The sequence below is a fragment of the Mustelus asterias genome (assembly GCF_964213995.1).
Source record: "Mustelus asterias chromosome 26 unlocalized genomic scaffold, sMusAst1.hap1.1 SUPER_26_unloc_12, whole genome shotgun sequence".
NCBI classification, from domain to species: domain Eukaryota; kingdom Metazoa; phylum Chordata; class Chondrichthyes; order Carcharhiniformes; family Triakidae; genus Mustelus; species Mustelus asterias.
Genome location: NW_027590079.1, coordinates 150924 through 439281, shown reverse-complemented (window position 1 = coordinate 439281; position 288358 = coordinate 150924).

The window sequence follows — 288358 nt, the reverse complement described above, 5'->3', positions numbered from 1 at the left end:
AGCTAATTCCTTGCTAACTTGTAACCCTCAATCGAGCCATCTGAACCTTGTTTCCTCATCCCTCCATAGGCTTCCCTCTTCTTTTTGACAAGACATTCCACCTCTTTCGTGAACCATGGTTTCCTCACTCGGCCATTTCCTCACTGCCTGACACGGACATACCTATCAAGGACACACAGTATTTGTTCCTTGAAAAAGTTCCACTTTTCATTGTTTGTTTCCTAATTTGTTGGATCAAAGCTCCTAGTGGGTCAGTTCAATCAGACGTGAAGTGAAACAACTGACATCTCATGCTTACCATAGCCAAATTCAAACTGTAATATTTATGATCCAGGCAGACCTCATAAAACTGTTTGGAGTTTCTGACCTGGATATTGTATCAGTGTGTGCGTGCGTGTGTGTTTGTGGCTGTGTGTACGTGTGTGTGGGTGTGTGTGGTTGTGTGTGGCTTTGGCTGTCTGTATGTCTTTGTGTGACGGGTTGCTTTCAGTGTATGTGTGTGAGTGTCGGTGAGTGCAAATTTGTTTGTCTGCCTGTGGGTGGGTGGGTTTCATCCTGCATATGTCTGTCTGTGTGTTTGTGAGTCTGTGCATTAGTGTGTGTGTGTTTGTGTGAGTCTGTGTGCAACTGTGTATATTTGTGTATTTGCTTCAGAAAATATTGTTTATGCCTGTGTCTTGACATGGTTGTGTTTTTGTTTATGTTTTTCTGTGTGTGCATGCCTGCATGAATATCTGCGTGTATAAATGAGTGGGGGCGATTCTCCCCAAAAATACTGAGTGTAGAATTTGGATTAAAATTAAAATTGGATTAAATCGCGTTGTTTCTTTCAGCAGGTGTTTCAAAAAGGAGCCCTCACACTCTGTACTCCGAAAAGGTGACCAGCGTGTATGTCAGCACAAATCAGTCAGTGGGGCTTATTCCCGTCCGAGATGCCTGCAAGGAAGCGCTGAGCAGGCCACTGAACGTGCGAACTCGACGCATGCGCCGTGACCCATATTGCCAGCCGAGGATTGCTGGCAAAATGGATCGCAGTCCAAATGGGTCCCCCGCAAATTGGGAGCAATTGTAAACCCTGGTGAAGTGCAATACTCCAGCCTGTGGGGACGGGAGGCGGGTTGGCGGAGAGGTTCCCAGGCCCAGATACTTCAGTCCCGGGCCCTCTAATTACATTTTTTGATTTTGATTTGATTTATGATTGAAAAAATGTATTAGTATACAGTGAAAAGTAATGTTTCTTGCGCGCTATACAGACAGAGCATACCGTTCATAGAGAAGGAAACGAGAAAGTGAAGAATGTAGTGTCACAGTCATAGCTGGGGTGTAGAGAAAGGTCAACTTAATGCAAGGTAGGTTCATTCAAAAGTCTGACGGCGGCAGAGAAGAAGCTGTTCTTGAGTCGGTTGGTATATGATCTCAGGCTTTTGTATTAAAATATATGGTCATCGCTATTTAAATAATTCATGCAGCTCCACGCCGATTTCTGGCGTGGAGCCGATGGCGCTGGATATCCGGCTGCCGGAGAGTCATGGAAGTTACATCGCCCAGCGGGGAGCCCGCTGGACATCCTGCGCTTGAGTCTCTCAGCCAGGTGTGCTGCCAAAGTAGTTGGGAGGCTCGGAGAATCGCTGGCAGTATAGTTGTCTGGGAGAGTGTTTTATTTTGTGCCTTTGTCGGTTTGTGTTTGTGTGACTTTGTAATGCTGTGTACCTCGGAGATTGTGTGTGTGTTCCTTTGACTCGCGGAGAATTTGTGTGTGTGTGTTTGTGTTCCTGTTTCTCCAGGAAAAAATGGACATGCGAGTGTGTGTTCCTGTGACTCTTGGAAAGTTTGTGTCTGTCAGTTTGTTGTCTTCTGTCTCTAGGAGAGTTTGTGTGCATGTGTTTATGTCCATGTGTTTCTGGGAGATTTTGTGCTACTTTTTATTCATTCGCGTGACATGAGCATGGCTGGCTGGCCACCAATTATAGCCCATCACTAGTTGCCCTTGAGAAGGTAATTGTGAGCTGCCGTTTTGAATTGCTGCAGTCGATATTCTGCGGGTTGTCCCACAATGCTGTTAAGGAGAGAATTTCAGGATTTTGACCCAGCGACTGCGAAGGAACGGCGATATATTTCCAAGTCAGGATGGTGAGTGGCTTGGAGGCGAACTTGCAGTTCCTGGCATTCCCATGTATCTGCTGCCCTTGTCCTTCGAGATGGAACTGGTCGTGGGTTTCGAACGGGCTGTCTATTGATCTTTGGTGAATTGCTGCAGTGCATCTTGTAGATGCTACTGAAGCGTCGGTGGTGGAGTGATTGAATGTTTGTAGATGTGGTATCATTCAAGCAGGCTGCTTTGCCGTGGATGGTAGCAAGCTTCTCGAGTGTTGTTTGAGCTGCACGTATCCAGGCAAGTGCAGTCTTCCATCACACTCCTGGCTTGTGCCTTGTAGATGGTGGATATACTTTGGGGAGTCAGGAGGTGAATTACTCGCTGCAGTATCCCTAGCATCTGACCTGCTCTTGTAGCCACCGTATTTCTGTCGTAAGTCCAGTTGAGTATCTGGTCAATGGTAACCCCAAGGATATTGACAGTGGGGGATTCAGCGATGGTTCCACCATTGAATTTCAAAGGGCGATAGTTCGAGTGTCTCTTATTGGTGATGGCCATTGCCTGGCATTTTTGTGGCGCAAATGCTATTTGCCACTTGTCAGCCCAAGCCTGGATATTGTCCAGATCATGTTGCATTTGATCATGCACTCTTTCAGTATTTGAGGCATCACGAATGGTGCTAAACATTGTGCAATCAGCGGGGAACATCCGCATTTTTGACCTTATGACGGAGGGGAGGTCATTCATGAATTAGCTGAAGATTGTTGGACCTAGGGCACTACCATGAGGGACTCCTGCAGAGATATCTTGAAACTGAGATGACTGACCATCCGCAACCACAACCATCTTCATATGTATCAGATATGACTCAAACCTGGGAGTTTGCCCTCTGAAACCCATTCGTTCCAAGTTTTGCTGGGGCTCCTCGATGCCACAATCTGTCGATCTTGATGTCAAGGGCTGTCACTCTAACCTCACCACCGGAATTCAGCTCTTTTGTCCATGTTTTAACGAAAGATGTAATGAGGTCAGGAGTTGAGTGAAACTGGCGAAACCCAAACTGGGCGTAACTGAGCAAGTTACTGCTGAGCAGATGCTGTTTGATAGCACTGTCGATGACCTCTTCCATTACTTTTACTGATGATCAAGTGTAGGCTGATTGGGCGGTAACTGGCCGGGTTGGATTTGTCCTGCTTTTTGTGTACAGGACATACCTGGGCAATTTTCTACATTGTTGTGTAGATGCCAGTGTTGTAACTGTACTGGAAGAGCTTGGCCAGGGAGCGGCATATTCTGACGCACAAGTCTTCAGTACTATTGCCAGAATGCTGTCAGGGCCCGTTGCCTTTTCAGTATCCAGTGTCTTCAACTGTTTCTTGATATCACGTGCTGTGAATCGAATTGGCTGGAAACTGGCATCGGAGATGCTGGGGAGCACTGGAGGAGTCAGAGATGGTTCATCCACTCGACATGTCTGGCTGAAGATTGCTGCAAATACTTCAGCCTTATCTTTTGCACTGATGTGCTGGGTTCCTCCATAATTGAGGATGAGGGTATCTGTGGAGTCTCCTCCTCCAGTGAGCTGCTGAATTGTCCACTACCATTCTCGACTGGATGTGGAAGGACTGCAGACCTTAGATCTGATCCGTTGATTGTGGGATCGCCGAGCTCTGTCTATCACTTGCTGTTTTGCCATTTGGCACACAAGTAGTCCTGTTTGGTAGCTTCACTAGGTTGACAACTCATTTTTAGGTAGGCTTAGTGCTGTTCCTGAAATGCCGTTCCACACTCTCCATTGAGACAGGGTTGATCCCCTGGCTTGATGCAATGGTTAGTGGGGGATATGCCGGGCCATGAGGTTGCAGATTGTGCCAGAGTACAATTCCACTGTTGTTGATGGCCACAGCACCTCCTTGATGCCCAGTCTTGATTTGGTATATCTGTTCAAGGTCTATCCCATTCAGCACGGAGAGCGCCACACAAAGCAGTGGAGGTTATTCTCAATGTGAAAGTGGGACTTCGTCTCCACAAGAACTGTGTGGTTGTCACTCTTACCGATTCCATCATGAACAGATGCATCTGCAGCCGGCAGATTGGGAAGCATGACGTCAAGTATGTTATTTCCTCTTGTTGGTCCCTTGACCATCTGATACAGACCCAGTCTAGCAGTTATATACTTTCGGACCTGAACAGCTCGATCACGAGTGCTGCTGCCACTCTTGGTGATGGACATTGAAATCCCCCACCCAGAGTACATTCTGCGCCCTTGCTCCCCTCAGTGCGACCTCCAACTGTTGTTGAACATGATGGAATACTGATCCGTCTTCCAAATGAGGACAGTACATGGTAACCAGAAAGACGTTTCCTTGCCTTTGTTTAACTGAAGACATGAGAATTGTTGGGGTCCAGAGTTAATGTTAAGGACTCACAGGGCAACTCCCTCCCAACTGTGTACCACTATGCTGCCACTTCTGCTCGGTCTGTCCTGCTGATGGGACAGAACAAATCGAGGGATGGTAGTGTTGTGTCTGGAGTGTTACCTGTAAGCTATGATTCCGTGAGAATGATTATGTCAGGCTGTTGCTTGATTAGTCTGTGAGACAGCTGTTCCAAATTTGGCACGAGCCCCAGATGTTAGTCCGGAGGATGTTCCAGGGTCGACAGGGCTGTTTGATTTGCCGTTGTCTTTTCCAGTGCCTCAGCCGATGCCAGGTTGTCCGTCCAGTTTCATTTCTTTGAGGAGACTTTGTCGCGATTGTTACAAATGAGTGACTTGCTCGGCAGTTTCACAGGCAGTTGGGAGTCAAACACATTCATGTGGCTCTAGTGTCACATGTAGTCGAGACCAGGTAAGGACGGCACAACAGGACGTTAGTGAACCAGATGGAGTTTTCTGACAATCGACAATGTTTTCATGATCATCAGTAGACTCATAATTCCAGATTATTTTACTGAATTCAAATTCCACAATCTGCCATGGCGGGATTCGAACCCACGTCCCCAGAACAATATCTGGGTTTGGGAATTAATAATCCAGCGGTAATACCACTGGCCCTTTGCCTCACATGTGCGTTTGTGTTCTACTGTCTCGAGGAGGGTTTGTGTATGTGGGTTGGTGTTCCTCTGCCTCAAGGAGGTTTTGGATCTGTGTTTGTCTCCCTGTGTCTCTATGAATGTTTGTGTGCATGTGTTTCTGTTCCTCTGTCTCTAGGTGAGTTTGTTTGTGTATGTTTGTGCCCTGTGTCTCTGGGAGAGATTGCGTGTGGGTGTTCTTGTGTCTCTTGGAGAGTTTGTGTGTAGGTTTCCGTTCATGTGGGTCTCTGAGATCTTGTGTGTGCGTTTGCATTATGGTGTCTCTCGGAATGTTTGCGTGTTGTCTTTGTGTTTCTGTGTCTACAGGAGACTGTGAGCTCTTGTGCATCCTGGAGCGTTTTTGTGTTTGGAATTATGTTCCTCTGCCTCGAGGAGAATTTGTGCATGTGTGTTTATGTTCCTGTGTCTACAGGAGTGTGTGTCTGTTTGTGTATGTGCATGTATCATAGAAATCATAGAAACCCTACAGTACAGAAAGAGGCCATTCGGCCCATCGAGTCTGCACCGACCACAATCCCACCCAGGCCCTACCCCCATATCCCTACATATTTTACCCACTAATCCCTCTAATCTACGCATCCCAGGACACTAAGGGGCAATTTTATCATGGCCAATCAACCTAACCCGCACAACTTTGGACTGTGGGAGGAAACCGGAGCACCCGGAGGAAACCCACGCAGACACGAGGAGAATGTGCAAACTCCACACAGACAGTGACCCAAGCCGGGAATCGAACCCAGGTCCCTGGAGCTGTGAAGCAGCAGTGCTAACCACTGTGCTACCGTGCCGCCCCAGGAGAGTTTGCTTGTGTGTGTTTGTGTCTCCAGGAGAGTTTGTGTTGTGTTTGTGTTCCTGTGACTCCAAGAGTATTTGTGTGTGTGTGTGTGTGTGTGTGTGTGTGTGTGTGTGTGTGTGTGAGTGTGTGTGTGTGTGTGTGTGTGTGTGAGTGTGTGTGTGTGTGAGGCGGGGAAGTGGGGGGGGGGGGAGGGGGCTATTCTTGCGCTGCTGGGAGAGTTTGCATCAAGATGTGTGTTCCTGAGTCTCAAGGAGAGTTTGTGTGTGGGTTAGTGTTCCTGTGTCTCGAGAAGAGATTGTGTGTGAGCGTGCGTGTGTGTGTGTGTGTGTGTGTGTACTTGTGCGTCTTTGTCAACATCACCTCAGTAAAATTGATGATTTATTCTCCAGCTTGTTGTATGATTTTGCTTTTTGTTTCTTTGCCTTCCAGTGAACATGCTCACAATTGTGACGCTGAAGAGCCGGAACTGTGGTCTGTCCAAATGCGTCACTCGATACCTGTTGGCCATGTCAGTGGGGGATCTGCTGGTCGTTTTTCTTGACCTGATATTCAGACATATTCCCATTGTTCATGCGGAACATTTTCAATTCCTGTTCTCCATACCCACGTGTAATATCCACGCCGTCCTTCTTTATGCTGCCACTGACTGTTCTGTCTGGTTCACTGTCACTTTCACCTTTGACCGATTTGTGGCCATTTGCTGCCCCAAGCTGAAAAGTAAATATTGCAGTGAGAAAACGGCAGCTGTGGTTCTGGGAACAGTGAGTGTGCTCAGCTGTTTAAAGAACATTTTCTGGTATTTTATGTTAACCAGTAAATATTGGTTGATGAACATACCCTGGTTTTGTAGTTCTACATCATATGTTGACTATTCTCTGGCCTGGGTAGCAATTGTGTTGCTCCACAACATTCTGAACCCATGTGTTCCATTTGTCCTGATTTTGCTGCTCAATGTCTTCACCATCAGACATATTTTAGTGAGCAGCAGAGCCCGCAGGAGACTCCGAGCTCATAGCAGTGGGGAGAATCCCAGAGACCCCGAGATGGAGAGTCGAAGGAAATCCATCATTTTGCTGCTTTTAATATCAGCCAATTTCATTCTGTTATGGTCAATGACCATGGTTTATACGACTTCTGAACGGCTTTCATGGTTGGGGTATCATACTGTATATTTTCCTAATTGCTTTATGGAATTCGGCCTCATGCTGCAGCTCCTGAGTTGCTGCACAAACACTGCAACTTACGCTGTGACTCAGACTCAGTTCAGACAGCAGATGAAAAATGTGTTGAAATTTCCCTTCACTACAATTCTTCAATTCATTTAACGCTGAGAGGAAAACCCACCCACACGGCCTCTCTATTTTCCTATTGGAAATTCAAACTGTATGACACCAACCGTCCTCATACTGATTGGACAGGTGAAACATCGCCGTCAGCTCTGCTCTGCAACTGATCACTCCGCCTATACATCATTGTGGTTCTTGACACTGCCTGGACAGAAAGGGGCCATTCGCCATTGCTCCTCTTCGATTGGTCAGACAAATTGCCCATTGGCACCACCCCTCACCAGCCTCCCAGTGTTTCTGCCACTTCTTTGGCAAGTCAACATGTTAATCATCTTTATCCTTTACACAGAGTGGATACCAATCCTCCGATCAGGAATAGTGTTCATGGTGGGGGGAATGGGGGGGGGGGTTGCCTAGGATGTGAGATAACTGGGGTTGCAAAGGTAGGTGCAGTACAGCAGCAACAGCCACAAGCTGAGCAAGGCCAACTGACTGACCGAGCGAGTGAGGCCAACTACACCAAAAATCAGGAAAAAAGTTACAAGGAAGGAGAACTCAGGAAGTGTTCGAATCCAAAACGAAAGTACAAAAACGAGCATAAAGGCATTTCATCGAAACAAGGTAAATGAGTTGACGGCACAAATCATTGCGAACGAGTATGATTTGGTGGCCATTACAGAGACATGGTTGCAGGATGGTCAAGACTGGGAGTTAAATGTCCAGGGGTATCAAACTGTTTGGAGGGACCAACAGGAAGGTAAGGGGGTGGTGTAGCTCTAATATTTAAGGATGACATCAGGGCGGTAGTGAGAGATGATATAGGTTCTGTGGAAAAAAAAGGTTGAATCAATTTGGGTGGAAATTAGAAATAGTAAGAAGAAAAAGTCACTGATAAGCAAAGTCTATAGGCCACCAAATAATGACATCATAGTGGGGCGAGAAATAAACAAAGAAATAACTGACGCATATAAAAATGGTACAGCAATTACCATGTGGGAAATTAATCTACATATCAATTGGTCAAACCAAATCGGCCAAGGCAGCCTTGAGGAGGAGTTCATAGAATGTATCCACGATCACTTCCTTAAACAGTATGAAACCGAACTTACGAGGGAGTAAGCTGTCCTCGTTCTGGTCCTGTGCAATGAGAAAGGAATCATTTATGATCTTGCAGTGAGGGATCCTCTCAGAAACAGCGATCACAGTATGGTTGAATTCAAAATGCAGCTGGAGCGTGAGAAGGTAAAATCCAGTACCAGTGTCTTGTGATTATAAAGGTGACTACAAATGGATGAGGAGGGCGTTGGCTAAGCTAGACTGGGAGCAAAAACATTATGGTTGGACAATTGAGGAATAGTGGAGGACTTTCAAAGCAATCTTTCATAGTGCTCAGTAAACCTATATACCAGTGATAAGGAAGGACTGTAGAAAAAGAGATGATCGGCCATGGGTGTGGAAATGAAGGAGGGTAACAAATTGAAAGAAAATGCATGCAAAGTGGCAAAGATTGTTGGGAAATTAGAGGATTGGGAAATCTTTAAAGGTTAACAGAAAGCCATGAAAAAAGCTTTAAAGAAAAGTAGGATGGATTATGAGAGTAAAGTCGCTCAATATATAAAAAACGGATCGCAAATGTTTCCACAAATGTATAAAACGAAAAAGAACAGCCAAAGTAAACATTGGTTCTTTACAGGATGAGAAGGGGGATGTAATAGCTGGAAATGAGAAAATGAGTGTGGCATTGGACAGGTATTTTGTGTCGGTCTTCACTGTGGAAGACACAAATAAAATGACAAAATTTGATGACAGGAAGCCTACGGCAGGTGAGGACCTAGAAACTATCATTATCACGAAAAAGGTAGTGTTGGGCAAGTTAATGGGGCTAAAGGTAGCCAAGTCTCCTGGTCCTGATGGAATGCATGCCAGGGTAATACATAGAACATAGAACAGTACAGCACAGAACAGGCCCTTTGGCCCACGATGTTGTGCCGAGCTTTGTCTGAAACCAAGATCAAGCTATTTCCTCCCGATCATCCCGAAGTACTCCGTGTGCCTATCCAATAGCTTCTTAAATGTTCCTAAAGTTTCTGACTCCACTATCCCTGCAGGCAGTCCATTCCACACCCCAATCACTCTCTGCGTAAAGAACCAACCTCGGACATCCTTCCTATTTCTCCCACCATGAACCCTATAGTTATGCCCCCTAGTTACCGCTCCATTCTCCCGAGGAAATAGTCTTTGAACGTTCACTCTACCTATCCCCCTCATCATCATATAAACCTCTACCAAGTCTCCTCTCAACGTCCTCCGCTCCAAAGAGAAAATACCAAGTTCCCTCAACCTTTCCTCATAAGACCTACCCTCCAAACCAGGCAGCATCCTGGTAAATCTCCTCTGCACTCTCTCCAGTGACTCCACATCCTTCTTGTAGTGAGGTGACCAGAACTGCACACAATATTCCAAATGTGGTCTCACCAAAGTCCTGTACATTTACAGCATAACCCTACAGCTCTTAAACTCAAACCCCCTGTTAATGAACGCCAACACACTATAGGCCTTCTTCACGGCTCTATCCACTTTAGTGGCAACCTTCAGAGGTCTATGGATATGAACGCCAAGATCTCTCTGTTCCTGCACATTCTTCAGATCCCTACATTTGACCCTGTAATCCACATTATAATTTGTCCGACCAAAATGAATCACCTCGCATTTGTCAAGGTTAAACTCCATTTGCCATTTTTCAGCCCAGCTCTGCATCCTATCTATATCTCTTTGCAGCCTACAACAGCCCTCCACCTCATCCACTACTCCACCAATCTTGGTGTCATCAGCAAATTTACTGATACACCCTTCAGCCCCCTCCTCCAAGTCATTTATAAAAAAATACAAATAGCAGAGGGCCAAGCACTGATCCCTGTGGCACTCCGCTGATAATCGGTTTCCAGTCCGAAAATTTTCCATCCACCACCACCCTCTGTCTTCTGTTAGATAGCCAGTTACCTATCCAATCGGCCAAACTTCCCTCTATCCCACAAATCCTTACTTTCTTCATAAGCCGACTGTGGGGGACTTTATCAAACGCCTTACTAAAATCCATGTATATGACATCAACTGCACTACCTTCATCTACACACTTAGTTAACTCCTCAAAAAATTCTATCATATCATATCATATGAGCGGCACGGTAGCACAGTGGTTAGCACTGCTGCTTCACAGCTCCAGGGTCCCGGGTTCGATTCCCGGCTCGGGTCACTGTCTGTGTGGAGTTTGCACATTCTCCTCGTGTCTGCGTGGGTTTCCTCCGGGTGCTCCGGTTTCCTCCCACAGTCCAAAGATGTGCGGGTTAGGTTGATTGGCCAGGTCAAAAATTGTCCCTGAGATGTGTAGTTAGAGGGATTAGCGGGTAAATATGTGGGGGTAGGGCCTGGGTGGGATTGTGGTCGGTGCAGACTCGATGGGCCGAATGGCCTCCTTCTGCACTGTAGGGTTTCTATGATTTCTATGATTTCTATGATTTCTATGATATTTGTGAGGCAAGACTTGCTCTTCACAGATCCGTGCTGACTATCCCGGATTAAGCTGCATCTTTCTAAATGGTCGTAAATCCTATCCCTAAGGACCTTTTCCACCAACTTACCGACCACCGAAGTAAGACTAACCAGCCTATAATTACCAGGGTCATTTCTATTCCCTTTCTTAAACAGAGGAACCACATTCGCCACTCTCCAGTCCTCTGGCACAAACCCCGTGGACAGTGAGGACGCAAATATCAATGCCAAAGGCTCTGCTATCTCATCCCTTGCCTCCCAAAGAATTCTAGGATATATTTCATCAGGCCCAGGGGACTTATCAACTTTCATTTTGTTCAAAATTGCTAGTACATCTTCCCTCCGAACATCTACTTCCTCCAGCCTATCAGCCTATGACACCTTCTCTTCCTCAAAAACATGGCCCCTCTCCTTGGTGAACACCGAAGAAAAGTATTCATTCATCACCTCTCCTATCTCTTCTGACTCCATGCACAAATTCCCGCTGCCGTCCTTGACCGGCCCCAGCCTCACCGTGGTCATTCTTTTATTCCTCACATCAGAGTAAAAAGCCTTGGGGTTTTCCTTGATCCGACCACAAAGGACTTCTCATGCCCCCTCCTAGCTCTCCTAAGCCCCTTTTTCAGCTCCTATCTTGCTAGCTTGTAACCCTTCATCGAGCCAACTGAGCCTTGTTTTCTCAACCTAACATACGCTTCCGTCTTCCTCTTGACAAGACATTCCACCTCTTTTGTGAACCTGGTTCTCACTCGGCCATTTCCTCTCTGCCTGGCAGGGACATACCTATCAAGGACCCGCAGTATTTGTTCCTTGAAAAAGTTCCACTTATCATTAATGCCTTTGCCTGACAATGTTTGTTCCCATCCTATGCTTCCTAATTCCCGCCTGATTGCATCATAATTACCTCTCCTCCAATTGTAAACTATGCCCTGCCGTATGGCCCTCTCCCTCTCCATTGCAATAACAAAAGACACCGAATTGTGGTCACTATCTCCAAAGTGCTCTGCCACAACCAAATCCAACACTTGGCCCGGCTCATTTCCCATTACCAAGTCCAATGTGGCCCCACCTCTTGTCGGCTTATCCACATATTGTGTCAGGAACCACTCCTGCACACACTGCACAAAAACTGCCCCATCCGAACTATTCGACCTATAAAGATTCCAATCAATATTTGGAAGGTTAAAGTCCCCCATGACAATAAAGTAATACAGGAAATGGCGGGAGAAATGGCATATGCACTGATGGTAATTTACCACAATTCGCTGGACTCTGGGGTTGGTCCCGCAGATCAGAAAACAGCAAATGTGACGCCACTGTTTAAAGAAGAAGGTAGACAAAAGGCATGTAACTATAGGCCGGTGAGCTTAACGTCTGTAGGAGGGGAAATGCTTGATTCTATCTTCAGGGAAGAGACATCTGGATATAAGTTGTCCCATTGGTAAGATGTAACATGGGTTCATGAAGGGAAGGTCATGCTTGACTAATTTGGTGGAACTATTTGAGAATATTACATATGCATTGGACAAAGGGGAACGTGTAGATGTGGTGTATCTGGATTTCCAGAAGGCATTTGACAAGGTGCCGCACCAAAGACTGCTACATAAAATGAAGATGCACGGTGTTACAGATAATGTAGTAGCATGAGTCGATGGTTGGTTAACTGACAGAAAGCAAAGGGAAGCGGTAAATTGGTGTTTTTCTGTTTGACGATCAGTGACTAGTGTTGTGCCTCAGGGATCTGTGTTAGGACTGCAATTGTTTACGATTTACACAGACGATTTGGAGTTGGGGACCAAGTGTAGTGTGTCAGCATTCGCAGATGACACTAAGATGAGTGGCAGAGAAAAGTATGTAGAGGATGCTGAACGTCGGCAAAGGGATACAGATAGTCTAAGTGAGTGGGCGAGGATCTGGAAGATGGAGTACAATTTTGGGTAAATGTGAGGTCATCCATTTCGGTAGGAATAAAAGCAAAATGGACTCTTATTTAAATGGTAAAAAATTCCAGCATTCTGCTGTGCAGAGTGACCTCAGTGTCCTTGTGCAAGAATCACAAGGAGTTGGTTTGCAGTTGCAGCAGGTAATTAAGAAGGCAAATGGAATGTCGTCCTTCATTGCTCGAAGGATGGAGCTTAAAAACAGTGACGTTATGCTGCAGCTGTATAATTTGCTGGTGAGGCCAGACCTGGAGTACCGTGTATAGTTTTGGCCTCCTTACTTGAGAAAGGAAATACTGGCATTTGATGGGGTGCAGAGGAGATTCACTAGGTTGATTCTGGAGTTGAGAGGGTTGGCTTATGAGGAGAGACTGAGTAGACTGGGGCTAGATTCATTGGAACGAGAATGATAATGAAAGTGAGGGGAGATGTTATAGAAACATAGGATTATGAAGGGAATAGATAAGAAGCAGGGAAGTTGTTTCTACTTGCAGGTGAAACTAGAACTAGGGGGCATGGCCTCAAAAAAAGGGGAAGCAGATTTAAGACTGAGTTGAGGAGGAACTTTTTCACACAAAGGGTTGTGAATCTGTGGAATTCCCTGTCCAGTGAAGCAGTTGAGGTTACCTCATTGAATTTTTTAAAGGCAAGGATAGATACATTTCTGAACAGTAAAGGAATTAAGCGTTCTGGTGAGCAGGCCGGTAAGTGGAGCTGAGTCCACGTTAAGATCAGCCGTGAACGTATTGAATGGCGGAGCAGGCTCGAGGAGCAAAATGGCCTATGCCTGCCCCTAGTTCGTATGTTCTTATGTAACCAAGCAAGTGAGTGAGCCCGAGTCATCAACTGACCGAGCGAGCGTGGCTGACTGACCAAGATGGTCTGAGTGAATGAGAGACTGAGCGATTGAGGAAAACCGACATATTGAGCGAACGAGGCCGACTGACCAACTGATTGAGCGACGCTGACTGACTGATGGAGAGAGCGAGGCGAACTTATCAATCGAACGAGTGAGGCTGACTGACTGATCGAGTGACCGAGGCTGACTGACTGATTGAGTGAGTGAGGCTCACTGATCAACTGAGCGAGCGAGGCTGACTAACTAACAGAGCCAGCAATGCTGAGAAACCAACCAACTGAGCGAGTCTGAATGATCAACCAACTGCGCGAAGCTAACTGACTGACGGATCAAGCAAGCAAGGCCAACTTACTGAATGAATGAGCAATGCCAACTAGCCGAGCAAGCAATGGCGACTAACTGCGTGAGAAAGGACGACTGACTTCGCAAGCGATCCTGACTGACTGATGGAACGACGTTGATTGACTGAGCGAGCAAGACCAACTGACCATCTGAGCGATCGAGGCTGACTGACAGGACGAGGAAGCCAGAATGACAGATCGAGGCTCATTGACCAACTGGACAGGGCAACTGACCAACAAGATAGACCGACCGACGAAGTGATTGAGGTACTGAATTAAGAGCGACTCCGACTCGCTGAGCGAGCATGTGAGTCTGACTGAATGACTGAGCGAGTAATGCAGACTTAATGAGTAGTGAGGCCGACAGACCAACCGGCCGAGTGAAGCTTACTGGGTGACACGGTGGCAAAGTGCTGCATCACCCGAGCTCGAATCCTGGCTTGGGTCACGGTCTGTGTGGAGTTTGCACGTTCTCCTCGTGTCTGTGTGGGTCTTCTCTGAGTGCTCCTGTTTGCTCTCACATTCTGAGCGACGTGCTGGTTCGGTGCATTGACCTGAACAGGCACCGGACTGCGGCGACGAGGGGAATTTCACAGTAACTTCATTGCAGTGTTAATGTGACTTGTGACGAATAAACAAGTAAACAAATGACCAAGCAAGCGAGTGTGGCTGAATGACCGTCCAAATGGGTGAGGCTGAATTTTGAGACCGAAACATATATCAAGTGAGCGAGGGCGACTGAATGACCGAGCAAATGAGGCCGACTTTCCGACCGATTGAATAAGGCAGACAGGCCAAACGATAAATAAAGACTGACCAAGCGAGTGAGGCTAACTGAGCAAGCAAGGCCGACTGACCGACTGAGTGAATAAATCAGAATGAGCAAGCAAGTCAGGCCGATCTCCCTCGGCAGTTATATGAGAACAACTGAAGTAAGAATGCAATGTGCATCATAACGCAATTAATTGCTAAAACATACCCATGTGCCTGATTAATCATGCACGCTGTAGCAATAACCTGAAAGTTTACTCAACTCTGTGTGCTTAGAAAGTTTCATATATCTTGGTAACTATTATTTCATTTTGCGACTTAGAATTTCTTTTCTCGATGGGAACACAGATTTCTTCACCTGTATATTGGCTATTAAGCTACTTTTAAATTCATTGCAACAAAAGGAAATTAACGCAGTGTTACCAGGTCGAATGTAAAATGATAGATAATCTCATACAGCCTGCATCTGTTACACTGTCCCATGTGACAATTAATTGTGAATTGATCATCGAATTTGCTGTCACAGGGATACATCAAATAACAGAATCTATGTCTGAAAGAGAACATCACCCTCCATCAACTTCAGCCTTCTGAGTTATGAAGGCATACATCAGTGGATTTTTGATTATGGATTCTGGACTCACAAGAACGCTAGAACCATTATGTTTTTTTTTTATTGTGGCCTTGCTCTGTACCACTTCATTTCCGTTATCCTTCGCTGTTTGTTTCAATACAAAAAAACAGCTCGAGTTGTCAAAATTCTTGTTGTGTTTGCTGAATATAGAAAATCATCAAAGCCTCTTATGTTTCCTGGTCCCGATTTTACTGCGGGAATTTCCATATAGAATTAGATCACTGCAGATTGATGGGTTGTGGAAAACACACCACCACATACAAAAGATGAATTCAGAAATGAAAAACCGCTTTCTTCAATGGGCACGTTCTGCGGGTTGCGGGGAGAGGGGGTGGTGGATGGAATCACTGTTGTTCAAATTAAACCCGCTCTTTGCCCCTCGTACTTGTCACACAGTTCACCGTGATCAAATGGAATGTGCCATCTGATTAACACTTTAATTGGTTGTCACACCCGAATCAAACAACTGCATCCTTCAGGGAATTCAGCTGGTAAATGGCAGGGTATCATAATCCCAAAGGGAAACTTGAATCAGCTGCCACAAAAGGTGTGCACTCTGTATGAAACGTTGAATCATCTAAAATCGCAATAAATGTATTTTAAAACAATTATGATGATGGTTTGTATTGATTTGATTTGATTTATTACTCACATGTACTATCATACACTGAAAAAGTATTGTTTCTTGAGCTATAAACACAAAACCTGCAGCTCATAGAGAAGGAAATGAGAGAGTGCAGAGTGTAGAGTTCCAGTCATAGCTGTGTTGTGGAGAAAGATCAACTGAATGCAAGGTAAGTTCTTTGAAAATTCTGACGGCAGCAGGGAAGAAGCTGTCCTTGAGTCGATTAGTATGCGACCTCAGATGTTTGTATCTTTTTCCAGATGGAAGAAAGTGGAAGAGAGAATGGCCGGGGTGCTTGGGGTCCTTAATTATGTTGGCTACTTTGCCGAGGCAACGGGAAGTGTGGACAGAGTCAATGGATGTGAGACTGTTTGCGTGGTGGATTGGATTGCATTGACCACCTTTTGTACTTCCTTGCGGTCTTGGACAGAGCAGGAGCCAGACCAAGCTGTGATACAAGCAGAAATAATGCTTTTTATGCTGCATCTGTAAACGTTTGTGAGAGTCGTGGCTGATATGCCAATTTTCCTTAATCTTCAGACAAAAGAGAGGCATTGGTGGCCATTCTTAACTATAGTGTCGGCATGGGGAGAGCAGGATAGGTTGTTGGTGTTCTGGACACTAAAAACGTGAAGCTCTCGACCCTTTTTACTTCGTCCCCGTTGACGTAGACAGGGGCATGTGCTCCTTTACACTTCCTAACGTCGATGACAATCTGTTGTATATTAAAGGTCACAGGTTAACAAAAATGTAAAACGTATAACACTTAAAACACTAAACACCTTTAAACAGTTCACATAATGTTCTAAACCTTTCCTGAAGGCTTTTGATTATGTGAGCTCAGACCTTAAATCCTCTTGAAGGCCTATTGGTGGGTAGCCGAGTTGACCAGTACTGTCAGGAAATCTCAGAACATAGAACACTCACGAAGCCATTGTTTCTGTAACAATGACCGAACTTTATTGAACCAGCAGCTGCCAGGTGATCATCAAAGGTTCGAGTCAGCTCTCAAAGAGACCAGCCGGACCATCCTGAATAGATCTGATGTTTACAATCAAAATAGATCAAAAATAGTTTTCTCATCGATCATTCCTGCCTTATTTGAGCTTAACAACAATCATTTTACGAGATACGTATCAACAATAATCCCTGACATGCACTTCAGCCAATTCTAGTTTCCCATCCAGCATAATGAGGTCTTATTCGTCCATGAAATCCGGTTAGAAAAATAGGGTGGTAATCGTCAGAGATTTTAACTTTCCCAGCATTGACTGGGACAGCCATAGTATTCGAGGCTCGGATGGAGTGAAATTTGTTGAGTACATTCAGGAGGAATTTCTCATTCAGCTTGTGGTGACAAAAGTGTTAGTGAGGGATCAACTTGGGACCAGTGACCATAATTCTATTACTTTTAAGAGAGCTATGGAGAATGATGGGTCTGGCCCAAAAGTTAAAATTCTAAATTAAGGCAAGGCCAATTTTGATGGTATCAGGCAGGAACTTTCAAACGTTAATTGAGGGAGTCTGTGGGAAGGCAAAGGGACGACTGGTAAGTGGCAGCTTTCAAAAGTGTGTTAATCAGGGTTCAGGATAAACACATTCCTCTTAGAGTGAAGGGCAAGGCTGGCAGAAGTAGGGAGCCCTGGATGACTCGGGATATTGAGGCCCTGGTCAAGAAGACGAAAGAGGCACATGACATGCATAGGCAGTTGGAATCAAGTGAATCCCTTGAAGAGTTTAGGGGGTGTAAGAGTACAGTTAAGAGAGAAATCAGGAGGGCAAAAAGGGGACACGAAATTGTTTTGGCAGATAAGGCAAAGGTGAATCCAAAGAGCTTCTACAAATATATAAAGGGCAAAAGAGTAACAAGTGCGAGAGTAGGGCCTCTTAAGGATCAACAATGTCATCTATGTGCGAATCCACAAGAGATGGGTGAGATCCTAAATGAATAATTCTCATCAGTATTTGCTGTTGAGAAAAGCATGGATGCCAGGGAACTTGGAGAAATAAATAGTGATGTCTTGAGGAGTGTGCATGTTACAGCGAAGGAGGTGCTGGATGTCTTAAAGCGATCAAGGTAGATAAATCCCCGGGACCTGATGAAGTGTATCCCAGGACATTTTGCGAGGCGAGGGAGGAAATTGCGGGTCCCCTAGCCGAGATATTTGAATCATCGATAGTCACGGGTGAAGTGCCTGAAGATTGAAGAGTGGCAAATGTTGTACCTTTGTTCAAAAAGGGCTACAGGGAAAAGCCTTGGGAACTACAGGCCTGTAGTTCAGATCAGAACTGTGGTCGGTAAATTGTTGGAAGGTATTTTGAGAGACAGGATCTACAGGCATTTAAAGATGCAAGTCCTGATTCGGGACAGTCGGCATGGCTTTGTGAGTGGAAAATCACGTCTCACAAATTTCACTGAGTTTTTTGAAGGGGTAACCACGAAGGTAGATGAGGGCAATGCAGCTGATGTTGTCAACATGGACTTTAGCAAAGCCTTTGACAGGGTACCGCATGTTAGAATGTTGCATGAGGTTGAATCTCACGGGATCCAGGGTGAGGTATCTGAATGGATACAAAATTGACTTTTTGACAGAAGCCAGAGGGTGGTTGTAGAGAGTTGTTTTTCAAACTGGAGGCCTGTGTCCAGCGGTGTGCCTCAGGGATCAGTGCTGGGTCCACTGTTATTTGTCATTTATCTTAATGATTTGGATGAGAATATAGGGGGCACGGTGAGTAAGTTTGCAGATTACACTAAATTGGTGGCATAGTGGAAGTGAAGAAAGGTATCTGCAATTGCAACGGGATCTTGATCAATTGGGCCAGTGGGCTGAGGAATGGTAGATGGAGTTTAATTTAGACAAATGCGAGGTGCTGCATTTTTGTAGATTGAACGATGGCAGGACTTACTCAGTTAATGGTAGGGCGTCGGGGAGAGTTACAGAACAAAGAGACCTAGGGGTACATGTTAATAGCTCCTTGAAAGTGGAATCACAGGTGGACAGAATGGTGAAGACGGCATTCTGCATGCTTGGTTTCATCGGTCAGAACATTGAATGCAGGAGTTGGAATGTCTTGTTGAAGTTGGACAAGATATTGGTCAGGCCACACTTGGACTACTGTGTGCAATTCTGGTCACCCTGTTATAGAAAGGATATTATAAACCTAAGAAGAGTGCAAAAAAGATTTACCAGTATACTACCGTGGCTTGATTGATTGAGTTATAAGGAGTGGCTGGATAGACTGGGACTTTTTTCTCCGGAGCGTTGGAGGCTGAGGGGTGATCGTATACAGGTCGATGAAATAATGAGAGGCACAGATCAGCTTGATAATCAACATATTTCACCAAAGGCAGGGGAGCCTTAAACTAGAGGGCATAGGTTTAAAATGAGATGGGCGAGACACAAAATTGTTCAGAAGGGCATTCCTTTCACACAGATGATGGTAGGCGTCTGGAGCAAGCTGCCAGAGGTAGTAGTAGAGGCGGGTACAATGTTGTCTTTTAAAAAGCATTGAGATAGTTACATGGGTACGATGGGTATAGAGGGATATGGGACAAATGCGGGCAATTGGAATTAGCTTCGGGGTTTAAAAAATGAGCGGCATGGACAAATAGGGCCGAAGGGCCTGTTTGAATGCTGTCAACCTCTATGACTCTGTAACTAATACTGGGAAGGGGGTGCGGGGATAATCTCGCCAGAGTGTGGATGTTTACTCATGAAGACTGCTCAGATGGATGGAATATAAACGGTGGTGGGGGGTGCTGTTTAGATGGACAGCGTTTGGACAATCTGGGTTTCCAAAGGGAGAATGGTTATATGTCAGTGGGACTTTTCTGAAGGATAAAGTTCTCGGAGTACATGGTGGGGATGCCGAAAACGTGCATGACTTTAATGGGATTTTAAGATGTCGAGCGGTTTCCTCATGGTCAGTGTTCATTTACACGGAGGATCACGAAGATATAGAAGTCATGAGTATTCAGCAAAAAGTTATAGATGAAGCGTGTTATTGCAGCAGACTGGAGCGATGTAGATAATGAATTTGTCTGCAGAAAGAAAAAGCTGCTGGTATTGTGTGGGGATCTATTAAAAAGGCGCTGTTCAAGGCACATTGAATAAGAACGAAGACCAACATTTCGGGAACCATACGCAGGCAGTTGTGTTATATTTGGTTGTCAGCAAGTAACTTGGAAGTGGAATAATTCTTTCGATGGGGTTTTTAGCATCTTCCCCTAATTGCGGGCACCCACACGTTTTCCAGTATTCGGGACATATGATCATTATGGGGAGATTATTTTGTTGGCTGCGGTTGGCGTTATTTTTTTCTGGAGGCATTATCTGGTGATAGAGAAATACACAATTGTTTGGAGATGCATATTTATTTCGAGGGCTGAAGTGGGCTCCATCATTTACTGTGCGCTATGTAACTTCCAATATTTACTCCCAGGCACATCACAGGCAAACTTTAGACATTTGGGCCTTTATCTATGACAACATAAATGAGTGACTGGTGATCATTTTCAAACATATAAGATCCCGAGGCAGCTTCACAGGGTGAATAGTGGAATCCGTTTTCTACTTGTGCAAGAAAATCGGGTCAGTGTGGCACTGTTCAACTTGGAGATGGGAAAATTTGTTTTCTCTGTTCTCAGAAAATGGTGGTGGCTGGACCAGTGAATATCATTGAGTTAATATCGTTAAATAGTTTATTGCCTAACACGGGACTCAAAAGGTTATCGGGGATGGCCAGAATGTAGATTTGGACACAAACAGATCAGTCATGATCTTATGGAATAATGGATCCGGTGTGAGAGATCTCCTCCTCATCACAATTGCTATGTTTTGACGGAGAAATGTTGTTGCTTTATTTTGTCAATTTGCCTGTCGTCATCGAATCAAAATAAAAATGTGGGTTATATTTTGAAATCACGACCTGCAATTATATGAATGTCCGTTTGCGTCCATTTATTTCCCATCCCTATATGCCCTTGACATATGTCTCGTGCTTGGCTTTTTCAGAGAGTATTTAAGAGTCAACAAGATTGCTGAGCTTGTGAAGTCAAGTGCGCCGGACAAGGTAAAATGGCAGATTTCTGCCTGAAACTGTTGTCAAGGTTTACTGTCAATTGACAATGATTCATGGACATCATTGGTGTTTATTGCCTGATATTTATTCCATTCACTTTTCAACTTCTGCCGTGTTGGGATTTGAATCCTGTTTCCTCCTTGAGATATGGCCTGGTTTTCTGCCAGGACGAGACAAGCGATAATATCACAGTGCCACCCACTTCCCCACATTCGTGAGCTGAAATATGTCTGATCCCAGAACAAATATGAAATTTGACATGATTATATTTGCCCAATATATATGGTACCAATAATGTTGCAAGCAGTTAATGTGAAATTTGGACGATCGAGTGGGATGGAGAGTGAAATTACTGCAGAGAGAATGCTTTTGTTTTTGGTCAGTTTAGAAGTTAAAGTGTACATGTGAAGTGTACCCCAGTGTCTCCAGCAACTCAACTGAAGCTTTTGAAGTAGGGTGCTGGCTGTTGCTATTTTCCTATCTGTCTGCGAAGGACGCTCTAACTCTGCTGAGTTTCACCTCTCCATCTGTTTCTCCTTCATCTTTGGCTGCCGCCGTGTTGGTTAGCACCACCGTGCCAAGATATTTGAATGCAAAAGGCGAAAGTAAGAAGCGAATCTTTTAGAATCAATAAGAAACTGAACTGCGGAGCTACGAGAATGTGGATAATCAAGAAAAATAAAGAAGATGCAGCGTCAGTTCAAAAGATTGCGAAGTTATGCTTGTGGGGATTGACCCCCCTCTTCTTTTTCAACATGGCGCATGACTGATAGAGGCTGTTCCCAACCACAAGTGATTGTGGAAAACTGGACCAGTTTTGCACCATTACTCACTGGGCCAATTTACTCAATATGTTTCTCCTATTTAATACCCTCTTATTTTCTGTTGAGAAATAAGGAAATTGATATCACCACAGGACTAAAATATCCCATTCATAGTATTGCCTTTCCTGTGGTGTCCCACTGCATAGTTCAATTGCAAGGGGTTTGCAAGTTCAATTACTCGAATGTGAATGATTGTCTTGACTTAATTGGCTGCTTGGTTGTTTTCAAGGACAGGTAAAACAACGACTTGGGATGTCCCTTGCAGCTCCACAAGTTTCAGAGTTGCGTGTGACATCTCACTCTTGTGAGCCCTGGGCAGAGAGCAGCATGCGGTGTTTAGCTTTCGGAGCGCTGCTCCCTCGTCAGATGGAGTGGAAATGTGCTCTCAAACAGGGCACAGAGACACACAATCAAGTTGCTACCAAATAAACCTGTTGGACTTTAACCTGGTGTTGTTAAAACTCTTACAGAGAGCAGCAGCCAGCTTTTCAAGAAATATGGCTTCACAAACCCTGCGCTCACACTGGTAATCATGCACACATTGAGCCATAAAACAGGGACTCACTGGAAAGCTGGAACTCTTACCCTGGCCTGCAAAACGTTCTGTTATCTGTTACTGCCCTCAGGGAGAGTGTGCTCACTCCAAGGATTTTCGGTGAGAGGAAAGACATTTCGAACCAAAGATTTTTAAAAACATTTTAAGGCTGGAATCTAATGAATGGATTCGCTGGGAGGTTTGCCTTCAAAACACAAGTTACCTGCGGTTGAATTACAGATGTGAATGTATTGAAGTCCGCACGGTTTTCTGTGATATCTGGGAGTAAATTAAAGACTGGAGTCCAGTCGAGGGCTTTTGTTGTGGGAGACGTATTGCAAAATAGGTTACTGGGTCTATTTGAATGCTGGAACATGATTGTAGGACTTCAGTCCTTCACGTGATCCATTTCATACATATCTAACATCACAAATATCTGAACGTCTTTCTGATTTCATCATACCGATAAAGTTCTGTTATTTCAGAATTGCACTGACATTGATTTGACAAACACCAAGTCAAAACTTTTAACATCGCCATCAGAATCGAGATAATATCGTCATGAATCATGTTTTGGGTTTCTTTGTACTTTTGTTTCCGGATTCAACTTAAAAAACAGTGCTCGATTTAGCTCCACAGTCATAGAGTCATCGTCATAGAGGTTTACAGCATGGAAACAAGCCCTTCGGCCAAACTTGTCCATGCTGTCCATTTTTCTAAACCCCTAACTAATCCCAATTGCCCGGATTTTGGCCCATATCCATCGATACCCATCGTACCCATGTAACTATCTAAATGCTGTTTAAAAGACAGAATTGTACCCGCATCTACTACCAGCTCTGGCAGCTTGTTCCAGACACCTACCACCCTCTGTGTGCAAACAATTGCCCCTCTGAACACTATTGTATATCTCCCTTCTCACTTTAAACCTATGCCCTCTAGTTTCCCCTACCTTTGGGAAAATAAGATCACCCATCAGCCTCCTACGCTCCAGAGAAAAAAAGTCCCAGTCTATCCAACCTCTCCTTATAACTCAATCCATCAAGTCCCGGTGGCATCCTAGTAAATCTTTTCTGCACTCTCTCTAGTTTAATAATATCCTTTCGAGTTACATTTTTGTTACTTTGAGGGATAGTTCAATATTCAAGCTCACTTTCCAAGCTTACAGGAGTTCAATTTTCATTTTGATTTATCGGAATCAAATGTCTTTCTTGTGAATTAACAGCCCGTATCTTTTGTTGTAAACGATTTTGCAACTGTTTGAAGGATGTTAAAATGCTTGTTTGTTTCACACAAAGTGGTTCGTATTCTTCCTTTGTTATTCAGTTTTTGTGTTTTTCTCGCTTCTTGCAGTCCCTTTTCAAATGAGTTATTTTAACTTCGTTTTTTAGCCATATTCATCACTTCGTCTGGAATTCCATAGCTCTTTTTAGCACTGTACATTTTTTGCACAATAAATGAATGAATTCAATACAGTTCGTAATGCGTTATGAATGGTCTTTAGTTAACTGTTCACTTGTCGTTATGTCCTTTACATCTGTTTGAGTATCACTAAAGATCACTTCTAAAACAATATCTCTGGTCATTGCCTCGGAAAGATCAATCTGCAAATTCAGTGATTTTACATGACAAGTCTTAATTTTGAATTGTGCAGGCACTTCAGTTATTTTTCATTATGAATTGTTATCTTAGATACCTAGATGCACCAGTAATAAAACTTGGATCTGTATTTCTTCAAGTGGATGACTAATCGACAAAGACGTTTCATTCATTGGAATGAATTAAAAAATGTGAAATTCCATAGCATCCATCATCTCATTCAAGTTCCTTTCCTGACAACGATGCATGCAGCTCACCAGTCTATTTTTTAACCAGAATCTCCAATTTTAAGTTGACTATTTAAATCATAGAAACCCTACAGTGCAGAAGGAGGCCACTCGGCCCATCGCATCCGCACGACAACAATCCCACCCAGGCCCCACCCCCGCCCCCCCACACATTTACCCCACTGTTCCCTCTAACCAACACACCGTGGGACACGAAAGGACAATTGAGCATGGCCAATCAACCTAACCGCACATCTTTAGAGTGGGGGAGGAAACCCGAGCACCAGGAGGAAACCCACGCAGATACGGGGGAGAATGTGCTAACTCCACACAGACAGTGACCCGAGCCTGGAATCGAACCCAGGTCACTGGAGCTGTGCGGCAGTCGTGCTAACCACTGTGCCACCGTGCCGCCTCAGTTTAGTTGTTCAGCAACGTCTTGAAACGAAGTAAAGAATGCTGTCACATCCTTTGCATACTTAATTCGTATAACTTGTACAAACATAACCATTTCCACACTAAATTCCCATCCAGAACTACTTCCCTCCTCAGCATTTTCTCGTGCCTCTGCTATAATCATCGGTTGTTCAGCTGAAATTCTCTATCTGTCTCCCGCTCCATTTCTCAATCTCTTTCTTCCTTTTCAAACTTTGCCCTTTCTAATTCATGGTTTCAACGCAATTTCCCTTTGAAAAGCTGCACTTGGTGTTCTTTCATTTTCCTGAATTTCAAGTTTCTAAATTATTATAGGGCATCGCTCTCGGCCTGAAATGCCGGTGCTTGCTTGTGGAGCGCCGGACATGAGCGTGGGACGTCCCTGAATTCCAGGCGCATGCGCATTTGCGCTCAAAGCGCACTTATCAAGAACCTGTGCTGTGGGTGCTGATGTGCCATCGCTGCGTTGACGCAGCACAGGATGCCTTAACCAGACAGCGCGAACGTGCTCTGCGTGCCCGGATATTACGTCAGGTATTACGATAAAAGAAATACACCTATTTTCCTGATCTATAATCAGAGCGCAGCGAAGCAGGAGATCTCTCTCCGAAGAGTTTTGAGCTTGGGATGTTTGAAAGCATGTTAACTTAAGTGCTGTATTTTACGTCAATTCTTTCAAACCTCGGTAGTAATGAAGAACAGTAATTCATTTTAAGTTCCCCTCACAGCAGCTCCTCCACAAACCACCTTCTGGTCACAGTGACTGCACTTATGCAAATATGACCGGCAACCGCCAATCACCTTCGCTGGTAAGTTAGTTTTCTACTCATTGTTACGCTCTGCTCCGCCTGCTCCCTGCAGACTAGGCCACGAATCCCCGAGGTAAGTTAGTTTGATACTCACTGTTACGCGCTGCTCTGCCCTGCCCTCCGGCCGCTCCCTGCAGACTAGGCCGCAAGTCCCCGAGGTAAGTTAGTTTGACCTGACAAGCCTCAGTAACGAAATACATAAGCAATTTAATAATGCAGTTTCCGGTGACTCTTACAAACCTAAATTAAGAAATGCCTAAATAATTTAATCAGGTAGTTTATGTTGATGCATACACATTTAAGTAATGATTTTAAAAGCCTTAGGGAAGTTTAATGCCTCAGTTGATGTATGCAAGCCTCCTGTAAGCTGATGTGAACTATCTCCCTGATAGTTATTTAGAATCCTGTCCAGATTGTAAATCTGGAGTCATGTCCCACAAGTATTGAAACCTCCAGCTATTAACAATGAGTTTCGCAATCACTAGTACTCTTTTGCGGCTTCAGTGAAGGTGCAAACATCATGAACGACGAGTCTGGTTACATCTTGGCCCGAAGAGAAGGCAAATCATTTACCCACCCGTTAGAATGTACAGGCAAAGGACATCATATGAAATGATATCAGAGGAGATGTGTGCCAGGAGACTGCGCTTCAGCAAGGAAGCAATGGGATGTCGTTTTGAAATGTTGACTGAAGACCTGAAACCCAACTCTAACTGCCGCACTGCCTTAACAGTGGAGATTAAATTCACAACAGCAGTGAGGATTTTCCCATCTGTGTCCTTGCAATATGGCATCAGTGACATTTCTAACATTTCACAAAATGACAAAGATTCTAGTAGTGTGTTTTGTTATGCACAACTTTGTCCTCGAGCATGGACTGAGCATTCATCCAGAACTTCAATTGCCTTCGGAGATGGAGGAGCTGGATGAAGGTAATATGGAGCCTGATGGGGAAGCCGGAGCTACAGGTGACGCAAGGGCAATTCGAGATCGCCTGGCACTATTGCTTTTGGACAATGAACTTTTAAAATGTTTATTTCGTATGTCCAAACAATCCCCTTCACTCCTTTGCATCCATTCCTCCCTTCAAACACTCCATTCCCCTGACCACCTTGTCAATAAAAAGGAAGGTATGTTAAAGAAGAAAAACAATGTTATCCATGGTGTTAAAGTTATAAAATATAGTTTAGTGCATTTTTTTAAGTTGAGGTAGTTACGTTAAGTTAAATATCAGCATGAATGAAGTTGTTTAATTACAAAATTATTTTTGTCATTTGTTTAATATTTTTTCCATTAAACCTGACAAAATTGTAGATTATTTATTCAAGTATCAAAATGCAAAATTCAAATATGAGGATACTAATTGAGTAATTGAAATAAACGAGGCAGAAATATTAACCATAAACGAATTGGAATAAACGACTCAAAATGGAACATTCATAAGAGGAGAGGAATGTTGAGGTACAGGTAGCAGTGTTTGAGGGAGAGGAGTGGGGCCCTAATTCTTCCTGCGTCTTCCCCAGGCCCTTCCCCGTCCACATGGCGTACCTCTCTGCATCCCTGATGGAGCCCGGTCTTGCCCAGCGGCACTGTCTCTGAATGGGGTGGCTCCTGGCCCGAGGCTGCAGCAGCAGGTGTCACCACTTCATTTATTAACTGCAGACGGAACTTATTTTCCTGTCTGAGTCGCTCATTCTGCTGCACTCAACTCTTGCACCAAACTCTGTCTCAGCAGCTCATTTTGCTGCACTGAATTCTGTCTCATCAATTCATTCTGCTCCACCGACCTTTTTCTCAGCAGCTCATTCTGCTGAAGCGAACTCTTTCTCAGCAGCTCATTCTGCTGCAGTAAACTCTTTTTCAGCAGCTCATTCTGCTCCACTGAACTCTGTCTCAGCAGCTCATTCTGCTGCAGCGAACTCTGTCTCAGCAGCTCATTCTGCTGCAACGAACTCTTTCTCAGCAGCCCATTCTGCTGCAGCGAACTCTGTCTCAGTAGCTCATTCTGCTGCAACGAAGTCTCATGATCCTGTGTCAGTAGCTCTTTTGCACTTTGGAGCTCCTGGGAGACATCACTCAGGGCTCAAACTTGTCTCATCAGCATAACCTTCAGCATAACCTTCAGCCAACACGATTGGGAGCTCATACAGTTTATTAATAATCATTTGCTCACTGCCATTGACTGTAAGAAGTTGAGGTTCACGAGGTGTTGAGGCTTCTCCAGCAACGAAGTCTCCTCACCTCCTGAAGGGTCTGGGTCTTCCTCCTCCATTACAACAGCCGTGTCATCACTGGCCTCCCCCTTCTAAGCACTTGACCATCCAGAACGTCAATATCAATGTCAAATAACTCATCAGGCTGCAAGGCATCCCCCTCGCCTGCTGCAGATTCAGTGCTGCACTGCTGTGATGTACCAGCTTCTCCTACATCATCAGCAGGTGGTGTGGCCTGACTCTCGGCCATGTTCCGCTGTGCTGTCACACTGGCATTTGTGAAAGTTGAAAAAATGCAATTATTTTTCCATCACAATAACAGTCTTGTGCGTATATATTACCTTGACCAAACCCAACATCTCATTATCCGAGGAGGGAGAAACGCAGCAGGTTCCGAGCAAGTTCGGCCTTTTGAGCGAGACGCTTAATGTCCGCCTCCAGGGCAATATGTGACCTTTTTGCCTTCAGAAAGAAATTGAAATGTCTTTAAAAATCTTGCTATCAACTTGCAGGTCAGCAACAGATGAAGCTAATTAGCCGTGGGGGCCAAGTTCACAACCTGCAAGGTTTGTAAGGAGACTGTACTGCTTACACAGCTTCAGAGATCCGCTGTGTTTTTCAATTTTACGACTCCGATGCAAATCTGTAAGAAGACAGAGCTATATACCATACCGAAGGCAGACTAGAATCCTGACGTTGAGAACGATTTTGTTTCAGTTCTAATTTTTCATCAAAAAATCCTGCACAACCCGGCTGAACGCATCAAATCATTATGTTTCTCATGACACTGATCCGCGGTCCTCGGCACTTCACTATCTGCTTACACCACTATCTGCTTTCATCAAGGTTCCAATTTCCTTCCAAGCCATAGCTTAAATTTTCCTTGTTGGCTTTGATTTTCCTTTGCCCAAATTTTGAACTTTCATCTATTCCACTTCATGTATTACGTTTTCCAAATCATGGTCACAGAAATTCTGAGTTCTCTTTTTCGCAGGAAACATTTCAGTGGCCATATTCTAAATTAAAACACACAAACACTTACAAGCATGGCACGCATATTAAAAAGTTACATAATAATAATAATACAATGCAGACTTAAGGCGACACGGTGCCACAGTGGTTAGCAGTACTGCCTCACAGCTCCAGGGACCCGGGTTCAATTCTGGCCTTGGGTCACTGTCTGTGTGGAGTTTGCATGTTCTCCCCGTGTCTGTGTGGGTTTCCTCCGAATACTTCGGTTTCCTCCCACACTCCAAAAATGTGCGATTTAGGTTAATTGGCCATGCAACATTGCCACTTACCGTCAGGGGATTAGCAATATAAATTCATGACGTTCCAGGGATACGGCCTGGGTGGGATTGTTGTCGATGCAGTGCCATTGGCCTGCACTGTCGAGATTCCACGGACGGGATGCTCTCGCCGTGTTTGCCCCAAAACTGGAAAATCCCGCCTGAGGTCAACAGACCTCTTCATGGTCCAACGTTTCCCATGGCGGTGGGTGGGAAAATTCACCCATTCTATGACTTTAACTCGTAGTTTCACAAATTTGTAAGAATGAAACAATTAGTTATTGATACAAGTTTAATAATTCTCCCGTTCAGTAATTAAAACGAATTTTAAAATTACAATTTGAGTGAACCATTTAGTATTAACTACTTAAAAACAGTAAAACCAATGAAATACAAAAACAAATACATAACTTGAGGTCCCGTTTTCAATGCAAAACTGCCTTTTGGAACCTGGAGCTCAATGGGCGTCCCCAGGATTGCCGTGTCGTTTGCAATCTCTTGTGATGCGCTAAGGGCTGGTGAGATGGCTTCGCTGTGGGTCCGAGGCTGCTGCAGTCATAAGAAGTTTCAGCGAAAGAGCTAAGGAAATGTAAACATGCAATTGTTTTCTTCTCATTCTGGCGCTCCATGCCTTTGACAAGGTACCACATGGTAGGTTGTACATCAGGTTAAATCCCACGGGATACAGGGTGAGGTTGCAAAATGAATACAAAATTCGCCGATGACAGAAGACAGGGTGGTTGGTGGGCTGTTTTTCAAACTGGAGGCCTGTGACAAGCGATGTCCCTCAGGGATTTGTGCTGGGTCCACTGTTATTTATCATTTATGTGAAAGATTTGGATGAGAATATAGGAGGCATGGTTAGGAAATTTGCAGATGACACCAAGATTGGTGGCATAGTGGACAGTGTAAAAGGTTATCTCGGATTGCAATGGGATCTTGATCAATTGGGCCAGTGGGCTGATAAATGGCAAATGGAGTTTAATTTAGATAAATGCGAGGTGATGCATTGTGATTGTTTGAGCTAGGGCAGGACTTATTCAGATAATGGTAGGGCGTTGGGGAGAGTTATAGAAGAAAGAGTTCTAGAGCTTCATAGCTCCTTGAAAGTGGCGTGACAGGTGGACAGACTGGCGAATAAGTCATTTGGCATGCTTGGTTTCATTCGTCAGAACATTGAATACAGAAGTTGGGACGTCTTGTTGAAGTTGTACAAGAAATTGATAAGGCCATACGTGGAATACTGTGTACAGTTCTGGTCACCCTATTATAGATAGAATATTATTAAACTTGAAAGGGTGCAGAAAAAATGCTAGGATGCTATAGGACATGATGGTTTGAGTTATATGGAGAGGCTTTAAAGACTGGCACATTTTTCCCTGGAGCGTTGAAGGCTGAGGGGTGAGCTTATAGAGGTCTATAAAATAATGAGGGGCATTGATCAGCGAGATAGTCAATATCTTTTCTCAAAGTTTGGGGAGTCTAAAACTAGAGGGCATAGGTTTAATGTGAGAGGGGAAAGATACTGGAGCAAGCTGAGACGGAGTGATTGGAGGCAGCAGTGCTGGTGAGAGATTAATTGAATTGTTTATTTATTTAATTAGTCAGCTAGTGTGTGTTTTTTTTTTGGCCTTTACTTTTGCAGTAGAATTTTAAGTTTAAAGTGAAAACTGGAAGTGGGCTGCTAAGGAGTCTGGGAAGGGTTTTTATTTTAACTTTAAAAGTCAGTTACCTGGGAGGTTCCCCCTCATTGTTCCACTGGAGCAAGCTGAGAGGGAGTGATTGGAGGCAGCAGTGCTGGTGAGAGATTAATTGAATTGTTTATTTATTTAATTAGTCAGCTCGTGTGTGTTTTGTTTTGGCCTTTACATTTGCAGTAGAATTTTAAGTTTAAAGTGAAAACTGGAAGTGGGCTGCTAAGGGGTCTGGGAGGGGAGCGGGCAGTGAAGTGTGTGGGAAGCAGAGTGTGAGCTATAAGGGCTTTGGCTCACAGGGCTTCGGCGGAGGCGAGGAAGGTTGTTTGTTTTTCTTCTGTTACACCGCCTTCTTTGCTTTATCTCCCAAAAACTAAAAAGGACATGGGTGGTATGAGTGGGAGGCCAGCATACTGCATTCGGTGTTGGATGTGGGAGTTCCTGGAGACAACTTGCCTCCCGGAAGTCCATATCTGTGCCAGATGCGTGGAACTGCAACTCCAGAAGGATCGTGTAAGGGAGCTGGAGCTGAGGCTCGATGAACTCAGTTTAGTTAGGGAAAATGAGAGATTAATAGATGAAAGTTATAGTCAGGTAGTGACACCAGGGTCTCGGAAGGAAGACACGTGGGTCACAGTTAGGAGGGGTAATAGTCAGAAGGGTGATGTGCCAGAAAGTACCCCAGTGGCAGTCTCCCACAAAAGAAAGGGATGGGCAACAGATGGGAGAAGGGAAGGGAGTGAGCAGTCTGTGGAGGGATCCCCTGTGGTGGTCCCCCTCCAAAATAGGTATATTGTTTTGGATTCTGTGGAGGGGGATGACCCTCCAGGGGTAAGCCACGAGGACCAGATCGCCTCCACGGAGACAGGCTCAGGGGTCCGGAAGAGAAAGAAGGGGTTTAGGAGAGCGATAGTTGTGGGGGCCGCATTGGTTAGAGGCACGGACAGGCGGTTCTGTGGGAGTGAACGAGAATCCAGGATGGTAGTCTGCCTCCCTGGTGCCGGGGTACTGGATGTCTCCGATAGGGTAGGAAGCATATTTAAAAAGGAAGGTAGTCAAACGGATGTGATTATACACATTGGTGAAAATGATGTCGGCAGGAAGAGCAGGGGGGTCATACGAGAGAAATTCAGGGAGTTGGGTGCGAGGCAAAAAAGTAAGGCCTCCAGGGTATCAATCTCTGGACTGCTCCCGGTGTCTCGATCAAGTGAGGCTCGGAACCGGGAGATTCTACCGTTGAACGCGTGGCTAAAGGACTGGTGTAAGAGGGAGGGTTTTAAATTCATAGATAACTGGGAAATCTTCAAGTCAGGATGGCAACTGTACAGAAAGGATGAGTTACACCTTAACTGGAAGGGAGCAAATATCCTGGCTGGGAGTTTTGCTCGAGTGTTTCGGCAGTATTTAAACTAGTGTGGCAGGGGGGTGGGGAACAAAACAGTAGGTCAGTAAATACTGAGGCTGGGGTTGAGCTGGGGGCCAGGGCAAGGCTAGCTAAGAAGAGGAGCACTCTGGAGGAGGATGACCTGAGTGGGCCTGGAGGTCTGGAGTGCATCTGCGTCAATGCGAGGAACGTGACGGGTAAAACAGACGAACTTAGGGCCTTAATGCTTATGCGGAATTTGGATGTGGTTGCGGTGATGGAAACTTGGTTAAAAGAAGGACAGGACTGGCAGCTGAATATTCCGGGGTATAAGTGTTTTAGGCGAGACAGAGGAGGGGCTAAAAAAGGTGGGGGAGTAGCGATATTAGTTAAGGAGCTCATTACCGTGGTGCAGACGGTAGACAACTTAGAGGGGTCATGTACTGAGTCGCTGTGGGTGGAACTCAGAAACAGGAAGGGTGCAGTCACTATGCTGGGGGTGTACTACAGACCACCCAACAGCCCACGGGAAGTGGAGGAAAGGATATGTCAGGAGATTCTGGATAGATGTAGAAAAAATAGGGTTTTTGTAGTGGGGGACTTTAATTTCCCTGGTATAGCCTGGAAAGTGCTGAGAGCTGGGGGTCCGGACGGGGTGGAATTTGTAAAATGCGTACTGGAAGGTTCTTTGGAACAGTATGTTGATAGCCCGACTAGAGAGGGGGCTATACTGGACCTAGTTCTGGGAAATGAGCCCGGTCAGGTCGTCAAAGTTTCGGTAGGGGAACATGTGGCAAATAGTGACCACAACTCTGTTAACTTTAGGATAGTAATGGACAAGGATGAGTGCTGTCGTACGGGCAAGGTGCTAAATTGGGGGAAGGCTAACTATAGCCGGATGAGGCAGGAATTGGTGGATGTTGATTGGGAGAGGATGTTCGAGGGTAAGTCCGCGTCTGGCATGTGGGAGACCTTTAAGGAACGATTGATAAGGCTGCAGGATAGGCATGTGCGTGTAAAAAGGAAAGATAGGAAAGGTAGGATTCGAGAGCCGCGGTTAACCAGGGAAATTGAGGATCTGATTAAAATGAAAAGGGAGGCGTACGTTAAGTCCAGGTAACTGAAAACAGATGGAGCTCTGGAGAAATACAGAGAGAGTAGGAAAGATCTCAAACGGGGAGTTAGAAGGGCAAAAAGAGGTCACGAGATGTTCTTGGCAGGCAGGATTAAGGAGAATCCTAAGGCATTCTATTCATACGTTAGGAACAAAAGAGTTGTCAGGGAGAAAATCGGACCTCTCAGGGATAAAGGAGAGGAATTATGCTTAGAACCCAAGGGAATAGGGGAGATCCTAAATGAATACTTTGCATCGGTATTCATGAAGGAGAGGGGCGTGTAACCGGGAGTGCCTCGGAGGGCGGTGTTGACCCGTTAGAGAAAATCTCCATTACACGAGAGGAAGTGTTAGGTTTTTTAGGGAACATTAAAACTGACAAAGCCCCAGGGCCTGATGGCATCTATCCTCAACTGCTCAGGGAGACGAGAGATGAAATTGCTGGGCCTCTGACGGAAATCTTTGTCGCTTGTTTGGAAACTGGTGAGGTCCCTGAGGATTGGATGATAGCGAATGTGGTCCCATTGTTTAAGAAGGGTAGCAGGGATAACTCAGGATATTATAGGCCGGTGAGCTTGACATCCGTGGTCGGGAAGTTGTTGGAGAGGATTCTTAGAGACAGGATGTATGTGCATTTAGAACGGAACAATCTCATTAGTGACAGACAGCATGGTTTTGTAAGAGGGAGGTCGTGCCTTACAAATTTGGTGGAGTTTTTTGAGCAAGTGACAAAAACGGTTGATGAAGGAAGCGCCGTGGATGTTGTTTATATGGATTTCAATAAGGCATTTGACAAAGTCCCACATGGCAGGTTGGTTAAGAAGGTTAAGGCTCATGGGATACAAGGAGAAGTGGCTAGATGGGTGGAGAACTGGCTTGGCCATAGGAGACAGAGTGTAGTGGTCGAAGGGTCTTTTTCCGGCTGGTGGTCTGTGACCAGTGGTGTTCCACAGGGCTCTGTACTGGGGCCTCTGCTGTTTGTGATATATATAAATGATTTGGAAGAAGGTGTAACTGGTGTAATCAGCAAGTTTGCGGATGACACGAAGATGGCTGGAAATGCGGATAGCGAAGAACAACAAAGAACAAAGAACAAAGAACAATACAGCACAGGAACAGGCCCTTCGGCCCTCCAAGCCCGCGCCGCTCCCCGGTCCAGGATTGAATCCTGAATCCAGGATCCCCGCCCAATTGTCCAGCCTATCTACATACTAATATCCTATCCACCGAGCTGTCCCTCACAGCTACGATGCTTTGTTCATCACAACCTATTGACTCACCCCACCCCCCCCATTCCAGACCATGTGATCTCCAGGGAGAGGCGAAAACCCAGAGTGAAAACCCCAGAGCCAATATGGGGAAAAAAAATCTGGGAAATTCCTCTCCGACCCCCTGAGGCGATCGAAACGAGTCCAGGAGATCACACTGGCCCTGATCGGAAAATGCTTCCCAACCCTATTCATTTCCACTTCCACGAACACCATATGAATTCCCTGCCCCCGAGACAGGTTCCCAACTATCCGCAGTCTTGCTCTGTACTGGCACCAGCAAGATCATCATAGAATGAAGCCTTGAAACGAGAAACAAAGAACAATTAGCCCGCGCCGCTCCCTGGTCCAAACTAGACCACTCTTTTGTATCCCTCCATTCCCACTCCGTTCATATAGCTTTCTAGATAAGTCTTAAACGTTCCCAGTGTGTCCGCCTCCACCACCTTGCCCGGCAACCCATTCCAGGCCCCCACGACCCTCTGTGTAAAATATGTCCTTCTGATATCTGTGTTAAACCTCCCCCACTTCACCTTGAACCTATGACCCCTCGTGAACGTCACCACCGACCCGTGGAAAAGCTTCCCACCGTTCACCCTATCTATGCCTTTCATAATTTTATACACCTCTATTAAGTCTCCCCTCATCCTCCGTCTTTCCAAGGAGAACAACCCCAGTTTCCCCAATCTCTCCTCATAACCAAGCCCCTCCATACCAGGCAACATCCTGGTAAACCTCCTCTGTACTCTCTCCAAAGCCTCCACGTCCTTCTGGTCGTGTGGGCGACCAGAACTGGACGCAGTATTCCAAATGCGGCCGAACCAACGTTCTATACATCTGCAACATCAGACCCCAACTTTTATACTCTATGCCCCGTCCTATAAAGGCAAGCATGCCATATGCCTTCTTCACCACCTTCTCCACCTGTGACGTCACCTTCAAAGATCTGTGGACTTGCACACCCAGGTCCCTCTGCGTCTCTACACCCTTTATGGTTCTTCCATTTATCGTGTAGCTCCTCCCGACATTATTCCCACCAAAATGCATCACTTCGCATTCATCAGGATTGAACTCCATCTGCCATTTCCTTGCCCAAATTTCCAGCCTATCTATATCCTTCTGTAGCCTCTGACAATGTTCCTCACTATCTGCAGGTCCTGCCAGTTTTGTGTCGTCCGGAAACTTGCTGATCATCCCAGTTACTCCTTCTTCCAGATCATTTATATAAATCACAAACAGCAGAGGTCCCAATACAGAGCCCTGCGGCACACCACTAGTCACATGCCTCCAGCCGGAGAAAGACCCTTCCACTACCACCCTCTGTCTTCTATGACCAAGCCAGTTCTCCACCCATCGAGCCACCTCCCCCTTTATCCCATGAAATCCAAACTTTTTCACTAGCCTACCATGAGGGACTTTGTCAAACGCTTTACTAAAGTCCATATAGACAACATCCACGGCCCTTCCTTCGTCAACCATTCTGGTCACTTCTTCAAAAAACACCACCAGGTTAGTGAGGCATGACCTCCCTCTCACAACTTCGTGCTGACTATCGTTAATGAGTTTATTCCTTTCTAAATGCGCATACATCCTATCTCTAAGAATCTTCTCCAACAACTTCCCCACCACGGACGTCAAGCTCACCGGCCTATAATTACCCGGGTTATCCTTCCTACCCTTCTTAAATAACGGAACCACATTGGCTATCCTCCAATCCTCTGGGACCTCACCTGCGTCCAGTGACGCGACAAAGATTTGCGTCAGAGGCCCAACGATTTCACCTCTCGTCTCCCTGAGCAGCCTTGGATAGATTCCATCAGGCCCTGGGGATTTGTCAGTCTTAATATTCTCCAACAAACCTAACACTTCCTCCTTTGTAATGGAGATTTTCTCCAACGTTCAACACTCCCCTCCGAGACACTCCCAGTCAACACATCCCTCTCCTTTGTGAATACCGACGCAAAGTATTCATTTAGGATCTCCCCTACTTCTTTGGGCTCCAAGCATAAGTCCCCACTTTTGTCCCTGAGAGGTCCGATTTTCTCCCTAACAACCCTTTTGTTCCTACTGTATGAATAAAATGCCTTGGGATTCTCCTTAATCCTGTCTGCCAAGAACATTTCGTGACCCTTTTTTGCTCTTCTAATTCCCCGTTTGAGTACCTTCCTACTATCTTTGTACTCCTCCAGAGCTCCCTCCGTTTTTAGCTGCTTGGACCTAACATACGCCTCTCTTTTCTTTTTGACCAGTCCCTCAATTTCCCTGGTTATCCACGGTTCTCTAATCCTACCATTCCTATCCTTCTTTTTTACAGGCACATGCTTGTCCTGTAGCCCTAACAACCGTTCCTTAAAAGACTGCCACATACCAGATGTGGATTTACCCTCAAACAGCCTCTCCCAATCAAGAGCTGCCAATTTCTGCCTGATCCCAGTAAAGTTAGCCTTCCCCCAATCCAACACCTTACCCTTAGGACACCACTCATCCTTTTCCATCACTATCCTAAAGCTAACAGAATTGTGGTCACTATTTGCCACATGTTCCCCTACCAAAACTTTGAAGACCTGACCGGGCTCATTCCCCAGTACCAGGTCCAGTATAGTCCCCTCTCTAGTCGGGCTGTCTACATATTGTTCCAACGAACCCTCCTGTACACATTTTACAAATTCCTCCCCATCCAGAGTCCCTGCCCTCAGCGATTTCCAGTCTATACCAGGGAAATTGAAGTCTCCCACTACAACAACCCTATTTTTCCTGCACCTATCCAGTATCTCCTGACATATCCATTCTTCCACTTCCCTTGGGCTGTTGGGGGGCCTGTAGTACACCCCCAACATAGTGACTGCGCCTTTCCTGTTTCTAAGCTCCACCCAGAGTGACTCGTTACACGACCCCTCTGAATTGTCCTCCCTCTGCACCGCTGTAATATGCTCAGAGCATTGTCGGGCAATACAGCAGGATATAGATAGGCTGGAAAATTGGGTGGAGAGGTGGCAGATGGAGTTTAATCCGGATAAATGTGAAGTGATGCATTTTGGAAGAAATAATGTAGGGAGGAGTTATACAATAAATGGCAGAGTCATCAGGTGTATAGATACACAGAGGGACCTCTGTGTGCAAGTCCACAAATCCTTGAAGGTGGCAACACAGGTGGAGAAGGTCGTGAAGAAGGCATATGGTATGTTTGCCTTTATAGGACGGGGTATAGAGTATAAAAGCTGGAGCCTGATGATGCAGCTGTATAGAACGCTGGTTAGGCCACATTTGGAGTACTGCATCCAGTTCTGGTCGCCGCACTACCAGAAGGACGTGGAGGCGTTAGAGAGAGTGCAGAGAATGTTTACCAGGATGTTGCCTGGTATGGAGGGTCTTAGCTATGAGGAGAGATTGGGTAAACTGGGGTTGTTCTCGCTGGAAAGAAGGAGAAGGAGGGGAGATCTAATGGAGGTGTACAAGATTATGAAGGGTATGGATAGGGTGAACAGTGGGAAGCTTTTTCCCAGGTTGAAGGTGAGGATCACGAGGGGTCACGGGCTCAAGGTGAGAGGGGCGAAATATAACTCAGATATCAGAGGGACGTTTTTTACACAGAGGGTGGTGGGGGCCTGGAATGCGCTGCCAAGTAGGGTGGTGGAGGCAGGCAAGCTGACATCGTTTAACACTTACCTGGATAGTCACATGAGCAGCCTGGGAATGGAGGGATACAAACAATTGGTCTAGTTGGACCAAGGAGCGGCACAGGCTTGGAGGGCCGAAGGGCCTGTTTCCTGTGCTGTACTGTTCTTTGTTCTTTGCTCTAGAGGGGCAATTTTGTCGCACAGAGGGTGGTGAGTGTCTGTGACAATCTGCCAGAGGTAGTGATCGAGACGGGTACAATTTTGTTTTTGTCAAAAAAACATTTAGACAGTTGCTTGTGTAAGTTGGGTATCGAGAGAATTGGGCCAAAGGCGGGCCATTGGGACTAACGTAATGGGAGAAACTGAGCGGCATGACAGGTTGGGCTGAAGAGCCTGTTTCCATGCTGTGAACCGTGTGACTCTGTGACTCTATTGCAATTTTACACGGCCTTGTTGAGATCACAACTGCAGTGCTACGTCCAGCTTTGGTCTCCCTACCTCGGAAATGAAATACTTGCCACTGAGAGACTGCATCAAAGGTTCACTAGTCTGCTGCTCGGTTTGACGGAATTGTCCTATGAGGGGAGGCTGTTTCGACTGTGTCTTTGTTCGCACTCGTTCAGACAGTTGAGAAGAGATTCAATTGATTGTATTGGACAGACGAGATGCAGGGTGGATGTTTTCCCTCGTGATAGAAACTAGTTCCAGGCCAGTAAATATCAGGATATGGGATTGAACATTTCGGACTGGGATGAGAAAAGAAAATCACTCGTAGGGTAGTGATCCATTGGAATTGTGTACCACAGAGGGCTGTGGAGGCCACATCAATAATGCATACAAGAAAAATATAGTTCTTTATTTAGATTTTAATTTCACCTAGGTACCTGAGGGCTGAGGCATATATGGCACTGAGATCGACGGTCAACCATGAATCATATTGAATGGCAGCGCAGGCTCGAAGTGCCGAAGACCTACTCCAAGGTTATATATTTCTCTCTCATTCTTGACAATGTTCCATAGTGACTCCAGCCACTTCTCCATACGCAAATCGTGAAATTTGAGTCACTGCAGCTGGAGACACTCCCTAAACAGATGGTCCCACTTGCCTCTAGAAGTGGCACTGATTTGATAAATGACATGGAATGTGCTTTTGAAATGGCAGAGCTACCTGCTATGGGTTTCCCTTGAATTACTGCCTATAGTGTGTTTGTGTGACTATGAGCATAAGGTTACATTTAACTTTGCGCCTAAATTAATGTTTCAGGTAAGTGTGAGTTGTCGCATTTTGGTAGCTCGAACCACGGCAGGTCTTACCCTGTTCATGGTAGGTCGTCGGGGAGAGTTATAGAACACAGAAATCTCGAGGTACAGGTTCATTCCTCCTTGAAAGTGGAATCACCGGTGGATAGATTGGTGAAGAAGATATTCAGCATGCCTGGTTTCATTGGTCAGAACATTGAATACAGGAGTTAGGATGTCTTGTTGAAGTTTGTGCAAGACATTACTAAGGCTACACATGGAACACTGTGTATAGTTCTGGTCACCCTATTATAGAAGGAATATTATTAACCTCGAAAGAGAGCAGAAAAAAATAATGGGATGCTACCGGGACTTGTTAGTTTGATTGATAAGGAGAGGCTCGATAGACTGAGATTTGTTCCCCCCTGGAGCGTAGAAGGCTCAGGGGTGATCTCATAGAGGTCCATAAAATAGTGATGGGAATAAATCAGCTAGATAGTCAACATCTTTTCTGAAAGGTAGGTTTGTTTAAAGCGAGAGGGCATAGGATTAAAGTGAGAGGGGAGAGATACAAACGGGTCCAGATGGGCAATTTTGTCATATAGAGGGTCGTGGGTGCCTGGAACAAGCTGGCAGAGGTAGTGATAGGGGCAGGTAAAATTTTGCATTAAAAAAAAAGATTTAGACGCTCGCATGGGCAAACTGGGCATAGAGAGATATGAGCCAAATGCGGGCAAGTGGGACGAGTCGAATGGTGAACAGTGGGCAGCATGGACAAGTTGGATCGAAGGGTCTGTTTCCATGCTGTAAACGGCTATGACTCTAATGCAGTTTTACAGGGCCTTTTGGAGATTACAACTGCAATACTACGTGCGGCTCTTGTCTCCCGACCCAAGAAATAATACACTTGCCATTGAGGGACTGCAGCAGAGGTTCACTCGGCTGTCACTAAGTTTGGCGGGATTATCCTGTGAGGAGAGATTGGTTCGCCTGTGTCTGTGTTTACGCTCGTTCAGAAAGATGAGAAGAAATTGTATTGAATGTACTGGTCTGACTAGATCTGGGCCACATAGTATCAGGATGTAGAAACATAGAAACATAGAAAACTACAGCACAAAACTGGCCCTTCGGCCCCACAATTGTGCCGAACATATCCCTACCTTCCAGGCCTACTTCTCAACCTCCATCCTATTAAGTCCCATGTACTCATCCAGGAGTCTCTTAAAATACCCTATTGAGTTCGCCTCCACCACCACTGACGGCAACCGATTCCACTCGCCCACCACCATCTGTGTGAAAAACTTCCCCCAAACGTTTCCCCTGTTCCTACCCCCCAGCACCTTAAACCTGTGTCCTCTCGTAGCAGCCATTTCCACCCTGGGAAAAAGCCTCTGAGAGTCCACCCGATCTATGCCTCTCAACATCGTATATACCTCTATTAGGTCTCCTCTCATCCTATGTCCCTCCAAGGAGAAAAAACCGAGCTTCCTCAGCCTATCCTCATAAGGCATGCCACTCAATCCAGGCAACATCCTTGTAAACCTGCTCTGCACCCTTTCAGTCTTTTCCACATCCTTCCTGTAATGAGGCGACCAGAACTGAGCACAGTACTCCAAGTGGGGTCTGGCGTTGGTCTTATATAGCTGCATCATTATCCCCGGACTCCTAAACTCAATCCCTCGATTGAGGCCACATAGTATCAGGATATGGGATACAACATTTCAGACTGAGATGGTAAAATAAAATCACTCATAGGGTAATGATCCATTGGAGTTCTGTACCACAGAGAGTTGTGGAGGGCACATCAGTTAATGCATACAAGGAAAATATAGTTATTCATATAGATTTTAATTTCACCTAGTTACGTGAGGGCAGAGGAATATATGGCATTGAGATCGAGGATCCACAATGAATCATATTCAATGGCAGAGCAGGCTCAAAGTGCCGAATGACCTACTCCAAGGTTCTATAATTCTCTCTCATTCTTATCTATATTCCATCGTGACTCCAGCTCCTTCTCCATATGCAAAACTTGGAATTTTAGTTTCTGCAGCTGGAGACACTTGCTCAACAGAAGTGCCCCTGACTTGATAAAAACATGGTAGGTGTATCTGAAGTGAAAAGCCATCCTGCTGTGCCTTTCCCTTCAATTACTGATTGTAATGTGTTTGTGTGACTATGAGTGTCAGGTTACATTTATGCTTCGCGCCAATATTAGTGCTTCAATTAGCAGGTAAGTTTAGTTTTCGGATTACTGTTAGGCATCGGATCATTGTTACATTTGCCATGACTGTTAGGGGTGCAGTTTGTGATAGAGTTAGCGTGAGGTTTATGGTTGAGTCTGGAGTATGGTTTCATTCCTTTTTTGGGATTATTTTTATGTTTACACTGAGATAGAGGGTCCAATTTCAGTGTTAGCATTTGCGTTCCATTAGGTTTCTGGTGAAGATTAGTATTTGTGTTAATGAGCTATGTTTAGGATTGGATTCATGGTTAGAGTGGAACTTCGTCATCAGTGATGCTTCAGATCATAAAGTGTGAATATCAGCTCTGGTAATTGCGTTGCTATTTACTTGTGGTTCTTCTGCCTTTTTCAATTAGGAATAGAGTTACACGAAGGATTACAGTGGATTTAGTGTTAAGATTAGGTTCAGTTTTGCGTTTGGGTTTTGTTTCCGTTTCAGTTACGCTTTAGGTGAGAATATATTTATGGCAGATAATAAGAAAGCGAAAGAAAATTAGGGACGGAAAGGAGAGAGAGGGACAGAGAAAGAGAAGGCGGGAGAGAGAGAGAGACAGAGACAGACAGAAAGAGAGAGAGAGGGACAGATACAGAAAGAGTGAGAGACAGAGAGAGAGACAGAAAGAGAGAGAGATAGTTAAAGAAAGAGGGAGAGACAGAGAGGGAGAGAGAGGGGGAGATTTATAGAAGCCAAATTCCACATGGAGTTCAGAAAAATGAAGGCACATCCTTCATACTTGGGCAATGTTGAAGTCGGGCCTGGTAAATAGGGTATAATAGCAGTTCACAAATCATAGAATCATAGAAACTCTACAGTGCAGAAAGAGGCCATTTGGTCCTTCGAGTCTGCGCCGACCACAATCCCACCCAGGCCCTACCCCCATATCCCTACATATTTACCCGCAAATCCCTCGAACCTACACACCTCAGGACACTAAGGGACAATTTTAGCATGGCCAATAAACCTAACCCGCAAATCTTTGTGGGTTTTTGAGACAGATGGAATGAGTTCAATAGAAGTTTGTGGATTTTTTAAAAAAGGATGCATTATGTAACTGAGAGCCAAATTTGGTCAGGCAAAGGTTAACCCGCGCTTGATCAGAGTAATCTTGATTTCACAGAGGTAGAGTTGGCTGACGTGATGGACGTGGAAATTGTCCACTTACTGATTTCAAGGTTTTGCGATGAAATGAGCTGGGAGTGCAACGGGAGATCTCTTTGCAGGTGATACTTTAGTTTGAATTATTAAATAGAAAAACAGGAGGAAACTCTCTCAACTAGTGGAGAAGTGGAGAATGAAGAAGATGTAGTTAAATATTCCAAGGAGTAGGGACTGGAGGGGAACGAATAATGAGTAACACTTACCCTTAACCTTCGGCATGAAGTATGTAACTTCCAACTGTCATAAGAACCGGTCTGGCATTGTAGTAAGGCAGCAATCTGATTGGCGAGACTCAAAGACAAAGTTCAGGGAAGCACAAGAACCAATTTCGAAGGAGGAAACATGCTCAGAGACTCTGGAGATGAAAGTGGCGATGAGGTGGGACGATAGTTTGCAAGGTCAAAGGTGACATATTTGTGTATGCTACTGCAAACGTGTGTGAGATATAAAAAATAAACCCGAGGAGAGAAGACATTAGCTGATATTGCACAATGGAAGGTAATCGGCCCCACCCATTCTAGTTGCCATCCATTTGAGGCGTTGGTCAGCCCTAGTCCATTTCTCCTCACTTAAGTATTCTGGTTGGGTTTGTTGACACTGAAAACCAAGCTGCCAATAATTGCATGCCTCGTAGGGAGCAGAGGGAAGAATGTGAGAGGGAAGAAGGGAGTGAGAGCGAGAGAGAGAGATAAAGAGCGACTGCACTGACCATGTGGAAGGAGTGGACGAGGAACAGATGTAAATAAAGTGCGTCAAAGAAAATGTAATACTCAGGCAGATATGCTATTTTAGATAATTGCCGATGATCTTTCTGAGCAGGTGTAAGAGAATGAGATTTGGACGAATTGAAGTGGAGGAGACACTGTGGATGATTTTATTTCATATCCTGTATACTGAAGAAGAGCGATCACAATCCTAATATTCCCTTCTATCGCCCCAATCGCAGCCAGCCTCCTCTCCCCTTTTCTGAACACTGTTTGTATTTGGTGAGCCATTACATAGAACATAGAACATAGAAAGCCACAGCAAAAACAGGCCCTTCGGCCCACAAGTTGCGCCGATCACATCCCCACCTCTAGGCCTATCTATAGCCCTCAATCCCATTAAATCCCATGTACTCATCCAGAAGTCTCTTAAAAGACCCCAACGAGTTTGCCTCCACCACCACCGACGTCAGCCGATTCCACTCACCCACCACCCTCTGAGTGAAAAACTTACCCCTGACATCCCCCCTGTACCTACCCCCCAGCACCGTAAACCTGTGTCCTCTCGTAGCAACCATTTCAGCCCTTGGAAATAGCCTCTGAGAGTCCACCCTATCCAGACCCCTCAACATCTTGTAAACCTCTATCAGGTCACCTCTCATCCTTCGTCTCTCCAGGGAGAAGAGACCAAGCTCCCTCAACCTATCCTCATAAGGCATGCCCCCCAATCCAGGCAACATCCTTGTAAATCTCCTCTGCACCCTTTCAATGGCTTCAACATCTTTCCTGTAATGAGGTGACCAGAACTGCGCGCAGTACTCCAAGTGGGGTCTAACCAGGGTCCTATAAAGCTGCAGCATTATCTCCCGACTCTTAAACTCAATCCCTCGATTAATGAAGGCTAGTACGCCATACGCCTTCTTGACCGCATCCTCCACCTGCGAGGCCGATTTAAGAGTCCTATGGACCGGGACCCCAAGGTCCTTCTGATCCTCTACACTGCTAAGAATGGTACCCTTCATTTTATACTGCTGCTCCATCCCATTGGATCTGCCAAAATGGATCACTACACACTTATCCGGGTTGAAGTCCATCTGCCACTTCTCCGCCCAGTCTTGCATTCTATCGATGTCTCGCTGCAACTTCTGACATCCCTCCAAACTATCCACAACACCACCTACCTTGGTGTCGTCAGCAAACTTACCAACCCATCCCTCCACTTCCTCATCCAGGTCATTTATGAAAATGACAAACAGCAAGGGTCCCAGAACAGATCCCTGGGGCACTCCACTGGTCACTGACCTCCATGCAGAGAAAGACCCCTCCACAGCCACTCTCTGCCTTCTGCAGGCAAGCCAGTTCTGGATCCACAAGGCAACAGCCCCTTGGATCCCATGCCCTCTCACTTTCTCAAGAAGTCTTGCATGGGGGACCTTATCGAACGCTTTGCTGAAGTCCATATAGACCACATCCACCGCTCTTCCTTCGTCAATGTGCTTGGTCACATTTTCAAAGAACTCAACCAGGCTCGTAAGGCACGACCTGCCCCTGACAAAGCCGTGCTGACTACTTTTGATCATACTAAACTTCTCTAGATGATCATAAATCCTGTCTCTCAGGATCCTCTCCATCAACTTACCAACCACTGAGGTTAGACTCACCGGTCGGTAATTTCCCGGGCTGTCCCTGTTCCCTTTCTTGAATATAGGGACCACATCCGCAATCCTCCAATCCTCCGGAACCTCTCCCGTCTCCATCGACGATGCAAAGATCATCGCCACAGGCTCCGCAATCTCCTCCCTCGCCTCCCACAGTAACCTGGGGTACATCCCATCCGGTCCCGGCGACTTACCAACCTTGATGCCATTCAATAGTTCCAACACATCCTCTTTCTTTATGTCCACATGCTCGATCCTTTCTGTCCTCCGCAATCCAGCAGTACAACCACCCAGATCCCTTTCCACCGTGAATACCGAGGTAAAGTATTCATTAAGCAGCTCCGCCATTTCTAACGGTTCCGCACAAACTTTTCCCCCTTCACCTTTTAAGGGTCCTATGCCTTCACATCTCATCCTTTTACTCTTGACATATTTGTAGAAAGCCTTGGGATTCTCCTTAATCTTACCCGCCAAGGTCTTCTCATGACCCCTTCTCGCTCTCCTAATTTCCTTCTTAAGCTCCTTCCTACATCGCGTATACTCCTCTAAATCCTTAACACCTCCTAGCTCTCTGAACCTTCTGTACGCCTCTCTTTTCTTATTTACCAGGTTCATCACAACCTTCGTGCACCACGGTTCCCGTACCCTACCAACACCCCCCTGTCTCATCGGAACGTTGTCATGCAGAGCTCCAGACAAACATTCCTTGAAAATCCTCCACTTTCCTTCGGTACTTTTCCCCAAGAATGCCTCCTTCCAATTTACCCGTCTAATTTCCTCCCTGATGACACTGTATTTTCCTTTACTCCAGAGAAACACTTTCCTAGCCTGCCTGACCCTATCTCTTTCCAATGCTATCGTGAAGGAGATAGAATTATGATCGCTATCCCCAAGATGCTCACCCACCGAGAGATCCTCCACCTGTCCAGGTTCATTAGCCAGCACCAGATCAAGAACAGCCTCTCCTCTAGTAGGCTTATCCACATACTGTGTCAGGAAACTCTCCTGGACACACCTAACAAACTCCTCTCCATCCAAACCCCTAGCCCTAGGGATATTCCAATCTATGTTTGGGAAATTAAAATCTCCCATCACGACAACTCTGTTATTCCTACATCTCTCCAGGATCTGTTTCCCCATCTGCTCCTCAACATCTCTGTTACTATTGGGCGGCCTATAGAAAACACCCAGCAAAGTTACCGACCCCTTCCTGTTCCTAACCTCCACCCACAGAGATTCCGTAGTCAGTCCCTCCACGGCGTCCACCTTCTCTACAGCCGTGACACTATCCCTGATCAACAGTGCCACTCCCCCCCCTCTCTTGCCTCCCTCCCTGTCCTTCCTGAAACATCTAAAACCCGGCACCTGAAGCACCCAGTCCTGTCCCTGAGACATCCAAGTCTCCGTAATGGCCACCACATCACAATTCGAAGCAGCAATCCACGCTCCAAGCTCATCCACTTTATTCACTACACTCCTGGCATTAAAATAGACACATCTCAGACCTTCAGCCTGAGCACTTCCCTTCTCCCTCACTCGTCTAACCTCCCTCTTACCCTGTCTACATTCCTTATCTATTTGCGAGCTAACCTCCTCGCTCTCAGTCCCCTCATTTCGATTCCCTCCCCCCAACCTTTCTTGTTTAAAGTCTCACCAGTAGCCTTAGCCAACCTTCCCGCCAGGATATTGGTCCCCCTGGGATTCAAGTGCCACCCGTCTTTTTTAAACAGGTCACACCTGCCCCTAAAGAGGTCCCAATGATCCAAGTACCCAAATCCTTGTCCCTTGCTCCAGTCCCTCAGCCACGCATTAATTCTCCACCGATTCCTGTTCTCACTCTCCCGCGGCACAGGCAGCAATCGCGAGATTACTACCTTTGCATTCCTCTTTCTCAGCTGTCTACCCAACTCCCTATATTCTCTTTTCATGACCCCTTCCCTCTTCCTACCTATGTCAGCAGTACCTATATGCATCACGACCTTGGGCTCCTCTCCCTCCCCCTTCAGGATTTCTGGGACTCGACCAGAGACATCCCGGACCCCTGCACCAGGGAGGCAAACCACCATCCGAGAGTCCCGTCTGTGTCCGCAAAAACGCCTATCTGACCCTCTCACCGTAGAGTCCCCAATTAGCACTACCCTCCTTTCCTTACCCCTTTGCACTACTGGGCCAGGCTCAGCTCCAGAGACACTGCCACCGCTGCTTCCCCCAGGTGGGCTGTCCACCCCAGTAGTACTCAGACAGGAGTACTTATTATTAAGGGGCACATCCACCCCAATTACGATTGATTGTGTCAGTAAATTGATGGAGAATGGTGCGTCAATATTCAAAAGGTGAACTGATAACACTGGGAATCACAACTGAAATCTTTGCAGATATTTTGTTTATTAATCCGATGTTTATTTAATCTATACAGAATTATCGTCACGCTGTTTAAATACCCTCTGAAATTGGCCCGAATCATCCGGAAATAATTGTGTTCACAAAACAATTTATATTTTCCAGCAAACTGAAAACGTTTCCAAATCTAAGTTTGAACACCTGAAATGTATCAAATAAGAATGATATCCCAGCCTGCCTCTTTTTCGCTCTCCATTGTAATAATCATTCTGAACCTCATTTGGCAGTTTTCACATTTCACCCTCTGCGGTTCAATTTAGTGAAAGGCCCCACTGCTCCTTAAGAAAACTGAGAGCATGCAATTTTCAATTTCTGCCCCCATCTATCGGCTCAGATGCGCTGTAATGCTTGAACCTGACAGTCACGTTTCTTGATTGATGTAAGTTTCGTTCACTGGCTTCAGCTTTTTTGGAAACATCAACAAGAGCAGTAGCAAAATACAATGCTTTTCTGTTTCACGCTTGATATTTTACTCTGGTCATCTTTCTACAACTTCAGCACATGCTATCGACAACTATTTCAACTCATGTCTATGTCTCTTCCATTGGCCAAACATTAAAGCATCAAATAAACTAGAAATACTAACCTGCTAAGTTCTTCAGAGAGAGTATAGAATCCGATCTAATGCCACCACTCACACAGTGAAAATCCATTTGATGATTGTCAAAGCATTGGATTCCTCTGTAGGAGGGGCATCATCGTGTGTTATGTTTCTGATAATTTAGAAATAAGTGTGAAGGGATATTTCACCATATTTTTTATCTGTGTTCTGAATTTAGTCTGTGTCACGGCATAAATACAGGTGTTTGTGCAGCAACTTAGGAGCTGCAGCATAAATCCAATGTACAGTACATAATCTGGGATGTAAACACGCGTAAATCCTAAATAATAAATGCGATACCATAAAAAATAAATCATATACACTGCCCATAACAGGATAAAATTACCAGAAATAGAAAAGAGTAAAATTATCGATTTCGTTCTGCTCTCGATCTCTGGGTCTCGGGGGCTGTCCGTATGGTTCTGATGGCAAAGTCTCCTTCTTGCTCTGCTGGCAGCTAAAATGCATCTGACGGTTAACACATTGAGAACTAGAATGAGAAAAAATGTCAACCCCGGAGTGAGAAGATAATGGATTCCCTCGATTGTCGACCATATTATTGAATAGCTGACATATCGATAGGCATGACAAAACCAGGGATTGTGATTTAATGAATATCCATCCAATAACATGAAGTACCAGAATATATTTTTCAAACAGCTCAGCACAGTGACTGTTCCCAGAATAACTGCAGCATTTCTCTCAGTGCAATAGTTGATTTTCAGCTTGGGGCAGCAAATGGCAACATATCGATCAAAGGTGAATGTGACAGTGAACCAGACGGAACAATCAGTTGCTGCATAAAGTAACACGGCGTGGATGTTACACACGGGAATGGATGTCAAGAAAATGAACTCTGTCCAATACAAAATCGGTACCTGCCTCCATATCAGATCCAGGATGACAACCAATAGATCAGCTGTTGCCATTGCGACAAGATAGCGAGTAACATTTTTGGAAAGGCCACATTTACCACGAGATAGAATCACAATTGTGACTAAGTTAACTGAGAGATTGGACAAAAACAGCAATAATACATATTAGTATATTTAAAAAACGAATACATTGATGAAGGTTCAGTTGAATGTATTACTATCACACTCATGCAATTAATGAATTGAATCAGTGTCTTATGTTGGTAAATGCCCTATCGCTGAAAATCATAGAAATCATAGAAACTCTACAGTACAGAAAGAGGCCATTCGGCCCATCGAGTCTGCACCGACCACAAACCCACCCAGGCCTTACCCCTATATCCCTACATATCTACCCACTAATCCCTCTAACCTATGCATCTCAGAACACTAAGGGCAATTTTTTTTTTTTAGCATGGCCAATCAACCTAACCCGCACATCTTTGGACTGTGGGAGGAAACCGGAGCACCCGGAGGAAACCCACGCAGACACGAGGAGAATGTGCAAACTCCACACAGACAGTGACCCAAGCCGGGAATCGAACCAAGGACCCTGGAGCTGTGAAGCAGCAGTGCTAACCACTGTGCTACCGTGCCGCCCACGTGGCGGCACGGTAGCACAGTGTGGAGAAAACGTGTGGATTTATCCAACAGGACATTTACCAACACAAGACACTGATTCAATTCAAATCCGAATTATGCCAAAGCGTTTCGGCTGCAGCAGCAACTTAACAAATATCTGTGCTTCTGCCAAGAATGAGGGTATGAAATTCCATTGTGGATTTGCATTAGATACACATTTCCCCATGCCTCGTGAAATGCATAGTTCGAAATTACAGCAGAGGATAAAGGCCATTTGGAATAAACTTGATTTGAGGGGTCGAAAACCTACCACAGTGATCGTGTGGAAATGCTTGCGTTGGACTCGAGTATGCACAGTAAGAAATCTCACAACACCAGGTTAAAGTCCAACAGGTTTATTTGGAATCTTGAGCATTCTAAGCGCTGCTCAATCAAGTGAGTGGAGGTAGATTCACAACCACTGCAAATAGAGGCAAATACACAATTGCAAGATAATTCCAACTAAGAATGCGAAGAATGGTTGGAATGCGAGTTTTTACAAGTAATAATCATCACAGTGAGAACACCACCTCCCAGGTACACAGTACACATTCATGCATCGCAGCCAAACATTGTCTACCTCATACGCTGCAGTAAAGGATCTCCAGAGGTGTGATACATCAGCGAAAACATGCAGATGAATGGAAGCCACGCGACAATCGCCAGACAGGAGTGTTCCCTTCCAGTCGGGGAATGCTTCAGTATTCAAGGCCATTCGGCCTCTGGTCTTTGGGTAAACATCATCCAAGGGGCTTTCAAGACACACAACAAAGCTTAATTGCCGAGCAGAAACGGATAGACATGTTCTGCATGGATAAGGATGTCCTCAGCCTGGATCTGTGGTTCATGCAACACTGAATGTAACCCCACCATTCCGAGTTTGCAATATCCTACGAACTATCCTGGCTTGAAACAATTGACACCTTTTTAACCTATGATTATCCCTCTGTCCATTCACACTGCCTGAACCTGTAAAGAGCTGAATACATGTAAAGACTCACATTCCAGCAATTCTTCACATTCCAATCTGTAATTATCTTGCAATTGTGCCTTTCCTGCGTATGCCGTGTTTGTGAACCTATTTACACTCACCTGATGAATGAAACGCGCTCCGAAAGCTCGTGATTCCAAATAAACTTCCGGGACTTGAACATTGTGAGACTTCTTACTGTTACCTCAGTGAAGCAGCTTAGGGGAAGCACATTCCAACTTACTAAAAACGCTATGGATTAATATGAGGATGTTAGTATAGTTCCTAATGTTCATGGTTATCAGCCATTTCCATTTTGTGTACAGTCAAATATTGTCCCAATTATTTAGGAAGCATCCCTTGCACAGTGCTTTATACACCTTGTTGTTGCACGAGTTATATCTTAAATTTCATATTTTCTTCCTGTAATTTTTTTCATAGCATCCTTGCATGCAATTTCTTATAAGTCTGAATAATTAATTTCACATGAGCTTCCATTCTCTGCGCTGCAATATATAAACAGTTGACTGGGAACTACAGGCCAGTGAGCCTCACATCTGTGGTGAGTAAATTGTTGGAAGGTATTTTGAGAGACAGGATCTACAGGCATTTAGAGATGCAAGGACTGATTAGGGACAGTCAGCATGGCTTTGTGAGTGGAAAATCATGTCTCACAAATTTAATTGAGTTTTTAGAAGGGTTAACCAAGAAGGTTGATGAGGGCAGTGCAGTGATGTTGTCCACATGGAATTTAGCAAGGCCTTTGACAAGGTACCGCATGGTAGGTTGTTGCATCAAGTTAAATCTTACGGGATCCAGGGTGAGGTATCTCAATGGATACAAAATTGGCTTCAGAAGCCAGAGAGTGATTGGAGAGAGTTATTTTTCAAACTGGAGGCCTGTGACCAGCGGTGTGCCTCAGGGATCAATGCTGGGCCCACTGTTATTAGACATTTATATGAATGAGTTAGATGAGAATATAGGAGGCATGGTTAGTAAGTTTGCAGATGACACTAAGATTGGTGGCAGACTGGAGAGTGAAGAAAGTTACCTCCAATTGCAACGGGATCTTGATCAATTGGGCCAGTGGAGGGCATAGGTTTAAGGTGAGAGGGGAGAGATAAAAAAGTGTCCAGTGGGGCAATTTGTTTCACACAGAGGGTGGTGAGTGTCTGGAACAAGCTGCCAAAGGTATTAGTATCGTCAGGTACAATTTTATCTTTTAAAAAACATTTAGATATTTACATGGGTACGATGGGTATCGAGGGATATGGGCCAAATGCGGGCAATTGGGATTAGCTTGGGGGTGTTAAAAAAAGGGCGGCATGGACAAGTCTACGACTCTATGACTCGATGCTTCTCGAATTTTCTCTTTTTATTTCAGACCCACAATATCGTGGAATTCGGTTGATCATTGATACTTTCATTGTGTAAATTATCCTCGGTTCCAACTGTTGGTAATTATCCAATGACTCTTCGCCAATGGGTGAGTTCACACCGATCAGTCTACCAATCGATTCTCCAGGACAGAGCTTTGCAAAGGGGAGATTGACCCTGAATTCCTGGGCCAATTATTATGAATTTCAACTCGTGTTCATTTGATGAAGTGACTCCGGTCAAAATTCTGATCAATACCCGATTACTAAGTGTGTCAATGGAGCAATCGCCATGAATTCCTACTCCTAAACATTTCACGAAGACGAGGAAGTAGGGCGCAAATCTGCTCTTGATCATACCGAGTGACACTTGATTAGCATGGAACGCTTGTTCTTCAACCTCACATTGCACTATTTCTCCCTGGGGAGTGAGACCAGTTTCCAGTTATTGCTAATCACGTCGCCATCCACGGTTTGAATTGAGAAAAAACCTTTTTAGGCTTTGAGGACACACTGTCATGTTCAGAGACTCGGACTGCGATTCAGGTTCTTATCTTTAGTCATCGAAATGAAATTCTTCACATTGCCCTCTGAGAGTGCCTTATCTTAAGATATCAGCCCAGATTTCTGCGCCTGATCTTTATGCATTGTGGAAGACATGCATTCTTGTCCGTGATCATCAGCTGGAGATGTGGTGGTAGTTTGAGGGGAATCATTTCACACTCCTGAATCTTAATCTTTCCCTGTGCCACTTCTGTGGCATTATTCCGATTTAGTTTCAATATGTACAGAAATTGGGCGGTGGACTAAATGGAAACAGTATCCAATTTCGAATAAATGCTCAATTGGAAAGAAAATAGGAAGTGAATTATGTCCAGAGTTTAGCTGTTAGTCCTTGGTCGGATTCTGCACTGACAAATACATTTTTTCAGTGTTTAGTTCAAGTTGGGTGATGGAATCAGAACAGTATAACTCAAATTCCAGCATTGAAAAAAAGAGTTTCATAAACCATCAGCAATTGACAACTTTACCGGTCAATATCAAAAAGAATTTCAAGTCCATCACATCTGTGGAATCTGTTGGCGAATGGAAAAGTAAAACTGAAGTGTGTCTGGGGCAAGGTCATGTCTGATGGATATTGTGAATAGCAGAATACCCCACTGGACCAGAACAGAGAAGAAGATCACCCTTGAAAATGAGAGAAGTAACTTTGAAAGCAGATTAAAATGACGAACTGATGACATTTAGCTTCTTAATATTTTCTTCATTTTGCGATCAATTGACTGCAAATAGTATTGTGAAATATTTATTTGGTCGAATATTCTGTCAATAAGGCGAAAAGGATATTCAACATTCTGTTGATATTCTTGTAGTAATGGTGATTAATAATTGTGTGGTCCTCTATTGCGATGTCGTTGTACCAATGGCGACAACAGAATAGACTGTCTATGGATGCAGATGGCAGACATCCACAATGCATGAGTGAAGTCGAACATCACAGGCACTCGAGCAAAAGCATAGAATCAAAAGGATAATGATGAAAGCACAGAAGTGACTCGTTGGCCCATCGAACATGTTGATTGTTTACTGAACGGAAATTTATGGAGTTGCACTCTGCAGTCCCTTCGTAAATTCCCTATTTTCCTACTTAAGCCTTTTCTCTCAATTCCATGTGCATGTGGCACGCAAAGTTGTTGTCTTATTTTTTGGCACCTTTGGTTCTTTCGTCAATAACATTAAACCCATTTCTTCCTGGTCTCCATCTTTCAATCACGGCTCAATTTACACTGTTGCTTTTTTTCATGAGAAGTGTACATTCATGGCAAGACCAGAATCGCTTGGACATTCATTTTTGCAATTGACGAGACGGTGGTGAGCAAGTTTCGTGAAGTCTTGATATCCATGTGGCACAGTCATACTCAGAGTGATTTTCAGAACTGTGTGCCCATGCACAGCAACGGAAAGACAAAATGATTCCAGGACATGGGTTGTTGTCAATTAGAGGAAATGTTACAGGAAAGGGCGTTTCCATGAATCTTTTCCATTTGTGCTTCACAGCCAGAGGCTGAGAATGTGCAACGGGAGAAGTCTTCCTATGGTGATCTGGTGCATCTTACATTTTACATCAGGTGCTACAGTGGGGTGTGACATTTTAATCTCTTGACTGGGATATTGCTGATGCAGATTGCTTATTTCTGTAATGTGGCAGTCGTATTATGGGCTGTTGGAGCTTTAAAGTCCTGAAATTCATTTTAGTTCGAATATCCAATTAGAATTTCCGACCTCTATGAAGAAGAACACGTGTTTTGTTTCCAGTCCATGCTCGTAACGGTTTCCCATGATCCATTGCTATAGAGCAGAGGTTCATTTCCGCCCCCCCCCCCGGCCTTTGAGAACTAAACACTCAAAGAGGAGTTCCTCGCTCTATGATCTGTAAAAATGTGAATGTGAATTGGTACGATCTGCTCTTCAGCAACATTTCGTTGTCAAATCAAAATAACTCCCTGACATTGCCTCTAAACTCAACAATAAAAAGTCTCACAACTCCTGGTTGAAGTCCAAAAGGTTTATTTGCAATCACAAGCTTTTGGAATTCTGGACGAATACTTCCCCGGAACAGATTACTTCATCCAATAATTCCCTGGAGCGCAGGAACTACGACATCTTTTTCAAAACCTTCAACATGTCATTGATAACGATGTACATCTCGCCAAGGCCAACCCCACAACCCCACTACTTGCTTTCAAATAACCGCCCAAACTCAAATAGGCCATTGTTCTCAGCAAACTACCCAGTCATCGGAGAACAGCGACCATGACACCACACAACGCTTCCACGGACACATCTGCAAGTTGTCCGGTTCATCGACATGTATACCACCATCCCACGTGAGAACAACACCCACCAAGTATAAGGTACATGTTCATGTGACTCGGCCAACTTTGGCGACGTCATATGCTGCAGGAAAGGATGTCCTGAGGCGTGGTACATCGGTGATACCATGCTGACGCCACGACAACGGATGAACGGACACCATGCAACAATCGCTAGGCAGGAGTGTTCCCTTCCAAGCGGAGAGGGCTACAGCAGTCAAGGGCATTCAGTCTCCGATCTCAGTATAAGCGTTCTCCAGTGCGGTTGTCAATGCACAGGGCAACACAAAATCACCGAGCAGAAATTAATAGCTACGTTCTGCACACATGAGGACAGCCCCAACCGGAATCTTTTGTTCCTGTCAAACTACTTGTAACCTCCACCACACTGTCTGGATTTGCAAAATCCTACTAACTGCCCTGGCTTGAGACAATTCGCACGTCTTTAACCTGTGATTATCCGTCTGTCCAGGCGAACTGTTTGTAAAGAATTGATTACCTGTCAAGACTCGCATTCCAACCATTCTTCACATTCTAATCTGTAATTATCTTTCAATTCTCTTTTTGCGTATATATGCTGTGTTAGTGAACTAATCTCCGCTCACCTGATGAAGGAGCTGCACTCCGAAAGCTCGTGATTCCAACTAAACCTGTTGGACTTTAGCCTGGTGTTGTGTAACTTCTTACTGTGCCCATCCCGGTCAAACGCTGGCATCTCCACATCATAAAATCAACAGGTGACAATTTATTTATCTAACCAAGAGTGAACACTAAATTATTAAGAAATCGAAAAATAACAGGACTCTAATTGTATGCTGTTCCAACAAATATAATTCCCACTCAGTAAAGAATAAATACAATTTTAGTCGCACCCTAAATTACAACCGGGTATTGTATTCTTGTAATATAAACAACAAAGAACAAAGAACAGTACAGCACAGGAAACAGGCCCTTCGGCCCTCCACGCCTGTGCTGCTCCTTGGCCCAACTCGGCAAATCGTTTGTATCCCTCCATTCCCAGGCTGCTCATGTGACTATCCAGGTAAGTCTTAAACGATGTCAGCGTGCCTGCCTCCACCACCCTACTTGGCAGCGCATTCCAGGCCCCCAACACCCTCTGTGTAAAAAACATCCCTCTGATATCTGAGTTATACTTCGCCCCTCTCATGGTGAGCCCATGACCCCTCGTGATCGTCACCTCCGACCTGCGAAAAAGCTTCCCACCGTTCACTCTATCTATCCCCTTCATAATCTTGTACACCACTGTTAGATCTCCCCTCATTCTCCATCTTTCCAGGGAGATCAACCCTAGTTTACCAAATCTCTCCCCATAGCTAAGACCCTACGTACCAGGCAACATCCTGGTAAAGCTTATCTGCACTCTCTCTAATGCCTCCACGTCCTTCTGGTAGTGCGGCGACCAGAACTGGACGCAGTAGTCCAAATGTGGCCTCACCAGCGTTCTATACAGCTGCATCATCAGACTCCAGCTTTTATACTCTGTACCCCATCCTATAAAGGCAAGCATACCATATGCTTTCTTCACCACCTTCGCCACCTGTGTTGCCACCTTCAAGGATCTGCGGACTTGCACCCCTAGTGTGTGTTTCTATACTCTTGATGACTCTGCCATTTATTGCATAACTCCCTCCCTACATTATTTCTTCCAAAATGCATCACTTCGCATTTATCCGGATTAAATTCCATCTGCCACCTCTCCACTCAATTTTCCAGCCTATCTATATCCTGCTGTCTTCCCCGACAATGCTCATCGCTATCCGCAAGTCCAGCCATCTTCGTCTCATCCGCAAAGTTGCTGATAACACCAGTGACACCTTCTTCCAAATCATTTATATATATCACAAATAGCAGAGGTCCCAGTACAGAGCCCTGCGGAACACCACTGGTCACAGACCTCCAGCCATAAAAAGACCCTTCGACCACTACTCTCTGTCTCCTATGGCCAAGCCAGTTCTCCACCCATCTAGCCACTTCTCCTTGTATCCCATGAGCCTTAACCTTCTTATCCAAAGTGCCATGTGGAACTTTGTCAAATGCCTTACTGAAATCCATATAGACGACATCCACAGCCCTTCCTTCGTCAACCATGTTTGTCACTTCCTCAAAAAACTCCACCAACGTTTTAAGGCACAACCTCCCTCTTACAAAACCATGCTGCCTGTCACTAATTAGATTGTTCCGTTCTAAATGCACGTACATCCTGTCTCTCAGAATCCTCTCCAACAACTTCCTTACCACGGACATCAAGCTCACCGGCCTATAATTTTCCGGTTATCCCTGCTACCCTTCTTAAACAACGGGACCAGATTCGCTATCCTCCAATTCTCAGGGTCCTCACCTGTGTCCAAAGAAGCGACAAAGATTTCCGTAAGAGGTCCAGCAATTTCATCTCTCATCTCCCTGAGCAGTCTTGGATAGATGTCATCAGGCCCTGGGGCTTTGTTAGTTTTAATGTTCCCTAAAAAACCTAACACTTCCTCCCTTGTAATGGAGATTGTCTCTAATAGGTCAACACCTCCCTCCGAGACAATCCCGGTTAACACGCCCCTCTCCTTCGTGAATACCGATGCAAAGTATTCATTTGGGATCTCCCCTACTCCCTTGGATTCTAAGCATAATTCCCCTCCTTTGTCCCTGAGGGGTACGATTTTCTCCCTGACAACTCTTCTGCTCCTAATGTATGAATAGAATGCTTTAGGATTCTCCTTAATCCTGCTTGCCAAGAAAATCTCGTGACCTCTTTTTGCCCTTCTAACTCCCCGTTTGAGTTCCTTCCTACTCTCTCTGTATTCCTCCAGAGCGCCATCTGTTTTCTGTTACCTGGACTTAACGTACGCCTCCCTTTTCATTTTAATCAGATCCTCAATTTCCGTGGTTATCCACGGCTCTCGAATCCTACCTTTCCTATCTTTCCTTTTTACAGGCACATGCCTAACCTGCAGCCTTATCAATTTTTCCTCAAAAGACTCCCACATGCGAGACGCCGACTTACCCTCGAACAGCCTCTCCCAGTCAACGTCCACCAATTCCTGCCTAATCCGGCTATAGTTAGCCTTCCCCCAATTTAGCACCGTGCCCGTAGGACAGCACTCATCTTTGTCCATTGCTATCCTAAAGTTAACAGAGGTTGTGGTCACTATTTGCCACATGTTCCCCGACTGAAAATGTGACGACCTGACCGGGCTCATTTCCTAGAACTAGGTCCAGTATAGCCCCCTCTCTAGTCGGGCTATCTACATACTGTTCCAAAGAACCTTGCAGTATGCATTTTTCAAATGCCTCTCCGTCCGGAACCCCAGTTCGTAGCACTTTCCAATCTATACCAGGGAAATTAAAGTCCCCCACTACAAAAACCCTATTTTTTCTGCACGTATCCAGAATCTCCTGACATATCCTTTCCTCCAATTCCCGTGGGCTGTTGGGTGGTCTGTCGTACACCCCCAGCATACTGACTGCACCCTTCCTGTTTCTGAGTTCCACCCACAGTGACTCAGTACATGACCCCTCTAAATTGTCTAACGTCTGAACCGCGGTAATATGCTCCCTAACTAATATCGCTACTCCCCCACCTTTTTTAGCCCCTCTTCTGTCTCGCCTAAAACACTTATACCCCGGAATATTCAGCTGCCAGTCCGGTCCTTCTTTTAACCAAGTCTCCGTCACCGCAAACACATCCAAATTCCGCGTAAGCATTAAGGTCCTACGTTCATCTGTCGTACCCGTTACGCTTCTCGCATTGAAGCAGATGCACTCCAGACCTCCAGGCCCACTCAGGTGATCCTGCTCCACAGTGCTCTTCTTCTTAGCTAGCCTTGCTCTGGCCCCAAGCTCTAACCCAGCCTCAGTACTTACTGACGTACTGTTTTGTTTCCCACCCGCCTGTCACACTAGTTTAAATCCTCCTGAAACACTCTAGCAAAACTCCCAGCCAGGATATTTGCTCCCTTCCAGTTAAGGTGTAAGCCATCTTTTCTGTACAGTTGCCATCCTGACTTGAAGACTTCCCAGTTATCTTTGAATTTAAAACCCTCCCTCTTGCACCAGGCCTTTAGCCATGCGATCTACTGTAGAATCTTCCTGTTCCTAGCCTCACTTGCACTAGACACCGGGAGTAGTCCAGAGATTGCGACCCTCGAGGCCTTACGTTTTAGCAGAGCACCCATCTCCCGGAATTTCTCTCGTATGACCCCCCTGCACTTCCTACCTACATCATTTTCGCCAATGTGTATGATTACGTCCGTTTGATTCCCTTCCTTTTTTAATATGCTTCTTACCCTCTCGGAGACATCCAATGTCCTGGGCGTTCTCTGCTGATTATTCTTTCTTCTCTTCCCTTCCTTACTGGGTACCTTTGCTGTCAAGGCGGGGCTTTGTGCTAAGAACTGTGAGCTGTGGCAGGTGGCAGTTGCTCTCTCTCCTTGTTCCACTGCCCCCTTTCTTTTATACCCCTGATGTCATATCATTATCCCCCACTATCATACTGTTGCTCGGTTGCCAAAACCATCAGAGCTAAATTTAGTACGTTGTTGGTATTTAAGTGACTGATTGAAACTTATTGGCTGAATTCAAAAGCCTGTTCTGATGCTAATTGATTGGCTAAATTCAAAAGCCTATTCTCTTGGTCTTTCGAAATAATGTTTCAGTTTGGGCACTCTATATGCTTACAATTTTAAACTGTAAGCACAAAAGAAAACACTACCTTTTAACAGAACCATGCAATGTTTTTTCACCTTTCGCATTTTACAATTTTACAAATTCCAAGTTGAACGTCTTACTTTTCAATATACAATTAGACTAATCAACTTTGCAACTCCCTCAAGAAAAAAATGAACCATCATCATAAAAAGATGGCTTCACTTTTTTTAAAACCTTAAGTTCATTATGTTGCTAGATCCATAGTTCATTAATCCAGAGTTTCATATTTCATAATAATTCTATTTATATATTACATTGAACACTAGCATTTCTATCGTATTTAATCATTTTTCATTGCAGCTCGTGATAAAGCATCCACGTTTATATTCTCACGACCTACAGCATGTACAATCTGTAAAATAAATGGGTGGTACGGTGGCACAGTGGTTACCACTGCTGCCTCACAGCACCAGTGACTCGGGTTCAATTCCAGCCTTGGGTCACTGTCTGTGTAGAGTCTGTGCGTTCTCCCCGTATCTGCGTGGGTTTCCTCCCACACTTCAATGATTTGCGGGTTAGGCTGATTGGCCATGATAAATTGCCACCTGAGTGTCCAGCAGACTAACAGGGCAAATTTGTGAGGTTACTGGGATGTGGCCTGGGTGGGATCGCTGTCGCTGCAGGCTCTATGGACTGAATGGCCTCCTTCTATGATTCTAAATGCTTGTAACGTTAGACTTCAACAAAATTATCGTGTATTATTTTTCTCAAATCTTTCCAGAAATATCAAACGGTGGTTTACATCGTCTCCGATGCATTGTTTGCAAGGTAAACATTAAAATGTTTTAAGACTCTGACCAAACTCAATAACACTTTTTCAATGGTTGAATATTTTTTTCTGGTGGACATTGAAGTTTTCTGTTTGAAAAATAACCGATTGGTCTTTTAATTCCACAATCATTCTCCTGTCACAGCACAGCTCCAACACCTACATCGCTGGCATCGACGGCGACTTTGAAGGGTTCCTAAATGTTTGGCGTGACTACAACGGGTGTTGGAGTTAATATTGCTTTAAGTTCTCAAATGCCTCCTGGCATTGGTCTGTCCAACTCAATTTCATATATTTATTAACATATCCGTCAAAGATCTCACTGCACTCCGAAAGCTTGGTTCAACTTTCCTGTAGAATCCTTTCAAAGCGAAAATTCGTAACACTTCCTTCTTCGAAGTTGGTCTTGGAAATACCTCGATGGCATTCATCTTCACGTTTCTCCATGACATCCGTCCGTATTCAATGTTTTCTCCTAAGAATGTCACTTCCACATTCGTAAATTAGGTTTTTGCCAAGTTTATGACTGACTTTGCCTCCCGCAGTTTCCTGAACAGCTCCGCCAGATGCTTCATCTTTTCTTGTATGAATGGCTAAAGATCACTGAGTCATCTATATAGGCAGCACAATTCGTCAACCCTGTAACAACTTTATTCATGAGCCTTTGAAAAGTGACTGGTGCGTTTTTCATGACAAAGGACATTACTTTAAATTGATGTAGCCCATTTGGGATTTCAAAAGCAGAAACATCTTTTGCTCTCTCTGACAACGGTAGTTGACAATAACCACTAAGTACGTTGAACTTTGTGATATGAGAGTCTTGCCCTCCTTTTCTCACCCGATCCTCCAGCCTTGGAATTGGTATGAATCAGATTTGGTCAAAACGTTTGCATTCCGGTAAGTTACGCACAATTGTTGAGTGCAATCAAATTTGGGAACCAACACAATGGGCTTTGATTCGGCTGTACAATTTATTCTTCTCGCATCGCGTCCACTTCCTTCTAAACTTTGTGCTGCTTTGAGCAGATTAAACCGATAGGGGTATTGTTTTAACGGAACAGCATGACCTATGTCAACGTCATGCATTAGTCTTCCCCGTTCTATTTCGACATAGTTCTTCAGAGCACTGCAACTAGTGGTTCAATTAAATTACCTGTTCCTGGGGCAGATAACTCACTACCCTATTCCATTCCATTTTCATTATTCAATTTATGCTGACGCACATCAAAATTCAAATCGTCTGGATGTGATTTCTTACTCTTATTGGCAGTAACAAATAACTGTTTCTGCAGTTCCCTTTCACTGTCATAGTTCAGTTTCAGTATGTTCACATGACACACCCTGTCTTTTTTGTCCTATGTGGCATCTTTACCAGACAATTAGCCTGACTTAACTTCTTGTCAACCTGATAAAGACAACTGAACCTCCTTTTGAAGGGATCTCCTACCACTGTTAATTGCGCCAAAACCTTCTCCCCACGGGCAAACGTACGAATTTTAGTTTTCGTATCTGCTTCTTGCTTCATTCGGTGTTCTGTCACCTTCAAATTCTGTCTACCTGATTCACCTACTTTGTTCAATCCTTCTCTCACCTCAGATACATAATCCGACTTTGTGATCCCTGACTTATGACCTACCAACTTTTCCCTAATTAATTTTAAAGACCCTCTTAGTTCGTGTCCAAATATCAATTGAAATGTGGTAAACTGAGTCGATTCATTTGGCGCATCTCTAACAGCAAATAATATAAATGTGATACCTTTATCCCAGCTATTTGCGAAATTCTGGCATTCAGCCTTTCAGCTGGTATTTAGGGTCTTCTGCCGCCTTTCCAATGTTCCTTTCCAATGTTCTCTTTGTTGCTTTGGAGAAAGGCAGAGGTGTGACTGGTGACAGGATTTTTGGGGTAAGATTTAATTTAAAGTACTTTTTCGCGGGTGTTATTTATTTATTTAATTATTTTTAAATTTTGGCGCGAAACCGGCAGTGGCCACGGGGTTTACTGGGAAGAGTCTTTTGAGGTTTTTTTTGTGCACGGGAGGTTTAAAAGGCAGGCCTCACTATCTACCGGGCAGCGTTGGGAGCGGGCAGCGGAGTGAGAGGGTGCTGAGTGAGAACTGAGGGGCTTTGGCTCATCGGGCTTAGGCAGAAAGGGCGAGCAGGGGTGAATTTCTTATTTTTTTTATTTATAATTTACTTTTCTCTGTGTACCTTGGAGGAAAGGGTGAAATATGAGTCTTAAGCCAGTGTGTTGCTCGCAGTGCAGTATCTGGGAGGTCCTGGAGGCACCTGGCCTCCCGGACATCCACATCTGTGAGGGGTGTGTCGAGCTGCGGTTCCTGAGGGACCGTGTTAGGGAGCTGGAACAGCAGCTCGAAGATCTTAGGCTGTTAAGGGAGAATGAAGTGGTGATAGACAAGAGCTATCGTTAGGTGGTCACACCAGGGCCACTGGAGGAGGCCAAGTGGGTGACAGCCAGGAAGGGTAAAGCACGGGTGATTGAGAGCACCCCGGTGGAAGTGCCCCTACATAACAAGTACTCCTGGCTGAGTACTGTTGGGGGGGACAGCCCATCTGGGGGAAGCAGCAGTGGCCGTGTCTCCGGGGTGGAGTCCGGCTCTGTAACTCAGAGGGCTAAGGAAAGGAGGAGGAAGGCGGTGTTAATCGGGGACTCGACAGTCAGGGGGACGGACAGGCGATTTTGCGGAGGCAGGCGGGAGTCTCGCATGGTGGTCTGCCTCCCTGGGGCTGGGATCCAGGATGTCGCTGGTCGAGTCCCAGAAATCCTGAGGTGGGAGGGAGAGGAGCCGGAGGTAGCGGTACATATTGGTATCGCTGATGTGGGTAAGAAGGGGGAAGGGAACATGAAAAAAGAGTATAGGGAATTCGGGAGTCAGCTGAGAAGGAGAAAAGCAAAGGTAGTAATCTCGGGATTGCTGCCTGTGCCACGGGAAGGTGAGGAAAGGAATGGAGTGAGGTGGAGGATGAATGTGTGGCTGAGGGAATGGTGCAGGGGGCAGGGATTCAGGTTCCTGGACCATTGGGACCTCTTTAGGGACAGGTGTGACATGTATACTAAAAACGGGTGGCACTTGAATCCCAGGGGGACCAATATCCTGGCAGGAAGGTTGGCAAAGGCTACTGGGGCGAGTTTAAACCAGATAGGTTGGGGGCAGGGGATCAAAGTGACGTGACTGAGAGTGAGGAATGTAGCTAGCAAACAGAGAAGGGTTATAGGCAGTGCAAGAGGGCAGGTGGACTGGGAACAGAGAAGGGGAGAGGTCAGACCATAGGATTGAGATGTGTCTACTCTAATGCCAGGAGTATCGTGAATAAACAACTAGCTAAAGGACGAGAGGGCTTGGGAGATGTTAGTAGCGCTTCACTAAACCGGGTCCAGATAAAGGCTGGCATAAAGACACTTTGCCTGAATGCACAAAGCATTCGAAACAAAGTAAATGAGTTGCTGGCACAAATCCATACAAATGAATATGATCTAGTGTCCATCACAGAAACGTGGTTGCAGGGTGACCGGGACTGGGAACTGAATATACAGCGTTATCAGGCATTTAGGAAGGATAGACAGGTAGAAAAAGGAGGTGGGGTAGCTTTGTTAATAAAGGATAATATCAGGACGGTAGTGAGAGACGACATAGGCTCTAAGGAGCAAAACGTGGAATCGTTGTGGGTGGAGATAAGGAATAGTAGGGGGAGAAAGACACTGGTAGGCGTGGTCTATAGGCCCCCAAATAATAACTTAGAGGTGGGGAGGGCTATAAACAAGCAAATAATGGATGCGTGCAAAAGTGGAACGGCAATATTCATGGGGGATTTTAACCTACATATTGATTGGTCGACTCAAATTGGACGTGGGGGGCTTGAGGAAGAGTTCTTGGAATGCTGTCGGGATTGTTTCATTGAACAGTATGTTACAGAACCTACGAGTGAGCGAGCTATCTTGGATCTGGTTCTGTGCAATGAGACAGGTAGAATTAAGGATCTTCTTGTGAAGGATCCTCTTGGGATGAGTGATCAAAATATGGTGGAATTTCTGATACAGATGGAGGGTGAGAAAGTGGGGTCCCAAACCAGTGTCCTCTGCTTGAACAGAGGGGAGTACGATAGGATGAGGGTGGAATTGGCTAATGTAGACTGGGCGAGCAGACTGGTAGGTAGGACAGCTGAGGAACAGTGGAGGATTTTTAAGGAGATTTTTTTAAGTACTCAGCAAAAATATATTCCGGTGATAAAGAAGGACTGTAAGAAAAAGGATAACCGGACGTGGATAACGAAGGAAATAAAGGAGAGTATTAAAATAAAATCAGATGCATACAGAGTGGCCAAAAATAGTGGAGAATTAGTGGATTGGGAAAGCTTTAAAGAAAAACAAAGAACGACGAAGAAAGCGATTAAGAAAGGAAAGATAGATTATGAAACTAAACTAGCTCAAAATATAAAAAATGATAGTAAAAGTTTTTACAAGTATATAAAAAGGAATAGAGTGGCTAGAGTGAATGTTGGACCCTTGGAAGATGAGAGGAGGGATTAAATCGTGGAAAACGAGGGAATGGCTGAGACTTTAAATAAGTTCTTTGTGCCGGTCGTCACGGTGGAAGACACAAATAGTTTGCCGAATATTAGAGATCGTGAGTTGGTGGGAGGGGAGGTCCTTAATACAATTACTGTTACGAAGGAGGTGGTGCTTGGTAGACTAATAGGTCTGAAGGTAGACAAGTCCCCGGGCCCGGATGGAATGCATCCCAGGGTACTGAAAGAAATGGCCGAGGTAACAGCAGATGCGTTAGTAGTAATTTATCAAAATTCGCTGGACTCTGGGGTAGTGCCGGCTGACTGGAAAACAGCTACTGTTACGCCACTGTTTAAAATCGGAAGTAGACAAAAGGCGGGTAACTACAGGCTGGTTTGCTTAACGTCCGTAGTTGGGAAGATGCTAGAGTCCATTATTAAAGAGGAAATAACAGAGCACCTGAATAAGAATGGTTCGATCAAGCAGACACAGCATGGATTCATGAAGGGAAAGTCGTGTTTGACGAATCTACTGGACTTTTATGAAGATGTCATTCGTGCGGTTGACAGAGGGGAACCGGTGGATGTGGTGTTGTTAGATTTCCAGAAGGCGTTCGATCAGGTGCCTCACAAAAGTTTGCTGCAGAAGATAGGGGTACACGGAGTTAGGGGTAAGGTGTGGCGTGGATTGGGGATTGGCTATCTAACAGGAAGCAGAGAGTTGGGATAAATGGGTGCTTTTCTGGTTGGCAGTTGGTGACTAGTGGCGTGCCACAGGGATCGGTGCTGGGGCCTCAATTGTTTACCATTTACATAGATGATCTGGAGGAGGGGACTGAATGTAGGGTATTCAATTTTGCTGATGACACGAAGGTGAGTGGGAAAGCGAATTGCGTGGAGGACGCGGAAAGTCTGCAGAGAGATTTGGATAGGCTGAACGAGTGGGCGAAGATCTGGCAGATGGAATATAACGTTAGCAAATGTGAGGTTATCCACTTTGGAAGAAATAATAGTAAATTGGAATATTATTTAAATGGAGAAAAATTACATCGTGCCACTGTGCAGAGGGACCTAGGGGTCCTTGTGCACGAATCGCAAAAACTCAGTCTGCAGGTGCAGCAGGTGATCAAGAAGGCGAATGGAATGTTGGCCTTTATCGCGAGGGGGATAGAATATAAACGCAGGGAGGTCTTGCTGCAACTGTACCAGGCACTAGTGAGGCCGCAACTGGAGTACTGTGTGCAGTTTTGGTCCCCTTATTTGCGAAAGGATATATTGGGCTTGGAGGGAGTGCAGAGAAGGTTCACCAGGTTGATACCGGAGAAGAGGGGTGTAGCTTATGAGGAGAGATTAAACAGATTGGGTCTGAGTTTAGAAGGATGAGGGGTGATCTTATAGAGACATATAAGATAATGAAGGGGCTGGATAGGGTAGAGGTGGAGAGATTCTTTTCACTTAGTAGGGAAACCAGAACTAGAGGGCAAGCCTCAAAATAAGGGGGGGGGGGGCGCTTCAGAACAGAGTTGAGGGGGAACTTCTTCTCTCAGAGGGTAGTGAATCTCTGGAATTCTCTGCCCATTGAAGTGGTGGAGGCTTCCTCGTTGAATATGTTTAAATCACGGGTAGATAGTTTTCTGATCGATAAAGGAATTAAGGGTTATGGGGAGCAGGCGGGTAAGTGGAACTGATTCGCTTCAGATCAGCCATGATCTTGTTGAATAGCGGGGCTGGCTCGAAGGGCCAGATGGCCTACTCCTGCTCCTACTTCTTATGTTCTCATGTTCTTATGTTCTTGCAGTTCAGGATGTTACGCATTCGATGTAAAGTGTCTGATACCTAAACTATCCATGGCTTACTTAAGTAATTTGGCAGTACGTTTGGACCCTTGGTTTGACTGAATCGCACTGAGTAAACAATAATGTGTACAGAAAGCAAGCTTTCCTTGACACTTCGTAATGGAATTGCGTCTGGAAACCAATACGGTTAGGAAATACTGGTCCGCATTTTTCGTTTTAGGGAAAGGACCTTCAAAATCCATTGTAACTCGTTTAAATGTTTCTTCAAATGTGGGAATTTGCATAAAAGGCCCTAGTTTTATCACTGCTTGTGGCTTTCCTACCTTTTGACACATATAACAGATACGGCAAAATTCAACTACATCTTTATTTAATCCACGCCAGAAAAAAATGCCTCTCTATCTTAGTCTGAGTGTTCCTCACTCCTGGATGACCTCCCTCAGGTAACTCCTATGCTACCCGCAATACTTCGTTTTTGCATTGTAAAGGCAACACAATCTAGAGAATTTCCGCCCATTTCTCAAATGTGCTAACCTGCCAAAATGCCCATTTCCAATTTAAGATTTTTTACTTAAGGTAATAGCGTTCTGGAATGCACTCCGATTGCTTTTCCATGTCGGCTTCATGATATAAATCATTTATCATCTTATCTTTTTGTTGCAACACCATTAATCTTTCAGAACTGAAGACCTCTGTCTGATCCTCTCCCTGCTTCGGTTTTTGCTGTTACCATTTTATCAAACGGAGTGTCAGCGAACTGGACCTGAACTTTTTCATCGTTTTCTTTTGTTCTGTCTTCCTGTTTTAATTTATGGCAGTGGAATTTTGTCGCCACACTGTCCGAAAGAAAATCCAAGATTTTTTTCTTTTCACTCCTCTGTTCCTTGGTTTACATTTCCACGACAACCACTCCCACTATATCGTTGCCAAGAGCAAACTGTATTCCTGGAATAGCAGAGTTTTACATCATTTCCACGATCACTTTCCCAGCCTTGTTTGGACTTTCTAGTATTAAATTACACAGGGGTGCCTTCGTCCTCTCTCCATTTAATCCCCAGATCATATTCCCTCAGGCAATATTTCAGAAGGAGTGCAAATATTTTCATCTCTTACTATGAGGGACAGACTCGCTCCCGTATCTCTCAAGAAAGTTTTAAACTACTTTTTAACTGTTTTTTTAAGTTTTTAACTACTTTTCCTTCTCTCCCTGTTCTGAGTAAGTAAATCCTACGGACAAAGCTGAAATCTGATCAAGAAAATACAATCACATGGGAACCAGGGAGGGCTGGCTCGATGAATACAGAAGTGGGTTGGCCCGAGAAGACAGAGAGTAGTGATTGAAGCGTCTTTTTCAGAATGGAGATCTGTAACGACTGGCATTGCCCAGAGATCAGGGCCTCTGTTCCTTTAATATAAATAGATGATCTGCAGGAAAACGTGGGTGGTCTGATTAGTACGTTTCTGGATGAAACGAAGATTGGTGGAATTGCTGATATTTCTGGGGATTGTCAAAGGATACAACAGGAAATAGATAGACGAGAGACTTGGGCACAGAAATTGCAGATGGAGTTTAATCCGGAGAAATGCGAAGTGTGCATTTTGGAGGTTCAAATTCAGGTGTGAATTATGCGATAAATGCCAGAACCCTCAGATCATAAACATACAGAAGGATCTGGACGTGCAGGTCCACAGTTCCCGAAAAGTTCAAACACAAATAGTCGAGTTGATTGAAAGGGTATGTGGCATGCTTGCCTTCATCATCCAGGACATTGAGTGCAAGAGTTGGAATATCATGTTACAGCTGTATTAAAACTTGGCGAGTCCGCATTTGCATGACTGCCTGCAGTTCTAGTCACCACACTACCAGAAGAACGTTAAAACTTTGGAGAGAGTGCCACGGACGTTGCCTGGTTTCGGAGAGAGGTTGAATAAACAACAAATGTTTTCACTGGAGAGATGGAGGCTGAGGGGAGACCCGATGAAAGTCATAGACCGTAGTGCGAATCAGTAACGTATCCGCAGGGTGGAGGTGTCAATTACAACGGGGGACAGGTTCAAGGTGAGGGGGAAATTGTGCGGGGAAGTTTTTCATGCAGAGTGTGGTGGTTGCCTGGAATACGTTGCCAGGGGAGGCGGTGGAAGCCGGCATGTTATCAACATTTAAGAGACATCTGGAGGGTACATCGATTGGAACGGAATAAAGGGATAAGCAGTGAAGGATGAAAAAAAAATCTTCCTTCAGTTTGCGTTTATCTTCACTGGAATATTGCAGTGGGCCAAGGACAGACACGTGGGCATGGGAGAAGCATCATGTCTTAAACTGGCAAACAACTGAAAGTTCAGGGTCCTGATTGTCTTACAGATGCTGCCAGACCTGTTGAAATTTTCCACCATTTTTTCGTCGGATAAAGGGATACGGATCAAGTAAGGGCAAAACGTTACTTTTAGTTATTTCGGGTATCATGTTCGGCACAGGGCCGAAGGGCCACTTCCTATGCTGTACTTTTTTTGTTCTATGTTCGCATCTTGGACAGTATTGCATCGGCTTTGTACTTGCTGGAAACCCTGCCTGTCTCTGCCGCCTACATTAAGTTGTGGACAGATGGAGATGTATGCCTATCGAAGGTCAAGAAAATAATGCTGACAGGGTGGCACTAAGAAAAGGCAGCGCATACGCAATCATATTTCCAAGCAGCGAGGAGAGAACCTGCGAAGCTGGGGTGCTATGAAGTGCGGGCCGTCTCATAGTACAATGGTGGTGGTGACTGTAAATGTTTCAATAGGTACATGATGTCCACCCAGCTGAGAGCGGAATAACGATGATGGTGTGAGGCATGAATCGACCATGATAACCTGAAAATATTACTGAAAGTAAAGACAGCGGACAGGCAATGGCAGGCATTTCCAAACGAATAGATCCAAAAGTTGTGTATTCCTGTTTGGTGCAAGAGTGCGAAGGGAATTGTGGACAACTATGGCTTACAAGGGGAATTATGATTGTATCAGATTCAAGGAAGAAACATACATATTGGAAAGAAAATGAAATAGGCCTGGAGCAGTGCAAAATTCAGCAAAGGAGGACCAAGGGATTGATTAAAAATGGAAAATAGAATGTGAAAATTAACTAGCGAGGAACATCAAAACTGACTGTAAAAGTTTCTATGTATGTAAAAAAAAGAAGATTAACCAAAAACAATGTAGACCCCTTACATTCCGAAATGGGAAAATTCATAATCAGGAATAAAGAAATGGCTGTGGAATTAAATTTGTACTTTCATTTCGTCTTCACAAAGGAAAATCTGAATAGTATAGCAGAAGTACTGAGAGAAACGTGTTTTCGTCAGGATGTGAAGGAAATCAACATGAGTAGAGAAATGGTTTTGGGGAAATTGATGGGATTTAAGGTGGATAAATCTCCAGATGCTGATAATATTTACCCCAGAGTACTTAAGGATGTGGTCCTGGAAATAATGGTTCCATTGAAGTTTATTTTCCGAGATTCTTTGTGCTGTTGAATGGTTCCTACAGATTGGAGGTCAGCTAATATAAGCCGACTATTCAGAAAGAGATGTAGAGAGAAAACATGAAACTATAGACCAGTGAGCCGAACGTCGGAACTGGGAAACATACTGGAGTTTGTTATCAACGATTTCATAACTCCATTTGGTGAAATCAGAGAAAGTCAGCATGGATTTACCAAAGGAAAATCATGCTTGACGCATCTATTGTTTATTTTTAAGGATGTTATCAGTCGAGATGACCGAGAAGAGCCAGGGGATGTGTTTTTTTAGACTTTCAGAAGGCTAATGATAAGATCTCACATAGCAGACTACTATGTAAAGCTAAAGCACATGGTAATGGAGCCAAGTCCCTTAGATACAGTATGATGTGGACAACATTGGCTTGGCAAGGGAATTGTGTGGCGGACCAGACCGGGTAGCAGGGAGATTTGTGGAGATGACACAGCTGTCCTCACTGTGCCGTCGACTCAAGAGGCATGTTGATTTCTTACACAAGTGAGTGGAACCAAGCCCCTGGAGACAAACAAATAGGTCCCAGGTTCAGTTTGTATGTATTAGCAACTGGAACACATATTCTGCAGCCTGTGATGGGGCTCCAGCCACACCTGGCTTTGGTTGCTGAGGTAGAGGATGGCGCGGGCAAGAGTCTGGCTCCTGTGGTGTTAGCACATCTATTCCATCAGTGCATCCTGTGTCGTTGGCTCTTGTTCGAAGAAACCCCGACACTGTTCTGACATGCAACAAATGTCCAGAAGTCTCTGAACTGGCTGATGTTATGAAGTTTCTTTACCTGCTGGCCCTCCTGCAATGTTGTTGTTCAACTGCCTATGTATTAGGTGTTTTACTTTGCGTTTTACCATAGATAGTCGAAGGGATTATTCAGAATGGAGTGTGGCAGTGTTAACCGTTTAAGGGGCGATGCATCGTGGGCCTCTTGAATGGTCTGGAATCAATGGTGCGAGCGCATGAACTTTGCAGTATCAGGAGCGACGACGCACATCCTCAGTGCTGCAAGGCCTGTTAGGAGCAGACCTATAAAGATGTGCTGTTGACCACGTGGTTGCATACTTTTTTTTCTCAGTCAATAAATCATTTAGTTTGTTACTTGCGACATTGTGTTGTTTCCAATCATTATCGTAATTAATAACCGTGAAGATTCTTGCCAGTGAAATCAAGAAACAGATATTCTCTTCAATAATTGGTTTTATTACTGTTGCCAAAACATGTTTTCAATGTCCTGCGGCATTAGTAGTCAATTTTTGTCCAATGTAACATATGGCTGTTTAACTTAAACCGTTTGGAAATAAAGGCCGGCAGAATTTCATCTGTTTTACCTTCTATTCCCTTTGTCCCAGCTCATTGTATAATACGGGAGCATTGCTTTTTCAAATACAGTTTGGGTCAATAAAACAATGTTGGCCCTATCTTTGTATCCGTTATTATTCTAGCTGCCACCATCTATTCATCTGCAGTTTTTTTTTCATACAGTAAATTCCTGTCTCCTGCACCATTATTGTACAATATCTGACATTTTTTAATCCAGCAGCCATTCGGAACATGCTGCATCCAGTCAAAACTAAAAGTTTGTGGACAGAATACTAGTCACCCCTTTCGCAACAGAGAATCCCCCCCCCCCCCGCCCCCTCCCCCCCCCCACCCCTCCACCGCCACCAACCACCAACCCTTCCAACTTGTTGTCGTTTGAAAAGTCTGGCGTTTTAACGTATTTATGCTTTCATCTCTTGCACTTTTCTGACAAAGTCGTTTATTCCGTCCCATTGTAAATAAGTACTTCGTGAACACCCATGCAAACTACCCTGTTTACTCGTTGGTCATACATTTTACCTCAACCAATGGCTCTTTCAATCTTTCAATCCTTTTCCACCTCTCCACACCTGTCACGTAACTTCCATGTTAACAAGCTTAAAGGTGGCATTTAGCTTCCATTTTACAATTACATTTTACCTACCCTGCAATTATTTTCTTCACTGCTCTTTGTTTAACATTCAGCATCGCGTTGCGTTGTGTGAACGAACTGACACATGACACGTGATCTCTTTCTTTGATATTTACTGTTCTCTAACTCTTTTGTCAACAAGGGAACGCCTGCTGCTGCGAGCGCCACCTATTCCTTCCTCCTCGTCCGTGGCCAAATAAGATAGAGATGCCTCAATGGAGATGCTTATTAGAAAGGACAGTTGGAAATGGAAGAATTCTGTTTCTTCGACAAACTTAGATATTCAATCAGTCGTGCCAGACGACGCTGTAATTTGATCATTTTTCGTAGAAAACGCGATCATGGTACGCTGAATATTGAGGCATAAACGAAGCTTACACTTCAGACCATTAAGATTGCAGTTTCATCAAACAACGTGAAAAGGAACATTCGTGTCATTTGAGAAATACGGAGAGTGAACGTTAAATCTGCATTTGGGTTCTGAGCCACATCAAATCAGATTCGATACAAGGCAAAATTGTCAGTTATATACCATTAATATTAGTTTGAGAAAGATATACGTAGTGTAGATAGACAGACCGGCGGACGGACAGACAGACAGTCTGAAGGAAGGACACACGGGCAGACGGACAGACTGAGGGACAGACAGATAGATAGATAGATAGATAGATAGATAGATAGATAGATAGATAGATAGATAGATAGATAGATAGATAGATAGATAGATAGATAGATAGATAGATAGATAGATAGATAGATAGATAGATAGATAGGCAGGTATATAGGCAGTTAGGCAGACAGACAGACAGAGAGATAGGCAGACAGACATGCAGTAAGGTAGACGGACACATAAACAATTCAAGAAATATGCATATGGCCTTTATAACTACATTTAAACGTCCCAAACAAAGAACATCATCAATACAGATAAATTTATTTTATTTGACACAACGGCTGGGGAAAAATGGGAAGTGTTCTCAATGAGCTCGGCATAGAGCCAAATGTTAAAAGTAGCAGTGGATGTAGGAAGGGGGAGCGCTTTGGAGGGCACCACACCAAGGCAGCTGAACGTGCGTCTGCAAATGGTGGATCAATTAAAATCCCGGATGCACATGAGGTCACAGTTGTAGCACAATAAATGTCTTCACTGCACTCTTATTGTTGGTTGTTCCACAGATGGACAGGAGCCATGCCTGTGGGATTTGGGAGCAATAATGGGGATGTTAAAATTCCTGTCATGCAGGGTATGTGTGTCACCATGAAAAACAGTGATAGGTGAACGGAATGTGGAGCAACTGACAATACTGTTTTTAGAAGAACACGAACTGTTCTTCAGGAGGATTCAGTTCAGTCAGCAGAGCATAGGGATGTCCTCACTGGTAACAGAAATATGGATGGACCTTTTGGCAGATGTTGGTTGCTGCTGGGTTGCGAAAGTGTGTTCCTGCCAAGAATGTTGTTTGAGGTTTTTGCATAATGGAATTGGTATTAGTGGCTCAGCAAAGGGTAAAGTACAATTCTGATGTTGTGGGGCATCAGTTTCATCCTTAATCTATGACTATGGACATCGATGTCACCTCTGGCTAAGGATTCAAGCGGATCCAAATATTAACTTTCAGTTTTGTGATCCTTCCGCATACTTAATCAATAGCAGGAGTCGCCCGATTATGCACCCCAGTCAGAAACATCACAGAACTTGGAACATGTTGTGATGATTCGTGTACTTTCAGCAACCTTGGGCAATTGGAGCTAACGGAAGGCAGAAACTATCAGTTGTGCACAAGAGATAATTTGGCAATCTGAATGTACATTAATTAAATATGATTTAAACATTTCACCCAGAGTAAAACCATTTAGCTGAATGCCTGTAATAGCTTGATGTTCATGATGTATATACCAACTTTTGTAATGGAGCAAAACACATTCAAAATGTTATTAATTTAACGAGGAAACTCACCAGGTACAGCAACAGCAGCGAGAACTGGATAGTAGATTTTTTGTATACCCAGAATATAATAATATATTCTTGCCTCTGATTGATCATTTGTTGCCATTATTGTAGTCTCTTTCGCTGTCTCTGTTCATCAGGTTAGTCCGGTTCATGCATGAACGTTCTCGTTGACTCGATGGAACATCACAGTGAGCTGATTCCTTTAATATACGTTGTGAGATGTCTCTGTAAACACATCTTGACTCCATGGATACACTGATTAATTACAGCCACTGAGCAAACAGGCGGTGTTAACCCATTCTTCAAACAAGACTGCTGACATTAGAGATCCAAATTGCACGCAAATTAAATAGGCTTGAACGAAGACAACAGATCTCTGAATATTATTGACAAAGATCTAAGCAAGCATAAATAAAATGTTAAGAGTGGTGTGACGTACAGACCAGATACTTTCGTACAATTTCCCGAAGACACGGTTCTTCACACCAGAGTCAAAAAATACATTTTTATGTCCTAAAAATCAAAATTAATGAAAGGTTTGGGAAAGTTCGTACTTTGAGCGACACCTGAGTAAGATTCATAGTTCGGTTCTGCACACGCAGAAACGTCACACTGCACTAATAGATTGAACGTCAATATATTATTCGCATGACAAGTGAAAGAGTGGTACAGATGTCACTGACATTGCAGCCCTGGATTCACATGTTCGCTCTTCACATGTATGTCCTCGCATTGACTGCATGGAAGAATCATAGAGTGTTTATATAATAATGGGTCGTGTCACCGACTGGAAATGTTGTGACAGAGACTCAACGTTGGTGGTTGGTAACTGACAAAGCATTCATAGATGGAGACACATAGAGAATCTTTGCTTCCAGAAACAATACACAAGCCATAAATGTCATCCTTTCCATTAACCAGGGCACGGGTTAGGGGCAAGCTACTACGTGGTGATTGGATGTTGCCATTTAGATGCATAGAAGTGAAATTATTTTCCGGGATTACATATTTAAAGGAGCTACCTTCAGTATCAATGAAAAATAAATTACCTTTGCAGAACACCGCAAACATGCAGTCATTGAACAGGGAGTAAATAATCCCCATAAAGGGAATGTATGTTTGGTGGCAACGTTACTAAAACCAGAAACTGTTGCTTGTTGCTTGCTGGTTTTGTGGTTCTTTGCAGATAGTTATTCAAGGATCCAGTCAGATGACTGCGTCTTTGATCACTTTCCTGCAGTACAATGCTGATAAAGTGATTCTCGTGAACACAAAGGACGGCAAATTTCGTCAAGCATTTGAAAATAAATGTAACAAAAACGTTCCAAGCGAGATCCAGCCAGGAGAAGACACAATTCATCCCTGGCCTTCACAGTGGCAGCTGCAATATCTTAGTGACAGGATTGCCAGTGAATATGCATCAGAGAAGATGCATCAGAGAAGAATGCACATTTAACATTATTCACTGGTTCAAACAATTGACGAGTCAAATGTTGGAGTGGGGATCAGTTTCTTATTCAAATCCACATTCTGACTGGCGAGCCTAATTAATTTTCCCACAAGGGAAAATTGCAAATTTACTTTATTTCTGGCAGGCAAAACACAATATTTTTCCATGCAGTGATAGAGAAGGAGAATCGCTGAATTAAAAAGAAAGACATTTTTCAACACGACGTTCTCAGAACTCAAAGTTCCATCCTTTGTTCGAGTAAAAAGACGCAAACAAATATTTCAACGGTGGAGGCAGTGGCATAGTAGTGTTGCCACTAGAAAAGTCATCCAGAGACCCAGGCTATCTTCGAAGAATTCTTAGAAACCCTACAGTACAAAAAGAGGCCATTCGGTTCATCGAGTCTGCACCGACCACAATCCCACCCCGACCGTACCCCCGCATCCCTACATAGTTTACCCACTAATCCCTCTAACCTACGCATCCCAAGACACTGAGGGCAAATTTAGCATGGCCAATCAACCTAACCCGCACATCTTTGGACTGTGGGAGGAAACCGGAGAAACCGGAGGAAACCCACGCAGACACCAGCAGAATGTGCAAACTCCACACAGACAGTGACCCAAGCCGGTAATCGAACCCAGGTCCCTGGAGCTGTGAAGCAGCAGAGCCATCCACTGTGCTACCGTGCCGCCCTGGGAGGCTTTGGGACAGTAATGCTCTGGGAACTGGTGTTCCAATCCCACCATGGTAAATGATGACATTTGAATTAAATAATAATCTGCAATTAAAAATCACATTAGGACCATGAAAGCAATGTGTTTCAACAGTACCCTTGTGGTACGTAAGGAAACATGCTGTTCTTACCTTTTCTACAGCAATGTTGTTGACCTTTAAATGTTGTCATGGACGCCAACATTCCATGAAGGAATAACGAAAAAAGCAGCACCTGGCGAACTTACTAAATCTAGTTTCCATCTTGCTATATGAATAGTTTCAGTAATCAAGAAAAATACTCGCCCACAACTCTGAACTCGTGCAGCATTTGTGTCTTGGGGAAGTCTTCAGATCGCCGTTTGTCCAAATTTTCCTTACAAACTACTTATCTATTTACAAAGTATGTTTTCTGAAAAGTTGCATGTAACACACACCGTTCAGTGTTTCCAATTGTTTGCTACATCACCAGTGAACAAAGGCAAAAGAAAGAAATCCGGCACGGAGGTGATTCAAAGTTGCTTCAATTTACCTCCGAACTCGTTTTTCCACATGTTGGGATTTGTACCGGAAGAATGACCTTTAGTAAATAGTTCTCACCCTTTTTGGTGACTGGAATGGACTGATTCTGATCAAATTGTGGAATAAATGCAATCTCTGAGTGCTTTGCTGTGCAGTTGTTTTGTGTGTCTCAATATGTGTCCAAATTAATCGTGCCCCAGTAAAGTTAAAAATGGCAAAGGTTAAAGCCAACACGAACAATGGGCAAAAGAGACCCATCACCTGCAGCAAGTGTTATGCATGTTGATCTTACTAATTGTTGAAATTATACATTGGTTTATCACGTTGAAAACGTGTTAAAATAATACCACTGAAAAAATTAAAAATATTTGACTGGCTTTGTAATTGAAATTAAAGTAAAAATTCAGAACAAAGGAACATTGAAGCTGAAGCAAGGAATTCGGCAGTCGAGATTTAGCTCCCACTCAAGGAGATCGTGGCAGAACACGCAGTACATCTTCGACATTTCCCCACTCATTCCATATTCAGAGATGTCCATTTGATTTAGGTATCTAACCTTTTTATGATTTGAATAGGACTTTTGAATGACGCACCATTATCTCAGCGAAAAATAAACATTGTCTCTACCACATTCTTAAATGGCGTGACCCTTATTCTGAGACTCTGATAGATTATTTTGGACTCATGGACAAGGGGACGCTCTGTATGCATCCAGCATACATAGCAAAAATGTAATAAGTTTCAATAAGATCAATTCACAGTGTTTAGAAATCAAAAGAGTGTTGTCCGATTTTCCTGGACCAGAGCACGAAACGGTTACAGAAGATTTCGAATTCGTGACAGCTCTACAGGTGCAAGACTCATTTTTCACAGAAGCTGTACCCTCCTCTCCCATCCCCACCGCCCCCCACCCCCACCACCACTTTTACTTGTAAGACCTATGATTGGTTAAATATACCTTGCTTTTCCAGTTAATACTATACATTATCATGTAATGAATTGCATTCTTCATCAGGAATAATAGCACCCAGCGAACATGAAATATGAATCACGAAACCACACACAAAACGCACATTTGCTACACGGGGATGCCGAAATAAATTGTAAAATAAATGTTCAGTGGGATTGTGGGTTTAAGATTAATTTTCGTTCCGTCGACGTGTTACAAATTATTATTTTGAATCTGGTGGATACAATTATCCTTTGATGGCGAGGAGTGTTTCAGAATTTTTTTTTTATTTCTTTGAAATTAAGAATGTTATCAAGCTGATTACTATCTATAATGAGAACGTGAAAGACTTGGGAAAGAACAGCATCTGCGGCAACATCTGTGAGAAGAGATACATGGTTAAAGTGTCGAAATAATTTTCCTCTTCTTCAAAGCTGAGGAGAGGGGGGACTGCGATCGGTTGCATGCAGTTGAGCAGTTTTGCGTTTTCTGGAAGTCCACGCTGATATTTTGCATACTCTTGAAATGTGATGTGCTGTATGCAACTGAAATGTGATGTGTTGAATGCAGGTGGATTGTAATGGGTTGGATGCGTTTGAACTTCGAGATTAGATCAAAATAGTTTGAGCACTTGAATCGACTGCACCCCACGTTCACCTGAGCTGAACTTTCAGATCTGAATCTCGCAATGAAAATATCTGCCTCGCGAGATCACTTGAAATGTTCGCTGGGTGAATATTCTCACTGTACTCCATTGATGCTGCCCGGATACAACATAAAGCAAAAGACAGAAACAACAATATGCTTGTTGTGACAACGACTGGACTCATCAATAGATCTACGCATGCGGTTTGTGGAGCAACAGATGCCGTATCGAGTGAGTGGAGACTCGCCAAATGAGGAACAGCCAGTCGGGGTTTTTTAGCCTGTTGCTGTGCCCGGATCGGATTTGTAGGTCCCGAGTTGAAGATTACATGGCTGTAAACTGTTGGAGTGGTCTTTTCCTTTGGGGCACAATACAAGGTGTTGGGGACGGCATTTGGCTGAAGTATTACATTGGTATCGAGCAGAAAACAATGCATTTTCCTCCAGCATTCCTTGCAGACAAACTCCAAACATCAAGAATTTATCTGGTAAGAAAAAATAATTATGCATCTTTTCGCGAAACTTGAACCCTATGACACATTGGGGGAAGACTGGGTCCAATACACTGCATGCATTATTTCGTCCGTGCTAACAACATTGAAGGAGAGAAAAAAAGATAAAGTGACATTGCTAACAGCATGCCGGGCCCTGACTTTCAGTTTATTAATACTCCGAACCTCTCCTGATGACCCAAATAAAAAAAAACTAATGAGCTGGTAGGTCTGATGAAAATCCACGACAACCTGAACTCCCCTGCAATATTCCAGAGATATCGCTTCAATATTGCTTGGGGATCCCCTGTGGAATCTGCCACTGAGTTCTTGGCCAGGTGGCAGAAACTTGCTGAGCACTGTGGAATTGGATCATCTCTGAATGAAATGTTGTGGGACAGATTTGTAGTTGACATAAAAGACCGAACCACTGAAAGGTATCTCTTGGCAGAATCCAACGTGGGCTTTATAAAGTCCATTGAGGTCGCCTTGTCAATTGAAAATGCCACACAAGGGAATCAGTAGTTACAAGCGGCATCAGCCAGCTATATCTTTCAGCTGGGGGATGGCATCACATCCAAACAGTACTCAATGCAGAGCGCTTGTGTCAATCAGGTATGAAAAATACCCATTCATCCTAGGAATGCTAAAGGCATCACTAGGTAGTCAATGCCAGCACGAAGAGTATTAAAGAACATGCTCCAAAGAGCTGCACTTGATAGTTGAATCACTGCTGCGAGCATTGTCGAAGTGCAAAACCACGGTGATGTTTCAGAAATGGGTAATAAAAATGTGCTGCCTAAGAAGAAAGCCAAAGCTATTCTCTGTATTTAACTTACAGGTATCCCCTTTTACAGTGACAGGGACAAGACAACTAAATCGTATTATAACAACTGGGAATGGTTGAATTACGTAAATGGCTATCTCTTGAAGATGAAGGTGGATACTGGCGTCGCAGTCTCCATTATCAGAGAACAGACCTGTAAGCACTTCCAATCGGGGATCCAATACCTGAGTTTGGAAGTTTTGAAGGACCAGCTAAACACCTACACGCGGGAAGATTTACAAATAAAAGGCACCACAGTGGCCGCAGTGACATCGAGACAGCAATCAGATCGTCTGTCATTGATTGTTGTCCGGGGGAATGGACAAAGCATGCCTGAGCAACAATTGGGTCCTGCAGATTACAGTTGTCTGGCCTGCTGAAGATCTGCAGGCGAGGCATGTGGGGACTGTACGATGATATCAGGAGATACCCTGGAGTTTTTCAGGAGGGCCTGGGGAAAATAGGAAGAGTCAGGGCCAAGGTCTACGTTGACAATAATACTCCAACTCAGGTATTTCAGAGCTAAACCAATCCCTGAATCCAGGCAAGAGAACGTGGAAAACAAACTAACCCGCTTTGAAATTTTGGGTATAATAAGACCTGTGCAAATTGCAGAATGGGCTTTGCCCTTCGTTCTGCTCTTCAGTTTGTCTTAATTAAATAACTGTCAGTCGGGTATCCAAGCTCGTTATTGTACTCCATGCCCAGTATTGATGATTTCTACGCTACGTTAACGGGTGGCATGCTGTCCTCCAATTTGGACATGAACCACGCCTATCATCAACTTGAATTGGACGAGTTACCTTGAAATATCTGTGACTTTCAAGACACAAAAGGGACTGAACGAGTATACCCGTTTACCTTTCGGGATCTCATCATTGTGTGCGTGGGTCCCCTCAGCGTGTGTCATCTTCCGAAAGTAATAGTGAACACCGTTCATGGGTGAGACGAAGCAGCAGTATACTTTGTTGATTTCTTTGGTCACGGGGAATATAGAATAGGAATACCTGCCGAACCTAGAAGAAGTATTGCAGAATTTACAGAGCGGGAATACGCGCGACGCGGAAGAAATGCGTTTTCCAAGCAGCTGAATTATTCTATTTAGGCAGCCAAGTAGATAGAAGGTGGTTACATCCAGTAGAGGATAAATTAAAAACCATCAAGGAAATATCAACCCAATTAACACCACGGAATTCAATACTTTTTGGAGTAAGTAACTTATTACAGAAAATGTATCCTGAATTTGGCTTCGATGCTGCCAACTTGCATACCTTATTACGAATATATCACAGATGGTCCGTGGAATCTCCGTCGCCAGTGGCTTCATGTATAGTTAAACGCCTGTTCCTGTCATCAACATACTGGCCCTTTTCGACCCGAAAATGTTGATTCTTATTTTATCTTGAGACCTCTCCCCATACAGAGTTGGTGCTTTGATGTCAAATGCTGAAAAGACAGATGGAGTAGCACATCGTGTGTGCCTCCTGGACCTGTTGGATGCAGAATGATGATATACTCAAATTGGGAAGGAAAAGCTGGTGGTCGTTTTTGGTATGAACAAGTGCCACCAATGCGTCTTAGGTGATTATTTTATAGTCATCGACCATAACGCCTTTCTGGACCTCTTCAAATTGTACCACACCGCACGGTAGACAACAACATGTGTGGCTCCAGCATCGCTATTAATGGAATCTCGGTTCGGGAAAGTATGGACTTCCAATTCACAAACGTGGTAGATAGAGTGGTGTCCCAGAAGGAAAACCGAAAAAGAATCTTTGATTCGACAAGGTCGAAAATAACTTATGCAACGGTTGACCTGATTCATTTAAGGAACTTTCAGCATGGTACCAAATGGATCCCTGCAATCGTTTGGGTGAAAAAACGATCAGTATCCTAAAATGTCAAAGTTCAGAATACCAACTGGAAGAAGCACAGAGGCCACCTCATGGTCAGGTTCTCCGTACGCGAGGTATCCCACCACTGGCCATGGAGATAGGCCCTGCGAATGACTGTCCACAGCTGAAACGTGACTCTGAGTTCTCCCCTCTGGATAGTGATGACATGGACTCTGAAATGAGCGCTGTAGAAGTGGACCTCCAGGCTGAAGTGGAATCTGAGCAGGATGTTATAGAGACCTTAAAGACCATAGCAGATCATCAATATATATTTCTGTGCGCTTCCTAGAGTAGGAGCTTCCTTATTGAGAGAAATGAGGCTCGCAAAGTGGGGTGCATCCAACGGGTTTATAAAACATGTAACTTTACCAGGAGCAGGCTTGTAGATACCGAGGTGAAAGCTGTCTGACTATAAGCTGCAGGAGGAACAATTAACTTTGATGCACAAAAAAGATGTTGGTGACGCTGAACTGGCGTTTGGCTGAATTACTGCAGTAGCATTCCAATATGTCTTTGTAAGTCTCTTAATGGCCTTGTTCCAACTGGCACTTCACTTCATTATGCTTGCCTTCCCTATTCCTGCATGCTAGCTTTTTATAATTTATGTACAAATATTCTGAATCTCTCCATGCTGCAGGCATCTGCAGTCTTTCCTCGTTTGATTAATATTCAGTTACTATAATCATTCTAACAAAGTGTATAACATTACATTTTCCTACATTATAGTACAACTTCCTGGGTTTTAACGATTCACTTATCCTGTCTTTATGCCTTTGTAAACTCTTTGCACAACCCTCACTACTTGCTATCCTCACCATTTGAATAGATATATAATTGGGAAGTGCTAATGATCAGATATGGGTTACAGTCTGTATGTAAGCCTATTTGTAACTAACAAATCAAAGTCAACATTTTTTTTTCTTTTTTGGAAGAGCTTAAGAAAGGATATCACATGGATTTGCACCTGGGATGGATGCTAGTTGATGGAGAAATGGCAGTGGAGGTGTGGGGGTGGCCATGGAGCTATTTGCAGAGGTGGGGAAAGGGGACAATTAAGCTATTGAATTGTCTATGACATAAATAAAAATGTATCAGAATCGCAGATTTGATACTGGGAGGGAAAGACAATGAAGATGTGATGGTTTGACGAGGTGTGAGAACTGATGTGGACAGGAGAGTGAGAATAGAAGCGGTGGAGTGAAACTTTCCAGTTAAGGGAATGGACATGGTTTGGCCAAGAGTTTTCTGGAGTGGATGGTTGATGATATTGAGGGCTCAATGGACTAATGGACCTCATAAGGCATTGGGAGTGGGTCGGCATGGAGCTGGACAGGGGTGTGACTGAAGTGCGATGTGCAGATAGGTAGGAGGGAAACGGTATGACTGAAGATGGCCAGAATTGAGAGGTTATGCTATGTAGGCATGCTGGGACAGATTGGAGAGATTGCACTCTAGAATTTTTGGGTAACAATGGATTTATGGAGGTGGGAGTAATAAAGATGGGAGGAATTGGATTGGAGTTGGAATTACATAGATGGTGGGGAAGTGAGTGAAGTGTTTTGGTGAAGCAGGGTGCAGGTATGTACATGGGTAACGGGGTGAAGTAAGAATACTGAAGTAGAGTTGGGGGAGGGCGGTGGTACCGGTCTGAAGGTAGGGAGCGAGTGCAGAGGCAGGAAAATTAAATACTGAGTTAAGGAGACAGGAGCAGAAGGGTTGAACATATTTGGAAGCGACAGGATGGACACATGGAGCTGGACAAAGATTGAATGAAGATTGGGCGAAGTGGGAGATACGGAAGTGAAACTTGAAGTGGTTGAAGAGGTGATGTGATGGATGTGTGGTTGGATGGACTTGGTTAAGGAGCTAATTGAGATGTTTTGGGTGAGGGGGGATGGTGGAAATGTGACGGGAATAGATGTGGTCCGCCAGATGGCTGAGGGCCTAGAATATCTGGTGGCGAGTGTCACTTAATGATGGTAAATTGAAGGAGTTCTGCAGCTACCGTTCATGGGATTTGAGCGACATACCTCAGTGTTTTAATTGGCTGACTGAGATTTTGATTGACAAGTGAGCTAACGGGTTTGGTAAAGAGGCTGGAAAGTGAAGCTAATATCACAATCTGATCAGTCATGACCGAATGTTTGAGCTGGTTGGACCGGCTGATTGTGAGACTCCTGCGCACAATCCTGATGATAGTATGATCAGCCACAACAGTTATATTGCTTGTCCAATTCTGCACCCTACACACTGCAGCCGGGAGTAAATATAATTTAGATACAAAAATGGTTCATTTTACAGATCCAGAGAAAGTGGAAGATGTTGGCCATGTTCACCATTGCAATGGACTCTTGTGTGGACAAGACATTCTCATAGCAATATCAGATTAGCTTGAACTTGGTGACCTTGTTTTGACCTGCAATCAAGAGAGAGGGTCTCTCCCACATGTCCTTATTTTGTGTAACCATGGCAAAATCCAGTTTTCAGCTTTAAGAACACACCGCAGCCCCTCCGTGCCATTACCCAGCAAGTTCAGGCAGTCTGATCTCACCGTGAAGAGGATAGAGATTCGCTCAGCCTATTTCCCAAGGATCGTGACCTGTTTCGTACCACAATTCACTTCGGCTCCTGAGGCCAGTTCAAAACCTTCACAGAGGCTCATCACTCTGCACAGTGACAGTAGATACCAGAAGTAAACTGTGCCATTGTCCCTGTGCAGGGATGTTTCGTCCTGGCATTATCTGCTCCCACGGACTGTCAACTCTCTCATATCTCATGCTTCTTGCTAGACCTGGCAGAATGTGCAATAGAACACAGGACAAAACAGGGGAAAGACCTGATTCCGGATTCAATCAGAAACATTTCCAATTCCCACCCATTGATTAAATTTGCGCTACTGATGTTCCTGTAGAGCAGATGGAACTACTTGTGGATTCACTTCCCATCGTCATTTCAGAGAATGCACTCATTATGCAGTTGTGTGAAATACAGTCACAGGCTTTCTCCTGACATAAACTGATCTGGCACGTGTCGTCCCCCTATCCAGCACAAGTTGGCTCATATCCCTGTGTAACACGAGACTATCAGAGATCTCCGTGCTGAGAACAGTGCAGGTCAGTACAGGGTGATCACTAACTTCAGAGCACAGTTGAACGAATTGACACTGACCGTGAACAGAATATTTTAGTTCACATTAACGAGTAAAATGGGTCAGCAACATCTGTTTCACTGCCTCTCACATAATGCAACGCAGAAACACGGTGACGAAATGCAGCAGCCGTTTAATTCTCCAGGTTAATTGGTTTGCTTATCGATTGATGAAACACCATCACTGGTTTCTTAAAATGATTTTACACTGGCCATCCAGTATGCCATGTGCTCGACTGATTCCGAGACCCATGGATCCTTAGACTGGTTACAATGCAGGACAAAGGCCATTCGAGCCATTGTGCCTGTGCTCACTGCCATTCTCTTTGGATAGTCACAATTGTATCTGCCTCCACCAGATATAAACCTCTTCCTGCTTCTTTGGAAAAATCTTCACCTCATGTCGTCATCGCCTTTTTGGTCAACTCACTCAAAGCAATATCTTATGGTTCTTGATCCTTCAATCAATGGGAAAGTGTTATCCTTATCGCCACTGCCCTCTCAACCTTCCCTTCTCCAAGAATAATAGCTTCATCTTCTCCAATCTATCGAAGTAATTGAAGTCCCACATCCCTGTAAAATTTGGAGGAATGTATTCTGCACAGGCTCGAAAGCCTTTGTAAGCTTCCTATTTTATAATGTCCAAAACTGGGAAACAATACTTCAGTTGAGGAAAAACTAAAGTTATACATACATATAAGATGAATGCTTTCTTTTTGTGTTCCATGGCCCTATTTTGCAAGACATGGTTCATGATATTGCAAGAATATATCTCGTTTTCTGCCATATACATATATCCACAGGTGTCATTAAATTCACCAGTGCAGGTACGACTTCTGATTAAATAGGGTTCAAAAGATCATTCTGCAGTGTCCTATCAAACTCCGCCAGGACAGGAACAGCCCAAAATTTAGATCCATAATGAAGAGTTCCAAAGGAACATCCAAAACCTTGTTAGATGCAGAGCAAATCTCCCTGTACTCTCCCTGATCAACCGCTCGTACTGCCACAGCTCTCACATGACACATAGGACACAGGTTAGATAGAGAACAAACTCGCTCCCACACACCACAGGTAAAACACTTCAAGGGCAGAAGTCGAACAGTTGTAGGTACAAAAAAAATATGCCTTAATCTGTCTCTTCATATCGCGATGTGGAGATGCCGGCGTTGGACTGGGGAAAAAAAAAAGAAGTTTAACAACACCAGGTTAAAGTCCAACAGGTTTATCTGGTAGCAAAAGCCACACAAGCTTTCGGAGCTCCAAGCCCCTTCTTCAGGTGAGTGGGAATTCTGTTCACAAACAGAGCATATAAAGACACAAACTCAATTTACATGAATAATGGTTGGAATGCGAATATTTTAAACTAATCAAGTCTTTAAGAAACAAAACAACGTGAGTGGAGAGAGCATCAAGACAGGCTAAAAAGATGTGTAATGTCTCCAAACAAGACAGTCAGTGAAACACTGTGGGGATTACAAATAATGTGACAAGAACCCAATATCCCGGTTGAGGCCGTCATCGTGTGTGCGGAACTTGGCTATCAGTTTCTGCTCAGTGACTCTGCGCCGTCGTGTGTCGCGAAGGCCACCTTGGAGACCGCTTACCCGAATATCAGAGGCCGAATGCCCGTGACCGCTGAAGTGCTCCCCAACAGGAAGAGAACAGTCTTGCCTGGTGACTGTCGAGCGGTGTTCATTCATCCGTTGTCGCAGCGTCTGCATAGTTTCCCCAATGTACCATGCCTCGGGACATCCTTTCTTGCAGCGCATCAGGTAGACAAGAGTATGTACCATGTACCTAGTGGATGGTGTTCTCACGTGAGATGATGGCATCTGTGTCGATGATCCGGCACGTCTTGCAGAGGTTGCTGTGGCAGGGTTGTGTGGTGTCATGGTCACTGTTCTCCTGAAGGCTGGGTAGTTTGCTGCGGACAATGGTCTGTTTGAGGTTGTGCGGTTGTTTGAAGGGAAGAAGTGGGGGTGTGGGGATGGCCTTGGCGAGAAGTTCGTCTTCATCAATGACATGTTGAAGGCTCCGGAGGAGATGCCGTAGCTTCTCCACTCCGGGGAAGTACTGGACAACGAAGGGTACTCTGTCCACTGTGTCCCGTGTTTGTCTTCTGAGGAGGTTGGTGCGGTATTTCACTGTGGCGCATTGGAACTGTTGATCAATCAGTCGAGCGCCATATCCTGTTGTTATGAGGGCATCTTTCAGCGTCTGGAGGTGTCTGTTGCGATCCTCCTCATCCGAGCTGATCCTGTGTATACGGAGGGCTTGTCCGTAGGGGATGGCTTCTTTAACGTGTTTAGGGTGGAAGCTGGAGAAGTGGAGCATCGTGAGGCTATCCGTGGGCTTGCGGTACAGTGAGGTGCTGAGGTGACCGTCCTTAATGGAGATGCGTGTGTCCAAGAATGCAACCGATCCCGGAGAGTAGTCCATGGTGAGTCTGATGGTGGGATGGAACATGTTCATGTCATCATAGAGTTGTTTCAGTGATTGTTCACCATGAGTCCAAAGGAATCAAATGTCATCGATGTACCTAGTGTATAGCATCGGTTGAAGGTCCCGTGCTGTGAAGAAGTCTTGTTCGAACCTGTGCATGAAGATGTTGGCATATTGAGGTGCGAATTTGGTCCCCGTGGCTGTTCCGTGTGTCTGGATGAAGAACTGGTTGTTGAAGGTGAAGATATTGTGGTCCAGGATGAAGCGGATGAGATGTAAAATTGCATCTGCAAACTGGCAGTTGTTGGCGCAGAGCACTGAGGCCTTTGCAGCAATGCCATCGTCATGGGGGATGCTGGTGTAGAGTGCCGAGACATCGATTGTGACGAGGAGCGCTCCTGGTTCAACTGCTCCATGTGTGCCGAGTTTCTGTAGGAAGTCCGTCGTGTCACGACAAAAGCTGGGGGTTCTTTGTACAATGGGTTTCAGGATGCCCTCGACATAGCCGGAGAGGTTCTCGCACAGGGTCCCAATGCCCGATACGATGGGACAGCCGGGTGTGTTTGCCTTGTGTATGTTCGGGAGGCAGTAGAGATCTCCAACGCGGGGAGTACGTGGGATAAGAGCACGGAGGGTGTTCTGACGGTCTGGATCAAAGGTCTTGATCAGAGTGTTGAGTTGACGGGTGTGTTCTTTGGTCGGATCTGCAGGTAACTGTCTGTAGTGTTCCTCGTTGTTGAGTTGTCGGTACACTTCTTTGCAGTAATCCGTTCTGTTCAGTATGATGATGGCCCCTCCTTTGTCTGCTGGTTTGATGACCATGTTGCGGTTGGTCTTGAGAGCGTGGATGGCGTTACGTTGTGCTTGGGTGATGTTCGGAGCTGTCTTGTGAGTGCGGCTGATGAATTTGGTGTTGACGCACTTCCTGACGGCTTGGGCATACATGTCAAGCACTGCGGATCTCTCTGTCGGCTGTTCCGGTTCATTGGCTGTCCCATTGTGTTCGTTGTTGGCCTCTTGGGGTTTGTGGAAGAACTCCCTCAGTGTGTAACGAGACAGGTAGAATTAAGGACCTTCTTGCGAAGGACCCTCTTGGGTCGAGTGATCACAATATGGTCGAATTTCTGGTGCAGTTGGAGGGGGAGAAAGTAGGGTCCCAAACCAATGTCCTCTTCTTGAACAGAGGGGAGTACGATAGGATGAGGGCTGAATTGGCTGCGGTGGACTGGGAGAGCAGACTGGTACGTAGAACAGCTGAGGAACAATGGAGGATTTTTAAGGAGATCTTTGTCAGTACTCAGCAAAAATATCTTCCGGTGAAAAAGTAGGACTGTAAGAAGAGGGATAACCAGCCGTGGATAACGAAGGAAATAAAGGAGAGTATTAAATTCAAAACCAATGCGTACAGAGTGGCCAAAAATAGTGGAGACTTAGAAGATGGGGAAAGCTTTAAAAAACAACAAAGAATGACGAAGACAGCGATAAAGAAAGGAAAGATAGATTATGAAACTAAACTAGCTCTAAATATAAAAAATAATAGTAAAAGTTTGTACAAATATATAAAAAGGAACAGAGTGGCTAGAGTGAATGTTGGACCCTTGGAAGACGAGAGGGGGGATTTAATAGTGGAAAACGAGGAAATGGCTGAGACTTTAAATAGGTTTTTTGTGTCGGTCTTCATGTGGAAGACACAAATAGTTTACCGAATATTAAAGATCGAGTGTTGTTGGGAGGAGAGGTACTCAATACAATTATTGTTACTCGAGAGGCCGTGCTTGGTAGACTAACGGGACTGAAGGTGGACAAGTCCCCGGGCCCGGATGGAATGCATCCCAGGGTACTGAAAGAAATGTCAGAGGTAATTGCGGATGCGTTAGTAGTAATTTATCAAAATTCACTGGACTCTGGGGTAGTGCCGGCTGATTGGAAAACGGCTACTGTTATGCCACTGTTTGAAAAATGAAGTAGACAAAAGGCGGGTAACTACAGGCCTGTTAGCTTAACGTCTGTAGTTGGGAAAATGCTGGAATCCATCATTAAAGAAGAAATAGCAGGCCATCTGGATAAGAACGGTTCAATCAAGCAGACGCAGCATGGATTCATGAGAGGAAAGTCGTGTTTGATGAGCTTTCTGGATTTTTCTGAAGATGTGACTACTGCGGTTGACGGAGGGGAACCGGTGGATGTGGTGTTTTTGGATTTCAAAAAGGCGTTCGATAAGGTGCCTCACAAAAGGTTGCTGCGGAAAATTGGGGCACACGGAGTTGGGGGTAGAGTGTTAGTGTGGATTGGGGATTGACTATCCAAAAGGAAGCAGAGAGTTGGAATAAATGGGTGCTTTTCTGGTTGGCAGGCGGTGACTAGTGGCGTGCCGCAGGGATCGGTACTGGGGCCTCAACTGTTTACTATTTACATCGATGATCTGGAGGAGGGGACTGAGTGTAGGGTAACAAAGTTTGCAGACGACACGAAGATAAGTGGGAAAGTGAATTGCGTGGAGGAAGCGGAAGGTCTGCAGAGGGATTTGGGTAGGCTGAGTGAGTGGGCGAGGATCTGGCAGATGGAGTACAACGTTGGCAAATGTGAGGTTATTCACTTTGGAAGAAATAATAGCAAATTGGGTTATTATTTAAATGGAAAAAAATTCCAACATGCTACTGTGCAAAGGGACCTGGGGTCCTTGTGCATGAGTCGCAAAAACTCAGTCTGCAGGTACAACAGGTGATCAAGAAGGCAAATGGGATGTTCGCATTTATCGCGAGGAGGATAGAATATAAAAGCAGAGAAGTCTTGCTGCATCTGTACAAGGCATTGGTGAGGCCGCAGCTGGAATACTGTGTGCAGTTTTGGTCCCCTTATTTGCAAAAGGATTTATTGGCCTTGGAGGGAGTGCAGAGAAGGTTCACCAGGTTGATACCAGAGAAGAGGGGTGTTGACTATGAGGAGAGACTGAGCAGATTGGGTTTGTATTCGTTGGAATTTAGAAGGCTGAGGGGGATCTGATAGAGACCTATAAGATAATGAAGGGGCTGGATAGGGTAGGAGTGGAGAGATTCTTTCCACTTAGAAAGGAAACCAGAACTAGAGGGCACAGCCTCAAAATAAAGGGGGGGTCAGTTTAGGACAGAGTTGAGGAGGAACCTTTTCTCTCAGAGGGTGGTGAATCTCTGGAATTCTCTGCCCACTGAAGTGGTGGAGGCTACCTCGTTGAATATGTTTCAGTCACGGGTCGATGGATTTCTGATCGGTAGGGGAATTAAGGGATATGGAGTGCAGGAGGGTAAGTAGAACTGATTCACTTCAGATTAGCAATGACCTTACTGAATGGCGGGGCAAGCTCGAGGGGCTAGATGGCCTACTCCTGCTCCTATTTCTTATGTTCTTATGGTATCCTCGGGAGAGGGAGGAGGGTGTCCTTGCTATTGTATTTGGGGAGGGTTTGAACAAATATGGCAGGGGGATGGAAACCTTTGCAAGGATTCACAGCAGTGTGACTTTATGATAACAGGAATAGCAGCAAGGAGAATGAGGAACGCGATATACAGAGAAACAAAGAGCCAGAGCGAGATAAGAACTGAATAAAAATACATGGGAAATAAAAAGAAACAGTCAAGATGCCCAGCTGAAGGCGTTGCATCTGAATGCTCGGAGCATTCGAAACAAAATAGATGAATCAGTTGCACAGATAGATGTAAATTGGTACAAAGTAGTTGGCATTAAGGAGAAGTGGCTCCTCGTTGACCAAGGATTGGAATTAAACATTGAGGGTTATTCATTGCTTAGGAAGGATGGATAGAAAGGAAAATGCGGTGGAGTTGCATTGCTGATCAAAGATTATATTCATACTATATTGAGGAGAACATTAGCAGAGATGATGTGGAACCCGTATCGGTCGAGTTAACAAACAACAACGGGCAAAAAAAACCATTTGTGAGTATGTTTAACAGACCACGCAACATTCATGGTAATATTGGTAAAATCATTACACAGGAAGTAAATGATGCATATGTTCAAGGAACATCTGTGATTAAGGGCGACTTGAATCTGCATATTGATTGGAAGAATCAAAGTAGTCACAGTGTAACACAGGAAGAATTTCTGGAGTGCATATGAGATGGTTACCTGAAGCAATGCATTGAGGAATGAACAAGGGAACAGGTCACATTTGACTGGCTGTTATGTAATGAGAAATGATTAGCTGGCAAGTTGTGAGAGAACCCTTTGTGATGAGTCACCGTAATATGGTAGAATTCTTTCTCAAGGAGGATTGTGATGTCCTTGATTCTGTGTCAGGGTCTTGAATCTCAAAAAAGGTAACTATGATGGTATGATGTATGAAATGGCCATGATCGACTGGGAAACATTACTGAAAGTAAAGATAGCAAGATTGGCAAGGGAATTGTGGCCAAGCTACAGCTTACAAGGGGAATTACAGATAGTATCAGATTCAACAAAGAAGCATACAAATTGGCAAGATAAAGCAATAGGCTTAAGGATTGGGAGCAGATCAAAATTCAGCAAAGCATGACCATTCGATTTGATCAAGATGCGGAAAATAGGGTATGAACGTAAGCTAGTGGACAACATTAAAACTGACTGGAAAAGTTTCTATATGTACGTTGACAGAAACATTTTTTTTCCAAAAGCGAATACAGGCTCCTTACAGTCAGAAACGGAAGAATTCAGAACGGAGAATTAAAAAAAAGTAATGCCGAGGAATTAAATTCGTACTTTGCTTCTGTCTTCACATAGGTAGCCATGCATAATATACCAGAAAATCTGAGAGAACCACGTTTTTTTGAGGGACTGAAGGAAAACAGCAGGAGGAGGGAAATGTTTTTGGAGAAATTAAAAGTTGTGAACCCAATTATTATGCGTGTTAAAATCACCCATAATTACTGTTATGCAATTTTCATAATCCCTTATTGCCCCCTTTATAATATGTCTAATTTCTAAAGTACTGCTCCATGGCATGGAAATTACTCCGAGTAATGTGTTTCTTCCTTGCTTCTTATTTCTACCCAGGCTGGCACATTTTGGTTTCCAGTGCCCAGGTCATTCCTGAATTCAGCCATGATGTCATCCTTAACCAATAGAACAACTCCACCTCCTACTCCTTTTCGTCTGTCCTTCTGGAATTCTGAATATGCGAAGACATTCAGCTCCCAGTCCTAATTACCTTGTAACCGCGTTTTAGTAATCCCCACCACATGATACCTATCTGTCACTATTTGCGTGGCCAGTTCATCAACTTTGATCAAATATATCATGCAGCTAGGTGCAACGTCCTTAGTTAAGTCTTAATTATTTGTCTTTCTCTCTCCACATGCAAATATGTTTGGTCCGTGATGACATTGATCCTTATCTAAAATACTTATTCCAGATTTCGGTGTACCTTTGTCTTTTTACGTTTCTTCCCTCCTGCGACATTGATTTTCAAAAGACTACAATGTGAAGTCAAATCATGGGATTGGAGGTAACGAATTGAGATGGCAAGAAAGCAGGTTTCCGGACTGGAAGCAAAGAGTTGGGAAAATTGGTATTTTTGTGATTGGCGGACCGGAAATAGTGGGGTTCTGCAGGGATCGGTGCTCGCACCCCAACGTTCACATTATATGTTATTGACTTGGAAGAGGGAACTGATTGCATTATCCCCCGTTTGGAACGTGATATAAAGCTGGGTGGAAGCGTGAGCTCTGAGCAGGATGCAGAGATACTTCAGCATGTTTTGGACAGGCTGAGTGCGTGGGTCTGTGCATGGCAGATGCAATATAATGCAGATAAAGAGAGGTTATGCAAAGTGCTAGCAATTATAGGAATACAGATTAATACTTGAATGTGTGTAAATTGTGAGAAGTGTATAATCAGGTAGAATTTGGTGTCCTCGTGCATCAGTCACTGAAAGTAAGCCGTGCAGACACAGCAGGCAGTAAAGAAGGCAAATGGTATGTTGGACTTCATAGCGAAAGGATTTTAGTGCGGGGTCAGGGACGTTTAATTGAAATTGTACAGGTTGTTGGTGACGCCACACCTGGAGTATTGTGTGCAGTTTTATGAGGAAAGACATCCTTGCTATAGCGGGAGTACAACGATGGTTTACCAGGCTGATCCCTGGGATGGTATGTCTGCCATATATATGAGAGACAAGGTCAGTTATAGAACATAGAACATAGAACATTACAGCGCAGTACAGGCCTATCGGCCCTCGATGTTGCGCCGACCTGTGCAACCAATCTAAAGCCCATCTAAAATACACTATTCCAATATCATCCATATGTTTATCCAATGACCATTTAAATGCCCTTAATGTTGACGAGTCCACTCCTGTTGCAGGCAGGGCATTCCACGTCCTTACTACTCTCTGAGTAAAGAACCTACCTCTGACATCTGTCCTATATCTATCACCCCTCAATTTAAAGCTATGTCCCCTCGTGCTAGCCATCACCATCCGAGGAAAAAGGCTCACACTGTCCACCCTATCCAATCCTCTGATCATCTTGTATGCCTCTATTAAGTCACCTCTTAACCTTCTTCTCTCTAACATAAACAGCCCCAAGTCCCGCAGCCTTTCCTCAGAAGACCTTCCCACCATACCAGGCAACATCCTGGTAAATCTCCTCTGCACCCTTTCCAATCCTTCCACATCCTTCCTATAATGCAGCGATCAGAACTGTACGCAATACTCCAAGTGCGGCCGCACCAGAGTTTTGTACAGCTGCAACATGACCTCATGGCTCCGAAACTCAATCCCTCTCCCAATAAAAGCTACCACACCGTCCGCCTTCTTAACAACTCTATCTACGTGGGTGCCAACTTTCAGGGATCTATGCACATGGACACCGAGATCTATCTGTTCATCAACACTACCAAGTATCTTACCATTAGCCCAGTACTCTGTATTCCTGTTACTCCTTCCAAAGCGAATCACCTCACACTTTTCCGCATTAAACTCCATTTGCCACCTCTCAGCCCGGCTCTGCAGCTTATCTATGTCCCTTTGAAACCTACAACATCCTTCCGCACTGTCCACAACTCCAGCGAATTGAGTGTCATCCGCAAATTTACTAACCCATCCTTCTACGCCCTCATCCAGGTCATTTATAAAAATGACAAACAGCAGTGGCCCCAAAACAGATCCTTGCGGTACACCACTAGTAACTGAACTCCAGGATGAACATTTCCCATCAACCACCACCCTCTGTCTTCTTACAGCTAGCCAATTTCTGATCCAAACCGCTAAATCACCCTCAATCCCATGCGTCCGTATTTTCTGCAATAGCTTAGCGTGGGGAACCATATCAAACGCTTTACTGAAATCCATATACACCACATCAACTGCTTTACCCTGATCCACCTCTTTGGTCACATTCTCAAAGAACTCAATAAGGTTTGCGAGGCACGACCTACCCTTCACAAAACCATATTGACTATCCCTAATCAAATTATTCCTTTCTAGATGCTTATAAATCCTATCTCTTATAATCCTTTCCAAAACTTTGCCCACAACAGAAGTAAGGCTCACTGGTCTATAATTACCAGGGTTGTCTCTACTCCCCTTCTTGAACAAGGGGACAACATTTGCTATCCTCCAGTCTTCTGGCACTATTGCTGTAGACAATGACGACATAAAGATCAAAGCCAAAGGCTGTGCAATCTCTTCCCCAGCTTCCCAGAGAATTCCAGGATAAATCCCATCCGGCCCAGGGGACTTAACTATTTTCACACTTTCCAGAATTGTTAACACCTCCTCCTTATGAACCTCAATCCCGTCAAGTCCAATAGCCTGTATCTCAGTCTTCTCCTCGACAACATTGTCTTTTTCCTGTGTGAATACTGACGACAAATATTCATTTAGCTCCTCTCCTATCTCTTCGGACTCCACACACAACTCCCGACTACTGTCCTTGACTGGCCCTAATCTTACCCTAGTCATTCTTTTATTCCTGACATAGCTATAGAAAGCTTTAGGGTTTTCCTGGATCCTACCTGCCAAAGACTTGTCATGTCCCCTCCTGTCTCTTCTTAGCTTTCTCTTTAGGTCCATCCTGGCTAACTTGTAATTCTCAATCGCCCTAACTGAGCCTTCACGTCTCATCTCCACATAAGTCTCCTTCTTCCTCTTCACAAGCGATTCAACTTCTTATGTAAACCACGGTTCCCTCGCTCGACCACTTCCTCCCTGCCTGACAGGTACATACATATCAGGGACACGCAGTAGCTGTTCATTGAACAAGCTCCACATTACAATTGTGCCCATCCCCTGCAGTTTCCTTCCCCATCCTATGCATCCTAAATCCCGCCCAATCGCATCATAATTTCCTTTCCCCCAGCTATAACTCTTCCCCTGCGGTATATACTTATCCTTTTCCATCGCTAAATGAAACGTAACCGAATTGTGGTCACTATCACCAAAGTGCTCACCTACCTCTAAATCTAACACCTAACCTGGTACATTACCCAGTACCAAATCCAATGTGGCCTCGTCTCTTGTTGGCCCATCTACATACTGTGTCAGGAAACCCTCCTGCTCACATTGGACAAAAACTGACCCCTCTAAAATACTCGAACTATAGCGTTTCCAGTCAATATTTGTAAAGTTGAAGTCCCCCATAAAAACTACCCTGTTACTTTCGCTTCTATCCAGAATCACCTTTGCAATCCTTTCCTCTACATCCCTGGAACCTTTTGGAGGCCTATAGAAACCTCCCAACAGGGTGACCTCCCCTTTCCTGTTTCTAACCTCAGCCCATACTACCTCAGTAGATGAGTCCTCATCAAACGTCCTTTCCGCCACGGTAATACTGTCCTTGACTAACAATGCCACACTTTTACCAACTTCCCTGATCTTACTGAAACATCTAAACCCCGGAACCTGCAACAACCATTCCTGTCCCTGCTCTATCCATGTCTCCGAAATGGCCACAACATCGAAGTCCCAGGTACCAACCCATGCTGCATGTTCGCCCACCTTATTCCGGATTCTGGCGTTGAAGTAGACACACTTCAAGACATTCCTGTCTGCTGGTACACTCCTGCGACCTTGAAACTTTATTCGTGACCTCACTACTCTCAACCTCGTGTACACTGGAGCTACAATTCAGGTTCCTATCCCCCTGCTGAATTAGTTTAAACCCTCCCGAAGAGCATTAGCAAATGTCCCCCCCCCCCCAGGATATTGGTACCCCTCTGGTTCAGGTGCAGACCATCCCGTTTGTACAAGTCCCACGTAGCCCAGAATGAGCCCCAATTATCCAGGTATCTGAATCCCTCCCTCCTGCACCATCCCTGTAGCCACGTGTTCAACTGCTCTCTCTCTCCCTATTGTTCTCCTCGCTAGCATGTGGCACGGGTAACAAACCAGAGACAATAACTCTGTTTGTTCTAGCTCTAAGCTTCCACCCTAACTCCCTGAATTTCCGCCTTACAACCCCATCCCTTTTCCCACCTATGTCTTGGGTGCCTATGTGGACCACGACTTGGGGCTGGTCCCCCTCCCTCTTAAGGATCCCGAAAACACGATCCGAGTTATGATTATAATCACTCCGGTGTAGAAGAGTAAGAGTGGATCTCATAGAAATTTATACGATTCTAACAGGGTTAAACAGGGTAGATCCATAAAGAATAATCACAATGTTGTGGGAGTCCACAGTTATGTGTCATAGTTTGAGGGTAAGAGGTAAAACTTTTAACACTGAGGTGAGGAGAAGTTTCTTCACTACAGTGTGCTCAACGTCTGGAGTTCACTATCACAGAATGCAGCTGTAGCGAAAATGTTGTCCAAGATATTAGAATTTAGACATATCTCGTGAGGATAAATGATTCAAGGCATCTTGGAGAAAGCGGGGGCCGCGGGGTGGTGGTGGGGGAGGGAGGATGCAGGATGTTTGATTCGAATATCAGCCATGATCAAAATTAATTGCGGAGCCAGCTCAAAGGGCCAATTTGCCTACTCTTGTTTCTTTTTCTATGTTTCTGAATATGCGCAGTGATGTGTGTGTGTGTGTGTGTGTGTGTGTGTCTGTGTGTGTGTGTGTTTGTGTGTATGTGTGTGTGACGCCAATGTGCAGTGAAAAAATGTGTTTTATTCATGTTCTCTGCAGTTATAAGTAGGTCCCACACTATCTGCTTAAAAGTCCTTCCATTGCTGCTTCAGTGATTTAAATGCTGTTTGTTCAGTTTTACTCTAGGTCTCATGTACTTGGGATTTTTATGATTCTGATTTGCTGGAGAAAAAATAATTGACAGGTCAGGTGAAAGGAGTTATTTCCAATTCAGTTTTGGGCTGCTGGCTTTTGGTTCAGAAGGTGTTTGGACATGAGCCTAAACAGCAGTGTGTCTGTGTTACTCTCCCTCGTATTGTAAATTAATCTGGTTAGCTGGAATCTGGTTTTCTTGCCTTCCTGGAGTGAACGTCCAGCTGTTGATGCTTTCCCAGCGAGTAACTAGCACGCCATTGACTCTTCAACTGGTTTGCTGGCAAAAAAGAGGCCAGCAATGACATGTCTCTGCCTCGAGGACTGATAGAAGATAGAAAGCTGGGACGTCAGAGTTTCATTTCTCCAACTAAAGGAATAAGTTCCAGCCTTACGAGAGTCATCTTGTTTTCTGTATTGAACGCCTGGCTGTGGTGTGTTTATGAGGAGATTTGTTTGGTTGGAAAATTTCACAGAGTTGGATATGTTCATGTAATATCATGTTTCTTTGTTTTTTCTTGTATGTAATTGGCAATATTGCGATATGGAAAATATATAATTTTAAACGTTGTTTGAGAAAAGCTCCCTGGTTTGTCATTTGAATCATACAGGAAGTGAATCATCACATGTTTACCAGAGCCAAATTCAGATTCCAAAATTAAGATCCAGGCGGACTTCATCAAACGCTTTGAAGTTTCTGACCTGAATTATATCTGTGAGTGTGTGTGTGTGTGTGTGTGTGTGTCTGTGGCTGGGTGTCTACGTATGTGGGTGTGGTGTGTATGAGGGTCTGGCTGTTTGTGTGCCTGTGCGTGTGGATCAGTTTTTGTGTGCATGTGAGTGGGCGTGGTTGTCTATTTGAAAATATTTGTGTGTGAGTGTGGGTGGGTGCGAATGTGGGTACGAATGTGCCTGTGTGTGTGTGCACAACTTTGTGTATTCGTGCTTGAGATTTTTTTTGCATGTGTGTATTTACATTGTTATGTTCTTGTATTTGTTTATGTGTGCGCACCTGCGTGCATTAATATCTCTCTGTGTTCGTGGATGTGTTCCAATCGAGGAGAGTGTATTTTTTCCGAGCCTTTGTCAGTTTTTGTTTTATGCGTGTGGGTGTGTGTTCCTGTGCCTTGAGGAGAGTTTGCATGTGTTCGCTTGCATTCCAGTTTCTCCGAGAACGTATGTCGGTACAGTTGTGTTCCTGTGTCCCTCGGTGTGTTTGTGTGGGTGTGTTTGCGTTGTTGATTCTGTAGGAGAATTTGTGATTGTGTGGGTTTGTGTTTCTGTGTCTCTCGGAGAGTTTGTCCGTGGGCTTTTGTTCATGTGCCTCTCAGAGAGTTTCTGCCTGTATGTGTGTGGGAGTGCGTATGAGGTTGTGTGCGTTTGTGTGTGTGTGTGCGCGCGTGTGCGTGTGTGTGTGCTCTTGCGTTCTCAGAGAGTTACTCTGTGTGAGAGTGTGTTCCTGTTTCTTTGGCAATGTTTGTGTGTGGGCTTGTGTTTCTGTGCCTCTCAGATATTTTGCGTGTTTGGGCTTGTGTTTCTGTGCCTCTTGGAGACATTGTGTGTGTGTGTGTGTTTCTGTTCTTGTGTCTCTAAGAGAGTTTCTGTGTATGTGTGATGTGTGTGTGTGTGTTTGTATGTGTGTGTGTGTGTGTGTGTGTTTGTATGTGTGAGTGTGTGCGTGTGTGTGTTTGTGTGTGTGTGTGTGTGTGTATGTATGTGTGAGTGTGTGTGTGTGTGTTTGTATGTGTGTGTGTGTGTGAGTGTGTTTGTATGCGTCTTTTCAACATCACATCACTGAAAGTGTTAACTTCTTTCCCAGCTTGCTGTATGATTTTTTTCTTTATTTCTCTTCCTTACAGTGAATGCAATCACAATTGTGACGCTGAAGAGCAGAAACTGTGGTCTGTCCAAATGCACAACTCAGTATCTCGTGGCCATGTCAGTGGGGGACCTACTCGTCATCATCCTTGACCTGATATTGAGACACATTCCCATTGTTTATGGGGAACAGTTTTTTTTGCTGTCCTCCATCGGTGTGTGTAATATCCACGCCGTCTTGCTTTTTGCTGCCACTGATTGTTCTGTCTGGTTCACCGTCACTTTCACCTTTGATCGATTTGTGGCCATTTGCTGCCCCAAACTGAAAAGTAAATATTGCAGTGAGAAAACGGCGGCTGTGGTTCTGGGAACAGTGAGTGTGCTCAGTTGTTTAAAGAACATTTTCTGGTATTTTATGTTACGTCGTGAATATTGGAACACGAACGACCCCTGGTTTTGTCAGATCACAATCACTGGTGTGGAATCTCCGGTCTGGGTAACAATCGAGTTCCTCCACAACATTCTAAACCCATGTGTCCCGTTTGTCCTGATTCTGCTGCTCAACGTTTTCACCGTCAGACACATTTTAGTGAGCAACAGAGCCGCAGGAGACTCCGGGCTCACAGCAGTGGGGAGAATGCGAGAGACCCCGAGATGGAGAGTCGAAGGAAATCCATTGTTCTTCTGTTTGTTATCTCCGCCAATTTCATCCTGTTATGGTCACTGTTCATGATTTATTCTATATCTAACCGGCTTTTTTGGTTCAGGCTTGATACTAAAACTTTTCCAAAGGCTTTTAGGGAACTTGGCTTCATGCTGCAGATCCTGAGTTGCTGCACAAATACTGCAATTTACGCCGTGACACAGACTCAGTTCAGAGATCAGTTGAAAAATGTGCTCAAATATCCCTTTACTACAATTCTTCAATTCATTAAACATTGAGGGGAAAACCCGCCCACACGGCCTCTCTCTCTTCCTCTTGGAAATTCGCACTGTAAAGCACCAAGCACCCTCATACTGATTGGATAGATTAAACACCATGCCCAGCAGCTCCGCTCTGCAAGTTGTCGGTCCATCAGTCAATCATTATGGTTCCCGACACTGATAAGACAGAAATGGGCCTCCCATAATTCATCCTTTCCCATTCCCCATCCAAAATGCAGATCAACACAATCCCTCACGAGCCTGCAAATCTCTCCGCCCTCTCATTGTCCAGTCAGCCTATTGATAATCTCATTCCTCACACAGATTGTGTAATAGCTTGCAATCAGAAGTCGCGGCTGAGGATGGGGGAGAGTCCTAGGAAGTGAGGTCCCCAGAAGTGCAGAGACGGTGCTGTATGGCAGCAACTGCCAAGGCCTACTGACTGAAGGAGCAAGCAAGGCCGACTGACCGAGAAAGCGAGGCTGACCGACTGACCGCCTGAGCAAGTCCAACTGGCCAACCGACCGAGCAAGTCCAACTGACCAAGTAAATGAGATTGACTGACAGCATGTGAGGGCGATTGACTGACCAAGCATGCAAGGCCATATGATCGAGGGAGCGAGATGGATTGAACAAACGAGCAAGCGAGGCTGAGTGACTGAACGATTGAGAAGTCAAACTGACCAACTGATCGAGCAAGGCCAACTGACCGAGCTAGCGAGGCTGACTATCTGACTGATCGAGAAAGACCGACTGACAGATGAAGCGAGGTGAATTGACTGACCGAGTGCACCAGGACAACTGACGAAGCAGCCAACGAGGACAACTAACCAACTGACTGAGAGAGTTCGACTGACCAATGGACTGAGCGAGGCTGACTGACCAAGCGATCAAGAAAGGCAAACTAACAGAACAAGGCCAACTGACCAATTGACTCAGCGAGTGAGGCTGACCCAGTGGCCGACAGAGTGAGGCGAAAACGGCTGACGGATCGAGCGAGTTTGGTTGACTGACCCACTGAGCGATCATGGCCAACTGACTGACCGAGTGAACAAAGTAGACTAACTGACTGAGCAACCGATGCCGATTGAACAACTAACAAATTCTGACTGACCGACTGTACCAGGCCGACCCACTGACAGACTGACTGAGCAAGGCTCATAGAACAACGAACTGAGCGATGACTGAGTGAACATGGTCGACTGACAGAGCAAGTGAGGCAGACCGACCAAACATTTGCATGAGCCCGATTCTCCAAATGACTGAGCGAGCGAGCTGACTGATCAACAGATCAGGTCACCGAGGACAATAGATTGAGCGAGCAATGCCAACTGTCCACGCGAGCGAGTGAGGCCAACAGACTGAATGAGTGAGTGAGGTTGACCAAATGACGGACGGAGAATGACCATCTGCCTAACGAACTGAGCGAAGCCAACTGACCGACTGGCTAAGCGAGGCCGACTGACTGACGAAACTCGATTGACTGACCGAGTGAGCTAGGTCTTCTGTCTGACTGAAAAGTCACGGTAGCACAGTGGTTAGCGCTGCTGCTTCACAGCTCCAGGGACCTGGGTTCGATTCCTGGCTTGGGTCACTGTCTGTGTGGAGTTTGCACATTCTCCTCGTGTCTGCGTGGGTTTCCTCCAGGTGCTCCAGTTTCTTTCCAAAGATGTGTGGGTTAGGTTGGTTAGCCATGCTAAAATTGCCCGTTCGTGTCCTGAAATGTGTACCTTAGAGGGATTACGGGGTAAATATGTAGGGATATAGTGATAGGGCGTGGGTGGGATTGTGGTCGGTGCAGACTCGATGGGCCAAATGGCCTATTTTTGCACTGTAGGGTTTCTATGATTCTATGATGAAGTCAGAATGACCGAACGAGGGCGATTGATGAAGTGACTGATGCTCAATGACAGACCCAGCAATTAGGTTGTCTGGCCGACTGAGTGAATAAGGCAGACTGAATCATGAGAGACTCCAACTGACTGAGCCACTGTGCGAGGTTCACTCAATCACTAGGCAAGCAAGGCAGGAGTGAGGCCCCTGACTGACCGACTGAGTGAAGTCAACTGACCAAGCGAGCGAGCGAGCGATAGAGGTTGTAAGACCGAGTAACCGACTGAGGCCGAATCACTGGCTGGCGAGTGAGGCTGATAGCCGACTGAGCAAGCGAGTCCGCCTGACCGACCAAGCAAGGGAGGCTGACTGTCCAAGCGATTGAGTGATGCAGGCAGACCGAGTGAGAAAGGCAGATTGACCGAGTGAGTGAGGCTGGCTGACTGACCGAGTGTGAGGCCGACTGATGAACTGAGTGTGTAACTCAGAAGGAGTTCTGACTTACACCGCACTAGTCACATCTTCATAAAAATCCAACAAGTTCGTCAAGCACGACTTTCCCCTCATGAATCCATGCTGCGTCTGCTTAATCGAACCATTCTTATCCAGATGGCCTGCTATTTCTTCTTTAATGATGGATTCCAGCATTTTCCCAACTACTGACGTTAAGCTAACCGGCCTGTAGTTACCCGCTTTTTGTCTATTTCCTTTTTTAAACAGCGGCGTAACATTAGCTGTTTTCCAATCCGTCGGCACTACCCCAGAATCCATTGAATTTTGATAAATAACCACTAACGCATCCGCTATTAACTCTGACATTTCTTTCAGTACCCTGGGATGCATTCCATCCAGGCCCGGCGACTTGTCCACCTTCAGTCCCGTTAGTCTACCAAGCACTGCCTCCCTGGTAACATTAATTGTATCGAGTACCTCTCCTCCGACCAACCTTCTACCGTTAATTTTCGGTAAACTATTTGTGTCTTCCACCATGAAGACTGACACAAAAAACTGATTTAAAGTTTCAGCCATTTCCTCATTTCCCACTATTAAATCCCCGCTCTCGTCCTCCAAGTGTCCAACATTCACTCTTGCCACTCAATTCCTTTTTAGATATTTGTAAAAGCTTTTACTATCATTTTTTATATTTAGAGCTAGCCGAGCTTCATAACCTATCTTTCCTTGCTTTATCGCTTTCTTAGTCGTTCTTTGTTGTCTCTTAAAGTTTTCCCAATCTTCCGATTCTCCACTATTTTTGGCCACTCTGTACACATCGGTCTTTAATTTAATACTCTCCTTAATTTCCTTCGTTATCCATGGCTAGTTATCCCTTTTCTTACAACCCTTTTTTATCACCGGAATATATTGTTCCTGAGTACTGAAAAGGATCTCCTTAAAAATCCTCCACTGTTCCTCAGCTGTCCTACCTACCAGTCTGCTCTCCCAGTCCACCTTAGCCAATTCAGCCCTCATCCTCTCGTACTTCCCTCTGTTCAAACAGGTTGGATATAGTAACAGATACAGATTGTATTCGATTATCATTTTAAATTGAATGTGTTAACACTGCATTAGTTTTATTATGGCTGCAGTGAATTGTAAACAAGCTTGTAAAAAATCCAGCTTGTTTACAATTCACTGCCGCCATAATAAAACTAATGCAGTGTTAACACATTCAATTTAAAATCATAATCTAATACAATCTGTATCTCTTACTATATCCAACCTAACAATTAATTGTTGATTGATGTTAGAGTTTGCTGTGACAGAGATGCATCAATAAACTGAATTTTACCTCCAATCCGGAAGAGCGTATCATCCTTCATCAACTTCAGTCTCCTGACCTCTGAAGGAATACACCACTGGATCTTTAATCATGGACTCTGGACTCACAGGAAAACTATAACCATCGTATTGCTGTTATTGCGGTCTTGCTCTGTACCACTTTCTTTCATTTATGCATCCTTTGTTGCATGAATGCAAGAAATGGCAGGAGCTGTCATAACTCTTGCCACGTTCCCTGTGTATGAAAAATTAACAAACCCTCTTATGTTTTCTGCTCTCAAACTTACTGCACTTTTCTTTTCCATGGAGAATTAAATCACTGCAAACTGACGGGTTGTGGAAAGCACAGGACCACATATTAAGGGAGAATTCAGAATTCAGAAATGAGCGGGTGTTGGGAGGGGAAATTAGTGCTGGTTAAATGGGCGGCATCGTGGCACAGTGGTTAGCACTGCTGCTTCACAGCTCCAGGGACCTGGGTTCGATTCCCGGCTTGGGTCACTGTCTGTGTGGAGTTTGCACATTCTCCTCGTGTCTGCGTGGGTTTCCTCCGGGTGCTCCGGTTTCCTCCCACTGTCCAAAGATGTGCGGGTTAGGTTGATTGGCCATGCTAAAATTGCCCCTTTGTGTCCTGAGATGCATAGGTTAGAGGGGTTAGCGGGTAAATATGTAGGGATATGGGGGATAGGGCTTGGGTGGGATTGTGGTCGGTGCAGACTCGATGGGCCGAATGTTCTCTTTCTGTACTGTAGGGTTTCTATGTTTCTATGTAAATTAAACCCTCTCTGTGTCCCTCGCACTTGTCATACAGTGCACCCGTACAGTGCGAGCCTAAAGCCCGCTTGAGGGCGTATTGGTGGGGTACGTGAGGTGACCCGTACTTTCAGGAAATCTTCGACAATACAAGACTCACGAAGACAATGTTTCTGAACGGAAGGCATACCTTTATTTCACGAACTGCTGCCTGGAGGTCATCAGAGCGTCGAGTCAGCTCTCAGGTTGAGCAGCCGGAACACTCCGAATAGATCTTACATTTGCAATTCAAAGCAGATCAGATATAGGTTTTCTTAACAATCATTCCCTCCTTACCTTAGCTTAAAATCAAGCATCTTTCAGGTACACATATCAATAATAATTCCTGTCATGCAGCCAATTGCAATTTACCATCCAGCATAATGATATCGCATTTTTCCATTAAATCCGGACGCTCACTCCCATTTTGACTAAAGTACCCTCTGCGTCACCAGGTTACCCTAGACCCTCACTGTATGGGTCCAAGTGAATGTTCCCACTGGATCATTGCCAAACTGGATAGACACGCCGGGGCATGCTTCCATCCTGGATTTGGACAATGAGTATACCAATTCATGAAACTGCAATATCTGTTTCTGCACAAGAAGATTTCTGATATGAATTTTGCTAACTTTAAAATCCTCGTGTGTTGGCTCTGAAATATTCGTGTTTACCATCACATCTTGCGAAATATAAGACCCTCGTCAGACCCCACTTGGAGTACTGTGCCCAGTTCTGGTCGCCTCACTATAGGAAGGATGTGGAAAAGATTGAAAGGGTGCAGAGTAGATTCACAAGGATGTTGCCTGGATTGAGTGGCATGCCTTATGAGGATGGGCTGAGGGAGCTCGGTCTTTTCTCCTTGGAGAGACGAAGGATGAGAGGAGACCAAATAGAGGTGTAGAAGATGTTGAGAGGCAAAGATTGGGTGGACTCTCAGAGGCTTTTTCCCAGGGTGGAAATGTCTGCAACGAGAGGACACAGGTTTAGGGTGCTGGGGGGTAGGTACAGGGGAGATGTTAGGGGTACGTTTTTCACACAGAGGGGGGTGGGCGAGTGGAATCGGCTTCCATCAGTGGTGGTGGAGGCGAACTCAATAGGAGCTTAGTAGGATGTAGGGTTATAGGTACGTCTAGAAGGTAGAGATGTGTTCGGCACAACTTGTGGGCCGAAGGGCCTGTTTGTGCTGTAGTTTTTCTATGTTTCTATGTTTCTAACTTACCTTTGGCAAAAGTGAACAATGGTTCATGCAACATTTAAAATACATTCAAAACATCAGCACATACTTTTTAAATCATGATTACTTAATTATTTCTCTCACTGTATTCACATGTATGTAAACTATTCATTTGTTCGCTTGTTATCTTGTTTTAAGCATCATTTAACTATTTGCTGGTTGTTCTGCCAGTGCCTTAATGTCTATTGTTGATAAATGTTATTAACTTATTAGGGGCTCCCAACAACTGGGCCATAACATGTTAAATAGTTGATCTATAACAAACTCCAGTAACATTACCATACAGTACCCTGCTGCTCCTCAGGGAAATCTCACATTGCTTCTACTCTCTTGACTGTGGAATTAATCTCCTGTTCACTGGTCCGAGATGAACACACGCTGCACCGTTCGAGATCTCCCAGCCACACGACACAGACTTCAGGCTCACTTTCTATATCCACCTCTCTAATGTTCCTGTCTCTTGTGTGTACCAATATATGTAGGCCCTGTTCCCATAACTGATCACCCCGTTTTGCCATTACTTCATGGCTACTGTTATAAACCTCGCTGATGTTCAATCTGAGCACAACGCAAATCACAAAAGGGAATCCCAGATTGTTGGTCCTCAATTATTCATTGTTGCGATTTGGTACAAACATGAGCAAGGAGATCAAACACAGTGAGAAAAAGTTGTCAGACCTATTGTACGTTATTCAAGTAATGAAACAATTGTTAAATTGTAAAATAAACAACAAGAATGACAGCTGCATAGAGCTGTATTAACAGTACACAACATTTACGATTAACAATGAAAAACAACATTTACAATTAACAATGAAGAACAACATTAGTAATGAAGAGCGGTAATGTTTACCCAGAGAATATACATGGATTACCCTCCACCCCATCCTCCACAGTCTAAATCTATTTACCTTTTTGGAATTCCCACAATGCAAATTCCCCCAAAAACCATCTGATAGGTTTTAACAAATACAACATACTTTCTGATCAATGACTGTTGCGTTGTTTTGGGGCCAGTGGTCTAATTTAGAGTATAACCAATGGGGTGTGGCACAGACAAATGTGTTTCTACTTTATTTGTTGAACAGCAGCTTAATTCTCTGAGAGGTCCGTTTTGGAACAGACTGTGACTATGATCCAGATCCCTGAACTGCCAATCTTCACTCTGCTATCTAAGCTTATGTCTCACCCTGCTGGTTGCTGCTGGTTGCTGCTCGTTGCTGCTGGTTGCTGCTGAAGCTGGTTACTGCTGCTTGTTGCTGGAACTGGTTACTGCTGTTTGTTGCTGGACCTGGTTGTTGTTGGAGCTGCTACCCGCTGTTTGCTGCACGAGGTGTTTGCTGTGGGAGCTGTCTGCTGCTGGAGCTGGTTGTTGCTCTTTGCTGCTATGGCTGGTCGCTGCAACTTGCTGTTGGAGCTAGTTGCTTCACGTTGCTGCTGGAGTTGGTTACTTCTGTTTGCTGCTGGAGCTGGTTGCTGCTGGAGCTGTTTGCTGCTGGAACTGAATGCTGTTGAAACTGTTGATGTTGGAACTGCTTGCTGCTGTTTGCTTTTGAATTTTTTGCTGCTGGAGGTGCTTGCTGTTCCATCTGCTTGCTGCTGTTTGCTGCTGGATTGCTTGCTGCTGCTTGGGGTTGAATTTGTTTCCTGCTGTTTGCTGCTGGAGCTGGTTGCTGCTGTTTGCTGCTGGAGCTGGTTGCTGTTGTTTGCCAGTGGAGCTAATTGCTGCTGTCAACTGCTGGGGTTGTCTGCGGTTGGAGCTGGTTGCTGCTGTTTGCTGCTGAATCTGCTTGCCTCTGTTTGCTGCTGGGGCCGGTTGCTGCCAGAGCTGTTTATGTTGGAGCTGGTTGCTGTTGAAACTGTTTGTTGCTGGAGCTGGTTGCTGTTGATGCGGTTTATGTTGCAGCTGCTTGCTGCTGTTTGCTGCTGGATCTCCTTGATGCTGTTTGCTGCTGGAGCTAATTGCTACTGTTTGTTGCTGTTTGCTGCTGGCGCTTGTCTTTTCTGTTTTGCTGTTTGAGTTAGTTGCTGCTGTTTGCAGTTGGAGCTCAATAAGTAGTCTCACACCACCAGGTTAAAATCCAACAGGTTTAATTTACAGCTTTCGGTGAGTTGAGAGTTGGGTTCACAAAACGGGCATATATGGATACAGACTCAATTACAAGATAATGGTTGGAATGCGAGTCTTAACAGGTAATCAAGTCTTTGCAGTTCCAGATAATGCAAGTGGAGAGACGTTGTTGCAGCTAAATAATACTTCTGAGACGAATCGTGAGTCAAAGTACAGTAGTTTATTTTCACAGACTTCTCATTGAATACGAGTTAAGATCAAATATTTATACATATTTTTTCGCCCATGGTTACGTCCGCACTTTCTCACGATTATTGCTTCCTGAGCGATTCCATCCTTCGCGTAGTCCGCGTAATCATAGCCATCTCAAGCCTGTGTGTTTTGTCGCCTCTATGTGACTCCTGTTGGTTGTTTAGATTATAAGTTTGCACAAACAAGTTAACTGACGTACAGGGGCCTATATAACACTTTATATCTGTGAGGATTAATAGTATATAATGAAAACATATGAATCTATTATTATACGATCACAGAAGGCATACATGTCAGCTCCCCCGTGTTAAACAAAGGTACAGAATATAAAATAACATAAAATGGAGCCTAGTTTAGCTTATGCCTGCAGGGTTAGCCACATTCCTGAACACAATTAGCTGGGAAAATCATGCGCTTGCACACAGCAGCTGTTTCTCTTATCTGGGTGGATGCACGAAAACATGTTCTACAGACACAAAAATAAGCTGTACAATGCTTCTGACAAATCCCAAAGTATCACAAAGTTCATTAACCCATTCCCATCTTCATTCCCCCTTTGGTCGGACCAGGTCCAAACATGACCCCATGACCAACTTAGAAACAAATGTTATCAACATATGGGCCTAGTTCTTTGTCAGGAGGTCTGCCCCCTCTGCCTGTACACTTGTGCCCGGCATAATCTGCGCCCTCACTGTTTTACAACAGGCGTTCAATAATGCCATACAAACACAGCAAGCAATTACAATTACAATTAATACAATCAATCCATGCATCAGGTATGAACCCCACGACCTGAACCATTCCCCCAGCCAGCCTGGAGGGTTTTAATTGTGATATTGGTTCTCCACATCCTGCATTGTTTTTACCACATCTTTAATCTGATCTTCCAAGCGAGTTATATTCTCCGAAGCATCGGGAATATATATACAGCTTTCGGAGCCAACTATGTCACATGTTCCTGGGAGGCTCGCACATAATCGAGCAGCCCTAAGCACTGTATCTCGGGGTGGCCCCGTAAGCCAGTGTAATGGTGAATATAGGGCACCACATATGCCAAATAACACGATCCTGCCCAATTCCAGGGAAGCCGCGAATAGGCATTGTTTCCACAGACAAAATAGGTACCATTATATTCAGTCATCCTGCTTACATAAGCGGAGGAGAGGCTAACCGCGACAGTGGCTGTGGGGTACTGGATTGTGACCTGTTGTACCATGGCCCAGGCATCATTAGTGACATTAATCTGCTGTATACAGTAGCTATGGCCAACAGGTATGGTTCCATTTCTTATCAGGCAGACAGATCCCCATTGTTGAGGGTGGTGAATCTGATCTGTCATAGCTGGGTTGGTAATATTTCTTAAAGGTCGATAAAGTGCACCCTCCACCCCCCTAGTCCGAAAACAACATCACTGTTGCTGATATTAAACGTACCCTGCATGGTGGTAGCCGATGGGGATTCAAATGTCAGTTTCCTTGGCCCTTCCTGGGTTCCATTCTGATTTAAAATCCATACTATCATTTCTGGAGCTGATAAAGGGATAGGGAATAAAGGATTTCCTCCCTTTCCTCCGTGAGTGGGAATGCGTGAACAGACCCAGCACTTGCTCAGATTCGACTGTGATGCATACAGATAAGACATATACACAAAGGTGTTCATACAATAGACAGAATCATCGTTACAAAGATGTCCACTGTGCTTCATCCCTAAATTCTCATAATTCCATCTATACTTTCTCTCAGTGGCTGACAGGGGCCGGGTCGTGAGAAGCAGCATGAGAAGCATCCTATCACTTATTAATAATCCGTGCAACCGTTACACAATGGTTCAAAGGCTATACCGCCCACGTGCAACTTCCCGCGAACCCGTTCAGCTTGCTTAGAGTTCAGTCATTGTCTGTTTATATCTGCAATTGAGGTATATCACACATTTTTCCAATTAGTTCCAGCATATTCTTTCAACTGAGTCTAATGTTTCCATATACCTTTCACTCTTATACAGGCACAGGCGTCACCACTAATTATAACTTCATATGGGCATTCCGTTTTGGTGCAAACCCTGGTTTGTCAGGTCGTGTTTTCACTAGGACGTCCCGCTGTTGGGACGTCAGGGAGCATTTCTCTCTCCGCGCCTCTTATTTCCTGATTGCCTTTTACCAATTTGCGCATCCCTTTTAGTTGTGTGCTTAGTTCCAAAACATATCTCTTGATTTTATCTTTTAGTGGACCAACATCGGTCCCACCTGTTATGATGCTTTCTGGTAATTGCATCGCCCGTCCTGTCATTAGTTCATAAGGGGTTAATTCCGTTGTCCGGTTTGTGGTAGCCCTTAATCTCATTAGTATAGTGGGTAATACATCTGCCATCATTTTCGCCGATGTCTGTATGGCTTTAGCTCGTGCATTATACATTTTATTACATATCCCCCTTCCATAGAAAGCTCAGTGTGAATCAAATAACAATTTGCACTGGCTGCAGCTGGACATCCATTAATTTGTATATAATTCTATCAAAAGACATCGCTTTCCCCATTAAAATCACATGCTATACAGCTCCGATCTTTATATGATGTACTCTTCCATTACATCTTATTTGATCATTTGTTAGCGTGCAAGCGCCGCATTACAGTACTTCACAAAATGCCACTACCCTACCTACAAAGAAGTGCATTCAAATGCACCAACATTTAGCTTGGAAATAAATAGCTTTTTCTCCTACAGAATTATGTTTTTATCAATACACAATATATATTATATAAAATTGGTTAAGGCTTTTCAGGATTTGATTTTATTCTCGGCTCTATATGGCAGTGCTTATACTGTATAATAATCGAGCGGCAGGTGTATCATGCCGCTTTGCACATCATAACTGTGACATCCAAACCCTTTTAATTTAAGTTGTTTCTATTTTTAAACTGAGTTCCAGATCAAATCCCTGCACTCTGGGAAAATAACAGACGCCAAATCAAAATCAAAGTAGGTACCATACAAATAACAATCACAATAGTTAATGGATTAGGACGTTTTGGTTTGATTTTTTAACTGGCTAGGTTTTAAGCTTTGCAGTGTTTTTATATTTGAAAAACCTTGAACAATAGATGGCACATGAAATTCCAACGGCAGTACATAATTTTAACCACTTAGAGAATACGAAACTATCAGACGTTCGTAAATCACTATATTCTGTGGACCTTAATACTGCATTCTAACTGGGCAATTTGCCTTGGTGTTAGTAGTGTAGTCAGGTTTTCAATTGGATGGGCGAGTCAGAACGATCATCAATTTTAGACGATGTAATTTGTGCATGTTAACGAAACAACATAATACAAGCCTCATAATACAAGCCTTGAATTTCCATATGTTATTTAGAACGAGTAAAAGGACTGTTGGCCAGTTGATGGCAACACAAGTTTCAACAATCCATGTTGTTACAAAGTTTAGCAATGTTTGGCAACAAATGCAGATTAAAAATACTTAATGACAACATCCTTATCTGCATTGACAACTGAGGTTCTAATTAATTAACCTCCGGCTGGAACTTGGAGTAATCAGAACTACGATTCATTTCACTAACTTGATATACCTTAAACTGACTCATAGACAATATATTTGCCTCATTCTTTTGTTCATACTTTTCTACTTCTCCACAAAATTACTTATTTTTTTCCCTAACTTCTCAACTAACTCTCTTATAATTTCGAATTCAAGACAAAGGAAAGAACACATGGTCCCTTCCAATGTTAAAATCCTTTCTGAACATTAAAACATTAAAGAAAATAAAACATTTACAAAGAATACAGAACGTTGATTAAGACATCGATTTTATTCTTCTGTCTTCCAAACTGTAATTAAGCTGAAAACAGAAATACATTCAAGAAATTCAAGAGATCTTGGGGTTCATATCCATAGATCTCTGAAGGTTGACACTCAAGTGGATAGAGCCGTGAAGAAGGCCTATCGTGTGTTGGCGTTCATTAACAGGAGGTTTGAGTTTAAGAGCCATGGGGTTATGCTGCAACTGTACAGGACCTTGGTGAGACCACATTTGGAATATTGTGTGCAGTTCTGGTCACCTCACTACAAGAAGGATGTGGAGACACTGGAAAGAGTGCAAAGGAGATTTACCAGGATGCTGCCTGGTTTGGAGGGTAGTTCTTATGAGGAAAGGTTGAGGGAAATTGGGCTTTTTTCTTTGGAGCGGAGGAGGTTGAGAGGAGACTTGATGGAGGTTTATAAGATGATGAGGGGGATAGGTAGAGTGAACGTTCAAAGACTATTTCCTCGGGTGAATGGAGCGGTAACGAGGGGGCATAACTATAGGGTTCATGATGGGAGATATAGGAAGGATGTCCGTGGTAGGTTCTTTACGCAGAGAGTGGTTGGGGTGTGGAATGGACTGCCTGCAGTGATAGTGGAGTCAGAAAATTTAGGAACATTTAAGAAGCTATTGGATAAGCAGATGGAGTACTTCGGGATGATAGGGAGGAAATAGCTTGATCTGGGTTTCAGACAAAGCTCGGCACAACATCGTGGGCCGAAGGGCCTGCTCTGTGCTGTACTGTTCTATGTTTCTATGTTAAATCTTATCACTTTAATCTCTAACAGTTTTAACACTTCCCCAGCCCCCCGAGGCTAAACCAAGGTGCAAAGCACTGCATCTACTGCCTGTAACAAACACTCCAGGCTTCAACAGCTCCGCTCACAATTGCACTTTCGTAAAGTTTCAACTGGGGGAAAGTAATTTATTCAACTTGCACGCAGAGAAGCCATTTACTTTGATCTGCTATACCCTATTCCACCACATGAGGCTCTCGATCGCGCAATTACATCCTCTCTCTCTCTCTCTCTGTGCCGTACAGAGCCATGTACACAGCCTGCTTGTTTCTTTTAAACCTTTACTCTCCTCTTTGGTCTATCACACTTCAGACTAACCAATTTAACCTGATTTGAGTCCCTTCTGTCTTTGCAGCGGCACTGGGTCTATTCCACCAATCCTCCTCCTCCTGTTCACCCGTATCAGTATTTTGGAACCACATTGGCAAACCAGATACCTCGGGTTTTTTATCTTTCCTTTGTTCGGCTTGCCGTTCTAGTCCTTTTTCACGGTCTCGTCTTTCCTTTGAGGTCTCTCTTGTTCTTTTCTATCTCTTTTGTCATTCTCGTACTTCTCACATTCCCACTTCAACATTTCCCAAGTCTTAGTGTTTCCCTCATGATCACATACACTGATCCCTCTTCATCGTGCATTATTCCCCTCTTAACTGTTTTATTGTGGTAATTCTGTTCCAGTTTGTGGGAGCATTTCCTAATACCCTCTCAATCTCTGCTTTAAACTGGGTGAGGAGTGCCTGTCGAGCATCTATCTCCGATGTTAGGGCGAATACATGTGTCTACATGTCCCCCACTATCATCCTGTGCTGGAGGAGCGGCGGGTCCACCTGCTCCCTGCCTCCACTTATCCGTTGGACAGGGTGCCCTGACCAGCTAGTGTGCGTCTCAGGTGTAATTGGTGTCCGACCCAAGTTGTATCTAATTCTTCCAGAATTTAGTGTTTGCGCTTCTAGATTGTAATTTACCCAGGGGAGCCATGAATTGCTGTCTCTCACCTGGGGTGAAGGGTTTATAATTTGCCTTTGGCTGTGCATCTGTTCCCCTTCGGGTTACTGGCGCTAAGTTGCCTTCTGGCGCTTCCCACTCCTCTGGAGGAGCAGTTGGTTCCTGTTGTGTGGACTCATGAGGAGGTAGGAACAGTTTCCTCTCTCCATTGCTTTTCTTCTAACACATGGTTTTGTTTCTCCAGTTCCCTTACTCTGGATTCTAACTCTCCAATCTTTTCTTTATTTTCAATCCACCTTTTAGTAGCGTCGACTACTTGCTCAACTAGTCCAGCTAACTGATGCATTAACAATACTTCTATCTTCTTTGTATTGTTTCTCTTTAGTAGACAGGGGTCTTCTGTCCATTAATTCCTTTTACATAGTTCATTTTATTTGTTATGGATAAGGGGATGTCAGTGATAGATATGGAGGCTGCCGTGTTCACCAGCAGTTCACATTGTGCAGACAGGTAGAAACTACCCTGCGTCTTACCCAAACTCGCTGGGGCTACCCCTTATTGCCCCTCTGTGTGCCCCCCCCCTTATTACAAAACTGGCAGGTAGGGGCCTTCATTCCACCCCGCTTCTGAGCCATACAGTCTCTGGAAAAGTGGCCCGCTTTCCCACAATTGTAGCACGCACCCTTTGGGTTTAGCTCCTCCATTGTTTGCACTAACATCTTCCTGTTTTATTTGTAGGTATGGTTTCTCATCTGGTCCTTCTCTAATTCCAGATGCCCATTCTACTAATTCATCATAGTTCTGGGTATTGAGAACTCCCATTTTAAGGATTTTTTGTTGAGATGGCGACAGCCCATCTCTGAAATCGTGGAGGGGCTGGCCACGATGGGGTATAGTTTCAACTGTACTTTATTTAAAGCTGTATATTTAAAACATTAAAGCAAACAACAACAAACATCCACGCAACCACTTTGTTAAACACACGCAGACACACAGGAAGCTTGCAACATTTTAATTTTTGCTTTGTCATCAGCCCATTTCTCACCCGAGACTGAGATGTGTTCAGTTAATCCGGCCAATTGGTGAACTGAGAGAACTCCAATTTTCTTAGTTCTGTCTTTCTTTTCCTGTTCCTACCATTTTCGTTGTTGGTCTCGTGGGTGTTCTAAATCCCACCCCCCTTTTATGATCTGTTTAATGAGTTTGTCCCTCTTAGCCATATATTCGTTTATCAGTGATCCTGAGGGTCCCCACTGTCCATGTCCCACCATAACATCGATAAGTTTGTACTCACCACCTGGAGTCTTCAACTCTCACTTCTCACTCTGCCCTCACATGTCTCCCTTATCAGAGTCCGGTGATACCTGGGGTGATCAGATCCCTCCGTACTACCGCTTATATTATATTTGTTAAGCCGGCTTTTACATGAAGACTTTTCCTTCCACTCCGGCGATCACTCGGACACTCTCTTTCTCACTCACATCTGAACATCACACTGCAGGCAACCTTTTTCCAGACTCTAACACCCATTTAAATTCCTGACCATCGCGTGGGGGATTTCCCCTCTTAACAACCGGTCTCAGGCTGCGTGTTCGAGTCAATTGCCTCCTTGTCCATATGTGCTCAGTTCAGACGTATTTCACTCTCTCATCACAGATGATCAACGACTGTAGTTTGACCCACTCTGTTACGTTTGGTAATCTATTCCATTGTCCCGGTCGTGGCCATTCGACTGGACCCGTAAATAGATCCCGGGTTTCGGCACCAATTTGTTGTAGGTAAATAACACCTCTGAGACTAGTCGTGAGTCAAAGTACAGTAGTTTATTTTCACAAGCTTGTGGGAGAAGTCCGATTCCTAACACGGTCTCCAGACTTCTCATTGAATACGAGTTAAGATCAAATATTTATACGTATATTTTCGCCCCTGGTCACGTCCGCAGTTTCTCATGATTATTGCTGCCACAGCGATTCCATCTATCGCGTAGTCTGCATAATTGTGGCCATCTCAAGGCTGTCTGTTTTGTTGCCTCTATGTGGACTCCTGTGGGTTGTTTAGATTATAGGTTTGCACAAACAAGTTAACTGACATACAGGGGCCTACATAACACTTGCTATTGGTGAGGATGAATAGTATATAATGAATATATATGAATCTATGATTATACGATCACAGAAGGCATACATGTGTTCAACAAAGGTACATACTATAAAATAACGTAAAATGGACTCTAGCTTAGTTTATACCAGCTGGGTTAGCTACATTCCTGAACACAATTAGCTGGGAAAATCATGCGCTTGTCTACAGCAGCAGCTTCTCTTATCTGAGTGGATACACGAAAACACGTTCTACAGACACAAAAACAAGCTGTACAATGCTTCTCACAAATCCCAAAGTATCACAAAGTTCATTAACCCATTCCCGTCTTCAGAGATTTCAGCACAGGTGAAAGACGTGTGAATTGTCTCAAGCCAGGACAGTTAGTATGATTTTGCAAGCCCTGGCGAATCGTGGGGGTTACAATAGTGTGACAGGAACCCAAGATCCCGGTTGAGGCCGTCATCATGTGTGCAGAAGTTGGCTATCACTTTCCATTCGACGATTCTGCGTTGGCGTGTGTCTTGAAGGCTGCCTTGGAGAACGCTTTACCCGAAGATCGGAAGCTGAGTGCCCTTGATTGCTGAAATATTCTCCGACAGGAAGGGAACAGTCATGCCTGGTGATTGTCCAGCGGTGTCCATTCATCCATTGTCATAGTGTCTGCATGGTCTCGCCGATGTCCCATGCCTCGGGACATCCTTTTCTGCAGCGTTTCAGATAGATAGCGTTGGCAGAGTCACACGAGTCTGTACTGTGTACCTGGTGGATGGTGTTCTCACGTGAGATGATGGTCTCCGTGTTGATGATCCGGCACGTCTTGCAGAGGTTGCTGTGTCAGGGTTGTGTGGTGTCATGGTCGCTGTTCTCCTGAAGGCTGGGTAGTTTGCGGCAAACAATGGTCTGCTTGAGGTTGTGCGGTTGTTTGACGGCAAGTAGTGGGGGTGTGTAGATGGTCTTGGCGAGAAGTTCGTCTTCATAGATTATATGTTGAAGGCTCCGAAGAAGATGACGTAGCTTCTCCGCTCTGGTGAACTACTGGATGACGAAGGGTACTCTGTCTGCCGTTTCCCATGTTTGCCTTCTGAGGAGGTTGGTGCGGTTTTCACTGTGGCACGTTGGAACTGTCGTTCGATGAGTCGAGAGCCATATCCTGTTCTCACGGGGGTGTATTTCAGAGTCTGTAGTCGTCTGTTGCGTTCATCTTCATCTGAGCAGATCCTATGTGTACGGAGGGCTTCTCCGTTGGGGATGGGTTCTTTATCGTGTTAAGGCTGGAAGCTGGAGCCAGTTGCTGTTTGTTATTGGTGCTAGTTTCTGCAGGAGTTGTTGCTGTTGGAGCTGGTTGTTGTTGTTTGCTGCTGGAGCTGGTTGCTGCCGGTTGCTTTTGGAGCTGGTTGTTTTTGTTTGCTGTTGGAGTTGGTTGCTTTTGGAACTGGTTTCTGCTCGAGTTGGTTGCTGCTGTTTGTTTCTCGAGTTGATTGCTGATACAGCTCTTTGCTGCAGGAGATTGGTGCTAGTGGAGCTGTTTGCTGCAAGAGCTGTTTGCTGCTGGAGCTGTTTGCTGCTGGAGCTGGTTGCTGCAGTTTGCTGCTGGACTGCTTGCTACTGTTTGTTGCTGGAGCTGGTTGCTGCTGTTCGCAACTGGACTGGTTGCTGTTTGCTTTTGGAGCTGGTTGCTTCAGGAGCTGTTTACTGATGGAGCTGGTTGCTGCTGTTTTCTGATGGAGCTCGCTGCAACTGACTCTTGTGCTGCTGTTTTGGTTGCGGTATTTGACTTATGTTTGGAGCTCGGAAGATAGGAGTTGCATGTTGAAAAGAGTGTGACCTTGTAAAAAGAGGCCTGAGGCATTTGGGCTCGAATGTATGTGCCAGAGGACTTCTGCACGGGAAGAGAGAAATGCGGACCACGTGGGGCATCGTAGGTAGGCTCATACGCCTCAGAGCCTATGAGCTACACGCATTTCATCATGATTATAGAGGAATGTGTAGGACCCTCTGCCTTTGTTGCGGCCTCTAAAATTTTTGCCACAGAAGTTTACTTCCTGAAGACCTAGTGGATGGTGCAAGTCGCTATTGAAAAGGGGCTCACGGTGGGCGGGAACAATTTGAAGATGGTCCCTTTCGACACCACTGCCCACAGATTACTGTGATAAATGCGCTGCCCTTTGTTCCCAATGGGCTCCAAATCACCCACCTCCATCTTCTAGAGGGAGAAGCAAAGGATGGAGCTTGGGTTCGTTGCCCCAGCTTCTCCAGTTGAAAAATGGTGACTCCATTTACCAACTGCAAGTCAGGCTGGGAGGTGAAGCTGCTGGGAGGCTTTGAACAATGAACAAAGAACAATACAGTCTAGGATCAGGCCCTTCGGCCCCCCAAGCCTGCACCGATCTGTGTTCCTAACTGGACCATCCGTTTGTATCCCTCTATTCCCAGTCTGTTCATGTGGCTATCTAGATAAGTATTAAATGATACTAGCATGTCTGCGTCAACCACCTTGCTTGGCAGTGCATTCCAGGCCCCCACCGCCCTCAGTGTAAAATACGTGCTCCACATATCTGTATTGAACCTTGCCCCCTTACATTGAACTTGTGAACCCTTGTGTTTGTCATTTCTGACCTGGGAATTAGGTTCCAACTGTTCACTCGATCTATGCCCTTCATAATTTTATAGACTTCAATTAGGTCGCCCCTCAACCTCCTTTGCTCTTAACCTAGAAAAATATAGATGCACAGAGGATAGGAGCAGGCGGAGGCCATTTGGCCCTTCGAGCCTGCTCCACAATTCATTACTATCACGGGTGATTGTCCAACTCAATAGCCGAATCCTGTTTTTTCGCCATAACCTTTGATCCCATTCATCCCAAGTGCATTATCTCGCCGCCTCTTGAATAAATTCAATGTTTTGTCATCAACTACTTCCTGTGGTAATGAATTCCACAGGTTCACCAGTCTTTGGGTGAAGAAATGTCTCCTCACCTCAGTCCTAGTTGGTTTACCCTGAATCCTCAGACTGTGAACCCTGGTTCTGGACTCCCCCACCATCGGGGACATCCTCCCAGCAGGTACCTGTCCAGTCCTGTTCGAAGTTTAGAAATCTCGATGAGATCCGCCCCCCCCCCCCCCCGCCCTCAAAAGTCTGAACTCCAGCGAAAACAATCCTAACCAAGTCAATCTCTCCTCAAACATCAGTCCCGCCAATCCGGGAAGCAGGCTGGTAAACTTTTGTTGTACTACCCGGAGAGCAAAAACATCCTTCCTCAGAAAAGGAGACGAAAAGTGCACACAATACTGCAGGTGTGGCCTCGCCAAGGCCCTGTATAATTGCAAGAACATATGCCTACTCCTGTACTCAAAACCTCGCAATTAAGGCCAATAAACAATGTGCCTTCTTTACTGCCTGCTGCACCTGCATGCTTACCTTCAGCGACTGGTGCACAAGGACATCCAGGTCCCGCTGCACACTTCCCTTTCCCAATTTGTAGCCATTCAGTTAGTAATCTGCCTTCTTTTGTTTTGCTTCCAAAGTGTAAAACCTCACATTTATTCAAATTATACTGCACTTGCCATTGATTTGCCAACTCCCCACACCTGTCCAGATCATTCTGAAGGATCTCTGTATCCTCGTCACAGTTCACCTTCCCACCCAACTTGGTATCATCTGCAAACTTTGAGATGTTACATTTTGTTCCCTCATCCAAATCATTGAAATATATCGCGAACAGATCAGGTCGCAGCACTAATTGTTGCCTGCCGATTTGAAAAGTACCAATTAATTCCGAGTCTTTGTTTCCTGATTGTCTACCACTTTTCTATCCATCTCAATGTACTTCCCCCAATTCCATGCACTTTAATTTTGCATTACAATCTCTTAAGCAGAAATTTGTCAAACACTTTCTGAAAGTCCAAATGTGCTACATGGACTGGCTCCCACTTGTCAACTCTACTAGATACACATCTTCAAAGAATTCCAACAGATTTGCCAGACATGATTTCCCCTTCATGAATCCATGCTGACTCTGTTTGAACCTGCCACTGCTTTCTGAATGATCTGCTATCATAAGAACATAAGAACATAAGAAATAGGAGCAGGAGTAGGCCATCTAGCCCCTCGAGCCTGCCCCGCCATTCAATAAGATCATGGCTGATCTGACGTGGATCAGTACCACTTACCCGCCTGATCCCCATAACCCTTAATTCCCTTACCGATCAGGAATCCATCCATCCGCGCTTTAAACATATTCAGCGAGGTAGCCTCCACCACCTCAGTGGGCAGAGAATTCCAGAGATTATCAAGTCTTTGATAATGGATTCGAGAAATTCCCCCACTTGCGATGTAAAGCTTACTGGTTTGTAATTCCCTATTTTCTCTCTCCCTCCCTTTTTGAACATTGGAGTGGCATTAGATTTCCTCTAATCTGCAGGGCATTTTCCCCTGTCTATACAATCCTTGTAGATGACCACCAATGCATCCATTATTTCTACTTCCACTTCCTTTCGTACTCTGGGATGTAGATTATCAGGCCCCAGGATTTATCACCTTCAGTCCCATCAATTTTCCCAGCACCATTTTACTACTAACATTGATCATCTTCAGTTCTGAACTCTCACTAAATCTTGCATTCTCTAACATTTCTGGCATCTGATTTAAGCCCTTTTTGTGAAAACAAAACCAAAGTATGTATTCAGTTGCTCAGCTACCTCTTTGTCCCCTGTTATATATTCCCCAGTTTCTGTCTGTTGGGGACCTTTCTCTTCACGTATCCAAAGAAAAACTTAATGTCAGTCTTTATGTTCCCTGCAAGCTTACTTTCGGACCATATTTTCACTTCTTAATTGGAATCATAGCCAATCTCTCCAGGAGTGCAGAATACCAAGCTCGTCCCACAAGCTGGGCGAGGAACTATTCGTCCAACACCCGGCCACCCCCCCCCCCCCCCACTTCCCAGCCAGCTCCTGATGCTCTCCTCACCATCTGACCTTGGTAACTTGCATCTCGGTACCGTGTTCCTCATTATCCCGGTGTTCTCTCCCTTCCCTCTCGTTCTCGATTCACTAAACCTCGGAAAAGGTCTGAGTGCATTCACCCTTTCCACGCCTCTCATAATCTTATAGACCTGAATAACATCACCCCTCAGTCTATTATGTTCCAAAGAAAAAAGTCGGAACCTGTCCAATCTCTCCCTATCACACAGTCCTTTCAGTCTCTCCTTGTTCCTTTGCTCTCAGCTGCTTCCACAACTTAGGGATTTGGTTTCCTTTTCAACAAGGCCAGCGACAAGCACTGTCACTTTGCCGCAAACCACAAAATCAAAGGCCAATACTCCCCTCCACCCCAATTGGAGTTTAGGAGGTTGAGGGGAGATCTAATAGAAACTTACAAGATAATGAACGGCTTAGATAGGATGGACGTAGGGAAGCTGTTTCCATTAGCAGGGGAGACTAGGACGCGGGGGCACAGCCTTAGAATAAAAGGGAGTCACTTTAGAACAGAGATGAGGAGAAATTTCTTCAGCTAGAGAGTGGTGGGTCTGTGGAATTCTTTGCCACAGAGGGCTGTGGAGGCCGAGACGTTGAGCGTCTTCAAGACAGAAATTGATAAATTCTTGATTTCTCGAGGAATTAAGGGCTATGGGGAGAGAGCGGGTAAATGGAGTTGAAATCAACCATGATTGAATGGTGAAGTGGACTCGATGGGCCGAATGGCCTTACTTCCGCTCCTATGTCTTATGGTCTTATGGTCTTAATATAATCCCACGATCCTCAGACGTTCATCGTATGTCAGGCCTACCATTCCTAGGATCATCCGTGTGAATCTCCGCTGGACCCGCTCCAGTGCCAGTATGTCCTTCGTGAGGTGTGGGGCCCAAAATTGCTCACAGTACTCCAAATGGGGCCTAACCAGTGCTTTATAAAGCCTCAGAAGTACATCCCTGCTTTTGTATTCCAAGCCTCTTGAGATAAATGACAACATTACATTTGCTTTCTTAATTACGGACTCAACCTGCAAGTTTACCTTTAGAGAATCCTGGACTAGGACTTCCAAGTCCCTTTGCACTTTAGCATTATGAATTTTGTCACCGTTTAGAAAATAGTCCATGCCTCTATTCTTTTTTCCAAAGTGCAAGACCTCGCACTTGCCCACGTTGAATTTCATCAGCCACTTCTTGGACCACTCTCCTAAACTGTCTAAATCTTTCTGCAGCCTCCCCACCTCCTCAATACTACCTGCCCCTCCACCTATCTTTGTATCATCGGCAAACTTGGCCAGAATGCCCCCAGTCCCGTCATCGAGATCGTTAATATATAAAGAGAACAGCTGTGGCCCCAACACTGAACCCTGCGGGACACCACTTGTCACCGGTTGCCATTCTGAGAAAGAACCTTTTATCACAACTCTCTGCCTTCTGTCTGACAGCCAATCGTCAATCCATGTTAGTACCTTGCCTCGAATACCATGGGCCCTTATTTTACTCAGCAGTCTCCCGTGAGGCACATTGTCAAAGGCCTTTTGGAAGTCAAGATAGATAACATCCATTGGCTCTCCTTGGTCTAACCTATTTGTTATCTCTTCAAAGAACTCTAACAGGTTTGTCAGGCACGACCTCCCCTTACTAAATCCATGCTGACTTGTCCTAATCCGACCCTGCACTTCCAAGAATTTAGAAATCTCATCCTTAACGATGGATTCTAGAATTTTGCCAACAACTGAGGTTAGGCTAATTGGCCTATAATTTTCCATCTTTTTTCTTGTTCCCTTCTTGAACAGTGGGGTTACAACAGCGATTTTCCAATCCTCTGGGACTTTCCCTGACTCCAGTGACTTTTGAAAGATCATAACTAACGCCTCCACTATTTCTTCAGCTATCTCCTTTAGAACTCTAGGATGTAGCCCATCTGGGCCCGGAGATTTATCAATTTTCAGACCCTTTAGTTTCTCTGGCACTTTCTCCTTTGTGATGGCAACCATATTCAACTCTGCCCCCTGACTTTCCTGAATTGTTGGGATGTTACTCATGTCTTCTACTGTGAAGACTGACGCAAAGTACTTATCAAGTTCCTCAGCTATTTCCTTGTCTCCCATCACTAGATTACCAGCGTCATTTTGGAGCGGCCCAATGTCTACTTTTGCCTCCCGTTTGTTTTTAATGTAATGTATCCCAAATCTTTTGGTCACAGGATGACATGTGGTGCCATACCTGTCAGGAGCTGGGCGTCCCTGACAGTGGTCTCAGTTAAAAGGGTCGAGAAAACCGCCCAGTGGTGGATGCAGCATGGAGGGGGGGTGGGTTAAGGCAACGGGGGCACCTGACAGCACTCCTGCAATCACAGCCCCCTGAACAGGATGTGCCGGGGCCTGGTGAGAGACCCAGGGCTCATTCCTCCTGGTGCAATTATGTAACGGGGGGTTTGTATTTTATAACTCCGGTGGGGCTTCAACAGCACTGCAATCTTTGAATACTTGCGAAGGGCCTCCACCGCCCCCCCCCCCCCCCACCCCGCCCCGCCCCCCGCATCCCCTCTTCAGCCGAGCAATGAGCAACCCTGTTTTTGGACCTGACATTTCTCCGATTTTGCTGGGTGTCTCGGTGATCTGGGGAACAGTGGGGGTCTGAGCTGCTGCGACACTCCAGCTCAGAGTCACTGAAGGTACCCGCAGAGGAGCCCTCTGACCTTTATCCTGGTAGTCGGTTCGATTCTGGTCTAGTTGGCAGGTCCTTGCCTCCTCTCACACTGACTGTGGCAGGGGACTCAGAACCACAAGGCGCCTGTCCGGAGGAGAATGCCTACTCGATTGTGGATAAAAGAGGTGAGATAGAGGCCATTACCAGTGAGGCATTGGACTCCATCATATCTCACACCCAGTCTCCCGTTATTCCCTCTGGCGAAAGCCAGGAATGCTTACTGCAACATCACTGTTTCCGGGACATATTCGGGTCTGGTGCTGCTGGGCTGATCCGTGTGCGCCCTCATTGAGGAGGGCAAGATTCGGAATAAAATGAGCAGCACTGTATACAAGGTTTCCTCGCCTCGCTCCAGAGGGCTGCACCATTCGGCATATCATTCATCGGGTTGGGATCTGGTACATCATTCTCATTCCCAGAGGTTTACTCTGTCGAACGCCTTCCTCTCTCTTGACCAGGAGAAGGCATTCGACAGGATGGATCATGTGTATCTACTCTGGACTCTGTGGGCATTCAGGTTTGGGACAAACTTTTTCACCCTAGTCCGCTTACAGTACGCTACCGAACAGTGTCCCGTTAAGGTTAAAGTGTCCCGATGGTGCCCTTTTCTCTTTGGGACAGGAGTATTGCAGAGCTGCCAATTGGTGTGGCCAACTGTATTCAGTTTGCGTGGAGCCATTCCTGCACCTCTTGCGGAGGAGGTTGTCGGGTTAGACTCGGCGCAGACTAGGTATTGGAGTGGTCCTGTTGGCTTACACTGATGACAGACTCCTCATGATCTTTGACCCGGGGAAGCAATTCCTGTGGTCCGAAGTGTTCCTATGTCCGCAATGGGGTGCATGTGGAAGGAGATGAGTGTGTGGGTAACAGAACAGTCGGTTGCTGCTTTCTGGACGTAAGCGCATTTGAGACCTCCAAGCTCAGCTGCCGGCTTTTGGGCAAGAATAGTCCAGATCCCCTCTTCCCACTGGGAAAAACAGAGCGAGGTTCTTTTACTGCACAGCGTATCATAAGTTGGGACTCGTGAATGCGCCGAAGAAATGGATCTGAAATGCTCCATTTCGGGACTTAGAATTAATTTTGTAAGATCACACCCTCCGTGAAGCCTCTGCTAAGGTTGTTCTGTACATAACAGGGTGTTCAACGAAAGTTAAACTTTTACAACAGCCTAGATTTCGGCAGTGTCTATCAATCCTGACAAATGATAACCTCATCACAAACCCACAAACATGATAAAACAGGAACCACTAACATGTTCAGGGAAGGCTAAAACAGTGTGGTCAGACTCTCGATCATTTTTACCTTTCCACCCCTCCCTGACCCTCACCATCCCATGCAGCCTGATGGTATATTGTCACATTGCAATTCTGGATTGAATGGGGTTAACTGAAGCTGTTTGTTCTGTGGCTGTGAATAATGTCAGTCGACATGGAGCCGGGCGGTGTCACTGGAGGTTTTCCCTCTCCTATTTATAAGGGATTCTTTCCCATGTGTTATCGCATAGAGTCAGCAGGAGCGTCAACTCCAGATCTAATAAGGATTAGCGGCTGCAGGGCGATGGGGAGGAGACATCAGAACCTGAGAACAATGGACTCGAATGTTGCAACAATGGATCAGAATCTGGGAACAATGGACTGGAATGTTCCAACAATGGATCAGAAACTGAGAACAATGGACTGGAATGCTCCAACAATGGATCAGAATCTGGGAACAATCCATCGGAATATTCCACCCCCACTATCGCTACCACTTTTGGATTTCAGTATAAGTGGCACTTTTGCCGAGGGTCTTTCCTTCCTGTCACATGATGGATTTGATATGCTATTAATGTCAGAGCAGATTCATTATGTACTCTTGTTTATTCAAGGATTTTACTATCCCATCCTGGCTATGGTAGGAGTCCCCGGTAAGTCTCCCGGTGCAGTAATTCGTTCTATACACCCTACTTAACTCTATTCCTGATCTTGTGATTTACTCTGCACTGCTACTTTGTTATTATTGCTGTTGTGACTCTATATCTATTAATGAACCGATCACAACATGGAAAACTTTTCCAGTGCTTTTAATAGTTGAGATTATTTGAATTTCTCCCGTTGTTGTATCTGGTATATCTCTGTATTAGAGATTGTATTTGTCAGCCATGTTTCATTGTATTACTGTATTTGTTATTTCTGTATTAGGGATATGGACATTGAGTTTCGTTCCACCCCTAATCTATGTTCACTGTCCACTTACACCATTCCTGTACCTGAGGCTAGTTGAGACTCACAGCCATCCCACACAATTTCCCCATCTCCTGTCCTGCAACATATCTCTCCCTGACAGCAATATTCACTCTTACAGCCCTCTGTTACCCGTGCGATGGAAATCTAGATACATACACGGTACAAGCACAGAGCTGGTCAGTTGCAGTGTGTCCTGTACATGTCCCCATGCTGGGCAGATATCCAACTTGGGACTGGAATATAAGGCAGGCTCTGAAAGTGTCATCAAAAAGTTGTTTCAATCAATCTAACATTACCTGAATTTTGATATTCCCTTCCTTTTGATACAACGTCTCATCCAATGTTTCAATGTCCCTTTTCTCGAAAACGTTTGCTTTAAGAAAATGTCCGATTCTTTAAAGTGAATGTAATTCGCTCTGTACCTTTTGCCTGTGTTTTGTGCTCTGTACAATGATTGCTGACAGTGTGACAGAGTTCTGAAAACAGGAAATGCTGCAGATTCTGCTCCTCGTGTCTTCAATGTGGAGCTCCGTGTTGCACAGCGGGTTTCAGCAGCTCTGGCACATGTCTGCGAAACTTGGACTGTGTCTGTCCACTGAAAGCAAGTGTTAATTTCCGTCATCTCACAGTGTGTTTACCAACACCAGGAGTTCATTCAGTGTTATTTAAAACGTTGCAGGCACCACACTTGCAGCTGAGGGGCTATTGACTGACCCCTGTGATTGGAATGTGAGGGGAGTTTTTGTGAATGGGTTTCTGGAGGTTGTGTTGTAAGCTGCTGCATACATTCAGGTGGGACAGGGGATTATGTGTCCCAACTCTGGGTGATGTATGGAGACACTGCCCTTGGTAACTGGGTAACTAATCCAGTGACAAGCTCACTGCACTGCATGTCCATTATAATTTTCTGTCTTTTATTTATATCTTGTATCCGTAATTTAGTAATCCAGATAAAGAGGATATTTCTCAGAAGTAACAGCTTTGAATCTTACCACAACAGCTGGTGTGACTTGCATTCCATCAGAAATATGATTTGGAATTAAAAGTCTAATAATAAGAGTGAGAGGAACTCGATGCAAGTGTAGACTATTCAGCTCCTGGAGCCTCCTCCCCCATTCAATACGACCTTGGCTAATCGCGTCTCCGTCTCAAATACACTTTCCTGTCCAATAGCCATAACCCTTCAAACCTTGTTTAAAATATTCTGCCCGTTTTCCTAAAACGGTGTCCCCTCAGCCAAGGGGAACAGCTGCTTCCAACTTCCCTATCCATACACCTCAAATTTTAATAAACGTTAATTCTATCCTCCCCCCGCCTCTTATGCTCTAGATAAAACAATCCAAGCCTATCCAGTCTCTCCTGAAATCTCAAATGCTTCATCCCTGAGAGCATCTTCGTAATTCTCATCTGCAACCCCTCTATTGCAATCACATCCATCATATAGTGGGGAGAACAGAACTGCACACCATACTCCAGCCATGGCCTAACTCACGCTCTGTATTACTCCAACATAACCTTCCTGCGCTTATACTCTGTACGACGACTGATAAAAGCAAATGTTCCATGTACTTATTTAATCAGCCTATTCACATGCTCTGCAGGCGTAAGGTGTCTGTGCATGAGAACCCCAAAATCCGTCTGTTCATCTGAATTTCAAAGTGTCCTGTCATTCATTAAATAATCCGTTGTGTTCTTACTTCTTCCAAAGCGCATCATCTCACAGTTTTCAGGGTTAAAGACCATCTTCCACTGCTCTGCCCATTTGACCAACCCATCTATATCTTCCTAATTTGTAACATAGGAACAGGTGATTTGGAGCAGCAATAGGCAAATTCAACTCTTCACGCCTGCTCCGCCATTCAATTAGATCATGGCTGATCTCTCCCTTCACTCAAATCCACCTCATCATGTGTTATCCAGATCCCTTTAACATTTTAGACGAAAAATATATCTATCTCCTTCTTGAAACCATTGAATGATTCATTCTCCACAGCACTATGGGGAAGCGAGTTGCAAAATTCACCCCCTTCTGCGAGGAGCAGCTCCTCCTCATTTCAGTTTTAGTTCTGCCTCCTCTCATACTAGACCTATGACTACATTCTCTAGATTTCGCCACAAGGGGGGAACATTTGGCCTACAATTACTTTATGAATCCATTTAACTTTTTATGTATCACAATGAGAGCCACTCACATCCATTGAAACACCAGTACATATAAGCCCAAGCGGTCAAACATCTCCTCATATGTTAAACGTTTTATCCTCGGAAGCAATCCTGTGGCCTTGCTCTGAACTGCCTCCAATGTCACCACCTCCTCCCTCAACTAAGGACACCGAAACTTGACACAATACTCCAGATGTGGTCCCAGCAACACACTGACAATTGCAACAGCATTTGACTACTTTAACACTCCAGTCGGTTGCAAAAAAATGTCTGCATTCCATTCGTCTTTTTTATAACATGCTGTACCTGCACACACACTCTCTGAGATTCATGAAAAAAGACAGCAAGACGCATTTTGAATCTGCTTTCCATTGAGACAATAATTTGCCTTGTATCATTCTTCACAACATGGACAACCTCACATCCATCCACAATAAACTGCATCAGCCAAATTTTAATCCACTCTCCTAGCCTACCTGTAACCATCTGTAAAATGTTTTTATCCTCTTCACTGCCTGCTTTCCGACCTATTTTAGTATCATATTGATTTTTTGCTATGTTACATACTGTCACTTCTTGCAGATCAATGATATACATTGTAACCAATTGAGGTTTTGAGGACTGACCAATGCGGCACTCCACGAAGTACATTTCGCCTGCCAGAGAAGGACATATTTATCCCGATTCTCTGCTTTATATCAATCAGCCAATCCGCAATGCAATCCAATCCACTACTCGATCCCCGAACTCACCTTCTGGATCAGTCTTTTGGAGACAGCGTGTCAAACGCCTTTTGGGAGTCCAGATACACCATGTCCAAAGTTTCCTCACGAACCACCTTGCTAATTATGTCCTCAAAGAACTCAAACAAGTTTGTCAAGCATGACTTAACCTTCATAAAACCATGCGGACAATGGTGGATTGAGCATTGTCTTTCCAATGCTGAGTTAACTCCTCCTTAGTAATTGATTCCAGCAACTTCCCCACCACAGAAGTGGAGCTATCCAGCCCTTCGTTTCCTACATTTTGCCTCTCGCCCTTTTTGAATCGGGGCATCACACTAACTTGTTTCCAATCCACCGGTAGCTGACTAGAATCCAAGGAAGTTTGAAACATCAAAACCAGTTTATCCACTATCTCTGCTGCCACTTCCATTAATACCATAGACTGCAGGCCATCAGGACCTCGACTGTTAGCTGGCTTTAAACCCATTACTTTATTAAATAACTTGTCCCCAGTGATGGTTATTTTACCAAGTTCCTCTGCAATATTACAGTTTTTGGGATTTTTTTATTATTCTCCATCCTGAAGACAAAACATTAGTTTAATACTTCTGCCATCTCTGTGTTCCCCATTATTACCTCACCAGTATCGTCATCTGAAGGGATAATATTTTCTTTCGCTATTATTTTCCTCGTTGCATACTGAGACAATCCTTATTTGAACAGTGTTTATGTTTTCTGCTCGTCGTCTTTCGTCGTTCATTATAGCTCTTTTGCTTTTGTTTTTTGAAGCCCTTTGCTGAATCATAAAGTTCCCTCAATCCTCCATCTTGCCACTAGCTTTTGGAGTTTGGTATTCACGAGTTTTTGCATTTATGTCCTCTATGTTTAGCCATGAATCGTCTTTCATCCCTTTATAATTCCTCTTCTTCTCCGGAATATCCTTTAATTGGGAGATATTCAATATCTCCCTGAACATCCCACATTGTTCGTCAACTCCCCATGCACCCACTTTTTTGTGCCCAGCCTTCTTGGGCCAACTCTTTCCTCAGGCCTGTATAATCACCAAAACTCTCCTATGGCACATTTACTACTCTCGCTCAATCTGAATCAGAAATCCTCTCACGTGGTGATCACTCCTGGCAAGAGGATCTTTAACGACAAGACTATCTATCAACCCTTCTACAATACATAATAGTAAACTAAGATAACGTGCTCCTTCATATGTTCCATCGCATATTGCTCTCAGAAACAACCCCTCATACCATCTATGAAATCTCCCTCGAGACGACATTGGCCAATTTCATTAATCAGTTAATATGCGTTTAAAATCGCCCATGATTATCTTTGTGCTGTGTTCCCAAGACCTCATTATTTCTTGATTTAAACTATGCTCCGCTTTGGAGGTATTGCTCGGGAGCCTGCAAGTCAGTCCTACTAGTTTTTATCTTATTTGATTTTATTTCCACCCACATTGATTCAATGTGTTGGATTTTAGTCATGATGTGGAGATGCGGACGTTGGACTGGGGTGAACACAGTACGAGTTTTAACAACACCAGGTTAAAGTCCAACAGGTTTATTTGGTAGCAAACGCCATTAGTGTTTAAAATCAAGTTACAGAATACTGATTAGAATGTCTATATTGTTTCTGTCAACGTGTGTGTGTCTATGTTGTCGCTATCGATGTGCGTGAGAGATTGTGTGTGTGTCTATATTGTCTTTGTCAATATTTATGTGAGAGAGAATGTGTATTTCTGTATTGTTACTATCGATGTGTGTGAGAAAGATTGTGTGCTTCTATATTGTCCTATCAATGTGCGTGAGAAAAACTGCGTGTCTATTTTGTTTCTATCGACGTGTGCGTGTGTGAGCGAGAGAGATCGTGTGTGCCCATATTTTCTGTGTCGGTGTACGGGATTGTAAGTGAGAGTTCTGTATCAGTGTTTCTGAGTGTGCATAGTTCCGGGGGAGTTCCAGAATTCTTGAGTGCTGATGTTATTGAGTGTGTTTGTGTTTGAATATGTTTGCTTCTATAAGCCAATCCAGCAGAGGCAGGAGAGTAACTGCACTGAGGGGCATTCTGGGAGAAATTCGCGTCGTCACCTTGAATGCATAGTGTGTAGAGAAAGAACTGCTGCCGAGGATTTCTTAGGATCGAGATGTTACATGAGCTTTTTCCCTATGTACCTCCCTCCTCCTCCAACCACAAAAATGGCTCTGTTCAGAGGACAAAAAAGGTAAAAGATAGGAGTGGTCTTGCACTTCTGCAGTAGTAGAGGACACAAGCGAAAGAGTTCATTGGTAAGTAGAAAGATGGGGTAAGTGTTTAATCATTTTATCGCTTACTGCCTCAGTGGTAATTTCTGTAGTTTGTTGTTTGTAAATGATATATTGGGTAGTAACGAGGAGCAGGAAAGAAGGGCTCGAGAGAATAAAATATAGTCTGAAGCAAAAGTATTTCAAATGTTTAATTTAAAGGGGTAAGACTTAACAGGAGAGCTCCAACCCATAGTCTGCTGGTCCCTCTCCGTATGTGAGGCCGGCAACATTTGCAGTTACTGGGGCCAGCACATGTGCAGGAAGCTGCACCTCCTGGAAGCCTCAGTGTCGAATGGCGGCTCGGGACAATCTGTCGCAGCCGCGAAGCGGAGAGTATCATGTTTAGCAAGTATAGAGAGGTGGTTACAACGCAGGGTAAGAGTCAACAGGCACAAGTCAATGGGGGCCAGCAGGCACAGCAAGAGAACTAGGCAGCAGTGCAGGAATCTGCTGTGGCTGTTCCCCTGTAAAACAGATATACCGTTTTGGATACTGTTGAGGGGAATGTCCTTTCATGGGTAAACAGCAACACGCAAATCCATTGCACCACAGTTGACTCAGCTGCAGAGGGGAGGAGTACAAAGTGTGGTAATGCAATAGTTATAGGGAATGCAATTGTAAGAGGAGCAGTTAGGCGTTTCTGTGGCCGCAAACGAGACTCCAGGATGGAATTTCACCTGCTCGGTTCAAGTATGTCTCGGTTTGGCTGCAGGAAAATTTGAAGGGAGAGAGCGAACAGCCAGTGGCCGTAGTGCACGTTGGTACAAATGACACAGGTGAAAAAAGAAAGGATGACGTCCTAAATCAGGATATAGGGATCCAGGAAACAAACTTAATAGTAAGACCTCAAAGTTGGTGATCTCAGGATTACTACCAGTGACAAGTGCTAGTCAGAGTAGATACAACAGGTTACATGGGATGAAGACAGGGTTGAAAATATGATCTGAGGGGAGGGTTTCAGATTCCTAGGACATTGGGACTGGTTCTGGGGAAGGTTAGACCTCTTCAAACAGGACGGGTAACGCATGAGCAGGATCGGGATTGATATCGTTGGGCATGGTGGAGGGGTGGGGAGGAGGGGGGGGGGCTACTTGCCAGTGCGGCGGGGGAGGGTTTAAATAAATATGACAGGATGATGGGAAACTTTGCAAGGATTCAGAGCCACGTCAATTAATAACCAGAGGAAAGGTAATGAGGATAATAAGGAAAGTGATAGGCAGAGAAATAAAGAGCCAGAATGAGATAAACACTATAAAAACAGTTGGAACGGGAAGCAAGTGGCAAAACTGCTCATCTTTGTGCCTCCATGCTCGGAACTTTCAAGGAATGGATAGATTACTTACACAAATAGATGTAAATGGGTACGATATAGTTGCCAATACGAAAACATGGCTTCAAGTTGACCAAGGATGGGAACTAAACATTGAGGCCTATTCAGTGTTTACGAAGGCCGGACAGAAAGGAAAAGGTGGTGGAGTTGCATTGTTGATCAAATATTATATTGATACGATATTGAGGAAAAATATTAGCATAGCGGATGCGGAATCTGTATGGGTCCAGTTCAGAAAAAAAAACAAAGTGCAAAGAACATTAGTGGGGACGGTATACAGACCACCAAACTCTCGTGGGAATGTTGGGAAAATCATCAGACAGGAAATGAGAGATGCATCTGTTAAAGGAACATCTGTGATTATGATCGACTTGAATGTGCATATAGATTGGGAGAGTTAAATTAGTCACGGTACAATTTAGGAGGAATTTCTGGACTTCATACGGGATGGTTAACTGGACCAATACTTTGAGGAACCAACAAGGGAGCAGGCCATCTTGGACTGGGTGTTGTGCAATGAGAAAGGATTAGCTGGTAATCTAGTTGTGAGAGAACCCTTGGGGACGACTGACCATAATATGGTTAAATTATTTGTCATGGTGGACAGTGATGAAGTTGATTCTGAGACCAGGAAACCAGAGTCCTGAGTCTCAATGAATGTAATTGATGGCATGAAGCATGAAATGACCATAATTGGCGGGAAACGTCACTGAAAGGAACGACAGTGGACAGCCATTGGCATGCCCCTAAAGAACGAATAAATTAACTCCAGCTGTTGTTTATTCCTCTTTGGTGCGTGAGTGGGAAGACATCTGTGGCCAAAGCATGTCTGACAACGGAAATTAGAGATAGCATCGGATTCAAAGTAGAAGCACATAAATTGGCAAGAAACGCAAGATGCACGAGGACTGGGAGCAGTTAAAATTTCAGCAAAGATGGTCCAAGAGTTTTGATTAAGAGGAAAAAATAGAGTATGAATGTATGCTAACTGGGAACATTAAAAGTGACAGCAAAATTTTCTATAGATATGCAAGAAGAAAATGATTGACAAAAACGCATGCAGGCCTCTTATAATCAGAAACGGGAGAATTCAAAATGGGGAATACATTAAAGACAGGAATTAAATTCGTACTTTGCTTTAGTCTTCACAAAGGAAGATGTGAAAAATGTGCCAGGAGATCTGAGAGAAAAAAAAGTTTTAGTGAGGAGCTGAAGGACATCATCAGTAGTAGAGAAACGTGTTTTGGGGAAATTGGTGGGATTAAAGAACAAAGAACAAAGAACAATACAGCACAGGAACAGGCCCTTCGGCCCTCCAAGCCCGCGCCGCTCCCCGGTCCAGGATTGAATCCTGAATCCAGGATCCCCGCCCAATTTTCCAGCCTATCTACATACCAATATCCTATCCACCGAGCTGTCCCTCACAGCTACGATGCTTTGTTCATTACAACCTATTAACCCACCCCCACCCCCCCATTCCAGACCATGTGATCTCCAGGGAGAGGCGAAAACCCAGAGTGAAAAACCTCAGTGCCAATATGGGGAAAAAAAAAATCTGGGAAATTCCTCTCCGACCCCCTCAGGCGATCGAAACGAGTCCAGGAGATCACAATGGCCCTGATCGGGAAATGCTTCCCAACCCTAGTCATTTCCACTTCCACGAACACCATATGAATTCCCTGCCCCCGAGACAGGTTCCCAACTATCCGCAGTCTCGCTCTGTACTGGCACCAGCAAGATGATCATAGAATGAAGCCTTGAAACGAGAAACAAGGAACAATTAGCCCGCGCCGCTCCCTGGTCCAAACTAGACCACTCTTTTGTATCTCTCCATTCCCACTCCGTTCATATAGCTGTCTAGATAAGTCTTAAAGGTGGATAAACATCCACGTCCTGATAATCTTCATCCAAGAGATCTTAAGGAAGTGGAAATAGTTGATTGATTCATGGTTATTTTCCACAATTCTTTAGGGGCTATGCTGTTACTACAGACTGGAGGGGAGATAATGTAAGCCCGCTATTCAAAAAAGGAAGTAGGGCGAAAACGGAATTATAGACCAGTGAATTTAACATTGGTACTGGTGAATTAGCAGAGTCCATAAACAATGATTTCATAACTCAGTATTTGGACGGCAGTCGTATAATCAGACAAAGTCAGAATGGAAATTGATGCTCGACGAATTTTTCGGAATTCTTTGCAGATGTAACTAGTTGAGTTGACCTTGAAGAACCATGGGATGAGTATTATTTAAACTTTCAGAAGGCTTTCGACAAGGTCTCACAAAATAGACTACTATATAAAGTTAAAGCACATGGGATTGCAGGAAATGGCTTGAGATGGTTAGAGAGCTGGTTAGCAGGTAGGAAGGAAAAAGTTGGAAAAATTAGTATTTTTCTGATCAGCAGCCAGTGACTAGTGGGGCTACACAGGGATTGGTGCCCGGACTCCAGTTGTTCACATTATATATAATTGATTCGGAAGAAGGAACTGCATGTAGTACCTCCAAATTGGCGGATGATACAAATTTGTGTGCGAGGTTGAGCTGTGAGAAGGATGCAGAGATGCTTCAGCGTGATTTGGACATGCTGAGTGTGTGGCGAGATGTATGACAGATGCAAACTATAATGCAGATAAATGTGAGATCATACAATTTTGTACCAATAATAGGAGGACAGATTATTTCTTGAAACTTCTTATAAATTTAAAGAAGCTGATACCTTGCGAGACTTTGGTGCCCTCGTGCACCAGTCGCTGAGATTAAGCCCGCAAGTACAGCAGGAAGTAAGGAAGGCAAATGGTGCATTGATCTTAATAGCAACAGGTTTTGATTATCGGAATAAAGATGTTTTACAGGAATTATATAGGGTGTTGATGAGGCCGTGCCTGGAGTATTTTGTGCAGTTTTGGTGTCATTTTCCGAGGAAGGATGCCCTTGCCATAGAGGGGGCATAGCTCATTCGTGGGATTGTCGGTCTGCCATTTGAGGAGCTGCTAAGTCTGTTATGATTATAATCATTGGAGTTGAAAAGAGTGAGAGGGGGTTTCATAGAAACTTATAAAATTCTCACAGGGTTCGACAAGGTAGATTCAGAAAGAATAATCACAATGGTGGGGGTTTCCAGAACTAGGAGTCATAGATTGAGGATAATGGGTAAACATCTCACAACAGAGATGAGGAAAGATTTGTTCACCCAGAGGGTGGTCAAAGTCTGGAATTCACTAACAGAATGTAACTGAGGCAAAACGTTTTCTGGGAACTAATAAATTGAATCTAGCTCCAGAGGCTAAAGGATTCAAGGCATGTGGGGTTGGTGGGGGGTGGGGGGGGGGGGAGGTGGAGGCTGGGAGCGCTCAAGATACTGAATTCGATGACCAACCATGATCAAAATGAATGTTTGTGTAGGCTCACTGCGCCAAATGTCTTCCTCCTGCTTCTGGTTTCAATGTTGCTAAATGTCTGCATTTATGTTTGTCTATGCAAGTGTCTGTCTTTTCGTGTATTAGTGTCTGAGGATATTTTTTATGCATGTGTGTATTTAAACGTTTGTGCTTTTTTATGGGTCTGTGTGTGTTTTTCTGTGCGTTAATATCAGTGTGTGTAACTGAATGTGTTTCAATCTGGGAGAGTGCGCTATTTATGTGCTTTTGCCAGTTCGTGTTTATTTGTGCGTGAGTGTGTGTTCCTGTGTCTCTGGGAGAGTTTATGTGTGTGTATATCTCTTGTACCTCCAGACGAGTTTGCGCCTGTGTCTGTGTTTGTGCTCCTGTGCCTCCAGGAGAATTTCCTGTTCAAGAACAAAGAACAAAGAACAATACAGCACAGGAACAGGCCCTTCGGCCCTCCAAGCCCGCGCCGCTCCCCGGTCCAGGATTGAATCCTGAATCCAGGATCCCCGCCCAATTTTCCAGCCTATCTACATCCTAATATCCGATCCACCGAGCTGTCCCTCACAGCTACGATGCTTTGTTCATCACAACCTATCAACTCACCCCACCCCCCCATTCCAGACCATGTGATCTCCAGGGAGAGGCGAAAACCCAGAGTGAAAACCCCAGGGCCAATATGGGGAAAAAATTCTGGGAAATTCCTTTCCGACCCCCTGAGGCGATCGAAACGAGTCCAGGAGATCACACTGGCCCTGATCGGAAAATGCTTCCCAACCCTAGTCATTTCCACTTCCACGAACACGATATGAATTCCCTGCCCCCGAGACAGCTTCCCAACTATCCGCAGTCTCGCTCTGTACTGGCACCAGCAAGATGATCATAGAATGAAGCTTGAAACGAGAAACAAGGAACAATTAGCCCGCGCCGCTCCCTGGTCCAAACTAGACCACTCTTTTGTAGCCCTCCATTCCCACTCCGTTCATATAGCTGTCTAGATAAGTCTTAAACGTTCCCAGTGTGTCCGCCTCCACCACCTTGCCCGGCAACACATTCCAGGCCCCCACGACCCTCTGTGTAAAATATGTCCTTCTGATATCTGTGTTAAACCTCCCCCCCTTCACCTTGAACCTATGACCCCTCGTGAACGTCACCACCGACCTGGGGAAAAGCTTCCCACCGTTCACCCTATCTATGCCTTTCATAATTTTATACACCTCTATTAAGTCTCCCCTCATCCTCCGTATTTCCAAGGAGAACAACTCCAGTTTCCCCAATCTCTCCTCATAACCAAGCCCCTCCATACCAGGCAACATCCTGGTAAACCTCCTCTGTACTCTCTCCAAAGCCTCCACGTCCTTCTGGTAGTGTGGCGACCAGAACTGGACGCAGTATTCCAAATTCAGGTTCGTGCTCCTTTGTCTCCAGAACATTTTGTGGGTTTGTGTTCCTGTGTCTCGAGGACAATTTGCACGTGTGGGTTTATGTTCATTTGTCCAATGGTGAGTTTGCGTGTATTTTTGTGTTCCTGTGTTTCTGGGAGTGTGTGTGTGTGTGTGTGTATGTGTATTGTGTGTATGTGGATGTGTATCAGTGTGTCTTTGTAAACATCACCTCACTGAAACTCGTGACTTCTTCCCCAGCCTGCTGTATGATTTTATTCTTTGTTTCTCTTCCTTTCAGTGAACGTAATCACAATTGTGACGCTGAAGAGCAGGAAATGTGGTCTGTCCGAATGTATCATTCAATACCTCGTGGCCATGTCAGTGGGGGATCTACTGGTCATTATTCTCGACCTGATATTGAGACACATTCCCATTGTTTTTTGGGAACAGTTTTTATTCCTGAGGTTCATACCTGTGCGCAATATCCACGCTGTCCTGCTTTTTGCAGCCACTGATTGTTCTGTGTGGTTCACTGTCACTTTCACCTTTGATCGTTTTGTGGCCATTTGCTGTCCCAAATTGAAAAGTAAATATTGCAGTGAGAAATCGGCGGCTGTGGTTCTGGGAACAGTGACCGTGCTGAGCTGCTTAAAGAACATTTTCTGGTATTTTATGTTAACCGGTAAATATTGGCTGGTGAACATCCCCTGGTTTTGTGAAATGACAATCAATGCTGAGATATCTCTGGCCTGGGTAGCAATCGTGTTTGTCCACAACATTCTAAACCCATGTGTCCCGTTTGTCCTGATTCTGCTGCTCAATGTTTTCACCATGAGACATATTTTAGTGAGCAGCAGAGCCCGCAGGAGACTCCGAGCTCAAAGCAGTGGGGAGAATCCCAAAGACCCTGAGATGGAGAGTCGAAGGAATCCATCATTTTATTGTTTGTTATCTCAGCCAATTTCATCCTCTTATGGTCAATGTTCATGGTTTATTCTACATCTAACCGACTTTCGTGGTTGGGGCATCATACTTTAAATTTGCCTGATTAATTTATGGAACTTGGCTTCATGATGCAGCTCCTGAGTTGCTGCACTAACACGGCAGTTTACGCTGTGACACAGACTCAGTTCAGACGGCAGATGAAAAATGTGCTGCAATTTCCCTTTACTACAATTCTTCAATTTATTAAACGCTGATAGGAAAACCCACCCAAACGGCCTCTTTCCCTTCCTTATGGACATTCAAACAGTAAAACACCCGCCACCATCATACTGATTGGACAGATGAAAAACCGCTGTCAACTCTGCTCTGCAACTGGTCGCTCCACCTATCGATCATTGTGGTCTTGTCTCTCACTGGACAGAAATGCGCCACACGCCATTTCTCCTCTTCTGTTGGTCAGCCAAATTGTCCGTCGTTACAATCCCTTACGGGCCTCCCAGTGTCTCTGTCCTCTCATTGGCTAGTTATCCTGTTCATCATATTCATCCCTGACACAGATTGGATGCTAATCCTCCAATCAGGAATAGCAAATCAGGGTGGGGCAGGTCCTAGGATGTGAGGTCACAGGGGTTGCACATACAGGTGCAGCAGAGCAGCACCAGCCACAAGATGAGCGAGGCCAACTGACTGACCGACTGAGCAAGTCCAACTTACCAAACGATTAAGACCGGCTGACTGAGCTAGTGAAGCCCACTGACTGACTGAGTGAGCGAGGCCAACTGACGAACTGACTGACAGAGGTTAACTGACCAATGGACCGAGGAAGGCCGACTGACAAATGGACCAAGGGAATGAGGTTGACTGATCAATTGACTGAGCGACAGAGTGACCGACTGAGTGAGGCCAATTGACCGACGGATTGAGCAACTGAGGCTGACTGAGCGACTGAGCGATTGAGGCGACTAACCACCTGAGCAAGCAAAGCAGACTGACCAACTGAGTAAGCGAAACTGACCAACTGACTGAGGGAGCAAAGCAGACGGAACAACTGAGCAACGAGCAAAGGCAGACGGACTGACTGCACGAGCCCAACTGACCAACAGAGAGACTGAGCGAGGCTGATAGTAAAACCAACCGAGTGAATGTGGCTGACTCTAATAGTGACTGAGCAAGGCCGACTGACTGAACATTGAGTGAGCCCAAGTCTTCAAATGACTGACCGAGCTAGTCTGACTGAATGGCAGACCGAGCGACTGAGGTCAACAGGCCGACTGAGTGAGCGAGGTCTATTGACTGTGCAAGCGAGTGAGGCTGACTGACTAATCGAGTGAATGAGACAGACTGACAGATTGGGAGAGTGAGGTCAACTGACTAACAGACGAGGCTGAGTGACAGAGCAAGTGATCTCGGCTGATAGAACAAACAATCGAGCAATTGAGGTAGACTTTATGACTGACGGAGCAAGGCCTGATGACTGGGAAATAGAGGTCAAAAGTCCAAGTGAGTGAATGAGCCCGAATCTCTGAATAACTGAGTGAGCGAGGCTGACAAAATGACAGAGCAATTGACTGGGACAACAGACCGATTGAGCAAACGAGGCTGTCCGATCGAGCAAGGCAGACGAACCGAGAAAATCCGACTGACCAAGCAAGTGAGGCTGACTGAGTGACTGACTGAGCGGGACTGACTCACCAACCGAGTGAGGCCGACTGACAAATGGACCAAAAGAGTGAGGCTGATTGGCCGAGGGGTCGAGTAAGGCAGACTAACCGAGCAAGGCTGACTGACCAATGGACCGACTGAGTGCAGCAGACAAACAGGCGGATAAGAGCGAGTGAGGCTGACTGACCAACCGAGCGAGCAAAGTAGCCTGACCGACTGACCGAGGCCGACAGGCTGACAGACCGATTGAGCGAGTCTGATAGTACAACCAACAGAGAGAATGCAGTTGACTCGATGACTGACCGAGCAAGTAAGGCTGAACGAACAAGCGAGTGAGTGAGCCCGATTCTCCAACTGTCCTTCCGAGTGAGGTTAACTGACCGAGCGCGTCTGACTGAATGACAGACCGAGCGATTGAGGAAAACAGACCTATTGAGTGACCAAGCCGACTGACCGTGCGAGCGAGCAAGGCTGACTGACTGATCGAGTGAGCGAGGCCGATTGATTGATCGAGTGAGCGAGGCTGACAAACCAACTAACTGACCGACTCACCGACCAACTGAGTGAAGCTAACTCACTGAATGACCAAGCAAGCCTGGCCAACTTACTGACTGAATGTGCGATACTGACGGACCGAACAAGCAATGGGGGATCAGTGAGTGAGCAAGGCCAACTGACTTCGTAAGCGAGCCCGACTGACCGACGAAACGAGGTTGACTGGCCGTGTGACCACCGGAGCGAGCGAGGCTGACTGACAGAACCAGTAAGTCAGAATGACTGCGCGAGGCTGATTGACCAAGTTAGTGAGGCCAACTACGCGAGATCAACTCACCGAGTCACTGGATAAGGCAAACTAATGATGAGGGACTCCAACTGACTGAGCGAGCTTGCGAGGCTGACTGAATGCCTGAGCGAGTAATGCAGACTGAATGAGGAGTGAGGCTGACTGACCAACTGACCGAATGAAGCCAACTGACCAAGAGAGTTAGTGAGGCTGAATGACTTACTAACCGAGCGAGGCTGAATGCTGGACTGAGTGAGCGAGACTGACAGATGGGCCGAGTGAGCAAGGCCAACTGACGGAGCGAGCAAGCGAGGCCCACTGTCCGACCGATTGAGTAAGGCAGAGAGGCCGAGTGAGAAATGCAGACTGACTAAGCGAGCAAGACTGACTGGCTGAGCGAGCAAGGCTGACTGACCGAGCCAGCGAGGCTGACTGACTGATTGAGCGAGCAATGCCGACTTACCAACTGTGTGAGTCAGTCAGAATTTCCGAGCGAGTGAGGTCGATTCCTCTCTGCAGCTGTCACAGAATCACAGAATATCACAGTGCAGAAGTGGCCCTTCGGCAAATCGAATCTGCACCGGTGCATGAAATGTCCTGACCTACCCAGCTGATCCCACCTACGAGCCTTGAATGTTATGGCGTTCTAATTACTCATCCAGGTACTTTTTAAAGGATGTGAGGCATCCCGCCTCCACCCCCTCCCAGGCAGTGCATTCCAGACCGTCACCACACTCTGAGTAAAAGTTTTTCCTCAAATTCCCCCCGAAACCTCCCACAATTGAAAGTAAAATGCAATGTGTATTATTATCTTGCACGATATCAAAATAAATACGAACATGGACCCCAGGCAATAACATTATGCCCAATAAAGCAATTAGATGCTCGGACATACTCTTGTCTCTTGTTAACCATGCACACAGCAACAATAAACTGAACGTTTATACAACCGTGTGTGCTTAGAAAGTTCTCATGTCCTGTTAGCTATCACTTCATTTTGCTTAGAATTTCGTATCTCGATAGGAATACAGGTCTCTTCACCACGGTAGCACGGTGGTTAGCACTGCTGCTTCACAGCACCAGGGACCTGGATTCGATTCCCGGCTTGGGTGACTGTTTGTGTAGAGTTTGCACGTTTTTCCCATGTCTACGTGCATTTCCTCCGGGTGCTCCAGTTTCCTCCCACATTCTGAAAAACGTGCTGGTTCGGTGCATTGATCCCAACAGGCACCGGACTCTGGCGACGAGGGGAATTTCACAGCAAATTCATTACCGTATTAATGTAAGTCTTACTTGTGACTAATAAATTAAATTTCCTTTACTTTATTGGCTATCAAGCTGATTTTAAATTCACTGCAACTAAAGAAAAAAACAACGCAGTGTTACCAGATCCAATGTAAAATGATAGATAATCTAATACAACCTGCATCTGTTACAATATCCAATGTTACAAATGATTGTGAATTGATTTTAGAATTTGCTGTCACAGAGATACATCAATTAACTAAAACTTATGTCCAGTCCGGAAGACAGCATCATCCTCAGCCACCTGCATTCTGAAGGACTTTATCAATGGAGTTTTGATTATGGACTCGCAGCTCCGAGGAAATCTATAACCATTGTATGCTTTGTTCTTTTGGTCTTGCTCTGAACCACTTTCTTTCACTTATCCACCTTCTGTTGCATAAATGCAGGAAATGGCGGCAGTTGTCATAACTCTTGCCTTGTTTACTGTGTATGGAAAATAAACAAACCCTCTTATGTTTCCTGATCTCTTGTTTACTGGAGGGGTTTTCCAAAGAGAATTAGATCACAGCAAACTGATCAGTTGTGGGAAAAAAACATGACCACATATGAAGGGAGAATTCAGAAATCAAAAGCCCGTTTATTTAACGGGCGGGTGTTGGGAGGGGAAATCCGTGCTCTTTAAATTAAACCCCCTCCATGTCCCTCAGACCTGTCATACAATGCGCCCATTATCAATTGTAATGTGCAATCTGATTAGCATTTGAATTGGTTCTCACACCCAAAACATACTATTGCATATTTTCGGAGATTGCAGCTGTTACATGCAAGGCTATCCAAACCCCAAAACGAAACTTGAATTAGCTGCCACAAGTTTTCAATCTGCATAAAATGATGAATGATCTAAAATCGCAATAAATAAATTTCAGACCATTTGTAATGATGTTACATATCAAAGGTCTCAGCTTATTCAAAAAAGTAAAATCTATAAGAAGTAAAAGAATGAACATCTTCAGACAGTTAAAATAACTTTATAAACCTTTCCTGCCGCGTTTTTGATTAAGTAAACTCCTATCATGAGGGGTTAACTAAACCCATCCTGATAGCCTGTTGGTGGGGTACCCGAGGTGACCAGTACTCTCAGGATATCTCAGACAATATAAGACTCACAAAGCAAGTATTTTTGAACCAAAGGCGCAAATCTATTTAACCAGCAGCTGCTTGCAGATCGTCAGAGGGTTGAGTCAACTCCCAGATGGAGCAGTCGGATCACTCCGAATAGATCTGACCTTTCCACGCCAAAACAGATCAATTCAAGGTATTCTGATCAATCATTCTGACCTTGTACCAGCTTAAAATAAATCATCTTTAGTATATACATGTCAGGAATAATGCCTGACATGACCTCAGCCAATTCAATTTTGCCACCTCGCATAATGAAGTCTCATTCGTCCATTAAATCTGGATGCTAACTCCCATCTTGGCTAAAGTCACTTCCCCATTGGAAGATTATCCTAGACGCTCATTAAAGGGGTTGTAAGAGGGATTTTTGAGGTTTCCCCTCGGGTGCTCTGTACTTGCTGAACCACATTCAACCAATGCATCGACTGCGAAAGACAGTATGAGATTAAAGAGCAAAAATGAATGTATTTGCTAATGCATGCATGAGGCGGGAGACACAGTCAATGACGGTTGACTGTCCTCTCTGAACTGATATTAAAAGGTAAAATTATTATATTACTCTGACCATTTCAATATCCCACCCTGTCTCGTCAATCAAAACTGGAGGGCCCAATCACAATATTCAACATTAGTACCTGAGCCAAAAACGTTCCACCTGTCAACAGGAATAGGAGATTCCTTCACCTTTATCTCGGAAACCTAACCCAGGTCATCAGCAGTAACTAACATCTTGGGATTTTTAGTTGGTGAAAGGAGTTACTGTTTCGCTGGAACCAGAACCTCCTTTATCAACTTGAGAGACTTCTCTAGCCTCGCGACCCATGAGCGAATTTACTCCCTTCAATAGCAGGCCTATTAACCTTGGCTTTCACATATCCAAAACCAGATAACAGAAGCTGCCTTTCTGTGCTCCATTGTATTAAAATAATTCGGCCTGTCTATCACTGCATTTACCATCATGCTGCAATCAGAACGAAGCTGGCCATGGCGCACAATACATATATATTGAAAATGCAATTTAAGCTTCGAATACTTGGTTAATTTGTGGTTGTATAGTTTATAATACCTTTGCAGTTTGCAATACCTTTTGCATATTTTGTCCCAGGCACATTGTGAATATGTGTATAAGACACTTTATAATTACATTGACCTAGTCTACTTACGTTAGTATAACTGAAATGAAGGGTCACACACTAAGTATTCTATACTACCAACGCCCCCCCCCCCCACCCCCACCCCCGCCGCCAAACCACATCAGTCCCGGTTTTTGGCCCTTGGCTATAGCCCAAGATAAGGCCAATCAAATAAAAGTGTCCCAATCCTTGTTCCTGTGTCCTGAAGTATGACTGGTCCCTTCTTATCTTGCTTGCTCAACTTAACTGTCATCATTGGTACCATCCTTTCTGTGGACATCGACAACCTTGCACAAGCACGCTTAATTACATTGACAAGCACCATTAATTCCAAGATTACCATGACGAATATTGCAATCTCTTGTAGGATTGATGTTTCCAAGTATCCCGGCCAGCGTGAGAGCCTAAGGTTAATGGTTCAGGGTATTTGAGTATCTCCACCTCTTTCCTGATATGATTAACCGGATTAAATATGTTTTCTGAACTATCTGGTAAGTACGTGCAACATTCTGATTCAATCACTGCACAAGTCCTGCCCCTTGCCGCCAAGACATGATCTAATGCCAACCTGTGTTGAAGCAACACAGTTGGCATGGCTACCATCTCGTCATTAACCTTAGCAATGGCAGTTGCTGCATCACTGGCGACTTGTTCCAAAATGGAGTGGAGAACCAGAATTTCACAGATCGCTTTAGCTACTCCATATTGGGAAAACAATATGCCAAAGAACCGTTGTGTTTCTGTAATAACTCATCGATGTCTTGGCAGGGGAGGGAATTTAGGAATGTGATATATGCGAATGCATGTCCAAGGTAACACAATTCCTTCCATCCGACAGGGAGCCAAGGATATGCCCTATCTCCACAAATCCAATATTTTCCACTGAGAGTTGGATAAGTATTACCTCCTCGAAAGCAATAAGAAATATTGCAAGACTGATCATTACTTGGTGGATTCAGGCATAGCCAGGTGGTTCGATACATCATGTGGTCACATTCACTTATGCCTACGTTTTCCCCTTGGCATTCCATGTTTCAAACACAATATATCCCTGTTGGTTTTGGTGTTGGCTGTTTTAAAACTAAACTAGGAGCTGGTTTCCCTTTGACCGAACTTCCCTGCACAAGGCTCACTGCTATGAAATTCTTCACTTACCCCTGTACTGATGAATCCTGATATTGGATGTCGACGATGCTGGGAATTCTGGGCTGTTTGATCCACCTTTACTAATTCAGACATCTTAGGGGCATTGGCTGCAGTGGTATTCCCCCTCCTGCATGTATGGTGATGTGCGAACATACACAACACTTCGCCTGACTGGTCAATCTAGCATATGTGTGTGCCATATATTAGTAAGTATTAACACGCACCTCCCGAGGGGAACGCTGAAGATCCTCAGTTGCTGGTCCCACCTGAGTCCAAGTCTGTACTTTCAAACCTAACAACATATAATCAAAAGCATTCATTATAACAATCTCTACAACTTCTGTCTTACAATCAAACACAATTGTTGATCAATTTCAGGTAATAATACAGCTTGTTTACAAAACTTGCACAATTACTGCGCCACAAATTGCATGCACTCACGACTTGACTTGCTTCCGTATTGGGGGATGTCCGGTCGAACTTGATTGGAACTGTGCTTTGATTGTAGTTGCGGCACGTCAGAGACCTTCTATGCACATAATCTGTCAGAGAATTCAGATGGCCTCGCGACCTTAAATTTAACAATCAGAATAAATTTAAACTAATCAGATTTTCGCCACGTCTACTATTATACTAAACCATCAGTCGCTGGGTCAGGTTTGGTATTTTGGGGTTTACCAACGGCCTTCACTGAGTCCAGTGTCTCCAGCGCGGGTCGCACCTCTCACCAATTAGGGCACATGTCTGCCCTGTAACCAACACATCAATAGGCCCTTCCAAGCGAGCTCCTTGCCCCTTTTTGCCTGTCATGAGCTTCACCATTACCTTATCTCCTGGTGAAGGCAATTTAGGAGTACTCTCTCCCACGAATTTAGTCCAATCTCGGTGCTGCTGTTGCGTGATCAACTTCCTACTGAGAAAATGTAGAATGTCTATTAGATCATTCCATATTAAATTCATCCTCTCGACCATCCCTCAACTCTGAGGGTGCTATGGCATGTGAAACTTCTGCTTTATTCCCAACATACGGAAGAGCTCTATCAAAGCCGCCCCCCGCCCACCCCACCCCCGGCCCCTACACATACCGTGAAATGAGTTCCATGATCAGAATCCAGCTGAAGACGCATTCTCCACCTGAGAATTCTCTCACTTGCTAATATCACAGCTACTGTTGTAGCTCTGGTATCTTTACATGGAAATGCTTCAACCCATCGAGTAAACTAGTCTACAATTTCTCAACAGTACGCTTTCCCTGTACCCGTGGGAATGGCCCTGGCACATTCATTCGTAAATTCTCCCAGGGTCCTTTGGGTCTGAGTTGACTTCCCATTTTAATCTTGCAGGGACGTCCTGGCACCACGAGGGTGCACTTCAGACCTTCTGACAATGTTCCCATTTCTTCAAGAAATCAAGCATTCTGTCCCTGCTCATGTGTACTATTCCGTGATAAGTCTTCAGCAGCGAATGCTGTATTATTTCAGGAACTATTATTGTCCCTTCTCTCCTCCATAATCCATTATCACCTTTCCATCCTCTATCTTTTTTTTCATTCTCCTTTTCCTCTTCATCTGCTTGTTCCTGCACGTGTTTAACATCAATATCTGGACTGTCCTCAACTGCTATTGCTGCTAACCCTACAGGCTTTGTCCGCTCCCAATCCGGTTTCACCTGGTCAGCAAAATGATTTCCTTGCTGGACTTTAGCAGGTCGAATAGGATGGAAGAAAATAATATTAAGGGTCAGACACTTGGCAGTGTGGAAGATCAGAAGGATCCTGAGGTCCGGGTTCATAGGACGCTCAAAGCCGCGTCGCAAGTAGAGGCTGTGGTTAAGAAGGCACATGGAATGCTGGCCTTCATCAGCAGAGGAATTGAGTTTAGAAATCGGGAGATAATCCTGCAGCTGTACAGGACCCTGGTCAGACCCCACTTGGAGTTTTGTGCCCAGTTCTGGTCGCCTCATTACAGAAAGGATGTGGAACCATAGAAAGGGTGCAGAGGAGATTTACAAGGATGTTGCCTGGATTAGGTGACATGCCTTATGAGGATAGGTTGAGAAAGCTAGGTCTTTTCTCCTTGGAGAGGCGAAGGATGAGAGGTGACCTGATAGAGGTGTATAAGATGTTGAGAGGTATTGATAGAGTGGATTCTCAGAGGCGTTTACCCAGGGCTGAAATGGTTGCCACAAGAGGACACAGGTTTCGGGTGCTGGGGAGTAGGTACAGAGGAGATTTAGGGGTAAGTTTTTCACTCAGAGAGTGGTGGGTGCGTGAAATCGGCTGCCGGTAGTGTTGGTGGAGGCAGATTCCATAGGGTCTTTTAAGAGACTTTTGGATAAGTTCATGGAAGTTTGTAAGATAGAGGGTTATAGGTAAGCTGAGTAGGTAGGGACATGTTCGGCACAAATTGTGGGCTGAAGGACTTGTTTGTGCTGTAGCTTTTCTATGTTCTCTGTTCTATGTTAGTTGTTCTCCAATCCTCTGGCACCTCATCCATGGCTAAATACGATGCAAAGATTTTGGCAAAGGCCTGAGCAATTTCTTCCCTCACCTCTCTCAGTATACGTGGCTAGCCCCCATCTGCTCCTGGGGACTTGATTACCTTAATGTTTTTTCAAAATCTTAAACTCAAATGTCTTCTACATTTCTATCTCGCCATGTCCTGAAATGTCAACATCCTCCTTTTTGCACTCACCATCGACCACATCTTTCTGCTCCTCTCATAATGTTAGGGGGACTGCATTTTTCATTCGCTGGTCGTAACATAGCCACAATAGACGCTATTACTATCAATTACTGATCCAACACTGACGATTATTCATCTGCTAACCCTGGGACAACTGACAGTACCATACATCAGATTAACATCAAGAAATATCCAAGCTTCGTTTGTCAGGATGAAGGAGCGAGCCTGGCAGACAGTTGAACATGACAAAACGTTTGTGCAGCAAGGAGTCCAACAACACGAGGTTAAAGTTCAACAGGTCTGTTTGGTAGCAAACGCCACTAGCTTTCGGAGCGCTGCTCCTTCATCAGGTGAGTGGGAGATCTGCTCACAAGCAGCAAACAGGGCATATAAAGACACAAACTCAATTTACAGAACAATGAATAATGTTTGGAATGCGAGTCTTTACAGCTAATCAAGTCTTAAAGGTACAGACAAAGTGAGTGGAGGGAGCATTAAGCACAGGTTAAAGAGATGTGTATTGTCTCCAGACAGGGCAGCCAGTCAGATTTTGCAAGTCCAGGCGAGTTGTGGGGGTTACGGATAATGTGACATGAACCCAAGATCCCGGTTGAGGCCGCCCTCATGTGTGCGGAACCTGGTTATCAGTCTCTGCTCAGCGACTCTGCGCTGTCATGTGTCGTGAAGGCCGCCTTGGAGAACGCTTACCCGAATATCAGAGGCCGAATGCCGTGACCACTGAAGTGCTCCCCAACAGGAAGAGAAATGTCTTGCCTGGTGATTGTCGAGCGGTGTTCATTCATCCATTGTCGTAGCGTCCGCATGATTTCCCCAATGTGCCATGCCTCCGGACATCCTTTCCTGCAGTGTATCAGGTAGACAACATTGGCCGAGTTGCAAGAGTATGTACCGTGTACCTGGTGGATGTTGTTCTCTCGTGAGATGATGGCATCTGTGTCGATGATCCGGCACATCTTGCAGCGGTTGCTGTGGCAGGGTTGTGTGGTGTCGTGGTCACTGTTCTCCTGAAGGCTGGGTAATTTGCTGCGGACAGTGGTCTGTTTGAAGTTGTGCGGTTGTTTGAAGGCAAGAAGTGGGGGTGTGGGGATGGCCTTGGCGTGATGTTCGTCCTCATCAATGACATGTTGAAGGCTCCGGTGGAGATGTCGTAGCTTCTCCGCTCCGGGGAAGTACTGGACGATGAAGGGTACTCTGAACATCTCCTCCGCTGAGCAGAGACTGATAGCCAGGTTCAGCACACATGAGGACGGCCTCAACCGGGATCTTGGGTTCATGTCACACTATCTGTAACCCCCACAACTTTATATGCCCTGTTTGCTGCTCATGAGCAGATCTCCCACTCACCCGATGAAGGAGCAGCGCTCCGAAAGCTAGTGGCGTTTGCTACCAAATAAACCTGTTGTACTTTAACCTGGTGTTGTTAGACTCCTTACAGTGTTTACTCCAGTCCAATGCCGGCATCTCCACGTCAAAACGTTTTTGGACAGGGGAGATATTTCCAACTGATTTGACATTTGAATTATTTTTGTTTTGTCAGTTGGTAAAACTTGTGCGAAGAAAGAGAGAGAATGCATAGGAAAGGTTTCTTTTTTTAGAAAACTTCGAATGAACGTTATAATTAGAGGAATAAAGCATAAATAAACGGGAACTTATACCAAATGATTGTTACCTCATGTTTGTAAAATAATAGTTGGAGCCAATGTCTCTGCCTCCCGCCTCTGAAGTTCATTCCTGGGCATGCAAATATAGTGGTTATTTTCTACATTGGTCATCTGGAATAACGTCATATGAGGAGTGACTAAGTTGATTAGGATTTAGAAGAGGCGGGACTTCATGGAACCTCAGAAAGTTCTATCATGAATAAACAGGGTAGATTCATTAAGAATGTTCCCGAAAATGGGAGATTCATTAATTGGGGTCATTGTTTGAGGATAAGGGGTAAACCTTTTTGTACTGAGCTGAGGAGAAATTTCTTCAGCCATCGAGTGGAGAATCTGTGCAATTCCCTGCCACAGAAAGTAGTTGAGGTCAAAACGTTGTGTGGTTTCGAGAATAAGTTAGGCATCGCTCTTGGGGCTCATTTGATAAAGGGATATGGGGGGATGTTGGGATCAGGATTTTGAATTTCGTGATCAGCCATAATCAAAAGGAATGACGGAGCAGGTGCTAAGGGAGGAATTACCGACTCCTCCTATTTACTATGTTCACATGCTGTGGAGAATCGAGTTCATGCCCCCCGAAACAGTACTACATGAATTCAAGGAATGAAGTAAATATAGAACAACAAAGCCATCATCAGCAATGCAATCAATGTAACCAATTGAAATTCCTAGAGCCAGAAAAGAGCAAATGAGTATTCCATGTGGCTCTCCGGGCCAACAGAAACGATAGATTCCACTCCATCGTCAAGGTCCAGTATTCTACCATTATCGTCAAGCAAATGATCAATGACTCGCTCAATGAGAAGATGTTCTGATATGCTGCCAGGAGCAGCGCCAGGCTTATGTGAAAATGTTGTGCAAGCCTGGTGGAGCGACAGCATACAACTGTACACGTGCACAACAGGAGGAGGAGCTGCAGCATCGGACAACCAATGGAGAAGAAAACAAATCCCCACATGATAGCTGAACCATATCAGGAATGGACATGAGCTTGAAGCAACAAATCTACCCCCGCCCCTGCCAACAGATGCTCCCTGGCATGCTGAGCATTCCTTGTGTATTTCTTTACTTTTTAATTTCATTCAGCTTCATACTCAGTATAGAGTCATAGAGTTATAGAGGTTTACATCATGGAAACAGGCCCTTCCACCCCAACTGGTCTATGCTGCCCAGTTGTCACGATTAAGCTCGTCCCAATTGCCAGCATTTGGCCCATATGCCTTCGCATCAATCCTGCCAACCACTTGTCTAAATGCCTTTTAAAATATAAAATTGCACCTGCCTCTACTACTGCATTAGGCAGCTCGTTTCAGAAACTGACCATCCTCTGTGTGAAAGAATTGACCCTCTGGACTCTTTTCTATCTCTCCACTCTCGCCTTAAACCGATGCCCTCTATTTTTAGACTATCCTATCTTTGGGAGAAGATGTTGACTATCTTTCTTATCTACAGCGTCCATTATTTTATATATCTGTATTAGATCAGCCCTCAGCCTCCTGCTCCACGGAAAAAAATCCCAGTCTATCCAGCTTCCCCATTAATCTCAAAACCTCAAGTCCCGGTAGAATCCTAGAAATTCTTTTCTGCACTGTCTCTGGTTGAATATCATGATTTCCATAATAGGGTGACCGCAACTGTACATTGTATTCGAAATGTGGGCTCACCAATACCCTGTACAATTTCAACAAGACGTCCCAACTCCTGTATTCAATGTTCTGACCGATGAAACAAAGCATGCCGAATTCTCTCTTCACCATCCTGTCCAGCAGTGTCTCCACTTTCAAAGAACTATGAACCTGCACTCCTCGATCTCTTTGTTCTATAACTCTCCCCTACGCCTAACTTTAACTGAGTAAGTCCTGCCCTGGGTTCAATATACCAAAATTATCACTTCACATTTATCTAAATTAAAATCCAACTGCCATTCATCGGCCCACTGTTCCAATTGACCAAGATCCTGTTTCAATCCTAGATAACCGTCTTCACTGTCCACTCTGCCACCAATCGTGGTGTCATCTGCAAACCTATGAACCATGCCTCCTAAATTTTCATCCAATCAATAATATAAATGACAAATAACAGCGGACACAGCAATGATCCCTGACGCCCACCGCTGGGCACAGGCCTCCAGTATAAAAACAGCCCTGTTTAATCGCCCTCTGTCTTCTGTCATCAAACCAACTTTGCATCCAATTGGCTAACTCACCCTAGATCGCGTGCAATTTAACCTCATGCAACAATATGCATTATGGTGCCTTGGCAAAGGCCTCACTAAAGTCTATATTGAGAACGTGGACTGCACTGCCCTCATCTCCCTTCTTGGTAACCCTTTCACAAAATTCAATCAGCTTGGCGAGACATGAATTTCCACTCACAAATCCATGCTGATTTTTCCTAATTATTCATTTCATATCTAAATACCTGCAGATCCTGTCTCTCAGAATAATTTCTTAAAACTTAACCAGTCCCGTCGTTAGGCTCACCAGCCTGCAGTTCCCAGGCTTTTCCCTGGAGACCTTCTCAAACAAAGGCACAACATATTCCCGCCGCCAATTTTCATGCAGCTCACGTGGTGCTGTCGATGATACAAAGGCCTCTGCGGGCAGCCGCAATTTTCTCCCTATTCTCCCGTGTTGCTTTTCCACAGGAGTGAATATATTTGTTCATTATTAGACGGTGTTAATTTCTAATCAGATTTCTGACAATCAAGCAGCACATGCAGCAATGTCAGGTGCGAGTTCGCATATTCCATGTTGTTAACTTGCCTCACGAATGCCACCTCAGTTCCACAATCTATAATACACAATTCAAGAACCAGAAGGAATACTCTCCACGTGTCTGGATGAGAGCAGTGGTATCTGCACGCAAGCAGTTTGACACGGAATTGGCTGCGCATTTCGATTATTATATGATAGCCTTGTCACTCACACTCCAGTCTGTAGAATTAGTAGATAGCGAACTACTATTGGCTGCATGAGGGACCTGTGATGCAGTGGCCAGAGTCCTCACCTTTGAGCCGGAATCTACGGATAGAATTCGCACTTCAGGACCTGTTGTCCAAAGATTATACATTCGGAGCCGGCCCCACAGTTTTGAGTAACAACATTATATCTTTCCAGGATACACCAGGGGGAGGAAGTAAGAGTTGGAATGATTTTTGGTCAGCCATATCAGACAAAGCCATTTGACATCGAACTATCAGGATCCATACCTCCAGGCCGCAACAAGCATGTTGAAGTGGATCATACCACAGGAAGACAGAATCCGTTTGTGACTGGTTGTGTCAATTGGCTGGATGGAAGGTGTGGAATATATTAGTGGCAACATAGAAACAAAGAAACTAGAAGCAGGAATAGGCCATTGAGTATCACAGAGTATCCATTGATTGTAAACCGCACATCTCATTCATGGTTCTGTGTAAGGCATTGATACAATATGCAGGTGTTTTTGATGGCTTTGTCACTCACTCCCCAGTCTTTAGAATAAGCAGATAACGAACTACGATTGACTGCATGAGTGACCTGTGATGCAGTGGGCAGCGTCCCGGCTTTGAACAAGAATGTACGGAAATAATTCCCACTTCAAAATTATTTCACCACTGAAGCTTGGCATTAACTTTAAACACAGGGACCTTAATGTCCTTCATTCATCTGAATGGGTGAAAAACAGTCAGTATCTGGGCGTTGACATTTTGCAATGTTTCTAATGTTGAACCCGCATCTTTGACCTGAAGAGCGAGTTAAGAAGAGCCAGGAGGGGACATGAGAAGTCTTTGGCAGATAGGATCAAGGAAAACCCTAAAGCTTTCTATAGGTATGTCAGGAGTAAAAGAATGACTGGGGTAAGATTAGGGCCTATCAAGGACAGTAGTGGGAATTTGTGCGTGGAATCTGAAAAGATAGGAGAGGCACTAAATGAATATTTTTCATCGGTATTCACACAGGAGAGAGACAGTGTGGTCGAGGGGAGTACTGAGATGCAGGCTGTTGGACTGGACGGGATTGAGGTTCATAAGGAGGAGGTGTTAGCAATTCTGGAAAGGGTAAAAATAGATAAGTCCCCTCGGCCGGATGGGATTTATCCTAGGATTCTCTGGGAGGATAGAGAGGAGATTGCAGAGCCTTTGGCTTTGATCTTTGTGTCGTCATTGGCTACAGGAACAGTGCCAGAGACTGGGGGGCAGCAAATGTTGTCCCTTTGTTCAAGAAGGGGAGTAGGGACAACCCTGGTAATGATAGACCGGTGAGCCTTACTTCTGTTGTGGGCAAAGTTTTGAAAAGGATTATAAGAGATAGGATTTATAATAATCTAGAAAGGAATAATTTGATTAGGGATAGTCAGCACGGTTTTGTGCTCTGACAAACCGGTCGTGCCTCACAAACGTTATTGCGTTCTTTGAGAAGGTGACCAAAGCGGTGGATGCGGGTAAAGCGGTTGATATGGTGTATATGGATTTCAGCAAGCGTTTGATAAGGTTCCCCATGGTAAGCTATTGCAGAAAATACGGACGCATGGAATTGAGGCTGATTTAGTGGTTTGGATCAGGAATTGGCTAGCTGTAAGAAAACAGAGGGTGGTGGTTGATGGGAAATGTTCATCCTGGAGTTCAGTTACTGGTGGTGTACCGCAAGGATCTGTTTTGGGGCCACTGCTGTTTTTCATTTTCATAAATGACCTGGATGAGGGCGTAGAAGGATGGTTTAGTAAATTTGCGGATGACACTGAAGTCGGTGGAGTTGAAAACAGTGCGGAGGGAAGTGGCAGGTTACACAGGGACATAGATAAGCTGCAGAGCTTGGCTGAGAGGTGGCAAATGGTGTTCAATGCAGAAAAGTGTGAGGTGATTCACTTTGGAAGGAGTAACAGGAATACAGAGTACTGGGCTAATGGTAAGATACTTGGTCGTGTGGATGAACAGAGAGATCTGGGTGTCCATGTGCATAGATCCCTGAAAGTTGGCACCCAGGTTGATAGGGTAGTTAAGAAGGCTTACGGTGTGTTAGCTTTTATTGGTAGAGGGATTGAGTTTCGGAAACATGAGGTCATGCTGCAATTGTACAAAACTCTGCTGCGGCTGCACATGGAGTATTCCGTACAGTTCTAGTCATCGTGTTATAGGAAAGATGTGGAAGCATTGGAAAGGGTGCAGAGGAGATTAACCAGGATGTTGCCTGGTATGGTGGGAACATCGTATGAGGAAAGACTGAGGGACTTGAGGTTGCTTTCGTTAGAGAGAAGAAGATAGGATTAGATAGGGTGGGTAGTGAGAGCCTTTTTCCTCGGATGGTGATGGCTAACACGAGGGGACATAGCTTTAAATTGAGGGGTGATAGATATAGGACAGATGTCAGAGGTAGGTTCTTTACTCAGAGAGTAGTAAGGGCGTGCAGCAGTAGTGGACTCGTCAACATTAAGAGCATTCAAATGGTTATTGGACAAACATATGGATGATATTGGAATAGTGAAGATTAGAGGGACTTTAGATTGGTTTCACTGGTCGGCGCAAAATCGAAGGCCGAAGGGCCTGTACTGCGCTGTAATGTTCTATGTTCTATACATCGTCCCAGCTCTTTCACTTCCTCCTGCCTTATTTGCATATGTCACTGAATGTGTTCTTCGTTCTGATTCTGATGTGAACAGCGCATTGTTTCCACTCAATGAACATTCTCTGACAAACATCAATTCCTCCTCATTTTTTTATTTGAGGGAATAGCCAAACAATTTGCTGACCTGCTGAATGAACAAATAAGGATTTTCTTCTGTTCGCATCTCTGATCATTCAGTTTTTCCCATTTCAAAAATGTCAAAGTCAAATATTAGAACTCAAATAATATTAGGTTGGAATATTCTGTGAAAATTATCTTACAAAACTATCTGCACTAAATATATCATTTAAAACGATCGTTGCCCGATTCAGGCACTAACGTTTCTCCAGTTCACATTTCCTATGTCGAAAGAGTGTTTTTACCTAACAAAAGCCCATCTGATTACCAAGGACACCGGAGATATGCCCACATTTCTGTTTATCGCTGACCCTTTCACTCTTTGTCTCCAATTTGAAGGCATGCTGCAATATTAGATACCATTGATGGATGACAATGTTTCAGCGAGCGATCACTGATTGAAGTGCTGTAACTGAGGCTCAGATCTCTCCCGGCTGTACCTCATAATGAGGAGGAAGCAGATGAATTGAGTCACTGTATCTTGCACAGTCATACACTCTGTGGGAATATGGTACTCAGTCAAGTGTGAATGGACTTACAAGTCCAAAATTAGTCCCTTTATAGGTATAGGGTCAGAACGTGTTGTTATGCGGATTCAATCAATCATCATGCAGTCAAAATGAAAAGATTCAGATAACTAATGTTATTAAGTGTTTTAAGTAGCGGCGTTGACTGGCTGAATGCCATTCACTCCTTCACAGTGGAAGGGCGCAAGTAGCTTATTAGTCACCAGGTCATTTATAGGTAAAATAAATTAAGTGCAATAAAGTGCAAATATATATACCAAATCCGTTAAACCTGAACCATGAATCAAGTTTCCTTCTTCATTGAAAACACATGTCACCCATATCCATACGGACATTATTTCAAAACGGAGACACATAGAATCCCTGGAGAAGGAGGCCATTTGGCCCACCGAATGTGCATCGACCACAATCTTTCCCAGGCCCTCTCCCCATCGAGTCTGCGCCGACTACAATGCCACCCAAACCCTATCCTCATAACAGCACGTGTTTACCCTACTAGTCCTCCTGACACTAAGGGACAATTTAGCATGGCCAATCAACCTAACCCGCACATTTTTGGACTGTGGGAGAGAACTGGAGCACCCGGAGGAAACCCTTGCAGATATGGGATGAATTTTGAAACTCTACACAGACAGTGACCCAAGCCGGAAATTGAACCCAGATCCTTGGCGCTGTGAGGCAGCACTGTCAACCATTGTACCATCCTGCCGCCCCATCTGACCCATGGTGGACAAAATCCAATATTGAGGCATCCAGATTGCAACAGAGACTGGCAGAGTCTATTAGATGTCATTGTCCAGATTGAGGAAGAGCTTCTGCGAAGAAAACTCAGGGAGTTAGGTAGGGAGCTGAAAAGCAGAACCTCCAGGATAGTAATCTCAGGATTACTCCCCGTGCCACGTGCTAGTGAGGCTTGGAACTGGGAGATAGCACAGTTGAACGTGACTAAACACCTGGTGTAGGAGGGATGGTTTTAGATAAATGGATCACTGGGGATGTCTTCTGGGGATGGTGGGACCTGTACAAAAGGAGGGGTTGCACCTGATCTGGAGGAGTATCAATATTCTGGGAGGGAGTTTTGCTCGTGCTGTTTGGAACGGTCTAAACTAATATGGCAGGGACTGGGAGACAGAATTGGAAGCCTGTAACTGTAGGGAGGGGGAAAAAAGTTGGACTGAGATGAACATACACAGAGAAAGAGCAGGCAATGGGAGGCTGTGGGTACTGGATGTCTGGAGTTCGTTTGCTTCAATGCAAGAACAAAACTGGAAACACAGATGAACTGAGAGCCTAAATTAGTGCAAGGAATTACGATGCTATTGCCATGAGGAGACATATTTAAAGGAGGGACTGGACTAGCAGCTTAACATTCTGACGTGTCGTTTTTTTTGACGGAACTGAAGGGGAATCAAGAGGGGCTGGGGAGATGTATTGCTGATTAGGGAGCAGATTACAGCTGTGTTGATGGAGGCCACGTTGGAAGGATCATGCAGTGAGGCATTATGGGTAGAGCTCAGGAATACAAAGGGCTAAACCACAATGTGAGCAGTGTACTATTGACCTCCCAACAGCCCGCAGGAGAATGAGTTGCAGACATGTGTCCAGATGTGGAAAGGTGTGAATAAAGAAGGGTGGTTGTGGTGGCTGATTTTAACTTCCTCCATGTTGACTGGGACTCCCTTCGAGCCTAAAGCCTCGGATGGAGATTATTTTTTTAATGTGTCCAGGAGGGTATATTGATAAATTATATTGACATTAAATATTGTGTATAGATAGAGTGAATGCAAGCAGGCTTTTTCCACCGAGGCCAGGGGAGAAAAAAACTAGAGGACATGGGTTAAGTGTGAAGGGGGTAACGTTTAAAGGGAATATTAGGGGGGGCTTCTTCACACAGAGAGTGGTGGGAGTGTAGAATGAGCTGGCAGATGAGGTGGTGAATGCGGGCTCACTTTTAACATTTAAGAAAAACGTGGACAGGTACATGGATGACAGGGGTGTGGAGGGATATGGTCCAGGTGCAGGTCAGTGGCATTAGGCAGAAAAATGGTTCGGCACAGCCAAGAAGGGCCAAAAGGCTTGTTTCAGTACTGTAATGTTCTATGGTTCTATGGTTCTAAACTAGGGAAGAAGCCATATTAGATATAACATAGGGGAATGAGCCGGGCCAGGTGATTGATGATTCAGTGGGGAACATTTTGGGGTGAGCGACCATAATTCCAAAAGATTCCAGGTAATATTGGATAAGGACAAGAATGGCATCGGGGAAGGATTCTTAAGTGGGCGAGGACCAAATACATCCAAATTAGACTGGAATTGTGGAATATGGATTGGGAGTGGCTATTTGAGAACAACTCAACGTCTGTCATGAGGGAGGTTTTTAAAGGCCAGTTGGCGAAGTGCGTGACATGCAAGTCCTCGAACAAACGACAGATATAAATGGCAGTTTTAGGGACCCATGGATGACAAGGGAAATTCAAAGCTTAGTCGTACGGAAAAAGGAGGCATACAATAGATCCAGGCATGTAAATATCGACGACACTCTGGAGAAGTGTAGGGAACACAGGACTCCGCTTAAATGTGGAATTAGGAGTGGTAAAAGGGGCCATGAAATATTTTTGCAAACAGGGTCAAGGAGAATCCCAAGGCTTTTTAAGCTTGATTTCCAAGGAAGAGAAAGAGTAGGCCCACTCAAGTAAAACTGAAATAAGTTATGCGTGGAGACACGGGAATTAGGTGAGATCCATAAGGAGTACTTTGTAGCGGTATACACCAAGGAGAAGGACATGATGGATGTCAAGATCAGTGATGGGCGTGTGAATGCTCCCAAGAATGCCAATATATCGAAGGAGGGAGTGTTGAGTATCCTGAATTGTGTTAAGGTCACAAAGTCCCCGAGGCCAGATGGGATTTATCCCAAGATACTGCGCACAGCAAAGGAAGAAATAACTGGGGCCTTCATAGATGTCTTATCTTCACATCCTTGGGGGACGCATGGTCAGTTGCTTTCCTATACTCTCCATTGTTCGTTCTTTTTGTCCTTATAATTCAATCAACACTTTATCAAAGCCACGGAAATGTGCCATGAGATGGCTAGCATGTTTTTGTCTGGCCATTAATGGAATATCGACTGAATTGAAAGACACTGAAAAGTACCAGCAGAATAATCAAGAAATCCTGCCTGCTGACCGGCAGTTGCTTTAGATTACTTGGGATTTCACTCCTCTCCAAACAGGAAGCTCCACTCAATGCAAAACAGACCTTCCAAGAAAATCTCCACCTCAGAGCAGGAGAAGAACCATACCTTTTTTTTATCATTGAGCAACAACTGAACAACTAAGTGACTATCGTGTCCAATTGGATACTTGCTTTCAGAACGACAGCTCTCTTATCCAATCAGAGATGTGGAGGTGCCGGCTTTGGACTGGGGTCGGCACAGTGAAAAGTCTCACAACACCAGGTTAATATCCAACAGGTTCATTTGGAATCACGAGCTTTTGGAGCGCTGCTCCTTCACCAGGTGAGTGGAGTCCTGTTTGATGTCCACAGCATCTACGCCAACGCAGCTTTAGGAACTCAGGACGTTCGAAGAATGTGAGAGGAGATAGGGATATCCTGAAAATGCAGCCAAGCTGAAGCCTTGGCAAATGGCTAATGCTCAGGGTTACCGAGAAGGAATGGCGTGATACTGGGTAAGATTCATAATCTTCGAAGGAGAGAGAGATTCCGTTGCAACATATGGGCTAAGCGAGTTGTACCCTGGAAGACAGTGACACAGTGATATGCTGACTTGAGCAGGAATTCAGAAACACAAACTGACATGCTGTGCCTGCGAATTCGAATAACACCAAGGCAGATCATGACATTTGTAAAACAAAATCTAGATTAAAATGCCTCGTGATGAATATTCATCTGTTTCCCGAATCTCACATGAACTTTCAGTGGCATTGCTGTCGCTGTGTGGAATGTGTGTGTGTGTGTGTGTGAGTGAGTGAGAGAGAGGGAGAGAGAGAGAGAGAGAGAGTGTGTGTGTGTGCGTGTGCGTGTGCGTGTGAGTGAGTGTGTGTGTATGTGTGTGTGTGTTTGAGAGTGAGTGCGAGTCTGTGTTTGTTATTAAGTATTTACATTCGTGTTCACCTGTTGGAGCTTTGCATTGTTTTGCTCCCTCTACCTCTGTATTTTTTAAGTACCTTCCTGCTCTATTATTTACATTCCTGTTGTACTTGAACAGGGATATGTTCTTTGTCTTCCGTTGTAAATGAGTAGTTCTGTTCGTACTGTGTTTTTCTCCATCTCTTCATTTGTAATTTAATCACAGCATTCATGCCCCATTTGCAAACTTTCCGTCGAGAGGGGAAATATAGCAGAAATGTATTAATAAATTACAAAGTGTGAGAAAGCAAGTAGTTTTCAAATAGAGAAGGAATGAATGAATCAATGGGACCGGGTGGGTGGAGGGGGAGCAACACCGTGTGAAAACGGAGCGGGAAAACAAGAAATTGATTAGAGAGTAAGATATAGTTAGATTCATCGTCCACAAAAAGAACAGGCATGCAATTGTGTCTTTTTAATGGGATATAGATGGACTGAAAAGTGCATAAATAGAGTGTTTTTAGATTTCCAGAAGGCATTCGATAAGGTGCCTCACAAAAGGTTGCTGCAGAAGATTGGGGTACACGGAGCTGGGGGTAAGGTGTTGGCGTGGATTGGGGATTGGCTATCTAACAGGAAGCAGAGAGTTGGAATAAATGGGTGATTTTCTGGTTGGCAGTTGGTGACCAGTGGCGTGCCGCAGGGATCGGTGCTGGGGCCTGAACTGTTTACCATTTACATACATGATCTGGAGGAGGGGAATGAGTGTAGGGTATCAAAGTTTGCTGATGACACAAAGATGAGGAAGAAAGTGAATTGCATGAAGGATGCGAAAAGTCTGCAGAGAGATTTGGATAGACTGAGCGAGTGGGCGAGCATCTGGAAGATGGAATATAACGTTGGCAAATGTGAGTTTATCCACTTCGGAAGAAATAATAGTCAATTGGAATATTATATAAATGGAGAAAAATTACATCATGCTACTCTGCAGAGGGACCTGGGGGTCCTTGTCCACGAATCGCAAAAACTCAGTCTGCAGGTGCAGCAGGTGATTAAGAAGGCAAATGGAATGTTGGCCTGTACCGCAAGGGGCATAGAATATAAAAGCAGGGAGGTCTTGCTGCAACTATACAAGGCACTGGTGAGGCCGCAACTGGAGTACTGTGTGCAGTTTTGGTACCCTTGTTTGCGAAATGATATATTGGCCTTGGAGGGAGTACAGAGAAGATTCACCAGGTTGATACCGGAGATGAGTGGTGTAGCTTATGAGGAGAGATTGAACAGATTGGGTCTGTACTCGTTGGAGTTTAGAAGGCTGAGTGGTGATCTTATAGAGACATAAAAGTTAATGAAGGGGCTGGATAGGGTAGAGGTAGAGAGATTGTTTCCACTTGGAAGAGAAACCAGAACTAGAGGGCACAGCCTCAAAATAAGTGGGGGTCGGTTCAGAACAGAGTTGAGAGGGAACTTCTTCTCTCAGAGGGCAGTGAATCTCTGGAATTTTCTGCCCATTGAAGTGGTGGAGGCTACCTCGTTGAATATGTTTAAATCACGGGTAGATAGATTTCTGATCGCTAAGGGAATTAAGGGATATGGGGAGCAGGCGGGTAGGTGGAAGTGATTCGCCTCAGATCAGCCATGATCTTGTTGAATGGCGGGTCAGGCACGAGGGGCCAGATGGCCTACTCCTGCTCCTATTTCTTATGTTCTTATGTTCTTATGTAAATAGCTCAGGATACGATTTATATGTTGCAGACAAAGAAGTGGTCAGGAGAGAGAAGCTGGTGGAGGGGGCAAGGGGCAGTGTGACGACATAGTGGGCATACAATTAAAAACAAAAAGAGAAAGAGCAAGTGGGAGGAAGAGAGAGAGAGAGAGGAAGAGCGAGAATTAAGCAGGAACGCAATAATCATAAAATTGAGAAGAAGCAAACGATCAATTGGGCAAACATAGCGGAAATGGCATTAACAATACAGAGAGAAAGCGACAGCATGATTGAAGTGAGAGTGAGAGAGAGAGTGAGAGCGAGAGAGAGAGCGTAGCGGGGGTGGTGTGGGTAGAGTGGAGGAGCAAGGCAGTGTGCAAATAGAGCAGGAACGCAATTGAAGGCGGAAATTATACCTCTATAGGCTGATATGAGTCAAAAATACAGTCAGGCTTTATTTTCATAAGCTTATGGGAGAACTTGACCCCTTGAAAGCGGAAGCCAAAGTTCTCACTGAACACAAGAAACGTGGATATTTATACATCAGGGTTCCCAATACAAGTCATGAAGCAAAGTCCAGTTAACAGTCCTTGATCGTAAATTATAGTTCCTTTAACAGCTTCTGATAGTCTTTGGATCATGGTTAGAAACCATCTGGTATCCTTGGGTCATAAATTCTTCTGGTCGTTGCAGTCAAGGTGTCATCTCTGGTCCCCTGCTCTTCCCGCAGCGTTTCCTTTGAAGTGACTGAGTGACTGAGTGCAACTGTCCCAGTGGGAGTCCTCCTTCAAACGGCCATTCTCGCACTCTACCATTTGGTGGCTGCTTCCTCTGCTTAAATCATAGACAAGCCTACGGAAAGAAAGACTTACCCCCTAACATCTCTATTCAACTGTCTGTTTTATCAGAATGATATAAACAAGCGAGAGAACCATGAACAAATGGCTTATACTAAAGTAAAAGATGAAAGACATGAACAAATGGCTTATGCTACTACCAGGAGCAATATAAAAAAGGGATGACTCGCCACAAGGAAACGTTAGGTTTGTGGTACATTCCAGATACAAAGTTCAACCTTTTAGGTACAAAATGCATTAAGTACAAAAAACATTAACCCTTTCCCTTCTTCAATCCCCCCTTTGGTCAGAGGCCAAGTGCAAACATGGCCCCATGACCAACTCAGAGCCAAATGTTACCAATACATATGGGCCTTCCTCCTTCATCAGGAAGTCTGTCCCTTCTGCCTGTACACTTGCACTCGGCATAATTCGGGCTGTTACCGTTTTACAACAAGCGTTCAATAATGCCATACAAATACAACATGCGATAACAACGACAATTAATACAATTAACCTGTGCATCAGATATGATTCCCACGACCTGAACCATTGCCCCAGCGATCCCGGAGGGTTATAATTATGATATTGGCTCCCTTCACCTTGTATTGTCATCGTCACTCGTTTGATATGATCTGCCAAACGAGTTATATTTTCCGAAACATCTGGGATATACGTGCAGCATTCAGATTCAATTATAGCGCACGTTCCTCCCTGGAAAGCCAACACATAATCAAGTGTCAATCGGTTCTATAAAGCAACAGTCCGGATAGCTACAACTTCAGTTGATATTTCAGAGATGGCTGTGCTCACCTCGAACCTGTCTCTAGTTTCATTTGCAATTCTCTCCAAGGTCGAGGCCATATGCATAAGTTCCTGAGCTGCTTTTGCTGTCCCATAAAGTGGGAAAGCTATCATAAAGAACCATTCTGTCTCAGTAACGGTGAATATAGGGTACCACATATACTAAATAACACGATCCTACCCAATCCCAAGGAAGCCATGGGTAGGCATTGTTTCCACACACAAAACAGGTACCATTATATGTAGTCATGCTGCTCAAATAAGTAGAGGAGAGGCTGACCAGGACATCAGCAGTGGGGCAATGGATTGTAATCTGTTGCGCCAAAGCCCAGGCATCACTGGTGACATTAACCAGCTGGGTACAGTAGCTACGGCCAATAAGTATGGTTCCGTTTCTTACCAAGCAGATAGATCCCCCTTGTTGGGTTTTCACAACATGCCTGATGGGGTTTTTTTTTAAAATGTCACTTTCCTTGTCCCATCGTGGTTTCCATTCTGATTCGAAATCCCCTCTACTATTCCCGGAGTTGACAAAGGGATAGGGAATAAAGGACTTTCCCCCCTTTCCTTCATGCATGGGAATATGTGAGCAGACCCAGCACTTGCTCAAAATTTTGACTGCAATATATACAAGTGAGACATATACATGAAAGTGTTCATGTGATGGGGCCTGATTTTAGAGGATTGGTACAATGATTGCTTGGATCGACCAAATCTCGTGTTGATGTACACATCCTCCCGAGCCCTCTGCTGTCGCCGGGTACAGATCCATCCCGGTCCCTCAGCTAAACACCAAAAATTCCAGTTACACCACATTACATGCATGGGAGACCCCAATCACCTCGCCCCTCCAACAAAGTTAGCAACATGGCATGGTTAAGGAATCCCAGGGACTTATTCCATGTGTCAGAAGGTTACAATAGACAGAGCCATCGTTACATGCTTGCGATGCTCTATCCTCAAGTCTACACAATTCCATCTATACTTCCCCTCCGTAAATAGCAGGGCAAGGGTCGTGAGAAGCAGCAAGAAAATCATCCTATCACTTAACTAATAACCCGCGCGACCGTTATACAATGGTCCAAAGGCTGTACCGCCCGCGCGCCACTGCCCGCGAACCCGTTCAGCTTGCTTGGAGGTCAACCGTCTCGCATATCTGTGAATTAAGCACACTACACAATTTTAACTTTATAGGGGCCCTCCCATTGAGGGGCGAACCCAGGTTTGTCAAGTAATGCTTTTACTTGGACGCAACTTCCCGCCCGTCAGGGAGCATTTCAAGCTCTCTCTCTCTCTGTGTCTCTTTGTTCCGGATTGTCTTTTACCAATTTGCGCAAGCCTTTAAGTTGGGTGCTTAGTTCCAAAATATATCTCCTGAATTCATCTTTTAGTGAACCTACATCATCACCCATTCTGTCATTAATTCATAAGGGGTTAATCCGGTTGTCCGGTTTGTGGTTATTCTTAATCTCATCAGTATAGTGGGCAATATCTCTGTCCACAATTTCCCGATATCTGTATGGCTTTAGCTAGTACATTATACATTTAACTACACACCCCCCTTCCATAGAAAGCTTAGTGTGAATTAAATAACACTTTAAACTGGTTTTTGGCTGCAATCGGACATCCATTCATTTGTATATAATCTCATCAAAAAACATCGCATTCCCCATTAAAATCACATACCATACAGCTCCAATCTTTATATAATGTACCCCCGACATTATCTCTAGTTTAATTATTTGTATGGAGAGGAAAACAGGAAGCTCCTACAGAATTATGTTTTATCAATACACAACATATAATGTATAACTATATTATACAAAATTGGTGAAGGCTTTTCAGGTTTTGATTTTATTTTCGGGTCTATATAGCAGTACTATACTGTATAATAAAAATAATCAAGCGGCAGTTGTATCATACTTTACACACCATAACTGTGACATCCAAACCCTTTTAATCCAATCCGTTTCCAATTTAAACCGAGCTCCAGATCAAACCCGCCCCCCCGCCTTGAGGAAAACAGCAGGCGCCAAATCAATACCAAAGTAGGTACAATACACACTAGTTAATTAATCAGTAATATTTTGGTTTGATTTTAACTGGCTAGATTTTAAGCTTGACAGTGCTCAATATTTGGCAAACTTTGAACAATAGATAGCACATAAAATTCCAACGGCAGTACATAATTTGAACCAGTTACAGAATATTAAACTATCAGACATTTGTAAGGGCAATTTGCATTGGCAACTAAGATTTAATTGATTAATCTCCTGCTGGAACTTGAAATAAGCAGAATTACAATTCATTTCACTTAACTTAATATATTTTAAACTGATTCATAGACAGTACATTTACCTCATTCTTTTTTTCTTGCTTATCTACTTTTCCATAAAATTACTTAATTTCTTCTCCCAATTTCTCAACTAACTCTCTCATAATCTTCACTTTAAGACAAAGGAGAGAGCACATGGTTCCCTCCAAGGTTTAAATCCTTTCTTAACAAAATTCAAACACAGGTTTAATCAAAATTCAAATTGGCTATTTCCAACTTCAAATTATTACTTTGATTTTGAAATTTCAATTTACCTTCTAATTTTATTTAAACTCTGTATCAAACCCACTGTTGTAAAATCACATCAAAACAAACAATTCTGTTAAACATACACAGACACACATGGAAGCTTCCAAAACTCATTCAAACTTAACATCTTAAACTGAGATGTAAGTAAAACATTGAAAAGAATACAGAACTTGGATTAAGACAGTCACTTTTATTCTTCTTTCTTCCAAACTGTAATTAAAACTCAAAACAGAAGTAAATGCAAGAAATCTTATCACTTTAATCTTTAACAGTCTTAAGACCTCCCCCGCTCTCCTAAGGCTAAACTAAGGTCATTTATTACCCGCAGTAAACACTCCACAAGAACAAACAAAGGCTTCAACAATTCCTGCTCTCAATTTAATACAACAACCACCCACATTCGACTAGAAACCAGATCACATAAACACACTGAAATACAAAAACTAAGATCTCTCCTATCCACCTCCAGGTATGCCATTAATCAATTCTACCAACTCATCATTGTTCGGGGTAATGAGAATTCCCATTTTAAGGATTTTTTGGTGAACACTAAAGAATTCATCCTTAAAAGCCTGGATGAACGCTCGATCTCCTCGACCTGGGTTGCCTTGTCCAGATAACTCCTGATGTACGTGGGACAACCATCCCCACATTCAGAAGCTCCTTCCCCTTTTAGCTGTTTCGTTGTGGTCATTCTGCTCCAGTTAGTGGGAGCATTCCCTAATACTCTCAGAATTTCTACCTTAAACTGGGTGAAGCGTGTCTGTTGGGCATCTATCTCTGATGTTAGGGCGACTACATGTGTCCACCGTCCCCCACTATAATTCTGCGCTGGAGGAGCGGCGGGTCCACCTGCTACCTGTCTCCACTTATCCGCTGGACAGGCTGCCCTGACCAGCTGGTGTACGTCTCTCACGTGTAATAGGTGTCCTACCCAGATTGTGTCTAATTCTACCCAGAATTTAGTGTTTGCGCTTCCAGTTTGTAATTTACCCAGTGAAGCCATTATCTGCTGCCTCTCACCCAGGGTGAATGGTTCATAATTTACTTTTGGCTGCGCATCTGTTCCCCCTTGGGTTACAAGCACTAAGTTGTGTTCTAGGGCTTCCCATTCCTCTGGAAGAGCGTTTAGTCCCTGTTGTGTGGACTCATAAGGAGGTAGAGGAACGGTTTCCCCTCTCCATTGCTTTTCTTCTAATACTTGGTTTTGTTTCTCCAGTTCCCGTACTCTGCATTCTAACTCCCTAATCCTTTCTTTATCCTCACTCCACTTCTGAGTAGAGGCAACTACTTGCTCAATTAGTCCAGCTAACTGATGTATTAACAATACTCCTATTTTCTTTGTCATGTTTCTCTTTTCTTTACCAAACCACTTATGCTGTTGGCCCAGAGGGAAGGATAAGTTCCACCCCCCTTTTCTCATCTGTTTAATGAATTTGTTCCTCTCAGTCATACACTCATTTATCACGGATTCCGGAAGTCCCCACTGTCTTTGTGCTTGTGATCCCACCATAATACAGATAAGTTTTATACTCACCACCTGGAGCCTTCTATTCTCCCTTCTCACTCTCCCATTCCTAGGCTGCTCTTATCGACGTCCGGTGTTACCTGTCTGGGGTGATGAAATGCCTCTGTACCGCCGCTTATACTATTAAGCTTACACTATTAAGCTTACTTCTACTCCGGTGATCACTTAGACAACCTCTCTCACACAGACAGTTTTTTTCTCAGTCACGTCTGAACATCACACCTCAGGCAACTTTTCTCCAGTCTTCACACTCACTTGAGAATCCATAACAGACAAATGCCTCCTTGTCCGTATGTGTTCAGTTCAGATGTTTTCACTCTCACACACTCTCATCACATATGATCAGCCCATTGTAGTTTGACTCACCCTATTAGGTTCAGAACTCTATTCCAGTGCCCAGGTTGTGACCATTCAACCTGAGCCCGCAGACAGAGGCCCGAAAACAGATCCGGGGGTCTCCCGGGTTTCGGCACCAAATGAAATAGGTAAATATACCACTTGAGGCTGGTATGAGTCAAAATACAGTCAGGCTTTATTCTCACAATCTTGAGGGAGAACCCGACCCCTTGAAAGCGGAAGCCAAAGTTCTCTCTGAACACAAGAAGTGTGGACCTTTATACATCAGGGTTCCCAATACAAGTCATGAAGCAAAGTCCAGTTAACAGTCCTTGATCATAAATTATAGTTCCTTACACAGCTTCTGATAGTCTCTGGATCATGGTTAGAGACTATCTGATATCCTTAGGTCATAAAGCACAATTCTCCGGGTCGTTGTAGTCCAGGTGCCACCTCTGGTCCCCTGCTCTTCCCGCAGCTTTTCCTTTGAAGTGACTGTGTGTGATTGCAGCTGTCCCAGTGGGAGTCCTCCTTCAAACGGCCATTCTCGCATTCTACCATTTGGTAGCTGCTTCCTGTGTTTAAATCATACACAAGCCTACAACAAGCGTACGGAAAAACTAAGACTTACAACCCTACATCTACATTTAACTGTCTGTTTTATCAGAATGATATAAACAAGCAAGGGAACCATGAACAAATGGCTTATACTACTAAAAGTTAAAGATGAAACCAAGAACAAATGGCTTGTGCTACTAAAAGTTAAAGATGAAAGACATGAACAAATGGCTTATACTACTACCAGGAGCAATATAAACAAAGGGGAGACTAGCCATAAGGAAGGGTTATGTTTATGATACATTCCAGGTACAAAGTTCAACCTTTTAGGCACAAAATACATTGAGTACAAAAAAAAAAATTAACACTTTCCCTTCTTCAGATTCCTAGGTGTACTATCATTCCTCCCCATCCTGCAAATATGTTATCAAACGGCCAACAACCAGGGGGGTTGTGATGACTGAATTTCTGCCCTTCTGTTCTGATCTTATCTGCCGTCCCTCTAATGTGATTAGTTTGGCTTGTTATATTTTCGGAGGAATCAGGGATATAGGTGCAACACTCTGCTCCCACCAGAGTGCATGTACCTCCCGCTTCAGACAGTAAATAGTCCAAAGCCATTCGGTTTTGAAGGGCTCCTATTCGGATGGCAATCACTTCTGCTGATACTTCAGATATTGCCGTGCCCAAACTTTCCAGACCATCTGCTGTGTTCTTGGCTATTTTCTCGAGAGCTGAGGCCACGTTGATGAGTTCTCAGGAAGCTTTGGCTGTACCGTAGAGAGAAAGGCTATCATCCAAAATCGCTGGGTTTCTGTGATAGCCCGTTTTGATCTCAAAAGGTTTGTCTTGGGGTGGAGGTGTCGGGAGTCATAATGTCGCATATAGGGGCCCACATACGCTCCATAGCAAGATCCTGCCCAGTCCCAAGGGAGCCATGGATAGGCGACGTTTCCGCAGACAAAGTAGGTACCATTATACGCAATCATGTCGCTCAGTAGTTCGGCATCCATCCTTAGTTGGGCAGTACCGTTAGAACGCTCCATTTTCAGCATGTCCCTATGGTGGCCCTCAGTGACATTGATAGTCTGGGTACAGCTACAACGGACTCCTGGCTTGGTCCCATTTCTAAGGATACATACGGATCCATTCTGCTGATTCATGACAACAAAATGGGGTGGGGGGGTCCGACATATTATATTTCGGTTTAAATCTATGAATAAGGGACGTATGGTTACACCCAGCAGTTTTCAGAGTAGAAACGTCACCCGTAATATCTACTTGGTAGTTACCTCCGATAGTCTGGGGCCAGCTTCGTCTCCCACATTTAGTCCCGTTTTGATGCAATGTCCATCCTATGGTTTCCTGTGTGGATAAGTAGACAGGGAACAAGGGTTTGGGTAGGAATATGTGAACATACCCAACACTTACTCAGGTTTGACTGCAATGCATACAGATAAGACATGTACAGAAAGGTATTAGAGTGCACATGTCCATTGGTTAGTCCATTTCCCAGACTTTGTTTCCTTTGGATTGGATGTCCTCGTGCCAGAGGGATAGCCGAAAGGTTGAGGATGATGGGAATAAACTTCATGGTTTATCGGTAGGTACTGGTGTCCACCGTATACAGTCACTCAGATGTATCCAGTGAGGTTGTCCTTGAAGCTTGATTGCAGTTGGAGTCTGGAGGAGAACTTGGAATGGTCCCTTCCACCGTGGCCCAAGTTTGTGTGGTTACCAGTTCTTTATTAGTAGTAGATCTCCTATCTGGGGTTCAATGAAGTCAATTTGTGGGTCAGGATCTGGCTCCGTCCGCTCGTTTGGTCCAAAGGCGCACTCTACCTGTGAATGCAGAAACCCAAAAGGCGATGTTAGCTGGTGGAAGTACTTCCGCATTTCGTCATCTATAACATGGAAATCTATCTGCATGGGTGGGCTCGTATTTGCATCCCAGGGCGTTCTGCTTGGCCTACCATAGACTATTTCCGCAGCCGATAGTCCGGTGGTAGAGTGGGGTGTTATTCCCATGTGTTAGAGGGCTAAGGGGAAGACCTTTAGCCAATTTCGACCGGTTTCAGACATTAGTTTGGCTAGCTTGGCTTGAAGGGACCCATTAGCTCTTTCCACTATTCCTGCTGCCTGGGGGTGGTAGGCACAGTGGAACTGTTGCTGAATGTGCAGTATGTCGCACAATTCCTTATTAATTTTTCCGACAAAGTGGGGACCATTGTCCGAGCTAATCTGTTGGGGTATGCCAAATCTGGGTATAATTTCTGTCAATAATAATTTTGATATTGGTGGTGGGGAATGCCTCGATCCAACGGCTAAACACATCAACAATCACAAGACAATATGTGTAGCACTGTACACGCGGTAATTCTATAAAATCTAACTGGCTGCAATCAAATGGGCCACCTGGCAAGCGGGTGCTACCTTGTGGACACCTGATACCTTGGCCGACGTTCTTCTGTCGACATATCAGACATGACATAATACGGGATTGAGCTGCTTCATTTAATCGCGGGTGCCACAAGGTGCAGAGCAATATTCCACACATTCCCTCCTTGCCGAGGTGCGTAACTGAGTGCAAGCAATCAAGCAATAAAGGTATTAATGCATGAGGGACACAATCTTGGCCGGCTGGAGAAACCCAGAGGCCTGTCGACGCAGAATGTGAATATCCATGCGTCTTCCAAAGGTCTTGTTCGGGATCAGGGGCGTCCCCCTGTAAGCGGTGAACAGTGGCTCTATCTGGCATGCCCAGCGTGTTCAAAGGAGGCGAGTGGTTTATCGCCCACTTATTCATGGACAGCACGATCGTAGCGCCAGATGCGGCAGAAGCCTTGGCGGCACGATCAGCCAGGGCATTACCCTTCGTGACCAATGACGAGTCCAATGTGTGGGCTGCACACTTAATAATAGCCAATTTTGCGGGGAGAAGGATAGCCTGTAGTAGGTTCTGAACAAAAAGGGAGTTTTGGATTGGTGAAACCGAGGAGGTAAGAAAACCTCGCTGGGCCCATAATTGACCAAAATCATGGGTAACGCCAAAGTCATAGCGAGAATCAGTATAGATGTCAGCAGAACGGCCAGCCGCGAGGATGCAATCCCGAGTCAGGGCAAACAGTTCTGCCTTTTGGGCTGAAATCCGGGGGTCAAAGGATGCCGATTCTAAAAGCGTTGTAGTGTTTATTGCGGCGCAGCCTGAGAGGGGCTTCCCTCCAGGGGAAATAGATGAGCTTCCGTCAACATAAAAGGTGTGATCCGGTGAGGACAAAGTGACATCACTCAGGTCGGGGTGAAAGGACGTCAGAAAACGGTTCCTGGGGAGGCAACCATGCGGTGGATCGGAGAGCTCTTCCGGTGGAGTAGTCAGAAAGATAGCTGTATTGACCGTGGAGCAAAAGGAAAACGTCAGGAGTAGGTTTTTGAGGAGGGCTACCTCATATCGATTTAATCGTGCCTGCGTGAGATGTTGAGTTTGATGGGAGGTGAGGAGAGCAACAACTGCATGTGAGGAAAAGATGGCAAGTGGCTGGTGAAGAGTAATATTAGCGGCCGCGGTTGCCAGTGAATAGATGGCAGGGAGGACCTGTGAGCATGGTGGGAGACCCATAGCAACTGGGTCGAGGTGGGTGGAGTGATAAGCAACGGGTTGTCGGTGGTCACCATGGGTCTGTGTGAGGACTCCCGTGGCACAGCCTTACATAACACTCACATATAACTGAAAAGGCCCGTCGTAGAGCGGCGCCCGAGGGCAGGAGCAGATGCCAGGGATTTCTTGGGTCCCTGAAGGCTTGTAACGCAGGAGGGTGGAGCGAGAAAGTTTTTGCAGCCTCAGAGGAGGCAAAAGGGTTTAGCAGCATAGTCAGGAAAGTAACGTTAGGGAGTCATTGCCGACAATAATTCACTAGTCCTAAAAAGGCCCTCAGCTGTTTGGGGGCTGTGGGAAGTTGTGTCCTCAGAATAGGGTGAATTCGCTCGGGTGTCCGGGAACGCTCCGAAGCAGGAAGGAGTGTGCCAAGGAATTGGACCTGTTGCTGAGTTCGTTTCACCACATAACCCCAGGAATGGAGAGCATTGAGAAGCCGATTAGTATCCGCAACATTGGCGGATTCAGATGGACTGGCCACGAGAAGATCATCGACATATTGGATGGTTGTGGACCCATCCACTAACTCGAGACTCTGTAATTGGCGGTGCAATATTTTCGAGAAGAGGGTCAGTGAATGGACAAAACCTTGGGGTCGTCTGGTCCAAGTGTATTGTCCTTGAAACGTAAACGCAAACAAATACTGGGATTCTTGTGCTAAGGGGATAGCGAGGAAAGCGTTGTTAGCGCGAGTGAACAGATACCACACCACTCGCACCCAGAGCCAAGATCGATAACAGCACAGTTTATTATAGTTTTTTTTACGTCGACGGAGGTACAATCAGGACACAGACAAGGCAGTCCCGCAAAATACTCTGCCTGCCTGCCAAAACGGAGTATAGTTATAGTAACGATCTGTTTTGATATGTAAATGGTTTGTGAGTGGTTTCCTGATATAATCATCCTGTTTCAATAGGTTTGTGGGTGTGGAGTTTGATGTGTAAATGGTTTTCTTTTATAGTTATCCCGTTAATGGGTTTTCTGGTCTAGAGTTTTAATATGTAAAGTTTGGTTTAAGAGTGTGATAATTGCTTTATGTCTCTGAATTCCTTTGGACAATGGGTGTTTGATGGGATGTCAGGAAGTTTTCCAGGTCTCAAGATATTTTCTGAATAGCATATTGATGCGAGTTCCTGAGTCTTTGTCAACCTGGTTTCTGTGTTTAAAAGATGCCTGCTTGCCTTACTCACACCTTTCTGGCTGAATGCTGTCCTGTTTTGCTTCATTTATCGAGTTATAGTTTAAGAAATATTCTAATCCTAATACCCACAAAATTTATGCCCGCCTACAGTCCCCCCTGTCGGTCAAAAGTGAATTTTTGTTGTTTATTTCCTTTTCACTTTTCTAACCGATCTTTCTCCCCTTTATTATATTTTGTGTCCGGTGCTTCCTGCCTCCGTACGCTGCAGTCGTACAGTTTAGGGGAGTCCCGGAGTTTGTCAAATCATGTGTAGGCGGGAGTAATCATCCCGCTTGGCTACCTGCCCCATCATACCAATTGTTCTAACTAAGTTCTTATGTGCTTTCATTCTCTTCCGCTGGCGGTAGGTATAACATGTAGCCAATCCCCAGGAAAGGGCTAAGATGAGTTGGATGACCACCAGTGTGTGCGATGTAATTCGGACCCAGGGGTGGATGTTTACATTTAGACCCCAGTCCCACACCTTCTGTACCCATGTTTGACTTCGTAACGCCGTCTCGGTATCTTGTTCCAAGGTTTTGATGTGTGACTGTAACCGGTGGTATAATCGGACGGAGTGTCCTACTTTAAGTCGGAGCTCCCTTAGGACTTCGGTCAGGTGTGGGATGGGGGCTTGCTCGGGTTCTTGGTAGTCTCTTAGGTTGTCTTTTAGGGGGGTCTGTGGCATTAAAGGCTATGGTCTGCCTATTTCGAATATTGGTGATGTGAGCTTGACCTATAGTGACTGGCTTGCGAGGGGTAAAACAGAAGTTAGGGTCGGGGATTGGGCATGTTAATCCGTTATATGTGAATGATGTACGTGTGGTGGCTACACAGTATCTACCCCGCCCCCCGTATCCTGCCCGGGCGAAATGTGGGTCTACGGGTATAATATCTAAGGTGCAGTCCTGTGTTCGGTTAAACCCACATTCTGCTGCCTCTCCTTGTCTCAGTGGGTGAGGACAGATGGTGACCTCTCCCCTCTGCTTGCACCCTGCGAGAGAAACACTGGACATTATGCCATGTTTGGAGATGGCCATGTTTTCGGTTATGTGGTAGCGGAGGGAAGCATTGCCCCTAACAACACCAATATTTTCAATTCGGAAGATGGGGAATGGTCCAGCGTCCTGTGTGACCGTTGGAATTAGCAGAACCATTCCTATCCCGGTGCCCTCACTAACCTCGCAGTCGGGGATTACTGGATATACTCGTGTCATCCCCTTCAGGGTCCGGTCATCCAGCACCCCCTTCTGATCTGCGAGTTGCGCTAGTTGGGCGCTGTCGATCCAATCGGGCACTTCCCCCCTGTGTACCTGGTCCAAATTGTGTCGTATTTGTGCCACCATCCACTGACCATATGCATGGCATAACTGTCCCTGTTGTACCCGGGCAGTGTCTTCCCTTTCCCTGTCTATGAGGCGATTGATAGTTCGGGCATGTGCTTCTAACACTGCAATCCCATCTAGTTGGATATGGGCGCCCGCTTCCCCTAAGAATGCTTGTTCCGCCTGCTGGTCTAATGACCGCGGTAATATGTTTTTCATTACCCCTTTCAGCTGTTCAATTTTACTGTTGAGGCCCTGGATGTCAATGGAGTTAATCATTGTGTCTCCTGTATTCAGCCCTGTGAGCATATCATTGATAATACCCCGTTTGCTTCGGTATGTGTTGGTGTTTATGTTTCCCCGGTAGTGTGTGGCCCCCATTGCGTCAATGGCCCGTTTTATGGTCTCTCTCTCTAACATCTGATACAAGTTCTGTACCTGTTCTGAGCAATGCCTGGGTACCTGGATTCCTGAAATGTCGATCAGGACAGGTACCACCTCATGTTTTACGTTGTCGTACACAATTTCCCCCTCGTTCCACAACACCAGTCCTCCCTCCGGTCCCCTGCTTTGCAAGGGACAGGGTAAGATTTCGGGCCTTGTGGTCGTGGGGGCCCGCGTTGGAAGCGGTGCAAAACATACATACAATGAGACTGCGGGAGCCTGAACAAGTCCGTAATAGCCGCAAATGTCCATGTTTGAATTCAAAGTGTCCTGTGGTCGGGCCTCTTGTGGGTTGTCGGGGAGGGCGCAGAGAGTCCCAAAAACGCACTGGTCTCTGTTCTGGAGGTCCCGCTGTTGAATGCATGTTCGGAGTCCTTCTAAAGTGCAAGTGAAGCAGATCTCGTTGATACCCGGGTAAACTTGTAGCCATGCGTTAAGATAAGTTCTACTGTTCATAGGGTCCGGTCCAGCTGGCACACATAGTGCCTCGGATGTGTTGAAGGCTACCCCGTGGAATCGCGGGTAGATGGGGTGTTCTTCGGGTGCCACACTCGTCAGGAAGGTCGCCGCGAGGATCATCCTCCAAGTGGTCCACATGGTTCTGGAGAGGGGTTGGGGGAGGATATATAAAACCTGGTGGCCGCCAGTCGTTAGGTTCATATTAGGTGATGAACTTGTCTTACTTATCTTATTCTTATTTCTATCTACATATATACATTCATGCCTCGGTTGGCATATAGTTCCTTTAGTGTTGGAAAATAAAGGTTGTTATTTCGATTTCCGCTGTAAGGACAAAGATGGTTAAGGGCCAATACGTGGAGTGGACGGAGCATCCTCTGTCCTTTCAGTCAGTCTGCTCTGTCCTCTTTCCCCGTGGTGATAGGATTTTAATTGCGACCAATGTTTCCATCGGCCTTTTCCTTTCACATCGACACACGCACATGTATCGCTGGTAAGGATAACCTCGTGGGGTCCCATCCATTTCGGTGCAAACCCGGGTCGGTCTGGGGCAATCCGAATCAAAACCCTATCCCCTACTCGAGGGAGGGTGGGGGTATGACTGACATTTTCCTTTTTAGCCTGGTCTCTAATGGCTTGCTGGTCCCTGGCTGTGTGGTGCAGGCCTCGGAGTTGTGAATCTAAGTGTTGCACATATCGTTTGAGCTTGTCCCGGAGGGGTGTCATTTCTTCCCCTCCCACGGCGATGTTTTCGGGGAGTCGCATTGCTCTCCCGGTCATTAGTTCGAACGGGGTGAGCCCTATGGTTCGACCTGGGGTGGCCCGTAGGCGCATCAGGATATAGGGAAGGACATCTACCCACCCCTGACCTGTTTCTGCGATAGTTTTTGCTATCGTGTTCTTGAGGGTGCGATTCATTCTCTCTACCATTCCAGCACTCTGGGGGTGGTATGGTATATGGAACCGCTGTCGGATCCCTAAGGTTTTACATGCGTGTTTCATTACCTTGCCTGTGAAGTGTGTCCCCTGGTCGGAGTCCAGTTGTAACGGGACTCCCCATCTGGGTATTATCTCATATGCTAAGATGTGGGCTACAGTGGTTGCCCCGCAATCCCGGGTTGGGAAGGCTTCTACCCATCGGGTGAACTGGTCAATGAGGACCAGGCAGTACTTCTTCCCACGACTGGTGGGTAGAGGGCCGATGAAGTCAATTTGGAGGTTTTCCCAAGGTCCCTTTGGCCTGGGTTGGTTTCCTAGTTTAACCTTCAGGGGCCGGCCAGGGTTATGCTGTGCGCATATGATGCATCTTTGGCAGTGCTTAGCTACATCCCGCCCCATCCCTGGCCACCACCAATCTCCTGATAAACGAGCTAGGGTCCCATCCCGTCCGGAGTGGTTTGGTTCGTGGTGGAGTCGAAGTAGTTCCGCCTGTATGAATGAGGGGGCGACTACTTGATGTCCTTTCCTCCATATACCATCTTCGTCTAAGGACGCCCCGGTCTGTTTCCACCGCGCCACCTCGTCTGGGTCAGCGCTACCCTGTAGTTTATGAACATCCATCTCTTCCATGGGGGAAGAGGTGATGGCAGCTATCTGTGGGAGGGCTTCCCCTGCTGCAGCTTTAGCAGCGGCATCTGCTAGTTGGTTCCCCTTCTGCTCTACAGTCCTTGTCTTTTGATGGGCTTTTATTTTAATTACGGCTGCTTCTGAGGGTAGTCTGGATGCTGTGGCCAGGTCTCGAATTATATTTTCATGTTTTATGTGTCCCCCCGCTGCGGTAATGAATCCGCGCCTATTCCATGCTATCATATAGTCGTGAACCACCCCGAACGCATATTGACTGTCCGTGTATATGTTTACCCTTTTGTCCCTTCCTGCGCTAAGGGCCTTTGTTAATGCTATAAGCTCGGCCACTTGAGCAGAGGTCTCCCCCCCCATGGTGCCCTTTGCTATTAGTGTTCCTTCCTGATCTACCACTGCCCATCCTGTGCGGTACTGTCCCTCCACCTGCCTTCGGGACCCGTCTACGTATAGTATTATATCGGGGTTCTCCAGTGGCTGATCACTAATCCCATCCTCTGTATCCATGTCTGGGTTAATCGGACAGTGATGTGGACTGCCGTCTGGAAGGAACCCCTCTGCTGGGTTTCTTCCGGTATCTCGTACGATTTTAATAGATTGGTCCTGAGGAAGGAGCACTGCCTCCCAAGTTGCCATTCGAGCATCTGAAACAGTTCGGAGTCGACCTGTGTTTAATAATTCTACTATTGTATGTTTTGTGTGCAGGATGATCTGTCCTAACATAGTAATGGGTTCGCACACCCTGACTGCCCATGCGGCACAGTCCAGGGCTGCCACACATTTGTGTAGTCCTTTGGCTATCGGGGACTGCCGCACCGAATAATATGCTACAGGTCTCATGGTGCCCCCACTTTCTTGAGTCACAACGGAGCTATAGAATCCGTCCTCCGCATTATAAAAAGATGGAACGGTTTCGCTATGTTGGGCAGGCAGAAGGCTGGGGCCGCTAATAATTCTGATTTCAGGTGGGAGTATGCTGTTTCTTGTTCGGGTCCCCATTCAATGATTTCTGCCCCCGGCCTCCCCCCTTTTACCAATCGCTGGATAGGTTCTGCTATGGATGCAAACTGATCGATGAAATTCCGACAGTAATTAAAGAGTCCCATTACCCTACGCACCCCCCTAACTGTGTTCGGACGGGTCATGTTGGCAATTGCTGTTTTTCGGTCCGTGGGAAGGGTTTTCTTTCCCTGACTTATGTAATGCCCCAGATATCGGACCTCTGGTTTTGCGAGTTGTGCTTTGGTTGGGTTAACCTTAAATCCTGCTGTTTGTAAGCCCCGCAGGATTACTGACAGGGCTCCCAAATGCCCCGTCGGGTTAGTGGAGGCGATCAAGATGTCATCCACATATTGGAGAAAAGCGCTCTCATAGGGGGATAAGTTACAATTTTCGAGGGCTTTGCTCATAACCCGGTGGAATATGTTGGGGCTATTGTGGAATCCCTGGGGGAGACGGGTCCAGGTGTACTGTCTACCTCCACAGGTGAAGGCAAACTTCTCCTGGGAGTCTGGGTGGAGTGGAATTGACCAGAATCCGTTTGCTATGTCTAGCACGGAGAAGATACAATATTCAGGTCGCAGTCCGTTAAATATAGTGGCCGGGCTCGCAACGATAGGGTGTTCCTTTGGGGTGACCTTATTCAGGGCGGTATAGTCGATGGTTAGTCGGTAGTTCCCGTCTGGCTTACGGACGGGCCACATCGGGGAATTTGTGTGGGACACGGTAGGTCTCAGGATGCCCCGTTTAACCAAAGCCTGGACGATTGTTTCGGTTGCCTGTAACGCCTCGGGTTTTATGGGATATTGTTTATTTTGGGCATGGGCTGGTCCTTGTATTTGTAAAGGAAGGATTGTGACGAGACCGCAGTCTTGCTTGCCTGTAGCCCAGACCCGGGGTAGTGCTTGACATAAGAGTCCCACTAGTCCCTCCTTCTTCCAGTCTCGGGCCGTCGGAGCCGGAGCCCCCATGCCTATGGCTGCTACGTTCTTATTAGGGACCCAGTATCCTTGGATCCCGCTCTTGTGTTCTTTCCTTGCCGTCCACAGCAGGCGCTTATTGAAAGCGTCCACCACTGCTCCTAACTCTCCCAGGAGGTCTATTCCCAAAATTGTCCCTTCTTCATTTGGGCCCACCCAGAAGTGTACGGGGAGTATGATCCCCTCTACCTCAAGTAACACTGCTTCGCTCTGATATGCTATCGTCCTATCCCCCCCTATTCCTATTACTACTATGGAACGGTGGGTGGTGGGTAGTGCCATGTTGGTGAGGGATATCGAAGCCCCCGTATATATTAATATTTTGCATCGCCGGCCCCCTAACGATGCATTCACCCAGATACGGGGGTCCGTTCCCGGGGCGGGGGCCGATGCCACTCATGTAGATTTTTGTGCCGCCAAGGTTTGTATAATGTCCAGCAGCTGCTGGTGGCTGAGGTGCGCTGGGTCCGAAACCACCTCATTCTCCCTTATATCTGGGGCGCTTGCCGGGGTTTTCTCCAGTCTCTTCGGGGGCGCTCCCTTTCGCCTTGGGATCCTTCTGTCTTTGCAGGTAGATTCGGTGTGTCCGATTCTGCCGCACTTATTACATGTATTAGGAGGGTGCGGGATTATAGCTCGGCATTCCCTTTTGAAATGGCCTAATTCCCCGCACCTGTAGCAATTTCCTCCTTCAGTTCCTACCGCTGATATCCCTGCTCTGGCGCCCTGTGTTTTCCTTTGCTGGTTGTCTACAGTGACAGCCCAGTTTTCTAATTCATCGAAGGTGTTAAAGTTTACCAATCCTGTCTTTAGGATAGCTTGGTGTGCTGGGCTCAGCCCATCCCTATATAACTGGAGGAATGCCGGGTTCTGTCTATCTGCATCTGGCATTCCTCCGTGGGCTACAAAGGCATCGAATTTTCGTCGCCCGTATTCCTGAGCCCCTTCCTCCTTTTTCTGCGTTACTCCGACTATTACACTCCAACTCACGGGGACCTCCCCCATGGTCAGGATGATATCGTTTTTAAAGCCTGTCAGAGCCTGTTCCTGCTCCCGGCGGCTCCCGTCTAGGTCTGCACACCAAGTCCCATTCTGGTGTTCTGCCCGGAGCCGAGCCCAGTGATTCTCGGGCATCTTGGCTCTTACTAACCCTGCTATATCTCGGTTGTGTAAGTTGTGGCACAGTTGCATCTCTTTCATCTTTTGCCAAAAAATTGCGTTACTGTGCCTGGGCTGCAGGGTTGGGAGCTTTTCTAGTAATTTCATAGTGTCCCCTGGCGAGAGTGACACATAAGTCATTTTAATTTGGGCCTGCCTTCCTCGCCCGTCTCTCCCTTGTCCCCCTGGGATACATTCGATCTTAAGAGGTGCTGCTTTGGCGTTTGGGGGATCGGTGGTTACCGGGGGACTCCCCCGTGTTGGGCACCGAGGACTTGTCTCGTCTATTAAGCACTCCCAATCGGGACATTCCTCGTATGGGGCTTCACGGGAGAAGTCGGTCAGTGCCGGCAACACGGGGTTAATAGCCATCACAGCAGCATGCTTTTTCTGTTCAGCCTTTTCTTGTTTATCCTGAACGTATTTATGGACTCGCCCTGCTAGGGTGAGGTGTGCCTTTAGTATGAGGATCCAAGCCTTATCATCCTTGTTCCTCTTTTCCGTTGCCCACCATTCCCGTTGGCTCTCAAGGGGGTCTTGGGGTTTCCACCCTGTTTTAATCATGCTTTTAATTAGGTTCTTGTTTTTATCTGCTAGATAGCGGGTGAGGGACCCTTCCGGCCCCCATTCAAAAATGGTCTCAATGCTATCCATGTCGAATCTCTTAGCTAAGATCAGTGGTGTACTAATCCTGGTTTGGTGCTTCCCACAGATACTTGTGTAGGTATCCCTGGGGTTCCTGGTTTGGTGTTTCCACTGTCAGTACCTTTAAACCTTCAGCAGTAACACGCAGAGCCCGTCCTGCATGTAACGGGGAGATCACCGCTCACAGAGACAGGGGGGGGGGGGGGGGGCTCTGACCACGACTACAGGGGCCGGGGGCCACTCTTTCCTGACCAAATCCTACCGCTAAATCAATCCACAGAGGCTCGCCGTTTCCCTATCTCCCCGGGAATCACCCTGACCTGGGTGCGGACAAGCGTGGGATTGACCGCAGGTAGGAGTTCCCCCGGTGTGTAGCCGTTCTTTCGCGCTACCAGAGGTCTCCTGCTTGTAGTGCCCGAAGCACTCACAGAGGCTCCAGACTTAGTAGCGCCCGGACATGAAGCAGACTCCTCGCGGATCTGTTTCCAGTGGCCCAGACTTTCGCGCCTGCAGAGGTCCTACCCGACTTGCAGCGCCCGGACTTAAACCGAACTTCGTGAGTCCGCGTTCATTGGCCCTAACCCTGGACGTCCTCCCGGCCTCCCGGCCACTTAACCCTTGTCTTCCTTAGGTACCTTTTGGGTCAGCTAATGTCTGGTCGGGTCCGCTGTCAGGGATACACGGAATGCAACAGTACACAATCAATTACAATTCGCGACCCCGCTCACCCGCCCAAAGAAGAACCTACCCCGCTGTGCAGCTCTCGATCGGGCTCTGTTCACAAGTTCAGATCGCGGCAGCCGTGGAACACCGCTGGCACTGGGAATTCCCGCGGACTTTAAATGAGTAAAGATACTCACCCAGTGTTTGAGAGGCGATGTTCCAGCGGCGGTCACGATCCCGGACGAGCCCCCAATTGTTAGCGCGAGTGAACAGATACCACACCACTCGCACCCAGAGCCAAGATCGATAACAGCACAGTTTATTATAGTTTTTTACGTCGACGGACGTACCATCAGGACACAGACAAGACAGTCCCGCAAGGTACTCTGCCTGCCTGCCAAAACGGAGTATAGTTATAGTAACGATCTGTTTTGATATGTAAATGGTTTGTGAGTGGTTTCCTGATATAATCATCCTGTTTCAATAGGTTTGTGGGTGTGGAGTTTGATGTGTAAATGGTTTTCTTTTATAGTTATCCCGTTAATGGGTTTTCTGGTCTAGAGTTTTAATATGTAAAGTTTGGTTTAAGAGTGTGATAATTGCTTTATGTCTCTGAATTCCTTTGGACAATGGGTGTTTGATGGGATGTCAGGAAGTTTTCCAGGTCTCAAGATATTTTCTGAATACCATATTGATGCGAGTTCCTGAGTCTTTGTCAACCTGGTTTCTGTGTTTAAAAGATGTCTGCTTGCCTTACTCACACCTTTCTGGCTGAATGCTGTCCTGTTTTGCTTCATTTATCGAGTTATAGTTTAAGAAATATTCTAATCCTAATACCCACAAAATTTATGCCCGCCTACACCTGTCCTGGAAGTGTTTGATGGGGACAATGTGGAGGGAGCTTTACTCTGTATCTAACCCCGTGCTCTACCTGTCCTGGGAGTGTTTGATGGGGACAGTGTGGAGGGAGCTTTACTCTGTATCTAACCCGTGCTGTACCTGTCCTGGGAGTGTTTGATGGGGACAGTGTAGAGGGAGGTTTACTCTGTATCTAACCGCATGCTGTACCTGTCCTGGGAGTGTTTGATGGGGACAGTGTAGAGGGAGGTTTACTCTGTACCTAACCGCGTGCTGTACCTGTCCTGGGAGTGTTTGACGGGGACAGTGTGGAGGGAGCTTTACTCTGTATCTAACCCCGTGCTGTACCTGTCCTGGGAGTGTTTGATGGGGACAGTGTAGAGGGAGCTTTACTCTGTATCTAACCCCTTTGCTGTATCTATCCTCGGTCTGTTTGATGGGGACAGTGTCGAGGAAGCTTTACTCTGTATCTAACCCCGTGCTGTTACTGTCCTGTGGGTGTTTGATTGGGGACAGTGTCGAGGGAGCTTTACTCTGTATCTAACCCCGTGATGTACCTGTCCTGGGAGTGTTTGACGGGGGACAGTGTAGAGGGAGCTTTACTCTGTATCTAACCCCGTGCTGTACCTGTCCTGGGTGTGTTTGATGGGGACAGTGCAGAGGGAGCTTTACTCTGTATCTAACCCCATGCTCTATCTGTCCTGTGTGTGTTTGATGGGGACAGTGTGCAGGGAGCTTTATTCTGTAACCCCATGCTGAACATGTCCTGGGAGTATTTGATGGGGACAGTGTAGAGGGAGCTTTACTCTGTATCTGACCCCGTTCTGTATCTGTCCTGGGAGTGTTTGATGGGGGACAGTGTCGAGGGAGCTTTACTCTGTATCTAACCCCGTGCTGTAGCTGTCCTGGGAGTGTTTGGTGGGGACAGTTTAGAGGGAGGTTTTCTCTGCATCAAAACACTTGATGAATCCACTCTTCGATCGCTTCAATGTGGGAACAAACAGGGATCTAATTTTGTCCAGTAATTGGATAGAGCTCTTGGGGCTAAAGTGGGATCAGGATGTTGAATTTGATGATCAGCCATGATCATAATGAATGTTGGAGCAGGCTGGAAGGGCTGAATGGCCTCCTCCTGCTTCTAGTTTGTGTGTTTATAAATGATGAAAAGGCAGCAGCAGTGGGAGTTCAATATGTGTGGATATTTCACAGCTTGATTCACACAATACACACAGCAATGTCGCTGATATTTTGGAAATGCTGCAAATGTTGTCAAACACAATACGCAGGGCACCTTAATGTTGCAATGTTACCCCCAAACTGTCATCCCACAGGGTCAACATTTCTGTACAATGTGAGTGAACCGTAAGTTAATATAGTTCAGTTTCAATGTTTAAAATAACCAGTCACTTTTCTGTGGCTGCTTTGGGAATGTCAGTGGAATGTAGTTCACAGTAAAGTGTGAACAATTGTATTGGGGAATAAATGGAAGCAGTTTCCATTGAGAGCTTCCTGCATTCTGGAAATGTGTGTGATCTATTCAGAGATTGGAAATGATGGATGAATAAAGATACAGTTCTTTGTTGTTGACATTAGATTGTGACTCTTGAAGTTTCACCAGTTCCATGTGCTGAGAGAAAGGAATGATTAAGCAACATCCAGCATTCAAATTCTTCAAAGAAGTTTAAAAGGCATTGAAAGACTGAATACACAAACTCTGAGACAGACAGACACAACTGTATCCACAGCTTAAACCTCATGTTTGAATCTGCAGAGATGAGATCACGGTTGGAATAAACACTGGGATGCTGAGCAATTTGAGTTCTGTTTTTCCTAAAAGTCAATCTAAAAATCTGCAATTAAAAATTCCTTGGACAGAGCAGAGGGGATTTTACTCTGTGTGTTGTGTTTGAGTTGGAAGTGTTTTCTGAGCAGGGTGGTACAATGGCACAGTGGTTGGCACTGCTGCCTCACAGCGCCAGGGACCCGGGTTCAATTCCAGCCTCGGGTGACTGTCTGTGTGGAGTTTACACATTCTCCCCGTGTCTGCGTGGGTTTCCTCCGGGTGCCACGGTTTCCTCCCACACTCCAAAGGTGTGCGGTTTAGGCTGATTGGCCATGCTAAATTGCCCCTTTGTGTCCAGGGATGTGTAGGTTCGGGGAATTAGCTCTGGTTAAATGCATGGGGTTATGCGGATATGCTCTTTCGGAGAGTCAGTACAGACCCGATAGGCTGAATGGCCTCCTTCTGCACTGTGGTGATTGTATGGTTTTTGTGTCTATGAAGATTTCCTCTGAAACACTGGGATTGAGGTTAAGGAGTGCTTTAATGAAACCCTTCAAAACAATAAGCGAAATGGAGAGGGTTAATAAAGAAGAAAGCTAAAAGCAAAATACTGCAGATGCAGGAATCATGGGTGGCACAGAGGTTAGCACTGCTGCCTCAGAGCGCCAGGGACCCGGGGTCGAATCCAAACTCGGGTCACTGTCTGTGCAGAGTCTGTACATTCTCCCCGTGTCTGCGTGGGTTTCCTCCGGCTGCTCCACTTTCCCCCCACAGTTCGAAAGACCCGGTGGTTAGGGTGCATTGGCCATGCTAAATTCTCCCTCAGTGTCGCCGAACAGGCGCTGAAACAAAAACAGAAAATCTCAGCAGGTTTTAATGCAGTGAAACGCATTAAACAGCATCTGTGGAGAGGGAATAGAGCCAATGTTTCGAGTCAGGATGACCCACAGGTGCTGATAAAGAGGAACATTTTCTGCTGGTTGGGGAGTCCAGGACTTGGGGGACATTTGATTTTAGACAATGTTTAGTATTTCAGACTTTTAGGAGTGAAATGAAGAAACACTTTGCCACGTGGAACTTACAAAGAAACATAGAAAATAGGAACAGGTGGAGGCCATTCAGCCCTTCCATCCTGCTCCGCCATCCATTGTGACCATGGCTGATCATGGTTTCCTCCGGGTGCTCCGGTTTCCTCCCACAGTCAAAAGATGCCCAGGTTGGTTGATTGGCCGTGACAAATTGACCCTAGTTTCGGGGGGGATCAGCAGGGTAAATGTGTGGTGTTACGGGGATAGGGTGGGATTGTTGTTGGAGCAGGCTCGATGGGCCGAATGGTCTCCTCCTGTTCCTATTTGCGACGTTTCTTTGTAAGTGTCAGGTACAATCTGCGACTGTACATCTTGTGTGTGTCTCAGTGTCAGCTCTGAAACCTGTACAGCACAATCCCATCCTGTTTCAGTCCCAGTCTGCCTCTGTATCTGTATCTCTCCCTCTGAAATTTGCTTGTCCTTTTCCTGAATAAGACTGACTACATTTCCAAAGGGCTGGATTCATACAATAAAACAGCAAGCTTTCTTCAAACGATGGTTTGCAAATGTTGGTGAGCTCAGTACACGTGGCACATTAATGTTACAATGAGATAGAATCTGTATTCAGACAACTGTCACCCCAGAGACTCCAAACTTCACCGTGTTAACATTCTGACCAAACTTGCTTTCCATAAAGCAAGGCTGACAAATTCCAATCCTCCTTTTCCGATGCGCTCTGACTAATATATTTCTTTCACTCACTATCTCTCGGTCCCCCTCTTGATCTTTGTCACTCCCTTTTTCGCACTCACTCAGTCTGTGTTTTCTCTGAATCTCTCTCTCTCTCCCTCTGAGAATCTAGAATGAAACATCAGTCAGCTTTTTTAGGTTTGTTCACAGTGAGCAATTTTCTTCAATGCTTTCTCAGATAAGGAGAGCAAAACTGTACACAATACTGCAGGTGTGGTCTCACTGAGGCCCTGTACAGCTGCAGTAAGACGTCCTTGCTCCTGGACTCACATCCTCTTGCAAAGAAGGACAACATCCCATTGGTCTTCCTAACTGCTTGCTTACCTGCACGCTCACTTCCAGTGACTGGTGTATAAGGACATCCAGGTCCCTTTGTACACCATCATTCCCAATCTATCACCATTTAACCTATACTCTGCCATTCTGTTTCTCCGTTCAAAGTGGAAAACATCACATTTATCCACATGTGTGGTGTGTGAGTTTGTGTCCAAATACAGTCAAACTAAGACACAAACTGGGGCTTTAACCACACACACAGTGTTGTGTACAGTTTTATCCTCTTACCTAAGGAAATACATTCTTGTTGAGAGACTTCAATGACGTTTAACTGCATTAATTCCAGGGGTGGAGGGAGTGCCCCCTGAGGAAAGATTCAATAGACGTGACTTTTATTTTATGCACTTTGGAAGAATGAGAGGTGATCTCATTCAAACTCAGAGAGTTCTTACAGGGCCCAGCGGGGTAGAGACATAAAGATTTACACATTGGAAACAAGCCCTTTGGCCAAACTTGTCCATGCCACCCAGATTTTACCATTAAGCTAGTACCATTTGCCTGTTTGACATATATCCCTCCATACCAATCTTCCCAATATAACTGTCTAAATGCTTTCTTAAATATAAAATTGTACCCGCCGCTACTACGACCTCTGGCAGCTTGTTCCAATTCCTCACCACCCTCTGTGTGAAAAGAATTGCCCTCTGGACCCTCTCCTCTCTCACCTTAAACCTGTGCCCTCTAGTTTTAGACTCCTCTCCCTTTTGGAAAAGATGTTGACGAGCTTATCAAAGGACAACAAAAATTACAGCACAGGAACAGGCCCTTCGGCCCTCCAAGCCTGACTGAACTAAAACCCCCTACCCTTCCGGGGACCATATCCCTCTATTCCCATCCTATTCATGTATTTGTCCAGACACTCCGTAAAGCTCACGATTGTGTCTGCTTCCACTACCTCCCCGGCAGTGAGTTCCAGGCACACCACCCTCTGTGTAAAAAACATGCCTCGTACATCTCCTTTAAACCTTGCCTCTCGCACCTGAAACTTATGCCCCCGAGTAATTGACTCTTCGACCCAGAGAAAAAGCTTCTGAATATCCACTCTGACCATGCCCCTCATAATCTTGTAGACTTCTACCAGTTCACCCCTCAACCTCTGTCGTTCCAATGAGAACAAATCAAGTTTCTCCAACCTCTCCTCATAGCTAATGCCCTCCATACCAGGCAACATCCTGGTAAATCTTTTCTGAATCCTCTCCAAAGCCTCCACATTTTTCTGGTAGTGTGTCGACCAGAATTGAACACTATATTCCAAGTGCGGATTAACTGAGGTTCTATAAAGCTGCTATATTTATGCCTCATTATTTTATAGACCTCTATAAGACCACGCCTAAGTCAACTCAAGGACAAAAAGTCCCAGACTATCCAGCCTCTCATTATAACTCAAACCATCAAGACCCTGTAGCATCCCAGTAATTCTTTTCTGCGCACTTTCTAGTTTAAAAATATCCTTTCTATAATAGGGTGACCAAAACAATACACAGCATTCCAAGTGTGGTCTTACCAATGCCTTGTATAACTCCAACAAGACGTCCCAACTCCTGTATTCAATGTTCTGACCAATGAAACCAAGCATGTGGAATGCCTTCTTCACCACTCTATCCACCTGTGACTCCACTTTCAAGGAGTTATCAATCTGTACCCCGAGATCTCTTTGTTCTGTAACTCTCACCAACACCCTACCATTAACTGAGTAAGTCCTGCGTTGGTTCAATCCACCAAAATGCATCACCTCACATTTATCTAAATTAAACTCCATCTGCCATTCATCAGCCCACTGGTCCAATTGATCAAGATCCCGTTGCAATCCTAGATAACCTTCTTCACTGTCCACTATGCCATAAATGTTGGTGTCATTTGCAAACGTACGAACCATGCCTCCGAAATTCTCATCCAAATCATTAATATAAATGACAAATAACAGTGGACCCAGCACCGATCCCTGAGGCACCCCGCTGGTCACAGGCCTCCAGTTTGAAAAACAACCCTCTACAACCACCTTCTGTCATCAAGCCTATTTTATATCAATTTGGCTACCTCACCCTGGATCCCGTGAGATTTAACCAAATCCTGTCTGCTTTTGTTTTGAAATGTTTACATTTTTTAACACTGAAACCTCTTGCCCTTGTTGGGAATATCAGTGCGGTTTGAGAAAAGCAAACACTGATCCCACACTAAACACCCCCCAACACAGAACTGAGCAGAGAGTGTGAAATGTGACTGGTGTGAGTGTGGATTGTCTTTTAAAAGTGGGTAAGAAACACTCCCCCATTTTCAAATCTTTACCTTGCTTATGTAGCGTCTCGGACTCCCCTGTCACTCACTATCCATCTGAATTAATCTCTATTCCTCACTGTCTAACTGTTACTCTCTGCATTGCTCCCTCTCCCTATCTCTCTGTTACTCTGCATCGCTCCATCTCTCTCTCTCTTCCTCTCTCTCTCTATCCCTCTCATCCACCATGTTGTTTATCGTTAAGGGTTCTAATCACGGAGAATTCAAACACTCTTTCTGTTTCTGTCTTGGCAGAATTAGCAACATGAGTGGAGATTTCAAGACTGGATTCACACAATACAGACAGAACGCTGGTGAGCTCAGTACACGTGGTACCTGAATGTTACAATAAGATAGAATCTGTATTCAGACAACTGTCACCCCACAGGGTCCAAACTTCACCGTGTTAATTTGATTTGATTTGATTGATTTGTATTGGGATGCAGTGAAAAGTATTGTTTCTTGTGCGCTATACAGACAAAACATTCCGTACGTAGAGTACACAGGGAGAAGGAGAGGAAAGGGTGTAGAATATAGTGTTGCAGTTACCGATAGGGTGTAGAGAAAGATCAGCTCACACAAACTCTCTCTCTTACACACTCTGAGACACACACATAATCTCACACACACACATACACACACTCTCTCTCACACACACACACTCTCTCTCTCACACACACACTCTCTCTCTCACACACACACACTGTCACACACACTCTTTCACGCTCACACACTCTCGAACACATGCACTCTCTCACACAGACACACTCACACCCACACATACACGCGGTCTTTCTCTCACACACAAGACTCTCTCTCATACACACGCGCACTCTTACGCACTCACACATACACACGCTCTCTCTCTTACACACACACTCTCTCTCACACACGTACTTTCTCTCTCACACACACACTCTCTCTCACACACGTACTCTCTCTCTCTCACACACACACTTTTATGCTCACACACTCTCTCATGCACTCTCTCACACTCTCTCACATATACACTCTCTCACACACACTCACACACACAGTCTCTCTCTCGCACACTCGCTGTCTCTCTCAAACACTCTCTCACACATTCCCTCTCTCTCTCAAACACACACAAACACGCACATATTCTCTCTCACTCGCACACAATGATGGGGACAGTGTAGAGGGAACTTTACTCTGTATCTAACCCTGTGCTGTACCTGTCCTGGGAGTGTTTGATGGGGACAGTGTAGAGGGAACTTTACTTTGCATCTAACCCCGTGCTGTACCAGTCCAGGGAGTGTGTGATGCGGACAGTGTAGAGGGAACTTTATCCTGTACCTAGCCCATGCTGTCCTTGTCCTGGGAGTGATTGATGGGGACAGTGTAGATGGAACTTTACTTTGTATCTAACCCCGTGCTGTACCTGTCCTGGGAATATTTGATCGGGACAGTGTAGAGGGGTCGTTTCTGGGTACCTCACCCCGTGCTGTTCCTGTCCTGGATGTGTTTGATGGGGACAGTGTAGAGGGAACTTTACTCTGTATCTAACACTGTGCTGTACCTGTCCTGGGAGTGTTTGAAGGGGGACAGTATAGAGAGAGCTTTACTCTGTATCGAACTCCGTGCTCTACCTGTCCAGGGAGTGTTTGGTAGGGGACAGTATAGAGGGAGCTTTACTCTGTATCTAACCCCATGCTCTATCTGTCCTGGGCGTGTTTGATGGAGACAGTGTAGAGGGAGCTTTACTCTGTATCTAACCCCATGCTCTATCTGTCCTGGGAGTGTTTGATGGGGTCAGTGTAGAGGGAGCTTTACTCTGTATCTAACCCCGTGTTGTATCTGTCCTGTGTGTGTTTGATGAGGACAGTGCAGAGGGAGCTTTACTCTGTATCTAACCCCGTGTTGTATCTGTCCTGTGTGTGTTTGATGGGGACAGTGCAGAGGGAGCTTTACTCTGTATCTAACCCCGTGTTGTATCTGTCCTGTGTGTGTTTGATGGGGACAGTGTGCAGGGAGCTTTATTCTGTAACCCCATGCTGAACATGTCCTGTGAGTGTTTGATGGGGACAGTGTAGAGGGGGTTTTACTCTCCATCTAACCCCGTGCTGTACCTGTCATGGGAGTTTTTGATGGGGACAGTGTGGAGGGAGCTTTACTCTGTATCTAACCCCGTGCTGTACCTGTCCTGGGAGTGTTTGATGGGGACAGTGTGGAGGTAGCTTTACTCTATATCTAGCCCCGTGCTGTACCTGTCCTGGCAGTGTTTGATGGGGACAGTGTGGAGGGAGCTTTACTCTGTATCTAACCCTGTGCTGTACCTGTCCTGGGAGTGTGTGATGTGGACAGTGTAGAGGGAGCTTTACTCTGCATCAAACCCCGTGCTCTATCTGTCCTGGGACTATTTGATGGGGACAGTGTAGAGGGAACTTTACTTTGTATCTAAACCCGTGCTGTGTCTGTCCTGGGTGTGCTTGATGGGGACAGTGTGCAGGGAGCTTTATTCTGTAACCCCATGCTGAACATGTCCTGTGGGTGTTTGATGGGGACAGTGTAGAGGGAGCATTTCTCTGTATCTAACCCCGTGCTGTATCTGTCCTGTGTGAGTTTGATGGGGACAGTGTGCAGGGAGCTTTATTCTGTAACCACATGCTGAACATGTCCTGGGGGTGTTTGATGGGGACAGTGCAGAGGGAGCTTTTCTCTCTATCTAACCCCGTGCTCCACCTGTCCTGAGAGTGTTTGATGTGGACAGTGCAGAGGGAGCTTTACTCTGTATCGAACCCCGTCCTGTAACTGTCCTGGGAGTGTTTGATGGGGACAGTGTAGAGGGAGCTTTACTCTGTATCTAACCCTGTGCTGTACCTGTCCTGGGAGTGTTTGATGGGGACAGTGTAGAGGGAACTTTACTTTGCATCTAACCCCGTACTGTACCTGACCAGGGAGTGTGTGATGCGGACAGTGCAGAGGGAGCTTTACTCTGTATCGAACCCCGTGCTGTCCCTGTCCTGGGAGTGTTTGATGGGGACACTGTAGAGGGAGCTTTACTCTGGATCTAACCCCGTGCTGTACATGTCCTGGGAGACTTTGAAGGGGACAGTGTAGAGGGAGCTTTACTCTGTATCTAACCCCGTGCTGTACCTGTCCTGGGAGTGTTTGAAGGGGACAGCGTAGAGGGAGCATTACTCTGCATCTACCCCCGTGCTGCACCTATCCTGCGAGTGTTTGATGGGGACAGTGTCGAGGGAGCATTACTCTGGATCTAACCCCGTGCTGTGCCCGTCCTGGGAGTGTTTGATGGGGACAGTGTCGAGGGAGCTTTACTCTGTATCTAACCCCGTGCTGTACCCGTCCTGGGAGTGTTTGATGGGGACAGTGTCGAGGGAGCTTTACTCTGTATCTAACCCCGTGCTGTACCCGTCCTGGGAGTGTTTGATGGGGACAGTGTCGAGGGAGCTTTTCTCTGTATCTAACCCCGTGCTGTACCCGTCCTGGGAGTGTTTGATGGGGACAGTGTCGAGGGAGCTTTACTCTGTTTCTAACCCCGTGCTGTAACCGTCCTGGGAGTGATTGATGGGGACAGTGTCGAGGGAGCTTTACTCTGTTTCTAACCCCGTGCTGTACCTGTCCTGGGAGTGTCTGATGGGGACGGTGTAGAGGGAGCTTTACTCTGTATCTAACACCGTGCTGGACCTGTCCTGGGAGTATTTGATGGGGGACAGTGCCGAGGGAGCTTTACTCTGTATCTAACCCCGTGCTGTATCTGCCCTGGGAGTGTATGAAGGGGACAGTGTCGATGCAGATTTACTCTGCATTTAAAGCCTTGCTGTATCTGTCCTGGGAGTATTTAATGGCGACAATGTAGAGGGAGCTTTACTCTGTATCTAGCTCCATGCTGTATCTATCCTGGGAATTGTTTGATCGGGACAGTGTAGAGTGAGCTTCACTCTGCATCTATCCCTGTGCTATTTCTGTCCTGGGAGTGTTTGATGGGGGACAGTGTAGAGGGAGCTTTACTCTGTATCTAACCCCGTGCTGTACCTGTCCTGTGAGTGTTTGATGGGGACAGTGTAGAGGGAGCTTTACTCTGTATCTAACCCCGTGCTGTACCTGTCCTGGGAGTGTTTGATGGGGACAGTGTAGAGGGAGCTTTACTCTGTATCTAACCCCGTGCTGTACCTGTCCTGGGAGTGTTTGATGGGGGACAGTGTCGAGGGAGCTTTACTCTGTATCTCACCCCGTGCTGTATCTGTCCTGGGAGTGTATGAAGGGGACAGTGTCGAGGCAGCTTTACTCTGCATCTAATGCCTTGCTTTATCTGTCCTGGGAGTATTTAATGGCGACAGTGTAGAGGGAGCTTTACTCTGTATCTACCCCCGTGCTGCACCTATCCTGCGAGTGTTTGATGGGGACAGTGTAGAGTGAGCTTCACTCTTCATCTATCCCTGTGCTGTACCCGTCCTGGGAGTGTTTGATGGGGACAGTGTAGAGGGAACTTTACTCTGTATCTAACCCTGTGCTGTACCTGTCCTGGGAGTGTTTGATGGGGACAGTGTAGAGGGAACTTTACTTTGCATCTAACCCCGTGCTGTACCAGTCCAGGGAGTGTGTGATGCGGACAGTGTAGAGGGAACTTTATCCTGTACCTAGCCCATGCTGTCCTTGTCCTGGGAGTGATTGATGGGGACAGTGTAGATGGAACTTTACTTTGTATCTAACCCCGTGCTGTACCTGTCCTGGGAATATTTGATCGGGACAGTGTAGAGGGGTCGTTTCTGGGTACCTCACCCCGTGCTGTTCCTGTCCTGGATGTGTTTGATGGGGACAGTGTAGAGGGAACTTTACTCTGTATCTAACACTGTGCTGTACCTGTCCTGGGAGTGTTTGAAGGGGGACAGTATAGAGGGAGCTTTACTCTGTATCGAACTCCGTGCTCTACCTGTCCAGGGAGTGTTTGGTAGGGGACAGTATAGAGGGAGCTTTACTCTGTATCTAACCCCATGCTCTATCTGTCCTGGGCGTGTTTGATGGAGACAGTGTAGAGGGAGCTTTACTCTGTATCTAACCCCATGCTCTATCTGTCCTGGGAGTGTTTGATGGGGTCAGTGTAGAGGGAGCTTTACTCTGTATCTAACCCCGTGTTGTATCTGTCCTGTGTGTGTTTGATGAGGACAGTGCAGAGGGAGCTTTACTCTGTATCTAACCCCGTGTTGTATCTGTCCTGTGTGTGTTTGATGGGGACAGTGCAGAGGGAGCTTTACTCTGTATCTAACCCCGTGTTGTATCTGTCCTGTGTGTGTTTGATGGGGACAGTGTGCAGGGAGCTTTATTCTGTAACCCCATGCTGAACATGTCCTGTGAGTGTTTGATGGGGACAGTGTAGAGGGGGTTTTACTCTCCATCTAACCCCGTGCTGTACCTGTCATGGGAGTTTTTGATGGGGACAGTGTGGAGGGAGCTTTACTCTGTATCTAACCCCGTGCTGTACCTGTCCTGGGAGTGTTTGATGGGGACAGTGTGGAGGTAGCTTTACTCTATATCTAGCCCCGTGCTGTACCTGTCCTGGCAGTGTTTGATGGGGACAGTGTGGAGGGAGCTTTACTCTGTATCTAACCCTGTGCTGTACCTGTCCTGGGAGTGTGTGATGTGGACAGTGTAGAGGGAGCTTTACTCTGCATCAAACCCCGTGCTCTATCTGTCCTGGGACTATTTGATGGGGACAGTGTAGAGGGAACTTTACTTTGTATCTAAACCCGTGCTGTGTCTGTCCTGGGTGTGCTTGATGGGGACAGTGTGCAGGGAGCTTTATTCTGTAACCCCATGCTGAACATGTCCTGTGGGTGTTTGATGGGGACAGTGTAGAGGGAGCATTTCTCTGTATCTAACCCCGTGCTGTATCTGTCCTGTGTGAGTTTGATGGGGACAGTGTGCAGGGAGCTTTATTCTGTAACCACATGCTGAACATGTCCTGGGGGTGTTTGATGGGGACAGTGCAGAGGGAGCTTTTCTCTCTATCTAACCCCGTGCTCCACCTGTCCTGAGAGTGTTTGATGTGGACAGTGCAGAGGGAGCTTTACTCTGTATCGAACCCCGTCCTGTAACTGTCCTGGGAGTGTTTGATGGGGACAGTGTAGAGGGAGCTTTACTCTGTATCTAACCCTGTGCTGTACCTGTCCTGGGAGTGTTTGATGGGGACAGTGTAGAGGGAACTTTACTTTGCATCTAACCCCGTGCTGTACCTGACCAGGGAGTGTGTGATGCGGACAGTGCAGAGGGAGCTTTACTCTGTATCGAACCCCGTGCTGTCCCTGTCCTGGGAGTGTTTGATGGGGACACTGTAGAGGGAGCTTTACTCTGGATCTAACCCCGTGCTGTACATGTCCTGGGAGACTTTGAAGGGGACAGTGTAGAGGGAGCTTTACTCTGTATCTAACCCCGTGCTGTACCTGTCCTGGGAGTGTTTGAAGGGGACAGCGTAGAGGGAGCATTACTCTGCATCTACCCCCGTGCTGCACCTATCCTGCGAGTGTTTGATGGGGACAGTGTCGAGGGAGCATTACTCTGGATCTAACCCCGTGCTGTGCCCGTCCTGGGAGTGTTTGATGGGGACAGTGTCGAGGGAGCTTTACTCTGTATCTAACCCCGTGCTGTACCCGTCCTGGGAGTGTTTGATGGGGACAGTGTCGAGGGAGCTTTACTCTGTATCTAACCCCGTGCTGTACCCGTCCTGGGAGTGTTTGATGGGGACAGTGTCGAGGGAGCTTTTCTCTGTATCTAACCCCGTGCTGTACCCGTCCTGGGAGTGTTTGATGGGGACAGTGTCGAGGGAGCTTTACTCTGTTTCTAACCCCGTGCTGTAACCGTCCTGGGAGTGATTGATGGGGACAGTGTCGAGGGAGCTTTACTCTGTTTCTAACCCCGTGCTGTACCTGTCCTGGGAGTGTCTGATGGGGACGGTGTAGAGGGAGCTTTACTCTGTATCTAACACCGTGCTGGACCTGTCCTGGGAGTATTTGATGGGGGACAGTGCCGAGGGAGCTTTACTCTGTATCTAACCCCGTGCTGTATCTGCCCTGGGAGTGTATGAAGGGGACAGTGTCGATGCAGCTTTACTCTGCATTTAAAGCCTTGCTGTATCTGTCCTGGGAGTATTTAATGGCGACAATGTAGAGGGAGCTTTACTCTGTATCTAGCTCCATGCTGTATCTATCCTGGGAATTGTTTGATCGGGACAGTGTAGAGTGAGCTTCACTCTGCATCTATCCCTGTGCTATTTCTGTCCTGGGAGTGTTTGATGGGGGACAGTGTAGAGGGAGCTTTACTCTGTATCTAACCCCGTGCTGTACCTGTCCTGTGAGTGTTTGATGGGGACAGTGTAGAGGGAGCTTTACTCTGTATCTAACCCCGTGCTGTACCTGTCCTGGGAGTGTTTGATGGGGACAGTGTAGAGGGAGCTTTACTCTGTATCTAACCCCGTGCTGTACCTGTCCTGGGAGTGTTTGATGGGGGACAGTGTCGAGGGAGCTTTACTCTGTATCTCACCCCGTGCTGTATCTGTCCTGGGAGTGTATGAAGGGGACAGTGTCGAGGCAGCTTTACTCTGCATCTAATGCCTTGCTTTATCTGTCCTGGGAGTATTTAATGGCGACAGTGTAGAGGGAGCTTTACTCTGTATCTACCCCCGTGCTGCACCTATCCTGCGAGTGTTTGATGGGGACAGTGTAGAGTGAGCTTCACTCTTCATCTATCCCTGTGCTGTACCCGTCCTGGGAGTGTTTGATGGGGACAGTGTCGAGGGAGCTTTACTCTGTATCTAACCCCGTGCTGTACCCGTCCTGGGAGTGTTTGATGGGGACAGTGTCGAGGGAGCTTTTCTCTGTATCTAACCCCGTGCTGTACCCGTCCTGGGAGTGTTTGATGGGGACAGTGTCGAGGGAGCTTTACTCTGTTTCTAACCCCGTGCTGTACCCGTCCTGGGAGTGATTGATGGGGACAGTGTCGAGGGAGCTTTACTCTGTTTCTAACCCCGTGCTGTACCTGTCCTGGGAGTGTCTGATGGGGACGGTGTAGAGGGAGCTTTACTCTGTATCTAACACCGTGCTGGACCTGTCCTTGGAGTATTTGATGGGGGACAGTGTAGAGGGAGCTTTACTCTGTATCGAATCCCGTGCTGTATCTGTCGTAGGAGTGTTTGATGGGGACAGTGCCGAGGGAGCTTTACTCTGTATCTAACCCCGTGCTGTATCTGTCCTGGGAGTGTATGAAGGGGACAGTGTCGATGCAGCTTTACTCTGCATTTAAAGCCTTGCTGTATCTGTCCTGGGAGTATTTAATGGCGACAATGTCGAGGGAGCTTTACTCTGTATCTAGCTCCATGCTGTATCTATCCTGGGAATTGTTTGATCGGGACAGTGTAGAGTGAGCTTCACTCTGCATCTATCCCTGTGCTATTTCTGTCCTGGGAGTGTTTGATGGGGGACAGTGTAGAGGGAGCTTTACTCTGTATCTAACCCCGTGCTGTACCTGTCCTCGGAGTGTTTGATGGGGACAGTGTAGAGGGAGCTTTTCTCTGTATCTAACCCCGTGCTGTATCTGTCCTGGGAGTGTATGAAGGGGACAGTGTCGAGGCAGCTTTACTCTGCATCTAATGCCTTGCTTTATCTGTCCTGGGAGTATTTAATGGCGACAGTGTAGAGGGAGCTTTACTCTGTATCTAACTCCATGGTGTATCTATCCTGGGAATTGTTTGATCTGGACAGTGTAGAGTGAGCTTCACTCTTCATCTATCCCTGTGCTGTATCTGTCCTGGGAGTATTTAATGGCGACAGTGTAGAGAGAGCTTTACTCTGTATCGAACCCCGTGCTGTACATGTCCTGGGATTGTTGGATGGGAACGGTGTAGAGGGAGCTTTACTCTTTATGTCACCCCATGCTGTACCTGTACTGAGTGTGATTGGTGGGGACAGTGTCGAGGGAGCTTTACTCTGTATCTAACCCCGTGCTGTACCTGTCTTGGGTGTGTTTGGTGGGGACAGTGTAGAGGGAGCTTTACTCTTTATGTAATCCCGTGCTGTACCTGTTCTGGGAGTGTTTGATGGGGGACAGTTTAGAGGGAGCTTTACTCAGTATCTATCCCTGTGCTGTACCTGTCCTGTGAGTGTTTGATGGGGACAGTGTCGAGGGAGCTTTACTCTGTATCTAACCCCGTGCTGCACCTGTCCTGAGTGTGTTTCATGGGGACAGTGTACAGGGAGCTTTACTCTGTATCGAACCCCGTGCTGTATCTGTCCTGGGTGTGTTTGATGCGGACAGTGTCGTGGGAGCTTTACTCTGTATCTCACCCCATGCTCCACCTTTCCTGGGTGTGTTTGTTGGGGACAGTGTACAGCGAGCTTTACTCTGTATCTAATCCCATGCTGCACCTGTCCTGGGAGTGTTTCATGGGGAAAGTGTAGAGGGAGCTTTTCTCTATCTAACCCCGTGCTGTATCTGTCCTGGGAGTGTTTGATGGGGGACAGATTAGAGGGCGCTTTACTCTGTATCTATCCCCGTGCTGTACCTCTCCTGGGAGTGTTTGACGGGGGGCAGTGTAGAGGGAGCTTTCCTCTGTATCTAACCCCTTTGCTGTCCCTGTCCAGGGAGTGTTTGATGGGGACAGTGTAGAGGGAGCTTTACTCTGGATCTAACCCCGTGCTGTACCTGTCCTGGGAGTGTTTGAAGGGGACAGTGTAGAGGGAGCTTTTCTCTGCATCTAGCCCCGTGCTGTACCTGCCCCTGGAGTGTTTGATGGGGACAGTGTCGAGGGAGCTTTACTCTGTGTGAAACCCCATGCTGCAGCTATCCGGGGAGTGTTTGATGGGGGCAGTGTAGAGGGAGCTTTACTCTTTATCTCACCCCATGCTGTACCTGTCCTGGGACTGTTTGATGGGGAGAGTGTAGAGGGAGCTTTACTCTGTATCTAACCCCTTTCCTTGCCTGTCCTGGGAGTGTTTGATGGGGGACTGTTTAGAGGGAGCTTTACTCTGTATTTCACCCCGTGCTATACCTGTCCTGGGTGTGTTTGATTGGGACAGTGTAGAGGGAGCTTTACTCTGTATCTAACCCCGTGCTGTACCTGTCCCTGGAGTGTTTGATGGGGACAGTGTGGAGGGAGCTTTACTCTGTATCTAGCCCCGTGCTGTACCTGTCCCTGGAGTGTTTGATGGGGACAGTGTCGAGGGAGCTTTACTCTGTATCGAACACCGTGTTGTACCTGTTCTGGGAGTGTTTGATGGGGACGGTGTAGAGGGAGATTGACTCTGGATCTAACCCCTTGCTGTACCTGTCCTAGGAGGGTTTGAAGGGGCCAGTGAAGACCGAGGTTTACTCTGTATCTCGCCCCGTGCTGTACCTGCCCCTGGAGTGTTTGATGGGGACAGTGTCGAGGGAGCTTTACTCTGTGTGAAACCCCGTGCTGCAGCTATCCGGGGAGTGTGTGATGGGGGCAGTGTAGAGGGAGCTTTACTCTGGATCTCACCCCATGCTGTACCTGTCCTGGGAGTGTTTGGTGCGGACAGTGTAGAGGGAGCTTCACTCTGTTTCTAACGCAGTGCTGTACCAGTTCTGGGAGTGTTTGATGGGGACGGTGGAGAGGGAGCTTGATTCTGCATCAAACTCCGTGCTGTACCTGTCCTGGGAGTGTTTGATGGGGGACAGTGGAGAGGGAGCTTTACTCTGTATCTAACCCCGTGCTGTACCTGTCCTGGGACTGTTTGATGGGGACAGTGGAGAGGGAGCTTTACTCTGTATCTAACCCCTTTCCTTGCCTGTCCTGGGAGTGTTTGATGGGGGAGAGTTTAGAGGGAGCTTTACTCTGTATTTAACCCCGCGCTGTACCTGTCCTGGATGTGTTTGATGGGGACAGTGTAGAGGGAGCTTTACTCTGTATCTCGCCCCGTGCTGTACCTGTCACTGGAGTGCTTAATGGGGACAGTGTCGAGGGAGCTTTACTCTGTATCTAACCCCGTGCTGTACCTGTTCTGGGAGTGTTTGATGGGGACGGTGTAGAGGGAGCTTGACTCTGTATCAAACCCCGTGCTGTACCTGTCCTGGGAGTGTTTGATGGGGGACAGTGGAGAGGCAGCTTTACTCTGTATCTAACCCCGTGCTGTACCTGTCCTGGGAGTGTTTGATGGGGACAGTGTAGAGGGAGTTTTACTCTGTATCTCGCCCCGTGCTGTACCTGCCCCTGGAGTGTTTGATGGGGACAGTGTAGAGGGAGCTTACTCTGTATCTAACCCCGTGCTGTACCTGTCCTGGGAGTGTTGGATGGGGGCAGTGTCGAGGGAGCTTTACTCTGTATCTCACCCCATGCTGTACCTGTCCTGGGAGTGTTTGATGCGGACAGTGTAGAGGGAGCTTTACTCTGTATCTAACGCCGTGCTGTACCAGTTCTGGGAGTGTTTGATGGGGACGGTGGAGAGGGAGCTTGACTCTGTATCAAACTCCGTGCTGTACCTGTCCTGGGAGTGTTTGATGGCGGACAGTGGAGAGGGTGCTTTACTCTGTATCTAAACCCGTGCTGTACCTGTCCTGGGACTGTTTGATGCGGAGAGTGTAGAGGGAGCTTTACTCTGTATCTAACCCCGTGCTGTACCAGTTCTGGGAGTGTTTGATGGGGACGGTGTAGAGGGAACTTGACCCTGTATCAAACCCCGTGCTGTACCTGTCCTGGGAGTGTTTGATGGGGGACAGTGGAGAGGGAGCTTTACTCTGTACCTAACCGCTTTCCTTGCCTGTCCTGGGAGTGTTTGATGGGGAACAGTTTAGAGGGAACTTTACTCTGGATCTATCCCCGTGCTGTACTTGTCCTGCGAGTGTTTGATGGGGTCAGTGTCGAGGGAGCTTTACTCTGTATCTAACCCCGTGCTGTCCCTGTCCTGGGAGTTTTTGATGGCGACAGTGTCGGGGGAGCTTTACTCTGTATCTAACTCCATGCTGTACCTATCCTGGGAGTGTATAATGGGGACAGTGTAGAGTGAGCTTCACTCTGCATCTAACCCCGTGCTGTACCTGTCCTGGGAGTATTTGATGGGGACAGTGTCGAGGGACCTTTACTCTGAATCTAACCCCGTGCTGTACCTGTCCTGGGAGTGTTTGATCGGGACAGTGTCGAGGGAGCTTTACTCTGAATCTAACCCCGTGCTGTACCTGTCCTGGGAGTATTTGATGGGGACAGTGTCGAGGGAGCATTACTCTGTATCTAATCCCGTGCTGTATCTGTCGTAGGAGTGTTTGAGCGTGACAGTGTCGAGGGAGCTTTACTCTGTATCTAACCCCGTGCTGTATCTGTCCTGGGAGTGTATGAAGGGGACAGTGTCGAGGCAGCTTTACTCTGCATCTAAAGCCTTGCTGTATCTCTCCTGGGAGTATTTCATGGCGACAGTGTAGAGGGAGCTTTACTCTGTATCTAACTCCATGCTGTATCTATCCTGGGAATTGTTTGATCGGGACAGTGTAGAGTGAGCTTCACTCTGCATCTATCCCTGTGCTGTATCTGTCCTGGGAGTATTTAATGGCGACAGAGTCGAGAGAGCTTTACTCTGTATCTAACCCCGTGCTATACCTGTCCTGGGATTATTTGATGGGGACGGTGTAGAGGGAGCTTTACTCTGTATCTAACCCCGTGCTGTACCTGTCCTGGGAGTGTTTGATGGGGGACAGTGTAGAGGGAGCTTTACTCTGTATCTAAGCCCATGCTGTACCTGTCCTGGGAGTGTTTGATGGGGGACAGTGTAGAGGGAGCTTTACTCTGTATCTAACCCCGTGCTGTACCTGTTCTGGGAGTGTTTGATGGGGACGGTGCAGAGGGAGCTTGACTCTGTCTCAAACCCCGTGCTGTACATTTCCTGGGAGTGTTTGATGGGGGACAGTGGAGAGGGAGCTTTACTCTGTATCTAACCCCGTGCTGTACCTGTCCTGGGACTGTTTGATGGGGACAGTGCAGAGGGAGCTTTACTCTTTATCTAACCCCATGCTGTACCTGTACTGAGTGTGATTGGTGGGGACAGTGTCGAGGGAGCTTTACTCTGTATCTAACCCCGTGCTGTACCTGTCCTGGGTGTGTTTGGTGGGGACAGTGTAGAGGGAGCTTTACTCTGTATCTAACCCCGTGCTGTACCTGTTCTGGGAGTGTTTAATGGGGGACAGTTTAGACGGAGCTTTACTCTGTATCTATCCCTGTGCTGTACCTGTCCTGGGAGTGTTTGATGGGGACAGTGTCGAGGGAGCTTTACTCTGTATCTAACCCCGTGCTGCACTTGTCCTGAGTGTGTTTCATGGGGACAGTGTACAGGGAGCTTTACTCTGTATCTAACACCGTGCTGTATCTGTCCTGGGTGTGTTTGATGCGGACAGTGTCGTGGGAGCTTTACTTTGTATCTAACCCCATGCTCCACCTTTCCTGTGTGTGTTTGATGGGGACAGTGTACAGCGAGCTTTACTCTGTATCTAATCCCATGCTGCACCTGTCCTGGGAGTGTTTCATGGGGAACGTGTAGAGGGAGCTTTTCTCTATCTAACCCCGTGCTGTATCTGTCCTGGGAGTGTTAGATGGGGGACAGATTAGAACGAGCTTTACTCTGTATCTATCCCCGTGCTGTACCTCTCCTGGGAGTGTTTGACGGGGGACAGTGTAGAGGGAGCTTTACTCTGTATCTAACCCCTTTCCTTGCCTGTCCTGGGAGTGTTTGATGGGGGACAGTTTAGAGGGAGCTTTACTCTGGATCTAACCCCGTGCTGTACCTGTCCTGGGTGTGTTTTATTGGGACAGTGTAGAGGGAGCTTTACTCTGTATCTAGCCCCGTGCTGTACCTGTCCCTGGAGTGTTTGATGGGGACGGTGTAGAGGGGGATTGACTCTGGATCTAACCCCTTGCTGTACCTGCCCTGGGAGTGTTTGATGGGGGACAGTGTAGAGGGAGCTTTACTCTGTATCTCGCCCCGTGCTGTACCTGTCCTGGGAGTGTTTGATGGGGGACAGTGGAGAGGGAGCTTTACTCTGTATCTCACCCCGTGCTGTACCTGTCCTGGGACTGTTTGATGGGGACAGTGGAGAGGGAGCTTTACTCTGTATCTAACCCCTTTCCTTGCCTGTCCTGGGAGTGTTTGATGGGGGAGCGTTTAGAGGGAGCTTTACTCTGTATTTAACCCCGTGCTGTACCTGTCCTGGGTGTGTTTGGTGGGGACAGTGTAGAGGTAGCTTTACTCTGTATCTAACCCCGTGCTGTTCCTGTTCTGGGAGTGTTTAATGGGGGACAGTTTAGAGGGAGCTTTACTCTGTATCTATCCCTGTCCTGTACCTGTCCTGGGAGTGTTTGATGGGGACAGTGTCCAGGGAGCTTTACTCTGTATCTAACCCCGTGCTGCACTTGTCCTGAGTGTGTTTCATGGGGACAGTGTACAGGGAGCTTTACTCTGTATCTAACCCCGTGCTGTATCTGTCCTGGGTGTGTTTGATGCGGACAGTGTCGTGGGAGCTTTACTTTGTATCTAACCCCATGCTCCACCTTTCCTGGGTGTGTTTGATGGGGACAGTGTACAGCGAGCTTTACTCTGTATCTAATCCCATGCTGCACCTGTCCTGGGAGTGTTTCATGGGGAACGTGTAGAGGGAGCTTTTCTCTATCTCACCCCGTGCTGTATCTGTCCTGGGAGTGTTTGATGGGGGACAGATTAGAGGGAGCTTTACTCTGTATCTATCCCCGTGCTGTACCTCTTCTGGGAGTGTTTGACGGGGGACAGTGTAGAGGGAGCTTTACTCTGTATCTAACCCCTTTGCTGTCCCTGTTCTGGGAGTGTTTGATGGGGACAGTGTAGAGGGAGCTTTACTCTGGATCTAACCCCGTGCTGTACCTGTCCTGGGAGTGTTTGACGGGGGGCAGTGTAGAGGGAGCTTTACTCTGTATCTAACCCCTTTGCTGTCCCTGTCCTGGGATTGTTTGATGGGGACAGTGTAGAGGGAGCTTTACTCTGGATCTAACCCCGTGCTGTACCTGTCCTGGGAGTGTTTGAAGGGGACAGTGTAGAGGGAGCTTTTCTCTGTATCTAGCCCCGTGCTGTACCTGCCCCTGGAGTGTTTGATGGGGACAGTGTCGTGGAAGCTTTACTCTGTGTGAAACCCCATGCTGCAGCTATCCGGGGAGTGTTTGATGGGGGCAGTGTAGAGGGAGCTTTACTCTGTATCTCACTCCATGCTGTACGAGTCCTGGGACTGTTTGATGGGGAGAGTGTAGAGGGAGCTTTACTCTGTATCTAACCCCTTTCCTTGCCTGTCCTGGGAGTGTTTGATGGGGGACAGTTTAGAGGGAGCTTTACTCTGTATTTAACCCCGTGCTGTACCTGTCCCTGGAGTGTTTGATGGGGACGGTGTAGAGGGAGATTGACTCTGGATCTAACCCCTTGCTGTACCTGTCCTGGGAGTGTTTGAAGGGGACAGTGTAGACCGAGCTTTACTCTGTATCTAACCCCGTGCTGTACCTGCCCCTGGAGTGATTAATGGGGGCAGTGGAGATGGAGCTTTACTCTGTATCTAACCCCGTGCTGTACCTGTCCTGGGACTGTTTGATGGGGACAGTGGAGAGGGAGCTTTACTCTGTATCTAACCCCTTTCCTTGCCTGTCCTGGGAGTGTTTGATGGGGGAGAGTTTAGAGGGAGCTTTACTCTGGATTTAACCCCGTGCTGTACCTGTCCTGGGTGTGTTTGATGGGGACAGTGTCGAGGGAGCTTTACTCTGTATCTCGCCCCGTGCTGTACCTGTCCCTGGAGTGTTTAATGGGGACAGTGTCGAGGGAGCTTTACTCTGTATCTAACCCCGTGCTGTACCTGTTCTGGGAGTGTTTGATGGGGACGGTGCAGAGGGAGCTTGACTCTGTATCAAACCCCGTGCTGTACCTGTCCTGGGAGTGTTTGATGGGGGACAGTGGAGAGGGAGCTTTACTCTGTATCTAACCCCGTGCTGTACCTGTCCTGGGACTGTTTGATGGGGACAGTGTAGGGGGGGCTTTACTCTGTATCTAATCCCGTGCTGTACCTGTCCTGGGAGTGTTTGATGGGGGACAGTGGAGAGGGAGCTCTACTCTGTATCTAACCCCGTGCTGTACCTGTCCTGGGACTGTTTGATGGGGACAGTGTAGAGGGAGATTTACTCTGTATCGAACCGCTGTCCTTGCCTGTCCTGGGAGTGTTTGATGGGGGACAGTTTAGAGGGAGCTTTACTCTGGATCTAACCCCGTGCTGTACCTGTCCTGGGAGTGTATAATGGGGACAGTGTAGAGTGAGCTTCAGTCTGCATCTAACCCCGTGCTGTACCTGTCCTGGGAGTGTTTGATGGGGACAGTGTCGAGGGAGCTTAACTCTGTATCAAACCCCGTGCTGTATCTGTCCTGGGAGTGTATGAAGGGGACAGTGTCGAGGGAGCTTTTCTCTGTATCTAACCCCGTGCTGTATCTGTCCTGGGAGTGTTTGATGGGGACAGTGTCGAGGGAGCTTTACTCTGTATCTAACCCCGTGCTGTATCTGTCCTGGGAGTGTATGAAGGGGACAGTGTCTAGGCAGCTTTCCTCTGCAGCTAATGCCTTGCTGTATCTCTCCTGTGAGTATTTAATGGCGACAGTGTAGAGGGAGCTTTACCCTGTATCTAACTCCATGCTGTATCTATCCTGGGAATTGTTTGATCGGTACAGTGTAGAGTGAGCTTCACTCTGCATCTATCCCTGTGCTGTATCTGTCCTGGGAGTATTTAATGGCGACAGTGTAGAGAGAGCTTTACTCTGTATCTAACCCCATGCTGTACCTGTCCTGGGATTGTTTGATGGGGACGGTGTAGAGGGAGCTTTACTCTGTATCTAAGCCCATGCTGTTCCTGTCCTGGGAGTGTTTGATGGGGGACAGTGACGAGGGGGCTCTACTCTGTATCTAACCCCGTGCTGTATTTGTCCTGGGAGTGTTTGATGGGGGACAGATTAGAGGGAGCTTTACTCTGTATCTATCCCCGTGCTGTACCTCTCCTGGGAGTGTCTGACGGGGGACAGTGTAGAGGGAGCTTTACTCTGTATCTAACCCCTTTGCTCTCCCTGTCCTGGGAGTGTTTGATGGGTACAGTGTCGAGGGAGCTTTACTCTGTATCTATCCCCGTGCTGTACCTCTTCTGGGAGTGTTTGACGGGGGACAGTGTAGAGGGAGCTTTACTCTGTATCTAACCCCTTTGCTGTCCCTGTTCTGGGAGTGTTTGATGGGGACAGTGTAGAGGGAGCTTTACTCTGGATCTAACCCCGTGCTGTACCTGTCCTGGGAGTGTTTGACGGGGGGCAGTGTAGAGGGAGCTTTACTCTGTATCTAACCCCTTTGCTGTCCCTGTCCTGGGATTGTTTGATGGGGACAGTGTAGAGGGAGCTTTACTCTGGATCTAACCCCGTGCTGTACCTGTCCTGGGAGTGTTTGAAGGGGACAGTGTAGAGGGAGCTTTTCTCTGTATCTAGCCCCGTGCTGTACCTGCCCCTGGAGTGTTTGATGGGGACAGTGTCGTGGAAGCTTTACTCTGTGTGAAACCCCATGCTGCAGCTATCCGGGGAGTGTTTGATGGGGGCAGTGTAGAGGGAGCTTTACTCTGTATCTCACTCCATGCTGTACGAGTCCTGGGACTGTTTGATGGGGAGAGTGTAGAGGGAGCTTTACTCTGTATCTAACCCCTTTCCTTGCCTGTCCTGGGAGTGTTTGATGGGGGACAGTTTAGAGGGAGCTTTACTCTGTATTTAACCCCGTGCTGTACCTGTCCCTGGAGTGTTTGATGGGGACGGTGTAGAGGGAGATTGACTCTGGATCTAACCCCTTGCTGTACCTGTCCTGGGAGTGTTTGAAGGGGACAGTGTAGACCGAGCTTTACTCTGTATCTAACCCCGTGCTGTACCTGCCCCTGGAGTGATTAATGGGGGCAGTGGAGATGGAGCTTTACTCTGTATCTAACCCCGTGCTGTACCTGTCCTGGGACTGTTTGATGGGGACAGTGGAGAGGGAGCTTTACTCTGTATCTAACCCCTTTCCTTGCCTGTCCTGGGAGTGTTTGATGGGGGAGAGTTTAGAGGGAGCTTTACTCTGGATTTAACCCCGTGCTGTACCTGTCCTGGGTGTGTTTGATGGGGACAGTGTCGAGGGAGCTTTACTCTGTATCTCGCCCCGTGCTGTACCTGTCCCTGGAGTGTTTAATGGGGACAGTGTCGAGGGAGCTTTACTCTGTATCTAACCCCGTGCTGTACCTGTTCTGGGAGTGTTTGATGGGGACGGTGTAGAGGGAGCTTGACTCTGTATCAAACCCCGTGCTGTACCTGTCCTGGGAGTGTTTGATGGGGGACAGTGGAGAGGGAGCTTTACTCTGTATCTAACCCCGTGCTGTACCTGTCCTGGGACTGTTTGATGGGGACAGTGTAGGGGGGGCTTTACTCTGTATCTAATCCCGTGCTGTACCTGTCCTGGGAGTGTTTGATGGGGGACAGTGGAGAGGGAGCTCTACTCTGTATCTAACCCCGTGCTGTACCTGTCCTGGGACTGTTTGATGGGGACAGTGTAGAGGGAGATTTACTCTGTATCGAACCGCTGTCCTTGCCTGTCCTGGGAGTGTTTGATGGGGGACAGTTTAGAGGGAGCTTTACTCTGGATCTAACCCCGTGCTGTACCTGTCCTGGGAGTGTATAATGGGGACAGTGTAGAGTGAGCTTCAGTCTGCATCTAACCCCGTGCTGTACCTGTCCTGGGAGTGTTTGATGGGGACAGTGTCGAGGGAGCTTTACTCTGTATCAAACCCCGTGCTGTATCTGTCCTGGGAGTGTATGAAGGGGACAGTGTCGAGGGAGCTTTTCTCTGTATCTAACCCCGTGCTGTATCTGTCCTGGGAGTGTTTGATGGGGACAGTGTCGAGGGAGCTTTACTCTGTATCTAACCCCGTGCTGTATCTGTCCTGGGAGTGTATGAAGGGGACAGTGTCTAGGCAGCTTTCCTCTGCAGCTAATGCCTTGCTGTATCTCTCCTGTGAGTATTTAATGGCGACAGTGTAGAGGGAGCTTTACCCTGTATCTAACTCCATGCTGTATCTATCCTGGGAATTGTTTGATCGGGACAGTGTAGAGTGAGCTTCACTCTGCATCTATCCCTGTGCTGTATCTGTCCTGGGAGTATTTAATGGCGACAGTGTAGAGAGAGCTTTACTCTGTATCTAACCCCATGCTGTACCTGTCCTGGGATTGTTTGATGGGGACGGTGTAGAGGGAGCTTTACTCTGTATCTAAGCCCATGCTGTTCCTGTCCTGGGAGTGTTTGATGGGGGACAGTGACGAGGGGGCTCTACTCTGTATCTAACCCCGTGCTGTATTTGTCCTGGGAGTGTTTGATGGGGGACAGATTAGAGGGAGCTTTACTCTGTATCTATCCCCGTGCTGTACCTCTCCTGGGAGTGTCTGACGGGGGACAGTGTAGAGGGAGCTTTACTCTGTATCTAACCCCTTTGCTCTCCCTGTCCTGGGAGTGTTTGATGGGTACAGTGTCGAGGGAGCTTTACTCTGTATCTAACCCCATGCTGCACCTTTCCTGGGTGTGTTTGATGGGAACAGTGTCGAGGGAGCTTTTCTCTATCTAACACCGTGCTGTATCTTTCCTGGGAGTGTTTGATGGGGGACAGATTCGAGGGAGCTTTACTCTGTATCTATCCCCGTGCTGTACCTCTCCTGGGAGACTTTGACGGGGGACAGTGTAGAGGGAGCTTTACTCTGTATCTAACCCCTTTGCTGTCCCTGTCCTGGGAGTGTTTGATGGGGACAGTGTAGAGGGAGCTTTACTCTGTGTCTAACCCCGTGCTGTACCTGTCCTGGGAGTGTATGAAGGGGACAGTGTCGAGGCAGCTTTACTCTGCATCTAATGCCTTGCTGTATCTGTCCTGGGAGTATTTAATGGCGACAGTGTCGAGGGAGCTTTACTCTGTATCGAACTCCATGCTGTATCTATCCTGGGAATTGTTTGATCGGGACAGTGTCGAGTGAGCTTCACTCTGCATCTATCCCTGTGCTGTATCTGTCATGGGAGTATTTATTGGCGACAGTGTAGAGAGAGCTTTACTCTGTATCTAACCCCGTGCTGTACCTGTCCTGGGATTGTTTGATGGGGACGGTGTAGAGGGAGCTTTACTCTTTATCTAACACCATGCTGTAACTGTACTGAGTGTGATTGGTGGGGACAGTGTCGAGGGAGCTTTACTCTGTATCTAACCCCGTGCTGTACCTGTCCTGGGAGTGTTTGTTGGGGGACAGTGGAGAGGGAGCTCTACTCTGTATCTAACCCCGTACTGTACATTTCCTGGGAGTGTTTGATGGGGACGGTGTAGAGGGAGCTTGACTCTGGATCTAATCCCGTGCTGTACCTGTCCTGGGAGTGTTTGAAGGGGACAGTGTAGAGGGAGCTTTACTCAGTATCTCGCCCCGTGCTGTACCAGTTCTGGGAGTGTTTGATGGGGACGGTGGAGAGGGAGCCTGACTCTGTATCAAACTCCGTGCTGTACCTGTCCTGGGAGTGTTTGATGGGGGACAGTGGAGAGGGAGCTTTACTCTGTCTCTAACCCCGTGCTGTACCTGTCCTGGGACTGTTTGATGGGGACAGTGTAGAGGGAGCTTTACTCTGTATCTAGCCCCCTGCTAAATCTGTCCCTGGAGTGTTTGATCGGGACAGTGTCGAGGGAGCTTTACTCTGTATCTAACCCCGTGCTGTACCTATCCTGGGAGTGTATAATGGGGACAGTGTAGAGGGAGCTTCACTCTGCATCTAACCCCGTGCTGTACCTGTCCTGCGAGTATTTGGTGGGGACAGTGTCGAGGGAGCTTTACTCTGTATCTAACACCGTGCTGTACCTGTCCTAGGTGTGTTTGATGGGGACAGTGTAGAGGGAGCTTTACTCTGTATGTAATCCCGTGCTGTACCTGTTCTGGGAGTGTTTGATGGGGACGGTGTAGAGGGAGCTTGACTCTGTATCAAACCCCGTGCTGTACCTGTCCTGTGAGTGTTTGATGGGGGACAGTGGAGAGGGAGCTTTACTCTGTATCTAACCCTCTGCTGTACCTGTCCTGGGACTGTTTGATGGGGACAGTGCAGAGGGAGCATTACTCTGTATCCAACCGCTTTCCTTGCCTGTCCTGGGAGTGTTTGATGGGGGACAGTTTAGAGGGAGCTTTACTCTGGATCTAACCCCGAGCTGTACTTGTCCTGCGAGTGTTTGATGGGGACAGTGTAGAGGGAGCTTTACTCTGTATCTATCCCTGTGCTGTACCTGTCCTGGGAGTGTTTGATGGGGACAGTGTCGAGGGAGCTTTACTCTGTATCTAACCCCGTGCTGCACCTGTCCTGAGTGTGTTTCATGGGGACAGTGTAGAGCGAGCTTTACGCTGTATCTAATCCCGTGCTGCACCTGTCCTGCGAGTGTTTCATGGGGACAGTGTAGAGGGAGCTTTTCTCTATCTAACCCCGTGCTGTATCTGTCCTGGGAGTGTTTGATGGGGGACAGATTAGAGGGAGCTTTACTCTGTATCTATCCCCGTGCTGTACCTCTCCTGGGAGTGTTTGACGGGGGACAGTGTAGAGGGAGCTTTACTCTGTATTTAAACCCTTTGCTGTCCCTGTCCTGGGAGTGTTTGATGGGGACAGTGTAGAGGGACCTTTACTCTGGATGTAACCCCGTGCTGTACCTTTCCTTGGTGTGTTTGATGGGGACAGTGTAGAGGGAGCTTTACTCTGTATCTAGCCCCGTGCTGTACCTGTCCTTGGAGTGTTTGATGGGGTCAGTGTCGAGGGAGCTTTACTCTGTATCTAACCCCGTGCTGTACCTGTCCTGGGAGTGTTTGAAGGGGACAGTGTAGAGGGAGCTTTACTCAGTATCTCGCCCCGTGCTGTTCCTGCCCCTGGAGTGTTTGATGGGGACAGTGTAGAGGGAGCTATACTCTGTATCTAACCCCGTGCTGTACCTGTCCTGGGAGTGTTTGATGCGGACAGTGTAGAGGGAGCTTTACTCTGTATCTAAAGCCGTGCTGTACCAGTTCTGGGAGTGTTTGATGGGGACGGTGGAGAGGGAGCTTGACTCTGTATCAAACTCCGTGCTGGACCTGTCCTGGGAGTGTTTGATGGGGGACAGTGGAGAGGGAGCTTTACTCTGTCTCTAACCCCGTGCTGTACCTGTCCTGGGAGTATTTGATGGGTACAGTGTCGAGGGAGCTTTACTCTGTATCGAACCCCATGCTGCACCTTTCCTGGGTGTGTTTGATGGGAACAGTGTCGAGGGAGCTTTACTCTGTATCTAACCCCGTGCTGCACCTGTCCTGAGTGTGTTTGATGGGGACAGTGTACAGCGAGCTTTACTCTGGATCGAACCCCGTGCTTACCTGTCCTGGGAGTGTTTGAAGGGGACAGTGTGGAGGGAGCTTTACTCTGGATCGAACCCCGTGCTGTACCTGTCCTGGGAGTGTTTGATGGGGACAGTTTCGAGAGAGCTTTACTCTGTGTGAAACCCCGTGCTGCAGCTATCCGGGGAGTGTTTGATGGGGGCAGTGTAGAGGGAGCTTTACTCTGTATCTCACCCCATGCTGTACCAGTTCTGGGAGTGTTAGATGGGGACGGTGGAGAGGGAGCTTGACTCTGTATCAAACTCCTTGGTGTACCTGTCCTGGGAGTGTTTGATGGGGACAGTGTAGAGGGAGCTTTACTCTGTATCTAACCCCGTGCTGTACCTGTCCTTGGACTGTTTGATGGGGACAGTGTAGAGGGAGCTTTACTCTGTATATAACATCTTTCCTTGCCTGTCCTGGAAGTGTTTGATGGGGGACAGTTTAGAGGGAGCTTTACTCTGTATTGAACCCCGTGCTGTACCTGTCCTGGGAGTGTTTGATGGGGACAGTGTAGAGGGAGCTTTACTCTGTATCTAGCCCCGTGCTGTACCTGTCCCTGGAGTGTTTGATGGGGACAGTGTCGAGGGAGCTTTACTCTGTATCGAACCCCGTGCTGTACCTGTCCTGGGAGTGCTTGATGGGGGCAGTGTCGAGGGAGCTTTACTCTGTATCTCACCCCATGCTGTACCTCTCCTGGGAGTGTTTGATGGGGGACAGTGGAGAGGGAGCTTTACTCTGTATCTAACCCTGTGCTGTACCTGTCCTGGGACTGTTTGATGGGGACAGTGCAGAGGGAGCTTTACTCTGTATCGAACCGTTTTCCTTGCCTGTCCTGGGAGTGTTTGATGGGGGACCGTTTAGAGGGAGCTTTACTCTGGATCTAACCCCGTGCTGCACCTGTCCTGCGAGTGTTTGATGGGGTCAGTGTCGAGGGAGCTTTACTCTGTATCTAACCCCGTGCTGTCACTGTCCTGGGAGTGTTTGATGGCGACAGTGTCGTGGGAGCTTTACTCTGTATATAACTCCATGCTGTACCTATCCTGGCATTGTATAATGGGGACAGTGTCGAGGGAGCTTTACTCTGTATCTAACCCCGTGCTGTACCTGTCCTGGGAGTGTTTGATGGGGACGGTGTAGAGGGAGCTTGACTCTGTATCTAACGCCGTGCTGGACCTGTCCTGGGAGTGTTTGATGGGAGACAGTGTAGAGGGAGCTTTACTCTGTATCTAACCCCGTGCTGTAGCTGTCCTGGGAGTATATGAAGGGGACGGTGTCGAGGCAGCTTTACTCTGCATCTAAAGCCTTGCTGTACCTGTCCTGGGAGTATTTGATGGGGACAGTGCAGAGGGAGCTTTACTCTGTGTCTAACCCCGTGCTGTACCTGTCCTGGTTGTGTTTGATCGGGACAGTGTAGAGTGAGCTTCACTCTGCATCTATCCCTGTGCTGTATCTGTCCTGGGATTATTTAATGGCGACAGTGTAGAGAGAGCTTTACTCTGTATCTAACCCCGTGCTGTACCTGTCCTGGGAGTGTTTGATGTGGGACAGTGTAAAGGGAGCTTTACTCTGTATCTAACCCCGTGCTGTACCTGTTCTGGGAGTGTTTGATGGGGACGGTGTAGAGGGAGCTTGACTCTGGATCGAACCCCGTGCTGTACCTGTCCTGGGAGTGTTTGAAGGTGACAGTGTAGAGGGAGCTTTACTCTGTATCTCGCCCCGTGCTGTACCTGCCCCTGGAGTGTTTGACGGGGACAGTGTCGAGGGAGTTTTACTCTCTGTGAAACCCCGTGCTGTACCTGTCCTGGGAGTGCTTGATGGGGGCAGTGTCGAGGGAGCTTTACTCTGTATCTCACCCCATGCTGTACCTGTCCTGGGAGTGTTTGATGGGGGACAGTGGAGAGGGAGCTTTACTCTGTATCTAACCCTGTGCTGTACCTGTCCTGGGACTGTTTGATGGGGACAGTGCAGTGGGAGCTTTACTCTGTATCTAACCGTTGTCCTTGCCTGTCCTGGGAGTGTTTGATGGGGGACCGTTTAGAGGGAGCTTTACTCTGGATCTCACCCCGTGCTGCACCTGTCCTGCGAGTGTTTGATGGGATCAGTGTCGAGGGAGCTTTACTCTGTATCTAACCCCGTGCTGTCACTGTCCTGGGAGTGTTTGATGGCGACAGTGTCGTGGGAGCTTAACTCTGTATCTAACTCCATGCTGTACCTATCCTGGCAGTGTATAATGTGGACAGTGTCGAGGGAGCTTTACTCTGTATCTAACCCCGTGCTGTACCTGTCCTGGGAGTGTTTGATGGGGACGGTGTAGAGGGAGCTTTACTCTGTATCTAACACCGTGCTGGACCTGTCCTGGGAGTGCTTGATGGGGGACAGTGTAGAGGGAGCTTTACTCTGTATCTAACCCCGTGCTGTAGCTGTCCTGGGAGTATATGAAGGGGACAGTGTCGAGGCAGCTTTACTCTGCATCTAAAGCCTTGCTGTACCTGTCCTGGGAGTATTTGATGGGGACAGTGCAGAGGGAGCTTTACTCTGTGTCTCACCCCGTGCTGTACCTGTCCTGGTTGTGTTTGATCGGGACAGTGTAGAGTGAGCTTCACTCTGCATCTATCCCTGTGCTGTATCTGTCCTGGGATTATTTAATGGCGACAGTGTAGAGAGAGCTTTACTCTGTATCTAACCCCGTGCTGTACCTGTCCTGGGAGTGTTTGATGGGGGACAGTGTAAAGGGAGCTTTACTCTGTATCTCACCCCGTGCTGTACCTGTACTGAGTGTGTTTGGTGGGGACAGTGTCGAGGGAGCTTTACTCTGTATCTAACCCCGTGCTGTATCTGTCCTGGGAGTGTTTGATGGGGGACAGATTAGAGGGAGCTTTACTCTGTATCTATCCCCGTGCTGTCCCTGTCCTGGGAGTGTTTGATGGGGACAGTGTAGAGGGAGCTTTTCTCTGGATCTAACCTCGTGCTGTACCTGTCCTGGCAGTGTTTGAAGGGGACAGTGTAGAGGGAGCTTTACTCTGTATCTAACCCCGTGCTGTACCTGTCCTGGGAGTGTTTGAAGGGGACAGTGTAGAGGGAGCTTTGCTCTGTATCTAGCCCCGTGCTGTACCTGCCCCTGGAGTGTTTGATGGGGACAGTGTAGAGGGAGCTTTACTCTGTATCTAACACCGTGCTGTACCTGTCCTGGGAGTGTTTGATGGGGACAGTGTAGAGGGAGCTTTACTCTGTATCTAGCCCCGTGCTGTACCTGTCCCTGGAGTGTTTGATGGGGACAGTGTCGAGGGAGCTTTACTCTGTATCGAACCCCGTGCTGTACCTGTTCTGGGAGTGTTTGATGGGGACGGTGTAGAGGGAGCTTGACTCTGGATCTAACCCCGTGCTGTACCTGTCCTGGGAGTGTTTGAAGGTGACAGTGTAGAGGGAGCTTTACTCTGTGTCTCGCCCCGTGCTGTACCTGCCCCTGGAGTGTTTGACGGGGACAGTGTCGAGGGAGTTTTACTCTCTGTGAAACCCCGTGCTGCACCTGTCCTGGGAGTGCTTGATGGGGGCAGTGTCGAGGGAGCTTTACTCTGTATCTCACCCCATGCTGTACCTGTCCTGGGAGTGTTTGATGGGGGACAGTGGAGAGGGAGCTTTACTCTGTATCTAACCCTGTGCTGTACCTGTCCTGGGACTGTTTGATGGGGACAGTGTCGAGGGAGCTTTACTTTGTTGTGAATATTTATATTTGAAAGTCCAATAGAAAGAGTCAGGGGTCTTGTCGTTGTAGTTTCCTCTCAGGGTCTAATGAATTGAAGAATTGCGGTAAGGGGATATTTCAGCAGATTTTTCAGCTGCTGCCTGAAGTGAGTCTGTGTCACAGCATAAATGGCAGTGTTTGTACAACAACTTGTGAGTTGCAACATGAAACCAAATTCCAGAACATAGTTATCTAACCATACCGACCCATAGCCCAAATTATACATCCGACGCCATATAGAATAAACCATTAATGTCGACCATAAGAGGATGAAATTGGCTGAGATAACAAACAGTAAAATGATGGATTTCCTGCGACTCTCCATCTCTGGGTCTCTGGGATTCTCCCCACTGCTGTGAGCCCGGAGTCTCCTGCGGGCTCTGCTGCTCCTTAAAATGTGTCTGACGGTGAAAACGTTGAGCAGCAGAATCAGGACGAACGGGACAGCCGGGGCTAGAATGTTGTGGAGGAACTCGATTGTTCCCCAGACCGGAGAGAACAGAGCATCCATTGTGACCTCACAAAACCAGGGGACGTTCCCCAGCAGATATCTATTTGAGAACATAAAATACCAGAAAATGTTCTTTAAACAGCTCAGCACCGTCACTGTTCCCAGAACCACAGCCACCGATTTCTCACTGCAATATTTACTCTTCAGCTTGGGGCAGCAAATGGCCACAAATCGATCAAAGGTGAAAGTGACGGTGAACCAGACAGAACAGTCAGTGGCTGCATAAAGCAGGACGGCGTGGATGTTACACACGGGGAGCGACAGCAGGAAATCAAACTGTTTCCAATAAAGAATGGGAATGTGTCTGAATATCAGGTCGAGGATAACGACCAGCAGATCCCCCGCTGACATGGCCACCAGGTAACGAGTCACACATTTGGACAGACCACAGTGTCTGCTCGTCAGTGTCACAATTGTGATCATGTTCACTGTCAGGAAGGGAAATAAAGAATAAAATTAGACAGGAGTCAGGGAAAGAAGTTACCATTTGGACTGAGGATGGGTTGAAATAAAAAAGAATGTACACACATAAAATCACTTATTTGTTTTAAACCAGCACGTCTTTTGCAGTGTGAGAGGAAAGTGGAGCATCCGGAGGAAACCCACACAGACACGGGGAGAAGGTCCAAACTCCACACAGACAGTGACCCAAGCCTGGAATTGAACCCAGGTCCCTGACGCTGTGAGTCAGCAGTGCTAACCACTGTGTCACCGTGCTGCTCCATGGTAGCAACACAGTGGTATATATTTGGGAGTGAGATTTCCGGGGAGTCCACGACATTGACCCTAACTCAGCTCCAAGTAAATAGCCGCCCTCGCTTGTGGGGGATTTGGAGGGTAAGAAGGATGAGGGAGTAAACCATGACAGAAAATCCAGACTGGAGTCCTGTAGATGGTAATCTGTCGTCTCTCAGACAGTTTACTGACAACCTCTGCAACAGAGCTGGTACCAAAGAGGGCTGGTTTGACCCTTGCCTCTGGACAATACTAACAATTGGCAGAGGGAGATCCTGATGCCTTGACAGCACAGAATCTCTATTATATTTACACAGAACTGTACCCTGGAGAGGAGATCACAGCATTGTGGCCACTGTTAGCGCAACACCGGAAAAAATAGTAATCTCACACTCGATTGACACAGAACACAACTTCCAGTGTTTGCTCTGAAGAGTGGGAGAAAGCTTCAGGGTTCAGCGAATCGCTATCGTCCATAATGCTCAGTGCGATTACTGCTGTCCCACGTTGGTCTACTGGAACAGTGCAGCTGCATCAGTCCTCTCTCGGCAGGAAGGTTGCCAATCTATGCACCAGGTAAAACTCAAACGAAGGCCAGTACCAAAGGAAAAGCCAAGCAGGCTGCCTTAATGCCTATCGTCCGGTGACTCTGATGTCCAATATTATGAAATGCATCAAAAGCTTAGTCATGGCATGAATCAGTTCCGGCTTCCCAGATTGCCTGGATCCACGACAGTTCACCGACATCCACAACAGTTCCACAATGCCATCTCCCGGGCCCGACAGTGAACCCTGGGTCACAGACTCGTGTTTATCAACTACAGCTCAGCCTGCAACACCATTAGTCCTACGAAACTCATGTCCAAAGTCCGTGGCCCTGGGCTTGGCTCCTGCCTCTGCAATTCGATCCTCAACTTCCTAATCCATAGACAGCAAAATTAAGGACAGTTAACAACGTCTCCTTCACAATCATCCTGAACAGCGGTGCGCCGTAAGGCTGCGTCCTCTGCCCCTTACTATACTCCTGAGACACTGGTGACTGTGTGGCCAAATTCCCCTCCAACTCGATTTCCAAATTTGCTGATGACACCTGCAGTGGGTCGGAGGAAGAGACAGAGAATCTGGTGAACTGGGGCGACAACAATAATCTCCTCCTCAATGTCAACAAAGCAAATTGACTTCTGGAAGCCTCGTGGAGTACATGCCACTATCTACATCAATGGGATGAAGTTGAAATAGTCGAGAGCTTCACGTTTTAGGGTCCACATCACGAAAAACCTTTCCTGGTTCCTCCATGACGTCCCTATAATTAAAAAAGTCTCCGAACGCCTCTATTTTCTCAGAGGTTTACTGACATTTGGCATGTCAGCTGTGACTACACCAACTTTTACAGATGCACCATAAATAACATTCTAGCTTGGTATGGCTCCTGCTCTGTCCAAGACTGCGAGAAACTTCAAAGCTTGATGAATGCAGACCAGTCCATCACTCAAACCAACCTCCCACTCATTAACTCTGTCTAAACTTCCCGTTGCCTCACAAAAGCAACCAGCCTAATTCAGGAATAGCGCACCACAGACATCAACTCTTCCCACTTGTTCCATTGGAGAAAAAGATAAAAAGTGTGTGAGGACATGGACCAACCGACTCATAGAATCATAGAAACACTACAGTGCAGAAGGGGGCCATTTGACCCATCGAGTCAACACCGACAACAATCCCACCCAGGCCCTATCCCCGAAATCCCACATATGTAGCCTGCTAATCCCCCAAACATATATATCCCAGGACGCTACTGGGCAGTTAACATGGCCAATCAACCTAACCTGCACATTTTGGACTGTGGGTGAAAACCGCAGCATCCGGAGCAAACCCATGCCGACACGGGTAGAATGTGCAAATTCCACACACACAGTGATCCAAGCCAGGAATCGAACTCAGGTTCCTGTGAGACAGCAGCGCTAACCATTGTGCCACCATGCTGCCGACTCAGGAACAGCTTCTCTGCTGCCATCTGACGTTTGAATGGACCCACATTGCATTAGGATGATCTTTTAGTACACCCGAGCTCTGACTGCAACATTACATTCTGCCCTCTCTCCCTCTCTATGTACAGTATGCTTTGTCTGTATGGCACTCAAGCAACAACACTTTTCACTGTATATCCAATGTTATGAAATGCATCAAAAGGTTAGTCATGACATGAATCAATTCCGGCCTCCCAGATTGCCTGGATACACTACAGTTCACCTACCTCCCCAACAGGTCCACAGACACCATCTCCCTGGCCCAACACTGAACTCTGTAACACTGTAACCCCGACCATAGAGAAGGAGAGAGTGCAAAATGTAATGTTGGACTCAGAGCTGGGGTGTAGAATAAGATCATCTGAATGCGATGTGGGTCCATTAAAACGTCAGATGGCAGCAGAGAAGCTGTTTTTGAGTCGGCAACATGGTGGCACAATGGTTAGCACTGCTGTCTCACAGGGACCTGAGTTCGATTCCCGCCTTGGATCACATATTTATTATATGTGAAAATAATAAACCAAATCAATTCAAATCAAATCAGTCTTTCGCATCTCAAGCTGAAACATCAGCACGATGTGCCCTGACCTTACCAATGAACTTATGCAGGTTGATGATGTACACGGGACGGCTGTGATCGAGACTGAATTTACAAGGCTGAATGTGGACATTGGGGAGCTGCGAGAAACTGGACTTGCTCACAGTGGACTCTTTCCAGAGGAACACCACACGTTCTTGTAATAGGAGAAATCCCAACAGGCGAGATGTGAGAATGGAACAAAGTTTTAAAAATAAGCTTCACTGGTGCTGATGGAATCCCAGGAATTGAAATGGGATTCCTGATGCTGTGAGGCAGCAGTGCTAACCACTGTGCCATACTGCCATCCTGCAAGGTGCCCTGGAGATATCCAAGATCACGGCCAGGACACCATCATCACCATATCCGTGGTAGGGAAATGATTGGAAAACAATCTGAGGGACAGAATTAATCTCCACTTCGAGAGGTAAGGATTTATGAACAATAGTCAGCATTCCTTTGACAGGGGGAGATCATGTCTAACAATTCGCTGGAATATATTGAGGAGGTGACTGGATGAGGAGATGAGGGAAGTGCAGTCGATGTAGTCTACGTGTTCTTCAGAAAAGCTTTTGACAAATATGGAAGACTGAACAAGGAAGTGATTCCGATTGGAACCGGGTCAATTTGGTAAATTATATTCAACATGGCTGAGTGGCAGAGGGTGATGGTGGAAGGTTGTTTTTGTGACTGCAAGCCTGTGTTCAGTGGGGTTCCACAGGGATCGATGCTGGGTCCCTTGCTGTTTGGAGTGTACATTGATGGTCGAGACATGAATGTGTGAGGTGTGATCAGTAAGTTTGCAGATGATACAAAAATTGGTGGTGTGGTAAATATTGAGGAGGAAAGCCTTAGATTACAGGAATCATAGAATCCTACAGTGCAGAAGGAGGCCATTCAGCCCATCGAGTCTGCACTGAGCACAATCCTACCCAGGCGATATCCCTGAACCCCATGCATTTACCCAAGCAATTCTCCCTGACAGTAAGTCCAGTATATCCTGGCCAATCCATCTAACCCACAAGTCTTCCGACTGTGGGCTGAAACTGGAGCACCCAGAGGAAACCCATGCAGACACGGGGAGAATGTGTAAACTCCACACAGATGTGGTCCAAGCCAGAAATGGAACACACGTCCCTGGCGCTGTGGGGCAGCAGTGCTAACCACTGTGCCACCGTGCTGAGGAAACTGAAAGGCTGGGCAAATGGGCAAATGAAATTTACACCTGACGAATGTGAGGCCATGCATTTGGGACGACTATCCGGGCAAGGAAATGTACCATGTCCGGTCGAGTCTGAGGAAGTGCAGAGGACCAGAATGAATTTGGGGTGCAGATATGTGGATCCCTAAAAGCAGCAAGACAGGTAGATGAGGTGGTTAAGACGACATGTAGGATACTTGCCTTTAGCAGCTGCAGCATAGGATATAAGAGCTGGGAGGTGATGATGGAAATGTATAAAACGCTGGTTAGACCAGAGCAAGAGAACTGTGCACAGCTCTGGTCATCACACTACAGGAAGGATGTGATTACACTGGAGACGGTGGAGAGGAGATTCACCAGGATGCTGCCTGGGCTGGAGAGTTTCAGCTATGAGGAGAGGCTGGTTAGGCTGGGTTTTTTACCTTGGAGCAGAGACGGCTGGAGGTGGAGTGGGTGTAGTGGGTGGTGGTGGGGAACGCTTTCAGGTGGGGGCGGGGGGGGGGGTGGGTGGGGAACTGAGTGATATGAACAAAATTATGTGGCACACGGATAGGAATAAACCTTTTCCCTTTAGTAGAGGTGTCAATAACCAGAGGGGCGTGGATTTAAGGTAAAGGGCAGATTTTTGGGTGGATTTGAGGGAAAATGTTTCCATCCACAGGGTGCTGGGATCTGCAGCTCACGGCCTGAAAGGATGGTAGAAGCGGGAACAACCACAAGAGGCATTTAGATCAGCAACTCAAACGCCAGAGCATATAATTATTAAACTAGAACGAGTGCAGGAAAGATTTACTCGGATGCTACTGGGACTTGATGGATTGAGTTATAAGGAGAGGCTGAATAGACTGGGACTTTTTCCCCTGGAGCGTAGGAGGCTGAGGGGTGATCTTATCGCGGTCTATAAAATAATGAGGGGCACAGATCAGCTCGATAGTCAATATCTTTTCCCAAAGGTAGGGGAGTCTAAAACTGGATGGCACAGGTTTAAGGTGAGAGGGGAAAGATACAAAAGGGTCCAGAGGGGCAGATTTTATCACACAGAGGGTGGTGAGTGTCTGGAACGAGCTGACAGAGGCAGTAGTAGAGGCGGGTACAATTGTATTTTTTAAAAAGCGTTTAGATAGTTAAATTGGTACGATGGGTATCGACGGATATGGGGCAAATGTGGGCAATTGGGATTAGTTTAGGGGTTTAAAAAGAAAAGGCTGCGTGGACAAGATGGGCCGAAGGGCCTGTTTCCATTCTGTAAACTCTATGACAAGGCTGTGGATCGAGTGCTGGAAAATGGGATTCGATTGGATAGGTGTTTGATGACCAGTTCAGACATAATGGCCGAATGGCCTCATTTTGTGCTGTTAAAACTCGATGGCTGTTGGACCACCCACAGCAGTGGCCCCATCACTTGCAGCTCTCACAGCGCTGGCTGGGATACCCACCACCTCCCAAACCTATCTGGTTGCAAATACGCAATTGCAGCCAGCAGTGAGCTGCCTGGTCTGAGAGAGACAGCTGTCAGCTCTCTGCTGCTGCAGCTCGCTTCAACACAGCAGCTGCCCCCAGGTAGTCCGGGGGACCTCAGCTCTTTCTGAGCAGCCCCCGACCAGATATAGACCCAGCCCCCGCCCCACCACCTGGACCAATCACCCTCCATTCCCCCACACCAATTGCATGCAGAATGTCAGCAGGGCACGTCTCCCTAACCCACTGTGCACGCAGAGACGCAGCAAGACCCCCCACCCTACCCCACTGTGCATGCAGAGAGGCAGCGAGACCCCTCCCTACCCAACTGTGCATGCAGAGAGGCAGCGAGACCTCCTCCCTACCCCACTGTGCATGCAGAGAGGCAGCGAGAACCCCTCACTACCCCACTGTGCATGCAGAGAGGCAGCGAGACCCCCTCCCTACCCCACTGTACATGCAGAGAGGTAGCGAGACCCCCTCCCTACCCCACTGTGCATGCAGAGAGGCAGCGAGACCCCCTCCCTACCCCACTGTGCATGCAGAGAGGCAGCGAGACCCCTTCCTACCCCACTGTGCATGCAGAGAGGCAGCGAGACCTCCTCCCTACCCCACAGTGCATGCAGAGAGGCAGCGAGAACCCCTCACTACCCCACTGTGCATGCAGAGAGGCAGCGAGACCCCCTCCCTACCCCACTGTGCATGCAGAGAGGCAGCGAGACCCCCGCCCTACCCCACTGTGCATGCAGAGAGGCAGTGAGACCCCCTCCCTACCCCACTGTGCACGCAGAGAGGCAGCGAGACCCCTCCCTACGCCACTGTGCATGCAGAAAGGCTGCGAGACCCCCTCTATACCCCACTGTCCATGTAGAGAGGTAGCGAGACCCCCTCCCTACCCCACTGTCCATGTAGAGAGGTAGCGAGACCCCCTCCCGACCCCACTGTGCATGCATGAGGCAGCGAGACCCCTCCCTACCCCACTGTGCATGCAGAGAGGCAGCGAGACCCCCTCCCTACCCCACTGGGCATGCAGAGAGGCAGCGAGACCCCCAACCTACCCCACTATGCATGCAGAGAGGTAGCGATACCCCCTCCCTACCCCACTGTCCATGCAGAGAGGCAGTGAGACCCCCTCTCTACCCCACTGTGCATGCAGAGAGGCAGCGAGACCCCCTGCCTACCCCACTGTCCATGCTGAGAGGCAGCGAGACCCACTACCTACTCCACTGTGCATGCAGAGCTGCAGCGAGACCCCCTCCCTACCCTACTGTGCATGCAGAGCGGCAGCGACACCCCTCCCTACCCCACTGTGTATGCAGAGAGGCCGCGAGACCCCCTCCCTACCCCACTGTGCATGCAGAGACGCAGCGGGACCCCCCACCCTACCCCACTGTGCATGCAGAGACGCAGCAAGACCCCCCACCCTACCCCACTGTCCATGCAGAGCTGCAGCAAGACCCCCCACCCTACCCCACTGTCCATGCAGAGAGGCAGCGAGACCCCTCCCTAACCCACTGTGCATGCAGAGAGGCAGCAAGACCCCTCCCTACCCCACTGTGCATGCAGAGACGCAGCGAGACCTCTCCCTACCCCACTGTGCATGCAGAGACGCAGCGAGACCCCTCCCTACCCCACTGTCCATGCAGAGAGGCAGCGAGACCCCCCACCCTACCCCACTGTGCATGCAGAGAGGCAGAGAGACCCTCCCTACCCCACTGTGTATGCAGAGACGCAGAGAGACCCTCCCTACCCCGCTGTACATGCAGAGAGGCAGCGAGACCCCCTCCCTACTCCACTGTGCATGCAGAGTGGCAGTGATGCCCCGCACCCTACCCCACTGTCCATGCAGAGAGGCAGCGAGACCCCCCTCCCTACCCCACTGTCCATGCAGAGAGGCAGCAAGACCCGCTCCCTACCCCAGTGTCCATGCAGAGAGGCAGCAAGACCCGCTCCCTACCCCACTGTCCATGCAGAGAGGCAGCGAGACCCCCTCCCTACCCCACTGTGCATGCAGAGAGGCAGCGAGAACTCTTCCTACCCCACTGTCCATGCAGAGAGGCAGTGATGCCCCCCTCCCTACCAACACCAATCACGTGCAGAGTGGCAGCGGGGACCACCCCACCCCACAGGCAGCGGGCAGAGTGGTAACGGGACATTGTCTGACCCAGCAACTACATTCAGTGCAGGCCCCCCTACCTTCAGGCCCCGCCACCTCATGCCCCACTCCCTGGTACTGCCCGGTGGGCATTGCCCAAGGGGCACCTACCTTTGCCCTCGACCTTGCCCGGTGCCCTCAATGGCCTACAGTTCTCCCGGCGAGGTCATCATGACTCGTCCTCATACATGTGGCCAGCTGTTTTCCTCACCGGACCCAACCTCTCCCGGTGAGGCTGCAAAGGCAAGTGTGGCGCACAATTCCATCCCAGGCTCGCTAATTTCATTTAAATTTGTTTTAAAATAAATTGAAATAATTTATTCAGCCTCTTGCCGGAAATGGGCAGGAGACTGAATCCGCTGTTTATCCATTGCCGGTGAAGGTTGCAAGAGGTGAGAAATGGGACGTGGACCTGAGTTCCAGGCTGTCACGCGGTTTTACTTGATCACCCCACCATCAATGGACAGGGAGTAGCTGTTATCCTGCCCCACTACTGTGTGTGTGTTGCGTGTGTCTATATTGTCTGTATCAGTATGCATGTGTGTGTGTGCGTGTTTGTGTGTGAGCAACAGAGTACCTGACGAGTGTTCCTAAGTGTGCGTTATTCTGGAGTGTTGCAGCAATTTTGGTTCTTGAATTTGTGAGTGAGTGAGAGTAAGTGTCTAAATCTGATTGCTTCTATCAACAAATGTGTGTATTAATGTATGTGTGTTTGGGTGTGTCTGTGTGTTTGTGTTCCTGTTGCTCTCGGAGAGCTTGTGGTGGCACAGGGGAGAGCATTGCTGCCTCACAGCACCAGAGGTCCTGGTTCAATTGCAGGCTTGGCCACTGTCTGTGCAGATTCTGCCTGTTCTCCCCATGTCTGCGTGGGTTTCCTCCGGGTGCTCCAGTTTCCTCCCACTATCTGAAAGTTGTGCTGGTTGGGTGCATTGGCCGTGCTAAATTGTCCCTCAGTGTACCTGAACAGGCGCTGGAGTGTGGTGACTCGGGGATTTTTATAGTAACTTCATTGCAATGTTAATGTTCGCATACTTGTGACACTGATGAATAAATTTCAAATTTAATGAAATATGTTTTCTCTCTGTGAGATCCTGCTGTGCAGATATGACCAATAAAATTGATTCTGCGGCCTGGTGATTGGGTGGGTGAACTGATGTTATATGCAGAGGGTGAAAAGGATTCTGTCTCAATATTTTACGCACGGTGGAATAGTGTTTGAGGTCACATGTCTATGGAAAGTCACAGCACTCAGAAGACATCCCAGCCCATAGACACTGAGACAATTGTCAGTGGCTGAAAGTATTAATAACCGGATACAGAGATTCAACAAGAGCAGCAAACCCAGTACAGGAAATGACAAGAAAATCAATACAGTTAAACAGCCTTTCTAGAATTAGGAACTGGACACAGGGGACGGGACTTTCCAGCCTCACTCTTCCGTGTTCAACAGACCTTCCCATTCTCCGCCCCACGCCTGCTCCGATTCCCGTGGCGGTCGGGCCGGTCCAATTCCAGCCAGAGACTTACCCGGAACACCAACAATCGCCAGGAGGGGATAGTAAAAACATTGAATCGCGAACAGTAGATATTCAATCCGATCAGCTGATGGTATCCACCAATAATCAGCAGTAAACCAAGAAATCCAATAGAATAAAGTCCTGTCCTTGGGTGGAACATTCCGGTTCATTGCTCCCAGATTCTGATCCATTGTTGGAAGACTCCAACCCATTGTTCCCAGATTCTGATCTCTCCTCTCCCTCCCTCTCTCTCCACAGCCGCTGATCTCTGTTAGTGTCGGAGTTGCCGCTCCCGCTGACTCAATGGGACAACACATTGAACGGAATCCCTCATTAATAGAAGAGGGGAATCCCTCCAGGCACACTAATCGGATCCATGGAGACTCACATCAATTCCAGTCACTAAACAAACAGCTTCACTTAACCCCCTTCAATCCAACACTTTTTATACCCAAAGTAGAACAGTTACAGCCTCGATGGGGTGTTGAGGGTCAGGGAGGGATGGAAAGTTGGAAATAATGTAGGGTCAATATTAATTCGATATCGCAGAGATCACTCTGCTGGTGTTAATTTCGAGACGACGAGAATACAAAAGCAGGGGTGTACTGCTGAGGGTTTATAAGACACTGGTCTGACCGCATTCACAATATTGTCAGCAATTTTGGTCCCCGTATCTAAGGAAGGATGTGCTGGCCTTGGAGAGGGTCCAGAGCAGGTTCACAAGAATGATCCGGGGAATGAAAGACTTGACGCATGAGGAGCGTCTGAGGACTGGGGGTCCACACTCGATGCAGTTTGGAAGTATGAGGAAGGGGATCACATTGAAACTTACAGAATAATGAAAGGCCTGGATAGAGTGCACTTGGGGAAGATGTTTCCATTAGTTGGGGAGACTTGGACCCGAGGGCACAGACTCAGAGGGAAGGGATGGCCCTTTAGAAATGTGATGTGGAGATGGCGGTGTTGGACTGGGGTGTGCGCAGTAAGAAGTCTCACAACACCAGTTTCCCACTCACCTGATGAAGGAGCAGCGTTCCGAAAGCTAGTGATTCGAAATAAAGCTGTGGGACTTTAACCTGCTGTTGTGAGACTTCTTACTTCAGAACTGAGACGAGGAGGAATTTCTTCAGCCAGAGGGTGGTGAATCTGTGGAATTCATTGCCACACAAGGCTGTGGAGGCCAGATCATTGACTGTATTTAATAAAGAGATAAATAGGTTCTTGACTGGTCCAGCGATCAAGGGTTACGGGGAGAAAGCAGGAAAATGGGCTTGAGAAACTTATCAGCCAGAATTGAATGGTGGAGCCGGCTCGACGGGCCGAATGGCCTCATTCTGCTCTTATATCTTATTGTCTGATGGGTATCATAGTCGTGGTTTTTAGATGAAGTTAACGTCAATCAGGGTTGATATAGTCTGCTTAATCCAGGTTGTAGCAGATCTTAAGTACAGCTCATGGACAGAACAATCTTAGCATAGGACTTCACACGGATCAATCTCTCAGCATTACGTTCAGTACAGTCTTAGCTCGAGTCATCAGATAGAACTATCTCTCAGTGTTATGTACGGTACAATCTGAGGCTTCAGATAGAACTACCTCTCAGTGTTATAAAGGTACAATCTGAGGCTTCAGATAGAACAATCTCTCAGTGTTATGTACAGTACAATCTGAGGCTTCAGATGGAACTATCTCTCAGTGTTATGTACAGTACAATCTGAGGCTTCAGATAGAACTATCTCTCTGTGTTATGTACAGTACAATCTGAGGCTTCAGAGAGAACTATCTCTCAGTGTTATGTACAGTACAATCTGAGGATTCAGATACAACTATCTCTCAGTGTTATGTACAGTGCAATCTGAGGCTTCAGATAGAACTATCTCTCAGTGTTATGTACAGTACAATCTGAGGCTTCAGATGGAACTATCTCTCAGTGTTATGTACAGTACAATCTGAGGCTTCAGATAGAACTATCTCTCTGTGTTATGTACAGTACAATCTGAGGCTTCAGAGAGAACTATCTCTCAGTGTTATGTACAGTACAATCTGAGGATTCAGATACAACTATCTCTCAGTGTTATGTACAGTACAATCTGAGGCTTCAGATAGAACTATCTCTCAGTGTTATGTACAGTACAATCTGAGGCTTCAGATAGAACTATCTCTCAGTGTTATGTACAGTACAATCTGAGGCTTCAGATAGAACTATCTCTCAGTGTTATGTACAGTACAATCTGAGGCTTCAGATAGAACTATCTCTCAGTGTTATGTACGGTACAATCTGAGGCTTCAGATAGAACTATCTCTCAGTGTTATGTACAGTACAATCTGAGGCTTCAGATAGAACTATCTCTCAGTGTTATGTACAGTACAATCTGAGGATTAAGATAGAACTATCTCTCAGTGTTATGTACAGTACAATCTGAGGATCGGATAGAACTATCTCTCAGTGTTATGTACAGTACAATCTGAGGCTTCAGATAGAACTATCTCTCAGTGTTATGAACAGTACAATCTGAGGCTTCAGATAGAACTATCTCTCAGTTTTATGTACAGTACAATCTGAGGCTTCAGATAGAAATATCTCTCAGTGTTATGTCCAGTACAATCTGAGGCTTCAGATAGAACTATCTCTCAGTGTTATGTACAGTACAATCTGAGGCTTCAGATAGAACTATCTCTCAGTGTTATGTACAGTACAATCTGAGGCTTCAGATAGAACTATCTCTCAGTGTTATGTACAGTACAATCTGAGGCTTCAGATAGAACTATCTCTCAGTGTTATGTACAGAAGAACCTGATCAAGAAGATTCACATCAAACTTTCTCAGCGTTTTCTCTTGTGAGATTGTAAGGAGGCAAGGGCGAGTTGAGGAGTGTGTGGGAGAAGGACACCGGGACACCTGAACAGGGTCAGCAGCACCTTGAGGAGAGTGTGAAAGGGGGACACGGGACATCGGGACAGACAGTGAGCACCCTGAGGAGAGTGTGAGAGGGGCACTGGGACACAGGGACAGGCAGTCATCACCTTCAGGAGAGTGTGAGAGGGACACTGGGACAGACAGTTAGCACATTGAGGAGAGTGTGAGGGGGGCACTGGGACACTGCGACAGACAGTCAGCACCTTGAGGAGAGTGTGAGGGGGGCACTGGGACACTGAGACAGACAGTCAGCACCTTGAGGAGAGTGTGAGAGGGACACTGGGACACCGGGACAGACAGTCAGCACCTTGAGGAGAGTGTGAGAGGGACACTGGGACACCCGGACAGACAGTCAGCACCTTGAGGAGAGTGTGAGAGGGACACTGGGACACTGGGACAGGCATTCAGCACCTTGAGGAGAGTGTGAGAGGGACAGTGGGACAGACAGTCAGCACCTTGAGGAGAGTGTGAGAGGGACACTGGGACAGACAGTCAGCACCTTGATGAGAGTGTGAGAGGGACACTGGGACACTGGGGCAGACAGTCAGCACCTTGAGGAGAGTGTGAGAGGGACACTGGGACACTGGGGCAGACAGTCAGCACCTTGAGGAGAGGGTGAGAGGGACACTGGGACAGACAGTCAGCACCTTGAGGAGAGTGTGAGAGGGACACTGGGACACTGGGGCAGACAGTCAGCACCTTGAGGAGAGTGTGAGAGGGGGACACTGGGAGAGACAGTCAGCACCTTGCGGCGAGTGTGAGAGGGACACTGGGACACCGGGACAGACAGTCAGCACCTTGAGGAGAGTGTGAGAGGGACACTGGGACAGACAGTTAGCACCTTGAGGAGAGTGTGAGAGGGGGACACTGGGTCACCGGGACAGACAGTCAGCACCTTGAGGAGAGTGTGAGAGGGACACTGGGACACCGGGACAGACAGTCAGCACCTTGAGGAGAGTGTGATAGGGACACTGGGACAGACAGTCAGCACCTTGAGGAGAGTGTGAGATGGGGACACTGGGTCACCGGGACAGACAGTCAGCACCTTGAGGAGAGTGTGAGAGGGACACTGGGACACCGGGACAGACAGTCAGCACCTTGAGGAGAGTGTGATAGGGACACTGGGACAGACAGTCAGCACCTTGAGGAGAGTGTGAGAGGGACACTGGGATACCGGGACAGACAGTCAGCACCTTGAGGAGAGTGTGAGAGGGACACTGGGACAGACAGTCAGCACCTTGAGGAGAGTGGGAGAGGGACACTGGGACACCGGGACAGACAGTCAGCACCTTGAGGAGAGTGTGATAGGGACACTGGGACAGACAGTGAGCACCTTGAGGAGAGTGTGAGAGGGGCACTGGGACACAGGGACAGGCAGTCATCACCTTCAGGAGAGTGTGAGAGGGACACTGGGACAGACAGTTAGCACATTGAGGAGAGTGTGAGGGGGGCACTGGGACACTGCGACAGACAGTCAGCACCTTGAGGAGAGTGTGAGGGGGGCACTGGGACACTGAGACAGACAGTCAGCACCTTGAGGAGAGTGTGAGAGGGACACTGGGACACCGGGACAGACAGTCAGCACCTTGAGGAGAGTGTGAGAGGGACACTGGGACACCCGGACAGACAGTCAGCACCTTGAGGAGAGTGTGAGAGGGACACTGGGACACTGGGACAGGCATTCAGCACCTTGAGGAGAGTGTGAGAGGGACAGTGGGACAGACAGTCAGCACCTTGAGGCGAGTGTGAGAGGGACACTGGGACACTGGGGCAGACAGTCAGCACCTTGAGGAGAGTGTGAGAGGGACACTGGGACACTGGGGCAGACAGTCAGCACCTTGAGGAGAGTGTGAGAGGGACACTGGGACAGACAGTCAGCACCTTGAGGAGAGTGTGAGAGGGACACTGGGACACTGGGGCAGACAGTCAGCACCTTGAAGAGAGTGTGAGAGGGGGACACTGGGAGAGACAGTCAGCACCTTGCGGAGAGTGTGAGAGGGACACTGGGCACCGGGACAGACAGTCAGCACCTTGAGGAGAGTGTGAGAGGGACACTGGGACAGACAGTTAGCACCTTGAGGAGAGTGTGAGAGGGGGACACTGGGTCACGGGGACAGACAGTCAGCACCTTGAGGAGAGTGTGAGAGGGACACTGGGACACCGGGACAGACAGTCAGCACCTTGAGGAGAGTGTGATAGGGACACTGGGACAGACAGTCAGCACCTTGAGGAGAGTGTACGATGGGGACACTGGGTCACCGGGACAGACAGTCAGCACCTTGAGGAGAGTGTGAGAGGGACACTAGGACACCGGGACAGACAGTCAGCACCTTGAGGAGAGTGTGATAGGGACACTGGGACAGACAGTCAGCACCTTGAGGAGAGTGTGAGAGGGACACTGGGATACCGGGACAGACAGTCAGCACCTTGAGGAGAGTGTGAGAGGGACACTGGGACAGACAGTCAGCACCTTGAGGAGAGTGGGAGAGGGACACTGGGACACCGGGACAGACAGTCAGCACCTTGAGGAGAGTGTGAGAGGGACACTGGGACAGACAGTCAGCACCTCGAGGAGAGTGTGAGAGGGACACTGGGACACCGGGATAGACAGTCAGCACCTTGAGGAGAGTGTGAGAGGGACACTGGGACACTGGGTCAGACAGTCAGCACCTTGAGGAGAGTGTGAGAGGGACACTGGGACACCGGGACAGACAGTCAGCACCTTGAGGAGAGTGTGAGAGGGACACTGGGACACCGGGACAGACAGTCAGCACCTTGAGGAGAGTGTGAGAGGGGGGACACTGGGACACTGGGTCAGACAGTCAGCACCTTGAGGAGAGTGTGAGAGGGACACTGGGACAGACAGTCAGCACCTTGAGGAGAGTGTGAGAGGGACACTGGGACACCGGGACAGACAGTCAGCACCTTGAGGAGAGTGTGAGAGGTGGGACACTGGGACACCGGGACAGACAGTCAGCACCTTGAGGAGAGTGTGAGAGGGACACTGGGACAGGCAGTCAGCACCTTGAGGAGAGTGTGAGAGGGACACCGGGACAGACAGTCAGCACCTTGAGGAGAGTGTGAGAGGGACACTGGGTCAGACAGTCAGCACCTTGAGGAGAGTGTGAGAGGGACACTGGGACACCGGGACAGACAGTCAGCACCTTGAGGAAAGCGTGAGAGGGGGACACTGGGACACCGGGACAGACAGTCAGCACCTTGAGGAGAGTGTGAGAGGGACACTGGGTCAGACAGTCAGCACCTTGAGGAGAGTGTGAGAGGGACAGTGGGACACCGGGACAGACAGTCAGCACGTTGAGGAGAGTGTGAGAGGGACACTGGGACACTGGGACAGACAGTCAGCACCTTGAGGAGAGTGTGCGAGGGGGACACTGGGACACCGGGACAGACAGTCAGCACCTTGAGGAGAGTGTGAGAGGGACACTGGGACACTGGGACAGACAGTCACCACCTTGAGGAGCGTGTGAGAGGGGGGACACTGGGACACTGGGACAGACAGTCAGCACCTTGAGGAGAGTGTGAGAGGGACACTGGGACACGGGGACAGACAGTCAGCACCTTGGGGAGAGTGTGAGAGGGACACTGGGACAGACAGTCAGCACCTTGAGGAGAGTGTGAGAGGGACACTGGGACAGACAGTCAGCACCTTGAGGAGAGTGTGAGAGGGACACTGGGACAGACAGTCAGCACCTTGAGGAGAGTGTGAGAGGGACAGTGGGACAGACAGTCAGCACCTTGAGGAGAGTGTGAGAGGGACACTGGGACACCGGGACAGACAGTCAGCGCCTTGAGGAAAGTGTGAGAGGGACACTGGGACAGACAGTCAGCACCTTGAGGAGAGTGTGAGAGGGACACTGGGACACCGGGACAGACAGTCAGCACCTTGAGGAGAGTGTGCGAGGGGGACACTGGGACAGACAGTCAGCACCTTGGGGAGAGTGTGAGAAGGACACTGGGACAGTCAGTCAGCACCTTGAGGAGATTGTGAGAGGGGGACACTGGGACAGACAGTCAGCACCTTGAGGAGATTGTGAGAGGGGGACACTGGGTCAGACAGTCAGCACCTTGAGGAGTGTGTGAGAGGGACGCTGGGACACCGGCACAGACAGTCAGCACCTTGAGGAGAGTGTGAGAGGGGGACACTGGGACAGACAGTCAGCACCTTGAGGAAAGTGTGAGAGGGACACTGGGATAGACAGTCAGCACCTTGAGGAGAGTGAGTGAGGGGGTCACTGGGAAACAGTCAGCACCTTGAGGAGAGTGTGAGAGGGACACTGGGACACCGGGACAGACAGTCAGCACCTTGAGGAGAGTGTGAGTGGGGGACACTGGGATACCGGGACAGACAGTCAGCACCTTGAGGAGAGTGTGAGAGGGACACTGGGACAGACAGTCAGCACCTTGAGGAGAGTGGGAGAGGGACACTGGGACACCGGGACAGACAGTCAGCACCTTGAGGAGAGTGTGAGAGGGACACTGGGACAGACAGTCAGCACCTTGAGGAGAGTGTGAGAGGGACACTGGGACACCGGGATAGACAGTCAGCACCTTGAGGAGAGTGTGAGAGGGACACTGGGACACTGGGTCAGACAGTCAGCACCTTGAGGAGAGTGTGAGGGGGACACTGGGACACCGGGACAGACAGTCAGCACCTTGAGGAGAATGTGAGAGGGACACTGGGACACCGGGACAGACAGTCAGCACCTTGAGGAGAGTGTGAGAGGGGGGACACTGGGACACTGGGTCAGACAGTCAGCACCTTGAGGAGAGTGTGAGAGGGACACTGGGACAGACAGTCAGCACCTTGAGGAGAGTGTGAGAGGGACACTGGGACACCGGGACAGACAGTCAGCACCTTGAGGAGAGTGTGAGAGGGGGGACACTGGGACACCGGGACAGACAGTCAGCACCTTGAGGAGAGTGTGAGAGGGACACTGGGACAGGCAGTCAGCACCTTGAGGAGAGTGTGAGAGGGACACCGGGACAGACAGTCAGCACCTTGAGGAGAGTGTGAGAGGGACACTGGGTCAGACAGTCAGCACCTTGAGGAGAGTGTGAGAGGGACACTGGGACACCGGGACAGACAGTCAGCACCTTGAGGAAAGCGTGAGAGGGGGACACTGGGACACCGGGACAGACAGTCAGCACCTTGAGGAGAGTGTGAGAGGGACACTGGGTCAGACAGTCAGCACCTTGAGGAGAGTCTGTGAGGGACACTGGGACACTGGGACAGACAGTCAGCACCTTGAGGAGAGTGTGCTTGGGGGACACTGGGACACCGGGACAGACAGTCAGCACCTTGAGGAGAGTGTGAGAGGGACACTGGGACACTGGGACAGACAGTCAGCACCTTGAGGAAAGCGTGAGAGGGGGACACTGGGACACCGGGACAGACAGTCAGCACCTTGAGGAGAGTGTGAGAGGGACACTGGGTCAGACAGTCAGCACCTTGAGGAGAGTGTGCGAGGGGGACACTGGGACACCGGGACAGACAGTCAGCACATTGAGGAGAGTGTGAGAGGGACACTGGGACACTGGGACAGACAGTCACCACCTTGAGGAGCGTGTGAGAGGGGGGACACTGGGACACTGGGACAGACAGTCAGCACCTTGAGGAGGGTGTGAGAGGGGGACACTGGGACACCGGGACAGTCAGCACCTTGAGGAGAGTGTGAGAGGGACACTGGGACACGGGGACAGACAGTCAGCACCTTGGGGAGAGTGTGAGAGGGACACTGGGACAGACAGTCAGCACCTTGAGGAGAGTGTGAGAGGGACACTGGGACAGACAGTCAGCACCTTGAGGAGATTGTGAGAGGGGGACACTGGGACAGACAGTCAGCACCTTGAGGAGAGTGTGAGAGGGACAGTGGGACAGACAGTCAGCACCTTGAGGAGAGTGTGAGAGGGACACTGGGACACCGGGACAGACAGTCAGCGCCTTGAGGAAAGTGTGAGAGGGACACTGGGACAGACAGTCAGCACCTTGAGGAGAGTGTGAGAGGGACACTGGGACACCGGGACAGACAGTCAGCACCTTGAGGAGAGTGTGCGAGGGGGACACTGGGACAGACAGTCAGCACCTTGGGGAGAGTGTGAGAAGGACACTGGGACAGTCAGTCAGCACCTTGAGGAGATTGTGAGAGGGGGACACTGGGACAGACAGTCAGCACCTTGAGGAGATTGTGAGAGGGGGACACTGGGTCAGACAGTCAGCACCTTGAGGAGTGTGTGAGAGGGACGCTGGGACACCGGCACAGACAGTCAGCACCTTGAGGAGAATGTGAGAGGGGGACACTGGGACAGACAGTCAGCACCTTGAGGAAAGTGTGAGAGGGACACTGGGATAGACAGTCAGCACCTTGAGGAGAGTGTGAGAGGGACACTGGGACACGGGGATAGACAGTCAGCACCTTGGGGAGAGTGTGCGAGGGACACTGGGACAGACAGTCAGCACCTTGAGGAGAGTGTGAGAGGGACACTGGGACAGACAGTCAGCACCTTGAGGAGAGTGTGAGAGGGACACTGGGACAGACAGTCAGCACCTTGAGGAGATTGTGAGAGGGGGACACTGGGACAGACAGTCAGCACCTTGAGGAGAGTGTGAGAGGGACAGTGGGACAGACAGTCAGCACCTTGAGGAGAGTGTGAGAGGGACACTGGGACGCCGGGACAGACAGTCAGCGCCTTGAGGAAAGTGTGAGAGGGACACTGGGTCAGACAGTCAGCACCTTGAGGAGAGTGTGAGAGGGACACTGGGACACCGGGACAGACAGTCAGCACCTTGAGGAGAGTGTGCGAGGGGGACACTGGGACAGACAGTCAGCACCTTGGGGAGAGTGTGAGAAGGACACTGGGACAGTCAGTCAGCACCTTGAGGAGATTGTGAGAGGGGGACACTGGGACAGACAGTCAGCACCTTGAGGAGATTGTGAGAGGGGGACACTGGGTCAGACAGTCAGCACCTTGAGGAGTGTGTGAGAGGGACGCTGGGACACCGGCACAGACAGTCAGCACCTTGAGGAGAATGTGAGAGGGGGACACTGGGACAGACAGTCAGCACCTTGAGGAAAGTGTGAGAGGGACACTGGGATAGACAGTCAGCACCTTGAGGAGAGTGTGTGAGGGGGTCACTGGGAAACAGTCAGCACCTTGAGGAGAGTGTGAGAGGGACACTGGGACACCGGGACAGACAGTCAGCACCTTGAGGAGAGTGTGAGTGGGGGACACTGGGACACTGGGACAGACAGTCAGCACCTTGAGGAGAGTGTGAGAGGGACACTGGGACACCGGGACAGACAGTCAGCACCTTGAGGAGAGTGCGAGTGGGGGACACTGGGACAGACAGTCAGCACCTTCAGGAAAGTGTGAGAGGGACACTGGGACAGACAGTCAGCACCTTGACGAAAGTGTTGCGAGGCGGACACAGGGACACCGGGACAGACAGTCAGCACCTTGAGGAGAGTGTGAGAGGGACACTGGGACACCGGGACAGACAGTCAGCACCTTGAGGAGAGTGTGAGAGGGGGGACACTGGGACACCGGGACAGACAGTCAGCACCTTGAGGAGAGTGTGAGAGGGACACTGGGACAGGCAGTCAGCACCTTGAGGAGAGTGTGAGAGGGACACCGGGACAGACAGTCAGCACCTTGAGGAGAGTGTGAGAGGGACACTGGGTCAGACAGTCAGCACCTTGAGGAGAGTGTGAGAGGGACACTGGGACACCGGGACAGACAGTCAGCACCTTGAGGAGAGCGTGAGAGGGGGACACTGGGACACCGGGACAGACAGTCAGCACCTTGAGGAGAGTGTGAGAGGGACACTGGGTCAGACAGTCAGCACCTTGAGGAGAGTGTGAGAGGGACACTGGGACACCGGGACAGACAGTCAGCACGTTGAGGAGAGTGTGAGAGGGACACTGGGACACTGGGACAGACAGTCAGCACCTTGAGGAGAGTGTGCGAGGGGGACACTGGGACACCGGGACAGACAGTCAGCACCTTGAGGAGAGTGTGAGAGGGACACTGGGACACCGGGACAGACAGTCAGCACCTTGAGGAGAGTGTGAGAGCGGGGACACTGGGACACTGGGACAGACAGTCAGCACCTTGAGGAGGGTGTGAGAGGGGGACACTGGGACACCGGGACAGTCAGCACCTTGAGGAGAGTGTGAGAGGGACACTGGGACACGGGGACAGACAGTCAGCACCTTGGGGAGAGTGTGAGAGGGACACTGGGACAGACAGTCAGCACCTTGAGGAGAGTGTGAGAGGGACACTGGGACAGACAGTCAGCACCTTGAGGAGAGTGTGAGAGGGGACACTGGGACAGACAGTCAGCACCTTGAGGAGATTGTGAGAGGGACACTGGGACAGACAGTCAGCACCTTGAGGAGAGTGTGAGAGGGACACTGGGACACCGGGACAGACAGTCAGCACCTTGAGGAACGTGTGAGAGGGACACTGGGACAGACAGTCAGCACCTTGAGGAGAGTGTGCGAGGGGGACACTGGGACAGACAGTCAGCAACTTGAGGAAAGTGTGAGAGGGACACTGGGACAGACAGTCAGCACCTTGAGGAAAGTGTGCGAGGGGGACACTGGGACACCGGGACAGACAGTCAGCAACTTGAGGAAAGTGTGAGAGGGACACTGGGACAGACAGTCAGTACCTTGAGGAGAGTGTGAGAGGGACAATGGGATAGACAGTCAGCACCTTGAGGAGAGTGTGAGAGGGACACTGGGACAGACAGTCAGCACCTTGAGGAGAGTGTGAGAGGGACACTGGGACACTGGGACAGACAGTCACCACCTTGAGGAGAGTGTGAGAGGGACACTGGGACACCGGGACAGACAGTCACCACCTTGAGGAGAGTGTGCGAGGGGGACACTGGGACAGACAGTCAGCACCTTGGGGAGAGTGTGAGAGGGACACTGGGACAGACAGTCAGCACCTTGAGGAGAGTGTGAGAGGGACACAGGGACAGTCAGTCAGCACCTTGAGGAGATTGTGAGAGGGGGACACTGGGACAGACAGTCAGCACCTTGAGGAGATTGTGAGAGGGGGACACTGGGTCAGACAGTCAGCACCTTGAGGAAAGTGTGAGAGGGACACTGGGACACCGGCACAGACAGTCAGCACCTTGAGGAGAGTGTGAGAGGGGGACACTGGGACAGACAGTCAGCACCTTGAGGAAAGTGTGAGAGGGACACTGGGACAGACAGTCAGCACCTTGAGGAGAGTGTGCGAGGGGGACACTGGGAAACAGTCAGCACCTTGAGGAGAGTGTGAGAGGGACACTGGGACACCGGGACAGACAGTCAGCACCTTGAGGAGAGTGTGAGTGGGGGACACTGGGACACTGGGACAGACAGTCAGCACCTTGAGGAGAGTGTGAGAGGGACACTGGGACACCGGGACAGACAGTCAGCACCTTGAGGAGAGTGTGAGTGGGGGACACTGGGACAGACATTCAGCACCTTCAGGAAAGTGTGAGAGGGACACTGGGACAGACAGTCAGCACCATGAGGAGAGTGTGCGAGGCGGACACAGGGACACCGGGACAGACAGTCAGCACCTTGAGGAGAGTGTGAGAGGGGGACACTGGGACAGACAGTCAGCACCTTGAGGAAAGTGTGAGAGGGACACTGGGACAGACAGTCAGCACCTTGAGGAGAGTGTGCGAGGGGAACACTGGGACACCGGGACAGACAGTCAGCACCTTGAGGAGAGTGTGAGAGGGACACTGGGACAGACAGTCAGCACCTTGAGGAAAGTGTGAGAGGGACACTGGGACACTGGGACAGACAGTCAGCACCTTGAGGAGAGTTTGAGAGGGACACTGGGACACTGGGACAGACAGTCAGCACCTTGAGGAGAGTGTGAGAGGGACACTGGGACACCGGGACAGACAGTCAGCACCTTGAGGAGAGTGTGCGAGGGGGACAATGGGACACTGGGACAGACAGTCAGCACCTTGAGGAGAGTGTGAGAGGGACACTGGGACAGACAGTCAGCACCTTGAGGAGAGGGTGAGAGGGGGGGACGGGACATCGGGACAGACAGTCAGCACCTTGAGGAGAGTGTGAGGGGGACACTGGGACACCGGACAGACAGTCAGCACCTTGAGGAGAGTGTGAGAGGGGGACACTGGGACACCGGGACAGACAGTCAGAACCTTGAGGAGAGTGTGAGAGGGACGCTGGGACACTGGGACAGACAGACCGTCAGCACCTTGAGGAGGGTGTGAGAGGGGAACACTGGGACATCGGGACAGAAAGTCAGCACCTTGAGGAGAGTGTGAGAGGGACACTGGGACACTGGGACAGACAGTCAGCACCTTGAGGAGAGTGTGAGAGGGGACACTGGGACACTGGGACAGACAGTCAGCACCTTGAGGAGAGTGTGAGAGGGGACACTGGGACACTGAGACAGACAGTCAGCACCTTGAGGAGAATGTGAGAGGGACACTGGGACACCGGGACAGACAGTCAGCACCTTGAGGAGAGTGTGAGAGGGACACTGGGACATCGGGACAGACAGTCAGCACCTTGAGGAGAGTGTGAGAGGGACACTGGCACACTGGGACAGACAGTTAGCACCTTGAGGAGAATGTGAGAGGGACGCTGGGACACTGGGACAGACAGTCAGCACCTTGAGGAGAGTGTGAGATGGGGGACACTGGGACACTGGGACAGACAGTCAGCACCTTGAGGAGAGTGTGAGAGGGACACTGGGACACCGGGACAGACAGCACCTTGAGGAGAGTGTGAGAGGGACAATGGGATAGACAGTCAGCACCTTGAGGAGAGTGTGAGAGGGACACTGGGACAGACAGTCAGCACCTTGAGGAGAGTGTGGGAGGGACACTGGGACACTGGGACAGACAGTCACCACCTTGAGGAGAGTGTGAGAGGGACACTGGGACAGACAGTCAGCACCTTGAGGAGAGTGTGAGAGGGACACTGGGACACCGGGACAGACAGTCACCACCTTGAGGAGAGTGTGAGAGGGACACTGGGACACCGGGACAGACAGTCACCACCTTGAGGAGAGTGTGCGAGGGGGACACTGGGACAGACAGTCAGCACCTTGGGGAGAGTGTGAGAGGGACACTGGGACAGACAGTCAGCACCTTGAGGAGAGTGTGAGAGGGACACAGGGACAGTCAGTCAGCACCTTGAGGAGATTGTGAGAGGGGGACACTGGGACAGACAGTCAGCACCTTGAGGAGATTGTGAGAGGGGGACACTGGGTCAGACAGTCAGCACCTTGAGGAAAGTGTGAGAGGGACACTGGTACACCGGCACAGACAGTCAGCACCTTGAGGAGAGTGTGAGAGGGGGACACTGGGACAGACAGTCAGCACCTTGAGGAAAGTGTGAGAGGGACACTGGGACAGACAGTCAGCACCTTGAGGAGAGTGTGCGAGGGGGACACTGGGAAACAGTCAGCACCTTGAGGAGAGTGTGAGAGGGACACTGGGACACCGGGACAGACAGTCAGCACCTTGAGGAGAGTGTGAGTGGGGGACACTGGGACAGACATTCAGCACCTTCAGGAAAGTGTGAGAGGGACACTGGGACAGACAGTCAGCACCATGAGGAGAGTGTGCGAGGCGGACACAGGGACACCGGGACAGACAGTCAGCACCTTGAGGAGAGTGTGAGAGGGGGACACTGGGACAGACAGTCAGCACCTTGAGGAAAGTGTGAGAGGGACACTGGGACAGACAGTCAGCACCTTGAGGAGAGTGTGCGAGGGGAACACTGGGACACCGGGACAGACAGTCAGCACCTTGAGGAGAGTGTGAGAGGGACACTGGGACAGACAGTCAGCACCTTGAGGAAAGTGTGAGAGGGACACTGGGACACTGGGACAGCCAGTCAGCACCTTGAGGAGAGTTTGAGAGGGACACTGGGACACTGGGACAGACAGTCAGCACCTTAAGGAGAGTGTGAGAGGGACACTGGGACACCGGGACAGACAGTCAGCACCTTGAGGAGAGTCTGCGAGGGGGACAATGGGACACTGGGACAGACAGTCAGCACCTTGAGGAGAGTGTGAGAGGGACACTGGGACAGACAGTCAGCACCTTGAGGAGAGGGTGAGAGGGGGGGACGGGACATCGGGACAGACAGTCAGCACCTTGAGGAGAGTGTGAGAGGGGGACACTGGGACACCGGACAGACAGTCAGCACCTTGAGGAGAGTGTGAGAGGGGGACACTGGGACACCGGGACAGACAGTCAGAACCTTGAGGAGAGTGTGAGAGGGACGCTGGGACACTGGGACAGACAGACCGTCAGCACCTTGAGGAGGGTGTGAGAGGGGAACACTGGGACATCGGGACAGAAAGTCAGCACCTTGAGGAGAGTGTGAGAGGGACACTGGGACAGACAGTCAGCACCTTGAGGAGAGTGTGAGAGGGGACACTGGGACACCGGGACAGACAGTCAGCACCTTGAGGAGAATGTGAGAGGGACACTGGGACACCGGGACAGACAGTCAGCACCTTGAGGAGAGTGTGAGAGGGACACTGGGACATCGGGACAGACAGTCAGCACCTTGAGGAGAGTGTGAGAGGGACACTGGCACACTGGGACAGACAGTTAGCACCTTGAGGAGAATGTGAGAGGGACGCTGGGACACTGGGACAGACAGTCAGCACCTTGAGGAGAGTGTGAGATGGGGGACACTGGGACACTGGGACAGACAGTCAGCACCTTGAGGAGAGTGTGAGAGGGACACTGGGACACCGGGACAGACAGCACCTTGAGGAGAGTGTGAGATGGGGGACACTGGGACACTGGGACAGACAGTCAGCACCTTGAGGAGAGTGTGAGATGGGGGACACTGGGACATCGGGACAGACAGTCAGCACCTTGAGGAGAGTGTGAGAGGGACACTGGGGCAGACAGTCAGCACCTTGAGGAGAGTGTGCGAGGGGGACACTGGGACACCGGGACAGACAGTCAGCACTTTGAGGAGAGTGTGAGAGGGACACTGGGACACTGGGACAGACAGTCAGCACCTTGCGGAGAGTGTGAGAGGGGGAGACTGGGACACCGGGACAGACAGTCAGCACCTTGAGTAGAGTGTGAGAGTGACACGAGGACAGACAGTCAGCATCATGAGGAGAGTGTGAGAGGGGACACTGGGACACCGGGACAGACAGTCAGCCCCTTGAGGAGAGTGTGAGAGGGACACTGGGACACGGGGACAGACAGTCAGCACCTTGAGGAGAGTGTGAGAGGGGGAGACTGGGACACCGGGACAGACAGTGAGCACCATGAGGATAGTGTGAGAGGGACACTGGGACACGGGGACAGACAGTCAGCACCTTGAGGAGAGTGTGAGAGGGACACTGGGACACAGGGACAGACAGTCAGCACCTTGAGGAGAGTGTGAGAGGGGGACACTGGGACACCGGGACAGACAGTCAGCACCTTGAGTAGAGTGTGAGAGTGACACCAGGACAGACAGTCAGCACCTTGAGGAGAGTGTGAGAGGGGACACTGGGACAGACAGTCAGCACCTTGAGGAGAGTGTGAGTGGGACACCGGGACAGACAGTCAGCACCTTGAGGAGAGTGTGAGTGGGACACGGGGACAGACAGTCAGCACCTTGAGTAGAGTGTGAGAGGGGCACCAGGACAGACAGTCAGCACCTTGAGGAGAGTTTGAGAGGGACAGTGGGACACGGGGACAGACAGTCAGCACCTTGAGGAGAGTGTGAGAGGGGGGACACTGGGACAGACAGTCAGCACCTTGAGGAGAGTGTGAGAGGGACACTGGGACACTGGGACAGACAGTCAGCACCTTGAGGAGAGTGTGAGAGGGACACTGGGACACCGGGAAAGACAGTCAGCACCTTGAGGAGAGTGTGAGAGGGACACTGGGACACTGGGACAGACAGTCAGCACTTTGGGGAGAGTGTGAGAGGGACACTGGGACAGACAGTCAGCACCTTGAGGAGAATGTGAGAGGGACACTGGGACAGACAGTCAGCACCTTGAGGAGAGTGTGAGAGGGACACTGGGACAGACAGTCAGCACCTTGAGGAGATTGTGAGAGGGGGACACTGGGACAGACAGTCAGCATCTTGAGGAGAGTGTGCGAGGGGGACACTAGGACAGACAGTCAGCACCTTGAGGATAGTGTGAGAGGGACACTGGGACACCGGGACAGACAGTCAGCACCTTGAGGAGAGTGTGAGAGGGGGTCACTGGGACAGACAGTCAGCACCTTGAGGAAAGTGTGAGAGGGACACTGGGACAGACAGTCAGCACCTTGAGGAGCGTGTGCGAGGGGGACACTGGGACACCGGGACAGACAGTCAGTACCTTGAGGAGAGTGTGAGAGGGACACTGGGACAGACAGTCAGCACCTTGAGCAGACTGTGAGAGGGACACTGGGACACTGGGACAGACAGTCAGCACCTTGAAGAGAATGTGAGAGGGACACTGGGACACTGGGACAGACAGTCAGCACCTTGAGGAGAGTGTGAGAGGGACACTGGGACACCGGGACAGACAGTCAGCACCTTGAGGAGAGTGTGCGAGGGGGACACTGGGACACTGGGACAGACAGTCAGCACCTTGAGGAGAGTGTGAGAGGGACACTGGGACAGTCAGTCAGCACCTTGAGGAGATTGTGAGAGGGGGACACTGGGACAGACAGTCAGCACCTTGAGGAGAGTGTGAGAGGGGGACACTGGGACAGACAGTCAGCACCTTGAGGAAAGTGTGAGAGGGACACTGGGACGGACAGTCAGCACCTTGAGGAGAGTGTGCGAGGGGGCCACTGGGACACCGGGACAGACAGTCAGCACCTTGAGGAGAGTGTGAGAGGGGGACACTGGGACAGACAGTCAGCACCTTGAAGAGAATGTGAGAGGGACACTGGGACACTGGGACAGACAGTCAGCACCTTGAGGAGAGTGTGAGAGGGACACTGGGACACCGGGACAGACAGTCAGCACCTTGAGGAGAGTGTGCGAGGGGGACACTGGGACACAGGGACAGACAGTCAGCACCTTGAGGAGAGTGTGAGAGGGGGACACTGGGACACCGGGACAGACAGTCAGCACCTTGAGTAGAGTGTGAGAGTGACACCAGGACAGACAGTCAGCACCTTGAGGAGAGTGTGAGAGGGGACACTGGGACAGACAGTCAGCACCTTGAGGAGAGTGTGAGAGGGGGACACTGGGACACCGGACAGACAGTCAGCACCTTGAGGAGAGTGTGAGAGGGGGACACTGGGACACCGGGACAGACAGTCAGAACCTTGAGGAGAGTGTGAGAGGGACGCTGGGACACTGGGACAGACAGACCGTCAGCACCTTGAGGAGGGTGTGAGAGGGGAACACTGGGACATCGGGACAGAAAGTCAGCACCTTGAGGAGAGTGTGAGAGGGACACTGGGACAGACAGTCAGCACCTTGAGGAGAGTGTGAGAGGGGACACTGGGACACCGGGACAGACAGTCAGCACCTTGAGGAGAATGTGAGAGGGACACTGGGACACCGGGACAGACAGTCAGCACCTTGAGGAGAGTGTGAGAGGGACACTGGGACATCGGGACAGACAGTCAGCACCTTGAGGAGAGTGTGAGAGGGACACTGGCACACTGGGACAGACAGTTAGCACCTTGAGGAGAATGTGAGAGGGACGCTGGGACACTGGGACAGACAGTCAGCACCTTGAGGAGAGTGTGAGATGGGGGACACTGGGACACTGGGACAGACAGTCAGCACCTTGAGGAGAGTGTGAGAGGGACACTGGGACACCGGGACAGACAGTCAGCACCTTGAGGAGAGTGTGAGATGGGGGACACTGGGACACTGGGACAGACAGTCAGCACCTTGAGGAGAGTGTGAGATGGGGGACACTGGGACATCGGGACAGACAGTCAGCACCTTGAGGAGAGTGTGAGAGGGACACTGGGACACTGGGACAGACAGTCAGCACCTTGAGGAGAGTGTGAGAGGGACACTGGGACACCGGGAAAGACAGTCAGCACTTTGGGGAGAGTGTGAGAGGGACACTGGGACAGACAGTCAGCACCTTGAGGAGAATGTGAGAGGGACACTGGGACAGACAGTCAGCACCTTGAGGAGAGTGTGAGAGGGACACTGGGACAGACAGTCAGCACCTTGAGGAGATTGTGAGAGGGGGACACTGGGACAGACAGTCAGCATCTTGAGGAGAGTGTGCGAGGGGGACACTAGGACAGACAGTCAGCACCTTGAGGATAGTGTGAGAGGGACACTGGGACACCGGGACAGACAGTCAGCACCTTGAGGAGAGTGTGAGAGGGGGTCACTGGGACAGACAGTCAGCACCTTGAGGAAAGTGTGAGAGGGACACTGGGACAGACAGTCAGCACCTTGAGGAGCGTGTGCGAGGGGGACACTGGGACACCGGGACAGACAGTCAGTACCTTGAGGAGAGTGTGAGAGGGACACTGGGACAGACAGTCAGCACCTTGAGCAGACTGTGAGAGGGACACTGGGACACTGGGACAGACAGTCAGCACCTTGAAGAGAATGTGAGAGGGACACTGGGACACTGGGACAGACAGTCAGCACCTTGAGGAGAGTGTGAGAGGGACACTGGGACACCGGGACAGACAGTCAGCACCTTGAGGAGAGTGTGCGAGGGGGACACTGGGACACTGGGACAGACAGTCAGCACCTTGAGGAGAGTGTGAGAGGGACACTGGGACAGTCAGTCAGCACCTTGAGGAGATTGTGAGAGGGGGACACTGGGACAGACAGTCAGCACCTTGAGGAGAGTGTGAGAGGGGGACACTGGGACAGACAGTCAGCACCTTGAGGAAAGTGTGAGAGGGACACTGGGACAGACAGTCAGCACCTTGAGGAGAGTGTGCGAGGGGGACACTGGGACACCGGGACAGACAGTCAGCACCTTGAGGAGAGTGTGAGAGGGGGACACTGGGACAGACAGTCAGCACCTTGAAGAGAATGTGAGAGGGACACTGGGACACTGGGACAGACAGTCAGCACCTTGAGGAGAGTGTGAGAGGGACACTGGGACACCGGGACAGACAGTCAGCACCTTGAGGAGAGTGTGCGAGGGGGACACTGGGACAAAGGGACAGACAGTCAGCACCTTGAGGAGAGTGTGAGAGGGGGACACTGGGACACCGGGACAGACAGTCAGCACCTTGAGTAGAGTGTGAGAGTGACACCAGGACAGACAGTCAGCACCTTGAGGAGAGTGTGAGAGGGGACACTGGGACAGACAGTCAGCACCTTGAGGAGAGTGTGAGAGGGGGACACTGGGACACCGGACAGACAGTCAGCACCTTGAGGAGAGTGTGAGAGGGGGACACTGGGACACCGGGACAGACAGTCAGAACCTTGAGGAGAGTGTGAGAGGGACGCTGGGACACTGGGACAGACAGACCGTCAGCACCTTGAGGAGGGTGTGAGAGGGGAACACTGGGACATCGGGACAGAAAGTCAGCACCTTGAGGAGAGTGTGAGAGGGACACTGGGACAGACAGTCAGCACCTTGAGGAGAGTGTGAGAGGGGACACTGGGACACCGGGACAGACAGTCAGCACCTTGAGGAGAATGTGAGAGGGACACTGGGACACCGGGACAGACAGTCAGCACCTTGAGGAGAGTGTGAGAGGGACACTGGGACATCGGGACAGACAGTCAGCACCTTGAGGAGAGTGTGAGAGGGACACTGGCACACTGGGACAGACAGTTAGCACCTTGAGGAGAATGTGAGAGGGACGCTGGGACACTGGGACAGACAGTCAGCACCTTGAGGAGAGTGTGAGATGGGGGACACTGGGACACTGGGACAGACAGTCAGTACCTTGAGGAGAGTGTGAGAGGGACACTGGGACACCGGGACAGACAGTCAGCACCTTGAGGAGAGTGTGAGATGGGGGACACTGGGACACTGGGACAGACAGTCAGCACCTTGAGGAGAGTGTGAGATGGGGGACACTGGGACATCGGGACAGACAGTCAGCACCTTGAGGAGAGTGTGAGAGGGACACTGGGGCAGACAGTCAGCACCTTGAGGAGAGTGTGCGAGGGGGACACTGGGACACCGGGACAGACAGTCAGCACTTTGAGGAGAATGTGAGATGGGGACACTGGGACACTGGGACAGACAGTCAGCACTTTGAGGAGAGTGTGAGAGGGACACTGGGACACTGGGACAGACAGTCAGCACCTTGAGGAGAGTGTGAGAGGGGGAGACTGGGACACCGGGACAGACAGTCAGCACCTTGAGTAGAGTGTGAGAGTGACACGAGGACAGACAGTCAGCATCATGAGGAGAGTGTGAGAGGGGACACTGGGACACCGGGACAGACAGTCAGCCCCTTGAGGAGAGTGTGAGAGGGACACTGGGACAGACAGTCAGCACCTTGAGGAGAGTGTGAGAGGGGGAGACTGGGACACCGGGACAGACAGTGAGCACCATGAGGATAGTGTGAGAGGGACACTGGGACACGGGGACAGACAGTCAGCACCTTGAGGAGAGTGTGAGAGGGACACTGGGACACAGGGACAGACAGTCAGCACCTTGAGGAGAGTGTGAGAGGGGGACACTGGGACACCGGGACAGACAGTCAGCACCTTGAGTAGAGTGTGAGAGTGACACCAGGACAGACAGTCAGCACCTTGAGGAGAGTGTGAGAGGGGACACTGGGACAGACAGTCAGCACCTTGAGGAGAGTGTGAGTGGGACACCGGGACAGACAGTCAGCACCTTGAGGAGAGTGTGAGTGGGACACGGGGACAGACAGTCAGCACCTTGAGTAGAGTGTGAGAGGGGCACCAGGACAGACAGTCAGCACCTTGAGGAGAGTTTGAGAGGGACAGTGGGACACGGGGACAGACAGTCAGCACCTTGAGGAGAGTGTGAGAGGGGGGACACTGGGACAGACAGTCAGCACCTTGAGGAGAGTGTGAGAGGGACACTGGGACACTGGGACAGACAGTCAGCACCTTGAGGAGAGTGTGAGAGGGACACTGGGACACCGGGAAAGACAGTCAGCACCTTGAGGAGAGTGTGAGAGGGACACTGGGACACTGGGACAGACAGTCAGCACTTTGGGGAGAGTGTGAGAGGGACACTGGGACAGACAGTCAGCACCTTGAGGAGAATGTGAGAGGGACACTGGGACAGACAGTCAGCACCTTGAGGAGATTGTGAGAGGGGGACACTGGGACAGACAGTCAGCATCTTGAGGAGAGTGTGCGAGGGGGACACTAGGACAGACAGTCAGCACCTTGAGGATAGTGTGAGAGGGACACTGGGACACCGGGACAGACAGTCAGCACCTTGAGGAGAGTGTGAGAGGGGGTCACTGGGACAGACAGTCAGCACCTTGAGGAAAGTGTGAGAGGGACACTGGGACAGACAGTCAGCACCTTGAGGAGCGTGTGCGAGGGGGACACTGGGACACCGGGACAGACAGTCAGTACCTTGAGGAGAGTGTGAGAGGGACACTGGGACAGACAGTCAGCACCTTGAGCAGACTGTGAGAGGGACACTGGGACACCGGGACAGACAGTCAGCACCTTGAGGAGAGTGTGAGAGGGACACTGGGACAGACAGTCAGCACCTTGAGGAGAGTGTGCGAGGCGGACACAGGGACACCGGGACAGACAGTCAGCACCTTGAGGAGAGTGTGAGAGGGGGACACTGGTACAGACAGTCAGCACCTTGAGGAGAGTGTGCGAGGCGGACACAGGGACACCGGGACAGACAGTCAGCACCTTGAGGAGAGTGTGATAGGGACACTGGGACAGACAGTGAGCACCTTGAGGAGAGTGTGAGAGGGGCACTGGGACACAGGGACAGGCAGTCATCACCTTCAGGAGAGTGTGAGAGGGACACTGGGACAGACAGTTAGCACATTGAGGAGAGTGTGAGGGGGGCACTGGGACACTGCGACAGACAGTCAGCACCTTGAGGAGAGTGTGAGGGGGGCACTGGGACACTGAGACAGACAGTCAGCACCTTGAGGAGAGTGTGAGAGGGACACTGGGACACCGGGACAGACAGTCAGCACCTTGAGGAGAGTGTGAGAGGGACACTGGGACACCCGGACAGACAGTCAGCACCTTGAGGAGAGTGTGAGAGGGACACTGGGACACTGGGACAGGCATTCAGCACCTTGAGGAGAGTGTGAGAGGGACAGTGGGACAGACAGTCAGCACCTTGAGGAGAGTGTGAGAGGGACACTGGGACACTGGGGCAGACAGTCAGCACCTTGAGGAGAGTGTGAGAGGGACACTGGGACACTGGGGCAGACAGTCAGCACCTTGAGGAGAGTGTGAGAGGGACACTGGGACAGACAGTCAGCACCTTGAGGAGAGTGTGAGAGGGACATTGGGACACTGGGGCAGACAGTCAGCACCTTGAAGAGAGTGTGAGAGGGGGACACTGGGAGAGACAGTCAGCACCTTGCGGAGAGTGTGAGAGGGACACTGGGCACCGGGACAGACAGTCAGCACCTTGAGGAGAGTGTGAGAGGGACACTGGGACAGACAGTTAGCACCTTGAGGAGTGTGTGAGAGGGGGACACTGGGTCACGGGGACAGACAGTCAGCACCTTGAGGAGAGTGTGAGAGGGACACTGGGACACCGGGACAGACAGTCAGCACCTTGAGGAGAGTGTGATAGGGACACTGGGACAGACAGTCAGCACCTTGAGGAGAGTGTGAGATGGGGACACTGGGTCACCGGGACAGACAGTCAGCACCTTGAGGAGAGTGTGAGAGGGACACTGGGACACCGGGACAGACAGTCAGCACCTTGAGGAGAGTGTGATAGGGACACTGGGACAGACAGTCAGCACCTTGAGGAGAGTGTGAGAGGGACACTGGGATACCGGGACAGACAGTCAGCACCTTGAGGAGAGTGTGAGAGGGACACTGGGACAGACAGTCAGCACCTTGAGGAGAGTGGGAGAGGGACACTGGGACACCGGGACAGACAGTCAGCACCTTGAGGAGAGTGTGAGAGGGACACTGGGACAGACAGTCAGCACCTTGAGGAGAGTGTGAGAGGGACACTGGGACACCGGGATAGACAGTCAGCACCTTGAGGAGAGTGTGAGAGGGACACTGGGACACTGGGTCAGACAGTCAGCACCTTGAGGAGAGTGTGAGAGGGACACTGGGACACCGCGACAGACAGTCAGCACCTTGAGGAGAGTGTGAGAGGGACAATGGGACACCGGGACAGACAGTCAGCACCTTGAGGAGAGTGTGAGAGGGGGGACACTGGGACACTGGGTCAGACAGTCAGCACCTTGAGGAGAGTGTGAGAGGGACACTGGGACAGACAGTCAGCACCTTGAGGAGAGTGTGCGAGGGACACTGGGACACCGGGACAGACAGTCAGCACCTTGAGGAGAGTGTGAGAGGGGGGACACTGGGACACCGGGACAGACAGTCAGCACCTTGAGGAGAGTGTGAGAGGGACACTGGGACAGGCAGTCAGCACCTTGAGGAGAGTGTGAGAGGGACACCGGGACAGACAGTCAGCACCTTGAGGAGAGTGTGAGAGGGACACTGGGTCAGACAGTCAGCACCTTGAGGAGAGTGTGAGAGGGACACTGGGACACCGGGACAGACAGTCAGCACCTTGAGGAAAGCGTGAGAGGGGGACACTGGGACACCGGGACAGACAGTCAGCACCTTGAGGAGAGTGTGAGAGGGACAGTGGGACACCGGGACAGACAGTCAGCACCTTGAGGAGAGTGCGAGAGGGACACTGGGTCAGACAGTCAGCACCTTGAGGAGAGTGTGAGAGGGACAGTGGGACACCGGGACAGACAGTCAGCACCTTGAGGAGAGTGCGAGGGGGACACTGGGACACCGGGACAGACAGTCAGCACCTTGAGGAGAGTGTGAGAGGGACACTGGGACACTGGGACAGACAGTCACCACCTTGAGGAGCGTGTGAGAGGGGGGACACTGGGACACTGGGACAGACAGTCAGCACCTTGAGGAGAGTGTGAGAGGGACACTGGGACACGGGGACAGACAGTCAGCACCTTGGGGAGAGTGTGAGAGGGACACTGGGACAGACAGTCAGCACCTTGAGGAGAGTGTGAGAGGGACACTGGGACAGACAGTCAGCACCTTGAGGAGAGTGTGAGAGGGACACTGGGACAGACAGTCAGCACCTTGAGGAGAGTGTGAGAGGGACAGTGGGACAGACAGTCAGCACCTTGAGGAGAGTGTGAGAGGGACACTGGGACACCGGGACAGACAGTCAGCGCCTTGAGGAAAGTGTGAGAGGGACACTGGGACAGACAGTCAGCACCTTGAGGAGAGTGTGAGAGGGACACTGGGACACCGGGACAGACAGTCAGCACCTTGAGGAGAGTGTGCGAGGGGGACACTGGGACAGACAGTCAGCACATTGGGGAGAGTGTGAGAAGGACACTGGGACAGTCAGTCAGCACCTTGAGGAGATTGTGAGAGGGGGACACTGGGACAGACAGTCAGCACCTTGAGGAGATTGTGAGAGGGGGACACTGGGTCAGACAGTCAGCACCTTGAGGAGTGTGTGAGAGGGACGCTGGGACACCGGCACAGACAGTCAGCACCTTGAGGAGAGTGTGAGAGGGGGACACTGGGACAGACAGTCAGCACCTTGAGGAAAGTGTGAGAGGGACACTGGGATAGACAGTCAGCACCTTGAGGAGAGTGTGTGAGGGGGTCACTGGGAAACAGTCAGCACCTTGAGGAGAGTGTGAGAGGGACAGTGGGACACCGGGACAGACAGTCAGCACGTTGAGGAGAGTGTGAGAGGGACACTGGGACACTGGGACAGACAGTCAGCACCTTGAGGAGAGTGTGCGAGGGGGACACTGGGACACCGGGACAGACAGTCAGCACCTTGAGGAGAGTGTGAGAGGGACACTGGGACACTGGGACAGACAGTCACCACCTTGAGGAGCGTGTGAGAGGGGGGACACTGGGACACTGGGACAGACAGTCAGCACCTTGAGGAGAGTGTGAGAGGGACACTGGGACACGGGGACAGACAGTCAGCACCTTGGGGAGAGTGTGAGAGGGACACTGGGACAGACAGTCAGCACCTTGAGGAGAGTGTGAGAGGGACACTGGGACAGACAGTCAGCACCTTGAGGAGAGTGTGAGAGGGACACTGGGACAGACAGTCAGCACCTTGAGGAGAGTGTGAGAGGGACAGTGGGACAGACAGTCAGCACCTTGAGGAGAGTGTGAGAGGGACACTGGGACACCGGGACAGACAGTCAGCGCCTTGAGGAAAGTGTGAGAGGGACACTGGGACAGACAGTCAGCACCTTGAGGAGAGTGTGAGAGGGACACTGGGACACCGGGACAGACAGTCAGCACCTTGAGGAGAGTGTGCGAGGGGGACACTGGGACAGACAGTCAGCACCTTGGGGAGAGTGTGAGAAGGACACTGGGACAGTCAGTCAGCACCTTGAGGAGATTGTGAGAGGGGGACACTGGGACAGACAGTCAGCACCTTGAGGAGATTGTGAGAGGGGGACACTGGGTCAGACAGTCAGCACCTTGAGGAGTGTGTGAGAGGGACGCTGGGACACCGGCACAGACAGTCAGCACCTTGAGGAGAGTGTGAGAGGGGGACACTGGGACAGACAGTCAGCACCTTGAGGAAAGTGTGAGAGGGACACTGGGATAGACAGTCAGCACCTTGAGGAGAGTGTGTGAGGGGGTCACTGGGAAACAGTCAGCACCTTGAGGAGAGTGTGAGAGGGACACTGGGACACCGGGACAGACAGTCAGCACCTTGAGGAGAGTGTGAGTGGGGGACACTGGGATACCGGGACAGACAGTCAGCACCTTGAGGAGAGTGTGAGAGGGACAAAGGGACAGACAGTCAGCACCTTGAGGAGAGTGGGAGAGGGACACTGGGACACCGGGACAGACAGTCAGCACCTTGAGGAGAGTGTGAGAGGGACACTGGGACAGACAGTCAGCACCTTGAGGAGAGTGTGAGAGGGACACTGGGACACCGGGATAGACAGTCAGCACCTTGAGGAGAGTGTGAGAGGGACACTGGGACACCGGGACAGACAGTCAGCACCTTGAGGAGAGTGTGAGAGGGACACTGGGACACGGGGACAGACAGTCAGCACCTTGAGGAGAGTGTGAGAGGGGGGACACTGGGACACTGGGTCAGACAGTCAGCACCTTGAGGAGAGTGTGAGAGGGACACTGGGACAGACAGTCAGCACCTTGAGGAGAGTGTGAGAGGGACACTGGGACACCGGGACAGACAGTCAGCACCTTGAGGAGAGTGTGAGAGGGGGGACACTGGGACACCGGGACAGACAGTCAGCACCTTGAGGAGAGTGTGAGAGGGACACTGGGACAGGCAGTCAGCACCTTGAGGAGAGTGTGAGAGGGACACTGGGTCAGACAGTCAGCACCTTGAGGAGAGTGTGAGAGGGACACTGGGACACCGGGACAGACAGTCAGCACCTTGAGGAAAGCGTGAGAGGGGGACACTGGGACACCGGGACAGACAGTCAGCACCTTGAGGAGAGTGTGAGAGGGACACTGGGTCAGACAGTCAGCACCTTGAGGAGAGTGTGTGAGGGACACTGGGACACTGGGACAGACAGTCAGCACCTTGAGGAGAGTGTGCGAGGGGCACACTGGGACACCGGGACAGACAGTCAGCACCTTGAGGAGAGTGTGAGAGGGACACTGGGACACTGGGGCAGACAGTCACCACCTTGAGGAGCGTGTGAGAGGGGGGACACTGGGACACTGGGACAGACAGTCAGCACCTTGAGGAGGGTGTGAGAGGGGGACACTGGGACACCGGGACAGTCAGCACCTTGAGGAGAGTGTGAGAGGGACACTGGGACACGGGGACAGACAGTCAGCACCTTGGGGAGAGTGTGAGAGGGACACTGGGACAGACAGTCAGCACCTTGAGGAGAGTGTGAGAGGGACACTGGGACAGACAGTCAGCACCTTGAGGAGAGTGTGAGAGGGACACTGGGACAGACAGTCAGCACCTTGAGGAGATTGTGAGAGGGGGACACTGGGACAGACAGTCAGCACCTTGAGGAGAGTGTGAGAGGGACAGTGGGACAGACAGTCAGCACCTTGAGGAGAGTGTGAGAGGGACACTGGGACACCGGGACAGACAGTCAGCGCCTTGAGGAAAGTGTGAGAGGGACACTGGGACAGACAGTCAGCACCTTGAGGAGAGTGTGAGAGGGACACTGGGACACCGGGACCGACAGTCAGCACCTTGAGGAGAGTGTGCGAGGGGGACACTGGGACAGACAGTCAGCACCTTGGGGAGAGTGTGAGAAGGGCACTGGGACAGTCAGTCAGCACCTTGAGGAGATTGTGAGAGGGGGACACTGGGACAGACAGTCAGCACCTTGAGGAGATTGTGAGAGGGGGACACTGGGTCAGACAGTCAGCACCTTGAGGAGTGTGTGAGAGGGACGCTGGGACACCGGCACAGACAGTCAGCACCTTGAGGAGAGTGTGAGAGGGGGACACTGGGACAGACAGTCAGCACCTTGAGGAAAGAATGAGAGGGACACTGGGATAGACAGTCAGCACCTTGAGGAGAGTGTGTGAGGGGGTCACTGGGAAACAGTCAGCACCTTGAGGAGAGTGTGAGAGGGACACTGGGACACCGGGACAGACAGTCAGCACCTTGAGGAGAGTGTGAGTGGGGGACACTGGGACACTGGGACAGACTGTCAGCACCTTGAGGAGAGTGTGAGAGGGACACTGGGACACCGGGACAGACAGTCAGCACCTTGAGGAGAGTGCGAGTGGGGGACACTGGGACAGACAGTCAGCACCTTCAGGAAAGTGTGAGAGGGACACTGGGACAGACAGTCAGCACCTTGAGGAGAGTGTGCGGGGCGGACACAGGGACACCGGGACAGACAGTCAGCACCTTGAGGAGAGTGTGAGAGGGACACTGGGACACCGGGACAGACAGTCAGCACCTTGAGGAGAGTGTGAGAGGGGGGACACTGGGACACCGGGACAGACAGTCAGCACCTTGAGGAGAGTGTGAGAGGGACACTGGGACAGGCAGTCAGCACCTTGAGGAGAGAGTGAGAGGGACACCGGGACAGACAGTCAGCACCTTGAGGAGAGTGTGAGAGGGACACTGGGACACCGGGACAGACAGTCAGCACCTTGAGGAGAGTGTGATAGGGACACTGGGACAGACAGTCAGCACCTTGAGGAGAGTGTGAGTGGGACACTGGGATACCGGGACAGACAGTCAGCACCTTGAGGAGAGTGTGAGAGGGACACTGGGACAGACAGTCAGCACCTTGAGGAGAGTGGGAGAGGGACACTGGGACACCGGGACAGACAGTCAGCACCTTGAGGAGAGTGTGAGAGGGACACTGGGACAGACAGTCAGCACCTTGAGGAGAGTGTGAGAGGGACACTGGGACACCGGGATAGACAGTCAGCACCTTGAGGAGAGTGTGAGAGGGACACTGGGACACTGGGTCAGACAGTCAGCACCTTGAGGAGAGTGTGAGAGGGACACTGGGACACCGGGACAGACAGTCAGCACCTTGAGGAGAGTGTGAGAGGGACAATGGGACACCGGGACAGACAGTCAGCACCTTGAGGAGAGTGTGAGAGGGACAATGGGACACCGGGACAGACAGTCAGCACCTTGAGGAGAGTGTGAGAGGGGGGACACTGGGACACTGGGTCAGACAGTCAGCACCTTGAGGAGAGTGTGAGAGGGACACTGGGACAGACAGTCAGCACCTTGAGGAGAGTGTGAGAGGGACACTGGGACACCGGGACAGACAGTCAGCACCTTGAGGAGAGTGTGAGAGGGGGGACACTGGGACACCGGGACAGACAGTCAGCACCTTGAGGAGAGTGTGAGAGGGACACTGGGACAGGCAGTCAGCACCTTGAGGAGAGTGTGAGAGGGACACCGGGACAGACAGTCAGCACCTTGAGGAGAGTGTGAGAGGGACACTGGGTCAGACAGTCAGCACCTTGAGGAGAGTGTGAGAGGGACACTGGGACACCGGGACAGACAGTCAGCACCTTGAGGAAAGCGTGAGAGGGGGACACTGGGACACCGGGACAGACAGTCAGCACCTTGAGGAGAGTGTGAGAGGGACACTGGGTCAGACAGTCAGCACCTTGAGGAGAGTGTGAGAGGGACAGTGGGACACCGGGACAGACAGTCAGCACGTTGAGGAGAGTGTGAGAGGGACACTGGGACACTGGGACAGACAGTCAGCACCTTGAGGAGAGTGTGCGAGGGGGACACTGGGACACCGGGACAGACAGTCAGCACCTTGAGGAGAGTGTGAGAGGGACACTGGGACACTGGGACAGACAGTCACCACCTTGAGGAGCGTGTGAGAGGGGGGACACTGGGACACTGGGACAGACAGTCAGCACCTTGATGAGAGTGTGAGAGGGACACTGGGACACGGGGACAGACAGTCAGCACCTTGGGGAGAGTGTGAGAGGGACACTGGGACAGACAGTCAGCACCTTGAGGAGAGTGTGAGAGGGACACTGGGACAGACAGTCAGCACCTTGAGGAGAGTGTGAGAGGGACACTGGGACAGACAGTCAGCACCTTGAGGAGAGTGTGAGAGGGACAGTGGGACAGACAGTCAGCACCTTGAGGAGAGTGTGAGAGGGACACTGGGACACCGGGACAGACAGTCAGCGCCTTGAGGAAAGTGTGAGAGGGACACTGGGACAGACAGTCAGCACCTTGAGGAGAGTGTGAGAGGGACACTGGGACACCGGGACAGACAGTCAGCACCTTGAGGAGAGTGTGCGAGGGGGACACTGGGACAGACAGTCAGCACCTTGGGGAGAGTGTGAGAAGGACACTGGGACAGTCAGTCAGCACCTTGAGGAGATTGTGAGAGGGGGACACTGGGACAGACAGTCAGCACCTTGAGGAGATTGTGAGAGGGGGACACTGGGTCAGACAGTCAGCACCTTGAGGAATGTGTGAGAGGGACGCTGGGACACCGGCACAGACAGTCAGCACCTTGAGGAGAGTGTGAGAGGGGGACACTGGGACAGACAGTCAGCACCTTGAGGAAAGTGTGAGAGGGACACTGGGATAGACAGTCAGCACCTTGAGGAGAGTGTGTGAGGGGGTCACTGGGAAACAGTCAGCACCTTGAGGAGAGTGTGAGAGGGACACTGGGACACCGGGACAGACAGTCAGCACCTTGAGGAGAGTGTGAGTGGGGGACACTGGGATACCGGGACAGACAGTCAGCACCTTGAGGAGAGTGTGAGAGGGACAAAGGGACAGACAGTCAGCACCTTGAGGAGAGTGGGAGAGGGACACTGGGACACCGGGACAGACAGTCAGCACCTTGAGGAGAGTGTGAGAGGGACACTGGGACAGACAGTCAGCACCTTGAGGAGAGTGTGAGAGGGACACTGGGACACCGGGATAGACAGTCAGCACCTTGAGGAGAGTGTGAGAGGGACACTGGGACACTGGGTCAGACAGTCAGCACCTTGAGGAGAGTGTGAGAGGGACACTGGGACACCGGGACAGACAGTCAGCACCTTGAGGAGAGTGTGAGAGGGGGGACACTGGGACACTGGGTCAGACAGTCAGCACCTTGAGGAGAGTGTGAGAGGGACACTGGGACAGACAGTCAGCACCTTGAGGAGAGTGTGAGAGGGACACTGGGACACCGGGACAGACAGTCAGCACCTTGAGGAGAGTGTGAGAGGGGGGACACTGGGACACCGGGACAGACAGTCAGCACCTTGAGGAGAGTGTGAGAGGGACACTGGGACAGGCAGTCAGCACCTTGAGGAGAGTGTGAGAGGGACACCGGGACAGACAGTCAGCACCTTGAGGAGAGTGTGAGAGGGACACTGGGTCATACAGTCAGCACCTTGAGGAGAGTGTGAGAGGGACACTGGGACACCGGGACAGACAGTCAGCACCTTGAGGAAAGCGTGAGAGGGGGACACTGGGACACCGGGACAGACAGTCAGCACCTTGAGGAGAGTGTGAGAGGGACACTGGGTCAGACAGTCAGCACCTTGAGGAGAGTGTGTGAGGGACACTGGGACACTGGGACAGACAGTCAGCACCTTGAGGAGAGTGTGCGAGGGGGACACTGGGACACCGGGACAGACAGTCAGCACCTTGAGGAGAGTGTGAGAGGGACACTGGGACACTGGGACAGACAGTCACCACCTTGAGGAGCGTGTGAGAGGGGGGACACTGGGACACTGGGACAGACAGTCAGCACCTTGAGGAGGGTGTGAGAGGGGGACACTGGGACACCGGGACAGTCAGCACCTTGAGGAGAGTGTGAGAGGGGCACTGGGACACGGGGACAGACAGTCAGCACCTTGGGGAGAGTGTGAGAGGGACACTGGGACAGACAGTCAGCACCTTGAGGAGAGTGTGAGAGGGGGACACTGGGACAGACAGTCAGCACCTTGAGGAAAGTGTGAGAGGGACACTGGGACAGACAGTCAGCACCTTGAGGAAAGTGTGAGAGGGACACTGGGACAGGCAGTCAGCACCTTGAGGAGAGTGTGAGAGGGACACTGGGTCAGACAGTCAGCACCTTGAGGAGAGTGTGAGAGGGACACTGGGACACCGGGACAGACAGTCAGCACCTTGAGGAGAGTGTGAGAGGGACACTGGGACAGACAGTCAGCACCTTGAGGAAAGTGTGAGAGGGACACTGGGACACTGGGACAGACAGCCAGCACCTTGAGGAGAGTTTGAGAGGGACACTGGGACACTGGGACAGACAGTCAGCACCTTGAGGAGAGTGTGAGAGGGACACTGGGACACCGGGACAGACAGTCAGCACCTTGAGGAGAGTGTGCGAGGGGGACAATGGGACACTGGGACAGACAGTCAGCACCTTGAGGAGAGTGTGAGAGGGACACTGGGACAGACAGTCAGCACCTTGAGGAGAGGGTGAGAGGGGGGCACGGGACATCGGGACAGACAGTCAGCACCTTGAGGAGAGTGTGAGAGGGGGACACTGGGACACCGGACAGACAGTCAGCACCTTGAGGAGAGTGTGAGAGGGGGACACTGGGACACCGGGACAGACAGTCAGAACCTTGAGGAGAGTGTGAGAGGGACGCTGGGACACTGGGACAGACAGACCGTCAGCACCTTGAGGAGGGTGTGAGAGGGGGACACTGGGACATCGGGACAGAAAGTCAGCACCTTGAGGAGAGTGTGAGAGGGACACTGGGACAGACAGTCAGCACCTTGAGGAGAGTGTGAGAGGGGACACTGGGACACCGGGACAGACAGTCAGAACCTTGAGGAGAATGTGAGAGGGACACTGGGACACCGGGACAGACAGTCAGCACCTTGAGGAGAGTGTGAGAGGGACACTGGGACATCGGGACAGACAGTCAGCACCTTGAGGAGAGTGTGAGAGGGACACTGGCACACTGGGACAGACAGTTAGCACCTTGAGGAGAATGTGAGAGGGACGCTGGGACACTGGGACAGACAGTCAGCACCTTGAGGAGAGTGTGAGATGGGGGACACTGGGACACTGGGACAGACAGTCAGCACCTTGAGGAGAGTGTGAGAGGGACACTGGGACACCGGGACAGACAGCACCTTGAGGAGAGTGTGAGATGGGGGACACTGGGACACTGGGACAGACAGTCAGCACCTTGAGGAGAGTGTGAGATGGGGGACACTGGGACATCGGGACAGACAGTCAGCACCTTGAGGAGAGTGTGAGAGGGACACTGGGGCAGACAGTCAGCATCTTGAGGAGAGTGTGCGAGGGGGACACTGGGACACCGGGACAGACAGTCAGCACCTTGAGGAGAATGTGAGATGGGGACACTGGGACACTGGGACAGACAGTCAGCACTTTGAGGAGAGTGTGAGAGGGACACTGGGACACTGGGACAGACAGTCAGCACCTTGAGGAGAGTGTGAGAGGGGGAGACTGGGACACCGGGACAGACAGTCAGCACGTTGAGTAGAGTGTGAGAGTGACACGAGGACAGACAGTCAGCATCATGAGGAGAGTGTGAGAGCGGACACTGGGACACCGGGACAGACAGTCAGCCCCTTGAGGAGAGTGTGAGAGGGACACTGGGACACGGGGACAGACAGTCAGCACCTTGAGGAGAGTGTGAGAGGGGGAGACTGGGACACCGGGACAGACAGTGAGCACCATGAGGATAGTGTGAGAGGGACACTGGGACACGGGGACAGACAGTCAGCACCTTGAGGAGAGTGTGAGAGGGGGACACTGGGACACCGGGACAGACAGTCAGCACCTTGAGTAGAGTGTGAGAGTGACACCAGGACAGACAGTCAGCACCTTGAGGAGAGTGTGAGAGGGGACACTGGGACAGACAGTCAGCACCTTGAGGAGAGTGTGAGTGGGACACCGGGACAGACAGTCAGCACCTTGAGGAGAGTGTGAGTGGGACACCGGGACAGACAGTCAGCACCTTGAGTAGAGTGTGAGAGGGGCACCAGGACAGACAGTCAGCACCTTGAGGAGAGTTTGAGAGGGACAGTGGGACACGGGGACAGACAGTCAGCACCTTGAGGAGAGTGTGAGAGGGGGGACACTGGGACAGACAGTCAGCACCTTGAGGAGAGTGTGAGAGGGACACTGGGACACTGGGACAGACAGTCAGCACCTTGAGGAGAGTGTGAGAGGGACACTGGGACACCGGGAAAGACAGTCAGCACCTTGGGGAGAGTGTGAGAGGGACACTGAGACACTGGGACAGACAGTCAGCACTTTGGGGAGAGTGTGAGAGGGACACTAGGACAGACAGTCAGCACCTTGAGGAGAATGTGAGAGGGACACTGGGACAGACAGTCAGCACCTTGAGGAGAGTGTGAGAGGGACACTGGGACAGACAGTCAGCACCTTGAGGAGATTGTGAGAGGGGGACACTGGGACAGACAGTCAGCATCTTGAGGAGAGTGTGCGAGGGGGACACTAGGACAGACAGTCAGCACCTTGAGGATAGTGTGAGAGGGACACTGGGACACCGGGACAGACAGTCAGCACCTTGAGGAGAGTGTGAGAGGGGGTCACTGGGACAGACAGTCAGCACCTTGAGGAAAGTGTGAGAGGGACACTGGGACAGACAGTCAGCACCTTGAGGAGCGTGTGCGAGGGGGACACTGGGACACCGGGACAGACAGTCAGTACCTTGAGGAGAGTGTGAGAGGGACACTGGGACAGGCAGTCAGCACCTTGAGCAGACTGTGAGAGGGACACTGGGACAGACAGTCAGCACCTTGAAGAGAATGTGAGAGGGACACTGGGACACTGGGACAGACAGTCAGCACCTTGAGGAGAGTGTGAGAGGGACACTGGGACACCGGGACAGACAGTCAGCACCTTGAGGAGCGTGAGCGAGGGGGACACTGGGACACTGGGTCAGACAGTCAGCACCTTGAGGAGAGTGTGAGAGGGACACTGGGACAGTCAGTCAGCACCTTGAGGAGATTGTGAGAGGGGGACACTGGGACAGACAGTCAGCACCTTGAGGAGAGTGTGAGAGGGGGACACTGGGACAGACAGTCAGCACCTTGAGGAAAGTGTGAGAGGGACACTGGGACAGACAGTCAGCACCTTGAGGAGAGTGTGCGAGGGGGACACTGGGACACCGGGACAGACAGTCAGCACCTTGAGGAGAGTGTGAGAGGGGGACACTGGGACAGACAGTCAGCACCTTGAGGAAAGTGTGAGAGGGACACTGGGACAGACAGTCAGCACCTTGAGGAGAGTGTGCGAGGGGGGCACTGGGACACCGGGACAGACAGTCAGCACCTTGAGGAGAGTGTGAGAGGGACACTGGGACAGCCAGTCAGCACCTTGAGGAGAGTGTGAGAGGGACACTGGGACAGACAGTCAGCACCTTGAGGAGATTGTGAGAGGGGAACACTGGGACAGACAGTCAGCACCTTGAGGAGAGTGTGAGAGGGACACAGGGACACCGGGACAGACAATCAGCACCTTGAGGAGAGTGTGACAGGGACACTGGGACAGACAGTCAGCATCTTGAGGAGAGTGTGAGAGGGACACTGGGACAGACATTCAGCACCTTGAGGAGAGTGTGAGAGGGACACTGGGACATACAGTCAGCACCTTGAGGAGATTGTGAGAGGGGGACACTGGGACAGACAGTCAGCACCTTGAGGAGAGTGTGAGAGGGACACTGGGACAGACAGTCAGCACCTTGAGGAGAGTGTGAGAGGGACACTGGGACACCGGGACAGACAGTCAGCACCTTGAGGAAAGTGTGAGAGGGACACTGCGACAGACAGTCAGCACCTTGAGGAGAGTGTGCGAGGGGGACACTGGGACAGACAGTCAGCAACTTGAGGAAAGTGTGAGAGGGACACTGGGATAGACAGTCAGCACCTTGAGGAGAGTGTGCGAGGGGGACACTGGGACACCGGGACAGACAGTCAGTACCTTGAAGAGAGTGTGAGAGGGACACTGGGACAGACAGTCAGCACCTTGTGGAGAGTGTGAGAGGGACACTGGGACAGACAGTCAGCACCTTGAGGAGAGTGTGAGAGGGACACTGGGACACTGGGACAGACAGTCACCACCTTGAGGAGAGTGTGAGAGGGACACTGGGACACCGGGACAGACAGTCAGCACCTTGAGGAGAGTGTGCGAGGGGGACACTGGGACAGACAGTCAGCACCTTGGGGAGAGTGTGAGAGGGACACTGGGACAGACAGTCAGCACCTTGAGGAGAGTGTGAGAGGGACACAGGGACAGTCAGTCAGCACCTTGAGGAGATTGTGAGAGGGGGACACTGGGACAGACAGTCAGCACCTTGAGGAGATTGTGAGAGGGGGACACTGGGTCAGACAGTCAGCACCTTGAGGAGAGTGTGAGAGGGACACTGGGACACCGGCACAGACAGTCAGCACCTTGAGGAGAGTGTGAGAGGGGGACACTGGGACAGACAGTCAGCACCTTGAGGAAAGTGTGAGAGGGACACTGGGACAGACAGTCAGCACCTTGAGGAGAGTGTGCAAGGGGGACACTGGGAAACAGTCAGCACCTTGAGGAGAGTGTGAGAGGGACACTGGGACACCGGGACAGGCAGTCAGCACCTTGAGGAGAGTGTGAGTGGGGGACACTGGGACACTGGGACAGACAGTCAGCACCTTGAGGAGAGTGTGAGAGGGACACTGGGACACCGGGACAGACAGTCAGCACCTTGAGGAGAGTGTGAGTGGGGGACACTGGGACAGACAGTCAGCACCTTGAGGAGAGTGTGCGAGGCGGACACAGGGACACCGGGACAGACAGTCAGCACCTTGAGGAGAGTGTGAGAGGGGGACACTGGTACAGACAGTCAGCACCTTGAGGAGAGTGTGCGAGGCGGACACAGGGACACCGGGACAGACAGTCAGCACCTTGAGGAGAGTGTGAGAGGGGGACACTGGGACAGACAGTCAGCACCTTGAGGAAAGTGTGAGAGGGACACTGGGACAGACAGTCAGCACCTTGAGGAGAGTGTGCGAGGGGAACACTGGGACACCGGGACAGACAGTCAGCACCTTGAGGAGAGTTTGAGAGGGACACTGGGACAGACAGTCAGCACCTTGAGGAAAGTGTGAGAGGGACACTGGGACACTGGGACAGACAGTCAGCACCTTGAGGAGAGTTTGAGAGGGACACTGGGACACTGGGACAGACAGTCAGCACCTTGAGGAGAGTGTGAGAGGGACACTGGGACACCGGGACAGACAGTCAGCACCTTGAGGAGAGTGTGCGAGGGGGACAATGGGACACTGGGACAGACAGTCAGCACCTTGAGGAGAGGGTGAGAGGGGGGCACGGGACATCGGGACAGACAGTCAGCACCTTGAGGAGAGTGTGAGAGGGGGACACTGGGACACCGGACAGACAGTCAGCACCTTGAGGAGAGTGTGAGAGCGGGACACTGGGACACCGGGACAGACAGTCAGAACCTTGAGGAGAGTGTGAGAGGGACGCTGGGACACTGGGACAGACAGACCGTCAGCACCTTGAGGAGGGTGTGAGAGGGGGACACTGGGACATCGGGACAGAAAGTCAGCACCTTGAGGAGAGTGTGAGAGGGACACTGGGACAGACAGTCAGCACCTTGAGGAGAGTGTGAGAGGGGACACTGGGACACCGGGACAGACAGTCAGCACCTTGAGGAGAATGTGAGAGGGACACTGGGACACCGGGACAGACAGTCAGCACCTTGAGGAGAGTGTGAGAGGGACACTGGGACATCGGGACAGACAGTCAGCACCTTGAGGAGAGTGTGAGAGGGACACTGGGACACTGGGACAGACAGTCAGCACCTTGAGGAGAATGTGAGAGGGACGCTGGGACACTCGGACAGACAGTCAGCACCTTGAGGAGAGTGTGAGATGGGGGACACTGGGACACTGGGATAGACAGTCAGCACCTTGAGGAGAGTGTGAGAGGGACACTGGGACACCGGGACAGACAGCACCTTGAGGAGAGTGTGAGATGGGGGACACTGGGACACTGGGACAGACAGTCAGCACCTTGAGGAGAGTGTGAGATGGGGGACACTGGGACATCGGGACAGACAGTCAGCACCTTGAGGAGAGTGTGCGAGGGGGACACTGGGACAGACAGTCAGCACCTTGAGGAGAGTGTCCGAGGGGGACACTGGGACACTGGGACAGACAGTCAGCACTTTGAGGAGAGTGAGAGAGGGACACTGGGACACTGGGACAGACAGTCAGCACCTTGAGGAGAGTGTGAGAGGGGGAGACTGGGACACCGGGACAGACAGTCAGCACCTTGAGTAGAGTGTGAGAGTGACACGAGGACAGACAGTCAGCACCTTGAGGAGAGTGTGAGAGGGGACACTGGGACACCGGGACAGACAGTCAGACCCTTGAGGAGAGTGTGAGAGGGACACTGGGACACGGGGACAGACAGTCAGCACCTTGAGGAGAGTGTGAGAGGGGGAGACTGGGACACCGGGACAGACAGTGAGCACCATGAGGATAGTGTGAGAGGGACACTGGGACACGGGGACAGACAGTCAGCACCTTGAGGAGAGTGTGAGAGGGACACTGGGACACTGGGACAGAAAGTCAGCACCTTGAGGAGAGTGTGAGAGGGGGACACTTGGACACGGGGACAGACAGTCAGCACCTTGAGTAGAGTGTGAGAGTGACACCAGGACAGACAGTCAGCACCTTGAGGAGAGTGTGAGAGGGGACACTGGGACAGACAGTCAGCACCTTGAGGAGAGTGTGAGTGGGACACCGGGACAGACAGTCAGCACCTTGAGGAGAGTGTGAGTGGGACACCGGGACAGAAAGTCAGCACCTTGAGTAGAGTGTGAGAGGGGCACCAGGACAGACAGTCAGCACCTTGAGGAGAGTTTGAGAGGGACAGTGGGACACGGGGGCAGACAGTCAGCACCTTGAGGAGAGTGTGAGAGGGACACTGGGACAGACAGTCAGCACCTTGAGGAGAGTGTGAGAGGGGGACATTGGGACAGACAGTCAGCACCTTGAGGAGAGTGTGAGAGGGACACTGGGACACTGGGACAGACAGTCAGCACCTTGAGGAGAGTGTGCGAGGGACACTGGGACACCGGGACAGACAGTCAGCACCTTGGGGAGAGTGTGAGAGGGACACTGGGACACTGGGACAGACAGTCAGCACCTTGAGGAGAGTGTGAGAGGGACACTGGGACAGACAGTCAGCACCTTGAGGAGAGTGTGAGGGGGACAGTGGGACACCGGGCCAGACAGTCAGCACCTTGAGGAGAGTGTGAGATGGACACTGGGACACCGGGACAGACAGTCAGCACCTTGAGGAGAGTGTGAGAGGGACACTGGGACACTGGGACAGACAGTCAGCACCTTGAGGAGAGTGTGAGAGGGACACTGGGGCACTGGGACAGACAGTCAGCACTTTGGGGAGAGTGTGAGAGGGACACTGGGACAGACAGTCAGCACCTTGAGGAGAATGTGAGAGGGACACTGGGACAGACAGTCAGCACCTTGAGGAGAGTGTGAGAGGGACACTGGGACAGACAGTCAGCACCTTGAGGAGATTGTGAGAGGGGGACACTGGGACAGACAGTCAGCATCTTGAGGAGAGTGTGCGAGGGGGACACTGGGACAGACAGTCAGCACCTTGAGGAGAGTGTGAGAGGGGCACTGGGACACCGGGACAGACAGTCAGCACCTTGAGGAGAGTGTGAGAGAGGGACACTGGGACAGACAGTCAGCACCTTGAGGAAAGTGTGAGAGGGACACTGGGACAGACAGTCAGCACCTTGAGGAGAGTGTGAGAGGGACACTGGGACAGACAGTCAGCACCTTGAGGAGACTGTGAGAGGGACACTGGGACACTGGGACAGACAGTCAGCACCTTGAGGAGACTGTGAGAGGGACACTGGGACAGACAGTCAGCACCTTGAGGAGAGTGTGCAAGGGGGACACTGGGAAACAGTCAGCACCTTGAGGAGAGTGTGAGAGGGACACTGGGACACCGGGACAGGCAGTCAGCACCTTGAGGAGAGTGTGAGTGGGGGACACTGGGACACTGGGACAGACAGTCAGCACCTTGAGGAGAGTGTGAGAGGGACACTGGGACACCGGGACAGACAGTCAGCACCTTGAGGAGAGTGTGAGTGGGGGACACTGGGACAGACAGTCAGCACCTTGAGGAGAGTGTGCGAGGCGGACACAGGGACACCGGGACAGACAGTCAGCACCTTGAGGAGAGTGTGAGAGGGGGACACTGGTACAGACAGTCAGCACCTTGAGGAGAGTGTGCGAGGCGGACACAGGGACACCGGGACAGACAGTCAGCACCTTGAGGAGAGTGTGAGAGGGGGACACTGGGACAGACAGTCAGCACCTTGAGGAAAGTGTGAGAGGGACACTGGGACAGACAGTCAGCACCTTGAGGAGAGTGTGCGAGGGGAACACTGGGACACCGGGACAGACAGTCAGCACCTTGAGGAGAGTTTGAGAGGGACACTGGGACAGACAGTCAGCACCTTGAGGAAAGTGTGAGAGGGACACTGGGACACTGGGACAGACAGTCAGCACCTTGAGGAGAGTTTGAGAGGGACACTGGGACACTGGGACAGACAGTCAGCACCTTGAGGAGAGTGTGAGAGGGACACTGGGACACCGGGACAGACAGTCAGCACCTTGAGGAGAGTGTGCGAGGGGGACAATGGGACACTGGGACAGACAGTCAGCACCTTGAGGAGAGGGTGAGAGGGGGGCACGGGACATCGGGACAGACAGTCAGCACCTTGAGGAGAGTGTGAGAGGGGGACACTGGGACACCGGACAGACAGTCAGCACCTTGAGGAGAGTGTGAGAGCGGGACACTGGGACACCGGGACAGACAGTCAGAACCTTGAGGAGAGTGTGAGAGGGACGCTGGGACACTGGGACAGACAGACCGTCAGCACCTTGAGGAGGGTGTGAGAGGGGGACACTGGGACATCGGGACAGAAAGTCAGCACCTTGAGGAGAGTGTGAGAGGGACACTGGGACAGACAGTCAGCACCTTGAGGAGAGTGTGAGAGGGGACACTGGGACACCGGGACAGACAGTCAGCACCTTGAGGAGAATGTGAGAGGGACACTGGGACACCGGGACAGACAGTCAGCACCTTGAGGAGAGTGTGAGAGGGACACTGGGACATCGGGACAGACAGTCAGCACCTTGAGGAGAGTGTGAGAGGGACACTGGGACACTGGGACAGACAGTCAGCACCTTGAGGAGAATGTGAGAGGGACGCTGGGACACTCGGACAGACAGTCAGCACCTTGAGGAGAGTGTGAGATGGGGGACACTGGGACACTGGGATAGACAGTCAGCACCTTGAGGAGAGTGTGAGAGGGACACTGGGACACCGGGACAGACAGCACCTTGAGGAGAGTGTGAGATGGGGGACACTGGGACACTGGGACAGACAGTCAGCACCTTGAGGAGAGTGTGAGATGGGGGACACTGGGACATCGGGACAGACAGTCAGCACCTTGAGGAGAGTGTGCGAGGCGGACACTGGGACAGACAGTCAGCACCTTGAGGAGAGTGTCCGAGGGGGACACTGGGACACTGGGACAGACAGTCAGCACTTTGAGGAGAGTGAGAGAGGGACACTGGGACACTGGGACAGACAGTCAGCACCTTGAGGAGAGTGTGAGAGGGGGAGACTGGGACACCGGGACAGACAGTCAGCACCTTGAGTAGAGTGTGAGAGTGACACGAGGACAGACAGTCAGCACCTTGAGGAGAGTGTGAGAGGGGACACTGGGACACCGGGACAGACAGTCAGACCCTTGAGGAGAGTGTGAGAGGGACACTGGGACACGGGGACAGACAGTCAGCACCTTGAGGAGAGTGTGAGAGGGGGAGACTGGGACACCGGGACAGACAGTGAGCACCATGAGGATAGTGTGAGAGGGACACTGGGACACGGGGACAGACAGTCAGCACCTTGAGGAGAGTGTGAGAGGGACACTGGGACACTGGGACAGAAAGTCAGCACCTTGAGGAGAGTGTGAGAGGGGGACACTTGGACACGGGGACAGACAGTCAGCACCTTGAGTAGAGTGTGAGAGTGACACCAGGACAGACAGTCAGCACCTTGAGGAGAGTGTGAGAGGGGACACTGGGACAGACAGTCAGCACCTTGAGGAGAGTGTGAGTGGGACACCGGGACAGACAGTCAGCACCTTGAGGAGAGTGTGAGTGGGACACCGGGACAGAAAGTCAGCACCTTGAGTAGAGTGTGAGAGGGGCACCAGGACAGACAGTCAGCACCTTGAGGAGAGTTTGAGAGGGACAGTGGGACACGGGGGCAGACAGTCAGCACCTTGAGGAGAGTGTGAGAGGGACACTGGGACAGACAGTCAGCACCTTGAGGAGAGTGTGAGAGGGGGACATTGGGACAGACAGTCAGCACCTTGAGGAGAGTGTGAGAGGGACACTGGGACACTGGGACAGACAGTCAGCACCTTGAGGAGAGTGTGCGAGGGACACTGGGACACCGGGACAGACAGTCAGCACCTTGGGGAGAGTGTGAGAGGGACACTGGGACACTGGGACAGACAGTCAGCACCTTGAGGAGAGTGTGAGAGGGACACTGGGACAGACAGTCAGCACCTTGCGGAGAGTGTGAGGGGGACAGTGGGACACCGGGCCAGACAGTCAGCACCTTGAGGAGAGTGTGAGATGGACACTGGGACACCGGGACAGACAGTCAGCACCTTGAGGAGAGTGTGAGAGGGACACTGGGACACTGGGACAGACAGTCAGCACCTTGAGGAGAGTGTGAGAGGGACACTGGGGCACTGGGACAGACAGTCAGCACTTTGGGGAGAGTGTGAGAGGGACACTGGGACAGACAGTCAGCACCTTGAGGAGAATGTGAGAGGGACACTGGGACAGACAGTCAGCACCTTGAGGAGAGTGTGAGAGGGACACTGGGACAGACAGTCAGCACCTTGAGGAGATTGTGAGAGGGGGACACTGGGACAGACAGTCAGCATCTTGAGGAGAGTGTGCGAGGGGGACACTGGGACAGACAGTCAGCACCTTGAGGAGAGTGTGAGAGGGGCACTGGGACACCGGGACAGACAGTCAGCACCTTGAGGAGAGTGTGAGAGAGGGACACTGGGACAGACAGTCAGCACCTTGAGGAAAGTGTGAGAGGGACACTGGGACAGACAGTCAGCACCTTGAGGAGAGTGTGAGAGGGACACTGGGACAGACAGTCAGCACCTTGAGGAGACTGTGAGAGGGACACTGGGACACTGGGACAGACAGTCAGCACCTTGAGGAGACTGTGAGAGGGACACTGGGACACTGGGACAGACAGTCAGCACCTTGAGGAGAGCGTGAGAGGGACACTGGGACACTGGGACAGACAGTCAGCACCTTGAGGAGAGTGTGAGAGGGACACTGGGACACTGGGACAGACAGTCAGCACCTTGAGGAGACTGTGAGAGGGACACTGGGACACTGGGACAGACAGTCAGCACCTTGAGGAGAGCGTGAGAGGGACACTGGGACACTGGGACAGACAGTCAGCACCTTGAGGAGAGTGTGAGAGGGACACTGGGACACCGGGACAGACAGTCAGCACCTTGAGGAGAGTGTGCGAGGGGGACACTGGGACACTGGGACAGACAGTCAGCACCTTGAGGAGAGTGTGAGAGGGACACTGGGACAGTCAGTCAGCACCTTGAGGAGATTGTGAGAGGGGGACACTGGGACAGACAGTCAGCACCTTGAGGAGAGTGTGAGAGGGGGACACTGGGACAGACAGTCAGCACCTTGAGGAAAGTGTGAGAGGGACACTGGGACAGACAGTCAGCACCTTGAGGAGAGTGTGCGAGGGGGACACTGGGACACCGGGACAGACTGTCAGCACCTTCAGGAGAGTGTGAGAGGGGGACACTGGGACAGACAGTCAGCACCTTGAGGAAAGTGTGAGAGGGACACTGGGACAGACAGTCAGCACCTTGAGGAGAGTGTGCGAAGGGGACACTGGGACACCGGGACAGACAGTCAGCACCTTGAGGAGAGTGTGAGAGGGACACTGGGACAGCCAGTCAGCACCTTGAGGAGAGTGTGAGAGGGACACTGGGACAGACAGTCAGCACCTTGAGGAGAGTGTGAGAGGGACACAGGGACACCGGGACAGACAATCAGCACCTTGAGGAGAGTGTGCGAGGGGGACACTGGGACACTGGGACAGACAGTCAGCACCTTGAGGAGAGTGTGACAGGGACACTGGGACAGACAGTCAGCATCTTGAGGAGAGTGTGAGAGGGGGACACTGGGACACCGGGACAGACAGTCAGCACCTTGAGGAGAGTGTGAGAGGGGGACACTGGGACACTGGGACAGACAGTCAGAACCTTGAGGAGAGTGTGAGAGGGGGACACTGGGACACCGGGACAGACAGTCAGCACCTTGAGGAGAGTGTGAGAGGGGGACACTGGGACACTGGGACAGACAGTCAGAACCTTGAGGAGAGTGTGAGAGGGACGCTGGGACACTGGGACTGACAGACCGTCAGCACCTTGAGGAGAGTGTGAGAGGGGGACACTGGGACATCGGGACAGACAGTCAGCACCTTGAGGAGAGTGTGAGAGGGACACTGGGGCAGACAGTCAGCACCTTGAGGAGAGTGTGAGAGGGGACACTGGGACACCGGGACAGACAGTCAGCACCTTGAGGAGAATGTGAGAGGGACACTGGGACAGACAGTCAGCACCTTGAGGAGAGTGTGAGAGGGACACTGGGACATCGGGACAGACAGTCAGCACCTTGAGGAGAGTGTGAGAGGGACACTGGGACACTGGGACAGACAGTCAGCACCTTGAGGAGAGTGTGAGAGGGACACTGGGACACCGGGACAGACAGCACCTTGAGGAGAGTGTGAGATGGGGGACACTCGGACACTGGGACAGACAGTCAGCACCTTGAGGAGAGTGTGAGAGGGACACTGGGACATCGGGACAGACAGTCAGCACCTTGAGGAGAGTGTGAGATGGGGGACACTGGGACATCGGGACAGACAGTCAGCACCTTGAGGAGAGTGTGAGAGGGACACTGGGACAGACAGTCAGCACCTTGAGGAGAGTGTGAGAGGGACACTGGGACAGACAGTCAGCACCTTGAGGAGAGTGTGAGAGGGACACAGGGACACCGGGACTGACAGTCAGCACCTTGAGGAGAATGTGAGATGGGGACACTGGGACACTGGGACAGACAGTCAGCACCTTGAGGAGAGTGTGAGAGGGACACTGGGACACCGGGACAGACAGTCAGCACCTTGAGGAGAGTGTGAGTGGGACACCGGTACAGACAGTCAGCACCTTGAGTAGAGTGTGAGAGGGACACCAGGACAGACAGTCAGCACCTTGAGGAGAGTGTGAGAGGGGACACTGGGACACCGGGACAGACAGTCAGCCCCTTGAGGAGAGTGTGAGAGGGACACTGGGACACGGGGACAGACAGTCAGCACCTTGAGGAGAGTGTGAGAGGGACACTGGGACAGACAGTCAGCACCTTGAGGATAGTGTGAGAGGGACACTGGGACACGGGGACAGACAGTCTGCACCTTGAGGAGAGTGTGAGAGGGGGACACTGGGACACCGGGACAGACAGTCAGCACCTTGAGTAGAGTGTGAGAGGGACACTGGGACACTGGGACAGACAGTCAGCACCTTGAGGAGGGTGTGAGAGGGGGACACTGGGACACAGGGACAGACAGTCAGCACCTTGAGGAGAGTGTGAGAGGGACACTGGGACAGACAGTCAGCACCTTGAGGAGAGTGTGAGAGGGACACTGGGACAGACAGTCAGCACCATGAGGAGAGTGTGAGAGGGACACTGGGACACCGGGACAGACAGTCAGCACCTTGAGGAGAGTGTGAGTGGGACACCGGGACAGACAGTCAGCACCTTGAGTCGAGTGTTAGAGGGGCACCAGGACAGACAGTCAGCACCTTGAGGAGAGTGTGAGAGGGACACTGGGACACGGGGACAGACAGTCAGCACCTTGAGGAGAGTGTGAAAGGGACACTGGGACGGACAGTCAGCACCTTGAGGAGAGTGTGAGAGGTACACTGGGACACCGGGACAGACAGTCAGCACCTTAAGGAGAGTGTGAGAGGGACACTGGGACACTGGGACAGACAGTCAGCACCTTGAGGAGGGTATGAGAGGGGGACACTGGGACACCGGGACAGTCAGCACCTTGAGGAGAGTGTGAGAGGGACACAGGGACACCGGGACAGACAGTCAGCACCTTGGGGAGAGTGTGAGAGGGACAATGGGACAGACAGTCAGCACCTTGAGGAGAGTGTGCGAGGGACACTGGGACAGACAGTCAGCACCTTGAGGAGATTGTGAGAGGGGGACACTGGGACGGACAGTCAGCACCTTGAGGAGAGTGTGCGAGGGGGACACTGGGACAGACAGTCAGCACCTTGAGGATAGTGTGAGAGGGACACTGGGACACCGGGACAGACAGTCAGCACCTTGAGGAGAGTGTGAGAGGGGGACACTGGGACAGACAGTCAGCACCTTGAGGAAATTGTGCGAGGGACACTGGGACAGACAGACAGCACCTTGAGGAGAGGGTGCGAGGGGGACACTGGGACACCGGGACAGACAGTCAGCACCTTGAGGAGAGTGTGAGAGGGACAATGGGACACTGGGACAGACAGTCAGCACCTTGAGGAGAGTGTGAGAGGGACACTGGGACAGACAGTCAGCACCTTGAGGAGAGTGTGCGAGGGGGACACTGGGACACCGGGACAGACAGTCAGCACCTAGAGGAGAGTGTGAGAGGGACACTGGGACAACGGGACAGACAGCCAGCACCTTGAGGAGAGTGTGAGAGGGACACTGGGACAGACAGACAGCACCTTGAGGAGAGTGTGAGAGGGATATTGGGACAGACAGTCAGCACCTGGAGGAGATTGTGAGAGGGGGACACTGGGACAGACAGTCAGCACCTTGAGGAGAGTGTGCGAGGGGGACACTGGGACACCTGGACAGACAGTCAGCGCCTTGAGGAGATTGTGAGAGGGGGACACTGGAACAGACAGTCAGCACCTTGAGGAGAGTGTGAGAGGGACACTGGGACACCGGGACAGACAGTCAGCACCTTGAGGAGAGTGTGAGAGGGGGACACTGGGACAAACAGTCAGCACCTTGAGGAAAGTGTGAGAGGGACACTGGGACAGAGAGTCAGCACCTTGAGGAGAGTGTGCGAGGGGGACACTGGGACAGACAGTCAGCACCTTGAGGAGAGTGTGAGAGGGACACTGGGACAGACAGTCAGCACCTTGAGGAAAGTGTGAGAGGGACACTGGGACAGACAGTCAGCACCTTGAGGAAAGTGTGAGAGGGACACTGGGACAGACAGTTAGCACCTTGAGGAGAGTGTGCGAGGGGGACACTGGGACAGACAGTCAGCACCTTGGGGAGAGTGTGAGAGGGGGACACTGGGACAGACAGTCAGCACCTTGAGGAGAGTGTGCGAGGGGGACACTGGGACAGACAGTCAGCACCTTGAGGAGAGTGTGAGAGGGACACTGGGACACCGGGACAGACAGTCAGCACCTTGAGGAGAGTGTGAGTGGGGGACACTGGGACAGACAGTCAGCACCTTGAGGAAAGTGTGAGAGGGACACTGGGACAGACAGTCAGCACCTTGAGGAGAGTGTGAGAGGGACACTGGGACACCGGGACAGACAGTCAGCACCTTGAGGAGAGTGTGAGAGGGACACTGGGACACTGGGACAGACAGTCAGCACCTTGAGGAGAGTGTGAGAGGGACACTGGGACATCGGGACAGACAGTCAGCACCTTGAGGAGAGTGTGAGATGGGGGACACTGGGACATCGGGACAGACAGTCAGCACCTTGAGGAGAGTGTGAGAGGGACACTGGGACAGACAGTCAGCACCTTGAGGAGAGTGTGAGAGGGACACTGGGACAGACAGTCAGCACCTTGAGGAGAGTGTGAGAGGGACACAGGGACACCGGGACTGACAGTCAGCACCTTGAGGAGAATGTGAGATGGGGACACTGGGACACTGGGACAGACAGTCAGCACCTTGAGGAGAGTGTGAGAGGGACACTGGGACACCGGGACAGACAGTCAGCACCTTGAGGAGAGTGTGAGTGGGACACCGGTACAGACAGTCAGCACCTTGAGTAGAGTGTGAGAGGGACACCAGGACAGACAGTCAGCACCTTGAGGAGAGTGTGAGAGGGGACACTGGGACACCGGGACAGACAGTCAGCCCCTTGAGGAGAGTGTGAGAGGGACACTGGGACACGGGGACAGACAGTCAGCACCTTGAGGAGAGTGTGAGAGGGACACTGGGACAGACAGTCAGCACCTTGAGGATAGTGTGAGAGGGACACTGGGACACGGGGACAGACAGTCTGCACCTTGAGGAGAGTGTGAGAGGGGGACACTGGGACACCGGGACAGACAGTCAGCACCTTGAGTAGAGTGTGAGAGGGACACTGGGACACTGGGACAGACAGTCAGCACCTTGAGGAGGGTGTGAGAGGGGGACACTGGGACACAGGGACAGACAGTCAGCACCTTGAGGAGAGTGTGAGAGGGACACTGGGACAGACAGTCAGCACCTTGAGGAGAGTGTGAGAGGGACACTGGGACAGACAGTCAGCACCATGAGGAGAGTGTGAGAGGGACACTGGGACACCGGGACAGACAGTCAGCACCTTGAGGAGAGTGTGAGTGGGACACCGGGACAGACAGTCAGCACCTTGAGTCGAGTGTTAGAGGGGCACCAGGACAGACAGTCAGCACCTTGAGGAGAGTGTGAGAGGGACACTGGGACACGGGGACAGACAGTCAGCACCTTGAGGAGAGTGTGAAAGGGACACTGGGACGGAGAGTCAGCACCTTGAGGAGAGTGTGAGAGGTACACTGGGACACCGGGACAGACAGTCAGCACCTTAAGGAGAGTGTGAGAGGGACACTGGGACACTGGGACAGACAGTCAGCACCTTGAGGAGGGTATGAGAGGGGGACACTGGGACACCGGGACAGTCAGCACCTTGAGGAGAGTGTGAGAGGGACACAGGGACACCGGGACAGACAGTCAGCACCTTGGGGAGAGTGTGAGAGGGACAATGGGACAGACAGTCAGCACCTTGAGGAGAGTGTGCGAGGGACACTGGGACAGACAGTCAGCACCTTGAGGAGAGTGTGAGAGGGACACAAGGACAGACAGTCAGCACCTTGAGGAGATTGTGAGAGGGGGACACTGGGACGGACAGTCAGCACCTTGAGGAGAGTGTGCGAGGGGGACACTGGGACAGACAGTCAGCACCTTGAGGATAGTGTGAGAGGGACACTGGGACACCGGGACAGACAGTCAGCACCTTGAGGAGAGTGTGAGAGGGGGACACTGGGACAGACAGTCAGCACCTTGAGGAAATTGTGCGAGGGACACTGGGACAGACAGACAGCACCTTGAGGAGAGGGTGCGAGGGGGACACTGGGACACCGGGACAGACAGTCAGCACCTTGAGGAGAGTGTGAGAGGGACAATGGGACACTGGGACAGACAGTCAGCACCTTGAGGAGAGTGTGAGAGGGACACTGGGACAGACAGTCAGCACCTTGAGGAGAGTGTGCGAGGGGGACACTGGGACACCGGGACAGACAGTCAGCACCTAGAGGAGAGTGTGAGAGGGACACTGGGACAACGGGACAGACAGCCAGCACCTTGAGGAGAGTGTGAGAGGGACACTGGGACAGACAGACAGCACCTTGAGGAGAGTGTGAGAGGGACATTGGGACAGACAGTCAGCACCTGGAGGAGATTGTGAGAGGGGGACACTGGGACAGACAGTCAGCACCTTGAGGAGAGTGTGCGAGGGGGACACTGGGACACCTGGACAGACAGTCAGCGCCTTGAGGAGAGTGTGAGAGGGGGACACTGGAACAGACAGTCAGCACCTTGAGGAGAGTGTGAGAGGGACACTGGGACACCGGGACAGACAGTCAGCACCTTGAGGAGAGTGTGAGAGGGGGACACTGGGACAGACAGTCAGCACCTTGAGGAAAGTGTGAGAGGGACACTGGGACAGAGAGTCAGCACCTTGAGGAGAGTGTGCGAGGGGGACACTGGGACAGACAGTCAGCACCTTGAGGAGAGTGTGAGAGGGACACTGGGACAGACAGTCAGCACCTTGAGGAAAGTGTGAGAGGGACACTGGGACAGACAGTCAGCACCTTGAGGAAAGTGTGAGAGGGACACTGGGACAGACAGTCAGCACCTTGAGGAGAGTGTGCGAGGGGGACACTGGGACAGACAGTCAGCACCTTGGGGAGAGTGTGAGAGGGGGACACTGGGACAGACAGTCAGCACCTTGAGGAGAGTGTGCGAGGGGGACACTGGGACAGACAGTCAGCACCTTGAGGAGAGTGTGAGAGGGACACTGGGACACCGGGACAGACAGTCAGCACCTTGAGGAGAGTGTGAGTGGGGGACACTGGGACAGACAGTCAGCACCTTGAGGAAAGTGTGAGAGGGACACTGGGACAGACAGTCAGCACCTTGAGGAGAGTGTGAGAGGGACACTGGGACACCGGGACAGACAGTCAGCACCTTGAGGAGAGTGTGAGAGGGACACTGGGACACTGGGACAGACAGTCAGCACCTTGAGGAGAGTGTGAGAGGGACACTGGGACAGACAGTCAGCACCTTGAGGAGAGTGTGAGAGGGACACTGGGACAGACAGTCAGCACCTGGAGGAGATTGTGAGAGGGGGACACTGGGACAGACAGTCAGCACCTTGAGGAGAGTTTGCGAGGGGGACACTGGGACACCTGGACAGACAGTCAGCACCTTGAGGAGAGTGTGAGAGGGGGACACTGGGACAGGCAGTCAGCACCTTGAGGAGAGTGTGAGAGGGACACTGGGACACCGGCACAGACAGTCAGCACCTTGAGGAGAGTGTGAGAGGGGTACACTGGGACAGACAGTCAGCACCTTGAGGAAAGTGTGAGAGGGACACTGGGACAGAGAGTCAGCACCTTGAGGAGAGTGTGCGAGGGGGACACTGGGACAGACAGTCAGCACCTTGAGGAGAGTGTGAGAGGGACACTGGGACACTGGGACAGACAGTCAGCACCTTGAGGAAAGTGTGAGAGGGACACTGGGACAGACAGTCAGCACCTTGAGGAGAGTGTGCGAGGGGGACACTGGGACACCGGGACAGACAGTCAGCACCTTGAGGAGAGTGTGAGAGGGACACTGGGACACTGGGACAGACAGTCAGCACCTTGAGGAGAGTGTGAGAGGGACACTGGGACACCGGGACAGACAGTCAGCACCTTGAGGAGAGTGTGAGAGGGAAACTGGGACAGACAGTCAGCACCTTGAGGAGAGTGTGCGAGCGGGACACTGGGACAGACAGTCAGCACCTTGGGGAGAGTGTGAGAGGAACACTGGGGCAGACAGTCAGCACCTTGAGGAGAGTGTGAGAGGGGGACACTGGGAAACCGGGACAGACAGTCAGCACCTTGAGGAGAGTGTGAGAGGGGACACTGGGACAGACAGTCAGCACCTTGAGGAAAGTGTGAGAGGGACACTAGGACAGACAGTCAGCACCTTGAGGACAGTGTGCGAGGGGGACACTGGGACAGACAGTCAGCACCTTGAGGAGAGTGTGAGAGGTACACTGGGACAGACAGTCAGCACCTTGAGGAGATTGTGAGAGGGGGACACTGGGACACCAGGACAGACAGTCAGCACCTTGAGGAGATTGTGAGAGGGGGACACTGGGAAACCGGGACAGACAGTCAGCACCTTGAGGAGAGTGTGTGAGGGGGACACTGGGACAGACAGTCAGCACCTTGAGGAAAGTGTGAGAGGGACACTGGGACAGACAGTCAGCACCTTGAGGAGAGTGTGCGAGGGGGACACTGGGACAGACAGTCAGCACCTTGGGGAGAGTGTGAGAGGGGGACACTGGGACAGACAGTCAGCACCTTGAGGAGAGTGTGCGAGGGGGACACTGGGACAGACAGTCAGCACCTTGAGGAGAGTGTGAGAGGGACACTGGGACACCGGGACAGACAGTCAGCACCTTGAGGAGAGTGTGAGTGGGGGACACTGGGACAGACAGTCAGCACCTTGAGGAAAGTGTGAGAGGGACACTGGGACAGACAGTCAGCACCTTGAAGAGAGTCTGCGAGGGGGACACTGGGACACCGGGAGAGACAGTCAGCACCTTGAGGAGAGTGTGAGAGGGACACTGGGACACTGGGACAGACAGTCAGCACCTTGAGGAGAGTGTGAGAGGGACACTGGGACAGACAGTCAGCACCTTGAGGAGAGTGTGCGAGGGGGACACTGGGACACCGGGACAGACAGTCAGCACCTAGAGGAGAGTGTGAGAGGGACACTGGGACACCGGGACAGACAGCCAGCACCTTGAGGAGAGTGTGAGAGGGACACTGGGACAGACAGACAGCACCTTGAGGAGAGTGTGAGAGGGACATTGGGACAGACAGTCAGCACCTGGAGGAGATTGTGAGAGGGGGACACTGGGACAGACAGTCAGCACCTTGAGGAGAGTGTGCGAGGGGGACACTGGGACACCTGGACAGACAGTCAGCGCCTTGAGGAGAGTGTGAGAGGGGGACACTGGAACAGACAGTCAGCACCTTGAGGAGAGTGTGAGAGGGACACTGGGACACCGGGACAGACAGTCAGCACCTTGAGGAGAGTGTGAGAGGGGGACACTGGGACAGACAGTCAGCACCTTGAGGAAAGTGTGAGAGGGACACTGGGACAGAGAGTCAGCACCTTGAGGAGAGTGTGCGAGGGGGACACTGGGACAGACAGTCAGCACCTTGAGGAGAGTGTGAGAGGGACACTGGGACAGACAGTCAGCACCTTGAGGAAAGTGTGAGAGGGACACTGGGACAGACAGTCAGCACCTTGAGGAAAGTGTGAGAGGGACACTGGGACAGACAGTCAGCACCTTGAGGAGAGTGTGCGAGGGGGACACTGGGACAGACAGTCAGCACCTTGGGGAGAGTGTGAGAGGGGGACACTGGGACAGACAGTCAGCACCTTGAGGAGAGTGTGCGAGGGGGACACTGGGACAGACAGTCAGCACCTTGAGGAGAGTGTGAGAGGGACACTGGGACACCGGGACAGACAGTCAGCACCTTGAGGAGAGTGTGAGTGGGGGACACTGGGACAGACAGTCAGCACCTTGAGGAAAGTGTGAGAGGGACACTGGGACAGACAGTCAGCACCTTGAGGAGAGTGTGAGAGGGACACTGGGACACCGGGACAGACAGTCAGCACCTTGAGGAGAGTGTGAGAGGGACACTGGGACACTGGGACAGACAGTCAGCACCTTGAGGAGAGTGTGAGAGGGACACTGGGACAGACAGTCAGCACCTTGAGGAGAGTGTGAGAGGGACACTGGGACAGACAGTCAGCACCTGGAGGAGATTGTGAGAGGGGGACACTGGGACAGACAGTCAGCACCTTGAGGAGAGTGTGCGAGGGGGACACTGGGACACCTGGACAGACAGTCAGCACCTTGAGGAGAGTGTGAGAGGGGGACACTGGGACAGGCAGTCAGCACCTTGAGGAGAGTGTGAGAGGGACACTGGGTCACCGGCACAGACAGTCAGCACCTTGAGGAGAGTGTGAGAGGGGTACACTGGGACAGACAGTCAGCACCTTGAGGAAAGTGTGAGAGGGACACTGGGACAGAGAGTCAGCACCTTGAGGAGAGTGTGCGAGGGGGACACTGGGACAGACAGTCAGCACCTTGAGGAGAGTGTGAGAGGGACACTGGGACACTGGGACAGACAGTCAGCACCTTGAGGAAAGTGTGAGAGGGACACTGGGACAGACAGTCAGCACCTTGAGGAGAGTGTGCGAGGGGGACACTGGGACACCGGGACAGACAGTCAGCACCTTGAGGAGAGTGTGAGAGGGACACTGGGACAGACAGTCAGCACCTTGAGGAGAGTGTGAGAGGGACACTGGGACACCGGGACAGACAGTCAGCACCTTGAGGAGAGTGTGAGAGGGAAACTGGGACAGACAGTCAGCACCTTGAGGAGAGTGTGCGAGCGGGACACTGGGACAGACAGTCAGCACCTTGGGGAGAGTGTGAGAGGAACACTGGGGCAGACAGTCAGCACCTTGAGGAGAGTGTGAGAGGGGGACACTGGGAAACCGGGACAGACAGTCAGCACCTTGAGGAGAGTGTGAGAGGGGACACTGAGACAGACAGTCAGCACCTTGAGGAAAGTGTGAGAGGGACACTAGGACAGACAGTCAGCACCTTGAGGACAGTGTGCGAGGGGGACACTGGGACAGACAGTCAGCACCTTGAGGAGAGTGTGAGAGGTACACTGGGACAGACAGTCAGCACCTTGAGGAGATTGTGAGAGGGGGACACTGGGACACCAGGACAGACAGTCAGCACCTTGAGGAGATTGTGAGAGGGGGACACTGGGAAACCGGGACAGACAGTCAGCACCTTGAGGAGAGTGTGTGAGGGGGACACTGGGACAGACAGTCAGCACCTTGAGGAAAGTGTGAGAGGGACACTGGGACAGACAGTCAGCACCTTGAGGAGAGTGTGCGAGGGGGACACTGGGACAGACAGTCAGCACTTTGGGAAAGTGTGTGAGAGGGGGACACTGGGACAGACAGTCAGCACCTTGAGGAGAGTGTGCGAGGGGGACACTGGGACAGACAGTCAGCACCTTGAGGAGAGTGTGAGAGGGACACTGGGACACCGGGACAGACAGTCAGCACCTTGAGGAGAGTGTGAGTGGGGGACACTGGGACAGACAGTCAGCACCTTGAGGAAAGTGTGAGAGGGACACTGGGACAGACAGTCAGCACCTTGAAGAGAGTGTGCGAAGGGGACACTGGGACACCGGGAGAGACAGTCAGCACCTTGAGGAAAGTGTGAGAGGGACACTGGGACACTGGGACAGACAGTCAGCACCTTGAGGAGAGTGTGAGAGGGACACTGGGACAGACAGTCTGCACCTTGGGGAGAGTGTGAGAGGGACACTGGGACAGACAGTCAGCGCCTTGAGGAGAGTGTGAGAGGGACACTGGGACACTGGGACAGACAGTCAGCACCTTGAGGAGAGTGTGAGAGGGACACTGGGACACTGGGACAGACAGTCAGCACCTTGAGGAGAGTGTGAGAGGGACACTGGGACACCGGGACAGACAGTCAGCACCTTGAGGAGAGTGTGCGAGCGGGACACTGGGACACTGGGACAGACAGTCAGCACCTTGGGGAGAGTGTGAGAGGGACACTGGGACAGACAGTCAGCACCTTGAGGAGAGTGTGAGAGGGACACTGGGACACTGGGACAGACAGTCAGCACCTTGGGGAGAGTGTGAGAGGGACACTGGGACAGACAGTCAGCACCTTGAGGAGATTGTGAGAGGGGGACAGTGGGACAGACAGTCAGCACCTTGAGGAGAGTGTGCGAGGGGGACACTGGGACACCGGGACAGACAGTCAGCACCTTGAGGAGAGTGTGAGAGGGGGACACTGGGACAGACAGTCAGCACCTTGAGGAAAGTGTGAGAGGGACACTGGGACAGACAGTCAGCACCTTGAGGCGAGTGTGCGAGGGGGACACTGGGACACCGGGACAGACAGTCAGCACCTTGAGGAGAGTGTGAGAGGGACACTGGGACAGACAGTCAGCACCTTGAGGAGAGTGTGAGAGGGACACTGGGACACTGGGACAGACAGTCAGCACCTTGAGGAGAGTGTGAGAGGGACACTGGGACACTGGGACAGACAGTGAGCACCTTGAGGAGAGTGTGAGAGGGACACTGGGACACCGCGAGAGACAGTCAGCACCTTGAGGAGAGTGTGAGAGGGACACTGGGACACTGGGACAGACAGTCAGCACCTTGAGGAGAGTGTGAGAGGGACACTGGGACACCGGGACAGAGAGTCAGCACCTTGAGGAGAGTGTGAGAGGGACACTGGGACACCGGGACAGACAGTCAGCACCTTGAGGAGAGTGTGCGAGCGGGACACTGGGACACTGGGACAGACAGTCAGCACTTTGGGAAGAGTGTGAGAGGGACACTGGGACAGACATTCAGCACCTTGAGGAGAGTGTGAGAGGGACACTGGGACAGACAGTCAGCACCTTGAGGAGAGTGTGAGAGGGACACTGGGACACCGGGACAGACAGTCAGCACCTTGAGGAGAGTGTGCGAGCGGGACACTGGGTCACTGGGACAGACAGTCCGCACCTTGGGGAGAGTGTGAGAGGGACACCGGGACAGACAGTCAGCACCTTGAGGAGAGTGTGAGAGGGACACTGGGACAACAGGACAGACAGTCAGCACATTGAGGAGAGTGTGTGAGCGGGACACTGGGACAGACAGTCAGCAACTTGAGGACAGTGCGAGGGGGACACTGGGACACCGGGACAGACAGTCAGCACCTTGAGGAGAGTGTGTGAGCGGGACACTGGGACAGACAGTCAGCACCTTGAGGAAAGTGTGAGAGGGACACAAGGACAGACAATCAGGACCTTGAGGAGAGTGTGCGAGGGGGACACTGGGACAGACAGTCAGCACCTTGAGGAGAGTGTGAGAGGGACACTGGGACACCGGGACAGAGAGTCAGCACCTTGAGGAGAGTGTGAGTGGGGGACACTGGGACAGACAGTCAGCACCTTGAGGAAAGTGTGAGAGGGACACTAGGACAGACAGTCAGCACCTTGAGGAGAGTGTGCGAGGGGGACACTGGGACACCGGGACAGACAGTCAGCACCTTGAGGAGAGTGTGAGAGGGACACTGGGACAGACAGTCAGCACCTTGAGGAGAGTGTGAGAGGGACACTGGGACACTGGGACAGACAGTCAGCACCTTGAGGAGAGTGTGAGAGGGACACTGGGACACCGGGACAGACAGTCAGCACCTTGAGGAGAGTGTGAGAGGGACACTGGGACACTGGGACAGACAGTCAGCACCTTGAGGAGAGTGTGAGAGGGACACTGGGACAGACAGTCAGCACCTTGAGGAGAGTGTGAGAGGGACACTGGGACAGACAGTCAGCACCTGGAGGAGATTGTGAGAGGGGGACACTGGGACAGACAGTCAGCACCTTGAGGAGAGTGTGCGAGGGGGACACTGGGACACCTGGACAGACAGTCAGCACCTTGAGGAGAGTGTGAGAGGGGGACACTGGGACAGGCAGTCAGCACCTTGAGGAGAGTGTGAGAGGGACACTGGGACACCGGGACAGACAGTCAGCACCTTGAGGAGAGTGTGAGAGGGGGACACTGGGACAGACAGTCAGCACCTTGAGGAAAGTGTGAGAGGGACACTGGGACAGAGAGTCAGCACCTTGAGGAGAGTGTGCGAGGGGGACACTGGGACAGACAGTCAGCACCTTGAGGAGAGTGTGAGAGGGACACTGGGACACTGGGACAGACAGTCAGCACCTTGAGGAAAGTGTGAGAGGGACACTGGGACAGACAGTCAGCACCTTGAGGAGAGTGTGCGAGGGGGACACTGGGACACCGGGACAGACAGTCAGCACCTTGAGGAGAGTGTGAGAGGGACACTGGGACACTGGGACAGACAGTCAGCACCTTGAGGAGAGTGTGAGAGGGACACTGGGACACCGGGACAGACAGTCAGCACGTTGAGGAGAGTGTGAGAGGGAAACTGGGACACCGGGACAGACAGTCAGCATCTTGAGGAGAGTGTGCGAGCGGGACACTGGGACACTGGGACAGACAGTCAGCACCTTGGGGAGAGTGTGAGAGGGACACTGGGGCAGACAGTCAGCACCTTGAGGAGAGTGTGAGAGGGGGACACTGGGAAACCGGGACAGACAGTCAGCACCTTGAGGAGAGTGTGAGAGGGGACACTGGGACAGACAGTCAGCACCTTGAGGAAAGTGTGAGAGGGACACTAGGACAGACAGTCAGCACCTTGAGGAGAGTGTGCGAGGGGGACACTGGGACAGACAGTCAGCACCTTGAGGAGAGTGTGAGAGGGACACTGGGACAGACAGTCAGCACCTTGAGGAGATTGTGAGAGGGGGACACTGGGACACCAGGACAGACAGTCAGCACCTTGAGGAGATTGTGAGAGGGGGACACTGGGAAACCGGGACAGACAGTCCGCACCTTGAGGAGAGTGTGTGAGGGGGACACTGGGACAGACAGTCAGCACCTTGAGGAAAGTGTGAGAGGGACACTGGGACAGACAGTCAGCACCTTGAGGAGAGTGTGCGAGGGGGACACTGGGACAGACAGTCAGCACCTTGGGGAGAGTGTGAGAGGGGGACACTGGGACAGACAGTCAGCACCTTGAGGAGAGTGTGCGAGGGGGACACTGGGACAGACAGTCAGCACCTTGAGGAGAGTGTGAGAGGGACACTGGGACACCGGGACAGACAGTCAGCACCTTGAGGAGAGTGTGAGTGGGGGACACTGGGACAGACAGTCAGCACCTTGAGGAAAGTGTGAGAGGGACACTGGGACAGACAGTCAGCACCTTGAGGAGAGTGTGCGAGGGGGACACTGGGACACCGGGACAGACAGTCAGCACCTTGAGGAGAGTGTGAGAGGGACACTGGGACACTGGGACAGACAGTCAGCAACTTGAGGAGAGTGTGAGAGGGACACTGGGACAGACAGTCTGCACCTTGGCGAGAGTGTGAGAGGGACACTGGGACAGACAGTCAGCGCCTTGAGGAGAGTGTGAGAGGGACACTGGGACACTGGGACAGACAGTCAGCACCTTGAGGAGAGTGTGAGAGGGACACTGGGACAGACAGTCAGCACCTTGAGGAGAGTGTGAGAGGGACACTGGGACACTGGGACAGACAGCCAGCACCTTGAGGAGAGTGTGAGAGGGACACTGGGACACCGGGACAGACAGTCAGCACCTTGAGGAGAGTGTGAGAGGGACACTGGGACACTGGGACAGACAGTCAGCACCTTGAGGAGAGTGTGAGAGGGACACTGGGACAGACAGTCAGCACCTTGAGGAGAGTGTGAGAGGGACACTGGGACAGACAGTCAGCACTTGGAGGAGATTGTGAGAGGGGGACACTGGGACAGACAGTCAGCACCTTGAGGAGAGTGTGCGAGGGGGACACTGGGACACCTGGACAGACAGTCAGCACCTTGAGGAGAGTGTGAGAGGGGGACACTGGGACAGGCAGTCAGCACCTTGAGGAGAGTGTGAGAGGGACACTGGGACACCGGGACAGACAGTCAGCACCTTGAGGAGAGTGTGAGAGGGGGACACTGGGACAGACAGTCAGCACCTTGAGGAAAGTGTGAGAGGGACACTGGGACAGAGAGTCAGCACCTTGAGGAGAGTGTGCGAGGGGGACACTGGGACAGACAGTCAGCACCTTGAGGAGAGTGTGAGAGGGACACTGGGACACTGGGACAGACAGTCAGCACCTTGAGGAAAGTGTGAGAGGGACACTGGGACAGACAGTCAGCACCTTGAGGAGAGTGTGCGAGGGGGACACTGGGACACCGGGACAGACAGTCAGCACCTTGAGGAGAGTGTGAGAGGGACACTGGGACACTGGGACAGACAGTCAGCACCTTGAGGAGAGTGTGAGAGGGACACTGGGACACCGGGACAGACAGTCAGCACCTTGAGGAGAGTGTGAGAGGGACACTGGGACACTGGGACAGACAGTCAGCACCTTGAGGAGAGTGTGAGAGGGACACTGGGTCACTGGGACAGACAGTCAGCACCTTGAGGAGAGTGTGAGAGGGACACTGGGACACCGCGAGAGACAGTCAGCACCTTGAGGAGAGTGTGAGAGGGACACTGGGACACTGGGACAGACAGTCAGCACCTTGAGGAGAGTGTGAGAGGGACACTGGGACACCGGGACAGAGAGTCAGCACCTTGAGGAGAGTGTGAGAGGGACACTGGGACACCGGGACAGACAGTCAGCACCTTGAGGAGAGTGTGCGAGCGGGACACTGGGACACTGGGACAGACAGTCAGCACCTTGGGGAGAGTGTGAGAGGGACACTGGGACAGACATTCAGCACCTTGAGGAGAGTGTGAGAGGGACACTGGGACAGACAGTCAGCACCTTGAGGAGAGTGTGAGAGGGACACTGGGACACCGGGACAGACAGTCAGCACCTTGAGGAGAGTGTGAGAGGGACACTGGGACACCGGGACAGACAGTCAGCACCTTGAGGAGAGTGTGCGAGCGGGACACTGGGTCACTGGGACAGACAGTCCGCACCTTGGGGAGAGTGTGAGAGGGACACCGGGACAGACAGTCAGCACCTTGAGGAGAGTGTGAGAGGGACACTGGGACAACAGGACAGACAGTCAGCACCTTGAGGAGAGTGTGTGAGCGGGACACTGGGACAGACAGTCAGCACCTTGAGGAAAGTGTGAGAGGGACACAAGGACAGACAATCAGGACCTTGAGGAGAGTGTGAGTGGGGGACACTGGGACAGACAGTCAGCACCTTGAGGAGAGTGTGAGAGGGACACTGGGACACCGGGACAGACAGTCAGCACCTTGAGGAGAGTGTGAGTGGGGGACACTGGGACAGACAGTCAGCACCTTGAGGAAAGTGTGAGAGGGACACTAGGACAGACAGTCAGCACCTTGAGGAGAGTGTGCGAGGGGGACACTGGGACACCGGGACAGACAGTCAGCACCTTGAGGAGAGTGTGAGAGGGACACTGGGACAGACAGTCAGCACCTTGAGGAGAGTGTGAGAGGGACACTGGGACACTGGGACAGACAGTCAGCACCTTGAGGAGAGTGTGAGAGGGACACTGGGACACCGGGACAGACAGTCAGCACCTTGAGGAGAGTGTGAGAGGGACACTGGGACACTGGGACAGACAGTCAGCACCTTGAGGAGAGTGTGAGAGGGGGACACTGGGACAGACAGTCAGCACCTTGAGGAAAGTGTGAGAGGGACACTGGGACAGAGAGTGAGCACCTTGAGGAGAGTGTGCGAGGGGGACACTGGGACAGACAGTCAGCACCTTGAGGAGAGTGTGAGAGGGACACTGGGACACCGGGACAGACAGTCAGCACCTTGAGGAGAGTGTGAGAGGGACACTGGGACACTGGGACAGACAGTCAGCACCTTGAGGAGAGTGTGCGAGGGGGACACTGGGACACCGGGACAGACAGTCAGCACCTTGAGGAGAGTGTGAGAGGGACACTGGGACACTGGGACAGACAGTCAGCACCTTGAGGAGAGTGTGAGAGGGACACTGGGACACCGGGACAGACAGTCAGCACGTTGAGGAGAGTGTGAGAGGGAAACTGGGACACAGGGACAGACAGTCAGCACCTTGAGGAGAGTGTGCGAGCGGGACACTGGGACACTGGGACAGACAGTCAGCACCTTGGGGAGAGTGTGAGAGGGACACTGGGGCAGACAGTCAGCACCTTGAGGAGAGTGTGAGAGGGGGACACTGGGAAACCGGGACAGACAGTCAGCACCTTGAGGAGAGTGTGAGAGGGGACACTGGGACAGACAGTCAGCACCTTGAGGAAAGTGTGAGAGGGACACTAGGACAGACAGTCAGCACCTTGAGGAGAGTGTGCGAGGGGGACACTGGGACAGACAGTCAGCACCTTGAGGAGAGTGTGAGAGGGACACTGGGACAGACAGTCAGCACCTTGAGGAGATTGTGAGAGGGGGACACTGGGACACCAGGACAGACAGTCAGCACCTTGAGGAGATTGTGAGAGGGGGACACTGGGAAACCGGGACAGACAGTCCGCACCTTGAGGAGAGTGTGTGAGGGGGACACTGGGACAGACAGTCAGCACCTTGAGGAAAGTGTGAGAGGGACACTGGGACAGACAGTCAGCACCTTGAGGAGAGTGTGCGAGGGGGACACTGGGACAGACAGTCAGCACCTTGGGGAGAGTGTGAGAGGGGGACACTGGGACAGACAGTCAGCACCTTGAGGAGAGTGTGCGAGGGGGACACTGGGACAGACAGTCAGCACCTTGAGGAGAGTGTGAGAGGGACACTGGGACACCGGGACAGACAGTCAGCACCTTGAGGAGAGTGTGAGTGGGGGACACTGGGACAGACAGTCAGCACCTTGAGGAAAGTGTGAGAGGGACACTGGGACAGACAGTCAGCACCTTGAGGAGAGTGTGCGAGGGGGACACTGGGACACCGGGACAGACAGTCAGCACCTTGAGGAGAGTGTGAGAGGGACACTGGGACACTGGGACAGACAGTCAGCACCTTGAGGAGAGTGTGAGAGGGACACTGGGACAGACAGTCTGCACCTTGGCGAGAGTGTGAGAGGGACACTGGGACAGACAGTCAGCGCCTTGAGGAGAGTGTGAGAGGGACACTGGGACACTGGGACAGACAGTCAGCACCTTGAGGAGAGTGTGAGAGGGACACTGGGACAGACAGTCAGCACCTTGAGGAGAGTGTGAGAGGGACACTGGGACACTGGGACAGACAGTCAGCACCTTGAGGAGAGTGTGAGAGGGACACTGGGACACCGGGACAGACAGTCAGCACCTTGAGGAGAGTGTGAGAGGGACACTGGGACACTGGGACAGACAGTCAGCACCTTGAGGAGAGTGTGAGAGGGACACTGGGACAGACAGTCAGCACCTTGAGGAGAGTGTGAGAGGGACACTGGGACAGACAGTCAGCACCTGGAGGAGATTGTGAGAGGGGGACACTGGGACAGACAGTCAGCACCTTGAGGAGAGTGTGCGAGGGGGACACTGGGACACCTGGACAGACAGTCAGCACCTTGAGGAGAGTGTGAGAGGGGGACACTGGGACAGGCAGTCAGCACCTTGAGGAGAGTGTGAGAGGGACACTGGGACACCGGGACAGACAGTCAGCACCTTGAGGAGAGTGTGAGAGGGGGACACTGGGACAGACAGTCAGCACCTTGAGGAAAGTGTGAGAGGGACACTGGGACAGAGAGTCAGCACCTTGAGGAGAGTGTGCGAGGGGGACACTGGGACAGACAGTCAGCACCTTGAGGAGAGTGTGAGAGGGACACTGGGACACTGGGACAGACAGTCAGCACCTTGAGGAAAGTGTGAGAGGGACACTGGGACAGACAGTCAGCACCTTGAGGAGAGTGTGCGAGGGGGACACTGGGACACCGGGACAGACAGTCAGCACCTTGAGGAGAGTGTGAGAGGGACACTGGGACACTGGGACAGACAGTCAGCACCTTGAGGAGAGTGTGAGAGGGACACTGGGACACCGGGACAGACAGTCA